At 31.8% G+C, this 242,478-nt stretch overlaps 6 protein-coding genes across 8 annotated transcripts; 3 read left to right on the top strand and 3 right to left on the bottom strand.

Annotated features, from left to right (window-relative positions):
* Positions 1-6,127: 6,127 nt before the first annotated feature.
* On the bottom strand, positions 6,128-50,192 carry LOC127723575 (uncharacterized). Of its 2 annotated transcripts, XM_052230257.1 has the most exons (7): positions 50,071-50,192; positions 37,198-37,255; positions 31,820-32,071; positions 28,414-28,978; positions 23,711-23,880; positions 16,087-16,304; positions 6,128-11,313 (listed from the first exon to the last, which is right to left on the bottom strand). In XM_052230257.1, exons 3-7 carry the CDS (start codon positions 32,033-32,035, stop codon positions 11,133-11,135), a joined length of 1,350 nt encoding a protein of 449 aa, XP_052086217.1. In that variant the 5' UTR covers positions 32,036-32,071; positions 37,198-37,255; positions 50,071-50,192; the 3' UTR covers positions 6,128-11,132. The 2 variants fall into 2 exon arrangements, with proteins under 2 accessions (XP_052086217.1, XP_052086210.1); XM_052230250.1 differs by lacking the exon at positions 37,198-37,255 and having other exon boundaries at positions 50,071-50,186.
* Positions 50,193-76,035: 25,843 nt separating this feature from the next.
* LOC127723566 (putative polypeptide N-acetylgalactosaminyltransferase 9) lies at positions 76,036-88,423 on the top strand. The gene is made up of 6 exons (XM_052230238.1): positions 76,036-76,147; positions 78,883-79,065; positions 80,509-80,643; positions 85,483-85,569; positions 86,277-86,402; positions 88,161-88,423. Exons 1-6 carry the CDS (start codon positions 76,079-76,081, stop codon positions 88,281-88,283), a joined length of 723 nt encoding a protein of 240 aa, XP_052086198.1. The 5' UTR covers positions 76,036-76,078; the 3' UTR covers positions 88,284-88,423.
* Positions 88,424-97,541: 9,118 nt separating this feature from the next.
* On the top strand, positions 97,542-146,149 carry LOC127723551 (glucose-6-phosphate 1-dehydrogenase-like). 2 transcript variants are annotated; one of them, XM_052230232.1, is made up of 12 exons: positions 97,542-97,698; positions 101,327-101,364; positions 124,180-124,288; positions 125,259-125,467; positions 126,639-126,800; positions 127,482-127,607; positions 128,060-128,153; positions 128,376-128,502; positions 128,776-128,865; positions 129,957-130,165; positions 131,759-131,928; positions 139,868-146,149. In XM_052230232.1, the coding sequence occupies exons 1-12, from the start codon at positions 97,597-97,599 to the stop codon at positions 139,965-139,967; spliced, it is 1,536 nt and encodes a 511-aa protein (XP_052086192.1). In that variant the 5' UTR covers positions 97,542-97,596; the 3' UTR covers positions 139,968-146,149. The 2 variants fall into 2 exon arrangements, with proteins under 2 accessions (XP_052086192.1, XP_052086185.1); XM_052230225.1 differs by lacking the exon at positions 139,868-146,149 and adding an exon at positions 134,067-135,600.
* A 6,406-nt stretch (positions 146,150-152,555) lies between these two features.
* On the bottom strand, positions 152,556-170,234 carry LOC127723548 (TBC1 domain family member 22A-like). The gene is made up of 12 exons (XM_052230210.1): positions 170,048-170,234; positions 168,369-168,425; positions 167,523-167,737; positions 166,346-166,534; positions 165,088-165,158; positions 164,080-164,208; positions 162,415-162,480; positions 160,452-160,572; positions 159,096-159,278; positions 158,399-158,526; positions 156,897-156,992; positions 152,556-155,417 (listed from the first exon to the last, which is right to left on the bottom strand). Exons 1-12 carry the CDS (start codon positions 170,125-170,127, stop codon positions 155,283-155,285), a joined length of 1,470 nt encoding a protein of 489 aa, XP_052086170.1. The 5' UTR covers positions 170,128-170,234; the 3' UTR covers positions 152,556-155,282.
* An 8,986-nt stretch (positions 170,235-179,220) lies between these two features.
* LOC127723541 (guanine nucleotide-binding protein G(i) subunit alpha) lies at positions 179,221-218,590 on the top strand. Its single transcript, XM_052230196.1, has 9 exons — positions 179,221-179,524; positions 185,347-185,389; positions 187,205-187,346; positions 200,479-200,636; positions 205,127-205,255; positions 208,878-209,007; positions 209,843-209,996; positions 212,929-213,124; positions 215,677-218,590. The coding sequence occupies exons 1-8, from the start codon at positions 179,407-179,409 to the stop codon at positions 213,117-213,119; spliced, it is 1,065 nt and encodes a 354-aa protein (XP_052086156.1). The 5' UTR covers positions 179,221-179,406; the 3' UTR covers positions 213,120-213,124; positions 215,677-218,590.
* A 2,930-nt stretch (positions 218,591-221,520) lies between these two features.
* LOC127737851 (coiled-coil domain-containing protein 1-like) lies at positions 221,521-223,905 on the bottom strand. The gene is made up of 2 exons (XM_052248801.1): positions 223,722-223,905; positions 221,521-221,810 (listed from the first exon to the last, which is right to left on the bottom strand). The coding sequence occupies exons 1-2, from the start codon at positions 223,903-223,905 to the stop codon at positions 221,521-221,523; spliced, it is 474 nt and encodes a 157-aa protein (XP_052104761.1).
* Between the last annotated feature and the right edge of the window lie 18,573 nt (positions 223,906-242,478).

The following is a 242,478-nucleotide window of genomic DNA, read 5'->3' as shown; positions in this document are numbered from 1 at the left end:
ATAACCAGCATATCATTATCAGTGCTAGAGGTGTTTGCCTAGCAGAAGATAATCCCATCAAAATTCAAAAAAATATTTCAAAGGAGTATGGAATAGTTAAAAATATTAGACCAATAAGATCTGGTAAAATTATTGTACACTGTATGGATGGTATGCAACTAAAACAACTGATGAAAGCGACTCATCTAGGAGAATGGCAAGTCAAGTGTTCTAAACCACAAAGTCTTCTGAGCTCACAAGGATGCATATATAATGTACCTCAGGAATATTCTGAGGAAGACATTAAATATGCATTAAATTAATATGGGGTCACAAAAGCCACAAGGCTTACATATTATGACAAACAACAAGCCAAAAGATTACCCTCTAGAACTATAAAATTGTTCTCTAGAATACCACAAATGCCAACTTCTGTATGCATTGGGTTTCTAAAGTACAGAGTTAAACTTTTTGTACCCAAGCCACTTCAATGCTATAACTGCCAACAGAGTGGCCATGTTGCTACAAATTGTAAAAGGGATAAAGCATGTGTAAAGTGTAGTTTAAGACACGAAGGCCAGTGTAATACTGATACAGTAGTGTGTAAACTGCAAAGGTTCTCATCAGGCAAACTCCAAAGATTATCCTAAAAGAGTAGAAAAACAAAAAGCTCTCAAAAAGAGAAAGGAATTAAAAATATCAGTCGATGAAGCCACCAAAATTGTAAAAGGTTAAGACACTAAGACCTTTGTTGCTGAGAAAGAATTAAATATGCAACATATTAGTAAAACAAAAACCCACAAAAGACCTATATTGGGTGAAGTAAATACTACTGTTTCCCAAATGGTATCAATAATGACTATTGCAATAACTCATATCATTAATGCTCCAAAAGAGAGAATTACAGTTGAGAATGTAGCAAAGTACATCAGTGAAGTGGCCAAAACTCTAAACTTGTGTAATGTTGACACAGATCAAATGAATCATTATATTGAGAAAAGCCAGTCCATCAGTATATAAAATTCAAAATAATCAATACATATATATATATATATACTAAATAAGTATTAACTACATCATTACTAACATCATGTATTTTATAATTATATTATTTACAATAATGACTAGTTCATTTGTTATACATCAGTGGAATTGCCATAGCTTTCATAGCAATGGTCCAGAATATATATTGATTTTATCAAATTCATCTACTTATCCAGATGTAATATGCCTACAAGAAACTTGGTTTAAATATAAATGAAAATGATCTAATTGAAATTAACGGTTACACAGTTGCAGATTTCTCAGTTAGAGATGGTATAAAGGGCGGCGGCACAGCTATATATGTCAAAGTAGACATTCCATACTCTAAGAAAGAAATAACTTCAAAATTTGAAACTTCTGTTGCTCAGTATTAATAAACAGTGATATGGTCACCATTATTAGCCTATATGATGCATCAACAGACACAAAAGAAGATGATTATATAAATCTCTTGAATCAAATTGAAGGTAAATTTATTATCTGTGGTGACTTTAATGCTCATCATTATCTATAGGGTAGTAATAAAACTGACACTAAAGGTAACTCATTGCACAATGCTATTAGTACCAATAATATTATAGTTCTAAATGATGGATCAGGTACTAGACAAAATCCCTCCGATTTACAATTGTCATGTATTGATATATCAATGTCTAGTGTACAGCGAGCACACCAAATAACGTGGACAGTAGATAATAAATCCTTATATGGTAGTGACCATTTTGTAATACAATTATCATTGAATCAAACTTCATCGTGTTCAAACAGCGAACAAGAGTTGATTTGGAACTATAAAAAAGCTAATTGGGATGGGTTCGCAAGCTCATGTCATGAACAACTTAGTGAGAGAATGGTTACCGACAATATTAATGAATCATGTACTCATCTCACTAACACTATCATTAAAATTGCTGGTGAACACATCCCTTCTAAGAAAAGGACGAAAAATAATAAACCAGAGGTACCCTGGTGGAATTAAAACTGTACAAGGGTGGTAAAAGAACGCAATAAAGCTCGTAACAAGGCCAGACATACGGGTGGGGGGGGGGGGGGGAGGGTGGTGGACATGATTATTTATTATACAAAGAAAAAGAAACGTAATGTACAAATACTATTAAATTAAATTAATATAGGGAAAACTTCTGCAGTGGATTGAATAATAATAATAATAAAGGGCAAGTATGGAATACAATTAAGAGAATGATGGGTAAAACAATTAATTCTCTAATTATGCCAACTTTGATTTACAAAAATAAAATATATGAATCTACTAAAGAAAAGGCTAATATATTAGCTGAAGCATTTGCCAATGTAAGCAGTTTAAGTAACTATTCAGAAGCATTTATATCACACAAAGAACATATTGAGTCTATAGAAGCTGAAAACTTGAAAGAATATTTTTCTGAAAACTCCCAAAGTTATAATGAACCATTTACCCTTAATGAATTACAGGATGCTTTTGCTAATACATCAGATACATCTCCTGGTAAAGATAAGGTTACCTATAGTATGTTTAAAAGCTTTAGTGGTAAATCACTTGGTGTACTTCTTTTATTATATAACAGAACTTGGTTCTCACAAGATCTTCCTCTGGCTTGGAAACATTCAATAATAATTCAAAGCTTTAAAAAGGGGAAAGATTCAAGTGACTCACATGCATATAGACCAATAGCTTTAACATCTAATTTTGTAAAAAATATGGAAAAGATGATTAAATACAGACTGAGGTGGTACCTTGAGAAAAATGATATTTACTCACCTTATCAGAGTGGATTTCGTCAAAATAGAAATACGATGAAACAAATAATTAGACTTGATAACGATATACAAAAATCATTTTTAAAAAAAGAATATTTAGTTAGAGTATTTATTGACTTCAAGAAAGCATTTGATATGATATGGAAGTTTGGACTTCTAAACAAAATGGTTAAAATTAGGATAAAGGGTAACATGCTCGGTTGGGTTAATTGTTTTCTCACTAACAGAACAATACAGGTCAAAATAAATAACACTCTTTCTGATACTCTCACGATCCAAAATGGTACCACTCAAGGAAGTTGCATCAGCCCGACATTATTCAATATTATGGTAAACGATCTCCCCTCATGTGTTAATAATTGTTCTATTTCCCAATTTGCAGACGATAGCGCAATATGGTTGTGTGGTAAAAATATTGGTTATATTCAAAGGAGAATACAGAAAGATCTTGACAATATCAAAACATGGTGTGATAAATGGGGATTTCTCATTTCCCCTTCTAAAACTGTAGCTATTGTGTTTAGTAGAAAGAAAAAGTCTGAGAAGTTATTATTAACGTTAGGTATTTGTTTATTACAAGTAGTCAATGAGGTGAAATTTTTAGGAATAATTATTGATAGTAAATTGACTTGGTTAAAACATATACAATACATAGAGGCAAAATGCAGTAAAGTCTTAAATTGCATGAAACTTCTAAAAAGTACTAAGTGGGGAGCAAACATCCATTCTCTTAGAAACATATATATTGCACTTATAAGATCTAAAATAGACTACGGATGTGAAGTATATAACTCCGCCTCACATTCCGTAAAGACTGGAGCGGGTGCAAATTCAAGCACTTCGAATTTGTACCGGTTCATATAAAAATGTAGCCACAAGTAGACTGCAAGTAGAAATGGGTGACCCACCCTACGAAGAACGCAGGAAGTGTCTTATTACAAAATCTTTCTTGAACCTATCTAGTCATGAAGATAACCATCCAACTAAGGAAAGTTTAGCAAAAAAGGCAACATTTCTTTGCTACACCAGGGAAATAAAACAGAATAAAAAACCATATTTTGTTGTTTCAAAAGATATGATTAATCAACATGATATAGATATTAACCAAATATATAAATACATACAATTCCCAACACCCCCTTGGCATTTGACTAAACCCCGTGTATGTACACAACTCTCAAATCTCATCTCGAAAAAGGACAATCCAGTCTTAATTCGAAGTGAAAGTAATTTCATGATTGATACGCAGTATCGCCAGTTTCTAAAAATATATACGGACGGATCTAAAGATCTAAATTCTAATAAAACCTCATGTGCATTTGCAATACCTGAAATGGGAATAAAAAAAGGTTTCAAACTGCCTAAGATTATGTCCATTTTCACTTGTGAGCTTATGGCAATATTTCTGTCTCTTATATGGTTAGAAGAATTTAAACCAAATAATGTTATTGTGTTTGTCGACTCTTTATCAGCTCTCAAAGCCTCAAAGAGTAATTTATTTAAGGCAAAAATTATCTATTGTACGATATTATATTTGTATACAACCAGTTAGTCAAACTAGGTAGCAACATAAATTTTAAGTGGATCCCAAGCCACGTCGGAATTTTAGGAAATGAAATTGCAGACCAGACTGCCAAAGTGGCTCTTAATAAAGGTACAATAGATTGTCATATTCCCCTATATAAGGAAGACATCAAATGTTTAACAAAAACATTTTAAAACAAATTTGGCAAAAACTTTGGTCAGACAACCCAAAGGGAAGATTACTACACTCCTTCCAAAAAAATGTATCTTTTAAGATTACTATTGAATCACAAATGAATAGAGAAAATAAACGAATAATATTCAGATTAAGATCTGGCTCTATTAATGTCAATAAATATCTTCACAAAATAGGGAAAAGCCCGAATGAAATTTGTGAAAACTGCAAAAGTCAAAGACGGTGTTGTACACTTTCTATTAGTCTGCTCAAAAAATGATGTGCAACGAAAACAGATGTTTGATACGCTTAAAAATAATGGAGTCATAGATCTCTCATTGAAACACCTTCTATCCGGATACACACACACTTTAAGTTCCGTGCATAACTATCTACGGGAAACTAATATACTTATAAGAAAATAGGAAGACTCTCAACTATAAGTGTCATTTAGCTTTAGTTTAGATATTATAAAATAAACAATCATGTATTTGGAACCAGTGTATATGAATTACTTCTCAGATGGTCCCTCAAGTTAAATTATTTCATCAAGTTATACAACCAGCAAGATTAAAAATAAAAGAAAAACTCACCCGAATATGAATTCATTTCCTTTTTTAATATCCATAGAATAATGATAAGCGAGCCAGAAGTGCAATGCACACTTCACCTTTGTTTTAGTCCATTGAGCGTAATCAAACAGACTTTTTTCTACCTGTGTCATACATCAGTAAATCAATCACCTTTCAAACACCAGTACTAATTGACCATAAAATGCACGCTTTTTAATTTTAACAAGTATCAACATTCAATGTAAACACTCTGATCTATTGAAGATTAGTACACTAGATAAGTTAACAGCATATATTAAGGGAAAATACAACATCACTTTAAGATACTCTACAATGGACAATTACAGTCATATTTTTAGAAATTAAGAAGTAAAAACAACAAACACAACACACTATGCTCATGCATTTAACAATAGAAACATTTGCTACAGGCTTCTTTTTTTTATGAAAGTGCCACTGACATTTATCTTTATTATTCAACGTTATATGTAAAAGATGGAATGGAAAAGTAAGAACGAAGGAAAATACAATATGTCTTTTCAGATCTTCACAAACTGACAATTATAGTCATATTACTAGAAAATAAGAAAAACAAACAAACACAATCATTAAGCTCATATATTTTTTAGAATAGAAACAAGTGTTAAATCCTTTTCTTTGACAATAAAATGATAAAATCTAAAATTTGTACTAGAGGATGTCAGTTAGACAAACACACACAGATTATTGTATATATATATGCACATCCCAGCACATCTGTTTCGCTGACATTCTCTGTACTTACAACGAATTCAAACAATTGCATTGTTTTAATAATATACTGGTATTAATTTTTTTCATATTTTTCCATTTTTTATCCATTTATATATTACATATATATATATATATATATATATATATATCTAAATAGGTGATTGAGGGTGTAGGTAGGGGTGATTTCTCATTCAATGACAGAAGTGGTTTTTTTTCTCGTCAGGGAAGGAGGAATCACTTAATACCAGTATGTCTTTGGAAATTTATTTGGAAAAATTGACGCAACTTGCCGTTATGGAAAAGGAAAAACTACAATCAATCCTTACTTAAGGATTCTTTATTTGCTACATCAATCGTGGGCGACGTCCTTACATTGGTAGCATTTAACTAGCACATGTATTGTTTTATGTTTCTAAATATACTTTTTTTATATAAGTATATCACAGACGACACAAAGATGAACAACCAGATAAAATTTCTAAACAATTTTATGATACCTATCAATTAATAATGTAAATTTCATTAGGAACTATCATTTGCTTTTTATTTTCATTTTCCTATTACATGTACCTTCTGTTATGTGTTTTTTTTCTCTCTCTACATATAAATACTTTATTGTAACACAGTCAACCATGTTCGTCAAAGTTTCATATAATTATTCGCCAAAACGTAATACTAAAAATAAATTAAGGACTGAAAGTACATATACATAATATTTATGTTATATGAATTTAAGGCGCAATTACTACATAAGTAAGCCGCCTACCAAAACCAATAACAACAACAAGAAATTGATCCAAATGGTGTCAGGACAACTGTATTAAAGACTGTTCTAGAACAGTTTTACTGACCATTCCATACAATTTTACGAGTAATTTAAACTGATCTCAGCCGAATCAGAAATGGAAAGATCATTGGAAGACGCTTTCCGAAAAAGAAAGAAATAAATGTTTAAGTTTAGGTTTACTTTTCTATAGTTATATAGATATTTAAAGCAATAAAAGCATAAAAGATGAACAGAACGTTATTTTAACTTTTAGAAAATGTCCAGAAAGATAAAATCAACTTAACTTTCTCCAAACAAACTTATGCAATGCACTTTATTCATTTTCCGTTTAAGATTTTGAAGAAGATATACTTTTTTGAATGGAATATAGCAACGGCAATTTAAAATCTTCTTATTTCGACGGATCTAATGTTATTAAAGTAATCAGCCCGAATACAACCAATGGAATGGAGACACGGATGTACATTGTGGCACAATATACTGTTCAAATGATTTTAATATATTAATAGTCTCAGTATCACCAATAGCAAATTTTATACATACAGAAAAACGAGGAATTCTGGGTGTATTCCATTATGAAAAAAAAACGTAAGTTTATCACGAAAACGTCCGTAAGTGCTGAGTACAAAATGAATTTTAATGTTGGATGAGCAATCAACTAAATTTAAATGATGCATCCAACAAATTACACAACGAAATTATCCACCAGAGTTAAAATGAAGTGGTAGTAAAACTATAGGTAGTAATACGGCCTTCAACAATCGGAATAAACCATACCGTATAATGATCTATAAAAGGGCCCGACATGAAAAATGAAAACAACACATTATAAATTTCATACCTCCGAAGCGCTTTCCCTAATTTACCTTTATTAGGAACGCTCAAAGCCGAATATTTGATAGCCAAGGATGTATAAGAACTGAAACAGTTGAAAAGCTATAAAATAAAAAAGGACCTAAAATAATACCCAAATCCTTCTAAGGACAACTTTGCGTGAGGAAGTTGAAACCTTAGTTTCTTAATAATTTCAAAATTTAAAGGCGGACAATTTTAGAAAGGTGTGTTATAAATTATGTCAGTACCGAAGTACTGACTACTGAGCAGATGATACCCTCGGGGACTGACAGTCCACCAGCAAAGGTATCTTCCCAGTGTTGTAAAAATGAAAACAACAGGTTTTAAATTTCATGCGTCCGAAGTGCTTTTCTGGATTTTCCTTTATCAGGAACGCTCAAAGCCGAATATTTGAAAGTCAAGAATGTATAAGAACTGAAATTTTTTTTCTCAATATATTAAATAGTCTGTGGTCTAGGAATGTAAATGGAGAAAGAGTTTATAAAATTTCCAATGAACTTTTTCTAATATTTCATTATTTCGAAATCCCCAAATTTCACAGACAGAAAGCAAAACATTTTTTCGGAGTGGTTCATGTTGCTCAGTCTTTTGTTTTCTATGTTGTGTTAAAGAGACTGTTGTTTGTCTATTGGTGGTTTTTCGCATTTTGCTTTCAACCGTGTGAGACCCTCATGGGTAGTAAAGGTCGTTAAACACCCTCTCGTAGTATTATGACTGACTTATAGTGTTTAATGCAATTTTCAGCACTCTTGGCAATATCGTTGCGGCCAGGTTTTCTTCTTGGTGAAGGTAGCCGGAGTACATAGAGAGAATCACCGAACTTCGTTAATGCTAGTTTATTAAAATCGTCGATTGCCTCTGCTATTAGCGGAATTTTTGCAAGATTTTTTTGCATGTTTGTTTGAAATTTTAAGTCAGCCGTGTTTTATGTCTGTCTGTGATGTTTGTTTACACAGCTTTGGCTGCTGGATCCCAATTATTGTCAAGTTAACCTATTATGTTGCTCACCCAATTTTGTCAATATAACGGAATTACAAACAAGTGGAGGGTTAACTGGCTATAAAACCAATTTACCTTGGAGTTCGGTATTTTTATAATACTTTTTAGAACTCACCTCATTGTTGACAGGCTTATGATACCTGTAGATGAATTTCCTAAACCACTTGGCCACCGTGGTCCCCTATGAGACTGTGTATTTAGGATAAACGACTCATACATTGTAGTAACCAATATAGGTTATCACCAACGATATAAGTTCATCTTAAATAAACATCGAATAAAGATCAACACACACAATAGAATTTTCATATGCTGTGAAACTTCTAACTAACAAAAATCAAATATTTAAATTTATTACATAATGCTTCATATGATGTAAACTAGCAATATAGGAATCAACGGAAACTTGAGGTTGTCTACCATATATTGACCTTTTCCCCGATATTGAAACAAATGGACGACCTTAAGGTTGTCAGAAATCTATAACAATCGGAATGATTAAAAGTCCATTAGTAAACATCCCATTTCCTAGCAGTGGCATACCATATGTCCTATCGTATGGCGTTTACAAATTTCATCCATATTCACACAAAAACAGACTTCATTTTAACAAAACCTACACCAAAAGAGTTATAAGGATAAACGACTGAAATCGATACAACATCAGTTTTACGGTCATCATCATGATATGGCTGAATTATACAATATGTGTGTCTCAACTCACTGGTGACATGATTTTGTAAAGCTAAATTTAAGTGTGCGGTATGTTGAAATAGCACCGGTCGTAGCGATGCGTATTTTTTAACAATCGTATGCCACAAAAATGATATTTGTTTTGATCGAAAGGTAGGCGTTCGCCCACAAAGCCTCACCATCTGAATCCTCCACTGTACTGTATGAAATTCGTAGAAAGATCATCACATGGATTTATATATAAGTTTGGGTTGTATATTCATCCTGAAAGCACAAGTTCCTTAAATTGCCATAACATATGGAAACCCAATGTCATGTGTGTAGATGTCAAGAAAGGTTTTACTCAATTGTTACGGAAATTTTATGATGCATGTATGTTAAACAATGTTTCTGCTAAAGTTTATTAAAAAAAGTCGACGGACATCCACATATAGCAAAGATTATATAATAGTTCATTATCTTCTTAAGTGAAACATTTATAAAACGAATGGTCTCCTTTTAATGTTTATTTGTTACAAAGAATTGTCGTATTCGATCCATTTGGACAGCTACATATTTCACGTCATTAGAGACAACAAGCAAACGACATAAATAACAAAACAGTTCTAAATACCAAGATACATTATAAGCTGCAGACAGTTGTACAAGTTGTACTATCGTTTCTTGCTTTCACGCGCAAACGAAAATATAAGCGTGGCTATTCATGCGTTTCAAATTTGATAATGTGATTTGATTGAGGTGATTTGATATTGATCTGGCTCTCATTTGTCGCTATTATGTATGTACTTAACATAAATATGATCTAGTAGGTAGTCTTTTTAAATGTGTATGCACTTCTTTTAATATTAAGAAAAATGAGGCAAGAAGGGGATGTATATTATTCTTCACTAAATTGTAGCTTATATCACGCATTTTTCAACAAAATAAAAGAATAAACAAAAGTTTGGGTTTGTGTAAAATGTCAAAGAAGTGAATGAAAACATGAAATTTAAACAGAATATTATCTGATAGCTATCACATAACATTAATTGTACCAATTCAACTGCACCTTCTGCGTATTTCGACATCTCTTCAGTAATGCTCGAGGCTAAAATATATGATTATTCAAATCTAATTCACAAATGAAAGAACTGATAAAACCAAAAAGGGGAAAAAGATAGCCAAAGCAGGGCAAAGAATCAGAGTTTTTCATGGGGAAGATATATTGTTTCATTTAAGATAATGTCCGAATTTTGAGGATACCTGTAATCAAGTGATGCACGAGGCCAAACTATTTCAGTTGCATTTCAAAAATTGAAGATCTGACGACAGCAAAAAACAAAACAAAAAAGAAAAGTAAAATCAGGGAAAAAAATTAGAGCTTTGCATGAGTGAGAAATATTTCTTTATCTAACCTAATTTCCAAAACTTTGTAACAACCAATTGCAAGCATCAAAAATACATATAAACAAAGCAACATCTGATTTTCATTCCAGTAGCGTACTACTAGCTGCTGGATTAAAGTGCTTCCAGGAAATAAAAGGAAAATATGGCGTCATCGTTTTTGTTATTTTTTTCAAACAAAACAAATAAGGTAAATGTACTTGCATTCCGTCAGAAAGTTTAAGTTCCTGATTTATCTTCCCTTATATGAGGGTGTGGATGGGGGTTTACAGAACAGAGAACAATGGGCAAAAAATATAAAGAATAAAGAAAAATGGACTAAACAAATAAAGAATAGAGAATAATGAGGTGCTTAAAATTAAAGAATACAGTAATAAGGGACTCCCCCACCCTCTCACCACCACCGTTAAGATGAAAACTTCCTATTGAAATAAATGTAAGGGAAAACATATCAACAATAAAAAATAGTTGAATACCAATATACCGAGACAAACATACACTGCAAATATTAATCAAAACGTGTCTACATTAACAGTATGTTCACAACAATCTTTTCGGTGTTTGGTATCAAATAGTTGTTTATCAGTTTAATTCATAAATATGTTATTTATCAAGCAGATATATCACATCTTCTTCTAACGGCGACTACTTTATCATACAGTTCAAACATTATTTTCATCATTTTAGTATCACTATGTTTGGAAAATGTCATACATACATCCGTAGTATTGTTTGAGCTCTTACATTTTCTGTAGTGATACAATATTACATTTTGCGACCGTAGTCTAATCCTGTAACAAAAGAAAATTGTTCTAAATTAAAAAAAAAATAGAGTAATGTAAATGAATAATTGTAATGGAAATTGTATAAATTTTTTAATGTATGAATAAAAAGCTTAGATTGCTTGGGTATGCAGCAAAAAGACCAATAGGACAGTAACAAAACGACACAAAAACCAAGAAAACTAGAGGTTGATATACAACCAGAGACAAATGTGTATGATGTAGCTACATTCCACATTGAAACGAACGTCACTTGTATCAATGCAATTTGTCTGCAAAGTTATAGAAATTTGTTAAACTTCTTCTTATTTCAATAAAATCTTATATATATTGTTGAATATAAAAAGGGAGAAGTGGTATGATTGCCAATGAGACAACTATCCACGAAAGTTCAAATGAAGTTGACATACAATTACAGGCAACCGTACGGCCTTCAACAATGAGAAAAACCCATTAGATGTATAGACGAAGTGATAATATTTATAATTAAAATGTCATTTCACTTTGTATTTTACTAATGAACATAATTTCGCTCAATGAAAATATCAAAAAGCTCAAATTTGTTTTTGTTTTTGTCTGTAAGAAAATCATACTTTTCTCAGACTACCTGGAATCATCCCATTGAACATTTTACGGACAGCATCACGAGTTGGTCGACCGTTGCGGAATACCACAGATGCCGACGGATATGTTCCAATCGTCGTGCCCAAAATTGCGCCCTCCTTTTCCCCTAATGTGACCTACCGAATTAGACTTATCACCGGATTTGTACATACATCGGCGTCACGACGGTTGCAACATGTGGAACAGGATCTGTTAACCCTCCCAGAGCACTTGCTATCACTCCCGGTTTTTGATGGGGTACGTGTTTCCCAGTAGTTGGTAGCACTCCACATTTAGGTGTGTGGTTTTGCATTCTAGTCCCGTTGTATTTTTCAAATATGCAATGAAAATCGATTTTGGATAGCTGAAGATTAATTAAGCCTTTAAAACTGGTTTATATGAACATCAAGATTGTGTAATGTAATATTATTGACTGTTTTCTTTATGAGAGTCTGTATTTTCATATCAATACTAGACATTGGATCAGACATTATTATAATGATCGTTACAACCTGTTTGTCGCACGAACTTTGGGATTCAATTTTACGAAAAATTGAGGCGAAAGACACCCAATTTTTATTTGATCATTTGATAGATTTATGTCAATAGTTTCAGAATATGTATTTCTAAAAGGGTTGCAATTCTAGTTTGATCCAAAGTTTAGGGGAATATGTGACATTTCCATGCTCCTTTTTACAATATTTTATGGTAACCAAATGCAGAATGATGACATGGATACACAAAAAAGGAATTATACTTCACCATTTTAAATGTTGAAAATCAATCTAGGGATGATACTGATTACATACATATGCACATGTAAACACAAACAGTTGGCTTAATGTATTAGAAAGCTAGGAATAGAAGATGATTAAACTTTTTGTGGGTCAGTTTTATTTTATTTCCTAACTGTCGCTACCTTTAGTTTTCTATGTTGTGTTTTCTGTATACTGTTGTTTGTCTCATGATTTTTTTTTTCGTGGCGTTGTCAGTTTATTTCGACTTTTGAGTCGAGTTTGCATATCCCGTTAGTATCTTTCGTCTCTCTTTACGTCTTCCCGCTAAACTTGAGAAAGACAACAGTTGTATACTGATGATCAAATTTTATTAGTCCATTAATAATATACAAATCAAGGTTAACATTCAGAACATGAGGGGTTGCATTCATTTCTTAAGGAGCAAGACCTGGTACGTAAGAGCCTCCTTCTACTAATTCATCCCCGCCATACGAATTCATACTCAGTCAAAATTCTGTAATTGGGCTTAGGACAAAATGGGTAGATTAACCGATCAGACAACTATTCCGGTATCTAAAGCTATAGGTCAGACAACACGTGTCCTAGTGAGTTGAGACACAGACATATCGTACCGTTTTATTAATTCGTGATGGTGACCGTAAGAGTTAATTCTAGTCGTTTTTCCTTTTAACTCTGTTAGAGCAGCTTTTCTGTAAAAAGCACATCCCTGTCAACGAACTCCATTAAGTGTGAATTTTCACAAGCGTAGTGTATTAATTGAGATATGAAGATGACATGCGCTAGGGGGAGCGTATGTTACTGCTGCGAAATGAGAAGTTTACAATTGGAAAGTTGAAAACTTCAATTTTGATATAGGTTTTTGTTTGAAGTCTTTCATGAGAGTATTTAATTGAGGAAGAGATTAAGCTAAACTCATCATTGATTCCAGGATTAAAATTGTATACGCCAGACGCGCGTTTCGTCTACTTAAGACTCATCAGTAACGCTCGAATTAAAACAAAAGCCAAATAAAGTATGTTGTTTAAGAGCATTGAGAACATGGATCAGACATTCTAGTTTTGATAATATTCTTCATTTCAAATCAATTGGAGAACAGAGATTTACAATCTCGAAAATGTTGGTTATTGAGTGAGGACAGCATCTATTATTCTTTAAGAGAAATCAACTTTCTGAGATGTTTTTGTTTTTCGTTTGAGATGGTTCTTTATCAGTTCTGCTTCATACAAGTCAAACAACGAGGTGGTCAGTAGGAATTCACAATTAGCAACCATTTGAATACTGACAGTATGTTAAACTTTCAATCCGCCAAACTCAACAAATATGTTGTCGATTAAAAAGTCCAGCATTTTTATGATATCATTGTCGATGTATTTGGTGTTGGAATCAGTGTGGTTTGTCACAAATTAAGATGACCTTATACAAGGAATTTGTATGTATGATTCCTTTTTTGCTAGGGAAAAATGGAATCGTAGTGTAGATGCGTTTCATGTGTTTATGAAAAACTGTGGATTCACTTATGTTCGTGGGACCCAATTTTATAGGAATAATTAACAATTGTATGTTAATGGTATGTTCGTAAACCGGTGTTTAAGGATAGGACTTGAATGCTTAGAAAACACGATTAACTTAGTCATTTTCTTCTAATGTCTGATTAGGCAACACAAAGAGCTAATAATTTATTAGTTATTGTTTGATGTGGCTTGCCATTATTTATTTTGTTGTTTAATGTCATTAGACTAAGTTAGACTGTCAGTTAATTTGTGTCTATATCAATTCACATTCATATCTTGTTGATGCGAGGATTTTTATAGCATACTATACGTTTTGGGTTGTTCATTGTTGAATGCCTTACGTTGACTTGTTGTTGTTTACATATTTATATAGTTGTATAGTCTTTAGTGGATACATTTCTCATACAACATCTCTATTTTTTTCCATTCACTGCATTTATAAATAACCATTGCATCGAGTATAAGTTTTAAAAACACACTTTCTCAAGATCGTAACGTGCGATATAAAAGGAAGATCTTGGTAATAATCATAGTATTAACAATTGAAGTTCATCAAAAAATTAAAATTTAAGAGAAAATCACAATGCTATCTATTAGATGTTATAAAATATTGCTATGAAGCTCAGAAAGTTAACATTCAATTCGTATTCATGTAACTAATGCATGTGTTATTGCATTTTTTTTAACGAAATGCAATTATATATTACCAAATCAAAACAGGTAAAAATAGAATTATAAAAATAATTATATATTAAACATTGCACTAAACACTTATACCAAACAAATTGAATGAAATGCAAATCCAATTTAACACATACAAACTCATTAAATATACCAGGGTTTTAATCTAAAAAAACCAGATGCCCCTTTACCTACATACGACTCATCAATAGCGCTCGAATCAAATCAGTTGTAAGGCCAAATCATATACGAAATTGATGGAAATTTAATCCGAAATTCCGAAAACGTTGTTCCAAATACAAATAATGCAATATATGCCTGGAGGAAGAAAACCCTTATAGTATCGAGTAATCGAGCAACAAAAATTATACAGAAAATGAACATTTCAATGAAATGTAATGTCAATACAAAAGGGCTGACGTGGGCTGGTGATACCCTCATGAACACAAAAATGTTGAGATGCGATATGTTTGCCATGGACACAATTATCTATCAAAGACAAACAATACAAGGAGCAACTGTGTATCCCCGTACGTCTCTTCAACAATGAGTTTAAGGATGTACACCTCTAAGGAGCCAAAAAATTCTAGAATTAAACTTTTTTTTTAAACTGATTTTTTGGTTTATATGACTGTTAGAAAGTAATTAATGAAGAAAAATCATATGGTGGTGAACTTTTTTTTTTGTTACGGCCATTTGAAAGTACCCCATTTCTATGAATTTCCCAATTTTCATCAATTTTTCCTATTTTTGAGCTATTATCGTGAAAAAAATCACAGTTTCACAATTAAACTTTTTTCTTTCACTAAAGATGAAGTGGACCAATCTGAATAAATTTAACTTAAAAAAAACTATAGATAGGTGTTAATATAAGAAAGTTTTATAAAATTTTGTTGTTTTTTCGTGTCAAATTGACCATGATGTAAATTTGGTAAGTTTGGGATTTTTCTCTTTTTTTTAAGAACAAAAAGCATATTATATCAACTTCTTTGTTATGAATGATTGAAAAAATACATAGTTAAGAATTTTGAAAAGAAAAAATTGATATGGCATGTACATTTTTTTTGGTATAATCATTCCTTTGCACACTTCACCAATTTTCCACTTTTATCACATGTTTTGGAAATAATTCCCGAACGAGATTTCAACGAGACTGAAACATCAGAAGAATACATCCTTATGTTTTATGTGCACAAAATACTTTCAGTGTTTAAGTAAATGAAAAGTACCTTCGATATCCTTTAATTGGCCACACCACATGTGTATCCATGGTAGCAGTTCTGTTAGGCAAATATATATTTTTATATCGATTGAAAAGGGGCTTTGATCTTCTTATGTATTTACTGGTTATTAGAGGTTCGACTCCTGAAACTCCCCAATCTGTTATGAAGAATGATACTCTCATGGTGAAAGCAGCAGCATCCGGAAAAGCTGGTAACAACTCTGACTAAAGACAAATATATATTAAAAGACCAAGAATGACAATAAAATACAATATTGATAGAAATGAATAGCTTTGGTGTTATTAATGTTATTAATTTTATTATCTTGTAAAATTAAATCAAATATCTAAGGAAATGTAAACAAGTCCTGTGTACCACATCAAATATTTTCCGTTTGAATGTCAAATCGTCGAAGCAACTGTGAGTCTAAAGAAGGTTGTATATGTTCCTGTCATAGAGAATTCATATTACTTCGAAATTAACTAATTGATTCACCTTTTAGGGCAAGACATTCGTGTATCTTACTGCGATATATCATTTTAAATGCGAATCAACCTTACAAGTTCTTCGTCTCAATGTTTTTACAAAGAAACCACAAATATTAGTATTTTGTTCTAATAATATTTGGTTTCAACTTACCACTGATCAAATCAACAACACAGTTTCTAATGTGATATTAATGAGGCGGTAAAATTTGAAAATTCAACATTAAATCAATTTCAATAGATTTAGATTGATGCAGGACTATTCCATTACTGGTAAAAGAAATATTCTACCTACTATCTGTATCAATTATCCCTCCATCTTGTCCCCGATTGGGACATCATCGAGTCACGTGATTTTCAGAATAAACCTTCAACCAGAAAGCCCGATTCAACTTTTAGGAATTTTTGGTCCTCAATGCTCTTCAACTTCGTACTTCATTTGGTCTTTTTAACTTTTTTAAATTCGAGCGTGACATGTTCATCACCATCTGCATCAATTTTGAAATCAAAAGAGTTTAAGTTCAACTGGTCATGAAACTATAAACCCCTAGACACAAAATGTATGGCAAGACAATACCACAGTTTTATTCTTAATAGAACAGGATCTTTAATGCCCTTGAAAATTTATATACTAATCAACCAGAGGTCTTCAAGCTCTATAATGTCCTGGGTCTGTAGTCAAGCTGATGGACCTGGCTGAATTATTTCTTGTAACTCAGATGGTGGTAGGTTCTGCTTAGGAAAAAGCTCTATTTCTGTGTATAGTAAATCAACAGGTTGCAGCTCAAAAAGGCCTATGTTAGCTAGAATATATTATTCATCGTCGGATGATATTTCTGTTGGTAGATTCACCAGATATTTACCCAGACTGTCCTGATCAAACATTGCTGATTCGAAAACTTGCTATCAGCAGTTACAGACGATTTTTCTAGTATTAACGTCCGATATTAAAACACCAGCTAGTTTTTCTAACGATCTATTCGACAGCATTTCTTTCTTTGAGTTATTGATATAATATTTATTATTTTGTTGGATTTGTTAAAACAAACTTTATTAATTATGAATAATACTGACCGATATGAAATTTATATCTAATTTAATTATATAGAATTGAATTAAAAATTTCTTTGTAAATATTTGTATCAGTTCGGCGAAGACCATTTCAGAATTTTTCGGGGGAAAAGGGGGGGGGTTAAAAAAATGTTTAATCACTGTATCGGGGGGCTCATGTGGCTAACAAAAACCAATCTAGTAAATGTAAATAAATTCATTATTGGCACCAGACGTATTCAATATAACGCAATGAAATGCCAAAAATTATGGATTTTAGGCTCACTGACAAATCATACTTAATCGTCAGGGATGTTCATTCACTGATATTTCCAACTCTAACAACCACATGTCTTTCGACAATTTTTCAATACAAAAAGAACATCCAACCCCGTCAACTTTCTGCAGACAACTATCTAAACAACTATCTACCCGTAAAACGAAAACAATAATCAAACGTGCATGACCAGCGGGAAATCTACATGGACTAAACTCATTTGCATAATAATGCCAGAATAATTCACATTATATAAGGAGACCAGTTTCTATACAATGAGTTCTAACACTTTAATTAAGTAATTCAAACAATTTATTAAAACATTCAATTTATTTTCTGACTTTTTTATTTCTATAGCGATAGTTTCACAATAACTATATAGAATATTTTTCAGTAACTTTTATTTCATAAAATAAAACACATATATAAAAATGAATTCACAAGCATCACAAGACCACTAAAATTGCCACTTCTACATTACCAATTTAAAAAGATGTTTATATTTGTTTCAGGAGGGAAGTGAGAAAAAATCGTTTGATTTCATTGACAATGAGGGCGGGGGGATTCAACATGGAGTTTAAAAATGTTCCTGTATGTTATTTAAAAAAAAAAATGTTTGGTAATACAAAATGGTTTGTGCCACGCAGAGGAAAAGATCGCTACCTTGAAAAAATTGTCTACTGATTTATAAAACTTTGAGATGATAAAGATGTCACGATTGCGCAGGCTAATACAGCGTAACAATAGATGAAAAACTTGATTGATAGTTGGTTGCTTAACGTCCAGCGGCAAATATTTCATGCATGTTTAGGATGAGAACAAATGCACTAAAAATACACCAGATAGTTCCTGTAATAGAGGAATTAAGATCGGGGAAATGCGGACTGGCGTTGGGAGAGTATAATGGTCTGGTTGAATCCACCATATTCTACATAAGGAAATGCCTGTACCATGCCAGGAATATGACAGTTGTTTTCCATTCGTTTGATGTGTTTGAGCTTGATAAGGGACTTTCCGTTTTGGATTTTCCTTGAAGTTTGGTATTTTTGTTATATTACTTATTGGATAAGGACAGAAAATTTGTCTTTCAATAGGTTCCCTATATTTGTCAAGGGTTTTAGTGCCGATCGGAAGAGGATCTATGTTACCATATTTCTTTTCCCCAGTCAACCTTGGGGTGATGTTGGAAATGAATATTCTGGACTGGTACTAACTGTAAAAAATAACCTTGTCCAAGACAGGATGAAAATGAATATTTTGTCCAACAAAATGCAGGACTTTGCAAGAAATAGTTGTGAACAAAATTGAAAATAATTTTCGCGTAAATAAATAAGCCGTTCTATCAACAGGTGTAAAATGAATGTTCCAACAGCAAATAAAATCTCACCTCACACTGAAAATCAAATGGTCTACTAAGGCTATTTCGATTTAATCATGCTTTTGACTGAGGATTTTTGTAGTTTTTGACATATAAATAGGTAAATAACTTAATTCACAATATCATTGTTATCATTTTTATTCAATATGTAACTTCCTCAATGTGAACACGGCCTACGTTATAATTCATGTCAGTACGGAATCAATGACTACTGAGCTGATGATCTTATAACCGAATTAATATTGAGTAGAGCAGCAAGATGGGTACCACTGCTAGATCAGTAACTGCTTTACCTTCTAGAAAACATTAGTTCAACCAATGTGTATTGTTGGAATTCGTATGTTTGAATCTAGTTTTCAATGTAGTGATTAATTGTGTGATCATTTCTTTTCCGATTTATTTTTATTTTTTCATGGCCTTTCCTCAATCTTTTACTTTTTTAACTGTCTTCTTTGTATTTTCTCACCTACATTTTGTTCCAGTCATGCCCTTAATTGTTTATAACTGGAAACTGAAAACAACATTACTTACCATCGGATAGTCTGCTTGTTAGGAGCAACAAGTAATGGTAGTGGAACATGAAAAGCTCCAAAAACATTAGGGCGTACACCCATTTCAATAATATAATCAAATTCATAACAGTGTTGACGAGACCATTCGTTGGCGAGTTCAATTATCCAATTGACTGGGTCAGATCAGGAAACCGTTTGTCTGTTATGCCCACTTAATACATTGTTTTACAAGGGACATTTAAACGTACGGGGTCGCCAAAGGGTTCTCAACGCCTGAAAACAAGTAACTTTAAAAAAATTCTACAGGCGTATTGATTAACATTAAATATTTTGACATTCTTCACCGATAATCGATAATCAAATTATTTATCATATCGCACTTTCTTTAAACATTAAAATACATTTTCACTAGCTTCAAAAGTAGTAATGAATGTGCTAGCAATAAGCTTTTTCGGACTTCAAAGCGATTTTACAATTGTCGTTTTCTAAAATTTATATTCATTTTTGGCTCTTCGTATCTTTCAACTTTTATCTTGTCTAAAAGTATTTATTTTTGGAACGAATGCATGGTAAACTTTAAATCGTGGTGCAATTAAAAAAACATATATACACTTTTGTACGGTCTTTTTCGTACCTGCAAAATATAGGACAGTAAAAAGATATAAGAAGATGTGGTATGAGTGCCAATGAGACAACTCTCCATCCAAGTAAAGTGCTACATGTATTTGGATCTAGCTTAATACAATTTGCATTTACTTTCTGAAATAGGAATCTTTAAACTCAATATCATAATATAATTAATTGTTGAATAAATTTATTTACCAGAAAACTAGAATTCAAATTAGTTGGACAAACGTTCTATTGACTGACTCAGCATTCGGACTAGGTCTTGAAAATTATTCAGAATGATACATTATAGTTTGATGAATGGGAAACTAGAATTTTTCTCCTAACCACTTTATTTGATAAAAATTCATGCTTGATTGCAGAATCATATTCCTTAGTTTATGATAACGCACATACCACTCATTTGTTCTGAGTGTTCTTTCTTTTTTTTTGGGGGGGGGGGGGATTTGGTTCGTTTCTTATGAATATACACTACAGGAACAATAATTTTTATCTTAGTGTCGTATTTTTTTTTGTCCCAAATCCTAAATTGAAATTAGTTAGTTTTTTCACCTTTTTTCTGAATGATTGAGGACCGCTAAAAAATATATGCATATCCCTCCAAAACAGAAATACATTTAATCATGTCGGATACACTATCATTCATTGCCATACTAACGTTCCCGCTATTATAATTTTTGTTTGTTTGCATAATAAGTAATATGTGTTGCTTAGAGAATTGACCAATCCATTGAATGAAGCTTCATATATAGTTAATGCATATATAGACATTTTACTTGTCCCACTCCTAACGTTGTCTAGTTCCCCCTTTCAAAATCCTGGATCCGCATCTGATTTCCTTATACGGATATGCAATATTTAGCATTCTAATGCTCCCGCCAATACATCTATATAAGAAGATGTATTATGAGTGCCAATGAGACAACTAGCCATCCATGTTAATGTGTACAAAGTAAACAATTATAGGTCAAAGTACGGCCTTCAACACGGAGCCCTGGCTTACACCGAACAGCAAGCTATAAAGGGCTCCATGCATTTATCAGTTTTAGTTTACAAATAATGCATTTTTCTGGGCTATTTAACGACCAATCCACTGAACGGGTTAAAATGCATGAAAGACTACTTTGAGTTAACAGTTGTTTATAACTGCATGACATACAACACAATTTTTAGCACATAGCCGAAAAAATTTGATCTTTATACCTTTTCTTCATTTGTGTTTACATTTATGATACACAATATGTTGTTCTATGCTCAAATTCACGAATAATTACTTCGTTGCTATATATATGAAAAACGTTTTTTAAATACTCGAATCATAGCCACTAATATTATAAATATAAACAAAGAAAATTCACGAAAAAAGCGAAATACCCGAACTACAACCACAAGGATGAACACACAGAATAAATGTATTCGTTTCACGAATTAGAAGCCAATTGACAAAGACATAAAAACTCTAAAGTCATATACGTGATGCATCCAGGTTCCGAAAACGGGAAACGCATGAACTTTTCAGTTATCCAGTAAAACTGGGAAAGCGATTGTCAAATTTCCGCAAAATGGACTAAAAATTGAAAAATAATAGTTTTTTATTTTTGTTAATTTGTTACTTCTTTTGACTTTTGATTTATTCATTCATTTTCAATTTCTGTTTTTGCTACCAATAAACTGTACCGGTTTCCCCTTTACATAAAGCATTATACACTTAGAAAAGTTTTTTTGTCATTCAGCTTTACCTTTAGAAATATACTTAAATAGAGACAATTGAGTAATACTATTGTACTTGAATATCCAAAGCAAACTGGCCGTATGAGTCTTCTAAATGACTGAACGATTCAAATGATGTGCCATACGAAAGACTTTTTTTTCTTTTTCCTGAGCTCTTTTCACAAACAAATCTTATCCATTGAATAAACGGTATGTTATTTTTAAATTTTACCAACGTGGGAGTATTTTTTCCTTTGTAAGACATTTTTTTTTTTGCGAAATAACCCCATAAACTTGTAGATTTTTTTTTAATTAAAATCGCAATGTTTTACATGTAATATATTTTTCTATAATGTAATGATATAAGCTCTGCACATTTATTGTTATTTCAAATGAAACTGTTGGGTGTGATGATAAAAAGAAAGTTTAAAACAAATTTCTTTTAAATTTTGTTGAAAGAAAGTTTAATTCTATGTATCGCAATGCGAAACAAGTGATTTTTGACATCCCCACTGGAGGGCCTCTGACAGACTGTGTGAGCGTCAAATCATTGTTATCGATAGCCGATGACAAACATGTTAAACCAGTTGTTAGCATGACACGGGTTATGTTCTTCTCGTATATTTTATGATGGTATAATACTAAACCCCTAACAGGAGGGATTGTGCCTGATATTCATATGATGAAGACATAATCTTTCAATCAGTTTAATTGAGGTCTGGAGCTGGCATGTCAGTAACTGCTAGTAGTCTGTTGTTATTTATGTATTATTGTCATTTTGTTTTTTTCTTTTGTTTCCTATTCTGACATCGGACTCGGAATTCTCTTAAACTGAGTTTTACTGTGCGTACTGTTGTACGTTTGTTTTTTCTGCATTGGCTAGAGGTATAGGGGGAGGGTTGAGATCTCAAAAAACATGTTTAACCCCGCCGCATTTTTGCGCCTGTCCCAAGTCAGGAGCCTCTGGCCTTTGTTAGTCTTGTATCATTTTTAATTTTAGTTTCTTGTGTATAATTTGGAGTTTAGTATGACGCCCATTATCACTGAACTAGTATACATATTTGTTTAGGGGCCAGCTGAAGGACGCCTCCGGGTTTGCGGGAGTTTCTCGCTGCATTGAAGACCCATTGGTGGCCTGCGGCTGTTGTCTGCTCTATGGTCGGGTTGTTGCCTCTTTGACACATTCCCCATTTCCATTCTCAATTTTAAAGGTAAATGATTCGCTATTATTAAGAACATAAGCATTGTTGTCGTCCACACTTTTACGGGATTGCCTCTATATATATCCTGAAGTATTTTAGAAAACGATACACAACATAAACTCCACTGAAACTATAGCTAAATAAATGTATTCTTTGACTCTGGATATCAGATGATAGATTCTAGAGGCTGGGAATGACACGAAAAGTTCAAGCGTGGGGACAGTAGAACCGGAAGCCATTTAAACAGAGTAGGGGGAACAGAAAGGCGATATAAAGACTATGGTTTATTTGAAACGCCATATGTATGATATTTTGCATATATATATATGCCTATATATTCAAAAAGCTTAAAATTTGGAATCGAGAATTATCGATCTACCGTTATTTACCTTTAGCATTTCTGTGTATATGGAGAAATTTCCATGGACAATGTACTCGTCTACATCTACTACCGCCACATATTCGAATCCTTGTAAAATTTCTTTGCATGAATACACTGCGACCTGTTCATCGTGTGTACTTTGATGGTAATGCCATTTATGCGGTGCGAAACCGCGGTCTAAAAAAGATTTAAACCTTTTCCATTTAATCGGCAATACATTTTGTCAAACTTTGTGTTTGAATGATAAAGATATTATAGCATGCGATAATTGTATAATATTTGTGTAAATACTACGATAACTGTGTAGTCAGTACTTCCCTTTCGTTTGTACTTAAAATCAACATTTATTAAACCCAAATGGCGAAAAAAAACTTAGAAAGTGATTGATTAAAACAGTGGTCTTACTATTCACTAATTTTTGTATGATACACAGTGTGTGATTGTTTCATATTTTCAGTTATATTTAAAAAAAAATGTATTAGATATCACTTATTATGGCATTGAATTCCTACAAAGTTTTACAGTTCACCTCTATTTGTAGATAAAATGACTAATTGTATGATAAATTATTAAAAAAGATATATTTCTTGTGAAGAGGTTACTGCAATAATTGTGCATTATTCAAACTTATAAATTTGTATTGTATCTAGATTAAGATATCACACACATGACTGTTCTTTATATGTTGGGGCAAATAATGATTTGTTTTCATTCTTTGCTAACTATAAAAGCAACGAAATATAAAAACAAATTTAGATAAAAGACCATAAGCAGGAACGCAAATTTATTGCAGCATTTCTTAAATACATTTTAATTCATGAATACTTTGTTACCTTAGTTTACATTTGTTATCAACTTCTTAGCATGTTCAAACTTTGCATAATATTGTGTCCGTGTAAAACGTAAAAGAACGAATGTTGTTAAAGTGTGTATTCCTACATAACTGTAGCTACTTATTATGACCATTTAAACGAAACATCTTCATAACACAAAGTAACGTCATACCACCACTACATTGTTGGCTGCTCTGTCGGCCGGTACGACGCAAACCACAAGACCTCGCTGTTAGTTTCTTATTATAGAAATGAGCGTATTATTCCCATTTTGATATTGTTTTTATTATGAATACTTACAATGTTAAAACATGTTTGCGATTAGATTCAGGTGTTTTATCAGCTTCCAACTGTTAACACCATTTTTTACAAAAGGTTGAAAGAGCGGTTTAATTGACATGACGACATACGGTTGGACGAGGATATTTTGGTCCATTTTTAAGAGTTAAAACCTCTCGATCTTGAAGGATGTTGAAGTCAACTGTAATCTAATGGTCATCGGGATCATATCAAAACTTCCGTGTTCCACAGCCTTATGTTGATGCAGCTTTATTTTCTATACTGACGTCTGATATGACTACTGAAACTAATTTCTGCTGGATTTTGTATATGTATACGAAATAAAAAGGAGTTCTATCTTATCAAAAATAGATGTATAAATTTCTGAATAGCACAGTAATTAAATATACAATCTAGATAAGTTGATAAAATCAATACTTTTATAAATGATTTAACTAAAACAAAATGTGTTTTATGGTCTGCAGGTTAAGCAAATCGCAGGAACAGTCAAAATGACAAAAACAATATTATATCACTCTTGTTGATAATAAAGTAATTTTTTAATTAGTTTTTAACTTAATTTGCAAGATGATTGGTGTTTTCAGATAAAGATAAGAACATCATCTGTGTATTGACTATACGATTTTATATTCGATTACATTTGGTAAGAATATAGTGAGAACTATTCTAACCTTGTCTTTTATCAATAATATTCATGACAGAGAAAGTTCCAGATATGTTTCCTTCAATCCAGGACAGTTGGTAAATTTTACGGAAATCTTCAAATTGTTAATGATATTATCGTTTGTGTTTCTAGACCTTTATAGACGTCTCCGAGTAGCTTAAAGTTTATGAAATTGATACAATATGCTTGTGTTTAACAAATATTAGTGTTGGATTGCTTAGATTTGCATACGCAGTATAAATGTTTTGTGGTCTTTAGAAATTATGTCGAGTATTGAATTGTATTCGATGAACGTTTATTTAAGTTACCGAAAACTATCGATTTCCCTAAACCACGAAAATGTTTTTCATTACAATGAGAAAATACCTAATAGATAAATATTCGGCTTCTGTTTCATAATAATACAAGATGGTCTCAAGTTATAGATTATATGTACTGAAGTTGTGTGTTCCCTTTATTTAGCTATGTGCTATAATATTCCTGTTGGTCGTATAACTCTTGATGTGACTCGATATTCATGCATTCAGACACCGGTTTTTTTCGTTTGGGTGAACCTGGTGCAGTTGGATCCCGTAATGCCATTCGGACGCAATTGGTTTTTACAATGTTGTTTTCATATTATTATCCTTTGTCTTAATATTTTACTTAATTTGTACTTTATCGAGAAAGTGTTTACTTTATACTGTATGAACTACCAACTTTTGTGTTGGTGTCTTAGATGTTGATGTCTTCAGAATCTGTTATGTTGGCGTCTTGGATGTGTTAGATATGTTTGCATGTTTGTTTGAATTGTTTAGTCAGTGTTGTTTGTCTGTGATGTATGTTTATATAGTTTTAGCTGTTGGATCCAAATTATTGTCACATTAACCTGCTTTATAGATATAAGAAGATGTTTTTGAGTGCCAATGAGACAACTCTGTTTGTTTGTGTAGCTCACCCAATTCTTTACTATAACGAAACTATAAACAACTGTCATACTATTAGGAGGTTTAGCTAGATATAAAACCAGGTTGAAACCTCCATTTACTTCGGAAAATTTCTGTAGCAAGTCATGAAGATGACGATTGTTTTCCATTCGTTCCTTTGGTTGCTAAAGTCTCACGTTTGATTTTGTCAGTTTGTATAGACTTCTTCTTTTTTTAATTAACATTGGAGTATATGGTATTTTTGTTATACTTTTTTCTATATTTGAGGATTTGAAAGTGTTTTCTGGTTTTTAAATTGATGTGATTATTTTCAATGCATGTTTAACTTGTACAAAGCATCATTGACGCAGTGAAAGCGCTAAGATATCATAAAGACCTATTGATTACCATTGGAGTTGACATGAAAAAACCTCATGGGGTCAATTGTGCTTAACATGACTACGGAATAAGAATAAGATGTTGAATAATCGAAAATGAGCCATATCCCACAGAGACAAAATACGTAGATATAATCAGGTATAAGACACCGATTGGCCTCAAAAAATGAACAAAACCCATGCCAAACAAACTTGCCAACGGCTTGATTTAATTACAATACGATTATCGCCAGCGCACATCGATAAACACTACATTACAGGCTCCTGACTGTGGATAGAAACATATAGAATGTGGCGAGATTAAACATAGTTGCATGCGCATAACACTACCCTTAACATGGGATAGTGGCATAACATATAGAAAATCAGTTGAAAAAGGCTTGACTTCTTAGATTCACACAAAGCTTAAATATTGAAAAATAATTAATTAAAAAAGACAATAAAAACCAATCTTAGAGTGCTCGCAGTTAATGAAAGCTAATTCAAAGTTAGTTAAAACTAATAAATAAATCAATTTTTCCCGAACTAAAAAATCAATCAGTACACAACCTATAGATTTGGATTTCAGTCGGCATTAAAAGTCTTAGAAAAACATGACATTGTGCAATGCAAAAAGAGTATTGACTAAAAGTAGAAGGTATTAATCACTGTATGGGAAAACATATTTCGTTATGCTTTAATTTATTTGTTACAAAATCAATGTTAGTTACGATGAAAACAATATGCATAGATCTAATTGCAGTGTTAAATTGATAACCTTCTAGAAAAAGTATATTCAAAGTATCGACAAGTTTACATGGATCATATCTAAACTTAAGGGAAATTACCGAGGAAGTGATATCTGGTTTCTAATAAGTTTTCTATAGGGAAGCCAAACTTCCCAACCAAATATTTGTATTTTTCAAAGAATTTGGTATTGGTTTTAAAGAATTGGTGGTAACAAAATTCCTTACTTAATAATTTATCAGTGTTACATAACTTAAGTTCATTGAGATATCAAAAGTCGCTACAGACACGGGCATAGCAAAGTCTGCTTAAACTACAAGCGAACGCATTTGGATATATTTATTTCGTAAGACGGGGTCACAGGAACATGCCCTTCCAAAACGAAAACAACAGTAATGATAGCTAAATAAAAATCATCGCATTGGTCGTAAAGTTGTATGCTGAGCTTTCTGAAATTTAAATATTAAAAGGACAGGTTTGACAAACATTTGATACTTTTTTTCATGTAAAACTTTTAAAAATATTGAAATTACTTATTTAAAATGAAATAATGATAAATGATGTTCGCACAAACGTACTTAGAGGATGTTAGAATCTGCTTACCATTAATTCCGAAGCACTCACGATCACCGTTGCTTATATGAGGTTCATATTGCTCAGTCTTTAGAATTCTTTGTAGTTTTCTGTAGATAATGGATTGGCTTTTTAGAGTTTTTTTTTCATCTTGTTTGGTTTCGACCTATGAACTTTAATCGTCTCTTTGGCATCTTCCGACTTATTTTAGGTATAAAGTTAGAAATAATTAGGGTTTTTTTCTTTACTCACGTTTGCATTTGATCAGTGATTAAATTATATACGTTTATTTTTCACTTTTAAATACATACCAATATTACCAGGCAATTTACAAGGAAATGAAATAAGTATTGCAATGCCTTCTCTCTCATAATATTTTAATACTGCATATGCATCTTCATTTACTTGTTGTAGTGATATCAGTACTGTATCTACACCCATCATTTTTTGATATTCGAACCATTCAATAAGATGCAATGGATTAAGATAGTTATAAGCTATTTTAGCACATATTGCAAATTTGTTTTTCTTGACTGATGCGTATAACACTGGCTGACGAATATGAGAAGAATTACAAAATTCCTTTTTTCCTACCAATTGAATATGCTTCATCTTGAAACTGATATTATGTACAAAACATTGATACTGTCTTGCTTTAAGATCTGCAAACCTTCTTTTTCGAGGGTACGTTTCTTTCACAACAGCTTTTACGCGGTGAACTGATAATTTCTCATCTCCGTAAATACAGCAGTCGAAATTGGAATTCTTGGAGCCATCGAGAACATTTAAAACTACAAATTCTATCAGATTCAAATCTGTTTTTGCTTGTGCTACAGCAGAAATGATATGCACCGTTTCAGAACAAGATTCGATATTCTGAAAAAGAAATAATAAGACTTTTACAAAGACATATATTTTAATACATACTTATTAGACATATGATACAACAGGTCCAGTTAACCAATTTAAAACGCCTGAATACATTTTGACTATTACTTTGACTAATATTTTCCCATGATACATTGATTGAAAAATCACTTTCTGAATGCTTAGACAACTACACGATAAATAAATTAACGCTACGTACTTATTCAATAGGTTAGTAAGAGTTATATACTAACGTATATAGATCAATACGATTTGCTTTAAAACTCGATCTACATTGTTTTACATGCTGATCCTGAAGACCATCGTTGTCAAAGAGCTGTGCTTAAACGTTTTGTAAGTTTTTCGCGTTGTTAGTACATATGCAAATTGTCAACAAGACAAAATACTACATCAGTCATACCATTTTATTTTCTACTTGCACAGTCTTATATATGCTTGTTTTCTTTTTTTCTCATTACTTGTATCAAATTTCAAATTATGTTTGAAAGGGAACGTCTATATGCATTCTTCAAAACATGAGCCAAACCTTTATCAGCTTCCATGATACAAAATTGAAAACAAGAAGTTAGGAATTACTTGCGTCTGAAGAGCTTTTCTGGAATTACCTTCATCAGTCGTTCAAATGTCGCAGCGGAATTTTAGGGTTTTCATCGATTCTGAATGGTTTATAAGAATAAAAACGATTTAATTGGCTGATCTGTCATGCATCTATACCATTAATGAATATGATTACGTTTGAATTTTATTGATGTAAAATTGTTAGAATATCTCATTTCTGTCCATAATAATCTAAAGACTAAGGAAAGTTTACGGTTCGTTTAGTTTTCATTTAACATATATCAGTTATCCTAAGTTTCAACTCCCCACCATGTGATGTTTGTTTGGTGATTTCAGATATCAAATGCAGCATATGCCGTTATTTTATAAATCGACTGAAATCCAGTTGAGTCACGAATGTAATCGGTTTTAACAGTAAAATAGCTTATTTGAGCCAGATTCGGCTCAATTTTTTCCCGGGTTTATGGTTTTCAAGGCTTTTCATCTTCCTTATTGATTTGGCCTTCTTACAGTTAGGATTCTAGTGACATTGAAGAATGTGGTGTAGACGAAACGAGTTTATGGTTTGCAAATTTGTAAGATCGGTATATATTTAATGAGTTTTACAACCACTTGGCCGATGCCACTGCTCGTGGTCGTTTCGTCTCCGAGGGTATCACTATCCTTGTTGTTTGAAATCTTGTGTTAACAATTGTTTTGGAATTTTTGGTTTTCTTTGATATTAAAATTTCTAACTGATATGGGTGTCAAACTGATTTGAGCACCATCAACGAGTCTTGGCTTTGCAAACATGTACACCATTGCTTTTTACCTTGTGATAAAGATGTTGATCACTCAAGTTAAATTGGTTATAACTGAAATATACCAATACTATTCCTTTAGTTTAATAGCTATTGTTATTTATATGGTGCCACATGTGGAGCAGAATCTGCTTACTCTTACGTTTATTGGAATAATTTACTGAACTATGGGTTAATGAATGACAAACTACCATCTATATTTCATTATTCATACCAGAAAGTTATATGTTATTCATTAACAAACTTAAATGTACTTAAAAAGCTTTCAGTAACTGAAACTCTTTAGATTGGTACTCTGTTTATTTTGGCTTTATGTTAGTTTTTATTGAACTTGCCTGAGGGATGATGATGATATATCAAGCCATTTTCAACTGATTTGTGCAGTTTCTTTTTATGTAGTGTTGTTACACCACTGACCATGGTTCGAGGCAGCTGAGCGCACACAATCATATTTAATTAAACACAGACATATTATATATGTACCAGTTCCAAGTAAGAAACTGGTAATTCAGTGGAGGTCGTTGATGTTGTTAGTTATATTTTTTCACAATTCTGGCCTTTGGTTTTTTCTATTAAATTGTGTTAGTTTTTTCAAAGCCTTTAATACTGACTTTACAGTAAGTGATTTTCTCATAGTTAAAGGCCGTATGGTAGCCTATATTTACTTATTTTGTAATATTTGCTTGAAAATCGCGGATAATTATTTTCAATGACTATATTTGGTACTTAAAAATCAATTTTCTTTACCTGGTTGTCAAATTTGTGAGAAAGATAGTGAACATTATATTGCAACTTATTGACTTAGCTAAATTTCCAATATTTAATTAAAAATAGTTAGCATATTTCGTACTATTGTTTCACATATGGAATTTGATAACTCTGTGTATTGTGTAGTTTATAACATAGCATACACATTTCATTTAAAATGTTGAACATGTATTTGTAATAACTAGTGTTTGTACCTCTTAATTTCATCTACCTGAACAGAATGAATACATCTTAAAGAAACTCAGTTAGAACATTAATGTTTTGTCAAAATTTCATTGTACATAATTCATTGGGACATTCAGTAGGAAAGAATTGGTACAACCAAGTTTCAAATGTACATAACCTTACATCAAGTGTACAAGATAAAGATGCTATCAGAAATATGTGATGTGCTTATGATTGTTTGCCCGACGTTCAGTGGTTCTCTCCGGCACTTTGGCTTCCTATATAGCTATGTCAATAAAAAAGGCGGCAACGATATAGCAAAAGTGCTGAAAGTGTGTTAAACCCGAACGATCAATCAATAATCATTTGGGTTTTGCCTTATTTCCTTGATATGGCTGATTGAAAAATATTTCATTAAATCGTATTTTTCCGCCCATAGAAAAATCTTTTATAACAATGTGGAGTATATTTCTGGGAGCCTGTGCGAATCTATGTGTCGAATTAACGTACTCGTTCTAAATAATGACTTGCTATTTACCTTTGATGTTGTTTTGTGAAAAAATAGTCCTGGATGTCCAAAACGTGATGTTCTGCAGAGCTCGCCACACATAATTTGGACCCTTTCTATTTCGTTCATATGATTCACTTTTTGTTTTTTATCGTTCATCATTGTGTTCTTTTTCATGATAAAGAATAGAAGAATAAACGTCAACAGCAAAAGAACTTTTCTATATATTGAATATCTGATCATCATTTAGTTCTTATTTGAGTTTTAATAGCAGCTTGATCTCTGAAAATAGATGAAGACATGCACAAATGAGTATAAAATTAGGTATAAATAACATTATAAACTTTTTAAAAATCCTATCCGACTACGAATATTTACTACCATATTTCGAATGTCAATGTAAACAAGGTACACATCAATGTTCTTTACTGTAAATTCGTTTAAAAAAGCCCACAAAACGATGAAGCGAAATATAGTGACAAAATAACAGGTTGTAGTACTTTGTATACAAATAATTATACATGAAAATACAGATACAAAAATAAGGGTCATGTCTGAAGTGTGTAAGGTTTTAAACAAATATGAAGATGCAGAAGTTCCTTGTCCTCTATCACTCAGGAAAGGGTTTACCAAGTTATAGGTGGCACGGTAGTATTTCCTGGCCCATAAGGGATAATGATAGCCTTTTAAGAATTTTCACCACTTTCTAAACTGCCAAAAATTCTACATTCACAGTTAACTGAAGTACTTTCATTTTACTATTCAGAAATGAATTTGAATATGTATCATGACCGTTTACTTTTTTCTTTAAGAACTTAAGGCCACTAGTGCTTTTAGGTCTTTTGTCGTACAGTGAATACAAAATTTAAAAAAAATTAAAAAAATTCATTTTCATCTTTATGTAAAATTATTTCATATTTTTCTACACCTGATTCATCCCTCAGTTTGGGAAAGTATGTTCAGTTGATACTGAATTTTTTATCCAATCATAATGTTCAGATACATTGACTTAAGTAGGGTACACAAAAGAGCAACCTATATTCTGGAATGCAAATACTTCCGTGCTACCTATAATATCACTGATGATTCACAACTCTTTCGCCCAAGGAAAGCAGAATATCAAGAGAAGTTGGTTGTAGCATCACCTTGTCACACACCAAATCACACTTCAATAGTACTTTTTCCCCGACCGCTTGTATGCATATTAATTGCTCTGAGGTTGAACATTGATATACAATGTATTTTTCCCCCACAATATCAACTAGTCATTTTCCGCAAAAACATCTTATCCGAAGGATTTGGTTAACTTTTATAAAAAGTCAAAATTTTATTAACAAAAATATAACTTATTAACAGAAAATACACGAAAGAACTACTATATATATTCAAATCACTCAAAAATAAATTAACTTATCATAGAAAATGTACATAGTCACATCGAAACTATCAAATTCATTGTGAAGTAAAAAATAATAGGTGGAGCTGATTGACGGATAGGAAATTTCCGTAATTAAAAAAGTTACAAATGATGTTTTTATTTTTGAGTTTTTGACAAAATTGTTTGGAATTTGCCTAACAAAATTTGCATGCCGTATCGCAATAATATATTTTGTCCTCTCAAATGTCAAATACTGTTTTTGAATCATATGTTTTCTCGTTTTCATAGAAAAACGCGTTAAATTTCCATCTAAAAAACAGCCATCTTTAAGTTTGAAAGTTTTACTCGGGGATGGTATTATATTTATGTCTTCATCATTCCTAATATCTTGAATGATATGTGCATCGAAAAATATTTACGAAAATAGCGGGAAATTTAACAAAAAACTTTAGTTTTTGGATTTTAAGGTGACTACCCAAAACAATAAATTGAGGGGTACCCCATTAAAGGGCTAAAATACAAAAATGTGACCATAGAAACTTTTTTTCGACCAGACGGAAATTAAAATATAGATATTATTCTATCGTTTAAAACAATTTGCAGCCGTGTGTTATTCCGGAACATTAAACTCGTTCACTAAGCGTCTCCCGAGGTCAGTTGCAGTACTAATATACATGTAAAGTTTTTCATCTCACAAGATTGAAGCTGCATGCATTGTTTGACGCTCTTCTAGTTTAACGTTTCATAAATTGATCTGATAATTTTAAGAAACTTTCATAATAAATCGAAAGGTCATTTTGCAAAGGTTTTATGTCAATTAAATATTGCATAAAGTAATATTTGACGTCAGCTTTCATGAAAGTACAAAACAACATATCAGCAACAGAGTGTCAATTAAATATTGCATAAAGTAATATTTGACGTCAGCTTTCATGAAAATACAAAACAACATATCAGCAACAGAGATACATCTGTAAAAATCTGGTAATTTGGCATTTCGATTCCTTTTTCCCAGTTTCTTCTTTTATGTACATAACATTGTTTTTGTATTCCATTAACTCGGATCCAGTATCAATGCGTGTTATCTGTGCTAAGCTAATGTTTGTATAGAGGAAGGATTGACTTTGATAAACAGAATTTTAGAAGATCCTTGTTAAATGCAAATTCCATAAGTACTTGTATACCGTAAACTAAATGACCAAAAGAAAAAAAATGCGAAATTCGTTTTAGGTCACCTTAGTTTTATTTCGTTTATTACATTGCAATATATTCTTTGTAATATTTAATAAAACAGTTCTTGATAATATCGGTGTAACTATGTCCACATAGGTAGTAACAATTCATTCCATTAACTCAACTTACTCAACACTATACTAAACGGACATATTAAATTTGTTTCGTAAATTGTCTAAAAAAAATTATATTATCTTATAGATAAATGTAAGGAAATATGTTGTAAAGACAAATTACACAATTCGTTTGTATTAAATACCAAGGAATAATGACAGGTCACCGTGCAGTTCAAAAAAAAGCAAAACCCATACCGTATTATACAATGTAGTAATCTGTTCTAGTTTTTTTTAGGGAAGATGTGCCTCAATTAGGTAGAATTCGTGTAAGGCTTTCTATGTCCTTCTTGTTGCGGGTTATTGCACAAGTTCATTAAGAACAACAAAAAAACTCGACTGATAGATATTTGCAACAGAAGTTGCAAATCTTACGAGCAGTGAGTTTTTTTTGGGTTTTTTTATGATTAATTCAAATTTGTGTAAAAAAGCAAATGATACATTTGCGAAACTCAGTCTATATATCAAAGTATACAGATTATATCACTGTACTCTTTTATAGATGAATTTATCATAACTTTGAACGACTTTCAGCATATTACTTTTTATGTAATGTCAGTGTTATTTGGACACTTTAAACTGAGTCCGTTTTTCGAACAGCGGGTGAGAAAGGCATAACAAGATACACTTCCGAATCGACGCTCCCGGTTTGGTTTCAAACGAATTCCTCCGGATGTTCGTTTATAGTTGAGTACATGTATTAAAAATAAAATTTAGAAGTTCCGAACATTCTTAAAGGCTTGTTACCTCTTTCCAAATTATTAACATCAATCTTATAAGCAATCAAAGCCGGGCTTCAAGTTATTGTGAAACTACCTATTCTAGAGGTGGCGAGCATCAAATGTGGATACTAGAAAATGTCAAAGATCTTTAAGAGTACATACAATTTAAGATTCTTCCATCTTGCAATAGTATTAAACAATTTGACTTTTCTACACTTTACATAAATGTATTCCCAATTTCGAACTAAAAGACAAATTGAAAGAGTTGGTCCTGCTTTGTGTCATCATACAGAATGGCAAATGTAGATACAAGTATCTTGTCTTAGGGAGGGATAAATCGTCTTGTCTTTCATTTTTGCTTATATACTTTGTCCATAGAGTGACTATATGCTATTATGTTTTCCTTAGTTGAAATAGTAATTTGTTTTTACAGTGATTAAGATTATATTACAATGTTGCGTGTAGTACCCCAATTTTTGACATTTTTAACTTTATGTCTGTTTGATTTGCTCATTCATTGTTGTCAATATAATGGAATTCTATGCGACTGTAAAACAAGTAAGAGGTTTAGCTAGCTATAAAACCAGCTTTAATCCATCATTTCCTACATTATGGAATGCCTGTACCAAGTCAACAATACAACAGTTGTTTTCCATTCGTTTGATGTATCCTATTTTTCAACTTCCCTTGGAGTTCGGTATTTTTGTTAATTAACCTTTATCGTACTTTGTAAACAATCACTCTGATTCAAACAAAAACTTCTCTGAAACTGACTTTATCAACATGCTTGATTTCTTTATTGACAACATATTTGTTACGTTTGGAGGACGTGTTTTCAACAAACAATCGGCATTCCATTGGGAACCAACTGTGTCCCTCTTTTTGCCGACTTGTTCCTTTATTCGTATGAGGCTGACCTCATACAGGAACTTCTTAGGAAGAAAGAAAAGAAGTTAGCAGTATCTTTTTTACTTCATTTTCCGCTGTAAAGATGATTTTCTCTAACTAAATAATTCAAAATTTGGTGACTATGTTAAACGCATCTATTTTATTTATTAATCCACCATTTCCTACATTAGGAAATGCCTCTACCAAGTCAGGAATATGACAGTTGGTTTTCATTCGTTTGATGTGTTTGAGCTTTTAATTTTGCCATTTGATAAGGGACTTTCCGTATTGAATTTTCCTTGGAATTCTGTATTTTTGTTATTTTACTTTTTCTATCCCATCGAACTTGATATAAAGGATTAAACAGATACAAAAATCTAGAAATTGACAATGAGGGTCGTTTGAAAACAAAATTTTACGACAAAAAAGATGATTTCAGCTTCCCAATTGATACCTTTCCATTTTTATGTAGCAACATTCCAGCAGCGTATGCATACGGAATATATATTACCCAGTTGATACGATATTCCAGTCTTGTATTTACTTTCATGATTTTCTTGATAGAGGGTTGCTGCTCACAAGGAAGCTATTAAACAAAGATTTCCAAATGACGAAGTTGAAATCATCCCTTCGCAAATTTAACGAACGCCATCACGAGTTGGTTGACCGTTATGGAATATCCGTTTCATAGTTGACAACAGATATGTTCCAATTGTCATAACTATAATCTCGTCCTCTTTTCCCTGAATGTGACCTACCGAATAGACTTATCACCGGGTTTGTACTACATGAGCAACATGACGGGTGGCACATGTGGAACAGGATCTGCTTACCCTTCCTGAGCACCTGAGATCACCGCTATATTTTGATAGGGTTCGTGTTGCTCAGCCTTTAGTTCTCTATGTTGTGTTTTGTGTACTGTTGTTCGTCTGTTTGTCTTTTTCTTTTTTAGTCAAGGCTTTGTCGATTTATTTTCGACTTATGAGTTTGAATGTTCTGTGGTATATTTCGCCTCTCTTTTGCCACTTATTCAGATTGATAAATTGAATATATTCGTTTGAAAAATAAACATACCGTCTCCATGCATTTTTGCGGTTTAGTTTGTAATGCAAAAAATCTAGTATTTCAGCATCTAAAATATAAATGAGACTACTTCCATAAGTTCTTAAGTGTTGATTAACATGCATTCGCAAAATATTAGGAAATGTATTTATATGAAGGACGATAAAACGAACTTAAAAGCATTCAACATGCTATGATTTTGTTATATAAAGTGCAAATGAGCAGTTGAATTATCAAAAAATGATATAAGCATTGCTAGGGAAAATTCAGATAACAAATTATCAAATAATCATCCATTATTCCCCTTTCAACATTTTATTACATTTTTTATAATATTTATTCATATAGATAAAAAAACATTCAAGTGTTATTTTCATTTTTAATAGCACTGGGCCGATACACACTATCAACCCCCGGTGGTATCATCAAAGTAGTCATAATTGCAGTACTGACATGGTTCATAACATACGTTTCTTAAATTGCTCGTATATCAAATTAGTCTTTATTACGAAACAAAGGTTCCAACTCCGTCAGAAAAAGTTGACCTTAGATGGATTTGGCTGTTATTTTATGTCCCTTCTAATCATATAGCTTCTCGCGTGTTTTGGTGCTTATACATCATTGGCTTTCATTTGTTTACCTTTGAGCGTTCCCGATGAAGGTAAACCAAGAAAAGAGCTTTGGACGCCCAAAAAAAAAAGAAATTGAAGTTTTATTTTATTTTTAAATCTGTCCATTGGATTAATTTAAACAATAATCAACGGGAATAGGAAAACAGGATTTTTTTATGTTTTACTGAATTTTATTTCAACTTAACTTTGAAAAGATGTTCAACAGGATTGACTATATAAATAGTGTGCTTCAGAATGTGTTTCGACATTAATTGAAACGGTCCGATGATTTAAATTTTTTTCCAATAATGATCAGTTTTCAATTTTTCATTTTTTTTCCATTCATGATAATTAAAACCAGAGATGATTTCCAAGTCTTGGTAATTTAGCATTTTGATTCTAATCTCTGGTATGTACATCAGTATTTTTATGGCATTCTATTAGTTTGGATTCAGTAACAATACAGTTATCAATGTGAGTACATGTATGAATGCATGTTTGTCGTAGAAAAAAAACTTTCTAAATCTGATATACATCCTGTGGATTCATTATTATTCGTGGGATACCAATTTCGGTTGGTACAGGTTAATCACGAATTTAAATGTTAAACGTTGGATGTTGTGTTTTGTGAAGTGTTGTTTGTCTATTGGTCTTCTTATTTTTTAGCCATGGCGTTCTTATTTTCGACTTATGAGTTGAATATCCCTTTGGTATCTTTTACCACTCTTTTACTTAATTCACAAATATCGGTACCCATAAATCGAAAATAATTGAATCCTCAGTTGTGAAAAAAGGGGCTGATGTATTATGTCCATATGAATAAAAATCAACCGGAGTTCAAATGACATTTATAGAAGCATTTATAGGTCACCATAAGCTTTCGGCAATTAGCAAAACCAACACCATAAAGTTTGTATTGGTTTGGCAATTATGGGTGTTATATGTTATTCCTTTACCCTTTACTCTTATTAGAAAAAAAATCTAACTTGAAAAACGATCTTTCATTTAAAGTGAACTATATTCTATACGTAAACCTACTGTTATCAACGATCTTTTTTTAAAAGCCTCTCTTAATCTAATGTCCAAAAGAAAGTAATTTAGCTCCTTACGTTTTGCTTTGAAATGTTTAGGTTCACGCACGAAATTTATATAATGTTTCATCAATATAAACCTAGATGTAACCAGATTTGTTGTTGTCGTTACATCCTAGCGTAACGTGATCAGCATTTGTCAATTTATATTGATTCATATTAACCTTCATTTTTAAGTAAGAAACGATATATGTTTACTAGTATCAATAGTTTATGAACAATTTGTTAACAATCAGATGTATGCATTTCGACCTTAAAAAGACTTTTATTGATACAAAATGAGTAATATTTCAACTTTTTAACATGATAAAAATAAACTTGTGTGCGTTATCTTATTTTATTGTTCGGAAAACAATAAGAAAATCTTATAACAAACAAAATGTTAACGACCAGTAAGTTTGTGTTAAGAAAAACGTTCAGTATATATGGAGAAACAAATAAAAGATTTCCATGTACCCAGGGGCAGTTACTGGCATTTCCCTGTAAGACATCCATTTTGATAAAAGGATTGAGTCGTTAAATGCAACAAAGTTTTGACAGTTTTTGTAACTTTCCTTCCACCTAACTGTGTATGTCTCCAAATTATGTTATTTATTGTTTCTTCATGTTTAAAAAGTTTTTAAAACATTGACATCAATTTATCTTTTACTTGTATATACCTATATTTTCAATTATATCAGATTTTGTGAAAAGAAAAGTGTGCAGTTCAAAAAGACAAGGAGCTGTAAAGAAAATTAAATCACAAAATGTAAAGTGTCCGGTTGTGACACTGTTTACTTGAGTGAATTAATCGGGTTGTTTTGAGTGTGACCAGGTTTATTTTCGTGTGAATATGGTGCAAAATGTTAACAAACTGTCGTTTTTTCACAACCTCAGTGTTGACAAGGTAGTAATACAGTAGACCATTACTATGCCTCCGACTCCCCGACAGCTCGAATGACACAATACTTTACATATCAGTAGCCAGGACCAGATAGCAAAAACTGAAAAAAAACTATCATGTTTTATCCAAAATCCCATCTTATTTCATGGATTTGTAGATGAAATTAAAAACCACACTGTCGATAGGCCAGCCAAAGAAATTTATGTACATACATGCACACTGCAATATGGTAACGTATTTGTTACCTTATGGGAATATATATTCATTGCACCCGTTCGTTGCATCTGTTCATTTTCACTACAAAAACAGTGCAGTCCAAAGGGTAACTAAATCCCTAAAGTACAAGTTATTTCATTTCAAGGGGTTCAACAGTTGATTGATTGATTGATTGATAACTTCTTAACATCGCTTAAGCAGAAAGATCCCGTTACAAGTATTCTAAGCAAAAAAGTAATTTTACAAAACAATAGAGTACTATTTTTGTAAAAAAAAATGTCTTAAGTACGACTTAAAGAATATACAATATATAAAACAAAGAACCCGAATCGTATGCTTGAAACATACAAATATGATAAATAGACATACATTTATAAATCTTACAATTTTTTATTTTAGTATACGTTTGAACGTCTTTTAATAATGATGTTATATTTTATATTGGAGAATTTACAAACAAATTATTCATACTATTCACGTCAGAACAATTCTTCAAAATATCAACAAAATCCATACATTCTATTAAAATGTGTTTCATGTGTTGAATAGTATATTTACAATTACAAGGCATACATTCGGGTTTTGGAATTTTTTTTCAAATTACATTCGTTAATTATTCTTGTGTGACCTATTCAGCACCTATATATACCAATTTGAGTTTTTTTTTTTTTGTAATCTAAATTATCCTACGTTATCTCAATGTCAGATGTTCTGGCACAATGTCAGGTTTCCTGGCATGAAAGTTATAAGTAGTACGAGACGATTAAATAAACGGTAAGGTCACAAAATTTGCCTTGGCCTCTGCAATAAAAAAACTGGTCGCAGTAGGTGATAAGCTGAGAGTTGCAGCTGACACACGATAGACCTCAACACATGCAACTTTCCCTGAATTGTTTGATCAATCAGTGTATAGGTCGAAAATTTTCTGATTTTAATATCGACATAATGTTGCTGATTTAGAAGAGGGTTTGTGTATTTTTGGAGGCCGTATATCATTTTTGTTTAGAAGTTTCCTTGGCGTGCATTTATACGTATCAACAGCAGCAACGGCTTATACTTATAATGTATTGATATGCGGTTTTAAGCCAATTTCTAATAAAGATATTTTACTTTCCTCGTAGATGGGGTAGAAAACATCAGTTGCAAGGCAAGATTGTCTGGATATGCCTTAAGCTTATTATTTAACCGAAGACCCAGCTTCAGACTTCTGTTGGAGAGTGAAAGTTCGACGGCTTCTACAGACAGACTCTCCATCGGAGATGTGTAAAAGCACAAAGACACAGACCAAGACTTTGGTAATGTACAGCATCGAGATTTTGAAAAACAGAGAGGCGGAATATACCAAAGAGATGTTCAAAGTCGTAAGTTGATCTGCTCTGATATCTTATATATCTCTCCCAGATTTGCTGACAGTGTAATGATATCAAACTTACAGCCCCAGTTCTGAATCGTTATACTTCACATAGCTCTAATTCTACAACTTTCTTTGACTATTTAAGTCATCAAAGCCATTAGTAAAAACAAATATATACCCAATATTCTTTATTGGAAAATTCAGCCACTAATACACTGTGGAGGTTAATATTTCAACATGGTCAAATACATGATGAACATTTACTAGACGTAGATGTTGTAATCAAATTTATTTTATATTCACATGATTCATCGTTGGAGCTAATGAGGGCGTAATTTCATCAAATAACATTTTTTGCTTTAGAAAGTAGAATTTTCTTTTGCATCAACATTTACTCTTCATGATAGACTTACAAAAGGGTACAGTTGTATCTCATTTTCGTTTAGGATTTAATTGTAACGACTGATTCGGGATATTTTGAGTTGGCCTGATTCCTACCTCCGATTTCAACCTCAAATAGTTTCTCTGCTGGTAAGAACAGGTTGATACTGTATACTGAACACGAAAGTATTATTTTGTTGGTTAAAACATATTTTTCCTGACCGAATTTATGTGTGTTCACTGAACATTTTTGATAAATTCTGTTTTTGGAATCGCACCAGGTCTGTATTGAAATAAGATAATTCATTTTTGAATGCTTAAAATTCTTCCCTATTGTCATTCTATAAATCTGTATTAGCCTTTTTCATTATCATAGACTACCGCCGAAATACAATAAATTGCCTTATATATTTCGGCTGAACATTTCAAATTGGCCTATCCAATGAAGCATAGACTTTATTGATTAAACACATTAAAAAATGTTTTATCTGTGCTTTGTTGCTGTTGTTTTTTTTCCAATAATTTCGATTTTCATCAGTTGGATTATTTCAATAAAGAACTCCTTGGTCAACACCTAATATGACTTTTAATTTATTTTCAATGTTGGTATTTTCACTTGAGTGACCATTATGATTTGCTATATCTTTCTTTTGTAACATAATTCTATTAATCTTAATGATGGTCTGCTTATTTTGTCTTCAATTTTCATGAAACGACCCTTAATAGCAAATATTTATTTTTTTCCAAATTGTGTCTTATATGTTAAACAGCACAGATGACTGCTTTATGTGGTGATTAAGATTATAACACAATGTTGACTGCTGTATCACAATTTGTGACATTTTACCTATTATGTAAGTTTGTTTTGCTCACACATTGTTGTCAATATAATGCAATGTTGTGCGACTGTAATACAAGTGAGTGGTTTAACTAGCTTTAAAACCAGGTTTAATCAACCGTTTTCTACATAAGGAAATGCCTATACCAAGTCAGAAATATGACAGTTGTTTTCCATTCGTTTTATGTGTTTGAGCTTTTGATTTTGCCATTTGATAAGGGACTTTCCGTTTTGAATTTTCCTTGAAGTTCGGTGTTTTTGCTATTTCATTTTTTACTCTTCCAAATCAATTTTGTTCGATCCATGAACAGGTTGACAACACTTGTATTGTGGTAATCAATTATATTAAATTTTGAAGACAACAAAATATAAGGTATGACTTTTTTATATAGATAGGTTTCTATATGACGTAATTTAAGTTTGAGTTATTTCCCTTGGTCGCCATTTTGGAGGGGTAAATGGTTGTTTTTCTTATTTGACTAACCAAGTTGAAACATGCGGTACAATCAAGTCTTTACTGGATCGTACTGATGAATGTAGCAAGATAAATAGAATTAAAAGTTGTTCAGAAAACTGAATTTTTGAAGAAATTTTTGCATATAGACCTTCAAAATGGTGACCAAATGGAAAGTAACTCTTGCTCAAATGTAGTCAATCGAAACTTATCTATCTCAGATAATACGCCTCTCATTATCAATTATGCTATAGCATTGATCCATTTCATGTATCTTAGTACTTTCTTGTCGATCCAGTAACTACTAATGATTATTCCTGTTACCTAATATAAATCGAAAAAACAATTCTGACATTGCAAATTTTTCATCTTATGACTTAATTGTTTCCTAGTATTACGATTTGAAATGTACATCGTTATACAAATACCAGCGATATTTATTATATAGATATAGGAAGATGTGGTATGAGAGCCAATGAGACAACTCTCCATCCAAATTACAATTTATAAAAGTAAACCATTATAGGTCAAGGTACGGCCTTCAACACGGATCATTGGCTCACACCGAACAGCAAGCTATAAAGGGTTCCAAAAAATTACTAGTGTTAAACCATTCAAATGGAAAAACCAACGGTCTAATCTATATAAAAACGAGAAACGAGAAACACGTATGAACTACATAAACAGACGACAACTACTGTAATCAGATTCCTGACTTAGGACAGGTGCAAACATTTGCAGCGAGATTAAACGTTTTAATGGTACTAAACCTTCTCCCTTTTCTGAAACAATAGTATAACATCACAACATAGAAAAACACACTATAAAATATCAATTGGAAGGCTTAACTCAATCAAAAAACGTAAATTAACACACAATGAACGAATAAATTTGACCTGTGACACCTGAATGCAAATACACAGTTAATAAAAATTACAATTAAAGTCAAAAGTAAATAAACAGGTTTAAACAAAGTTAAAGTATGATATCACTGTGAAATTTCAAACAATTTATAGAAAATCATCACTTTTGAAGAAACCTGCGTCATATAATACACAGGTAAATGAAAATAATTTTGTTGTTAAATATACTTTTCTTCTGTGTGTATAAAATCTTCCGTTTAAGAGTACCAAGAAATATCAATAAAACTAATCTAACACTTGGTACATATGGGGTGAATATCAACAATAAAAATATACAATTAGTGCTAGATAAAACTTCCTGTACAGGTCCAAGAACAGCATCTAAGGAAAAATGAAATAATTTTGATGTTCATGTTTATCATAAGTTGTTTTTAATACTCTATGTTTACACGAAACAACTTACACAATAGACAACATTTAACAACAGAAAGACACTTAGTGTCCCAAAACTCTGTAAGAGGTCTTATAATGAAAAATGGAAAAGCAGCTTTTGTTCTCATTAATTATATTGGTTGTTTTAGTTCAACTTCTTTTCTTACAAAATTGTAGTCAGAGTAAAAACTTTTATTTTAAAATGACATACATGTATATACTGTAATGCATATAGAAATATTTACAAATGCCAACCACAAATCTGCACTCATAATGATACTTAAATAATTATGCGAGTTAATAAATATTACAGCGGAAAGATAATTTGGGACAAAAGAATTCAAGCTGTTTATTTTTTTTTTTTACTTTCGAAAATAAACACAAAATATATCACACCTTGAGATTTTACTATTTAAATGTCATTTGACAATGTATTTGTGCAAATAATAAAACACAATATTATCCTTGTCTGTGACGTAGCGCCTTCTGTATCAAGTTACTTTTAAATGGAAATTTGACCTTCATTTTTGTCAAAATAAAAATGTCGAACCCTTTCAAAATGAATCATTTACGCATGTCTTTGGGTTTTAAAAAACCATGAAAGTAGTATGAATGTTTGAATGAATTGACTAATGACTTGATAATTGCATTGGATTATTGCAATTGAAGTAAACCAAGTCACAATAATTGGAATGTCAAAAATTAGAGTCTAAATATAACGAGTCTCTAAATTTATCATAATGATGTTTTATTCTTATTTGTTTGCATCTTAGGCGGGGGTGGAAAAATAAAAGACAAGAAGTGCAAATACTATTATTAAATTAAATTCATACTTGTGCATTGTCACGTTATCTTATTATTATCAAAACATCATGTGATTAACACCAAGTTTAAACCATATTAGATGTAATATGTGTTATAATATTTCAAATTCATCAATGTATCTAAAAAGCTGAAAACGATGCCACTAGACAATGAAGGATGCTTTATGATGACGTTTTCATGATGGATCTAGTTTCAAAAACATTGATGCTAAAGCATGAGGATGATGATGATGCACGTACAACTATTACAAACCAAAATCACATATCAGATGTATCAATGAAAAGCTGGCACATTTGAGATGATATGTCGCATATTTATTAACACGTTGTTAGACTTGGGTTCATCTACATCATGCAAACTGAATCGACAAATGTCATTTCTGATAGTTAAACATTGCATTTTACATGTCGTTCAGATGTTCTATGTATTTGGGAGGCTGCCATACTGACTCCATTCATTAATACTAAATGAAGTATACAAACACTGAAAATCTCAATCTAATGCTTTAAGAAATGTTTTTCTTAATCAAAATCGAGAAAATAAGTGTGATAAAGTTGTCAACAGTGGAAAGAATCAGTACGTTGAAACTTTTTCTTTATTCCTATGATTCAACATGTCAACTAAAATATAAAAAATTTAAATACAGATAGAGAAAATGATATTGACATTTTGATATGGAAGGAATGACACACAAAACATATAGACCAGTGGTAGAAACATAAAAAGATAAATTTAATGCACCCATCAAAAACATAGTTTAATTATATATCACTGAAAAGCAGGTTGTAAGCTTTCAGATTAATGATGCCGTAAGTCTGCGAAGTGGTCCACATTTTGCATAATGTGGGTCAAAGGTCAATAATTATATATTTCCAAGTAATGTCTTAACTATAAATTTGGTGTAAAATTCGGAAATTTAAAATATATGGAAAAATCAGAGGACATCATTTTATTAATCATTGATGAAGCCTGTAAGTGATACCAATTTGTTTTTAGAATAACGGGTTTTAACGTTAAAATTGCATTTTCATTTGATAAATATTTTTGTTTATTTATGACTTCATTTTGTTTCCAAACAAGGATAGCCTTGACATTTGATTATACAAATTTACATAAAAATGAAGTCTTCAAACGACTTGTAATTGTGCAAATTTTTAACGTCAAGTAAATGGGGGTTTACGTAAATTTTATTGATTTCAGTTCTACTGGCTATTTTAGTAAGTTTTTGACATTTTCGTTTCACACAAAAACTGATATTTCTGTTGTAACATCAGAATGAATTCGTATGAAGTTTATAAAATATATTAGTATTAGACATTTGCGGAAACTATGTCTATACCTATGATTACACTTAGACTTACGATTACAGTTGACGAAAAACAAGGGGTCCTCTCAAAATAAAAAAAAACAAACCCAATTGAGATACTTAGTAAAATGAAATAATATTTTTTTATTACGTAAATAAGTCTTTTCGACGACACACAAATGCAGAAACTTATGGTCAGAACAGATGTGAATCGCCACAAAGTCCCAATAACTCTGCGGTTTATTTGTTGTTTTGTTGGTTTTTTTTTAATTCTCTGAATGCGTGTTCAACCCTTACTATATAGTGTGTAAAATGTCTAGTCATTTTTTTACACTTCCTCTGCATATTCTGGGGTTTGTCTCATGTAAGGTGTCAATACTTGATATATTTTGTCGCCTAGCAAAATCAGCGCAGTTGGGAAAGGTAATTCTTGTCCTATATTTCTCATCAACATATATTGCTGATGCCAAAGAAATCCACAGTCAATAAAACATATCCTTCGTTCAATATTACAACTTGTCTGTGTCTTGGGAAATACTGTTCTTGTAGTTCCGTTATCGGCCACAAACTTTCTGTCAATAGCTCTACAGCAAACGGAAGTTTTGGTTTGGCCAATCACCTTGTAAGTTTTTCCAATCATCCAAAGAAGGCCAATAGAGAAGACAATTATATGTTTCTTGATATAGGTATACATGTAAGTGTTTTATCTTTGGTAGTCGAAACACTAAGGTCAACTATTTCAGAAATCATATGATAAGACGGGTACGACTGTAACCATAACATAAAGGAAGAATTCTGTTTCCCGGGGAAAGCTTATGATCTCGACTGGTTCTCTCTCTGAAGAGACCTTTAACATCGGCTACAATTTAAAGAAACGTGTCGGGAGTTTCACCGGAAAAAGGAATATCGTTTGCTTGCAAAACAAGTGAACACATTTCTCCCATTCCAAAAGTATAAATCATTGCCTATAATATTTCCCTGATTGTAAAAGATTGGTTTGTCGGTGGTCAAGCTAGGACCAGGGTTATAATCAGATGACGAATGAAATGTGTACCTTACATCTGGTGAAGTCTGCATCAGGGCAGGTAATGCTGCCATGGTTAATCTGTGTTCTTTATCCATAACGGGGAAAAATAAAATAAAGGCACGAAATACACTTATCATTTATTCATTTTTCCGTATTAATAGTTCCACTCTCTTTACAAAAGCGTCGTACATCTTTTATACGATTACACTTTTGTATCAGTAAATGCTCCCTAACCGATTTAAATAGTGAGTGATTTTTTTTAACAATAACGTTTAGATCTTGCCAAATGATATAAACGGCATTTTTTCTTCTGTTTTTGACGTTAATGATACATGTAGTAAATAAATATTGCGTTGGCGATTTTTTCAAAATATCAGCTTATAATTTATTCTTAATGAAATATAAAAATATCTCGTTATAAATAATGTGTCATGTGTTTGATTAAGGTTCGGATTCATTTAATATTCGTGTGCATTCAAATATCTTTACAAGCAAAGAGCATTTAAGTCAAGAATGGTGTAATATAGTTCTATTTGATAACATGTATTAACTTCTTTATTTCTGCAGAAATAAAAAAAAATCATCGTTTTAAAAACTTTGTTTGACTTGCATTGAATCTAAAATTGGGTTCATAGACATCCGTGTACTTTAAAAGATAACCTGAGTGTTATAAGAATATCTAAACAAATTTCTTGGGGTCTATATTTTGAAATTCTTGATTTAATTTAAAATGTAATGCATGTATATGTTTAATGCAAATTAAGTTACTTTTATTTTTTTAACGAGGAAACGATGCAAAGGGGCATCTAGGACCCATAAGTCAAAAAAAAAGACTCCACCATGGTCAAAAGAAAAACGACGAAAATACAAACAAGTCCACAAAAACTCGACAAAGAAACATAGAGTTCATTATGACGATAAAAAAAATCAACTGATTTTGACGAATCATGGTATATGTTTTCCAATTATAACGGTAAAGATTAAATAATTGAGACCTCTGACAAATAAGGATAATTTGACAAACCAAAATATATATTGAATCAAGTTGTCGCTAATGATAGTCGAAAATTAACATTTGGTGCCTGGCGATAAAAGGTATTTCAACCATCTTGAAAGATTTCTAGGATCACTTATTACAACACGGGCCCGTATATGTAAAGACGAGTATATATCTGCTTTATATTTTCATTGCATTGAAAGATATTTGTTGTTTTATTTTTCTATTTGATCTCGTTAGGCCATCAATCAACAATTTATAGTAACAGAACTTATTGAAATGCATCAAACTGACAAGTTGTACAGCAAGCTAAGATGGTCAGTTAGGGGAACTGAAAAGAAAAAAAACCACGAAGAGCCTCTGGTCTGACGAGTGTTTCAAACTGGTCCGAGTTGTCTTCAATTTGTCCGAGCTGTCTATAAAAGTGGTCTGAGTTGTCTTTGAATAGGCCCGCTGTGTCTTAGTCTGAGTTGTCTTTGAACAGGCCCGCTGTGTCTTAGTCCGATTTGCCTTTAGGTCCAAGTTGTCCCGATTCCACCTCAAGCTGCCAAGATGGCATTTTGTATCGATATTTTTTGAAATCCCGTTGTTCAACTATAGAAAAACATCATAGGAGTTAGTCTTTGTTTTGAACAGACGGTTTATATTTACACTTTGAAACGACCCAAGATCTAAATGATAACTTAACTGTGACATTTTCCGGAAATTTGTCACAACAGATCTGGAATAACTTTTTAAAGATTATTGAAACACAATGCACACAATCATAGAAAACAATAGTAATAACCTCTCTGGTTGTCAAAAATAACATAAAACATTGAAATTAACAACAAAGCATAAATAAGAATAGTGAAAAGACAGAAATAACCATAAAAAGCGATCTAAAATATACGATTTCAATGTGAAAATGCTAATTGAAAATTGGCTTGTACAGTGATAGAACTGAACGGATTGCACGAGGATTAAATAAGAATAAAATTTTCGGACCACCATTCCGGATTTAAATGCATTGTGTGGCGTATTGATGTGTCCTGTTTGAATTATAAATGTCTAGTAAATAGAATTAAAAATGTTTCAAATGAAAGCTGTTTTGTATAAAGTATACATCAAAGTGTATTTATATGCAAATGAAGCTAATTGTTATTTTCTGTCATAAACGGAAACAGGTGAATGTCGTATAAACAACAAAGTTCTACTGAAGAAAAAAAATATTATAAAATTTGAATTGTAAACATCTACAAATAAATCATTGCCTCTTTTTGTCATTGATATCTTAGCCGTACATTTGCATGTTCAAAAATAGCCGTGATTTTGTGATTAGTAGTAATAATTTACATTTTAGGGTATCAGTGATTTTTGTTTTATACACTACCATGACTTTATAACGCTAAAAAAAAGCCACTTTTACGGAAATTTGACCATACGATTTTCTTACGGCATGTTTCAAAAAAAAGTTAAAAATTTATTCTTTCACTTTAAATCATTCCTAGGTGTGTGTTCTTTTGGTGCATTAACCTCCTTAACTAAGTGTCTTTTCAGATTTCGCCACTGCACTAATAACTTAGCTAAATATAAACAAAGTGTAACTTTATATGTAAATAACTTACCCAGTCTTCATTCAACATAAGTAGTAATTACCTAACAAATTTCACTATTGATAATTATAGTTAACTACGTCATGACAGGAAAAGTTGTGCAAATCAGTACACTGCCCTGGATTTTCTTTTAATTCGTACAGTTTTAAATAGACTTGAAACTGAAATTGAGGCCTTGCATAAATGTCTATAAAAGATATTGAAGTTTAAATCATTATGCTTGTTTTGAAATAATATTTTATTTCCATGTAGTGTTTATTTGACGAGAGATTTAATCTCAGTCTGAACTAAGACGTGTAATTGTCCTTTGTGTTATTTAAGACAGACGTGTTATACATTATATGCTATTCGTCCATATATATATTTTTTTTTTGTAGAACAAAATGAAAATTAACAAATCAGACTTTAAAGTAAAACTACTTTAGTTATGCAGGCATCTTATCGTCGATTCAATTTTTCTTTATTGTACAAGAGTCACTAAATTGACTACATGACCCAAATCTTTTGTAGTTATACACGGTAGGTATAGTGTCCGACTGGAATCGTGTTTTTTCAAGTGATTTGATCGGGTTTTGTCGAGTGTGACCACGTTTTTTCGAGTGAATATGATCAAAAGGGTAAACAAACAAACTTCCTTTCTGGTAATGCGTAAACAAAGGTGCTAGAACCTTATATTTAATATCATAGAAGGTAAATTAGCATTTTTGATAAAAATGTATTATCAACCCTACATTATTTTGTTTTAATAGCGTTTAATTTAGCCTTATAATGCTTTATTCCAAAATAAAGATTAAAGCCATTTTTGTACACATACCAATGCAAATTGCAACGGAAATGTATACATGGAATCTATATATACTTATATATACACTTTACAAAAGTTCTTGTCTTTGCATTCAAAAGGACATTTTGGAGAGAAAATTCATTTTTATATGTCCGTGTTTTTTTTCGAGAGCAGTCCGTGTTTTTTCGAGTGCGTCCTTGTTTTATCGAGTGAAAAAAAAATTCATATGGCTTAAACTGTAATATGTCAGTGCATTAAAGTTTAAAAACAACGAAAAGGTTCAAATAAAGTATTTTCGAAAGCACGAAACAATGCATTAAACCAGTTTGATAATGCTGTATTAACACAACACGTTCATTTAATAAAAATGCATTGCTCATTTGAATTCAGATATCTTCATGTTAGTGCACCGATATGGATTTTATACAGTAAATATTTCGCGATGTTAACAGTCTTTATGTGAGGTCAGACATGTTGGATTGAGACGTACGTACAATAACGTGTAAAGGTGGTAAATGTGTGTTTTTAACAGAAAATGCATCCTAAATGTTTCATTTACTGTTTGTCTTAATGATAATATGTTTCATCGTTCTGGAAATGGAAATCAAGAACAATGTTCAAATGTTCAAATGCTCCTACTGTGAAGAGGAGTCTGATCAATGCTATACTTGGTCACATAGAAATAAAGCACCATCATAGCTTCATTGCCCTCAGAAATTAAAAGAATTATAACTGTGAGGTGTACGCATATTATATACACATTTCGGTTTTTTTATTATTTCAAAAGGATCGTATTAAAGCTTACATATTATTTATTTCATTGTTTATTAAACATATTGGATGTCCACGAGATTATCATCAGCTCAGTAGTCAGTACTTCGGTACTGACATGATTTATAACAAAACTTTATAAAATTGTTTACCTCAAAAGGGGCCTGGGGAATAAAATTATGGTCACTTAAGTCCTCTTCCAACCGGCAGTAAAACCCTTGCCAAAGTGGGGCGTCCGTTTGGCTGTGCGGGATGTTCAAGTACGCAGTTACATCCGGTGAAAATGGGGCCTGTAGAAAGTTCCACGCTCACCTCATGATAAGAATCCTTGCAACAGCTCTTTGAGGGGTCCGTAGGTTGCCTGCTGCAAGGCACAATTTCTGTGCATATCCAATATACCCTGATTTTCAGTAGCAGCCTAAATTTCCCGACCTTCATTTCGAACGTCCTCTGTCACACATGACCTACATATTCGATTTATTGTTAATTGGTTCTCGTCTTGAACATGCATGAATGAAATATTTGTCACTGGACGTTAAGTAACCAACAATCAATCATTAAAAATTGTCCGTTTATAGATTAAAAATTATAAAGAAACTAAGGTTTCAACTCCATCAGTCAAAGGTTTGGCTATTTTTTAGGTCCATTCTGCGTTGAACAATCTGGATGAAAGTAAATCCAGAAAAGCGCTTCGGACGAATGAAATTTATAAAGTGTTGTTTTCATTTTTTATTAGATATTCCATTCAATTCAAATGTTATTGAATTTTTCTGATTTTCACTGCGCTCCTTAGTTTTCTTGCTCCTATGTTTTTTCGTCACTGTAATATATATATATATCAATGATAAAATATTTTTGACGGTAAAAACAAAGGTAGCATGAAATGAAATTGATATATTATGAGTCCCTCTCCTCGGTTCTAAAGACGGTTTTAAAAAAGGACCCAGTGATTTCCTATGCATGTATCGTAATACTGCAACTTTTTGGTAATCTGTTTTTCAGAACAGAAAGTTATCATTAAATTTAAAAGGGTTAAATTTGATCAACATAGCAATATGTTTTTGTGACTTATTAAGAATAAATGATATTGTCCTTCGCTAAATTACAGTTACAAACTAGAAAAAATCAGTTTTCAAGCCCGAGATTGTCTTCTTTCTTATTCACATTTTCTTCCAAAAACCCGGACCGTTTGTTGAAAAACCCGGACGTTGTAATTTTGCTCTCGAAAAAACACGGACAATATAAAACACTGAATTTTGAGAGAGCAACAAGGAAATTGTGCGTCGTTTGTGCTCAAAACATGTAAAGAATCTAGAATAAGATAAACAGTCACGAATACAACTATTATATTCGCGAAATAGCAGTAAATCGATCTGATCGCATGTAATATCACTCGAAAAAACCCGATCTACACTCGAAAAAGTAGACCGATTCACTCGATTCACTCGAGAAAACACGATCTCAGCCGGACACTATACCTAACGTGTTAAACCTTATATAGATATCATATTTCAGATTTTAGTCTCTGACACAGGAATGTGTTTATTCAGTTAAAAGTATATTTAAGGTCAAAATAAAGAATTTACCTTAAAATAATGTAAAATACTCAATTAATTCAATTCTGTTTTCATTTTGAGATACACTTTCGATGTGTTTTCCTCCCTCTCATCCATTATTTGAATTATTGTAGAGCCCGGAATTTTTTTATTCTTATATTCCTGTATTTATATATTATTTGTGTAATGAACTTGCACAATATCCTTTGGTAAATAGAAAAAAAATATCTTATTATCTGTTTATAAATTCGAATTGATTTTTTTTTTTCGTTCAAGAAAACGCTAGCCCATGAAGAGATTTATATCGTGTTCACACTATTTTTTGGAATTTTCCTCTCAACAAAAATAGAAATGTATACACCAAAATTGTAATCTGTCCACTGCACTTGTCTACATTCTTTGCATCAGTTGTATTATTTCAAAGTCTGAAATTCTTATCCGCACTCATGACCGCTTCAGAAGAAACTTGCATCAAAAACTTTCCTTGTCGTGTTTGTGAGTAACTTCAAGTACCCAAATTGCATCCATTTTGCAAAAAAAAAAGCGACGGAAATCTGGTTTTCCTATGAACTAAATAATTTGTATTTTCATTATTTGTTATTATGCAGGTCTGTCAGCATAATTAAATACATTTTAAGATGTACAAAACGGTCATAAAAAAATCAACTTACGAAGACTTCAGTAAAGAAGTAATATTTACGGAAAATCGCAGGCGACGTCCTCAAAAGGTGTACTTTTAAATGAGCAATTAAAATATGTCCTAAGCATCCATTTAAAAAGGACAAAAAGCATGGAATATAGTCAAATTGTTCTAAAAGTGTGAATAATTAAAATAAAACATCAGTAAGTAAATTTTTCGTATGCGTAAACTGTTAGCATGACTGTGTGAAACTCTCTTCAGAATCTTGGCTCGTTAGGAGGGCGGACGTACGAACGGACTCACCGACCGAAAAACATAATGCCCCTAGGTGGGGCATAGAAATAATTCCCCCTAATAGAAAATGGATTATACAAGTGCAAAAAGGGAATGAAAGCTATATACTGTTCAAAAATCACCGGCAACATTGAAATTAGTTACTTTCGTTTGGTTGCACTTGGTCAGATGACCTTCATATTAATGTAGGGTTCATCATTTTACTTTTCTGTTAATTGATCTTGAATTGTTGTTTGATAGATTTTAGGGAAAGTCCATAATTTAAAATTGCATTAATGAAACTTAACATTAAGGGCATACGATACAGTTTTGATCCCATAATGAAAATTTGATGAAAATTTGCAAATAGGCTATTTTTAACCTGATTAAATCAAATATGTAATAAAAAATATACCTTCATGTGCTACTTTTTGAGTAAAATGAGTTCGAAATTTCAGATATTTGCTCAAAATTCGAATTTGTGGACGTATTTTTCCTTCCGACAGGAATGCATAACTTTTTTGTTTTAAAAGATAAACACAAGCTGTTTTTTGTTAAATTATTTGTAATTTCTGTTTTATATAAGTATCCTATAAAGTTATGAAATCTTTTGTTTAGAAATAACTCAAATTTATCAATTGTTCATGAATGTAGAAAAAAACGTCAATTTTTGCTGTATATTTATCAAATTTAAAAAAATTGCATTATTGACTTTTTCGTGAAAATTGGTACAAATAATCTTCATACGTAATCAAACCGAATGTCATTTTAAAAAAGAGGGGTCCATGAACTCGTTTTCAAGTTAAATCAGTTTGAATGATAAAAATCAGTCGAAAAATACATCTTTTCCCGATATGTCACAGTTTGACGTCGCCAAAATAACATTTTACGTTAGCAACGTCATTACCTCCCCTGTAACTGTATCGTATGCCCTTAAGACATTTCTTTTAAAGATAAACATAAGACAAATACAGTTATAAGATATGCCATGCAAATTTAACAGAACTGACGTGCAACTGAACGTTTAATTAATTTAAGGTATTTATTATTTACGGTTGTTTTCATCTTTTGATTTTTTTATGTTTATTTATATCACACCCGGTTTTTTGTAGGGTTCGTGTTTCTCAGTCTGTAGTTTTCTATGTTATGTTTTTGTATACTGCTTGTCTTTTGGTTATTTTTCGTTTTGTGCAATGGCAATACTAGTTCGTTTTAAATTCATGAGTTTCACTGAATATCCCTTTGGTATCATTCGTCTCTCTTTTATATCAGACACTCATTACAGGAATGAGGTCTTAGCCGCATTTAAATTGTTTTGGGTAAAAAAAAAAAGCAAAATCACTTATGCCTTGAAAAGGTTGTAGGAATTCTTTTTTTTTTTTATTACTTTTAGCTTAAAAGAAAAAATGTGTACGTCAGACCAATAAATTTTGGCAATCAATTTATTTTGAGAGTAGAAAAGTAATGCTAGTATACTAAACTTTGATCATCCCTAAAATAAAAACGAAGTGAGAATCACGGTAAGGTAAAGATGACATACAGCAAATTCAACAACAAGATATATTTAGCAATGATTTTAATTTTCGAAGCTGTACAATTATTTTTCCTGAATATTATCTTCATTGTAACCATATACATCGTGCTTGATTTTCAATATACAAATTTCCAAATCAAATTGTGACAGATTACTACTTGCATAGCATTCTTGTTTTCTGAATACCTTTGATTTCAATATTACGCAGCTCATCTACCATAAAGAATTTATGAAAACATGGCCAGGTAAATTTGGACTCAACAAGGTCTCATTTTATGTATCTTTCATCAAAAGTTTCATTTCAGAAAACAACAAAAATAAAAGGTTATATATTTTGTAAAAGAGGCCTATTGTTATTGATGCATATTGTTTGAATTATTTGTGTGAAACCAACACAGTAATGTCCGTCTTTAAACTTCTTATATTTAAACAATTTAGAAAGTCTCAATATAACAAAAATTATTGCAAATTGCTCATGTTGCTAGAATTTCTAAATCCAAATTAAAATCTAGACTAAAAGTAAATCCAACTGCAACATGTCAATAGTCGTTTTTGCTGATTTAATATGAATAGAAAGTCATTAAAGAAAGAATTTACTTCATTGAATGTTCATAATGAATTACAAATCAAATGATTAGAAAATTCGAAAGAGTTTTTTTTTTCTTAATTAATGACAGTTGCAAAAGATATTGAAATACAATGTATCATACTTTCCCCATTTAAATTCATTATTCAAAGGACAGAATATGCAATAAAACTAACTTCTTGAAAAATAAGAAAAAACAGAAATAACCCTATACAGATTTTATGAAACCGAAACGCTTTCCTGGATTTACCTTCATCAGGAACGCTAAAAGCCGAATATTTGAAAGCCAAGGGTGTAAAATAACGGAAACAGTTGAAGAGCTATATGACATAATGGAACATAAAATATTAGCCAAATCCATCTACGGTCTACTTTATCTGAGGTGAAACCTTAGATTCTTAATAATTTTTAAATTAAGTTTGATTGCGATTTGACGGAAATTGCACAGTACGAATATTTGACGAACGGACAAAAATGATAGTACAGATGGAATTCTTTCAAATAGTATTTGCGTTAGTTGTATGCTAGTTGGCTGCATTTAAAATGTACGTTTATGGTTAATGTAACTCCGCTAATGATATACCCGTATTCGAAATAATATTTTATGTTTGGTGTGCTCAACTTTGTTATTTACTTATATGATTAATAAAGTTTACATTGTAAAGAGATTCAAAAATGTAATTGTAATGGAAAAGTGGACATTTTATCTTATTTGTTTCCCCTGGACATGAGTGAGGATGTAACCCAATGACCCTAAGTATGCTCGGGATGTGTTATAGTTGATTTCAGTCTCTGATGCATGATGTTTTATTATTAATTGTTTTGGCTTTTAACTAGCTGTCAGTAACTGCGAGTATTCTCAAATCGTACTTTCTTTTTAATTTGACCTGTTGATACTATTTGTAATGCTTTTTTTGTTATTTAATGTTAACATGGATCTTGTCTATATACCAGCTTTGATTATTTGGTATTACTACAAATTTTCACTTCTTCGTACTATGAACATCAAAATGATTTCATTTCTCCTTAAATTCTTGCATCTGTACAGGAAGTTTTATCTAGCACTTATTGTATATTTTTATTGTTGATATTCACCCCATATGTACCAAGTGTTAAATTAGTTTTATTGATATTTAAGAAATTTCTTGGTATTCCTAAACGGAAGATTTTATACACACAGAAGAAGAAGTATATTTAACAACAAAATTATTTTCATTAACCTGTGTATAATATGACGCAGGTTTTTTTCAAAAGTGATGATTTTCTAAATATTGTTTAACATTTCACAGTGGTATCATACTTTAACCTAGTTTAAACCTGTTTATTTACTTTTGACCTTAATTATTTATCCCTTATAATTTTTATTAACTATGTATTTGCATTCAGGTATCACAGATCAAATTTATTCGTTCATTGTGTGTTAATTTACGTTTTTTGATTGAGTTAAGCCTATCAATTGATATTTTATAGTGTGTCTTTCTATGTTGTGATGTTATACTATTGTTACACAGATAAGGGTAAAACGTTTAATCCCGCTGCAAATGTTTGCACCTGTCCTAAGTCAGGAATCTGATGTACAGTAGTTGTCGTCTGTTTATGTAGTTCATACGTGTTTCTGGTTTTTATATAGATTAGACCGTTGGTTTTCTCGTTTGAATGGTTTTACACTAGTAATTTTTTGGGCCCTTTATAGCTTGCTGTTCGGTGTGAGCCAATGCTCCGTGTTGAAGACCGTACTTTGACCTATAATGGTTTACTTTTATAAATTGTTACTTGGATTGAGAGTTGTCTCATTGGCACTCATACCACATCTTCCTATATCTATCTTCGTGGCTAAAAATAAGATAAAACCTATTAAGTTTGTATACTTAGTCGAATATAAGAATCAGTAAAAGGAGTGTAAAGTTTTTTTTTTTTCTTCTTGATCAAAGCGACATGAAAGCCTGTTACGCCAGAAAATTTTAACCAGCATACAAGCTTTAAAATTTGGGCCGACATTATTTAGTGTCTTGTGCCGATTAAATTGTTCATATGTTTTTGCGCGAAAGTTAGTACATAACACACAATCATACACCGAAAAATCCGAGTGCTTAATGTTAAATCGTACTGACACTCAGAAAAAAAATACCTTTAGATATGGTACTGATTTAGATTTGTATACACATTTTATAAATCTTAAGAACCAAAGTTTGACAGATGAATTGGTATTTGCCACTGGACGATATACAACCAACAATCAATCAATCATCATATGAATTGAATTATTTGAAGGCAGGACCAAAGACCGAAAGATATTACAATAGTGTGATCGCATTTAAGTTATTGATGCAAGTTGAACCTAAAACATATTAAATGAAATCTTTTCTGAATAAAGTTCGACCACTGGTTGTATTAATTGTAAACGGCAGACTAAATATAGATGTGTTCAAGATGCTTTTCTGGTCTAACCTTTAAGAATAATGCCGACAGTTAAATGTGTGGATAGATCAAAGATATAAATATTAAAAGCACATAAAAAGATGACATTTTACACAGAACAGCCAAATCATGTATGGTCGACATGTTTGAGTAATTCTATTTTTTTTTTTATTGTAATCATAAAAGATATTCATGTAATTGTTTATTAAAACAAGTATGTATATTACTAGAAGTATAATTTTAAAAATGGTATTATAAATATGTATTGACGGCAATATTGATTTTAAGTATGAAATCATTTCAACCTCACTAAAGTTTATGAAACAGCCTGCTTGATTTTTTAAAAATTTATTTCCAGCAAAAAGATGTTAGATTCTAACATTCTTTCCAAGTTTCAAATATCAAAACAATTGTAGAAGATAAGGTTTAAATAGAGCTGCTAACAATACAAACGACGACTAACGGCAAGTGATGACAAAGGCTCACCCGGTCATAAGAACAAGCTGATTTAAACAGAGAGGAAACAAACTAAACGATAATTCAATTCTTTATGGGATAAACTTAAACGGAAGGCGAAACGATAATGTGCAAGGTGGGGAAGGTGTAGGAAGATGGCTTTAGAACAAAAATGAATGTCAGTTAATAATGAATAGCCGTAGACATGGTTCAAATAATATAACATTCTGTTTTCGATATGAAGTTTAATGAACGATCGAGAGGTTGACCCTTTGGCAATTCCTTCCCTCCTCTTAAGTTCTTATCATGAGACAAATAACACAAATTCAAAGAATGAGGTACATTCCAATGTGTTCCTTCGATAAAGAAGCGAACATGTGTGGTTAAGGATGTTCGCTCCTCTGTTTCAAAATAATTAGCTTTTTGAAACACTGTTAAAAATTGTTAGTATATAAATAACGGAACTTAAGAAGCAGAAAAAAATGAAAGGTCCGTGTCCTTGTTTTTGGGTATATTATCAATTGGACAATTGGCGGAAAATGATTCTCATGAAAATTTTTCATCCATTTCACAAAGAAACGGTTTTTTTTCTTTCAAACACTATAAAAAGAGAAATAACAAGGATTTCATAAGATTTTCAAAAATAGTTTTTTAAACTATATAGGATAAAATTATGAAAAGAAAAGTAGGCTTTCTTGGGCAAAACTTTTATTTGCACTCTATGGATAGAACTAGAGGATTTTGAATATCTGCCAAGAGCAGCGAACATCCTTAAATGCTAATAATTTTAAAATGAAGGCATTTTTTTATCATTCTTTTTCAGTCCAGAGGAAAACCCGAAAATAACATGATGAAATATAAAATTATTAAGAGTATTATTAGGCGGCTATTATTGAGGTCCCTGTAATATTTGTGTTTTGTCTTTTTTATGAACTCGTCAATCCTTTACGTTTTAACAAAAAAAAGTAAATAAAACAAATTCCAACCTCCAGGGAAAATTCAAAACGGAAAGTCTCTTATCATATGGCAAAATCAAAAGCTCAAACACATCAAACGAATAAAACACAACTTACAGATTTTTTTTAAGTGAAGTTACTTTGATAAAATCAATATAAATCTTTGAACTAGTTCAATCTGTTACATGTTAATGTTCCTCTTTTTTTTCTAATTATGAATATTTGGTTTTGTTTTATTTGAAACATTAATTATCAATACAGAAGAATGAAAATGCGTGTAGTTCTTGCCATAAAGAAATATAAATATTTGCTTTGGAAACTTTTCCTTGTATGGTTTATTGCGATGTCATTATTACAAACTGTATATATATTAGAGTTAGAGAGGTATGGAGAATCCAATGAATACAAATTCAACCAATTAGATATAAATATAGACAGGAGTAGCAACAACATTTCAGGACTGGGAAAACTTCAGGATTATAGTAAAACAAAGAAAACAGACAACCATGTTCCCCAGGAGATGATACGACCATATGGACCAGGTATGAATTATTTCTGTCTTTGGTTTTTTTCACAAAGGCTTGAATACGTACTCAGAATATGTCATGTTGATGGACGTTTGACGTGGTGTGTAGTTGTAAGTTACAGTTACCCACATGTCAATAAAAGAGAGTGTGTCATGTTGATGGAAGTTTGAAGTGGTGTGAAGTTGTAAGTTACAGTTACCCACATGTCAATAAAAGAGAGTGTGTCATGTTGATGGAAGTTTGAAGTGGTGTGAAGTTGTAAGTTACAGTTACCCACATGTCAATAAAAGAGAGTGTGTCATGTTGATAGAAGTTTGAAGTGGTGTGAAGTTGTAAGTTACAGTTACCCACATGTCATTAAAAGAGAGTGTGTCATGTTGATTGACGTTTGAAGTGGTGTGTAGTTGTAAAATACAGTTCCTCACCTGTCATTAAAAGAGAGTGTACCATGTTGATTGAAGTTTTACGTGACGTGTAGTTGTTACAGTTACAGTTACTTACTTGTCATTAAAAGAGAGTGTACCATGTTGATGGAAATTAGACGTAGTGTGTAGTTGTAAGCTCTAGTTACTCACCAGTCATTAAAAGAGAATGTGCCATGCTGATAGAAGTTTGACGTGGTGTGTAGTTGTAATTGTAAGTTACAGTTACTCATCTGTCATTAAAAGAGAGTGTACCATGTTGATGGAAGTTTGACGTGGTTTGTAGTTGTAGGTTATAGTTTCTCATCTGTCATTAAAAGAAAGTTTGCCAGGTTGATGGACGTTTGACGTGGTGTGTAGTTGTAAGCTACAGTTACTCACTTGTCATTAAAAGAGAGTGTACCATGTTGATTGAAGTTTTACGTGACGTGTAGTTGTTACAGTTACAGTTACTTACTTTTCATCAAAAGAGAGTGTACCATGTTGATGGAAATTAGACGTGGTGTGTAGTTGTAAGCTATAGTTACTCACCAGTCATTAAAAGAGAATGTGCCATGCAGATAGAAGTTTGACGTGGTGTGTAGTTGTAAGTTACAGTTACTCACTCACCTGTCATTAAAAGAGAGTGTACCATGTTGATGGACGTTTGACGTGGTTTGTAGTTGTAGGTTACAGTTACTCATCTGTCATTAAAAGAGAGTGTATCATGTTGATGGACGTTTGACGTGGTTTGTAGTTGTAGGTTACAGTTACTCATCTGTCATTAAAAGAGAGTGTACCATGTTGATGGACGTTTGTAGTTGTATAGGCTACAGTTACTCACCTGTCATTAAAAGAGAATGTACCATGTTGATGGACGTTTGACGTGGTTTGTAGTTGTAGGTTAAAAGAGAGTGTTTCATGTTGATGGAAGTTTAACGTGGTGTATAGATGTAAGTTACAGTTACTCACCTATCATTAAAATATAGTGTTTTTCCATCATGTGTGTCTGTAATGTATGCTTACACAGTTTTGGCTTCTGGATCCTAATTTTGTCAATATAACATAACTATAAACAACTGTCATATAAGTGTGAGGTTAAGCTAGTTTTAAAACCAGGTTTATCCCACCATTTTCTTCGGAAAATATCTGTATCCAGTTAGATATATGGCAGGTATTTTTTTCACTTATTCTGTTGATTAATAGCGTTTGATTTTGTCAGTTTTAATTTTATTGTCTTCCTCTTTTTTGATTTACCTTGAAATTCGGTAATTTTGTTACACTTTTTTTCATTAAGGCAGTTGCCTAAAATGGTGATATTAGAGACCATTTATAAGTCTTTCTAACAGCATTTTTGTATTGTATACTGTTATGAATATTTACGGATCCTGCATAAGTGATTATAAGATCGACAGAGTCTACATTTAGTATATATGTTTAGACAATTACTTTGAATTCAAGTTATGTCATTTTCCTAATGGCCGGGTTTATTTAATGTTACTGGCTTAGGGGGTTTGCATAACATATACATTGGTCGCATTAGATAAAGTTTCGTATCTTTTAACCAAATTATCGTCTTTTAAGAATTGATATTTCACTTCTTTTAGTATCCAGTCGATGTACAGTTCAATCTGTCACCTATCGTAAAATTCAGACCATATGTTTACCTTAAGAAGTCCTTTCATGGCCTGTTAAAAAAAACATATTCAAGCAATTGCATACAAATGTATATTGATTGAAAATATAATAGCTCAATTTAAGTACTGCATAAAGAAAATATGCACAAGCAGTGAGAGTAGGATATTTAGTACTTAGTACAAGTTGTACTTTGCATATAAATAAAAAGAGATATCAAATAGTTTAAACAGAATGAAGCTCTAACGTTATCACAAAAAAATTGGCTGAGGTCAGCATACAATCTAAAATCACAGATAAGTGTCTACACTGTGCAAAAAGTATCTAAGACTTTAAATTGGAAGTCAGGGAAATTTGGACAAAATGTATCAGCAAATATTAAAGATCTGATTTCAAACCTCTAAAAGACAAACAACATAATATTAGATATAGGTAGACTAAAACGGACAATATTCATGACTTTAGACAGACATGTACATGTAGTGGCGTTATACATGTCCTCACTTTAGACAGACATGTACATGTAGTGGCGTTCTACATGTCCTCACCTGACAGACATGTACATGTAGTGGCGTTATACATGTCCTCACCTTTTATCTTTATTGGTGGAATAACAAAGTGACATAAAAGTACGAAAAAATCAATTAGAAACAACAAACAAAATACTAATTCAATAATACCGGTAATACAGATAATAACAAGTGAATCTGTGAGCTACTGCTCACTAATGATACCCCCGCCCCGCTAAAAGTATAAGGTAAACAGGAAGTTGTTGAGTGATTAATCTGAAAACGCATCACATGGTATAGCTGACTCATATAAACCCTGAAACCAAATTTCAGAAATCCTTGTAATGTAGTTCTTGAGAAAGATGCGACGAAAAATAGTCATGGAACGGACGGACGGACGGACTGACGGATAGACTGACGGATGGACTGTTAGATGGACGGACGGATTGAAGGACGGACGGACAGACAGAGGTAAAACAGTATACCCCCACTTTTTTTAAAGCGGGGGTATAACTAGCTATACTGTAAATCTACTAATGTTATACCCCAATCCCTTGCTATGGCAATGATTTAATAGAAAGCACAGATATAGTTGGGATAAAAACAAAATTGAAGGTTTCAAATGGCATGATATGGTGAAGATTCTGAGAAAATTTCATCAACTTCAGATTAAGTATTTAAGAAAAGGGAATACATGTATATATAAGTACTGTAGTGTGTCCATAGTTTACAGAAGGAAACCACGAAAATGTTTCTGAATAAAAATGTATGTACATGGTTGCATAATAGGGTTAAGACTGTGAGAAAGTTTGAACAAATTGTAATAAGGGGTTAGGGAGGAGTTGTGGATTCAAAATTAGTATCAACAGAGTCAAATGCTTTTCTAAGGGAACCAAAACATGATTATGATTTTTGTAAACAAAATTGGAGGTGCACAACAGCATTAAATATTTAAGATTGTGAAAAAATTTCAATAAAATTTAATAAGGGTTTTAGGAGGATAATTCTATACAAAATAAGTACCCTCCAAATAAAAGCAAGGACAAAGTCCATACTTTGGGAAGAGAAAGCCAAAAGAAATTCGGACCATAAAACTTGATTGGAAAAAAATTAATTAGATTATGATAAGGGACTTTGGAGAAGCGGATAAAAATATGTACAGATATGAAGAATTGCATGTTTTCCCGGAGAAAACCCAAAACATCATTCAGAACAAGAAATGAAATAGGAGTTGCAAAAATGATTCATGTGAGTAAGATTCTTGGAAAATTTTTAAAATTCTATCAAGAAGGATCAGACGCAGTTTCTGATACAAAAGTGGGACAGAGAACGGCCATCACTATATACGCCTGTTTTTAGAAAGCGGTGTTGTAAAAATGACAGCACAAGGAAACAAGAAAACAAAACAAACAAATCATCGTGTGTTGAACACCAAATCATTAAAAGGCTATATTTACTGCATCTGTGAATGCATATGTAATACTGATTAATAATAGTATTTTCATTGCAAAAATTATATCAGGTTACACTTGAATGACTTTCATGAACAATTACACATGTTGATAATTGGCATGTTTTCGTTGAGATTATACATATCCTGTATTGTTCCAGGTGAGATGGGGTATGGAGTAAGAATAAATGTGACATTGTTATCACCAAAGGATAAAAAGATCTATGACGAAGGCGTAAAAAAACACCATATGAATGTTTTCACGTCTGATCTCATCTCTGTGCACAGAACTTTGAACCCAGATTTTGTCGATCCTAGGTAAGAATGTGTTTAAAATAGAAACCTGTCTTCTAAAAAAACTTCTTTTTTTTTCATTTCGAACTTTCTTATTTGTATTTAATTTTAAATTTTAGAGATCAAGTCACCAAAATAGACTTATTTATTGTAGAATACTATTTTGAGATAAAATGAAACAACACTTACCTTCATCTCTCTGGGTTTTATACATAGTTTGACTTTAAATAGTTCTGAAAAGACATTTAGCTTTGTCTGAGCCCGTAATGCCATTTACAACATGCAGAACTACCTAAAAGTATACACATCGTGTTAATGCTCAACCATTTATTGTCTACATTTACTATTCAAATGTTTTACAATCAGTAACATCTAACAAGATCATCATTGATTATATCTCTAATTTTCTTTAAAGTATGAGGATATCATCAGCTTATGTATTAGTACGAATGAAGAGGAACAAGGGGGGGGGGGGGGAATCAAAACCTTAGAACAAATAAAACTGAAGAGGTATGCGGATTAAACAAAAATGTTCTATTATGTCTTTTAAGGTGTAAAAGTATAATTTATAACAAGAACTTGGATCCATGTACAGTGATAATACCATTCCGAGATGAAGCTTGGAGTTTACTGATCAGAACTGTACATAGTGTTTTAGAAAGAACACCTCATTCTATTTTGGAAGAAATTTTGTTAGTGGATGATGGGTCAAAAGAAGGTATGAAGATTATCCCATATTTTATGTTTGGAAATGATGGCAGTACCGACGGTTAGATGCTTCTAAAACCAGGTTTAATCAACCATTTTCTACATAAGGAAATGCCTGTACCACGTCAGGAATATGACAGTTGTCTTCCATTCGTTTGATGTGTTTGAGCTTTTAATTTTGCCATTTGATAAGGGACTTTCCGTTTTGAATTTTCCTTAGAATTCGGTAGTTTTGTTATTTTACTTTTTCTAGCAATTTTGCTCCTTGACAAACTGAATGTTTATTCCAAAATTAATTATCTTTTGCAATTGAAAGAAACAATATTTACCCTTTCTTACATTGAGTCACCAAGTTCATTTGATAGCGATCAACAGATATAACCCCATGGTACACAATATCCAACACAATATCCTATTAAATATTTGAATATATGTAATATATAAATGATTAGAATAACACAACAATAGCAAACCATTGAACTACACATAAGCAGAATATTCTGCCAGGTTGGACCTCAAGAGTCATGTTTATTATGAACTATTGTCTGAAATTTTTTCCTTTCTTGTGTTTTGGTCGATATGCATGATATCGTTTGTTTTTTGTCATTTTCTGTCTGCTTAAATATATATCTTAACATATAAACCAGGTGTATTATGTTCCTGAATACAGTATACAAATAAAAGTATTATATCCAATTTAACCTCGTCCTGAATATGCATGAGATATTTGCCACTGGACGTTCAGCAACCAACAATCAATCTAATTTGAACAGTTCAAACGCCAAGTCTTATATATTTTGCATATTAACGGGACGAGACGATAACTCTGGGATGTAAAATGCACGAAATGACTAGTGAGCATAGAACTAGAAGGGCTAAGCACATCACCCAACATCGTGTCAGACCACATTTGCCTCGAGGATTTTAAGTACATATAAAGATATAACTAAACATGCATAGCTTTTCAGTTATTAACAAGTATGATATTACATCCCATCGATACATTTATTATGGCATTGCATGCGGTGCTGTATTTGTTGTCAATTATTCAAAGAGTTACCCATTAGGTACCTATATTTCTTTCATAATGTGTCACATACAGAGAAAGTTGTGCTTCATTATCAGAAAGCCTTTATTTTTTAATTCTTTATAATAGTTTGAAACCGAGTTTGTTACAATGGAATGGCAATTGTGACCATAAATTAGATACAAACGTAGTTTAGTTGTATTTGGCAAAATCTTTTCTCTATTCGAGCGTCACTGATGAGTCTTTCTTTTGTAGACGAAACGCGCGTCCGGCGTACAAACTTATATGGTTGGTATCATTGATAACTGGTACCTAATGTGCAACCTCTTCAAACATTAACAAAAGATCAAGTAAAAATTTTCGGAGTTTGTAAAGCAATGAGAAAAAGATGTGATATAACATTAGCGGCATTATATGAAATTTGGATTTTGAACAATTTATGTATTAGGATTTATGGCACTTAAAATTGCTATAACAGCACCATTTTCTTTAAATATATTTTGATACACTTGACCAAATGAACTCCTTTTATAATGTCGTATGTATAAAATTGTGAACAGAGGAAATTACGTGCTCCAATTAAGGTCATTCTTTTCATTCTATCTTAATTTATTGGTCTAATTACTATTTTTTATAATATAAGCTATAGTGGGCTCCTTTTAAATCACTTGAGCAAAAATGCAGATTTGTTTTTTTAGAATTCTATTACTACATACACAAAATACCAAAATCATTAACATCATTCAAAACGGTGATTTTCAATAATTTTATTTTGAAAGCTCAAACGGACTATATCTATATGTCAAAAATTCCTATTGATCAAATCCATTCGGACGTCCATGAAGCAGAACACAAAAAAGTTATCTTCTTTGAGCTCCACTGATGAGTCTTATGTAGACGAAACGTGTGTCTCGGATACTAAATTACAAGCCGTGTATCTTTGATGAGTTTTTAGTAATTTAGATTGTACGTCAGACAAAACACTTTGATATCTGTCATATCTTAAGTTGAAGCAAACTCCGAAACAGCTGTAACGTCTTCCTTGCTACACTACGTCACCGCTGTTTCGGAGTTTGAAGATGAAGGTGGCACGGTAGTATTTCCTGGCCCATAAGGGATAATGATAGCCTTTTTAGAATTTTCACCACTTTCTAACACTGCTAAAAATTCTACATTCACAGTTAACTGAAGTACTTTCATTTTACTATTCAGAAATGAATTTGAATATGTATCATGACCGTTTACTTTTTTTGCTATCTTTAAGAATCTAAGGTCACTAGTGCTTTTAGGTCTTTTATCGTGCAGTGAATACAAAATTAAAAAAAATTCTCAAAAATTCATTTTCATCTGTATGTAAAATTATTTCATATTGTTCTACACCTGATTCATCCCTCAGTTTGGGAAAGTATGTTCAGTTGATACTGTAATTTTTGTCCAATCATAATGTTCAGATACATTGACTTAAGTAGGGTACACAAAAGAGCAACCTAAATTCTGGAATGCTAATACTACCGTGCTACCTTAACCAAGACATTTCAAACTTGAAATCAGTCATGACACCTATGATGCATAGCCTTCTTATTATGTAACATATTACAATAAAGAATACTAGTCTGCACTTATTTCTTACCAAAAAAAAAATGAAAGATTACACCCCTACCCCAGCTGGCAGATTTTCACTTTTTTATCATCTTACCATTTTTACTTAAGGAGTGAACAAAATCCAAATATATGATGTTTCAAATCAACACAGAAGTCAAACATGGTGATTCAGGAGGAATTATTGGATTGTCAACTTTATTTATAGTTGATCTGACTGAAAGAAACTGTTTATGCACCAAATCATGAAAATGATATTAAAGTCCATTCCACATTTTACAGCATGCCTTACATTACTTGAAGCATTCTCAGATTATGAAGGCAACACAACAAGATTCTTTAGATGGCAGTTAACTATTATTCTAAAATCTTTTTGACAATATATGTACTAGAATATATCTCTAAGTTGACTGTTTGTCTATTTCTCATGTATGCATTAAGTTAAATTATGTCCCCTTACATAATCATTTTACCTTTATTGTGCTTTTCATTGTCAGAAAATTAAAACAATTAATGACATTTGCATGGAAAATGAATAAACTATTTAATCTTGCTGATAAACAGTCATAATTACATTCTTGGTAAAAAAAAATGTCTTGTCAGTGTAAAGAAACCCCTATTGCTATCTCTATTTCAGCCAAATATGAGGGCTAAATGAATAAGTAAGGACCCCTTAACCACTTGCTGGTTCCAAAAAAGCTCATACTGGTGTCATGTTACCACAGAACTACAAATTAAACCTAAAGAAAACTAGTAAAGCTGTACTTGTGTGGAAAAAAATAAGAAATTATGCAATTCATTTATTTCGGTGAAAATAATAGGATGTACAGGCAAATAAAATATGTCGCGTCTCAAATTCCAGTGGTTGCACATGTGTCAGACACTGCGAAAAGTTAAAGCGAGCATTTATAATTAAAAATGTATTGCAAGTTACATCAAAATAATGATGTTCTACTTTCGAGGTAATTTTTTACTTTATAACCCACAGATCAGGCAAAATTTGCTGAATCAGCAATTTTCACTCCCAGGGGTGGAATTTAAGGGCTGTTTTTATCATAGTTGCCATTAATCAACTTTTTATTGATAAACTTACAAATTGCATAGGTAAAAAAAAATCCTTCATTGATTTAGTGTAAACATGTATACCCCCCTTAACCAAGACATTTCAAACTTGAAATCAGTCATGACACCTATGATGCATAGCCTTCTTATTATGTAACATATTACAATAAAGAATACTAGTCTGCACTTATTTCTTACCAAAAAAAAAATGAAAGATTACACCCCTACCCCAGCTGGCAGATTTTCACTTTTTTATCATCTTACCATTTTTACTTAAGGAGTGAACAAAATCCAAATATATGATGTTTCAAATCAACACAGAAGTCAAACATGGTGATTCAGGAGGAATTATTGGATTGTCAACTCTATTTATAGTTAATCTGACTGAAAGAAACTGTTTATGCACCAAATCATGAAAATGATATTAAAGTCCATTCCACATTTTACAGCATGCCTTACATTACTTTAAGCATTCTCAGATTATGAAGGCAACACAACAAGATTCTTTAGATGGCAGTTAACTATTATTCTAAAATCTTTTTGACAATATATGTACTAGAATATATCTCTAAGTTGACTGTTTGTCTATTTCTCATGTATGCATTAAGTTAAATTATGTCCCCTTACATAATCCTTTTACCTTTATTGTGCTTTTCATTGTCAGAAAATCAAAACAATTAATGACATTTGCATGGAAAATGAATAAACTATTTAATCTTGCTGATAAACAGTCATAATTACATTCTTGGTAAAAAAAAATGTCTTGTCAGTGTAAAGAAACCCCTATTGCTATCTCTATTTCAGCCAAATATGAGGGCTAAATGAATAAGTAAGGACCCCTTAACCACTTGCTGGTTCCAAAAAAGCTCATACTGGTGTCATGTTACCACAGAACTACAAATTAAACCTAAAGAAAACTAGTAAAGCTGTACTTGTGTGGAAAAAAATAAGAAATTATGCAATTCATTTATTTCAGTGAAAATAATAGGATGTACAGGCAAATAAAATATGTCGCGTCTCAAATTCCAGTGGTTGCACATGTGTCAGACACTGCGAAAAGTTAAAGCGAGCATTTATAATTAAAAATGTATTGCAAGTTACATCAAAATAATGATGTTCTACTTTCGAGGTAATTTTTTACTTTATAACCCACAGATCAGGCAAAATTTGCTGAATCAGCAATTTTCACTCCCAGGGGTGGAATTTAAGGGCTGTTTTTATCATAGTTGCCATTAATCAACTTTTTATTGATAAACTTACAAATTGCATAGGTAAAAAAAAATCCTTCATTGATTTAGTGTAAACATGTATACCCCCCTTAAGGTGGCACGGTAGTATTTCCTGGACCATAAGGGATAATGATAGCCTTTTTAGAATTTTCACCACTTTCTAACACTGCTAAAAATTCTACATTCACAGTTAACTGAAGTACTTTCATTTTACTATTCAGAAATGAATTTGAATATGTATCATGACCGTTTACTTTTTTTGCTATCTTTAAGAATCTAAGGTCACTAGTGCTTTTAGGTCTTTTATCGTGCAGTGAATACAAAATTTAAAAAAATTCTCAAAAATTCATTTTCATCTGTATGTAAAATTATTTCATATTTTTCTACACCTGATTCATCCCTCAGTTTGGGAAAGTATGTTCAGTTGATACTGTAATTTTTGTCCAATCATAATGTTCAGATACATTGACTTATTGCGAACCCAATGAAAGTTTTCCACAGTGCCATCTCTATCTTGACCAGGTATTTAAACTTTTGCAAGTTCACCTGTCCTATTGAATAAATACAATAGCTATTGTTCTCTGTGTAGTTTATTCTCTGGGACCTTTAAATTTCTTCTAAGAGAAATCTATCATTCATTGATTAGATTACCTGAGTAAAAAAAATTTCTTACATGTAGACAAAAATACTTTTTTTATACTCATTAATTGCGTGTGATGATGTATTTATTCAATATTAATAATATATTTTCATTCAGTTTAATATAAACATTGATTCAATCATAAAAAGTTGATTTCTAACAAAAGTTTTATCAATGTTCCTATTGAAATTTGATTTTTTTGTTGTTTAGTTATAGAATACATTTAAGAAGATCTTAATTTGAAACATCATTATTTTTAAGTTCTTATTCATGTCAAACAAATTTTTTTTTAAAAGGAACAATGTTGAAAGTTTTGTCAGAAATCAAATTTTTATGATTGAATCAATGTTTATATTAAACTGAATGAAAATATATTAATAATATTGAATAACTACATCATCACACGCAGTTAATGAGTATAAAAACAGTATTTTTGTCTATATATAAGAAATTTTTTTTACTCAGGTAATTTAATCAATGAATGATAGATTTCTCTTAGAAGAAATTTAAAGGTTCCAGAGAATAAACTACACAGAGAACAATAGCTATTGTATCTATTCAATAGGACAGGTGAACTTGCAAAAGTTTAAATACCTGGTCAAGATAGAGATGGCACTGTGGAAAACTTTCATTGGGTTCGCAATAAGTAGGGTACACAAAAGAGCAACCTAAATTCTGGAATGCAAATACTACCGTGCTACCTGAAAGGATACATTAAAATACAAAAATAATCTCTAAAATTGAGATTCTGCATTTATCCTTTTTTTTCTCATTTCAAAAATATAGTAGGTTAATGTTAAAAATGAAATGGTGTATATTTTTTACAGTACTCATATAGATAAAATAAAAAGGAGGAATTGTATCAGTATAATTGTTGTTAATTTATATCATTTCATTTTACAGAATATTTGAAATACAAGCTTGACTTATATGTGTCATACCTTCCTAAAGTAAGAATAATGCGTTTACACAAAAGCCTAGGGAAAATGGCCGCATGTCAGAAAGCAGTTGATTTAATCAAAACAACACATTTTGCCCTTTTAGACTCTCATTCTGAAGCATACGAAGGTAAGAACAAGGAGAACACTTATGTTTTCTTAATGATCAAAAGTTATCAATGGATTACTTTTTAAAGTATATTATGCTACTAGCACATAATATACACATGGGTATGCGTTTGAAGGAAATTTAGTTTTCAGTGTGTAACTACTAAATCGTACAATACCAATTCTCATCTGAGTTATATTTCAAACTTGTCCATTGGATTACCATAGTTATTGTGCTAATTTTGCATTGTTTAGAAGTATTGAGTCATTTTTTCAAATCTAACGGAGTAGTGGAGGATGCTTTGTATTTTGCTGAAGTATTACTATCCTTGAATTTAATTATGAATAAAAGTTGAGATACTGAGATTTAATTGTAGCAATTTTTGTTGTCTCATATGCCGGTATCGCAGGGTAAAACACTTTATTTTGAACTGATTCTTATTGAACGTTTTAGCCTTGTATCTTTGATGTGTTATTATTCTACTACTCGAGTGTTAAAGGCGCTGGTTGAGAGGTAAATAAACTAGTTTAATCCTACCAAATTTGTATTTCAAATTATTGTTCCATGTCCGGAACCATGTCAGTTGTTGTTTGTAGTTATATCGCTGTCTAATTTCGTCCCAAAGGGAGTTTATATTGAGCAGCTGTTTTATATTTTCAGTTGAATTTATTAACATCTTTTCTAGACTCATGACGATTGAGAGATTGACATAATTGAATAGCAAATGTTTTTTTTATTACTGTGGATTTATTTATTCTCGTTGATACCTATTTTCGTGGATCGAGGAAAACTTGCATTTCGTGGTTCTCCCAATGTTTGCATACAAGCTTATAAAACATTGTAATTCATTGATCATTTAAATTGGTTGTTCACCTGTACCCACGAAACCCACGAAAATTGGTTCTAATGAATAATAATAAATCCAAAATTTTGATTTATGTTTCGTATAAACCTTACCCAATATACATTTTCAAAATTGTTGTGAAAAGAAAATATTTGAATGTATTTATTTTGAAGTTATCAGTAATGTGTCATTGTTTAAAATGTTCAATGATTCATTCAGTTACATTTCATTCGTATCTTTGCATTTGACATTGTCGAGATTTGATTTAACGCGAACATATGTAAAAATCGTAAAATACATATAAAACTGTCAATTCATATTTTGAAGGCTGGCTACAACCGTTACTCCAAAGACTGACAGAAAATCCAAAATTATTTGTCACGCCTATGGTTGGTAACATCTATGAAAACACATTTGAGTACTACTTTCGTCGTCCGAAGGACTTATACAAAAATCTAAAGTCCATGTCGTTCGATTTCTTTTTGTATCAACAATGGTCACCGTATAAGGAAGAATACATTAAGAAATTAAAGCCAACAGAACCTTTAAGGTATGCATTTATTTTGACATTTAAAATCATTTCCCTCGTAACATTGTATATGTAAATCCCACATAATGTTTCTTTCACTGTTAAACATGCAATATAAACATAGAAATGCAAATGAGATTCGTAAGAATATAGATAAAGGCAACAGTATTATACCGCTGTTCAATAGTCATAAGTCGAATAAGCGAAAACAAATCCGGGTCACAAACCAAAACTGAGGGAAACAAATCAACTATAAGAGGAAAACAACGGAACAACAGAAACACTGAACTGCTACAAAAACAAACGCCAACATACATAGAAACGTAATATTTGATAACAACTGCCATATTCCTGACTTGGTACAGGACATTTTAAGAAAAAATGGTGGGTTGAACCTGGTTTTATTGCTAGCCAAACCTACCGCTTATATGGCATTGTTAAAAATACCGCTAAAATGACATTACGTGACAGGAATACAGTACAAATAAACGCAAGATTATTCAGGACAGATAAATACATAAATAAATAATATAATAGTACATTACAACATGTAAACCACAGAATAACAACGGACACCTCCCACACGACAGGACACCCGTACACCACAATAGAATTATGAACTGTGCGTCACACAAATGTATCAACGCCACCAAAAGTGACGTCACAGGTAAATTTCGAAAATTGAATATAAAATTGTGATTAAGTTTGTAATGGTGTTATTTTATGTTTTTTCTAACCATTACAAGAATATTATATAGAATTGTGTTAGTAATGGTGTAATTATTTGTATTTTCTAACCATGTCGGTTTTTCTTCTAAATCAAAACTGTGTAAAAACAAATAGATCCTGTGCATATAGTTGCTTTAAACTAGACTCTGCCACTGCAAAGAATGAGATTTGTAAGAATATAGACTCTGCCACTGCAAAGAATGAGATTCGATCGTTTGCCATTTGAGACTTTTTCAAATATGAGACGTGTAAAATTGATATAAGAAAATGCGACAACTCTCCAACAGAGACAAAATGCCGTAGAAGTTAACAAAGATGTACCACCCTTCGGCCTTTGAAGCTAAACTATGCATTTTGAAAAATTTCGTACAACAAAATATGAAATGGACAAATTTGTTAATCTAGTAAATTTCAGACAAGTATATGTGATCAAACATTGAGACTTTCTGTTTACGTTTTATTGTTCATTTTGTAAAATACAATTAAGAATGGTCGTCTTTTTTTCAGGGGGTTATACTAGAAATCAGTAACACAATTAAATTTTGACGGATGAAAAACTGAAAACATGTTGATTAAAAAACTACAAATATGGTATTCTGGGAAATAAACATAGATCAAACTAATGGAACATGGAATTCCGGTGTTTTTTTTTTGTTTTTGTTTTTTTTTTATTTTTGGCCTTAAATTACCGATGTTCAAATCTCCGAAATCCATTATGAAGATATAAATCAAGGTAAAAACCAAAAACTGAGGGGGACGCACGAACTCCATAAGTGGCGAGACCAGATGCGTCGACAGGATGAGCGTCTCCTTCTATACATGCACCACCCGCCATTTGATTCCAAACTCCTGCAGTAAAAACGTCACAATCGTGAAAAGGCCACAATCAGTAAATTTATAGACCAGATGACTATTCTGGTATCAAAAGATTTAACATCACGAAAACATATCGATTGTGTGTTTTGACACAAACACTTCTTATCATTCAACCAATAACTCATGATGACCGTAAATCTTATGTATTGTCGATTTTAGTCGTTCTTCCTCTAACTCTGTTGGGACAGTTTTTGTGTAAGGAGCACATTCATGTAAATGAAGTCAATATATATAGTGAGCACATGCACGAGTGTAACGTATTAGTTGAGATATTATCATGAGAAAGAGGGTATGCTACTGCTGATTAATGGGAAGTTGACAATTGAAAAGTTGAAATCATTATGTTTGTCAAAGATTAATAGTTTGAAGTCGTCCAATTGTGTCAATATCCAGAGAAACGGATCAAAATATAAAACAAACCTTCTAGGTTTGGTAATATCCCTAATATCATCTTCACAATGATTTATATGATTATAAAAGATAAAAACGCGATTCTGGAGGAAATGAATTTCTTTTGTTGTACTGCAGGGCAGGTACCACTACTGATGGACTGCCAATTCTCCTGAAATTAATTTGTATGGTAGCTAAAGATTTTGTTATGACATGGCATTAAAAGATATCGGTGTTTGAGAGAAATTTTCATATAAAAATAAGAACACACTTTTTTCAATGCAACGGTTAACTTTCGGTAACCTTAAACGTTTATTATCTGGTTTTGAGTCATGTTGATTTAAAATTTATGTTTATTTCCCTTCAAACGGAGTTTTCAGTAGAATAATGATTATTTGGTTTCGAGATTTATCTTTCGAAATGTGAATATGGAACATGAGACTAGTAATATAACTTTGTATTAGTTCTTGCTTTAAATGCATCATCTATTTTATTTGTAAGAATTGCTGGACATCAAGGAAACGCATTTGCAGTAAACACAAATTTCTTCATGCAATTAGGAGGGTTCGATACAGGAATGGAAGTTTGGGGAGCCATACAAATGGAACTCATGTTTAAGGTAAATGAAGCAATTCGCTGATTAAAATCTTCGAATTATTACGTTTTCTGGTTGGAAGGTGTAGTCTTATTGGTGTTTTATGGAATCCAAGTATGCTCTCATTCTTATCGACATCTGTTAAAATACATTATCAAGTAAAATTTGTGGAGAATGATTTTTGTAAACGAAAAGAATATAATCTTATCCTTTGATATCACCATCATGTTCTTCCATTTCCCAAATTTAGGTTTTGTAACTTGATGCATCAATTTGGCCGAAGGGTACTCAGATACAAAAAGATCTCTTTTGTACTATGATTTTCATCTGGAAATTGAATGTAAACCCTATTCGGAATTTCTAAACATGTGTTGATTTCAATTGAACTTTTTAAGAAAAAAAAATATCATTTATTTTGAAGTATTTCATATTTTAATCAGGCTAGGCATTGTATGATATTTTTCTCGTTCTATATAAGGAAACTGTCAATCAACCAATCTACCAGTTTATACCATTCTCACGAACATATTATTGCTCAGACTTTGATTGATAGTTGAGCCATAATGAATAGAAAACTGATAAACAGAAAATTCCATATGAAATCTTTGTGATTTGGTAGATCTTTAGAGAATTTGAGAGAATATAAAAGAAAAGGTCATCGTGAAGTTGTAAATGACAGAAAAGCAACGCTTCTATTATTCTAACTCGCTCCAACTTTACACAAATTCTAAAAGAGACTTCTACATTAAACCCCTTAAAGAGAGAAATGCAACCACTAACGAGGTTAAAGGTTCTGAACTTTTTTAATCAGCATAGTAAGCACACTGCTATATATTTGTCTGCCTTACTTCACGTCATTTCAGTAAAATATTTCCTTAAACCATCATTTATTTGATTTGCATACAATAAATAGAAATATAGTTGCTCTTATTTTCTTAGCAAATACTTATTATTTACTTCTACTACTTGTTATCAGCTTTTTGGCGTTTGGTGACATACTTCATGTAAGGAGGCTACGACTTTGATGACTAGATTTTGTTTTACTTTTTTAGGTTATGTATGTCATGTAGAGATTCTGTTGTTGATGACAAATCTTACATGCTGTTTCTTACAATTATTCCAAGTTTTTTTTTACTGGGGGCGTTAAAGCGATATACTTAGTATATGTTTAACAGATGCTTGTCTGGAGTTGAAGACCGTATGTTTCTAAAACCCAGCATCTCATTTTTCCTTCACGTGTCGATCTCCTTATGGTTTTATACAGGTATCTAATTTCAAAATATTTTTTATCAACTACGTATAAGATTTTTGAATTTATAGAATACTAAGAAACTAAGGTTCCAACTTCCACGGGCAAAGTTAACCTTAGATGGTCATGCATTTGGTTATTATTTTTAGGTCCCTTTTGGTCATGTAGCTCTTTATGTGTTTCGGAATTATACATCCTGCCTTTCAAATATTTGGCTTTGCTCGTTCATAGTGAAGGTGAATCCAGGAAAGCCCTTCGGACTAAAACAAAATATGGAGTGTTATTTTGATATTTTATAGCACTTGGTAGATACCACTACTGGTGGACTATTAGTCCCTGTCCCCGAGGGTGTCATCAGCTCGGTAGTCATTGCTTCGTTACTGGAACTGACATGATTTATAACGTACCTTTCTTGCATTGTCCGTTTATAGATTAAGTAAATATTTTAAAAAAATAAGGTACCAACTCCTTCAGTTAAGTTGATTTTAGAAAGCTTTGGCTATCATTTTAGTTCTCTTTTGGTCATTTAGCTATTCACCTGATTCGTTACTTATGCAACCTTAGCTTTGAGTATTACTGATGAAGGCAAATCCAGGAGAGCGCTTCGGACACATACAATTTATAAAGTGTTAAATTCATTTTTTATTGTGCTGGGTCGATACCGTTGGTGGTGGATTATAAGTCACCGAGGGCTTAATTCATCAGATCAGAAGTCAATGCTTTTGAACTGACATGATTTATAACATTCTTTCCTTAAATTGTCCGTTTATAAATTTATAAAATAAAAAAAAAGTAAGATGCCAACTCCATCAGGCAAAGTTGACATAAAGTGCGTTCGGCTGTTTAAATATTTTGATGTATCTTTTGGTTCTTATACATCATTGGCTTTGAGAACTTCAGGTAACTGTAAATCCAGAAAACCGTTTCATTTTTTCAGATATCTAAGGCAGCTGCGTTCTAAAATATTCGTATTAAGTAATACATTTTTGTAGATAGATTTTACCGATGGTTTTGTCTCGTCTACGACGAATGTCAATTCGAATTGTTCCGAATCCTAATCCGGCTTCCATTGTAAACCTATTTTTAAAGCAAATATTCTAATAATGATAAAGAGCTGGATATTCAATATCTGGTGTGTAGAAGATGTGTGGTCGAACGTTTCCGTCTGGCATATCTCCGTTGTCATTTGCCTGGTTAAATTGCGCATACAAAAACTCATTGTGTGTTGTGACAGTTAGATATCTATTTCACTATATGTTGTTCATTGAAACAACCACCCACCACCAGACAACATCAGTGCTGGGTTCCTGACTAATGATCATTACCTTTTAAAACTCAAAAAAAAAAGAAATAAACTAGTATGAATAAATATGATACAAGTGTTTTCATCGGACCAAAACTTTTTGATAATTGGTAATATTTCATTCAAGTTTTTAAAGAAGGAATTTGAATATAAAGACTAATCTCTTTTTAAACTCTGTATATTAATATTACTATTGTAATATATCAGTATGTAATGTGTGGTGGCGATATGGAATCTCTTCCCTGTTCACATGTTGGACATCTCTACAGAAGTTCAATAATATGGATCAATGAGGTACTAAAATTCAAGACTTCAAACCAGTACAGAGTGGCAGAAGTATGGATGGATGAGTATAAACATCTCTTGTTTGAAAGAAATGGTAACTATACTGTAAGTGTTGCAAAAATGAGCTAAATTACAATGAAATTGCAGTTTTGCATAAAGCCTTGCTTCATGTTAAATAAATATCTATATATTCGTCTTTAATATTGTTAATACAAAATGATTCAAAATCGGATATATAATTATGTTATTTCGGATTTCCTGACGTATTCCAATTGTATATAAACACTTACATATCAATAATGTTTGCTAATCGGTTCAGTGTTATTCTTTCTCTGTTAAATTGGTTTCAAGCACACTGACGAAAAATAAAATTCGATTTACTGATATAATGAGATAAAAGAATATACTTATCTTAAAAATTGTTATCACCGATAATGTTAGTTTGGTTAAAGTCACTCCGATAAACGAATAATAAAAGGGTATATGTGTTCCCTATCATCAAACCAGAGACCGGAGATACCAAGGAGGCATCAAAACTCATAAGTCCGAGACAAACTGGCAATGACATGGCAAACAATCGAAACACGACGAAAAGAAAAACAAGTCAACAAATCAATGCATAAAATACTGAAGTTTGAGCAACATGAACCCCACAAAACCGGTGGTGATCTGAGGTGGTGAGAAGATTCTGCTCCACTAGTGGCACACATCATGCTGCTCATGGTTAGCACACATTCGGTGATAAGTCTCATTCGATGTCACAATCGAGGAAAAGAGGACGGTATTTTGGTTAAGACAATTTGAACACACTCGTTGTCATCTTTGACGCAGATATTCCATAACGGTCAACCAACTTGTAATGGCGAATGTAAGTCTTTCGATGTAATGAATTCAACTTAACCACGTAAATACCATGGTTTAATAGCTTCATTGTTAGCAGCAACCCTCTATCAAGAAAATTATGGTAGTAAACGCTAAATCTGAAATATCGTATCAACTGGGAGACATATACTCCATATGCAGACGCTGCTTTTTTGTTGCTATATATCTGTGGTATCCTTTATTTCAAGTTCGATGGGACAGATGCGTTAAATAAAGTCACTAAATTTTGAAACATTATAGCAGACAATATTACCTTTTTTATTCTTCCTGCATGAGAAATCTGTTTGTTTCATGAATAAAAGAACATGTCGGCAAGAAGACGAGCGCAGTTGGTTCCAATAGGAACGCCGATTTTTTGTTGAAAAGCACGTCTTTCGGATGTGACACGTTTGATGTCAATAACAATCAACGATCTTGGTGATGTCACTTTCAGAGATTTTTTTGTTTGAATCAGAGCGGTTTAAGAAGCTTTATGCGTACGGGCTTATGATCGGAATAACTACGGTGGACAAGTATTAAATAAAATTCGGACATCAATCATTGTTACTGTCGCATTCATCAGTTTTCTTGACGACTTATTGTATTGTTAGAAAACTCTCCATTTCCAGTAGTATATAATCCTACTCATATATATACATATGCGATTAACAATTCAAACTTTTTCAGTTTCAAATTGGTGATGTTTCTGAGAGGAAAAAGATAAGAGAACGGAACAAATGCAAATCATTTAAATATTTTCTTGATCATATACAAGAAATAGTACATTTTTATATACCAGATAATCTTAAGGCATCTGGTGCAGTAAGTATTTTTTTCTAATACATTACAAATGACTGATATTGCATTTCGCAATTCCAAATTGAAAACTCCTGTATTACGTACTCGTCTTATGATAAAGGTATGTTTTGCTTGTAGATGACTGTACGGATGAGAAAAAAAAATTCTCATGTCCGCAGTTGGTTTTTTTTTATTATGAATACCTGTTTTATTGATATTCATACAATGCCTGAATACTTTTATAATATGTTGTTCGTCTTTCTGTTCGACTTTTGTATTCGCAACTTCTCCTCAACCACTTGACAGATTTTTATGAAATTTTCACAGAATCTTACTCACATAATGCACTTGTGTGCCTTATTTTTTCATCTGAATCATTTTTGGGGTTTACTTTGGAATTTAATATCTGACCACTATCTGACTATTATAAACATGTGTATGCGCTTCTCCTAAAAACCTATTCATAATTTAAACTTTCTCATATTCCTTACCATCTTATCATGAATTCCAGATACTTCGGCACCAAGACAAATCGGCACGAGGATATTTCGGCACCTATAAAAGACATTTTGGCACTCGAGGAGGACATTTCGGAATCAAGACAAATCGGCACCTCATAATGACACACACCTACTTTGCTTATTTTACACGTTTAGCTTTCAGACCTTATTAATTACTGCTTATCTCAACGGTTTTAGTGGCCTTCCATTAAAGTTAGTTTCTTGATACAGGATGTTACCTTGCTTGCGCGTTATAGCTTAACAATTGGAATATTAAAAACAATAAAATCCATTTACAGGTATTTTATTTTATTTAAAATTTAAGAGATCAAACGATCACCATCTACAAACACAAGCTATGCACTTTGATCTTTATTGCGAAATCACAAGCACTTGTTTATGAAAAAAATTACTATATACTTTAATATAACACAAGTTACCCAACTCGTATTTTTGAGAATGTTAAACTTGAGTTTTTTTCGAAAATACGGGTTGAAATTCATTGGAAAAATAATTAAAAAAAATATGCGTTTAAACTTTCTCAAAATCTCAACCATATAATGCTATTGTGTACTTTCTTTTTTATCTATGATCAGAAAAGCATGGGCTTCTCCATTGCTTTTTTGTGTCTGCAACTCCTCCTAAACCCAATATTACAATCTTAACCATAAAATGCTATTGGGGACCTCTGGTTTTATCAGAATTATTTTTCGTGATTTCCTACAGCAAATCATGTCCGCACTATAGCACACAATAATATCCTTTTCTCCTCCTAAGTCCTAATTAAAATTTGATATGTTCTTCACCATATAATGCTATTGTGCACTTCCTATTTTGATTATGATCTTAATTGTGTTTGGATTTCCCTTGCCAAAGCATGGCTTTGTAAGGGGTGGATTATAATTTTGTGAAACTGACAATGCCCTGGTAAAAACGAAAGACGACAAAAAGACAAACAAGTCTACAAAACACTACATAGAAAACTAAATACTGAACAACACAAACCCCACAAAACTTGGGGGATCTCAGGTGCTCTTGAAGGGTGAGCATATTCTGCTGTACCAGTGGCACCCATCGTGTTACTCGTGGTAAGTACAAATTCGGCGTTATCACATAACATTTTCATTACATAAAATGTTATATAATGCAGATATTATAAAGTGGACAATACATCATTGACTTTTATCATTAATGTAGAGATTTGTAGTGAGAGTAGGATTTCCTCATCAGGAATTTAATAAAAATAGGTATTTCATGCTCGGCTATTTAGAGTTGATAAAATTAGTAGCATCCTTTTAATCTCTCTTTTAAGCTTAATATATTTATTTAAAATAAAGGTTACAATTATATTGTTTATTGTTAACAATCAATACGTTCGGTAATTTTGGGTTATATAGATATAAGAAGATGTGGTATGAGTGCCAATGAGACAACTCTCCATCCAAGTCAAAATTTATAAAAGTAAACCATTATAGGTCAAAGTACGGTCTTCAACACGGAGCCTTGGCTCCTCGCACCGAACAGCAAGCTATAAAGGGTCCCAAAAATTACTAGTGTTAAACCATTCAAACGGGAAAACCAACGGTCTAATCTATATAAAAAACGAGAAACGAGAAACACTTATGAACCACATCAACAAACGACAACTACTGAACATCAGATTCCTGACTTAGGACAGGTGCAAACAATTGCAGCGGGTTTAAACGTTTTAATGGTACCAAACCTTCACCCTTATCTGAAACAATAGTGTAACATCACAACATAGAAAGACACACTATAAAATATTAATTGAAATGGCTTAACTCAATCAAAAGACATACACTGAACAAATAAATTTCATCTATGATACAATGTAAATACATAATAAATAAACTAAGGGAAGAATAATTAAAGGAACATGTTATACCGCTGTGAAAAGTTAAACAATTTAAGGAAAACAATATGCTTGAACAAAAATATCAGCCATTAGGAACTACTTTAAACACAGGTAAATGAAAATAATTTTGTTGTTAGGTATACGTGCACAGTTCAAATGGAGAAAGGAAATATTTTTACAAAATAAATAATTTTGATGTTCATTGTACGAAGAAGTGAAAATTTATAGTAATACCAAACACTTATCAAAGCTGGTATATAGACCAGATATAACCCTGAATAACATTAAATAACAAAAAAGCATTACAATTAGTATCAACAGGTCAAATAAACAAGAAAGTACGATTTGAAAGTACTGTACGCTTATTTAAATTTTGTAATAAGAATAAATTTTGCCGGTTTTTTTTTATCAATGCGGTGAAATTCTGTTAAAAAAAACCGTATTTTGTGCATTCCCTGAAAAAGTTTCTTCTTGTACTGTTTATGATGTTGCTGTGTAAAATTTGTTGCGTGATATTGGAGCCTAGGACGACATCGACTAATTTCAGCAGAATAATAACTCTCTGCTTGCTTTCGGGAACTTTTAACATTCTTGATACAGTATTTGGTTATTTCTGTTTGAGTACTGAAACTCCGAAAAATTATTATGCCATTAGCTTATAGATGCACGCACTTTTGGTAAAACTGTATGTTTTAATTTGAAATGCATGTAGCTTTTATAACAGCAGATAGATTCTCTTTCCCAGTAGCATATATTTTTTTTTTATAAATGTGAAGAACAAAAGGTCCTAATTTGAAATTTGTGTATCTTTTCTAACGACAGATTCTCTTTCCAAATAATTTATTTTTTTATAAATGTGAAGAACATAAGGTCATAATTTGAAATATGTGTATCTTTTCTAACGACAGATTTTCTTTCACAGTTGCAATTTTTTTTTTAAATAAATGTGAAGAACAAAGGGTCCTAATTTGAAATTTGTGTATCTTTTCTAACGACAGATTTTCTTTCCAAGAAGTATATTTTTTATTTATAAAATATGAAAACACAAGGCCATAATTGAACAACAAAGGAACACAACTGTAATAACATAATTATACACAAAAAAAATGGATTTATCAAAGTGCAATGGCAGAATAGAGATGGTTCATTCAATTATCATTTATAAATGAGTATAAGAATCAACATTTAATTTGAAGGAATAAAAGGTCCTTTAAATTCTACTGCAAAGCTTCAAACAATGACCATGTCAATGAAAGTATCCTAGGATATGTCCTCAGATATGTCTCAGAACAATATTTAGGATGGTCTTAGGACGTGTCTGAGACATGTCTTAGGATGTAAAACAAAGCTATCTTAGGACAGTCCTAACTACGATTGTCCTAGGACCATCCTAATACATTTATTTGATTAATAAAAATATGAAGAGAATTAAATGAAATATATTTTAATGTTTTTCATTATATAGGTAAAGATGGGAGGTTGCATATCTTATGGAGAAAAAAAACGCAAAATAAAATTTTACCATAATACAAATCATGCTAATAGACACATTATTATCTAGTTTTGTCTTTAGGTCCACTAGATTTTGTTACATGTATTGAATCAGTCTTAGTAATAAAAGAAGTTCAATTATTTTTTAAACCGAAATTCAAATGCATATGGAAAAGCAATTTTAGTTCTTAAAGTACATCACAAAATGACTCCGGAATATCTCAATTTATTTAGATATGTGCATAGTGTTAGTTCTGTTCTAGAACAACCAGAAAAAGTACTTGTAATATGTTTGTTGTTGCAAAAACTAACACTGAATACTATAAACGCTCCTTGTTGATATCTGGAAGTATTTTATGGAACAATTTGTCTACAAACTTAAAACAATGTAACATACTAGTAATTGAATCTTTAAAAAAAAAACATATATTGGTGAATATTTTGTTTAATTCTAATAACAGTTTAAAAGTTTAATATTTGTATTAGTATTTTTATAATTGAATTTTATTCTTTATGTTGTAATTAATTTATATAATGCAAGACCTTATTGTAAACTAGTCTTTGGACTAAATATGTCATCCTGTTGAAATAAAGGAAATTATTGTCCATATAAAATTCTGATTGCCGAAGTGAATAAGCATAGGGGATTTTTATTCAGCATACTGCAAACGTGGCAACGAATAATATTAAGGAGAAGACATTGGAAAGTATCTACACAAAAATAAATTCTTCAAATACTGACTGAAGGCCATATTTGTTGTATTTATTTCGACTTAGGACATCGTAACTTTTAGGACTAACCTAAGACCATCCTAAGACACCTATGTATATATCCTAACTTTAGGACCAAATTAAGAGCACATCTTATCTTAGGAGACTTTCGTTAACCTGACTTAGGACTACGACGTGTCATAAGACCATCCTTGACACGTCCTATAGTCCTAAGACACCTTTGTTGACACGGCCCGAAGTCTTTATCCAATATTAACATTGTAGATTATAAGACCTGGACAGAAAACTTGTTTGTGTCTCTATTATGGCAAAATTGTCCTCGGTAACTGCTATTGGATAGGAAATTATCAGGTACGGTTACGATTAAGAATGTTAATAACCAATTTTTGAAGTTATATCATCATTTATGGGTTTTCATGTGCTAAACTTTACGAACATATAAAACGTAATAATTGTTGACATTTTCATAAAGCTTACGAGCATTATTATTAATTTTCCCGAAAAACCTAAATAGCACAGAGGAGTACTGTTGCAAATATAATAAGCTATGTAAACCCTTTTGTGTCTTCGAATGTACCTCTGTTTGACCAAACAGCATGGGAGATATAAAAATTAGTAGAACACTTAAAAATTCTTGTCATAAACGGATTCTTTAACCACTCTTGTAGTAAGGTAAGTTATGAAACTCGAGAGCACAGTCATCGAATCCCGCGAAAAATTCGTACCACCGATGACATACTACACATATTTTCTATCACATACTGTGGATTCATTATTATTTGTGGGATACTCATTTTCGTGGATTTCGTATGTATACGTTAGCACGAATTTAAATGTTCAATTAAGTACACATTTTCGATCGGTTTATATGCAGACATTAGTAGAACCATGCAATCAAATATCCACGAAAATACAATTGTTTCTCCATCCACGAAAATTGGTACTAACGAAAATAAATGAATCCTTAGTATGACATATGATTTTTTTGTTAGCAATTTCTTAAAGTTTTTTGATATATATACATATATGTATATCTAAAGCATATCTGTTACATTTAGTTCTGGGAATGGTCAGCGGATAACGAAATACGACATGGAGTTGACTGTTTGGTACAAAAAGGAAAGGATGGCGTTGGAAAAGAGGAATGTAGTTTCAATAAAATTGTGAAATGGGAATATCGAGAGGTAAACCAGGCTTTTCACCAAAAAAATAAAACTTATTTTCTTATATTTAGTAGAAAGATATCAATAAATACGGTAGATATTGTAGTGAAAACGCAACATGCATTTCTTGGTGACCAACCGAATGTATTTACCTATATTCCTTGCCTGTTATGGAACACGCTACATGATTGAAATGTCTTTAAAAGAAATTCGAAGAAAAAAATGGCAGAGTGTTGATAAGACAAAAGATCAAATCTCGCGCCTTTCCTTGAAGTCATCTCGTTTACATATTTAAAATACAATAGCCGTGGAAAAATATATTATATCACATTAAACAATTTAGAATGTTTGGGTGTAAAACACTTTAAAAACAGTACAAGTGAACAATTAAACCAACACACAAATATATAAGGTCAACATTGTAGGTGTAAACCTCGAATAATTGTAAATTTAAAGCATCCATTTATGGGTAACTCTCGCTGTGTACTTGAGGTGAAGATGACGTCGAAAGTATCAAATTAGTTGTACCTGACAGAAATCCTTTAATTCACTATATATAAGGAGTAAGAATATTCAGTCACAATTAACGATATCGCGTGTCAGTCTAATTAAAAGGATGTCAGACTATAACCTTCTTTGACCGTCTAATAAACAATTAATTTTTTTAACCATTGTATTTAACATTTTCTTTACAGTACCTTATCATGCTTGTTCATGACCCTCAGAACATTAGCAATCCCCTGTAAGGTTTAACAAATTAATTTTGCCATATATAAATATGTATATCTTATATTTCATATCGGTTAGCATTGAGTTAACGCATCAGTCAAAAAATATTTCATATACTATATGTAATGAATGATGATATGATATTAACAAAATACAGATCATACATAGGAAATTATGTTTAAAATAAAACTAATCGTGTGATACAGATTAAAGCAAAGAAAATGCGTAATGATAAACAGAGAATATCATATGGCTTTTTTAATATCACATCCGTATCAACCCGAGACACCAATATAATCCCAAAAGCTCTACTCGAGGGATTGTATCGGTTGAGGGTACGTACGGTGTGTGATATTGAAAAAGCCTTATCATATACATTTGAACCTCAAGTAGATGTTCTTTCATGTGACATGACGTTACAAATTAGGTGTTTGATAAAGCCATTGCAACCGCGACTGATATTGATGACGTGAGGTCATTCAGATTAGGGGGTGTGATAAAGCCTTTGCAACCGTGACTGATATCGATATCAATATGGATGGCTGGTACAGCACGGTTGCTATTGGTCCTATTATACATACAATTTTATCTGTATTTACTACTAAGTATATAATACATATATTTATTTTGAGTATCAGCGCTTATCCAGCAATTATGATCATATAGCAACAGAATTCCTAGAACGGGTCTCGAATACCCATACTGTCAGACCATCCGTATATAATTTCTTCTCCCCTTCCTGACGTGTTCCCGAATTTATAACTCATTTAAGCCAATAGAAACTTACCCACACCAATTAGCAACCAATCACAACTAACTGTTGTCTAGTAGTGATGCGAAGAAAAAAATAAATAATGACTGGAAGTTACTAGACTACTAGTATACAATAGTAATAGTAGTCTCAGTTTTAATATAAGTGGGTAATAACGATTGTCACAATTATCATTATATGCAACGTTTGAATGTGTGATGGCAGAAAGTAGAACAATTGCTTCCTGTCTAAAGAAAAAAAGGTAAACTTTTAATGACATATTAATTTATCAATTGTAGGATAATCAAATACAACATAAAGATTCTGGATTGTGTTTGACAGTTTATAACAACAACAAATTAAAACTTGCTGAATGTACCGGAAGTGGAGAACAGATATGGATATGGAATAGAAAGGAATAAACATTTATGTACAGTTTTATAGCTGTTCTTTGACTATTCACAAACACTAGAAATTCAACAAAAAAGTCATTACAGTCACGATGTTCATCTTTGTAGATTGGTCCAATTTAAGAGAACACATTGACGATATAACATTGACACTTCAAGGTTATCTATATAATATTTGATATACTAACTTTGATCTGTGTTATTAGTTTTTACACTCGACGAGTTTGAATTTCATTCTAATAAACTTTGTTACGCGAGTTGGATTTCAAATTTAGTAGGAAAAGACCCAACAAGGTTGGAGCATTATGTCCAATTAAAATAATGTCTGTATGAGACTTTAAGAGCAATAATATGGAACTTAGAATAGAATAGAATAGAATATACTTTATTCCAAATTAAAGGGCCCACAAGGGGCAACATGAGATTATAACATTACACATATTAAACAAATACAAAATAACAATACTGGGGGAAAGAATTACTTGATTGATAGCATTTAAGTGACACTCACAAAAAAAAGAAAAAAAAAAGAAATACATATTATTTAACTATGTCTTGTATATCAAACTATAAGTCTATACATCTACATCGTTGAAATGCACAGGGTTTAAGGCCCATCGCGCAATTACTAAATCAGTCATTCAATATAGTGCTCATTAAAAACATATTTACATGACCAGGGGGGTAGCTGCCGTTAGGCACTTTAGGAACGTGCATACACATAATTTTTTCACAAATATTTTTTTTTATTAAAAAAAAAATGACAACGTTATCTGTAGATGCATGTGAGGTCGTCAAAACTCTTTAATTATCAAATGTCATTTGTACACTAATCTACCATCCTTAATGAATGGAGTATTGGATAGAATTGTATGTACATTATATTAGAACTTTTGTTCAGATAATTTCACTTCTATCAACAGATACATGAATGAACCTCAACATGCTCAAAACCCTGACATTTTATTCTTATATGCATGATTTTTTTTATTAGTAATGTTGTTGTTGGCTTTCAACTTGCTTTCCACTTGGTCTTCATCCGACCTACAATAAAACCCTTGCCAAGTTGGGATTCCGTTTGGCTGTGCGGGATGTATAAATACGCAGTCACATTTGGACAGAATGGGGACGTTTAATCCGATGCCTAGTGTAGAGAGAATATCACGCTCTCTGTGCGTTAAGAACACTTTCAACAACTCATTGAGGGGTCCGTAGGTGCATGGTCTGCTGAACGGCAAAATTTCTGTCCCTATCCACTAAACCCTCATTTTCCAATGACATTTCCAAATTTCCAGACCTTCATCCTGGACGACCCCTATTACAGGACCTACCTGTTGTATTAATTGTAAATTTGTTTTTGTCCTGAACATTGCATGAACTATTTGCCACTGGACGTTTAGCAATCAATTAATCAATTAAGCTAGTTTCAGTAACTTTGAGTACTCTCAGATCAACGTGTAATGGCCATAATTATTCAAATTCCTTAGGTAGGAATTTTACAGTTCAGGATATCAGAAAATATGAATTTCTTGAATTTTGTTAGATAGTATGAACAGAACAGAACTTTTGGCTTCATTAGACATCGACTGTGTGTGTGTGTGTGTTTGTGTGGCCGGGGAGAGTGAAGGTTTAAGAATCAAAAGATGAATGGTCGATGCTTAGCTCAAACGATAGCATTATCATATAGTAGTCTCAGTGTTTACGTGCCATTTTTTAACGGAGGATCGTCAAAATGTACTATCAATTGACGTATACATGTAGATATCAATTATCCTCAATCAGAAAGGAATAGATATGAAAATACTAAACAGGATGTACTGCTTAATTAAAGGGCTACGCTGATCTACGCTGGGCAATGCATATTAGAAATTTTTTATTTTTTAGATTTCCGATTGTACTGCGTAAGTTCATCATTCAGATGTTATTGGGAAATTATTTATAATTCTTTGAACTTTTCTTCATGTATATTATAATAAAATTACCATTTAAGATTTTATGTTTTTTTTGTACACAAAATTTTGCAGTCAAAAAAGTCGAAAAAAACCGTTTTCCGTCGACCCCCTACCAGAGCCCTGGACCTGATGGTGGCTTTAAGCAGTCCTAGACCCCCTGCCGCAATTTGTGCCTACAGTTTATTGGATACCTAGCTACGCCCCTGATGACTGTGCAGATTAATATAATGCCTTTTCTTGCGTGGCTACTCTGTTTAATAAGATGTGAGGCTGTTTTTGAATGCCTCCGCATCATCTATATTTAATAGTTTTGTTGGTAAGTTGTTCCAGTCTTTTGTGGTACGAGGAAAGAAGCTGTATTTTTAAGAGTTGGTTGGTGTTTGAAGATTTCTGAATTTTCGTTGGTGGTATTCAATTTGCCTTGTTGTCCTGTTTTGTTGTTCTATATAATCTGTAAGATCGATAACAAATCACAGTCATACATAAATGACAGTCTCTAAATATAAAACCGGCATTTGATATTGGTTCATTTAAAGTAACAATTTAATTCATAATGCTATGGCATTAGTTAAGAATATTTAAAAGACACAGTCTTCCGTAATCATCATACAATGAATTAATTTCATCATTAAAAGCATAACAAATGCCGCAAACTAAAAATAACATTATATAAATAACACATAGGGTAATAGAGTATTTGCCATAGGATAGAGTCGTATCCAATAAAGCGCACGCCTGATCAAGCGTCTCCATGAAGGGTAATAGAGTAAATTAACACCCTCGTATTACCCAATCAAAATATGGCATTTTAACGTGAAGTATAATAACAAAAATTGAAATACGGTACGTATGATTGCCAATGAGACAACTTTATGTTGATTGATTGATTGATTGTTGGTTTCTTAACGTCGAGTGGCACATATCTCATTCATTGGGTTCAGGCCTTGTGGCACCGTTAAAGTCCACAATTCATCTTAAGTCCACAACACCGCTAAAGTCCACAACAAATTTCCGCTAAAGCCCATAACGCCGCTAAAGTCCACAAACTTTCCGCTAAAGTCCACAAAATGACCTCCGCTAAAGTCCACAAAAGCACCGTTAAAGTCCACACAATTTTTTTCTATTATTAAAAAATCAATTCGCTTTTTTTTTCATCCCGGTAGTACACTAAAAAGCATGGACTTTTGTTCTTGGTAGTTATTTTTTATCAGTTTGAATTATATGTTTGATAAATGAAAAAAATTACAGTATCTGTAGAAGATTTAGTTCCATTAATTTGATCTTTGTATTGTGATGATCAGATCAGTGAATCAACCAGGCCAATTTGGACAACATTTCTGAAAAGCACGGTTATCTAGCCATAGTACATTCGTTAGTTAATACATAATTACTGCATTCTTCATTTAGAGTGTCTGAACGGAACGCGTACTGTCGTTCTTCTATGGGGACACATATGACCTTTTTTTTAAATCTTTGTTTATAATCACTTTTTGACGTAACTAATGTACATAGCAAAAGTATCGTGACATGTTATTAATAATGTTTTTTTTTTATGTTAAAAGACAAGAGCACGTACAAGAAATTCGACATACTAATCGATTTTGCTAGATTTAATTAAATTGTTACTAAACATAAGCACAGGGAACTGTGAACTTTGAAAAAATATTGCCTCGAAAAAAAGGTGGAGAACATAATATATCATCATCATGACCCCATATACCTGTGTAAACAACAAGATGTGGTATGAGTGCCAATGAGATAACTCTCCATCCAATACTTTTGTATTGATTATTGCAATCAGATTAACGTATTTAAGAACCTATATATATAACGTAATAATTATTATAACAAGACTGGACACACTGAAATGTCTTGCCTGTTTTAGTGTTTATGATTGAATTTATTTGAAAGTGAAAAAAAAGTTTTTACTACAAGCATTACATTAAATTAACATTTCAATGATCAATGAACATGGAGTCAAGGTGAGATAAATCTTTTCATTCCAAACACCAAACTAAGTTAACTTATTGCTTAAAGTATCTAGGAAGCACACATCATCAAGAAAGAAGAACTTTGACCAATGAACCATTAAATTAGGTCAAGGAAAGATGACACCGACCAGACAGACAGTCATGTACACCTTACAATCATTCAATACACAAGATGTATACATGACTTTAATATCACTTATAATATCTGAGAAACTGTCCAAACTATATATTAAAAAAGAAATGATTAATGAACATTGGGTTTAAATTTATTGGGATCAAAATCTTTTACAGATACTGTAATCTTTTCATTTATCAAACATATAATTCAAGCTGATAAGAAATAACTACCAGTGTATATAATGTGCGAATCCTGAAATGCCATTTTTACTGTATCCGTGATGAATTTCTAATATAGAATAATAAATAAACAGATGACAAATTCATGATTTTTGAATAAAATAAAAAATAATATATAATGTGAACTGTTTTTATAAACTCATGATATAGGTATGAGATGCGGACGGGTTTTCATCGAGCCTACAGCCATCCAGGTGTTAAACTGATACACAAATAGATAAATATTAAGAATAGTTCATGAACAGAGCGTACAAGAGATTTAAAAGTAGCAGTTAAGTTTCATTTGCAGAAAAATGTACCTTTTAAAAAAATATTAATGTTGTATAACTTAAAACAGGGTTTGTTATTCAGCTTATTGATATTGAATCAAATACCACTATGCAGTTTTCGTTATGCGATTCATGTTTACTGTCGAATAATGATACTAGACTTTCATTTTCACTGTAGGGCGATTCATTTCTATTGTACATGCGATGCATTTTCACAGAAGGAAATTAATTCGTTTTCATCATATAAAGTCTTAATTCAGCCGACTCTGTAACAAAATTTATGAAGTCAAAATGATTGATTATATATGCATACTTAGTGAGTGAAAGTCTGAGGTAATATATCAATAAATTCCGCATTTCCCTATCGAACTATGCGTACTTGTAGATCCCGCACAGCTAAATGGACGCCCCGCTTGGCAAGGGTTTTACTACCGGTCGGAAGAAGACCAAAGTGACCATATTTCTATTCCCCAGTCACCCTTGGGGGCAGATTATGTTGAATTTAGCAACTATAGGTCATCGTACGACCTTCAAGGATTGGAAAAAAAACATACCTCATAGCAAGCTATATGAGAAAAAAAAACTAACATCTCTATAATTTAAAGATGCAAAGAAAGCAAAAACTCTTATAAAAACTGGTTGATCTCATCTGTCTTTATATAGTAATGCTATAAATTAAAATCATGATTACTTTAAGTTGTAACATCAAGAAGTAAACATTTATGTACTATATATGATGAGTTTATTTACTTACTGACATTTTCATACTGACAATTAAAACTAGCATGCCCAATATTTTTGTTTTTGTGTGCATCTTTTTTAAAACTCGCTTGCACAGTCTGTCGTCTGGTGGGATGGTTAGCCCTTTAAAGTAAACAAAGTTTTGGCACTTACATAAAGAGTTTCCAATGTAGACCTGTCTGTACAAGAACTATTTCCTCTAGAGTCTTCATTCTTTTTGTCTGACTAATGTTTGCTTCGTTGTATAATATGCCAATATTTTCTGTCAGTTGCCATATTCTGTTTTGTGCAAGTACTGTAAATTTGGACTTTCGAATTAAGAAAACTTTTGAATGAAGTATGTTTTAATTTACTACTCTTAACGAGAATTTCAATGGCAAAACTTCAAAGAATTGGTGCACCTGCCTAGTTAATATCACTTGTTACTTAAAAACTTCACATCATAACCTCAAGGGTCACCTGAACTTCTCCATCACAGGCATTTAAAGCGATGCTAATAAAGAGGAAACGGTCAGTTTGGCTGTGCGGGATGTATGAATACGCAGTAATGTTCGGTCAGAACGGGGACGTCAAGTTAATCCGAGAGAATATTTTCAACCACTCTTTTGGGTGTCCATCTGTGACCTGTTGCTATCATTCAAAATTTATATGTCCCATTTCAAAATATCATCTTTTTGAAATATGAAAAATATGCACTGTGGCCTATCAAATAAGATTTCCAAATTTCATTCGAAGTTTGATTTCCACAGCTTCATATTTGCAACATAACAATAGTAATCGCTATTCTGCAAACTATATTTGGTGAAATCCCAATTGATAGTTCTAACACATTCTATAATTAGAACATAGTCGGCCGAGAAATTCTACAGTATTTTTTTTCATGCACTAGCGCGAATGTAGGCAAATTGGACTGAAGCTCCAATGATATAATGCCATGCATTACATTTTTGCTCAACTATATCTGAAAGGCTTTTAAACTTGTTGAGAATGTTTCATGTGGACACGTTGGTCATGATTTAATGAAATGCCGAAATGGACTTATTGATTTCAGACGCAGTTTAACCTGTATCACGTTTAAACTTATAACGTAACAATACAGGTAATGTGGACATAAAAATCTGGGAATTCTTTGTTACAGTTTACGGTCTTTAAGGAATTTAAAATTGCTATCTCGAATTATCTGTAGTGATAAAATGAATTTAAATTCCTTTCATCCGTTACCATAATTTTTAAAGTTGGTAATAGCGAATTTAATAGGTCCTAAAATATCCAATGGCTGACTTAATAAGGTTTTCCAATTACAACTTAGAACTGATAGAAGTAATTTACAGAATAATAAAAATATTTTATACACTTAACATTCACTTTCAAATACTGTAAATTCAAAAATTATAGCGTACATTTATTATTGCGAATTTTGAAGAATGGACTAAAATGCGAGATTAATTATTGCGATTTCAGGAAAATTTGCATACAGTTATATGTATATCAGATATCAGAATGCCAATTTTTATTATTGCGATACTCACTCAGTCGCATTATTCGCATTAATAAAAACCTCGCAATAACTTCTGAATTTACAGTATCTCGGAACAATCAAAAGATATGTAGGTTCTACCAACAAAGCGGATCGACAGTGGTGATGAATGGAAAAGTTAGACTATACTGACTGAAAAGAGGATATGTTTTAGGTTGTGTCAGAATGTTTGCCTTTCAGAAGGGTTCGAGAATATACTGCAACGCTTGTTACCTTCTAGGCGCGTGTTTACAATTATCTTAAAACGAGAAATTGGCGTTAAATTAATGCATTTGTTTATTTCAGACTACAGTGACTTAATCGGATCGGGTCTTCTTGTGGCCTGGAGACGTCTGGATGTCTTAATTTATATACCTAGATCACAGATGTTTGCAATATGCAGTGATTCTCATGTTATCGTTTCTCTCTCCATTAAATCCATATTGTAGGTAATCCTTATTTTGATCGAATTTGTATTTACTTCTTCTTCTGATTGAAGATTACGAACTGTTGCAAACGCGTAGAATGTGAATAAAAACTACATTTTTTAAAATTTTGTAGATTACTTAATATAGTGATACTTATATACATGAAAATACAACAAGTGGTTAAAACATTTAATCAGTTAATTTGTGTTGTGGAGCAGAAATGGTGTCTACTGATCTCTAAAAGTTTCAATTTTTTGACATGTTTCAACAACTTGTGGCAACATGTTCATTGCATTGTTGTGTGTGGGAAAAATAACCATTTTTGGTGTTTTTCCTGTTCTTAGTGACTTAGTGAAAATTATTGTTAAGATTGGTGCGATCTGTGATTTTAGTTCTTTTAATAATCGTGGGTTACTGACTAAGATTATATCTAGTATTCTATCATTTCGTGTTGGTGTGTCTGTGGCTTGGTGTAAGTTATGACTAGTAGATATTGATGTTGTTTAGCATCTGGTATGCCTGAGATGAAGGCTGGTATTGACCAATGTATGTGTCCAAGATTAAAGTCCCCGCCTTACCATATAATTGTGGTTGATGTATTATCTAGTCTGTTCAAGGAGATGTGAAGTTGTTCTAGTAATGTACTTTTATCTGAAGGAGTCTATAGTAGTTACCAACAGATTTTTTGTGTGCCATATACATATCTATTTCTGCCCATACTATTCCACAGTCTGCTTTTAGTTCTATGATTTCAGGGCAAATGAACTCTTTTGTGATAGCTATCAACACACCACCATGGCTTTGATTTTTTATGTATGTAGGTTTATCATATATACGTTGTAAAAGTTACTTGGAAGAAAGTCAGTTGATGGTATTGAGCCGGGCTAGACTAACCAAGTTTCGATCTGTACCTATATATGATGATGTATGTTATTTTAAGTCATTGTTTAATAAACGTGTCCTGAAATGGGTGTTTTCATATTGAACCTGTACGTATTATGTCCTCGCACAGTTGTAGTTGGTTTGATCAGCTGTATCGTGCAAATACAGCTTACCTCGATCCAACACGACTGTATACTTGGACATAATACTGGATCAATATGAAACACCAATCTAATATCACTTTAGTATATAGTTCTTAATGTGAAATAATACTCAAATCATGAAAGCAAAAATTATTGCTGTTCATATATGATGTATTCATAGTCTCCTTGGATAAATTTCTGCAGAAAGACTAAGTGAATTCTTGATTACTCGTATTTTAAGTAAAAATATCATCAAGGTAACGGTATACGTTTATTTTAAATTGAGTTTAGACGAGTCTTTGCCGGATGCAATTATCCATAAACTGTAGTTCAAAACAACACAGGAACAAGTATTTTAAATTATAAATATTTTGATAGGTCAAACAAAAGGGCTATGATAACTGATGGTCAATCATGTAGCGTAATCCCCCTTGCCATCTTGCATGATTTCAATTTGGGATTTGGATTTGGAATATTTATTTTACAAATTTGGATAAGCAGTAAAACCATGCAGCATTAGTTAAAATATCTTGCAAAAAAGTGAGACAGTCACACAATATATATATATTTTTTCAAGCCAAGTTAAGAAAGTTATCGGAACGCCACGATATACATGCATTTATGACTTTTTCAACCAATTACAACTTAGCGCAAGTGTATCTAAGGATCGATATATATGAATACAGTTTGAAATAGTAAATGAATAAAAATCAATATGAAACTATTTTCCGTGCGAACACCAACAGTGATCAAGTTCTAGATAATGACATGAATATAAGTGTTTTTATAATCGGTTATTTTTTTGTATCATTATAAGGGACATTATATATATAGTTATACATATCAGGTAATCGGATCATGGATATAATCATTGATATGACAAAATATTAACCATTGATCACAACAGCTTTTAGACATAGAAATAAATGTACAGGCAATACAAAAAAGAAATTGATAACCAGAGGATTCTAAAAGGTGACACGCCCACTTTTAGGACAGCGGAAGTCGACATTTTACTTCCTGTAGCAGACGAGTATTTTGGAAAAATGGCAGTGCAAGGGAAAGTTGATATGCTTTCCATCCTGAGGGATGAATTAGCCTATGAGGGCGGAGCAGCATCTCATGTGTTTGTTGTTTTAGGTGCATCGGTAAGTATAATTTGTGCATTTAGTCACCAAACACGATGACATCGACTATGAAATGTCATTCTTAATTTCTTTTAGATCTCCGTTTCTTCTTTTTTTTCTGCTCTTTGAGTAAATATGATATTTTATCTTCCACATGCTCTATGCAAGTAAAGATTAGACCAAAGGTTGATAATAAGAATATTCATAATATATGCCTCACAATCACATTACACTGTTAACGCAAAACAGCTAATGTACACATAATGACATGAATTGCTGAAGTGTTGTTTTATGTCTTCAATATCTTGTCCTATATTTTGACACTTCTACAGTTTTTTCTCCACAAATGTGCCAATCTAGAATTTGATATTGATACCCAGTTAACAAGCACAGGTACTTGTCTCATTTTTTTTTATGTTTACAATGTATATACAAGGTATATAGTTTTTTTTTTCAAGTGTCTGTGGCTGTGTTAACAAGTTCTGTACAATTATTTTAAAATGAAACAGCAAAACTTTTTTTGAGAAAAAAAAATAATCAGAACAATATTACATTTATCTCCTACCAAATTTGACAGTTGAATAACAAATAGAACAGACCAGGAAGTTAGTTTGACTTTTAAAATTAACAAAATGTTATTCATTTTGAGGGTAGCACAGTTAGTATTTTAAACTTATCTTCCCTGAGGCCCATGTGGGTGGACCATACTGAGTAAAAGTACACTAGTTTGCATGTTTACAAAAAAAAAAACGATTTAACTTCAGATTGTGAAATTGTATTTCAGACACTGGCAGAGGTAATGGTTGCAAATATCTGTACATTTGTACAATAAGTATTTTTGAAAAAACAAACAGTTAAGCTTTGTTGCCCTCCCCCTATTTTATGCTATCATATTCATGCCATTTTATTCCATGTTTTTGTTATGGATACTAGTTTTGGAGGCAGTATTGCACGCTGACTTATATTTGAAAATATATAGTATAATTAAGCTTACAGTATTTAACCTGCCTGGTGCTGTTTGTATTGCAGCTGTTGAAAAAAATCCAGATTTGTGTTTTGTTTTGCTTTTTGGTATTATAAAAAGATATGTACAGCTTGCACTGTCCCTAAGGCCACTATTGTGGAAAATATCAAAATGATGATTTGTGCTTCTTGTCAGTCCTTATTTTAGTATTAAATAACAGATTTTATTTTATATCTTCAGAACCTGAAAATTAACTTCAACATGATCAATGAAAAAGTTGAGCAGTATTTGAAAAAACTTGCCACAAAGTTGAAGTTATGAATGTCAATTATTGATATTATTATTATTTTTATATTTTTAAAGAACCAGCACTTGATTTTCACACTAAGCCTTGTGCACTATCTAGATATAAGAAGATGTGGTATGAGTGCCAATGAGACAACTCTCAATCCAAGTCAAAATTTATAAAAGTAAACCATTATAGGTCACAGTACGGTCTTCAACACGGAGCCTTGGCTCACACCGAACAGTAAGCTATAAAGGGCATCTAGTCCAGAAGTGGTCCTGATGTAGGAGTATGACGCACCATGACATGTACATCTAATAGAGAATCAGTTACCTTATAAATAATAAGAAGTGTTGTTGCTTATACAAAATTTTTTTTTATTTAAATTTTTTTTATTTTTCTCAAAAATATCACATTGAGAACTGGATGTGTAGAAGGACCTTGCCAGAATATCCTGCTTTGTACTAGAATGTACTAGAATGATACACTGATCAGCAGGATTTTTTTATGTGCTAGTTCACAAGGTAGCAATATGAGAAAGATATGTTATCCTACCTGCGCATATCATTCTTACTCATAGCAAACTTGGTAATTGTATATGTTATTTCAACACCTTGAGCCCCCAAATGTAGTAAAACCCCTTTTGGAGGACCAGGCAGAAAATAAAATTGAACAATTTGTGACCCATCTTTACTAGTCCATGATATATTCACAATGTGCTTATATTTGGGTCATTTTAATGGTATAGACACTTATTTAACATCTGTATTGTTCAAGATTGTATGTTAATTTCATCTATTCTGGTTGTTTTTGTTGTGTTTTTGAGTTGTTATCTCATTGACAATTACAACCCATATCTCCATTTAATCCTTACGTTAAAAGTTGTATTTTAGCCTACTGTCAAGTCAATAAATTATTGGTTTTTTATGGTAATGAACATTGTGAATGTTTAAGCAAAGTAAAGAAATATTCAATAAGGTTTGTCTCACTCTTAAGATGATTGAAATAACAGGGAAATCAATAACCCGTTGACAGGATAAAAACACCTAATTTTTGTCTTTATTTCCATATAAATGTCCTGAAGGTAGTCGAATTTTTCCATGTGGTTATTCTTACTTTACATATACAATGACACACTTATACATAGGTACATACTAGGAAGTAGTAACAGGATGTCATATACAACATTAGATCTAAGCATGCATGAAGTTTGATAAGTCGTTACGTTACTTATGCCTCGGTAGTTTTATATAAGATCATAAACTAATAAAATATTTAATTTCATATCTTGTATAAAGGTTGATAAAAGTAGTTTAATTAAATTATTTGATAATAAATGTTTGAACTGACATAAGTAAATAAAAAATAAATTTCACCTCTGAGATATTTGTACACGGTTAGGTATGTGTGTTTTAAAATTTAATTTTATCACTAGTTAGGACTCAAGAGTTAGAGGTGCTCTATAGTAATCACGCTGTCTGTCTGTTGTTTGATGAGTCAAGATTGCCTCAATGAATTTAAATAATTAGTTTTGTTTATGCAAAAGTGTTTCTCATGTTTATATATCTTCTATAGAAAGGGGACATTAAGCAGCCATCCATCATCATCATCTATAGAAAGGTCCCTTCTTTTTAAATATATTTCTGTTGGTTGTAATGGAGTTATGGGACTTTGTTTATTTAAAAAATGCTAAATCAAACTTTTTTTTAGTAGTTCAATAACTAAAAATTGGTTTGACCGATTAAATATCTCATTAGTTTTCAGCACAAGGATAAGATTAATCAAAGAGATATTCCTTAAAATTGTGTTTTATGATTTTCATTTTTCTTTTGGTGAAATAAGAAACACAACTGTGGTACATGTTAAAACTTAGCTTTTGTTTTAAAAAAAACACAAATTTGAGAAACTTGATTTTTGCCAGGATTTTAATGGAAGTAGTTGTCTTATCCCTTGAAATTATATAAGATAGAGAAAAAATATTAAATGGACATAAATGATGAGAGAGATAAAATATGAAATGAACATAAATGATGAGAGAGAGAAAATATGAAAGGGACATAAATCGGCAAAGAGAACAAATATGAATGTGACATAAATGCTCAGAATGACAAGATCCACCTACTTACTATATCCTCCAAAATTATCAGACACCTCTTTCAGGATTTATTGCCAGTTTGTCTTATCATGAAATATATAATAGATGGAAGAAACTGTAAACACAAGATAAGACCTACAAATAAGTCAAAATATCTGATATTGAGTGACAATGACAATTAACTCCTCATAGGATAAAATAAATGAAATTTTGTAAAATTGAATTTGGTTTACTGTAATGGCAAAAAGAAATAATTAACATTTGAAAATTGTATATTAAGCTGTATTACTTTCATTTATTGTAGGGAGATCTTGCAAAAAAGAAAATATACCCTACACTTTGGTAAGTAATCCACAAACATGTCCTTAAAGGGTACACATGATAAGACATCTAAGTGCTATTTATAGAGTGGTGTCTTAGAAACATGCCAGTTGAATACCTTTACTTTAAACATACCATATATTTTCTTATTCTTTATTGTTTTTTTGCCTATCTGTAATAAAAATTTAGCAAAGCTATTCTGGTTCTAGATACATTAAAATGAAAATCACCTGATTCTAGATATTATTTTTGTCGAGCCTGCGACTGTTGTCGCAGAAAGCTTGACATAGGGATAGTGATCCGGCGGATCTTAAAAGCTTAATATTTCAGAAGGCGGAAGACCTGGATGCTTCATACTTTGTATATAGATGCCTTATGATATGAAGTTTCCCTCTGTCATATGTCCATTGTCCTTGACCTCATTTTCATGGTTCAGTGACTACTTGGAAAAAAAGTTTTTTTTTGTAATGTTAATTTCTCTCTTATTATGAGTAATAGGATAACTATATTTGGTATGTGCGTACCTTGCAAGGTCCTCATGTGTGTCAGACAGTTTTCACTTGACCTCGACCTCATTTCATGGATCAGTGAACAAGGTTAAGTTTTGGTGGTCAAGTCCATATCTCAGATACTATAAGCAATAGGTCTACTATATTTGGTGTATGTAATGATTGTAAGGTGTACATGTCCAACTGGCAGGTGTCATCTGACCATGACCTCATTTTCATGGTTCAGTGGTAATTGTTTAGTTTTTGTGTTTTGGTCTGTTTTTCTAATACTGTATGCAATAGGTCAACTATATTTGGTGTATGGAAATATTTTACAATGTACATGTCAGTCTGGCAGGTTTTATTTGATCTTGACCTCATTTTCACAGTTCCTAGCTCAATGTTAAGTTTTTGTGTTTTGGTCTGTTTTTCTAATACTGTATGCAAAAGGTCAACTATATTTGGTGTATGGAAATATTTTATGATGTACCGGTACATGTCAGTCTGGCAGGTTTTATTTGACCTTCACCTCATTTTCACAGTTTATTGCTTAATGTTAAGTTTTTGTGTTTCGGTCTGGTTTTTTGTCGAGCCTGCGACTTTTGTTGCAGAAAGCTCGACATAGGGATAGTGATCCGGTGGAGGCGGCTGCGGCGGCGGCGTCGTTAGCTAACTTCTTAAAAGCTTTATATTTTAGAAGGTGGAAGAACTGGATGCTTCATACTTTGTATATGGATGCCTCATGTTACGAAGATTCCGTCAGTCACATGTCCAATGTCCTTGACCTCATTTTCATGGTTCAGTGACTACTTGAAAAAAAAGTTAACATTTTTTGTAATGTTAAATTCTCTCTTATTTTAAGTAGTAGGATAACTATATTTGGTATGTGCGTACCTTGCAAGGTCCTCATGCCCGTCAAACAGTTTTCACTTGACCTCGACCTCATTTCATGGATCAGTGAACAAGGTTAAGTTTTGGTGGTCAAGTCCATATCTCAGATACTATAAGCAATAGGTCAAGTATATTCGGTGTATGGAAGGACTGTAAGGTGTACATGTCCAACTGGCAGGTGTCATCTGACCTTGACCTCATTTTCATGGTTCAGTGGTTATAGTTAAGTTTTTGTGTTTTGGTCTGTTTTTCTTATACTGTATGCAATAGGTCTACTATATTTGGTGTATGGAATGATTGTAAGGTGTACATGTCTAGCTGGCAGGTGTCATTTGACCTTGACCTCATTTCATGGTTCAGTGGTCAAAGTTAAGATTTTGAGTTTGGGTCTTTTTTCTAATACTATATGCAATAGATCAACTATATTTGGTGTATGGAAATATTTTATGATCTATATAAAATGTCAGTCGCGCAGGTTTTATTTGACCTTGACCTCATTTTCACAGTTCATTGGTCAGTGTTAAGTTTTTGTGTTTTGGTCTGTTTTTCTTGAACAATAAGCAATGGGTCAACTATATTTGTTGTATGGAAGAATTGTTAGCTGTACATGCCTGCCTGGCATGGTTCATCTGACCTTGACCTCATTTTCATGGTTCATTGGTCAATGTTTAGTTTTCTTGATTAATGTTAAGTTTATGTGACAGTTGTAATAAAGCTTTTTATTAAGGACTATCAACATAATATCAGTGATTAGTTAAGAAGGCCAGACATTTCAGCGTGTGCACTCTTGTTTATAAATAGCCGTGTCCATTACCAATCCCAGCAAAACATATTAAAACCTTTGTCAATAGGTGAAATATATCGATTTCTGTATCGACTTTTCTAAAGTTATGCTGCGTATACTATACATTTATTTTGTGGTTATTTCTATCGTAGCCTGATTTGACTTTTTATAAATAGCCGTGTCCATTACCAATCCCAGCAACACATATTAACACCTTTGTCAATAGGTGAATTATATATTGATATCTGTACAGACTTTTCTAAAGAAGTTATGCTGTGTATACTATACATTTATTTTGTGGTTATTTCTATCGTAGCCTGATTTGACCTTTCTTGTGTAAAATAATTACTGTTAGAAAGGTGTGTGTCTGTGAGAAGATTATCTGGTTTTACTCATTTGCATATAGGCAATGGTTATTCATCTGTAATGATGTGTGGTAATTAAGTAGAAGTCTTCGATTTTCAATGATATAAAAATGATTAAGCTGCACCTGGTGTTTCGGATATCATTTAGGTCATTTTTGACCAAGGCCGTAAATCCTCATCAGGTACCCTAGCCTTGTATAATTATAATTACTATGTAATTACAATTCGATTAGTTCTTGCTGTGGTAACATATCAAATGTAGTAGTATTTTTAGGGCACAATTTATAAATAGCCGTGTCCATTACCAATCCCAGCAAAACATATTAAAACCTTTGTCAATAGGTGAAATATATCGATTTCTGTATCGACTTTTCTAAAGTTATGCTGCATATACTATACATTTATTTTGTGGTTATTTCTATCGTAGCCTGATTTGACTTTTTATAAATAGCCGTGTCCATTACCAATCCCAGCAACACATATTAACACCTTTGTCAATAGGTGAATTATATATCGATATCTGTACAGACTTTTCTAAAGAAGTTATGCTGTGTATACTATACATTTATTTGGTGGTTATTTCTATCGTAGCCTGATTTGACCTTTCTTGTGTAAAATAATTACTGTTAGAAAGGTGTGTGTCTGTGAGAAGATTATCTGGTTTTACTCATTTGCATATAGGCAATGGTTATTCATCTGTAATGATGTATAATTATAATTACTATGTAATTACAATTCGATTAGTTCTTGCTGTGGTAACATATCAAATGTAGTAGTATTTTTAGGGCACAATTTATAAATATGGAAATATTTTATGATGCACATGTCAGTCTGGCAGGTTTTTATATGACCTTCACCTCATTTTCACAGTTCATTGCTCAATGTTATGTTTTTGTGTTTCGGTCTGGTTTCTTTAATACTGTATGCAGTAGGTCAACTATATTTGATGTATGGAAAAATTTTACAATGTACATGTCAGTCTGGCAGTTTTTATTTGACCTTGGCCTCATCTTCATGGTTCATTGCCTATGTTAAGTTTTTATACGACCGCAAAAAAATTTTGTGGTCGTATATTGGTATGACGTTGGCGTCGTCGTTGTTGTCCGAAGACACATTGGTTTTTGCACTCTAACTTTAGTTAAAGTGAATGGATCTCTATGAAATTTTACCATAAGGTTCAATACCACAAAAGGAAGGTTGGGATTGATTTTGGGGGTTATGGTACCAACAGTTAAGGAATTTGGGGCCAAAAATAAGCATTTTTCTAGTTTCCAGACAAAAACTTGTGTTCAAGTGTATGGATCTCTCTGAAATTGTACTGCAAGGTACCATAACACAAAGGGAAGGCTAGGATTGATTTTGGGGGTAATTGCCTCAAAGTTTTAGGAATTAGGGGCCAAAAAGGGGCAAAAACAAGCATTTTTCTAGTTTCAGGACAATAACTTGTGTGTAAGTGTATGGATCTTTATGAAATTGTACTACAAGGTTTCATATCACAAAGGGAAAGCTGGGTTTGAGTTTGGGGGTAATTGCCCTAAAAGTTTAGGAATTTGGGGCCAAAAAGGGGCCAAAAACAAGCATTTTTCTAGTTTCCAGACAATAACTTGTGTTCAAGTGTATGGATCTCTCTGAAATTGTACTGCAAGGTACCATACCACAAAGGGAAGGCTGGGTTTGAGTTTGGGGGTGATGAATCATAAGGGGGTTCAAAAAATTTGGGGGAGGGATTTTTTTTTTCTTTAAAATTTTCCTTTTTAAATTGGTTATTTCTGATTTATATATAAAAGCGAATAATAATGATATGGTTTGAATAGGTAAATTAAAATTTTTTAAAGTTCTTAGACCACATTCATTCTGTATCAGTAACCTATGCTGTGTCAAATATTTAATCACAATCCAAATTCAGTGCTGTATCAAACTTGAATGTTGTGTCCATACTTGCCCCAACTGTTCAGGGTTCGACCTCTGCGGTCGTATCAAGCTGCGCCCAGCGGAGCATTTTATTGTGTTCTGGTCTGTTTTTCTTAAACTTTAAGCAATAGGTCAACTATATGTGGTGTATGGAATGATTGTAAGGTGTACATGTCTAGCTGGCAGGTGTCATTTGACCTTGACCTCATTTCATGGTTCAGTGGTCAAAGTTAAGATTTTGAGTTTGGGTCTTTTTTCTAATACTATATGCAATAGATCAACTATATTTGGTGTATGAAAATATTTTATGATCTATATAAAATGTCAGTCGCGCAGGTTTTATTTGACCTTGACCTCATTTTCACAGTTCATTGGTCAGTGTTAAGTTTTTGTGTTTTGGTCTGTTTTTCTTGAACAATAAGCAATGGGTCAACTATATTTGTTGTATGGAAGAATTGTTAGCTGTACATGCCTGCCTGGCATGGTTCATCTGACCTTGACCTCATTTTCATGGTTCATTGGTCAATGTTTAGTTTTCTTGATTAATGTTAAGTTTATGTGACAGTTGTAATAAAGCTTTTTATTAAGGACTATCAACATAATATCAGTGATTAGTTAAGAAGGCCAGACATTTCAGCGTGTGCACTCTTGTTTATAAATAGCCGTGTCCATTACCAATCCCAGCAAAACATATTAAAACCTTTGTCAATAGGTGAAATATATCGATTTCTGTATCGACTTTTCTAAAGTTATGCTGCGTATACTATACATTTATTTTGTGGTTATTTCTATCGTAGCCTGATTTGACTTTTTATAAATAGCCGTGTCCATTACCAATCCCAGCAACACATATTAACACCTTTGTCAATAGGTGAATTATATATTGATATCTGTACAGACTTTTCTAAAGAAGTTATGCTGTGTATACTATACATTTATTTTGTGGTTATTTCTATCGTAGCCTGATTTGACCTTTCTTGTGTAAAATAATTACTGTTAGAAAGGTGTGTGTCTGTGAGAAGATTATCTGGTTTTACTCATTTGCATATAGGCAATGGTTATTCATCTGTAATGATGTGTGGTAATTAAGTAGAAGTCTTCGATTTTCAATGATATAAAAATGATTAAGCTGCACCTGGTGTTTCGGATATCATTTAGGTCATTTTTGACCAAGGCCGTAAATCCTCATCAGGTACCCTAGCCTTGTATAATTATAATTACTATGTAATTACAATTCGATTAGTTCTTGCTGTGGTAACATATCAAATGTAGTAGTATTTTTAGGGCACAATTTATAAATAGCCGTGTCCATTACCAATCCCAGCAAAACATATTAAAACCTTTGTCAATAGGTGAAATATATCGATTTCTGTATCGACTTTTCTAAAGTTATGCTGCATATACTATACATTTATTTTGTGGTTATTTCTATCGTAGCCTGATTTGACTTTTTATAAATAGCCGTGTCCATTACCAATCCCAGCAACACATATTAACACCTTTGTCAATAGGTGAATTATATATTGATATCTGTACAGACTTTTCTAAAGAAGTTATGCTGTGTATACTATACATTTATTTGGTGGTTATTTCTATCGTAGCCTGATTTGACCTTTCTTGTGTAAAATAATTACTGTTAGAAAGGTGTGTGTCTGTGAGAAGATTATCTGGTTTTACTCATTTGCATATAGGCAATGGTTATTCATCTGTAATGATGTATAATTATAATTACTATGTAATTACAATTCGATTAGTTCTTGCTGTGGTAACATATCAAATGTAGTAGTATTTTTAGGGCACAATTTATAAATATGGAAATATTTTATGATGCACATGTCAGTCTGGCAGGTTTTTATATGACCTTCACCTCATTTTCACAGTTCATTGCTCAATGTTATGTTTTTGTGTTTCGGTCTGGTTTCTTTAATACTGTATGCAGTAGGTCAACTATATTTGATGTATGGAAAAATTTTACAATGTACATGTCAGTCTGGCAGTTTTTATTTGACCTTGGCCTCATCTTCATGGTTCATTGCCTATGTTAAGTTTTTATACGACCGCAAAAAAATTTTGTGGTCGTATATTGGTATGACGTTGGCGTCGTCGTTGTTGTCCGAAGACACATTGGTTTTCGCACTCTAACTTTAGTTAAAGTGAATGGATCTCTATGAAATTTTACCATAAGGTTCAATACCACAAAAGGAAGGTTGGGATTGATTTTGGGGGTTATGGTACCAACAGTTAAGGAATTTGGGGCCAAAAATAAGCATTTTTCTAGTTTCCAGACAAAAACTTGTGTTCAAGTGTATGGATCTCTCTGAAATTGTACTGCAAGGTACCATAACACAAAGGGAAGGCTAGGATTGATTTTGGGGGTAATTGCCTCAAAGTTTTAGGAATTAGGGGCCAAAAAGGGGCAAAAACAAGCATTTTTCTAGTTTCAGGACAATAACTTGTGTGTAAGTGTATGGATCTTTATGAAATTGTACTACAAGGTTTCATATCACAAAGGGAAAGCTGGGTTTGAGTTTGGGGGTAATTGCCCTAAAAGTTTAGGAATTTGGGGCCAAAAAGGGGCCAAAAACAAGCATTTTTCTAGTTTCCAGACAATAACTTGTGTTCAAGTGTATGGATCTCTCTGAAATTGTACTGCAAGGTACCATACCACAAAGGGAAGGCTGGGTTTGAGTTTGGGGGTGATGAATCATAAGGGGGTTCAAAAAATTTGGGGGAGGGATTTTTTTTTTCTTTAAAATTTTCCTTTTTAAATTGGTTATTTCTGATTTATATATAAAAGCGAATAATAATGATATGGTTTGAATAGGTAAATCAAAATTTTTTAAAGTTCTTAGACCACATTCATTCTGTATCAGTAACCTATGCTGTGTCAAATATTTAATCACAATCCAAATTCAGTGCTGTATCAAACTTGAATGTTGTGTCCATACTTGCCCCAACTGTTCAGGGTTCGACCTCTGCGGTCGTATCAAGCTGCGCCCAGCGGAGCATTTTATTGTGTTCTGGTCTGTTTTTCTTAAACTTTAAGCAATAGGTCAACTATATGTGGTGTATGGAATGATTGTAAGGTGTACATGTCTAGCTGGCAGGTGTCATTTGACCTTGACCTCATTTCATGGTTCAGTGGTCAAAGTTAAGATTTTGAGTTTGGGTCTTTTTTCTAATACTATATGCAATAGATCAACTATATTTGGTGTATGAAAATATTTTATGATCTATATAAAATGTCAGTCGCGCAGGTTTTATTTGACCTTGACCTCATTTTCACAGTTCATTGGTCAGTGTTAAGTTTTTGTGTTTTGGTCTGTTTTTCTTGAACAATAAGCAATGGGTCAACTATATTTGTTGTATGGAAGAATTGTTAGCTGTACATGCCTGCCTGGCATGGTTCATCTGACCTTGACCTCATTTTCATGGTTCATTGGTCAATGTTTAGTTTTCTTGATTAATGTTAAGTTTATGTGACAGTTGTAATAAAGCTTTTTATTAAGGACTATCAACATAATATCAGTGATTAGTTAAGAAGGCCAGACATTTCAGCGTGTGCACTCTTGTTTATAAATAGCCGTGTCCATTACCAATCCCAGCAAAACATATTAAAACCTTTGTCAATAGGTGAAATATATCGATTTCTGTATCGACTTTTCTAAAGTTATGCTGCGTATACTATACATTTATTTTGTGGTTATTTCTATCGTAGCCTGATTTGACTTTTTATAAATAGCCGTGTCCATTACCAATCCCAGCAACACATATTAACACCTTTGTCAATAGGTGAATTATATATTGATATCTGTACAGACTTTTCTAAAGAAGTTATGCTGTGTATACTATACATTTATTTTGTGGTTATTTCTATCGTAGCCTGATTTGACCTTTCTTGTGTAAAATAATTACTGTTAGAAAGGTGTGTGTCTGTGAGAAGATTATCTGGTTTTACTCATTTGCATATAGGCAATGGTTATTCATCTGTAATGATGTGTGGTAATTAAGTAGAAGTCTTCGATTTTCAATGATATAAAAATGATTAAGCTGCACCTGGTGTTTCGGATATCATTTAGGTCATTTTTGACCAAGGCCGTAAATCCTCATCAGGTACCCTAGCCTTGTATAATTATAATTACTATGTAATTACAATTCGATTAGTTCTTGCTGTGGTAACATATCAAATGTAGTAGTATTTTTAGGGCACAATTTATAAATAGCCGTGTCCATTACCAATCCCAGCAAAACATATTAAAACCTTTGTCAATAGGTGAAATATATCGATTTCTGTATCGACTTTTCTAAAGTTATGCTGCATATACTATACATTTATTTTGTGGTTATTTCTATCGTAGCCTGATTTGACTTTTTATAAATAGCCGTGTCCATTACCAATCCCAGCAACACATATTAACACCTTTGTCAATATGTGAATTATATATCGATATCTGTACAGACTTTTCTAAAGAAGTTATGCTGTGTATACTATACATTTATTTGGTGGTTATTTCTATCGTAGCCTGATTTGACCTTTCTTGTGTAAAATAATTACTGTTAGAAAGGTGTGTGTCTGTGAGAAGATTATCTGGTTTTACTCATTTGCATATAGGCAATGGTTATTCATCTGTAATGATGTATAATTATAATTACTATGTAATTACAATTCGATTAGTTCTTGCTGTGGTAACATATCAAATGTAGTAGTATTTTTAGGGCACAATTTATAAATATGGAAATATTTTATGATGCACATGTCAGTCTGGCAGGTTTTTATATGACCTTCACCTCATTTTCACAGTTCATTGCTCAATGTTATGTTTTTGTGTTTCGGTCTGGTTTCTTTAATACTGTATGCAGTAGGTCAACTATATTTGATGTATGGAAAAATTTTACAATGTACATGTCAGTCTGGCAGTTTTTATTTGACCTTGGCCTCATCTTCATGGTTCATTGCCTATGTTAAGTTTTTATACGACAGCAAAAAATTTTTGTGGTCGTATATTGGTATGACGTTGGCGTCGTCGTTGTTGTCCGAAGACACATTGGTTTTCGCACTCTAACTTTAGTTAAAGTGAATGGATCTCTATGAAATTTTACCATAAGGTTCAATACCACAAAAGGAAGGTTGGGATTGATTTTGGGGGTTATGGTACCAACAGTTAAGGAATTTGGGGCCAAAAATAAGCATTTTTATACGACCGCAAAAATTAAAAATTTTTTGGTCGTATATTGGTATGACGTTGGCGTCGTCGTCGTCGTCGTCGTCGTCGTTGTCGTCGTCGTCGTCGTCCGGCGTCGTCCGAAGACACATTGGTTTTCGCACTCTAACTTTAGTTTAAGTGAATGGATCTCCATGAAATTTCACCATAAGGTTCAATACCACAAAAGGAAGGTTGGGATTGATTTTGGGGGTTATGGTACCAACAGTTAAGGAATTAGGGGCCAAAAAGGGGCCAAAAATAAGCATTTTTGTAACTTTCAGACAATAACTTGTGTGTAAGTGTATGGATCTCTCTGACATTGTACCACAAGGTTCCATATCACAAAGGGAAGGCTGTAATTGATTTTGGGGGTAATTGCCTCAAAATTTTAGGAATTAGGGGCCAAAAAAGGGGCAAAAAACAAGCATTTTTCTAGTTTCATGACAATAACTTGTGTGTAAGTGTTTGGATATTTCTGAAATTGTACTACAAGGTTCCATATCACAAAGGGAAAGCTGGAATTGAGTTTGGGGGTAATTGCCCGAAACGTTTAGGAATTGGGGGCCAAAAAGGGGCCAAAAATAAGCATTTTTCTAGTTTCCAGACAATAACTTGTGTTCAAGTGTATGGATCTCTCTGAAATTGTACTGCAAGGTACCATACCACAAAGGGAAGGCTGGGATTGAGTTTGGGGGTGATGAATCATAAGGGGGTTCAAAAAATTGGGGGAGGGGATTTTTTTTTTTTTTTTTTTTTCTTTTTTTCCTTTTTTTTTTCTTTTAAAATTTTCCATTTTAAGTTGGTTATTTCTGATTTATATTTAAAAGCAAATAATAATGATATGGTAGGAGATACACACCAAACAGGATGTGTAAATTATTATATAATAAGTATTGTGCAATAGCAAGAAATTTTCAATTGCACAGTATTGCACAATAGCAAGAAATCTTCAATTGCACAGTATTGCGCAATAGCAAGAAATCTTCAATTTAACAGTATTGCGCAATAGCAAGAAATATCCAATAGCACAATATTGCGCAATAGCAAGAAATTGTCAATTGTACAGTATTGCGCAATAGCAAGAAATATTCAATTGCACAGTATTGTGCAAAAGAAGATACTTCGTATAAATTGCTTATTTCTTGATCAATTTCAATGGGGTTTTATTCTTGAATTCTTGGGGTTCTTTAATATGCTGAATCTAACCGTGTATTAAGTTTTTGGATTTTGGGCCCCGTTTTTAAATTGGTCCACATTGAGGTCCAAAGGGTCCAAAATTAAACTTTGTTTGATTTCATCAAAAATTGAATTATTGGGGTTCTTTGATATGCCGAATCTAACCGTGTATTTAGATTTTTAATTTTGGGTCCCGTTTTTTAAATTTGTCTACATTAAGGTCCAAAGGGTCCAAAATTAAACATAGTTTGATTTTAACAAAAATTGAATTCTTAGGGTTCTTTGATATGCTGAATCTAAACATGTGTTTAGATTTTTGATTATGGGCCCAGTTTTCAAGTTGGTCCAAGTTGGGGTCCAAAATTAAACTTTGTTTGATTTCAACAAAAATTGAATATATGGGGTTCTTTGATATGCTGAATCTAAACATGTATTTAGATTTTAGATTTTTGGCCCAGTTTTCAAGTTGGTCCAAATTGGGGTCCAAAATTAAACTTTGTTTGATTTCAACAAAAATTGAATATATGGGGTTCTTTGATATGCTGAATCTTACCATGTATTTAGATTTTTTATTTGTGGGCCCGCTATCAAATTGGTTCATATTGAGGTCAAAAGGGTCCAAAATTAAACTTTGTTTGATTTCATCAAAAATTGAATTATTGGGGTTCTTTGATATGCCAAATCTAACTGTGTTTTTAGATTTTTAATTTAGGGTCCCGTTTTTTAAATTTGTCTACATTAAGGTCCAAAGGGTCCAAAATTAAACTTAGTTTGATTTTAACAAAAATTGAATTCTTCGGGTACTTTGATATGCTGAATCTAAACATGTGTTTAGATTTTTGATTATGGGACCAGTTTTCAAGTTTGTCCAAGTTGGGGTCCAAAATTAAGCTTTGTTTGATTTCAACAAAAATTGAATATATGGGGTTCTTTGATATGCTGAATCTAACCATGTATTTTGATTTTGGACATTGGACCATAATAGGTAAATTAAAAAAATTGAAGTTCTTAGACCACATTCTTTCTGTGTCAGAAACCTATGCTGTGTCAAATATTTAATCACAATCCAAATTCAGAGCTGTATCAAGCTTGAATGTTGTGTCCATACTTGCCCCAACTGTTCAGGGTTCGACCTCTGCGGTCGTATCAAGCTGCGCCCAGCGAAGCATTTTATTCTAGTTTCCAGACAAAAACTTGTGTTCAAGTGTATGGATCTCTCTGAAATTGTACTGCAAGGTACCATAACACAAAGGGAAGGCTAGGATTGATTTTGGGGGTAATTGCCTCAAAGTTTTAGGAATTAGGGGCCAAAAAGGGGCAAAAACAAGCATTTTTCTAGTTTCAGGACAATAACTTGTGTGTAAGTGTATGGATCTTTATGAAATTGTACTACAAGGTTTCATATCACAAAGGGAAAGCTGGGTTTGAGTTTGGGGGTAATTGCCCTAAAAGTTTAGGAATTTGGGGCCAAAAAGGGGCCAAAAACAAGCATTTTTCTAGTTTCCAGACAATAACTTGTGTTCAAGTGTATGGATCTCTCTGAAATTGTACTGCAAGGTACCATACCACAAAGGGAAGGCTGGGTTTGAGTTTGGGGGTGATGAATCATAAGGGGGTTCAAAAAATTTGGGGGAGGGATTTTTTTTTCTTTAAAATTTTCCTTTTTAAATTGGTTATTTCTGATTTATATATAAAAGCGAATAATAATGATATGGTTTGAATAGGTAAATTAAAATTTTTTAAAGTTCTTAGACCACATTCATTCTGTATCAGTAACCTATGCTGTGTCAAATATTTAATCACAATCCAAATTCAGTGCTGTATCAAACTTGAATGTTGTGTCCATACTTGCCCCAACTGTTCAGGGTTCAACCTCTGCGGTCGTATCAAGCTGCGCCCCGCGGAGCATTTTATTGTGTTCTGGTCTGTTTTTCTTAAACTTTAAGCAATAGGTCAACTATATGTGGTGTATGGAATGATTGTAAGGTGTACATGTCTAGCTGGCAGGTGTCATTTGACCTTGACCTCATTTCATGGTTCAGTGGTCAAAGTTAAGATTTTGAGTTTGGGTCTTTTTTCTAATACTATATGCAATAGATCAACTATATTTGGTGTATGAAAATATTTTATGATCTATATAAAATGTCAGTCGCGCAGGTTTTATTTGACCTTGACCTCATTTTCACAGTTCATTGGTCAGTGTTAAGTTTTTGTGTTTTGGTCTGTTTTTCTTGAACAATAAGCAATGGGTCAACTATATTTGTTGTATGGAAGAATTGTTAGCTGTACATGCCTGCCTGGCATGGTTCATCTGACCTTGACCTCATTTTCATGGTTCATTGGTCAATGTTTAGTTTTCTTGATTAATGTTAAGTTTATGTGACAGTTGTAATAAAGCTTTTTATTAAGGACTATCAACATAATATCAGTGATTAGTTAAGAAGGCCAGACATTTCAGCGTGTGCACTCTTGTTTATAAATAGCCGTGTCCATTACCAATCCCAGCAAAACATATTAAAACCTTTGTCAATAGGTGAAATATATCGATTTCTGTATCGACTTTTCTAAAGTTATGCTGCGTATACTATACATTTATTTTGTGGTTATTTCTATCGTAGCCTGATTTGACTTTTTATAAATAGCCGTGTCCATTACCAATCCCAGCAACACATATTAACACCTTTGTCAATAGGTGAATTATATATTGATATCTGTACAGACTTTTCTAAAGAAGTTATGCTGTGTATACTATACATTTATTTTGTGGTTATTTCTATCGTAGCCTGATTTGACCTTTCTTGTGTAAAATAATTACTGTTAGAAAGGTGTGTGTCTGTGAGAAGATTATCTGGTTTTACTCATTTGCATATAGGCAATGGTTATTCATCTGTAATGATGTGTGGTAATTAAGTAGAAGTCTTCGATTTTCAATGATATAAAAATGATTAAGCTGCACCTGGTGTTTCGGATATCATTTAGGTCATTTTTGACCAAGGCCGTAAATCCTCATCAGGTACCCTAGCCTTGTATAATTATAATTACTATGTAATTACAATTCGATTAGTTCTTGCTGTGGTAACATATCAAATGTAGTAGTATTTTTAGGGCACAATTTATAAATAGCCGTGTCCATTACCAATCCCAGCAAAACATATTAAAACCTTTGTCAATAGGTGAAATATATCGATTTCTGTATCGACTTTTCTAAAGTTATGCTGCATATACTATACATTTATTTTGTGGTTATTTCTATCGTAGCCTGATTTGACTTTTTATAAATAGCCGTGTCCATTACCAATCCCAGCAACACATATTAACACCTTTGTCAATATGTGAATTATATATCGATATCTGTACAGACTTTTCTAAAGAAGTTATGCTGTGTATACTATACATTTATTTGGTGGTTATTTCTATCGTAGCCTGATTTGACCTTTCTTGTGTAAAATAATTACTGTTAGAAAGGTGTGTGTCTGTGAGAAGATTATCTGGTTTTACTCATTTGCATATAGGCAATGGTTATTCATCTGTAATGATGTATAATTATAATTACTATGTAATTACAATTCGATTAGTTCTTGCTGTGGTAACATATCAAATGTAGTAGTATTTTTAGGGCACAATTTATAAATATGGAAATATTTTATGATGCACATGTCAGTCTGGCAGGTTTTTATATGACCTTCACCTCATTTTCACAGTTCATTGCTCAATGTTATGTTTTTGTGTTTCGGTCTGGTTTCTTTAATACTGTATGCAGTAGGTCAACTATATTTGATGTATGGAAAAATTTTACAATGTACATGTCAGTCTGGCAGTTTTTATTTGACCTTGGCCTCATCTTCATGGTTCATTGCCTATGTTAAGTTTTTATACGACCGCAAAAAAATTTTGTGGTCGTATATTGGTATGACGTTGGCGTCGTCGTTGTTGTCCGAAGACACATTGGTTTTCGCACTCTAACTTTAGTTAAAGTGAATGGATCTCTATGAAATTTTACCATAAGGTTCAATACCACAAAAGGAAGGTTGGGATTGATTTTGGGGGTTATGGTACCAACAGTTAAGGAATTTGGGGCCAAAAATAAGCATTTTTCTAGTTTCCAGACAAAAACTTGTGTTCAAGTGTATGGATCTCTCTGAAATTGTACTGCAAGGTACCATAACACAAAGGGAAGGCTAGGATTGATTTTGGGGGTAATTGCCTCAAAGTTTTAGGAATTAGGGGCCAAAAAGGGGCAAAAACAAGCATTTTTCTAGTTTCAGGACAATAACTTGTGTGTAAGTGTATGGATCTTTATGAAATTGTACTACAAGGTTTCATATCACAAAGGGAAAGCTGGGTTTGAGTTTGGGGGTAATTGCCCTAAAAGTTTAGGAATTTGGGGCCAAAAAGGGGCCAAAAACAAGCATTTTTCTAGTTTCCAGACAATAACTTGTGTTCAAGTGTATGGATCTCTCTGAAATTGTACTGCAAGGTACCATACCACAAAGGGAAGGCTGGGTTTGAGTTTGGGGGTGATGAATCATAAGGGGGTTCAAAAAATTTGGGGGAGGGATTTTTTTTTCTTTAAAATTTTCCTTTTTAAATTGGTTATTTCTGATTTATATATAAAAGCGAATAATAATGATATGGTTTGAATAGGTAAATTAAAATTTTTTAAAGTTCTTAGACCACATTCATTCTGTATCAGTAACCTATGCTGTGTCAAATATTTAATCACAATCCAAATTCAGTGCTGTATCAAACTTGAATGTTGTGTCCATACTTGCCCCAACTGTTCAGGGTTCGACCTCTGCGGTCGTATCAAGCTGCGCCCAGCGGAGCATTTTATTGTGTTCTGGTCTGTTTTTCTTAAACTTTAAGCAATAGGTCAACTATATGTGGTGTATGGAATGATTGTAAGGTGTACATGTCTAGCTGGCAGGTGTCATTTGACCTTGACCTCATTTCATGGTTCAGTGGTCAAAGTTAAGATTTTGAGTTTGGGTCTTTTTTCTAATACTATATGCAATAGATCAACTATATTTGGTGTATGAAAATATTTTATGATCTATATAAAATGTCAGTCGCGCAGGTTTTATTTGACCTTGACCTCATTTTCACAGTTCATTGGTCAGTGTTAAGTTTTTGTGTTTTGGTCTGTTTTTCTTGAACAATAAGCAATGGGTCAACTATATTTGTTGTATGGAAGAATTGTTAGCTGTACATGCCTGCCTGGCATGGTTCATCTGACCTTGACCTCATTTTCATGGTTCATTGGTCAATGTTTAGTTTTCTTGATTAATGTTAAGTTTATGTGACAGTTGTAATAAAGCTTTTTATTAAGGACTATCAACATAATATCAGTGATTAGTTAAGAAGGCCAGACATTTCAGCGTGTGCACTCTTATTTATAAATAGCCGTGTCCATTACCAATCCCAGCAAAACATATTAAAACCTTTGTCAATAGGTGAAATATATCGATTTCTGTATCGACTTTTCTAAAGTTATGCTGCGTATACTATACATTTATTTTGTGGTTATTTCTATCGTAGCCTGATTTGACTTTTTATAAATAGCCGTGTCCATTACCAATCCCAGCAACACATATTAACACCTTTGTCAATAGGTGAATTATATATTGATATCTGTACAGACTTTTCTAAAGAAGTTATGCTGTGTATACTATACATTTATTTTGTGGTTATTTCTATCGTAGCCTGATTTGACCTTTCTTGTGTAAAATAATTACTGTTAGAAAGGTGTGTGTCTGTGAGAAGATTATCTGGTTTTACTCATTTGCATATAGGCAATGGTTATTCATCTGTAATGATGTGTGGTAATTAAGTAGAAGTCTTCGATTTTCAATGATATAAAAATGATTAAGCTGCACCTGGTGTTTCGGATATCATTTAGGTCATTTTTGACCAAGGCCGTAAATCCTCATCAGGTACCCTAGCCTTGTATAATTATAATTACTATGTAATTACAATTCGATTAGTTCTTGCTGTGGTAACATATCAAATGTAGTAGTATTTTTAGGGCACAATTTATAAATAGCCGTGTCCATTACCAATCCCAGCAAAACATATTAAAACCTTTGTCAATAGGTGAAATATATCGATTTCTGTATCGACTTTTCTAAAGTTATGCTGCATATACTATACATTTATTTTGTGGTTATTTCTATCGTAGCCTGATTTGACTTTTTATAAATAGCCGTGTCCATTACCAATCCCAGCAACACATATTAACACCTTTGTCAATAGGTGAATTATATATCGATATCTGTACAGACTTTTCTAAAGAAGTTATGCTGTGTATACTATACATTTATTTGGTGGTTATTTCTATCGTAGCCTGATTTGACCTTTCTTGTGTAAAATAATTACTGTTAGAAAGGTGTGTGTCTGTGAGAAGATTATCTGGTTTTACTCATTTGCATATAGGCAATGGTTATTCATCTGTAATGATGTATAATTATAATTACTATGTAATTACAATTCGATTAGTTCTTGCTGTGGTAACATATCAAATGTAGTAGTATTTTTAGGGCACAATTTATAAATATGGAAATATTTTATGATGCACATGTCAGTCTGGCAGGTTTTTATATGACCTTCACCTCATTTTCACAGTTCATTGCTCAATGTTATGTTTTTGTGTTTCGGTCTGGTTTCTTTAATACTGTATGCAGTAGGTCAACTATATTTGATGTATGGAAAAATTTTACAATGTACATGTCAGTCTGGCAGTTTTTATTTGACCTTGGCCTCATCTTCATGGTTCATTGCCTATGTTAAGTTTTTATACGACCGCAAAAAAATTTTGTGGTCGTATATTGGTATGACGTTGGCGTCGTCGTTGTTGTCCGAAGACACATTGGTTTTCGCACTCTAACTTTAGTTAAAGTGAATGGATCTCTATGAAATTTTACCATAAGGTTCAATACCACAAAAGGAAGGTTGGGATTGATTTTGGGGGTTATGGTACCAACAGTTAAGGAATTTGGGGCCAAAAATAAGCATTTTTTCTAGTTTCCAGACAAAAACTTGTGTTCAAGTGTATGGATCTCTCTGAAATTGTACTGCAAGGTACCATAACACAAAGGGAAGGCTAGGATTGATTTTGGGGGTAATTGCCTCAAAGTTTTAGGAATTAGGGGCCAAAAAGGGGCAAAAACAAGCATTTTTCTAGTTTCAGGACAATAACTTGTGTGTAAGTGTATGGATCTTTATGAAATTGTACTACAAGGTTTCATATCACAAAGGGAAAGCTGGGTTTGAGTTTGGGGGTAATTGCCCTAAAAGTTTAGGAATTTGGGGCCAAAAAGGGGCCAAAAACAAGCATTTTTCTAGTTTCCAGACAATAACTTGTGTTCAAGTGTATGGATCTCTCTGAAATTGTACTGCAAGGTACCATACCACAAAGGGAAGGCTGGGTTTGAGTTTGGGGGTGATGAATCATAAGGGGGTTCAAAAAATTTGGGGGAGGGATTTTTTTTTTCTTTAAAATTTTCCTTTTTAAATTGGTTATTTCTGATTTATATATAAAAGCGAATAATAATGATATGGTTTGAATAGGTAAATTAAAATTTTTTAAAGTTCTTAGACCACATTCATTCTGTATCAGTAACCTATGCTGTGTCAAATATTTAATCACAATCCAAATTCAGTGCTGTATCAAACTTGAATGTTGTGTCCATACTTGCCCCAACTGTTCAGGGTTCGACCTCTGCGGTCGTATCAAGCTGCGCCCAGCAGAGCATTTTATTGTGTTCTGGTCTGTTTTTCTTAAACTTTAAGCAATAGGTCAACTATATGTGGTGTATGGAATGATTGTAAGGTGTACATGTCTAGCTGGCAGGTGTCATTTGACCTTGACCTCATTTCATGGTTCAGTGGTCAAAGTTAAGATTTTGAGTTTGGGTCTTTTTTCTAATACTATATGCAATAGATCAACTATATTTGGTGTATGAAAATATTTTATGATCTATATAAAATGTCAGTCGCGCAGGTTTTATTTGACCTTGACCTCATTTTCACAGTTCATTGGTCAGTGTTAAGTTTTTGTGTTTTGGTCTGTTTTTCTTGAACAATAAGCAATGGGTCAACTATATTTGTTGTATGGAAGAATTGTTAGCTGTACATGCCTACCTGGCATGGTTCATCTGACCTTGACCTCATTTTCATGGTTCATTGGTCAATGTTTAGTTTTCTTGATTAATGTTAAGTTTATGTGACAGTTGTAATAAAGCTTTTTATTAAGGACTATCAACATAATATCAGTGATTAGTTAAGAAGGCCAGACATTTCAGCGTGTGCACTCTTGTTTATAAATAGCCGTGTCCATTACCAATCCCAGCAAAACATATTAAAACCTTTGTCAATAGGTGAAATATATCGATTTCTGTATCGACTTTTCTAAAGTTATGCTGCGTATACTATACATTTATTTTGTGGTTATTTCTATCGTAGCCTGATTTGACTTTTTATAAATAGCCGTGTCCATTACCAATCCCAGCAACACATATTAACACCTTTGTCAATAGGTGAATTATATATTGATATCTGTACAGACTTTTCTAAAGAAGTTATGCTGTGTATACTATACATTTATTTTGTGGTTATTTCTATCGTAGCCTGATTTGACCTTTCTTGTGTAAAATAATTACTGTTAGAAAGGTGTGTGTCTGTGAGAAGATTATCTGGTTTTACTCATTTGCATATAGGCAATGGTTATTCATCTGTAATGATGTGTGGTAATTAAGTAGAAGTCTTCGATTTTCAATGATATAAAAATGATTAAGCTGCACCTGGTGTTTCGGATATCATTTAGGTCATTTTTGACCAAGGCCGTAAATCCTCATCAGGTACCCTAGCCTTGTATAATTATAATTACTATGTAATTACAATTCGATTAGTTCTTGCTGTGGTAACATATCAAATGTAGTAGTATTTTTAGGGCACAATTTATAAATAGCCGTGTCCATTACCAATCCCAGCAAAACATATTAAAACCTTTGTCAATAGGTGAAATATATCGATTTCTGTATCGACTTTTCTAAAGTTATGCTGCATATACTATACATTTATTTTGTGGTTATTTCTATCGTAGCCTGATTTGACTTTTTATAAATAGCCGTGTCCATTACCAATCCCAGCAACACATATTAACACCTTTGTCAATAGGTGAATTATATATCGATATCTGTACAGACTTTTCTAAAGAAGTTATGTTGTGTATACTATACATTTATTTGGTGGTTATTTCTATCGTAGCCTGATTTGACCTTTCTTGTGTAAAATAATTACTGTTAGAAAGGTGTGTGTCTGTGAGAAGATTATCTGGTTTTACTCATTTGCATATAGGCAATGGTTATTCATCTGTAATGATGTATAATTATAATTACTATGTAATTACAATTCGATTAGTTCTTGCTGTGGTAACATATCAAATGTAGTAGTATTTTTAGGGCACAATTTATAAATATGGAAATATTTTATGATGCACATGTCAGTCTGGCAGGTTTTTATATGACCTTCACCTCATTTTCACAGTTCATTGCTCAATGTTATGTTTTTGTGTTTCGGTCTGGTTTCTTTAATACTGTATGCAGTAGGTCAACTATATTTGATGTAAGGAAAAATTTTACAATGTACATGTCAGTCTGGCAGTTTTTATTTGACCTTGGCCTCATCTTCATGGTTCATTGCCTATGTTAAGTTTTTATACGACCGCAAAAAAATTTTGTGGTCGTATATTGGTATGACGTTGGCGTCGTCGTTGTTGTCCGAAGACACATTGGTTTTCGCACTCTAACTTTAGTTAAAGTGAATGGATCTCTATGAAATTTTACCATAAGGTTCAATACCACAAAAGGAAGGTTGGGATTGATTTTGGGGGTTATGGTACCAACAGTTAAGGAATTTGGGGCCAAAAATAAGCATTTTTCTAGTTTCCAGACAAAAACTTGTGTTCAAGTGTATGGATCTCTCTGAAATTGTACTGCAAGGTACCATAACACAAAGGGAAGGCTAGGATTGATTTTGGGGGTAATTGCCTCAAAGTTTTAGGAATTAGGGGCCAAAAAGGGGCAAAAACAAGCATTTTTCTAGTTTCAGGACAATAACTTGTGTGTAAGTGTATGGATCTTTATGAAATTGTACTACAAGGTTTCATATCACAAAGGGAAAGCTGGGTTTGAGTTTGGGGGTAATTGCCCTAAAAGTTTAGGAATTTGGGGCCAAAAAGGGGCCAAAAACAAGCATTTTTCTAGTTTCCAGACAATAACTTGTGTTCAAGTGTATGGATCTCTCTGAAATTGTACTGCAAGGTACCATACCACAAAGGGAAGGCTGGGTTTGAGTTTGGGGGTGATGAATCATAAGGGGGTTCAAAAAATTTGGGGGAGGGATTTTTTTTTTCTTTAAAATTTTCCTTTTTAAATTGGTTATTTCTGATTTATATATAAAAGCGAATAATAATGATATGGTTTGAATAGGTAAATTAAAATTTTTTAAAGTTCTTAGACCACATTCATTCTGTATCAGTAACCTATGCTGTGTCAAATATTTAATCACAATCCAAATTCAGTGCTGTATCAAACTTGAATGTTGTGTCCATACTTGCCCCAACTGTTCAGGGTTCGACCTCTGCGGTCGTATCAAGCTGCGCCCAGCGGAGCATTTTATTGTGTTCTGGTCTGTTTTTCTTTAACTTTAAGCAATAGGTCAACTATATGTGGTGTATGGAATGATTGTAAGGTGTATATGTCTGTCTGGCAGGTATCATCTGACCTTCACCTCATTTTCATGTTTCATTGATCAATATAGAATTTCTATAGTTTGGTCTGTTTCTTTATACTATAAGCAATAGGTCATCTATATTCTGTGTATGGAATGATTGTATTAAAGGTGTGCATGTATTTCCGCCTTGGTTTATCTGACCTTGACCTCATTTTCTTGGATCATAAATGTTAATGTGATACTTGTAGTAAAACTTTATATGTAGGACTATCAACATAAAATCAATGGTCAGTATAGTAGGCGATACATTTCAGTGTGTGCACTTTTGTTTGAATGATACATGTATATAAAAAATCTGAAAAATTTATGTTGACAATTGTTTCTATATTATGAAGTCCCAATTAATGTTATAAAAAATAAGATCATAACTTTATAGATAACCTTTGAAATTGTCTAAGTCTTTGTTTTACATACACCATTATTAATCATGTGTTAATTTATTTCAAATATTTAGCTTTGGTTTATAAAGTTTACTTAACTTCAAATTGCATGATAGATTGGCAACAGATAGAGTTTCGTTCTATTATGAAACAACCATTGTTTTTTTTTCTATATTTGTTTTTTTAAGAAAACTTCTCAAAAATTCATTGAGAAAAAAGGAAAAAGAAATAATTCTTTGTACTCTAGGGTAAAAGTTGAATCGACAGAAATGTTATGGAAAATTTCTTTATACAGTGTTATGCAATAACTGTTTGTTTATATTTCATATATTAAAACGTTTTTTTTTTTCAAAGAAATATTTTGAAGGCAATTATGGTTAGATTTGGGAAAATCTTGTGTTCAAATACATATATGATAAGGCTGATCCTAATACATTTTGAAGAGCATAGCAGGAGAGAAGATATTAACTTGAAATATCTCCAGGTTTTGGTAATCACCATATTGATAATTACAAGGTCAATGTTTGTGGTAGGCTGTATAGGGATAAACACATTTGTTTTATTTCTGACTGATAATTACAATTTTAAGAGACAAAAGACAAACTGAATGTTTGTAGGTCACAGTGCAGAGAAAGTTTATTTCCAACAAATAGATATTTTGTTTGTAACAAATATTAATCTCAAATTGAAGCTTATATATATATATGTTCCTTTATAGAGTTGTATAGTTTTGAAAAATGTAAGTAAATAGTAGTTACAAATTTAAAGTTTATATGTGATTGACTGTTTCACCAAATGCTTATTTTATTTGTATCACTAAGTAAACAACATATTTGATGTTTGTAGGTGGCTGTTTAGAGATGGATTGTTACCACCAAAGACATATTTTATTGGTTATTCCAGAAGTAAACTTACTGTGGAAGATATCAAAAAGAAAGCACTGCCCTACATGAAGGTATATATACATACATACAAGTGTTACATGTATTAATAAAAAATGTAGAGGGTTGACTACCAGAATGTTTTTAGATCCTGGTGCATTGAATTAGCATCTCCAAAGTCCAGAACCTTATCAGTGGTTGTCATTGTTTACACATTTAAGGTGTTTAAACAGGAATTATTTGAATCTGGAATAATTTTGAATTCTGGAAAATTGATTAGAAATGTATGATGAAAATTAACCCAACTAAATAGGGTTAGCCATGCGTGCATGGCTAAGGTTAATTTTACTTTCACTATCATTTCAGTATGAACTAACTAACCCACCTTAGCCATGCGCGCATGGCTAACCCTATTTAGTTGGGTTAGTTTTCATCATATATTTCTCATCAATTTTCCAGAATTCAAAATTATTCCAGATTCAAATAATTCCTTGTTTTTAGTGTTGAGAAGATCTTCAGTAGTCTCTCTTAAAAAGTTAAATTTATATGCAACTTTTCTACAATTTGGACAATTTTAAGCTTTATGGTAAAGAGACTAAATGTATCCTCTGTTCTATTCTTGATGACTGTATGTTGACTTCTAGGTGAATTTTATGATATTTCTTGTGTTGTCGAGTAACTGTATCACCAACTTTTATTCATAGTAAAGTGAATTTTCCCAATATTTTACTGTACATCATATTTCATATTTTGAAAATAGATACAATGAAAGGAATAACGATATCCTCAGGATGTAAATATATCATATTTTGATCACTTTTTTCTCAGTAATTACTAGAACTTGCATAAGGTTTTTCTTTATCCTTCAAGTGAGCATGCTAAACCTTGTGATGCATTTTCACATTCGTTGCTCATCATTTTCCTGTTTACCAAATACTATGTATCACAGGTATCTTTTGTAATCAATAGCTCACAATTCAGCTTGTTATTTCTGACAACTTACATAATACTCTCTCGTTATACCGTCGTGAATTTATTTTTTAGGTAAAGAATGGAGAGGAACAAAAAGTAGAGCAATTTTTCAAGATAAATGAATACATAGCTGGTAGTTATGACTCTCCTGGTGATTTCTCTAAACTAAACAAAGCCATCGAACAAAAAGGCAGCTGTAACAGATTATTTTATCTAGCTCTTCCACCAACTGTGTATGAATCTGTTACCCTCAATCTGAAAGCTACTTGTATGTCAAAGAGGTAAGTCTCTTTTGTTGTAGATTAATAAATCTGAAAATTGAATGTGGAACTTAATTTCAAAATTTTTAAAGTCTTACCTGAATATTTTTTTTTTCACGGAAAATGATTGGGAAATTTTGATTTCATTTAATTTTGTGTGGCCTTTTCAAAGGAAAGAATGGGTAAATTTATGTGTTGTAGTGTTTTAAATTTGTCATCATCAATTGCTAAATTTGTATCATTGTCAATGTAAGAAGAACTACAAAAGATATAGCAATGGTATTTTTGCATGGGCTTGCATCTTATTTCCAATGAAAGTATTTAGCCTGGTTTCCTCAGTCATGATCCATTGACTTTGACATTTTTATACAGGGTTAAAGTTTTAATGTTATGTTCAGTTTACTGGGAACTGCATAAGATTATTTAACAATACTTTGGGTGCAGTTTTATTAGCATTAGTGCATATTCTTTACATTCAGCATATATACCCCAGCCAAAAAAAGTTTTGGAGTGTATATTTTAACATGTATAATGTTTTTCACCTATTTCTTATTCAGTCTCTCATTACTTTTTTATCACCATGCTATTGGCTTCATTTTTTGTCAGATCCTCTTAAAATTTGGATGAAGGTTTCCACTCATCAAAAGCATAGATGAGTTTGAAGATCAGAAAAATCTGAATAAGAGGGACAATATTTTTTGGGGGGAGGGCACTTGAAAAAAATTAAGTCTTATGATATTTCTTGTTGCCATGCTAGCACTAACATTTATTGTCGGGTCCCCTTTAAATTTGGATGAAGGTTTTCACTCGTCAAAACCATAAATAACTTCAATATTCAGGAAAATCTTAAATGGGGAATCATATTTTTTGGGAGAGGTTATTGTAAAAATATCCCATATTATCTCTTGTCACCATAATAAAGCCTTCATTTTTGTCGAGCCTGGAACATTATGTTCATTAGTTCTTATCCAAATCTAGATAAAGGTTTCCACTTATAAAACCAGAAATGAGTTCCTTTTTTTCAAAAAGGGGAGCTGTAAAATATTCCATATTAAAATTATAAGGAAGGTGGGGTATTTGTGCTTGCTCACTTAAGGTTCCTTCATTTTTCCCTTATCAATTCATAGTTGTGAAGTCTTGATCTGCTGCTGTTAACTGAATTGCTTAATACATTAAACATGATTTATTTCAGTGATAAATGGACAAGAGTAATTGTTGAGAAACCTTTTGGAAAAGATTTAGAATCATCAAACAGACTATCCAATCATTTGTCAGCATTATTTAAAGAGGAAGAACTATACAGGATAGATCATTACCTTGGGAAAGAAATGGTACAGAATCTCATGGTTTTAAGGTATAGAATTTAGATTCAACAAATGATTTACATTAATTGGGATACATCTTTTCTTAAGTACAAAACTGATAACTTTATTTTTCCCATAACAGAAATACAGTAAAAAATGAAGCAGAAAGAAGAAGAAAAAAAACCCAGAGGTTTATTGATAATTTATAAAATATTCTTTGCAAAATTAAAGTCAACCCTCCCCTAACCTGGGACAATTGTGTAACCGCACAACTTGAGAACAAACTGTAAAAATCAGTTTAAATGCCTTGACTCATTAGATTGGCAGGAAGAAGAAAAAACAACAAGCCAAACTTTTATTATATCTCAGCAATATATAAGAACAGATCCAGATGTACCTAAAATCTGTTAACATTTCTATTTCTGTTTAATAAATCACAATATAGGGTAAAAACTAAAAAGGCATCCAAAACTCCACAAACAGAATAGGGCTGGTAAATATTTGCTAACAGGGATTCATTAAGCTTCTAATTTCTACTGGGTGTTTTTTATTTATCTGGCTACTGTAAATGTTTAACAAGGAACTAGGGTGACAGCTTTCAGGAAACAGTTAATTGTTGTCCTTGTCTATTTATATGGAATTCAAAATCTATCAGTTCATCCTTGAAAAATTAATTTTCTGTCTCGTGTTTTTGTGATATTTTATCTATATAGCCAGTATCTTTTTTGCAGATTTGCCAACAGAATTTTTAGTCCTGTGTGGAACAGAGATGGAATAGCTTCTGTTGTTATTAGTTTTAAAGAACCATTTGGTACCCAAGGAAGAGGGGGATACTTTGATGAGTTTGGAATCATCAGGTATAAGACCAGTAGGCAGTAATTGTAAAATGATCATAGTCCTTAATGTTGAATCATAAATGAAATAAAAGGAGTTGTGGGATATTTAATGTATACAGTGAGACAGCTACATGACCACAAAAATAAAACAATTATGTAGATTATATTAAAGGAGAAAATGGTTTTAGGTATGTTGATTTGAAATAACTATTTCTTTTGTTGCTTGAAAGAAGCCTACGCCATGGCATGAGATTGTTTTGCATTCATTCATATAAAGTATGACTTTTCATTTTGGCAAAAATTTGTATTCATTCAGGACCAAAAGTGTTAATGTTTTGGCCAAAGAAAAGTTGTCATTTTATCTTATATAAGGTTTATTTGGAAAATGATCTACATTGTACCCATGATTTTCATATGTTTTACAGATATTGATTTGAACGGGTATATATTTATATAATGTATTTATTTTACAGAGATGTGATGCAGAATCATTTAATGCAGATACTAACCTTAGTAGCAATGGAAAAACCACCAAGTACAAATGCTGAAGACATACGTAATGAAAAGGTTTGTTACCTATTGGGATGTCTGAGCATAGAAGTTTGTGTAATTCCATTGCTGGTTTGAAGGTCTTTTTATACTAGGATTTATATTTGACATGTAGTATGAAAAGACTGAATTTTTTCGTTTAATACTTTATTTTCTGCATATAATAAGATGTAAAAAAAATCCTGCTTTAATTATGAAATAAGATATTCTGCCTAAGCTGATATCCTTCTTGTATTCCAGGTTAAAGTATTGAAGAGCATTCAACCAGTAGATATAAAGGATACAATTTTAGGCCAGTATGTAGGTAAACCTGATGGTAAAGGAGATGAGACACAAGGTTATCTTGATGATCCTACTGTTCCTAAAGGTAATTGTCACAACTAAGTCTAATATGAACCAAAGGAGATGCGAGTCGTTGAGAAAACAAAAAACAAACCAAATAAAATCTTCCCCTTCCACATTCTAATATGGTTTATTTTTATCATTACATAATTTGCTGGAAGAAGTTGGTTGATATTTTTGAAGTCTTTAGACTTTACCATGCTATGTATTTGAAGTTGTTGACCTTTGTACAGATGAAATGTAAACAAGCTGTTTTAGAGTTTGATTACCTGTTCACAAAGTTTTTGTTTATTTTCAGGGTCTGTAACTCCCACATTTGCTACTGCTGTGTTATATGTTAAAAATGAGAGATGGGATGGTGTACCATTTATACTTAGATGTGGGAAAGGCAAGTATATATATATATATAGCTATACTACTAAAATAATGAGGTCCAATTTGTTAGCCGGCATGACGTAAAAACAACGAATCAAAGAATTCAGCTTTATAACTAATATAGGACAATTGTGTTGTTTAAAAATTACACCATTCCAGGCCCTTTCGTTTTCCACATAATTAACATTACCAATAATTAACAAGTTCTGGGTTGAATCTGATACCGATACCAATAGTATATGTCACATGTAGTTTCCGGTTGAAGCAACCTGTTACCTTCTGTAAATCCCTCCTCTATCAGGAGAACCTGGAATTCTTCCAGTAGTTGTTTTATATCTATGTTACACTATAGTACATTATTTTACAAGTCTGTTTTCTTCCACCCAAATACCACTATTAATTTTGGTTAATTAGTAAAAAAAAACAAATTTAGTTTATAGTAAGTTTATTGTAGTAAAAAAACCAGGATGGGTTCAAACAGAAAGATTTTGAAAGCAGAGAAAACTGTGCACCTTACAACCAGCATGACACACGATGTCGCAGGTGTGTTCTAGTATAATAGAATGATAGTCATCATCAGACAGATTCATGCATAGATAGACTCAATTCCAACCCTTAAACATCAGACATTTATTTAAACTTAAGATGAGATATTCACTGTACCCCATTTATCAACATTACATTTGTCCTTATCCTTGAAAGGCCTTTCAGTTTAAATAATAAGGATTCCGAAGAAGTAAATAATGTATGAATCCTAGCTTCTACTTTTGAGGATTTAAACATGTAAAAAAAGTCTTCTTCATTGATATCATATGAAAAAACACTTTATAAATTCCGTGCATTCAAAGTTCTTATCTGGATTTAACTTCATCAGGAACACTGAAACCTAAACATTTGAAAGACAGGGAAGCTTAGATACACTGCAATGTTAGAAGCTATACCAACAAAAAGGACTGAAACAGAAAAGCCAAATTCATCTAGGGTTAATTGTGACTGAAGGATAAATGGAAATTGTGTGTATCTCAATAATGTAGATTCAAATTTTTTTACTGGTACATGATAATAGTGTAATTATATTAGAAAACACTAACTGTTCTTCTTTAGCATTGAATGAGAGGAAGGCAGAAGTGCGGATACAATTCAAAGCTGTTGCTGGAGATATATTCCCTGATGGGGAGGTAAAGAGGAATGAACTAGTGATAAGAGTACAGCCAGATGAAGCCGTTTATCTAAAAATGATGGCAAAGTCACCAGGAATGTCCTTTAACTGTGAAGAAACAGAGCTGGATCTCTCTTACTCTTCTAGATACAAGGCAAGTTCTACAGTACATAAATCAAAAGATGTGATTTATAGATGGGAATACTTATCTGAAGTCCTTATAATATGAGAAAATATTACCGCCTTTTGGTATGTATAGTGCGCACATTTATACCTGGGTCATGTTTCTTGTAAGAGGGGTGGGCATTATACATGCCTACAAACATTTTCTTAGCCTTTTTTCAGGTCCGAACTCCAACAAAGAAAAAAACAGGTGAAGGGAAGAGTACAGAATTTTTCGCTAATACCTCGACTTTTATGCAAATAACAATAGATGTTTTGATAAATAATTTGTTTTTATAACAATCAAGGTTAATTAAAAATCACCCAAGATTTACCTGTATTTTTTAAATGGTCACCGATGTCGGTGAATTCCTTACAGAATACGTAGTTAATACGAAATTGTATTCTAGGTGTTAATCTGGATTATTACACCTCAATCAATGGGTCTAATCGATATCAAAACAATCAATGAGGTGTGATAATCCAGATTAACAGCTAGAATCAACAAACAAAAAATAAAAATTATAAGATTTTAACAATTTATTTCAGCACTAATTCATAACATAAAATTAAATAATACAAGATAATACAATTTCATATTAACTACGTATTCTGTAAGGAATTCACCGACATCGGTGACCATTTAAAAAACTTCCAGTTTAGACTTCCTGTTTGCCAACAAACGACAAACATTAACTTGTGGGTTATAAAAAGAAGATAACTATTAAAATTCTTTATTCAGCTACAATAAATTCTTCCCATGATATTAATCATGACTTCTCATTAATTCTTTGCCGAAAAAAATCACGCTCAAGCAACATTTTACCGATTTTGGAGCTGTGACTTTTCCGAAAATGTCTATGTGTATTATACAAAGAAGAAACTTTTTTTCTCAAGTTTCTTGGACCATAAAGGGGGTGCGTACAATACACAAATGCGCACTATGCATACCAAAAGACGATAATTAAAATTTAGAATAGAGAAATTTTCACAATTATTCAATAATGACAATCTAAAACTTTTGGAAGTATGAACACTTCATTTTTGTGAGGATAGTTTAATTCTCCAATTGACCTTTAATATTATAGTTAGATAAGTAATGTACCCATTACTTTCATTCTTATATCAAGGAAATGTTAGTGTAGGATAGGATATTATTGTGATATTTGAAGAATGGACAAAAATGCAAGATTAATTATTGGGATTTCAGAAAAATCTGCTTACAGATATAAGTATAAGATATCAAAATATGAGTTTTTATTAGTGCAATACTTAGCTAGTCGCATTATACACAATAATTATAAGCCTCACAATAATGTCTGAATTCAATGTACCTTGATATTTGAGGGAAAATATATATGATTATTGATGGTCACTGTACAATAGTTTTAGATAATTGTAAAAACTCATATTGTGCAACATCAAGAATTCTTAACAGATAGATGACAGAAGACTGTATAAAAGAGACTGATTGATACTACAATAATAAAACCAGTCTGTGAAATAAAACATTTTAGCAAGAAATATACATAGTACCTGGTATTAAAAATGCATAGCTTTATATAGACTTATTTATAATTGACAGGACCTCAAACTTCCAGATGCCTATGAGAGGTTGATTTTAGATGTATTTTCTGGTATCCAGATAAACTTTGTTCGATCTGATGAATTATATGAAGCCTGGAGAATATTTACACCATTACTTAACAAGATTGAAACAGAGAAGCCAAAACCTATTACTTATGTCTATGGAAGGTAAGATATTCTGTTGTTTTGGTGTAATGCTTTGGATGTTTGTGTTTTGAATGTATTTTAACAGATTTTAAGAAGGTAATAAATTGTTTGTCTTAAAAGAGTTAGAGAGAGAAAATAAATCCAGAGTTTGCAATTTCATACCGTAAGTTTACAATTCCCATACTTCTAAGATTGATGACCAAATATTTCTTAATATAATTGAATATTGAATTGAATATAAACAATTGGAGATATACCTTTTGAAATGTTATAGCACTCAGAGACAAGGGACTTGACATTGTCTACTAACAAAGGTCCCAAGGATTTTTTTAAGATTATATTTGGGATAACATTAAAATTTATCCCAAGTGTATACAGAATGATAAATTAACAGAAATGATGAAAAGGTTCAGAAATCTAGTCCAACTGATATATTTCTGTTTCTGTAGGGAAAAATTGTTAAAGATAACTTTTAATTTTCATTTTGGTTTTTAAAATCAAGAACATCATCACAAAACAAACATGTGCATTTTATTTGTTTAACATGTTCAAGCAATGTTTTTATATTGAAATAGTTTTGGAATTTTAATTCACTAATAATTACATAACCTAGACATTTTTATCATCATACCAGTTTATGTATAATAAGATGCATGACAAAATTCATATTCTTCAAACATGTTCTGTTTTCCATATTACCTTATATATTATAAAATACCACAACTTTCTTGTCAATTAGGGTACTTACCTCACGCTCCCTTTAAGAAGCTAACTACAATTATTTTATAAGCATGAACCTTTTTGTAAATGTTTTTTTTTTCTTGAAAAAAATATCATTTATTAGCATGTGGTTTTATTAACCATCATTGTATCATATCCTTATATTTATTCAGTAGAAATTCACTTTTCCATGTGTTTTCAGAATCTAATGAATTATGGGTAATATTTTCAATAGTTCATACCAAACTGTAGTGTTGGTTAACAATGTCCTTAACCTTGGATACTTAATCACAATCACAGTACCCATAGAGATTTAGATTCTGAAAAAGCAAATTGCATCATCTGTTTTTCCTAACTGAACCACTATATGGTTCACTGCTTACTCACAAAAAGATAAATTTTACATATTAAAAACAAATTAAAGGAAAAAATTTGAAAAGCTATATTCTCCCACTTTTTCAGCTTATACTTATTTAATGATATATGAATTTTTGGATTTTACGCCAAATTGGTATACAATCTACTATGGATTCGTTTATTTGTCGTTGGTACAAATTTTCGTGGATTGAGGAAAAATTGTATTTTTGGGGTTGTTTGATTTTTATGTTTTAGCCAATGTGTACATGCAAGCCTACATAAAACTTGTACTTCCCGTTGAACATTTGAATTTGTTGTTTACCTATACCCACGAAATCCACTAAAATTAGTATCCCAAAAATACTAATGAATCCATAGTATTTAAAATATAATGTGCATGGAATAAACAAATACTGATCAACTGTTTGTGGCTGTAGCATTGAACAATTGTACTAGTGGTCAGTTACTGTACTGTGAAAGTACTTTTATTCGTTGGTATCAATTTTCTTGGTTTGAGCAAAAGTTACATGTTCGTGGGTACTTTAATTCGTAGATTTTAGTTTTATGAGAAAATAAATTGAGTTACAAATTTGAAGCCATCAGAAGCGAAGATTTTTATCGTATGAAAATTATGAGGAGACAAAATGAACACTTCATCATCACATATAACGGAAGATTGACTTAGCACGATCAAACCTAAATTTTTTATGAAAATTAAAAGGTTAAAGGTCGTACAGTTTAAAATTTTTGAGGTAAAATCCTGTCTGAAGTTGTATATATAGTTCATAGTGTGTTTGCATATATTCTATGTATTCTCTAGATCATATGCTGTAGTCACATCTACATGGGGATCTTTCCAGGTCTTGATTTAGACATTTGTTATATTTTGATGGACACTTAAATTCATGGATAAAGCCATCCATGAAAACCACGAAAATTAGTACCCCACGAAAAGTACTTTCACAGTATCTCAATATGTGTATTGTTGTATGATGTATACATGTATAACCCTTGTATTTCTTGGTGTTGGTTTTATTTGGTTTGGTTGTTGTAAGTGTAGTGTTTTCTGTGTGTCCTTTCAGTCGTGGACCTAAAGAATCTGATGAATTCATGGCAGATAGGGATTTCAAGTACACTGGGACATACAGATGGACAGAGTCTAAAGAGACTAAAGCAGGCTTATAAATCATTTGTGTTACTTTCCTGAATAATGAGAATAGAACTATATTTTTATAGATTTCTACAAATTGTGATATGTTATTTTCTTTTCTTTTTTATCTTTTTGCTTAAAATGAACATGAAAACATGACAGGGCTTTTTCTTAGCATAATATTCTTCTTTCCATTAGATATTTGAATTGTTTCTTCATACATGTGAATTTGTATTGAAAAAAAAAAATCATTGTTCTGAAACCAATGCAGTATTAAATCTCAAGAAATGGCTTATTATTCACGGCTTTCAGAAAATACTTAAAATTCACACTTTATCGAAACTTTCTTTTTTAATACAAATCACCATATAGTATGTAGAAGGAGCACTTATCAAAAAGTAGAATACATTGATATTATTAACAGAACAGTTGAAAAACAATTTATCTCATATTTAGTTGTATCATATTTCACATATTTATTCAAATTGTTTTACTTCTAATGGTACAGGAATAAAGATTAATATACAATTTGCTGTAGTATAGATACCTGAAGTTTACTAATTGTCTTTTGTACATTAAAAAATTCTACTAATTTTCAACTTTCTAACACAAAAGAGAAAAGACAATTTTGACATTGTTGAAACTAAAGTTTAAGGAGTTATCTCGCCAGAAATGTTAACTTCAAAGGATTTCTAATGTATTTATGAGGATCTATACATGTGAACCATTATTCTGGAAGTATGAATCTCAAGATATTAAGATATGAATAAAGGAGATAAAGGTAAATTTCAATGAGACATCATTGATGGATGAGCATGAAAACTGTCGAGGTGGTCAATGAAAAAGCAACTCAATGATAAAAATGATATAAAATATATTGAGCTCTAAATCATAGTAAGTTTCAAAAGTACTATCAAAGATCCTCCACAATAAGGAATTTTCCAATTTACAAAGTTCATAAAGTTATAGTAATAGACACCCACTGATTAGGTTTCTGACTTGGGACAGGCTTATTTATATGTTGCAGGGTCAGATAAGTTTGTGTTTATTTCAACCAGCACCCTTTTGTTCTGTGTCAGTGGACTAACAAGATGCTTCTTTTACTGAAAAGACATTGTAAATAATTCTGGCTTCAAAGATGGGAATTTTTTTTTTAATTGTTGAGATAGGACTTCAAAATATTTTTATGTCCAACCGTCAATAGTAGGCACATATTATGTTTTCCAGTCTGTAAATTCGCCCAATAGTCTGTCTGTTCCTTTGTTTGTCTGTCCCATATCAGTTCAAAGTTTGGTTTACCATGACGTTGAGGTCGCAACTCCTGGACGTTTATTTATAACTTACAAGGAAACATTAGCATTGTAGATTTACGGGCCTACTATGTACTTAATATTTTATTACATTATAAATTTCTGAGAGATATACATGTACTGTTTCATTGATTAATAAATATATTTACATTCAAACTATTTTTTATATACTCATGACTAATACACATAAATACTTATTGACTACTGGAAAGCTAGAACTAGGTTTTTTAGTTGATACCCTAATCTAGGAGTGGGGGCTATATTGTATTCACCTTGTCCAACTGTTCATCTGTTTGTCTGTTTGTCTGTTGTCTGTTTGTCTTCCTCCTCTTGTCTTAGGAATATTTTGGTCACACTTTTCTCAAGTACTGTTCAAGAGCTATGCCACTTACTTACATTAACAGTTGGGTTTTCTAAAGTATCCAGATGATAACGATAGTTCTGTTTGAACTAATCTATTAAAACTGCAACACAATTTTCAATTTGAAGGTTTCGACATTTACTGATCAATAGTCATGCCATTATAGTTACCTTAAGAAATGATATTTTTTGGTTTCTGGATAATAATTGAAGTACCAATTGTCCAAATCTTTTGAACACAATGTCATGGATCATAAAATACAGGTCATGTGTGATTTTGAGGGTTTTCAATTGACTTTTACCTTTTAAGAGTTTTTACCTTTGGTTACATTAAAACATATTTTTATGCCCCTGCGACGGAGGTGGCATTAAGTTTTACCCTTTTCTGTTCATACATCCTTCCTTTCATCCATCCGTTTGTTCCAAAATTAGTTTCTGTTCTCTAACTTTAGTTTGCTTCAACCAAATGTTATAAAACTTATATTCAATGCTTCTTACCACCAAACACAGATCAAGTTCGAAATTTGGATTGCGTCACTTTCACCATTCTTGAGTTATGTCCCTTTATGAATGGAAAAATTGTTTAATTTGTCATTCTGCGCTACAATACTTGTTACAAAAATTGCTAAATTTGTCATTTCTGCACTCTAACTTTAGTTTGTCTCAACCAAATGTTATAAAACTTCCAAATGTTATAAAACTTATACACAATGCTTATTACCACCAAACACAGATCAAGTTCAAATTTGGGTGACGTCACTTTTGCTGTTCTTGGGTTATGTCCCTTTGTAAATTGAAAAATTACAGAAGTTGCCGTATATTTTCAAGCTGGGGCATCTGTATCCCATTGACACATTCTTCATTTATTTTACTTTATATCTGGATGAATATTAAGTACAACTTGAACATATCTTGAATTCGAACACAATGGCTGGGATCATAAAATACAGATCAAGTTGATTTTGATGCTTTTAAAATTTACAGATTAAGAGTTATTCCCCTTAGTTACCTTGAAACTTAGAGTTTTTTTTTGTTGGTGATAATGAATAACCCTTATTACAAATATTTATTATATTATGATACAATGCTATGACACAAAATTTATTTGAATTTTGGTTTTGTCATTTACTTTCTAATGTTTTTTCTGTAGATGACTGAATTCTAGATGTTCTTGTATACTGTATAATTGAAAAGGAGATTCATGGTTTACATTAATAAGACAGCAACCCCATGCCAAAAATAATCAAATGACATCTACATAGACTTCAAAATAGATTGTTGTCTGTACAATATGTCAAGTCTAAATTGTAACAATTCCCTAGTATGCATAACTTAAACCAAAACTATCAGACATCTGCCATTAACACTTAGTTATCCAAATAACAAAACACACTAAGATATAACATATGACGACTGCTGATGAGGTTGCTGACTTGGGTCACACGCATGAAAATGTGGCAGGGTTAACCTTTTTTTAGTTTTTAGATCTCGACCCTCCCCTTTTTTGATGTCAATCAGTAGATTGACAAATGTACCTAAAATAACACTAAAAACCTATACATGAAAAGCACTTAAATCTAAAAAAGTGATACAAAAGAAAACTAAAATAAATAACAAATTACACTGTACTTAACCTGCTTAAAAGAAATCATGCCAGCCTTAACTCTTAATTTTGTTTGCTGTACTTCAAAGAAAATTTCATACCACAACTCAATAATTTTGTGCAATGCCCGAAAAAACTATATTGAAAAAAAGAGAAACAATTTAGTATTGCTTTGAACTATAGAGTGATTGAATGACAACAGTATAATTAAAACTTCTATCAATAAGTCTATTTGAGCCAAGGAGACAGATTTAAGGACAATTCTTAAATTCATAAGCTTATAAACAGTATTACCGTTACAAGCTGGATGTAAAATACATCTTTCTATTTAATTCCTTTCAAATGAAATCCTACTGCATTTTAACCAACTGTGAAATATGCACAGAATCTTTATTTTCCCCCTTGCAATGCGTTGTAGGAGACATAGAAATACCAGGTATCCGTCCGTCCAGTCTTGTTAGCCACTCACATGTACAATTCTTGCCAGATTTTTATGAAACTTATATCATAGGTTTATATCAGCAATGTCTTGGACAACTTCGAAAATCAGTGCCGATCAATTATTTTCAAAAGAGTTATGTCCCTTGGTAACATTAATTATATGGAAATTGCATTGTTAGCGCTCTCATGTGAACAATTCTTGCCAGAATTTTATAAAACTTAAATCATAGGTTTATATCATCAATAGCTTGGACGAGTTTGAAAATCAGTGCTGATCAATAATTTTTAAAAGAGTTATGCACCTTGAAAATATTAATTATATGGAAAATTGCTTTAAGAGCGCTCTAATGTGTACAATTCTTGTCATGATTTTTATGAAATTTATATTATAGGTTTATATCATCAATGTCTTTGACGAGTTACAAAATCAGTGCTGATCAATTATTTTTAAAAAAGTTATGCCCCTTGGAAATATTGATTATATGGAAAATTGCATTGTCAGCGCTCTCATATGTACAATTATTGCCAGAATTTTATGAAATTTATATCATAGGTTTGTATCAGCAATGTCTTTGACTTTTTCGAAAATAAGTGCTGATCAAATAGTTTTAACAAGTTATGCCCTTGGAAATATTAGTTATAATGGAAATCACATTGTATTTGCTCTGAAGCCTTCATTTCTCTATGATATTACCAGTAATAAAAAGTTTTAAATAACAAAAAAAAAAGGGTTTTTTTTAGTTATTGCCCTTGTACCTTGGATAGATAAAATATGTGCAATGCTGGGGACATTGGAAATCTTCTTTTATTTGTTGTAAACCAATTGGCATAGTGTCAAGGGTCAGAGCCAATCATGGATATAAATGTTCAATGAAAAAAACATCCATCTTCAGTTTTCAATGACACATTTAAACTAGACAGTAAGGTTTTACTGAGGGTCTGAACAGCATGACAGTTTGTTGGTAGTTGAATATTAATGTAAAATGTAACTAACTCATGTTCAAATTGATGGTACTTCAAGAGAAACCTATCACTGTGGAGATTTGCGTAAATGATCCGATGTAACCTCTTGGAATAAGTTGGAAGGAAAAACACACCGCTGCTCTAATTGTAGGATTACAAAATACCAAACAGTAGATATTTGAAAACATTGCTTATAATAGAACCAGTAATCCATCAGCTTAACTACATTTATGTCAATTTTTTTTGTATACCCAATCCACTAATTTAAATTTTCCATGAAATGTCTTTTTTTTCTCAACAAATTTTGGTGAAGCTATTTGGCAATGGGTCTATACCAGCCATAACATCCAATGTAAAGAGACTCATAATTTTGTAATAGCGTAGCATCAAATTCCAGTTATGCCAGGGTGCAATACTGCTAGGCTATTTATGATTATCATGGTAAAGCACCATAGTTAGGTGAGCAATCCGGGCCTATTGAACCCTTAAATTTTATTCCTAAAGATTCTTTGTTGCATTCCTATAAGGTCCTGATTTAATGTTCATGTATTTTGTGTCTAATTCTTTCTACGGTCTTTTACTAAAATACACCTACCTCATTGGGAAACTAGGGGCCATGGTGGCCGAGTGGTCTTAGTAGTCAACTATCACTAGCCTGTCAACACTAAGGTTGTGAGTTGGAATCCAGCATGTGGCAGGGGCTTTCGACTCCAATCTTAATTGACAAGGATTGTCAGTTTTCCTTACGAAGGTCGGTGGTTCTCTTCTGGCACTCTGGCTTCCTCCAACAATAAAAACTGACTGCCCCAAAATAGCACAATAATGCTGAAAGTGGCATTAAACACCAATCAATCAATTATTGGGAAACTTTGATATCATAGTTAAGTAATAACTGTTTTTTTTTGTGTTATTTGAACCCCTTTTGCTAAATGGGACGCTGTTATTGAGTTTTAACAGGTTTACAAAAGCTACAGCAATTTTGTTTGTAGACTAAGATTTTTTATTCATTTATTTCATGCAAATATGAACATATTTTCAGAATGTTTTATTTTTCAGCCGTGGTCCAAAGGAAAGTGATAAACTCTGTCATGACAGGGATTTTATATACACTGGGACATACAAATGGAGTAAACCAGAACCTGCTGGCAAATTGTAAATGGACAGTACTAATTACTAATTACAAGGCAGCAATGAAGATTTGTAACGATTCCAGATTCACAGGGTATCAAACTGTGATATAAATTATTCAGAATCTTTATTAAAGAATACATTCAAAACTGTATATAAAGAACAGTAATGTTTAGTTATAACCAAGTGTGTGTAAAACAAAGGTTTAGATACGTAAACTTCCCAATTATCTGCCGTTACAAGAAGAAAAACATTTTTTCAATGCCAAACTCACAAGAGAAAAGGTTTTTATGAAACATTAACAGTGATTGTGCTAATGACATTATTTGACCATTATTTGAAAATATTTGTATTATAACCTTGAAGCAATATTCCTTTAAGAAGTTATTCAGTCAATTCAGAATGATTCAAAGTGCTATTTTTATAATAATTAAAAGTGCTATTTTCATAATAATTAAAACATACATTAAACAGAAAGTGCTATATGTAAGTCAATGGTAATGACAAATGAAACAAGGGATATATCTATTCAACTAAGAACTTAAATTCCAAATCTAGGTTCTTTTAATTATTTTAACTTTTAAATTACTTTATAATACTAAAAATATGTATTACTACATGAATTTGGTTTAAATGGTCTAATATAGTACTGTTTCATGAAACTTTTCATTAAATGTCATCATTTATGAGAATAATAAGTCAGAAACTACTACTAAGTTAGATAAATGAGATAATAGACATTTTATCTTTCGCTCAAAGCAATAAAGGGAGATAACTAAGACCTTCTGTATAATTATAAAGTAACTTGGTTGAGAGTTAATAAAGATTTTTTTTTCTTATTTGACTGTTGGCACATTGAGACAAGACATTCTAATGATTATTTTATTTCCAGACTTTTTAACTTCAACTTTAAATGAACAAACTTAGTTTCAATTGCCAAACTTGAATCTCAGCGTGTTTTTTAACCTTTGAAATTTTTTTTTTTCACCAGCCAAAAATTGTATGAGATTTGTTTATATATATTTATACAAACTTTATTGCAGTGTTTCCTGTTACATATATATAATTTGTTTCTATGAAATGAACAATTGATATATTATATGTTTTATACTGAATGTAACGTTAACTTTAAATTAGTTAAAACTACAATGTATTTTTAACAATGAACATATAATGGAAATACGTTATGGATTTACATACAACCAATTGCAAAAACATGAGTATAAATGTTAATTTAAAAGGGATTAAAAAGATAAGAGTTAATAAAATAACTAAAAGGTTTGCTGAAGTTATCGCTATTTCTGTTAGATGATTATTTTTCATCTTTTTTTAAATAAGATTTAAGAAATCATCTTTTACTGTACAATTTGAAAATGACTGTTGAGAAGAAATATAATTTTGCCTTGTTGCCTGTCCATAGTGTGACAGGCAATGTAAAGAGCCTGCTGATTAGAATATATCTGTCCAATTCTATTTTAGCTTTAAATATATATTACATAATGTATTCATTTTGAATAACTATGCCTGTAAATTATGTCCTTTGAATATTCTGTTTTTTAATTAAGCACAAAAGGGAAGCAGGAAATATACCACTAATATTACACGGATTTTAATTTGAATAATTTCTATTTATGTAACTATTCTTAACATTTTTCATGTGATATTTTATGTCGGATTTTTTTACATGAATGCACTGGTTTTGCATTTTTTTGTAAGATTTTTCCATCCTTAGTCATCCTTTGTCAATCTTTCAAGGGCCTCAGTGGCCGAGTGGTCTAAGTAGTTCAACAACTGTATCACAAGCCTGTCAACACTTAGGTTGTGTAAGTTCGAATCCCACACGTAGCAGGTGCTCTTGACTCAAATCTTAATGGAGTAGGATTGTCAGTTTTCCTGCCAAAGGTTGTGGTTCTCTCTGGGCATTCCGGCTTCCTCCACCAATATAAGCTGACCGCTTTGAAATTGCACAGTAGTGCTGAAAGTGGCGCTAAACACCAATCAATCAATCTTTCAATCTGTTCATATTGAACACTTATTCTCTCTTTCTAATTTTAACTATGAAGTAAAAGAGTCAAGACTTGGTTAATCAGTTTAGGAGTATATCAGGCAGTTTCTTGTCTTTTTTATGTAGGGACATACCCTAATGTTGTACATAAATGTATATTTGTTGAGATTGTCTATTGTTTTAGTTGTTGTTTGACCACAAAAGGTTTTTGTAGATTTAAATTCTAGAATATGATATTAAATAATACTAATACTGGTTCAACTGTTTGATTGGTTGACACTGCTGGTATCAGTAGATTAGAACCAGCAGATAAATTTCCATTTAACATCCCTCATGTTTATGTGCCTGTTCAGAACCATGTCAATCGTCTTTTTGTATACCTTAATGTGTGTCTGTAAATTAGGGGATTGGGATTTCAGATATTTGATAATCTTGGTTAGATTCATTCATAACTGTTTTTGACTCAAAGTCATGAAGAGCTTGCTATATTGTATAATGACCTATCAACTGTTGAAAGCAGTATTTTAACCTCTAGATGTTTTCTATTTTTGGTGTTGTTGGGTTTTGACACATTAATGAATACCTTTCATTTCTTGATTCATTTTCCTTTTGTCTTATTAAAAAGATTTAAAACATACTGTATTCTTAAAACTATTGTGCCATCATTAACAATATGCCAAACAGAAGTAACAAACAATTCTCATTTGTTTTTTCTCTTAGAAAGATCATTGATAGGATGTTATGAATTTTGATTCACGTCTCTGATAGCTTGGAACTACATAAAAGTCCTCATGATCCTTCCCATTCACATGGCAAACATGGCTAACAACCTTTCTGATGTGTCGAGACCAACTTTGGCAAGCTACTAGTAAAATTTTTCATCGAGTTATTAGTATATGTATTAGTATTAGTAGTAACTGTGATATTGTTGTTTCTAACTTTTTTTAGTGTTTATTACCTAACTTAAATCAAAAACATGCAGCATTATTTATTATTTATTCATTATTTTAAAGGTTGAAACAATGATTTTAAGCGACTTGCAACTAGTATCCTCTTATTACAGTAGAATTTTTTGTGTGTGTCTGATTTTACTTATACAATGTACTCTGTTTTATATGTGAAGAGCTCATCTAGAACAATTTTACTAATTTCAGCTTCACATATTTCTATGACTGAGATTTTTCCTACTAAGTTTAAAGGTGAAGGTATGATAAGGCCACTATTTTTTCCCATGAATATTAAAAATACAAATTACATTTGATTTATTGAGTTTTAGCTTTCAGATGTTTATAAGACATTAGTCTGTTTCAGACCTGTTTAACAGTAACATATATGAAGTTTGTTTTACATAATTCTTTAGGCCTACAAACTTAGTGCATTTAATTAAGGACAACTGCAAATGTAGCAGTTAAAGACCTAATTATTAATATTTTTAAAAGTATGAGCAACACCCAAACCAAATTACATACTTGCAGTAACGCTTGTCACACACAAGCTTGCAGTAAGCATGCTGCTAGCTGCTACCAGGTTGATGATTGCAGAATGTCAACCTGTAAACATATTGAAAGTAAGACCCCAACCTGCAATTACCAGTAAACAGTTATCAGTCTGCAATCAAATGGCAACCACCTTTCAGTTAGACCATGACCAACCTGCAATCAAATGGCAACCACCTTTCAATTAAACCATGACCAACTGCAATCAGACCACCATCAATAGGCAATCAAATCATATTGCCGCATGCTTTCCAAAACTTTCTGTGAAGTTCCTATCCTAGCAATGCATTCTACAGCTCTTGAAAAACATGGTTGCAAACATGCTGCATGCTTTTTATTAATGCTTGCAATGCATTCTTATCCAAAAAGATATGTTGTCACAGAATGTGTTATACAAAGAGAGATATTGATCATATTCAGTTGTCTTTTAATTAATGCTTGACCTTGTTTTTATTTTTTCGCCAAAACCTATATCTCAATAGACCACTTTCCAGTTATGTGCTTCACCGGAAAAATTCATCAATTATGCGTGCATTTATGACGTCATTTACTAGACATAGGGGACCGCCTGAAACCCTGCACTATCAAAGTTCATCAAGTGTCTTTGTGATCATCATTATGCAGGCTAAATTAGAAATAATTTTTATTCCGTAGGTACTTAATCACAATTCCCTAATGACAGCAGTGCTAATTATCAATTATAAGAATTTAATTTGCCGAATAATTCGTGCGATATAGCATCATATTTTTTTCAACCGCTCACTCAACATTGGAAGGAAGTGACGTTGCCCCTAAATGCACAGATGATGTTCACTAAAACCAAAGTTTTTGACGGAAATGCAACGAACTCGAAAGTGGTCTATTATGATATGGTTTTATTACAATCCCATTTCTTCTTTAAAATGACAAGATTATAGCATCCTGTCTATTTATCACTGATATTAACATATTTTTGATAAAAGGATGAAAGACTTTAAACATTTAAGCAATTTAATGGCTTTTATCATAACAATTCTAAATGACTTATTTTGTTTAAAGACTGCCAAAAAAATCCTGCTAAAGAATAAACTTATCAGTATTTAAAAAAGCTATACTTTTTTTCATCCAGTAGGTTTTAAGGATTTAGGTTTGATTTTACAGTAATATTTACTGCTTGCTTGATGTTTTTGTTTTTTTGCCTATTTTTGAGTTGACATTTATTTACAAGTTTGTATTTTGAACAGTTCATCCATTGTTTATATTTATTCCCATAGCAGAAAATATCATTCCATGTGATAAAATTATTTGTCCAATATATTATTAAAAGATCATATTTATAATAAGTAGTAAGTCTCAGTCATGTTATAATTTTGAATTTTATTGTTGTACAATATTTACATAAATTATATCATTTTATAGACAGTACCGTTATTTGTTATGTTTGCTTAATCAAACAACTACCATTGAAGTATTGAAATTTAGGTTCTTTGGGAAGAAGATATTTCAGAGTGAGGGGGAAAGCTGTTCAAAGTCAACATGAAAACTTTGTAATTGATAAAGAAAAAAAACCAAACAAACCAAAAAGTTATTGCAGTGATTCAAGTGAACAATTTTGTAGATTTCACTAGATTTTATGTTGATGAATTTATACTAGAGGGCCTTGGGTTTACAAAATAGAAAATAATAGCAAAAAGTGCAGAATAATTATGGCTAAGCAAATAAAGAATAGAGAAAAATTACGGGGAAAAAAATAGAAAATAACAGGCCCAAAAAGATAAAGAATAGAGAATAATGAACAAAAAAAATTAAGAATAGAGAAAAATGGTATAGAAGAATAAAGAAAAAAGAAATGAAGGACCCCCATCCAGACCCTCACACTAGAGAAGATCCAAGTTTGTCATAGTCAGGACCATTTTGGCATTATTCTCTGCTTGCAAAAGTTAGTCTGTTTACAGTAAATGAATGAATAAATATCAAAACCATTAACTTTTGCCATTAGATAAACTGTGATAATGCACAATCTGAAAAATGAAACAACTGAAGTCATAACAGGGTAATATATACAGTAAGTATTCATATAGAGCTTTATTTTTTATATAATTTATTTGACTAGATTGAGATTGTAAGACAGGTCATATTTTATATATTTGGAAGAATTTAAACAAAGCATAATAGAAAAATGTTGTGATTTTGAACTTTTCATGGCAAGAAAAATCCGTGAAAATGCTTAACCAGCAAATCACAGACACCTTTCAAATTGGTAACATCTCAAGGCTTTTGATAAGTTTTGTGTAATAGTAAATGTGAATATTTACCATTGGATATGTGATTCCCCTTCCTTGCATTCTCATCAGTTACATTAAATAATATTATGTCATTACTCTGAGACAGCCTTATTGCAACCTTAGTATGTTCAGACATATTTACCTATATTGTTGCACATTTTTTGCATTGATGGGATTTTTTTTGTAACTTTGTCTTATTTTCAGATTCAATTGTTACACCAATTTACACAAATGTTGACCACTGTTACTCTATAATTTAGAATGATTAATATATTTCAATTTTATAACCGTTATATATTTTGTTTTTGAGCACCTGGCTTCCAACTGTTTAACTGATTAGTATTATATTTGTTTCTTCATATACAATGTACTTGTAGTTTCTGTTGTTAAGAAGTCTACTTATTTCTATTATAAACAATTAATAATAAAAAAGATTCTCATTACATTTCTTCTTTAGTCTTTTTTCAAACAAAAATAAACTTGAGGCTCTAAAAAGCCTGTGTCGCTTGCCTGCATCTTCAACAATTTCTACTTTTTTGTAAAAATATCATTTAAAGGGAATAACAGTATTAATGGTTAACTGCAATTTCAGTCATGTTGATGTATTTGTAGATCTTATCCTGCTGATCATTTCTCTTTCTTAAAGTTTCTATTTATCTATTATCGTTTTCAAGATGATAGACAAAAACACCCCAAAAAATGGTAAAAATTATCATTAAAGGGCAATAACTCAAATAAAGAGTCGACTGAAGATTTCTGCCATGATGGAATTTAGCTTATTTGTAAATCTTGTCTTGTAGATCATGTTTGCTTTTTATAGTTTCTATCTGTCTTATAGTCTTCAAGATAAAAGGCCAAATGTAAAATTGGGGAAAATCGTCACTTAAGGGCAATAACTTCAATAAGGAGTCAAACTAACAACTTTGGTCGTCTGACTTATTTGTAGATTTTGTCTTGCTGATCATTTTTGTTATTTAAAGTTTCTATCTGTTATAATTTTTTCAAGATAATGGGCAAAAATGAAAAAAAATGGTAAAATTTGTTGTTAAAGGGCAATAACTACAAAAAGAAGTCGCTTGCCAGTTTTGATGTTATAGACAGATTTTTCTCTATCTTTAAAGGTTTTCAAGATAAAAGTCAAACATTGCATTTTAACCCTATGATCTATTTTAAGCCATGTCGGCCATGTTTGTTGGCAGGCAGGGTCATCAGACACATTTTTACACTAAAATACCCTAATGATGATTGTGGTCAAGTAGTTTCAGAGGAGAAGATTTTTGTAAGAGTTTACAGATGACAACGGACACCCAATGATGAGAAAAGCTCTGCAGGGCGCAGCTTAATACAACCGAAGAGGTCGAGCCCTGAACAGTTGGTTCAAGTATGGACACAGAATTCAAGCTTTGAATTTGGATAGTGATTGCATATTTGACACAGCATAGGTTTCTGACACAGAATAAATGTTGTCTAAGAACTTAAAAAATTGAAATTTACCTACAGTCAAACCTCGTTGTGTCAAACTCGGTTGTGTCGAAAACTCGGATGAGTCGAAGTGATTTCTCGGTCCTGGTAAAATTCCCTTTAGATCAATGCATTATTACCTCTGATGAGTCGAACTTGGTTGATTTGAATACTCGGTTAAGTTGAGTAAATTTTATAGTCCTGTCGATGTAAAATTAATGTAAATTGACCCCGATGTCTCGAAATTCAAAAATAAGAATTTTCGAAAGATGCATACCTAATGATAAAAATCCAAATCAGATGTATTTCTTATGTAACATAATGATTTTCAAAAGAGATTAAAGCTGAATAAACATACTTGTTTGTATAACAGTTAAAATGACATGTTTATGGTGACCGGTAATTAACACCTTTGTTGATCGTTCAAGTGGAACGTTAGTGTGTTGAACATATTTCATCTGACATAAAAACGAATAGAATTTAAATGACCCAAGCGGAGATTAAATGATTCGTTGGAAATAAAATCCATTAATTACAATAAATAAAAGGATTAAGACAATTATGATAAATTCATAATGATTTAATGTAAAGCAGACGACCTCATCAGAGACCGTTCAGAACTTATTTCGTTCCGCGAGTGATATCATCATTTATAGTGACTGACCTTTGTAAATATTTGTGTATACTATTGCTTTAATTTGTGCATGATTTGTATCTGTACTTGTGTGTTTAATTATTATGAAGGACCAAAAAATATGGAGATTGAATACACAATCATTAAGTGTCATATCAAAAAAGGCACATTGTTCAAAGTATCTAATTTACGCAAATCTCATACCGTATTTCATGCATTCCAAATTTATGACGACACACTCGATGTCTGATAAGTCGATCCTTGGATAAGTCGAATACTTTGATCCGGTCCCTTCGACTTCGACACAACAAGGTTTGACTGTATTATGGTCCAATATCCAAAATCTCAGTACATGGTTAAGATTCAGCATATCAAAGACACCCAAGAATTCAATTTTTGTTAAGGAATGACTGGAATATTTTTTCTGTCTATGAAGAAATAACATCAAAAATGTGGTGTACACTGAATAACCCACGTTGATGTAGCGTGTTATTTAAAAGTGTGGACCACATTTTTAAGGTTATTTCGAATAGACAGAAAAAATATTACAGTCATTCCTTATAATTTAATTTAAAATTTTATTTTTAAGGATTAAAGGTGACGTCACGGTCACAAGACACAATTATGTCAATGAGCTGATAGACAAAGCACTTTCAGCCAATCAGAAGACTATTAAATTATATGAAATCAAACAAAGTTTAATTTAATGTGGACCAATTTGATAACAGGGCCCAAAATCAAAAATTTAAACACAGCCAGATTCAGCATATCAAAGAACCCCATGTATTAATTTTTTGTTGAAATCAAACAAAGTTTAATTTTGGATCAACTTGAAAACTGGGCCCAATATCAAAAATATAAATACAAGTTTATTTTCAGCATATCAAAGAAATCCCAAGAATTAAATTTTTGTTAAACAAGAGGCTGTCTAGTGACAGCAAACCAGATTTTCCTGCAGAGGTGGAACCCTGAACAGTTGAGGAAGTATGGACACAACATTTAAGCTTAAAACAGCTCTGAATTTGGATTGTGATTGAATATTTAAAATAGATTATTATCTAATTGATAATGAAAATGATATTTGCAAATCTGAACCCCAAACAGGATCATATAAAAATTAAACATTAACACACACAACAAAAATAAAATACCACATAACAACTGTGACATCTACCGTCAGAACACACATGACTTAAAAAAATAGTTATAAAGAAATTTTGATGTTATCATTACTGGTTCATGGAATAAGTTTGAGTTATTTCCCTTTGAACAGAAATATGGTTTACCATAGTACTCTAACATTAGATATAATTTAATATAGTTCTCTAAAATTAGATATGATTTAATATAGTTCTCTAAAATTAGATATGATGTAACACAATGTACATCTATTTTCAAATCATAATCAAATATAATCAATAGTTCGAAATATTTTTTCTTTCATTTATCACAAACTAATATAGATCTGCAGCTTATCTATCAAAGTCAACAATTTTTTCTACACAATGTAATGTAATGAAACATATCCGTTAATAAAAATAAATTATTATGTTATCAAAGGAGTTCACTTCATAAAAAAAAAATTATATATATAGTATTCAGATTATTAGTTTATACAGAATAACAAACAAACCTACCACAAAATTCTTCAAACAATTTATCTAAGAAAAGAAAAAAAAATCCAAAATGTCATTTATCATAAATACAATGTCTTTTAAAAATCTTTTTAAAAATGAGGTATTTCCCTTTGTACAGCAATGGATTAATTCATCAAAAATTGAATTCTTGGGAAAGGGCTATAACTGAACAACGAGAAAAACTAAGATCGTGAGAATTGAACTTGACCTTCATTTCGTCACAGGAAACAACATATCTAAATTTGAAAAAAATTCTTCAATGCGTTTTCATGTAAATGAATGGATACTGTTTGGCAACCGCCGCCCGCCGTACATCCCCAAATCAATAACCGATTTTTACTTGAAAATCCGGTTAATAAAATTAAGTTTGATTTTGACCCCTTTGACCTCAATGTGGACTAATTTAAAAATGGGGCCCAAAATCAAAAAACTTAATACATTATTAGATTCAGCATGTCAAAGAACACCAAGAACTCAAAACTTTGAATTACTATGACTTCAAAAATTACTACCTGTCACCTTTTGCATGACATTTACGTTAAAATTTTTATAGAAATTTTTAGACTGATTTTTCATAATAACACATGCATTGAAGTGGAATTAAAGTCTTATAGGATTGTAAGTATGCTTCATATTATCACCTTGCACTTTCAGCACTTGACTGTGTTTTTCTGCAGCAGTTTGTTAAAAATTCTGACCAGTTGAACTGTTTGGTTTGATAAAATAAATTGCAATTTGGTCAGAATTTTGAATAATCTACAATAGGTGGAGAGCAACACTAACAGTCAAGTCACAGTAAACCCCATTGAAATTGGACAAGAAATAAACAATTTATACAAAGTAATAGAAAAGTATTGTTTTTTGGCCCCTTTTTCCCCCTTTTTCCTTGACGGTTATAACGCCATAACCCTAAAAATCAATCCCAACCTTCTTTTGGTACAGAACCTCGTGGTATAATTTAATAGAGATCCATACTTATTCACAAGTTATTGTCCTGAAATAAGAAAAATGCTTGTTTTTGACCCCTAATTCCTACACAGCTAGGACAATAACCTCCAAAAACAATCCCAACATTCTGTTTGTGGTATGGAAACTTGTGGTACAATTTTATAGAGATCCATATTCTTATATTCTTATACTCAAGTTATTGTCTGGAAACCAAATGTCTTCAGATGACGATGTTGACAACATCATCGCCATACCATTATACCGCCGCAATAATTTTGCAGTTGTATAATGAGATGTGATATGATTGATAACAAGACAACTATGCATAAACCTATGTATCGATTATCAGGTTGTCTGCATATTGAGATTGTAAAATATCTGCTGTGAGTCACAATATGAAGCTTTTTAAGAGTGAGTGCAGTGAACCTATTCAAAAGGCTTCACATTGTGTCGAGCAGCTGACAATTTTACAATATCAATATGATAAAAATCTGATAATCGATTTATCTGTGTATTTTGCATGATAGAAACAAGTGTTTTTCTTTTTTTCATCAGCAAACTGCAAGATTACTTGATAAGTTCCGTTCAAACTTACAAAAGTTGGTTTATTCATTATGATATCAATGATATGTCCAGGTCATAGTTAATAAGGCCGGGTTAACGTATTTGATGTCACAAAGCCATGATATGCAATTTATTAAGAGCTGAGCAGAGTGATACTGACAGTAGGAACACCAATACGAACAATTACAGGTCACCGTAAATGTTCATATCTTTTATTCTAATTGTTGACATACTATGGGTTCATTATTATTCATGGGATTTCAATTTTTGTGGATATCGTCCATACAGCTGAGCCAGTTTAAAAGTTCAACAAGGAACAAGCTTTCTAAAGGCTTTTTTGCAAACCTTGACACAACCACTAAATCAAATATCAAAGAAAATACAATCTTCATCAATCCACAAAAAATTTTATTTCCCATTTCTGTTTTATCTTTAAAGTATTGTTTTCATAATCATAAGTCAAAGACAAACTGTTAACTCCATAGCTAAACAAAAACGAAAAGATACAGTTTTATGGGTGGGAATATAAAATAAAATGAAATTTTTACCTGTACGATATGTAAATGATAGTTGTTAGGTTCTATGAATGAAGTCTAGAGCATCTCTTTGAAAAATTCAGACCAATGGACATGAAAGTGTGGCATTGCTGCCTAAACTTTTCGAGTATCAGATCCTTTTCATGATCTAAAAAATATTAGGCAGTAGGATCAAAAGTGAAAATGTACAAACTGCTGATAAAATCAAATATCAGTCTTAATGTCTTTTGTTAGAAAATGTCAGGGATTTAAGCTATGAGGTACTCTACTCCAAGAAAACAGACAATTTAGACATGACCATTTACCTAGATAGAAACTGACCAGTTAATGAGAAAGCAGAAGGAAAAATTGTGCCATGAAAATGAAGCATGTATAGAAGATATCTACATTTTAAAAATTATAGATTTTCTCCACAAAACTTTAACTTTTAGCATTCTTAAAGGTCTGTTTACTCCAGTTAAAATGCTTGAAAATTTAGCAGAGTTCTCAAAATCTTTTTTTTTCCTGGTGGTCATTGGAACCACAAACACTAAAAATCTGGTGGTCCTGTAATTTTATAGATTTTTAAAAAATATTCAAATAAATGTCTCATCTTATGAAAATTAAATATTCAAATATTGTCAAAGGCCAACTTTTTTACCGTCCACCTTTTATATTATTATAAAATTCATAAACATTTATGTGTTACAATTCATATATATCTTTATTTTATTCCTTATAAATATTTTTTATATTGGAGTAGGATCGACTTTAAATATGGGGCCGGATCGACTTGGGACAGAAGGACTTGGGACGGATCAACTTGGGGCCGTATCGACATGAAAACATTTTGAGCTTTGCTACAAAAGTTAAATTACAGTAGTTACCAGTTCAAAAACTATCTGAATACCAAAGAAACCGACGACTGGTTCTTTTTCAAAAGTATTACCATAATTTTGAGCCATGAAATTAAACTACACATGCAATTGTCGGTCCTAGCCGATTTTAGGCAGTCAGGACCGACTGGATCAACGGTTTTCGAGAACTCTGATTTAGGCATCCAGATAAATGCATCAAACAAAAAGACACAGACATATTTCAATATAAATTTATTTTTCTCTAGATTTCTGAATGTAAAATGTAGCATATATGTTACAAATAAAATATATTTATCCCAAACAATAACTTTCACATTCTATTTACAGTATCATTCATAACAAATATTCTTATTTACAAGGTCTAAAATAATCTCTAAATCTTCTCTTCATTCAGATATAAATTAAAAAGATATATGATTGCTCTTATAAAATTAAGAGTTGACTTAATAAGCCTTAACAACTGTCCATTAGAAAGATAATGATCTTTTCCATAGGAATTTACCGGTAATCTGATAATTGACAACACCTTTCTAAATTCATAAGTACTTTATATAGAAAATTTTATATACAGAATTAAGACAGACATATTTTTAAAGTGAGTGTGAAATGAAGTAATTTTTAGACATTATGATGTCATATCAAATAATCTTTAAAATGCAGTTTACAGTACAAATTAATCTATATCAAACTACCCCTGTTAAATTTCAAAGAAATCTTTGCATGTAAAAATAGAAATTTACCCGGAGTTAGGTCTAAAAATGTCTGCACACTTTTTCAAATTTGAAATTTTTTTAGTGAAAACTTTTTTACAAAACCACCCCAAGAAACATCTACACCCAAAAGATAGGCAATTTACATAGAACTATTTGGTTTGCAATAAAACACAGGGTCTGACTTATGAAAAACTGTAATTTAAGTTATTTCTTTGATTATATGTTATTTTCTGTTGAAGCAGAAGTTACTATGCCGTTTTGGCAGTATTATTAATGTGACATTAGTTCAGTTTTCCCTCTCATACAAAATCTTATTTCATTCTTCATTTATGTTATGAGTATTTCAATTCAACATTGATATACATTACATACAGACATAAAATAATTTCTTAAGTTACCTTGCATCATAATTCATAGTTAAACTTATACTATGCAACTTGTACAACCGTTACATTTATAATGCCATATGAATATCACACTATAATGAAAAACTTTCACTCTTAATCGTTTACTTTATCACAGACAAAACATTTACAACTTCATTCATTACATATATGTCCAATCATCTGTCAGAAAAAGATTCATACACATTGTTTCCCCCGATAATTTCACTACATCCCTCCCTCCAGCATTCTTAGATAATTTGAAGACAATTTTCTCATCTCCATGTATTATTCATTAAGTTCAGTCATAATAGAAATGAATATGTTATCAGCTAATAGATCCAGACAATGCCAACTAACACAAGTGTTCACCTCTGTTGACAGTCAAAATAAAAAATACTGAATAGGACAATATTTCTTTTTATCTACATGGGGAAATGTTCAAATTTTTTTGTAATGTAACATTAGTATTGAATAAATGAAACTTAAAGAAAGTTTATTTCAATAAAACTTTAAAGTTGCAAAAATCATCAAAATGTTAAACTTCTTAAGAATCAAGTTAAAATTGGAAAAGATTTAAAAAAAAAAAATCAAGTCAAATTTATAATCAAACTAATAATAAAAACAAACTAAGGTATCTGTGCTATTTTGAAATTTATGACAATATTTGAAAATACTCAGAATGTTGAACACTTCTATAATATCACAAGTCAGAAACTAATGTTAAGCAAATAACTGGCAAATAAAATCCCAAACTTAACAAAGCCTTATAATAAACTGTGTACTTCCATCCTGGGTATTTTTAAGATCACATGGTACATACAGCACCCTTTTTATTTTTATCTTATTTTAGAGAAATTATTTACTATATATTATAACGCTAAAAAAAACTACTGATAAACTGGAGATTGGTGTTAAGAATTATTCATGAATTCATAAAACCACTGATTTAGGGAAAATCTAAAACTAAGCAAAGGAACAAATAGCGCATTAATATTAGTTGAAGAAAAATATGCCTATGTATGAAAAATAGAAAAGATTATTTGTATCTTTGTATAAACATTTTTGTCAAATAGTCATTAACAGAAAATCAACATTTCAATAACACACAAAAAGAAAGACGATAATGTCCACAAAAATGAGGATATGAGAAGCTTATGAGATAATTTTTAATATTTTATCTTAATTGCAAAAAAAAAAGAGAAGAAATTTATCTCATAAAAATTTTCAACTTCACAATATAAGGAATGTTTAGTGCCAATATTTAGATATGGCAATGTTATGTTATAAAAAAAACAACAAGAAATCTATGTCATTAAAAATTCAAACAACAGATGCACAGCTTCAGTTCCTGTGGAAGATTGTGTGTAGGTTCATTGTTTCAATCAAATGATATAGGAGAAATAAAACATAAGAAAAACGAACAGTGATCCTTAAATGAATATCTTCAGAGCAGCAAAACAATAAATCTCCTTTCCCTTTATACTACTTTTGGACTAAACAAATATTTTAGATGTCAAAAATATTTTTCTAACCCCTACTTAACCTAGCTCCATCCACAGATATGTTGATTGCCAATTCATGCATTCTATTAACGTTAAATTAAATAAAGACTTGAAATGTTGGCATAATGAGGAGGCATAAACCAAATTTAAACACTGCAGAATTAATGATTATTAAAAGAGAAAACAAAGCTCAGCATAAAAATAAACATTAGTATATTGAAATGACAGTTATTATAATTGAGAATCAAGTAACACAATCAAAGACCTGCTCATTTCAATCCATCTATAGTAATTCTATTTTTAGCACTTTTTAAAAAGATAACCTATAAATTAATTAATGCTATGACTTTTTGTTGAGATGATTAGGGGCATCAGCAAACATAAATTTCAGTTTGAATGCTTCTGCTAAAAGTTCTCCTATTTCTTCGTCATGCCAATGATGTGTAGGTAAGTTCTGTAGAAACATTAATATTCCCTGAAATTGAGAAAAATGGTGAAATAAATGGCTGATCACACTAAATTATGGTAAACAATGTGGATAAATCAATATTCCTTGAAATAACATATCAAAACATGATTTCTATATGATTATCAGCAGTACCGTAATTGGCCGTGTAAATTCTGTACTGGTACATTGTCCGCAACCCCCTTTTCACCATTGGGAATTCACGAAAAAAACTTTTTTTCACTTGTTGAAAACATCTTTGAGAACTCTGATAAATTCAAAGCCTGTTTTATCATTTGCAGTATTTTCATGCATCATCAATTAGAAATTGAAAATAATTCTAGAACATTTGACGAGTGTAAAAATAAGCAAAATTTTACAAGAAAAAGAATTGTAAAAGTTGCTTTTACATTAACCGGATATAGAAATAGAACATGTAAATCGCAAAACAACTACGGTGAGAGTGTGCCGAAAATCTGTACTTAATAGATATCACTTAAGAATACAATTTTGAAACTAAAACAGTTCCATCCTTTAGTGAAATACTGACAGATATATTCATCACATTAATGTTTGACGAACCTTTAGCTAAAATTAAACACATGCAGCAGAATGAAACACCAAAACAGACTGATTAACAGATTACGTTTTGTAGTTTAAATATCGCTATGTTTAAGCTGGTTCCTGGCCGACTTCTTTACTTTTTTGCAGCATTAATAGCAAGCAGATTCCAGTGAGAAAATGGTAAATTTAAGAAGCATTTGATTTTGATAATTATGAGTTAATATTGGATTTTTAAATATAAATTGCATATTGATATGGATTAGGTAAATTATTAGTTTTGAAAAGGAATAAGGGTGCCCTCTACAATTTCAATAAAAACATGGCGGACTTAAACAAACATCAAGTTTTTCTCTTATTTCTTGCTTATAGAACTCTATCATCCGCACCCATGCCTGGCAATCTTAATTTTGGAGTAAAAAAATGCGGACAATAAACGACTGATTTCGGTACTTAGAGTTAGTTTTTCAGTAATTGTGAGCAGTCTGTATATGGAATTTTGTGTTATTGATTTACATATGGTTGTGGTTTTTTGTCATTTTTTATAATGATATTACTATGTTCTCTCCTGGTGGAATTTTTACTGTAACCCATTGAATTTGGTGATTTCAGTTAAATTTTGATAATTTAATAAAATTTTAAAACTTTTAAAACCTCTGCAAAGCATATGCTTGCTATACAGTATGGGCTTTGCTCATTGTTGATGGCCGTACAGTGACCTATGCTAGATTCTACATTATTTGGTCTCTGGTAGAAAGTTTTTTCATTGGAAATCATTCAACATCTTCTTATTTTTAGATATTATTTTCTCTGAAATGACAGAAAATGCTAAAGCCACTTTCAGAGGGCTATCCCTAGTAACGAACTCAGATGGTTGCTAACCTCTGACAAACACTTGAGCAAAAGTGTATCCTCAGATAAAATGTGTTACATAGTAAAGTTTTATACCTGAAAGTCTTTTTCTCTCAAGCAATCACCTGAAAATCTGTCTAAGAATGCAGCACAAACATATAAATGAAAATCAGCAAACCCATTCTGTTCAGACTGAAAATAACACAAAATCATATCAATCTAAAGTGTGAGTTTTTCATTATTATAAAGACCATCCAGAAACTTCTATGATTGAAAAACGCAATGAAAAAATGTTAATAGTATTTCATAGCTTTATTGTTTTGTGTACTTTCACTTCATATGCTTTTCTTTTAACAACACAAAAAAAATAAAAGAAGAATGTGTCTGAAAACACAAATGGCCCCGCTCAAGCTTTGCAATTTACCAAGTCAAATAGGGGCATAACTCTAGAACAATAAATGACTCACTGTAGCAGTGTGTATGAGTTTCCTAAAAAATGGATGAGAAAAACTTAAGTTAGAGTGCAGAAATGAAAAAAATTGGAATTTTCCTATTTATAAAGGGCATAACTCTAGAATGGTAAGTGACTCTCTGCCAAAATTCTTACCATGTTTGCGAGTTTTGGTTCTTAGCATTATGTATGAGTTTCATAAAATTTGGAAAAGAAAATTAAAGCTAGATTGCAAGAACGAAAAAAATTAGCAAATTTTCCAAAATATAAAAGAGCTTTATTCTAGAACGGTTAGTCACTCACTGCCCAAATTCGAACTCTGTCTGGGAGTTTTGGTTCTTAGAATTGAGTATAAGTTTCATAAAATTTGGATTAGGGAAAATTTAATTAAAATGGGACGATGTAAGGATGGAATGACGGAAGGACAGACGGTCAAGGGTAACACTTAAGGCCCCTATTGCCTACGATGGGTGCATAAAAAGAGAAATAATAACATTGAATGGTTAGTAAATAAATCATTGGTATAACTGCATTTAAAGAATAGCCAAGGCAAAAAATGATAACCCAAAAATCAGCACCATATGTTTATATAATTCAGTCACTTTTACATAAAATCCAGTTTCCTTTGCATAAATCATTATGTGTACAAGCTTGAAATTTAAAGCGTATCACTGTAATTTATTAATATTAGTACATGTCTGAATTCTTAATAATCATCAATGGCACCATGATGTATCAGACTAACACCTTAAGAAGGTTCTTCAGATACTAAGAATATAAGCTATATTTTATTGACATTGATTTTTTTAATGCAAATTTTTGAAGCTGTGCTTACAGAATATCTTGTTTAATGATTAACAGGAACTTTATAGCTTAGTATAATAGTTATCAGCAAAATTCTTTATTGTTCATTTGTTTGTTGGTGTTTTAATGTCACTTGCAGTGACCTTAGTTATATCATGGCGGCCTATTTTAATTGGTGGAGGAAGCAAAGTACTCAGCGAGAACCACCAATCTTCTACATGGATCTGGCATTCTTATGTTAATTGATACAGTCAACATGCAGCAACTGCCAGCAACATAGGGTAATAGTTGCATTATCTCCCTCTAGTAAGACAAAATTATATTCACTTAAGTTTATTTTTACCTGATAAGTATCCCAGAGTCTGACTGTACATCGTAAGGGAATTTCCCTCATTAATAAGTTATTCATCCATCGGAAGGAAAACTGTAAAAATTCGACATTTTGTTCTTCTAAATGGTCATATAAAGGGACTGCAAAGAAACAGAAGAAAGTTAACCACAGGTTCTATCATATACAAACAGCAAAAAAATAAGGAAGTCATGTCAACTAAGAAAACATGTAGATAATACAACAGGTTCATGCAAATCCTCAGGTTTTTAAAATTTATTATGAACAAAAAGAGTTGACGGGGTGGATGTCATTGAGACAGCACATTCAAATAGTAGCCATGAATGGCATTTTGAACATAAAATACCCAACTGTAATATCAATATTACTCCTGCTTTTTTTTTAAGAATTTTTCAGCATCCACCCAAAGATGAACTTCTAAGTGCATTTGTTTAATTTGCTAAAATCTGCATTAATAATGAAAAGAAATTTTTTATTACTTTGCAGTGGGAACTAAAGATTAACAATTGCATTGTAGTAAAAAGTGGAAGGCAATATTTAGGAGATATATTCCTTTGATTTGGAATTTAATTTTTTGTTGTTGTTATTGTGAGTATCAATTTGTTAAATCAAATGGCAATTAATATGATGTATCTTTATCTGCAGTATAAGAATTAACAGTAACCTTTCAAAGTTTGCTTCATTTACTTACCATTAATTCGTTTAATGAGACCCTTAAGAGCATTAACTTTCATCTGTATACCAGGCTGAGCAAATGTATAATTATCTTGTATACCATCTAACAACTTTGACATACACCAGTAGCTATCAGCTTCTATTATGTTAAGAGTATCTTGTGGTAACTCAGTCAGATCACAGTTCTCAGATTCTAAATCTGTAAAAACAATAGGTTTGTCTAAATTAAATACAATAAATTCTAAATTTTTGCAATGTTTTACTCATTGTACAGTAAAATGCACTTGGTTTGTATTAAATTAATTGCATGTTAAATTCCAATGAGGATATTGTATGCAGTAATCTTTGAAATTGCATTTATTAATATCACATTTTCGTTCTTGACCAACAAGTGCATTAATGTATGAATGCAATAATTTTTGTAATATATATATATAATATGGAAGTATATGACAAAATCAAAGTGCTTGTGAGCACTGAAGGGTAAAGATCATATTCACTCTGCAGTGAGAACTAATAATTGATAATTGCATTGTGGTAAGAAATGGAAGGCAATTTTTTGAAATTGGAAATATCCTCCTTTGTTCATAATTGTAGTTGGATAACCTTCCTACACTAAGAATAATTTAAAAGTCCCCCCCCCCCCCCCCCCCAAATCCAAATACATCGCGTAAAAAAGGTAAAAATTCAGACAAACAACAAAACATATGTCTTCTGTTTATTTGAAACTAACAAAATATGTTCTCTTGTAACTCATTTGATTGGTAATATGAGCAATATTTTTTTAACCACTATTTTCAGTGCTGCATTTTAACCACTATTTTTTCAGTGCTGCATTTTAATATCAATGTTTAAAGATGATCATTTATAGAAAATTTCTAAAATTTAATTTGAATTTGTTACTTTGTGTACAAGAATATATATAACATGGTTTTGGTCAGTAAAGAGTACTGAACTAAGTGACCACAGGGGTGAGAAAACTACAAGAATACAGTATGTAAAAGTTCATTAAAACAGTTTTACAGAAAGCTACTTTTTTACTTTTTTTCAATAATTTTACATAAGACTTTTAGAGTAACTCAATGGTAAGATTGTGACATAGAAAAAATGCAAAAAAAATGTGTATTGAATTTTAACTTCGAATAAATAATAATATCATTTCTCAATATTTTCATTTTGTTTCAGAAATTCTTTTCATTTCTACATTTTGATATTTGTGCATTCTGACCTGATATAATGAAAATCACTTACTAGAAAGGCATTGTATTATCTGTATCTGATTTTTTTTTTTTTTATTGTGAACATATATTAATACAAACTGCAGAATTATTGAAGACTATATGAAAACTCATTCAGAAACAGTTTTACATACCATTATCTATATATTCTAACAAAAATACAACAAAGAATGGAGTAACTAAATCATTGATTCCCTGAACATAACCACTGGCAGGATGTCGTATAGCCCATATATACAGTATTCTTTCAAAAATCTGAAGTAGAAAAAAAAAACATATACAAATGACTAATTACAGTGGTTGGCTATCAATTCAATTTCAATAGGGAGGTGCAATTCTTTTTATACTTTAACAATAATTTAAATACATCATTCAAGTTAAGTTTCAACTACTTTTCATATTTTAAACCAAAAATAACAAAAAGAAAACAAAAACTTCTGCAGGTCTTTGTATTATTTTACCAAAACTATCATGCTTTCCGGAGAATACAGTTTAAACATGTATAAATAAATTTAACTAGAGAAAACAATGTGGGAATGTAATTTATTCAATATCAAAGTTAAAAATTCAAAATAAACTTCAGTATGGCTGTTTTTTGTTTCTTTTTTTCATGTTCTTAAAATTTCACGACTTATACTTCACATAGACAAATATCAATGAAATATTTGTGTTACGTCATACAATCCGTAGATAAAACTGTAGTTGAGTACTGCAACAAATCATCAAGCTTTAAGTCATCTCATGTTTTAATTTACTTTCAAAATTTCATCTTTTTAAAAACCAGATGCGGTTTCTGTAGAATGTAATCAGCAAAAATGGAAATATCTGTACTAATATGGGTTTGATCTTAGATCAATAAATAGTAATACATATAGATGCGTTTTATCACATATCTCAGTTTTAAATTTTTTGCATAGTTGCTTGCAAAATTTTGTAAATTTCTAAAATGTATAAGTTCTTTTCATTGTTAATTGAATAGTGAATATTAAAGACCATCAGCTACACCCTTATGTTCTGGTCCCGAAACTGTGGAATAACAAACACAAGCTAACATATTTGAATTTTCATAAACTTAAATATTTCAAAGTAACTGATATTAGACCATCATAAACATACATACACCATGCACCACATTTACATACATGCATACATTATAAGCTACTAGCATGTCTACAGTTATTTTATTTCAGGAAAAAATATCTTATTATAAAAACGAAATATATTGTTCTTGCGTTCTTTTATTCAAAGCCATATTCACGATGCAATTGATTTCTGAAACAATGCTAAATGATTTAAAAACATTTAAATTAACCTTTTAGCAGATAGACATTTCTTCTGTTGAAAACTGTCAAAGTTATAGATATGGCAACATTTTTCAATCAATATACTCTCAAATTACATTACCCCTTATCATGCTTATAGAAACATTTATACCTTTGGTAAATATTTCAATCATTGTGGTACATGCAATAGTAGATGTTATTAGGGTTAAATAAAAAAAAAAAATTTTTTTTACACTTACCTGGTTGTGAAAGAAGTTTTCGGACATATTTAGTTACTTCAGTATTAATTCATTATTTATTTTTTCATTTGATATTGGAGATCCAGGCTTATAAATGACAATTTAATTATGAATACATATCCCTACTAAAAAAAGCATTTCAATATCTTCAAAATAGATTCAAAATAAATTCAGTACAAAATTAATATCAATTTAAAGACAATATGGATAAATGGTATAAAACACATTTATACCTCATACTTAAGGAGGAAAAACTGCCTAATACTTTCATAAAGTGTGCCAATTTTTGGAAAAAACGGTGGTGAATGGAATATTGCAAAGGAAATCAATATGCTCTAGTTTACTATAGATAAAATAAGATATATCTACATATTAAGTTCATATGAGTATGAAGTTATGATTTTTTATCTACTATTTTTTGTGTAAATAATTATATGATTGTTATAATTTTTTATCTACTATTTTTTGTTTTAATAATTATATGTTTGTTATAATAAGTTAGTGACTACTGTTAGTCCTGGGTGTCAGTAAGGGTTAGTAAACTAAAGTTACAAACACCCGTTCTGTATACTCACTTCTTGAACAACCTTTTGCTGCAGTAAATGTGCTAGCGAGGTCATTCTTGGTATATCTTTTAATATCTGTAATAAAATCTTACGTGAAAATCTTATTAAACCTAAGGAAAAATATTTACTTCGGTTGGGTACAATTTTCTAGACATTTATTCCAAAATCCTAGATATCCAATCAGGGGACATAACTCCACACAAGCGTTTTTTTTCTTCTACAAAAGCATATAAAGTCCATTTTCATTAAAGACTTTAGCTAATTTACCCACAACAATTATACAAATATTGCATGATGGACTTAAATAAATTTCTTAAGTAACACATATAATGTCTCCTCCTTCTCATGCAGTGTTTGTATAATGTCATTGATGATTGCCTCTGCTGATAAATCATAGGAGCACTATAAAAGCTAAGAAAATTGTACCCAAAAAAGTAAATAGATTTCATGATAGCTTTAAAACAGAAGGTGACATACAACATGCTATTGTGTAACAAACATGCCTTATATGGAATTATTGTAGTATTCTAAAGTACTGCCAAGAAAAATAAAACAAAACTTTGATATTTTCTATAATCCAAATAAGACATGCTTGAATAAAGGAAATAAGGCAAGTCTTACGACTACCATGTGACAATGTCACATGCGTAACATACAGACATGGGCAAGGCCATCACCATGACAACAGAGGTTCCTGAAAACTTACTTCTTGTACAAGTAATTGTTGAAATATAGGTATTAAAGGATTCATTCTAGGTATATCAATGTGTATCTGAAAGTAATATTTTATTCAAAAATCTATAGGTTATGTAATTTATCATTTTATAATATTTTATGTAGACATCTATTTTTTATGCAAGAAAGTATTAGAGAGAGAAAAATGATGTAAAAAAAAGAGGTCTCTCAATGTATTGGATCCAGTGGAGCTTTCATTAGTCGAAGACATATTAATTATGTGTATCATATTTAGGTTTTTTTTTATGTGATAAAACAATTTTTTTTTTTAATTGTCATTATAATAAATATTAGGTAGCAAAACAAATAAACACAATTTTCATCAAATATCATTTTTTTTTACTATTTCATAACCAGAACAGATGGCAAGATGAATTCAAAAGAGAAAAACCAAAACATCAAATATCTTTCTCCAAAGCAATTATTTATGAAGCTTTATCCATCAAGTTCAGAGGTTTCATGTGTAATAGAATCTTCTGCTGCTACACCCAAAATGATTTCTACCCATAAATATTTTTAGAGAATTCTATAAATTTGTTAAAACATATTTCATGCACTTTTTTATTATCTCCACCCACATTTACTGAAAAACATGTTGGAAGAGGCTTAAAATGAAGTTTAATGCCACAAATAAAAAAAGTAATAATTTGTGGCCATTTTTATTTTTTTATATTCTGATAATGTTTACTATATTGGTTGTAAGAAAACTGGATTTTGCTTTTCAATCACAAATCTGTTCTGTCTGGGGTTTTTTTCTGTTCTAGTTATATTGTAATCAATATTTCTAATTTGGACATTTCTTCAGCATGGTAGCAGTCAAAGATCAATATAACACTCATAACATGGAGGATATCTTTGTACACAAATAGTAATCACAAATTTGTTTACTTCATTTTATTCAATGAATCTAAAACTGTAGTAAGTTATAACAATATATACCTGTCTAAATGTTGATTCATGCATTTCTTGAAATCTGGTTTCAAAATACTGGTCTATAAAACCAAAGTATTCATTTCGTTTCCTCTCTAATGTTGGGGCTCTTCTGTCTACACTGCAAGGGAGATAACCCTGAAAATAGAAATCTATGGTGTTATACCCATACCCATGATATTAAATTGATTTTTGAATTGGTGTACTCTGATATTAATGCTTTCCAAATAAATAATTTCAACAAAAAAGGAAACTAAAATAATGCTCATAAATGTAATATGAGGTAGGTTGTACCTGATGAGCTCTAAAAGGTCATTGGTTCATGTTTGTTTTATTTATCATCATACTTTCAATAATCAGATATATAAATTTGCTGGAAATTATATGCCCATCTGATACTAATTTGCAGGAAGACCTAAGCTCCTTAATGATGTTTTATGAAAAATCAAGAAAAAGAAAAAGATTTATATCAACAACCATGACATGATTTGTGCTGTAATGGAAATACACTATATATTTTTTTTAATGTACATTCTCGTATCTGTGCATATTCATGAATACTAAGATATATAGCTTGATTTTTATATTTTGATGGAAGTTGGATCTTCTTTTAAACATTGTTCTTGTAAAAATTAATGTCAATGTATTCACAATGAAAGCTTTAATTAATACAGCATGCTTAAATGCTTAATACATAATCTTATTTCATTATATGCTGTATTCATGTCTCATGTTTTTGAAGATATTTTTCAAATACAAAAGACACCACCATTATTCTGAAAGCATCTTTTCTACCGAAAAGTCTGTCATAGCTTTGAACTTCTTTAACTGTGAAAGCTTGCATTTATGTTTGAGGTTTCATGAAGTACTTATTCAAAGTGTGCATGACTTAAATAATTTAGAAAATTATGTCACACAGTCCAAACAGTCTCCTTTTATATGAATCTATTATTTAACACAATGATAAACTAAAAATACAGAATCATTTCTCAATTGATCACTAGACAGAATACTCACTGATAATATCTTCCATGAAGTGGGACGAACAGGTTTTGGTATCCCAGACCAACTTAACTTTCTTAATTCATCTGAATTTATACAATATAATATAAGAATATATAATCAATTAAGCAGGATCAAATGAAGTCATTTACATCCTTGGCTTTTAAATATTACACTGTGAGTGTTCCTGATGAAGGTAAATCAAGAAAAGCCCCTTGGACGCATGAAATTAGTAACATGTTGTTTTCATTTTTTTGTCATTACTTTAAAAACTGTTTGAATATTGTGTTAAACCCTTTGATATTGTTGTTGGCTGTTACTGAATACTGCAGTGCAAGTACATTCAAATTTGTCCTCCTTCTTTCTATTTTGCTAATTTTGTAATGTGGTTTCATAACTTTTTGTTAAATGACTCATGACATTCAGATACTATGAGTTATTAAATCATAAGCTAACAGTTATTTTGTTAGACTTTCAGAATGGTCATTGAGAAAACTTGCTAGCTTAAGGAAAACAATAATATCTATAAAGTGATCTAAATTCATGTAAAACTTTGCAGCCCATGTGCTCATAACAATAGTATTGACAGAAGATCTTTGGTAGTCTCCATTAAATTTATTCATAAATTTACAAGATTCACTAAAACTTATAGCCTGAAATATGTTATAGAAACTTGTCTATTGCTGAAAGACTCTAAGTTAACAACAGGAAATCTCTTTTTATTTTATTATAATTACATTAGATGTATGTTTCATTATTATACGTTATTTTGATTGGCTAACAGCAATCTCGCTTCATTCTTCATTTCAAAATGAATTTCATGAATTGTAACATACATGATGACACACGTTTCCACAATAAAGTGCACAGGTAAATAAATGATAGTAATCTTGTTTTCATTATCAAAAAATGTAATTATAAGTATTGAATGCTTCTTTTAGAAATTTCATAGGGTTGTAAAAGCGTTGATCATGCCTACATTTTTAGAATGAAGCGCTTCCGCGCTTCATACAAAATGTACTTCGGTCAACGCTTTTACACCCCAATGAATTTACAAAAAGAAGCATTCAATTCTTAAATGATTTTGCATTGCTGTCACATTCACATGTACCCCAATCTCTTTATATTTACATCATACTAGATCTTGAAATTGTTACCTCATATACCTCTGCATTGCCTAAATAAAAAAATTCACATGAATGAAAGGTATATAAAATACAGTGTCTTACTGAACTTATAAAAATACCAACGCTTAATTTTTTATCACACAAACCTAAATCAGTATTTGGTCCAGCCAAAACTGAATTAAACTTTTCCAACTTTGCTGCCTCTCTGTCAGGAATTGTTGGTTTAGAGAATTTGATAGGTGTAGACTTGGGTGGCTGCCATCCATAATTCAGACGGACACCAACACCAGGACCTGCGTGTCCTGATAAAGCAGAAGGAACAGCTGTAACATGACCTGAAAAATACATTTACATGTAACATCATTGTTGCTATTGTGTGATAATAATGTTGTCAAAGGTTCTAACAATATATTATCTCAAAATTCTCCCATTATATAATGAGTTAAATTCTAAATAGCTATGTTTGATCATTTTTCTTTTTTATATGTAGAACAAGCTGAAACTCCATATTTCAATACTGCAGACAGAACTAAACAAGACTCAATCTCTTTTAGAATGAAACATAGTTCGATTGGGCATGTCTGTATTCTAAACTTTAAGATACACAAAACAAAATAGAGGTACTTAGCCCATTGTTATTACAAGCAAAGCTTCCTAAATATTACCCCTCCTAGCAAAAAATGACCAAGTCTGTGATTTGCTTAGGGAAACCCAAAAATAATGTGAATAAAAAACAAAATACAATGTATGTGCTGCACAATGACATTATATGGCTAAGATTCTGAGAAATTTTCTATTAATTCTAAAAAGGGGTTTAGAAATTGTGGATACAAATGTATACTGTAGTGAGCAGAAATGACAAAATCCATGTCATGACAAAGTAAACCTAAAAAATTATTTAGATGCTGAAATGAAATAGGAAACTGTGTGCCAAAAAATATCTTTTAAGTAAGATTCTGTGAAAGTTTCTCAAAAATCTGTCAAGTTGTTCAGTGACAGTTGCAGGTACAACGTGAGACGAACAAACAAACGAAAGGACAAACCAACGGATTCTACAGTACTATTATCATATGATAATTGCTTGATGATTTTAGTCTTCTAAATAATTCTTGCATGATAAGTAAGACAAATTCGTAGATTTTAATGCATTTTCCACGTCAAATCTGAATGTCACTCATTTAATCTACACCATGTACATGTTCAACTCATTGTAGACTAGACTTTCTTTATTCTTCAAATGTTTAGGGGTTGGGTATTATACACATGTCATTGACTGTCTGCCAATTTCAATAATCTTTAGCTTTTCACATTATTCATGCTTACTTTTTAATGCATTTGTTCTCTGTGTTTCACATTTGGCCTTTTGTTGACGACTATGATTGTCTATTACTGCTCTAGCTGTTGACTGAACATCCCGTAATGACATAGGGATGTTTGACATCAAAAGTAAGTCATCATCTCCATCATCCCAAGCATCTGATGTTTTATTCTCAAAGTCATGAAATGCATCCTTTTTGCCACTTCTCATTTTCTCTTCCCTAACAATAAAATAATGATAATTAATGATGATTCAAATTTATAAATGATTTTTCTATAAATTGATTTTGCATTCATTATAACACCAATAACAGACTTCTCATCCTGAATCAAATGTTGCTTTTAGTTGTATACATTTTTTTATCTCTGGATACAACAAAAAGCATCAATTACTGGTTCCAAAACTTTAATCATACATTTTTCTCTTCTTCACATACATGACATATCATACTGTAGATTCATTACTATTTGTGGATACCAATTTTCGAGGATTTCATAGTTATAGGTAAACCAAGAATTTAAATGTTCCACAAAGTAATATTTCTATAGGTTTGTATGCAGACTTTGGCAAAACAACAAAATAAAAAAATATCAAAGAAAATACGATTTTCTTCAATCCACAAAAATTGGTATTCTAAAAATAAATGAATCCATAGTAATATAAAATTAAATTACACATAAACGTTCAAATTTTATTTTTTCTTATTGTGCTGTTCATTCTGTTGTATTTTTCACATTAATATTTAAATATTCATTAACTTCTGAATTCTTAATTTCATGTACATGTCATATAAAATATCTAAAAATAAAATAGAAATGCATGTACAATATTCAGTAGTATCAACAACTTACTTTTTTGGTATTGACTGATGAAGAGGTGGATGTTGGGCTCCATACACAGGTTTTATGCTGAAAAAAAATTCAGATTTTGCTCTTGTTAAAGACATTTGAGTACCATGAATACATGTAGGTAATTTGAAAGATTTCAAAATCACAACTATCAGACCTGACTAGCCCAGTTATACTGATGATTGTCACTGCAGTGTGACCAGAAAACAAAATGCTGACAAAACTGGTCCTGTTTCTATTTAACTAATTATAAGGAATAGTACCATTCAATACTATTTCATTGATTAGTGTCTGTCAGATACATGTACCTGACTTGGTATAGTAGTGCATTGAATATTTAGCATGTCAAAACTCCCATTTGTTTGTCATTTTGGTAAAATTGTGAATGGTCATGAGAAAAGAAACTTAAATCAATTCAGTTTCTTTTTCTTTTAACTTTTGGTGTGTGAAACAATTACTGTACGCTTTTAAACAAAACAGATATTTAGCAAAAGTTTGTGTGAGGTTTATTTTTTTTTACAGAAGAGCTACAGTGACATGTGGTTCAATACAAAATGAAGGAATCTACACCATGTACACACAGGATAAAAAATTTATAAATATGTACAGTACAAAATATCATAAAAAACTGCTAGGTATTAATCTATTTTCCTTTTTCTTAGATTTTACCAATTTATTGCAAGGAGGGTCGGTCTTTTCACCACAGAACTACATGTACACTGCACTGTGCCACACCTCTGAACACCACCAAATTTTAATTAACCATCTCCAGCACTAAAAGCTACAAAATGTAGCAAACTACAGCTCAACCCCGTACCCCTACCATGAAAGTCTGACAGCCCTTTGAAGGCTATAAAAAGACAGGCAAACTCAAATTCCCCAAATATCATCTTGCATTCCACAATAGTTTTATTTTATTTCAGACTTTTTCTTGTAAACGCATCTGCAAAACTACTAACTGAAAGTATCTGGTTTGTTCGCACCTTACTTTTTAGTCAAATACAGGTTGAATTATTAGATGTTGATTCTATTGGTATTATTGTTATGTTGGAAAAGTTTTGAAAATCATGATTGTTGTTATAACTACAATGTAGCTTTGTACTGTAAAGTAAAATACATTTATATATTTGCATATGTAGTTTGGTATATGAGTAAAACAATGGATTTTAAAAATGAAAAATATGAATGAACTTGGTCTTGATCACCATGACAGTATTCATTATTCATTTTCGTCAAAATAATTCACAAAACACTCAAGGAAGCCTATTACGTTTTTAGAATGTCACTTTATTTTAAAACAATAAAAAAAACTTGTCTTTATCTTATAGTAAAAAAACACTAATTAAAACATGATTAAAAAATTATTCAGTACAAAACCTTTAAATAGGGGTGTAAGCATGAAGGGTGCAAACAGATCTCGGTGCGACCGTATCGGACCCATGCAGATTTCATTGCCATATTGGACCATAACACATGTACACATACTAAAAAAATCCGGTAAATATAAAGCTTTCCTGTTTGGTTAATTTATAAATATAGATATTTTTGTATGTTTTGTGGTTTCTATAAATTATGTTAAGTAAAAGAAGTCAATAGTTTACACTGACGCTAATGTTGACAGGAAACGTTACAAACACTTCTGTTTTAAAAACAGCCAAAAATTATATTTATGTGCGGTGTACCTTCCTGGAACATTTGATTCTTTCTTCCAGAAGCTTTGTTTGTTTGAGTCTTTCACAGGATTAGAACTGATAGCAGACATGTCCTGTGAAGTTTTACTGTGCCGATCTGATGCATAATATCATCGACATAAACTAAATTCCGTTTACTTTTTTTACAGAAAGTTGTTGATGATATGGCTGACGTTTACTTCCGATGATTGAGATCTACTCCCAATTCTTGGTCCTTCTGACGTTTGAATGGTCGTCTCAAAACTTTACTTTTTAAAAAATTGTATATTCGATAAAATGATTTTCCAATCAAATTAACAAATTCAGCAATATTGGCAAAACAAAATCAGTTATAGCAGAGACATATATACAAATGTGTATATATGTCTCTGGTTATAGTTTTATGCCATAGTAAATCGTCAAGGCAAGTGAATATCTTACAACTCTTGGGGAAAACGTTTATATTAGCAGAGATATGTAATGATAAATGTATTTATATATATGATATATGTCTCTGATAGTAGTCTCAGACCTAAATTTGGCGGGACGATCCGAGACTACTATAACCAGGGACTATACTGTCAATATATTATGTACCAGCTTTAACACATTAAAATAATAACACTTATAGTAGTCTCAGCTATAAAACACTGAATATGTGTTATAATAGTCTCAGGAGACTATAACTATTTATCATTAATTCATCATGTCTCAGGGGTGGTTTCAGGCGGGGGCGTGCCGGCGTGCGCCCCCCTAAAATTTGCATGGGTTGTACTCAGCTTAATAAAGAACATGTCGATAATTTTACCTAAAAAAAATGTTCGACTCGCTCCGCTCCGACAAAATTTAAGTTTGCGCCCCCCTCCCTAACCTAAAATCCTGGATCCGCCCCTGTGTCTAATTTTAGTTGCTAGGCATTAGCGTAGAGAAAATAATACTAAAAATGAAAAATTCAGGAACATACCTTTCGCTCGTCTCAGGCCGGAAGGTTAACCTGTCTATTTTTCATTTCTGATGTCTAATTTTAATTATTGGCATATATACTTAGTGATTTTTGTAGAAAAAAAAAACAATATTAAATGAAACTGAATGATTACAGGAATGTACATTGTGCTTCATTTATAAGGGGGTTCCCCAGGGTTCTATCCTGGCCCCCTACTATTCAATGTTTTTATCAATGATATTTTCTTATTTATAAAAAATGGAACTCTGTATAATTATGCAGATGACAATACTTAATCATACTGTAGTCCTGATTATGATGTTTTGATTTCTACTTCGGAATCTGAATCACTCAAACTTATTGATTGGTTCAAAATAGATAAAATGCAGGCGGCAAACCCCGACAAATTTCAGGTCTTAGCAGTTGGGAAAAAGACATATAACAAAAATCCATCTATACGTATCCAAAGTGCTGATCTTTCGTGTGAGTCAACTGTCAAATTACTTGGCATTGACATAGATTATCAGCTAAATTTTGATTTTCATATTGGTAAAATATGCAGGAAGGCATCTCAGCAACTAAATAATTTGAAACGTTTGGGAGCTTATCTGAACAAGCTAAGTAAGCTTACTATTTTCCATACATTTATTTTGTCAAACTTCAATTTCTGCCCTTTGGCATGGCATTTTTGTACCGAGAAAAATTCAAAAAAATTAGAAAAAGTGCAAGAAAGAGCACTAAGGTATGTGTACGAAGACCATTCAAGCTCATATCAACAGTTGCTTGAAAAGGCTAAGATGCCTTCACTGCATATTAAAAGACAAAGATCAATGGCAATTGAAACTTTTAATATAGTCAATAAATTAGCACCTGTCTGTTTACATGATTTATTAAATGTAAAAGATTGTAAATATTCTTTCAGATATAGTAATATACTGGATATACCACATGTAAAAACTACACAGTTTGGTAAGAAAAGTTTTAAATTTGCAGCTGCTACTCTGTGGAACAGCCTACCTGACCATTTCAGGACTGAAAACAGTTTTTCTCAATTTAAGAGCCTTATACAGTCTTGGAATGGTTCAAAATGTTGTTGTTCTGCTTGTAGATAAGCTTTTTCATATTTTAAAAGTTGCTCTAATATGTTATTATGCCTTAAATTTTTGCATGTGTGCACGTGTTATATTTTATTTGTGCTTAATTTTAGTTGTGCTTAAATTTTAGTTGTGCTTCAGCTTTGGCTTTAGATGTGTATTTTAATAGTGCTTTGCATGTATTTCAATATGACTGTGCTGTTATATATCCTGTCTGCATGTTGTGTGTTCTAATGTTGTGTTTGTGTTACCTTATATTCGGCAAAAAGCTCTTAAGAGCTTATGTTTGTATTGTTATATGTGAACCGAATCAAAATAAAACTTTCGTATTCGTATTCGTACTGAGACTACTATAACTCTGTGTAATACATGTAGTTGTCTCAGATGAAGACTACAAAAACATATATATGAAACTCCAATTTATGATAAAATCAGGTTTACGGCCAACATTAAAGATAAAAAGTAAGAAGGTTAAGAACTATGGCTGTAGACAATTTTATAATACTACACAAACAATGTCCTCTATATCTTCAAGACATATTAACAATAAAAAATACTTGTTATTCTTTTATATAGAAGAGAAGATAATTCAGAAGTTCCTCATGCAGGTGAGAACAGCTGGAAATGGCATGAAATGTGTAAGATATCATGCATGGGGCCACACTCTGAAATGGCTGCCAAAGATAATACGGCTAATTAGTACACGTAAACAAACTTTAAACAAGTTCAAAAGTTTCAATAATGTATGGCTCTTCTCCTTCTTCTTTTAACACATTACCAGAAATCTCTATGCTATTTACATTTCAAACGTACTCAAATGATAGTATATATACAATTAAAACAATTAATGTATATTGTACCGTTTTACCTATTTCATTATAGGACATGCCTTCAAGGCAGCTCTGAATCCCTCAACTTTGTTGGCCGATGATACTGATGCTGGCAGTTTGTTCCAATCCCTGATAATCCTTAGAAAGAATGATTGTCATGCAGTATACGTCTGTAAACTTGTTATATTCTGATAGATAGAAACTATACTTACCTCTGATCCGTTTATCTTGGGGTCAGGTATTGTTGATTGATTGTTGTTGGTTGCTTTACGTCCAGTGGCAAATATTTCATGCATGTTCAGGACGAAAACAAATTAACAGTAGATACAATAGGTAGGTCCTGTAATAGAGGCCGTCCGGGATGAAGGTCGGGGAAATTTGGACTGCCACTGGAAAATGATGCTATACTGGATAGGTACAGAAATTTTGCCTTGCAACAGGCAACCTACAGACCCCTCAAAGGGTTATTGCAAGGGTTCTTAACGTGCAAAGAGCGTGGCTTTCTCTCTACACGAGGCATCGGATTTAACGTCCCGATTCTGACCGGACGTGGCTGCGTACTTGTACACCCGCACTGCCAAACGGACGCCCCAATTTGGCAAGGGATTTACTACCGGTCGGAAGAAGACCATGAGTGACTATATTTCTATTTCCAGTCACCCATGAGGGGTCAGGTATATTGTTGAGGTATTGTTGAAGATCTATGTCGATTTGATCATCATTGATCTTGAATAACATGCATAATCTGTTTGTTTTTCTCCACTCTTCGAAGTTTTTCCATTTTAATGATTTTACCTTATTTGTGACACAGCCATGCAGGTGTTCCGTCTATTTATAGTTGTTGTGCACAATCGTTCTGCTCTTTTCTATACTTGCTCTATTGCCTTGATCTATATTATCTTGGTTTGTCATGCCCCATACTGTGCATGTATGATTTCACTGTATACATAGAGGTCTTACCATGGATGTGAATGCTGTTACCTTTACAGTTTTTGTGCAGCATGTCTTATTTGCTTTGCCAACTGTATTATCAATATGTCTATCATGAGGCACAGTTTAATTTGTTACTGATTGTTTCACCTATATGAACTTTTCTTTGACGGTCTTATTACAATGCACTTGTCTTATGGCGTAAAACTCACTTGTCATTAGTTTTCAGTCATCCAATGATGTGTAATCTTTCTGTATAAGGTAACTGTCTGCTTGGTTGGTGATGATTGATGATGGTTCGAAAAAGAAGGAGGTTAGCTGAAAATAAGTTGTCTTTGGTGAAGCTACTATTTTTGGCATGTCGTTGATGTCGGCAAGGAAGGAACCACAATGGTCCAAGAACTAGAACAATAATATAATTTTTATTGTTACCTGCAAAATTTTCATATGCAAATTATGTCTTTTTGTGTGTAGCATCGGGATGCTTTACAGACTGTCTTCGTGTCTTTGTCCAGTATACGTTGTTTTACATATTTGAACAAGTTTATATAAATAGAAAATTATTTATTGAACATATAAATGTAGCAATGATAAATTGAAAGCAGTTGTATACATATTTAGAATTCTTGTAGCTATTTATTTGGTGACATTTCCTGCATATCCTATATGTAGCCGTAGGTGGCATTTTGGAGGCCAACACATTTCGTGTGGTACCACTCAAGACATCCGTCGCAAACTATAGATCCATATATATGCACGTCTTTACCGCACACTAAAAAGTTCAATTCTGCTATGTCATTCTTTAGCAATATCTTGATTATTTGAGCGTTTTCCAGGACTTTTTGAAAAATATTGAGATTACTGTTCTCTTCGAGTAATTTCGTTTCATAGTAAATTTCTCAACTCGAATATAAAGAATAGAGAGTTGTTTTAATATACCCTCTATGGGAAACGAGAACGTCAGATTGGTCAATACATCTAGAAGTTTTTACATCATGATTTAATTGTTTTAATTTATTTCTGAATCAGATTGCTCGCAAATGAAACATTTTTTAGACCAGTGCTTGCTGTCTGGATATATTTTGCGGGTACTGATAATAGCTGCAGGTAACAATAACAAATGATATTATTGTTACCTGCAATTTCCGAATGAAATCGTGTCCCTGTCCGGATATACATCTCGTCAATTAGTCTTGGAAGTAACAATAATTATTTTCTGCGGGTAATCGTAGCCAGTGCATTAATAAAAGGCACAAGCAATAACTAAACCAACAAAACAGATTATACTATACTTGTGAATATTTACATCAATGATTATTCACCTAAATAAACGTTTTTACATGATCTAAGTGGATGTATTAAATGGTAATCTAAATTATATAGAAGTGGGCGGAGAATTAAGAAGAAGCCATGCAGCGGAAAAACAAGTAAATTGAAGTGACAATTTTTTGTATTCAGAGTTCCTCTGAATTTGAAATGTATTGCAATTGATTTCTATACTTTTGATACCGAACGGTTCATAAGTATAAACAGCAAATATATATACACAAGTTATTTTTATTTTTTATAAGATTAAGCAAATCATGAGTGCTGTAACTATGACTGCGAATGCTATATTAACTATCTCAAATGCTAAAATTGAGAATGGAAATGGAGAATGTGTCAAACAACCGAAGGCCACCAATGGGTCTTCAATATAGCGAGAAAATCCCGCACTCAAAGGCGTGCTTCAGTTGGCCCATAAACAACAATGAAGGGCCTGATGGGGGGGGGGTCTCATCACGATTCACGAGGTTGATTTTTTTGTCAATCACGATTCACAGAAAATAAATTTCCATGATCACGGATCACGAAAATTTAAAAAAAAATCTGTAGAAAAACGGATCACGATAGCGAAAATGCGCCGATCACGAAGAACGAAAATAACCTATCAGGCCCCTAAACAATGTGTACTAGTTCAGTGATAATGGAGTCCATACTAAACTCCAAACATATAAATGAACTAAAATTAAAAATCATACAAGACTAACAAAGGCCAGAGGCTCCTGACTTGGGACAGGTGCAAAACAATGCGGCGGGGTTAAACATGTTTTGTGAGATCTCAACCCTCCCCTATACCTCTAGCCAATGTAGAAAAAACAAACACACAGCAATACGTACAATAAAACTCAGTTTAAAAGAAGTCCGAGTCCGATGTCAGAATAGGTAACAAAAGAAACTAAGCAAAATGACAATAATACATAAATTAACAAAGGACTACTAGCAGTTACTGACATGCCAGCTCCAGACCTCAATTAAACTGATTGAAAGATTATGTCTTCATCATATGAAAATCAAGCACAATCCCTCCCGTTAGGGGTTTAGTATCATACCATCATAAAATATATGAGAAGAACATACCCCGTATCATGCCAACAACTGGTTTTAGAATAAATGTGTTTATTTCCGATGCAAAGACCCTATGCGTAAATCAATATTAATGCCAAAATGTGCCATTTTTAATGACCTGACAACAGTGTCGTAACTGTATCCCTTCTTAATAAGTCTGTTTAAAGGTTTGGTTGGCTTAATTTACCATAACAGATTGGATGTGAAATACCTGAACGTATAAGTTGTCTGCATGTTAATTTATATTTGCGAATGATGTCCTTATACCGATGATAAAATTTAGTAAATGATTTGACTAGTTTGTGATTTCGAAAACCCTGGTGTATTAATTTTTCAGTAATACATAGATTTCTTTCGTTAAAATCTAAAACGTTGTTACACTGAAACACGAGCAAATCGAACAAGTTGAGATATATAATCACCATAAGATGGTGACAAGGGAACGTCACCAGCTGAAAATGGATAATTAACAATAGGAAATGAAAAATCATCTCTTTTATCATAAATTTTGGTATTAAGCTTCCCGTTCAAGATATAGATATCAAGATCCAGGAAAGGGCAGTGTTCATTGTTAGTATTAGCTTTATTTAAAGTCAGTTCAGCAGAATAAATCTCTTTAGTGTACATACTGAAGTCGTCATTATTGAGAGCCAATATATCATCCAAATATCTAAAAGTATTATTAAATTTTTGTATCAAATGTTGTTTCGATGGGTCTTTGCTGATTTTAGTCATAAATTGTATCTCATAGCAATACAGAAACAGGTCCGCAATAAGTGGTGCACAGTTAGTCCCCATTGAAATTCCGATAACTCGACGATATACGGAATCTCCAAAACGAACAAAAATGTTATCTTGTAAAAATTCAAGGGCAGTTATAGTATCAAAGCAGGTCCAATTGACATAGTTCTTTTGTTTGTTGCTACTAAAAAATGACCTAGAAGTGTTTGAACATATATATTCACATTCTGATTTTTTAAATGCCCATTTAATTAGGTGTGTGAATTTTTTCTTAATAAGAATATGAGGCAAAGTGGTATATAGGGTAGAAAAATCTAAACTTTGAACAGATTCGAAATCACCAACATAAGCATGCAATTTATCAAGTACTTCCAACGAATTTTTGACACTCCAAAAGTAATTAATTCCACTATTTTCAAAGGCCTTATTTGAACAATTTATTATCAGGTTATATTAATTACCGCAAATGCTATAAGTTGTAAAATTACCGCAAATTAATACACTAAATTAATGTCTTAGCCTTATGGTTTGTCAGCTGAGTAAGATTTGCTACGTTATAGCCTATTACAAAAAGCGCAAAACCTACGATTAAATCGCAATTGCAATATTCAAAAGAGCATTTGCAATATTTAATATCGCATTTGCAATTGTGAATGATAAAATTAGGGACTTATCATTTTTTTACCGGGGGGGGGGGGGGGGGGGGGGGGGGGGCTGGTCATTTTGAAATCAAAAATACAAAAATTCTTGATCCCCCCATAATATTTCACTATTTTCATTTGATCCCCCCTGGGAAACATTTAAAAAATAAAAATGAGATCCCCCCTCTATTAAACATGCCAAAATTTTAACATGCAAAACACTTATCATTTTATTTCACGAACATATTGCAAATGAAATATTCTCAGTGGATTGAGTCCAAAAACATATTTGAGGGAAAATTGCCTTGAAATAGGGCTCTTCCATGAATATTAGAAGTTTAGCAAGCCAGTGCTTTGAGTAGCTTATTCTGACTTTTTTTCTAATTTCCTATATTGGGCTATTAAAGAAAACTTTATCCTAAGTAACTCTGTAAAAATTTACATTAAAAAGTTAACTTTTCGAAACAGTAACAACACATTATTTACGAAGAGGGGTCTATTATATGTTCCTCTCTTGAACGCTGCTTAAACTTAAGGCCTTATTGAAACCTCCATTGAGTCGCTAAACTTTTATATGGATAGTTCATTTCAGCTTGAACAATTCAATTACTCATTTATTGTCACATTTCATTCATAAATGTGTGATAGTAACCTCAAAATTTAGATTTATTAGCCTAAAAAGTATAAATCATTTTGAGGGAGTGTGAGGTATAAATGGAGTCAAAGGGATCTTGTAATGAAAACAAAAAGATACATAAGGGTTGTTCATCATCTCAGAATCATCTTTTGTATCAATATTCAACTGTTTGTATGCAATATTTAATCATTTATTGGAGAAGATATTGCTCTACACTATATTCTTTCATGATGCGGCGTGATTTGTATTTTTGAACAAAATTTTGCACAAATCGCTGCATGCAGATTTCGTTTTAATTTATACTTAATGTCTCTCAAACTATTAAGCTGACTATAACAAAACTTGGCAGTAAAGCTTGTCAATTTAGTGATCGAAGTGAGTGAAATATAACGACTGAATAATTCGGATTATGAAGCACCTATGCATTTTATAAGGGACAAAATGACACAAAATGGCAGCTTCCTACATCACCAAAGTCTTGTGATGTCTTACTTAATTGTATATAATTAAATGGTGTTAAAGATATATTTTCGATTTGACTGTTTTATAATGTTCTTCTTGATATTTTGTCTCTTGAAGTATATGAACTACTAATTTCCGTGTGCAAAAAAATATTGATCCCCCCACTTTGAATTTATAAAAAATTTGAACCCCCCTTTTCCACATAGAGAAAAAAACTTGATCCCCCTGCATTTTGACCAGCCCCCTTCCCAGATAAAAAATGATAAGTCCCTTACCTTTGACCTTCATAATACAGACAATACACCATAACAGAGAAAATAGCCTTTTACAGGTAAATTTGAAATATGTAGATTGTATGAAAAAAAATCGTTTCTTGTCCCTAAGTATTTATTGATGCCAAAATGAAAACAGAGACATGTCTTTGATAAAAGTAACAAAGAATGATGTCAGATAAAAAAATAGTTTTGAGAAATTCCCTTTGATTATGCTAAAAAGCTTATCTCGTTCAAGTCTCGACAAGGTGCCCGTCCACATCCGGGGAGTTTATTCAAAAAGCATCAGACAACCGTTGAAAATGTCAACGATTTACAGGAAGTTTTCTTAAAATTTTAGTGTTACTTATTATTTTTCACACATAATTTTTGTTCATTGGATTTTTTTTTATAATATATGGTGTAAATTTTGGATTAACATTACAAATAAACTATGGGGTGTGCTACTTCTTCCGACGATAAAGCCGCATCGGAAAGATCAAAACAAATTGACAAAACACTTCGTGCAGATGGTGAAAAAGCAGCGAGGGAAGTGAAATTGTTGTTATTAGGTAAGTTATTTTGAAACACAGAAAAGCGGTTAATTGTTGCGAATGACTATTTTGACGAACATTTCATGCATTTCACTCCGTATTTTATGTCTTTAATCGTAAACACATGACGCTACTATACATATATAAATACACATTTATTAACACGATATACCCTTTTCAATGCAGTTATCTTTAAAAAAGATGTGGAAGGTTATTGTCAGTTAACTAGAAGAAGAAAAGATTTCCAAGTGATTGGTTATATTTTCAAATTTGCTTTCGATTTGCTTGACTTGGCAAGTTGGGCTTTCCTCCATACATTACATGTACATGTACCTGAAACTACTATAACACACCTTTATAATGTATTATAGGTACATGTAGTCTCAGTGCATACACTGTATCATGCAGACCAATTTGGAGTTCTTTTTTATTCAATGAGTTACGGTGATGTCAGATCATTAAATGCTGACATTTGATCAGTCAACTCTTACTTTAATGTAATGATTAAAGCAAATGTGACATCAGAAACGTATGTGAAAAATGTGTAAAAAATGAAAACAAGTTGTAAATTTCATGGGTCCGAGTTTGTTGGTAGAGCTGAAATTCAACACCATTTCTGTGGATCACGCTGACTTCCCAAATGTTTGTACAAAATGTAAATGCAGTTATTTATTTCATCAAACTGCCCCCTGGTAGTTTTAAATTTTTTGCTTAAATGTCCTGTGCCCAATGAGGAGGCTTCATTGATTTAAAATTAATTCAGACTGTAATCTACATGTAAGGGCAATGTTTGAAATTTAAACCAATCAATAATTAACACCTTTGGAAGTATCTGGTCAGTGGTCATGTTTTTACAGCAATTACCTGTTTGAAAAATTTATAAATATATATGACCTTGGCTTGAGGCTGAAAATAGAACAATGGAAAAAAATTTACGTGTACAGATTTGGAGGGAAATTATTCAGGATGGCATCTTGTAAATACGAAAGAAACTGTTTCAAACTTTATTAAAACATTAAACAAAACAATAAGCATGATGAAGAGAATTCATTCAACATGTTCAAGAATGATAATTTGAAAAAAAAAATGTACAAGACAAACCTATTGCTGTTTCCAGAAAAAAAATTATTAGTTTTTCAACTTGGAAATAGAGATTACATTTTTTTTTCATAGTGACAATTGCAAATGGGAGAAAAAATATATAAACATAAGAGGACAAATTGACAATACATTACATAACAAATTACACTTAAAGTTAAATGATGCAGAGTATACATGTACATGTACATGCACAGTGTAAGACATTTAATAGGGTTTTCACCAAAGCGAGTCCATGTAAAATTTCTTCTTCTCACTGTCATGACTATCATGGCCAAAAATGATGAGTATCTGAACTTGCCTTCAAAAATCCTTAATGAGAACACTGTGTTACAAATGCAGTAGAGAAATCCAGATTCTTACTGTCATTAAACTTTAAAGTTGGCTCCAAGTTTTGAAAACTCCTGACAAAATGTATATGTAGCAGCAATTTTTCTGGCTTCATTCCCAATGGAAGAAAAGGCAAGTTTGTAGCAAACCAGCTTAGGCCAACCTTAAAAATACTTTTGTTTGCAGTTTCCCGACTGTACCTTCAGACTGAAGGGTCGGTACATGTAGATAGGAAAAATATTTTTATCAGCCAAAAAATTTAAACAAGCAGTCACACAAACCAAGTTTCTTGTTAAGAAAAAAAAACTATTTTAAAACAACAAACACTGAAAACCAACATGAAATGAACAGGCATTGTCAGATAAAAAAACAACTTTTTAACTAAAACTGAAACTTTATTTCAATTTATGACATAAAATATGGTATTATTAAATACTGAAACACTTATAAGGAATGACTAGAACTGTTTAAAAGAAATATATTCACGGACGTGTATGCTTCTTGCCTAGAATGTTTTCATGAGTAGAGTATTTTCATCAGAAAAATGTAGATATTAAAGATGTATAAGACAATGTATTATTTAAAGAGTGTATTTTTAATAAAAAAAAAATCAGCCATTGAATCTTCCTCAATTGGAAAAAAGTGCAACTTAAAAAAGACTGTTTTCATATTTATAATAATATTTAATTATATGCAATAAGATTATATTTTGAAAGATACGTTGATACCAGGCTTAAATGAAAATCAAAGAAAACTTACTAGTTTGGGGTGAAATACATACATGTAGCACCCCATTAAAGTAAATGGTCTGTACTGAAATGTTTTGACTGCATAAAAAAAATTGGCAGCATAACTCCTAAGAACATGCTTTAATTCAATTCACTCAGTGACAGGCCACAAAGTTTGAGATATTTAATATTGTAAGAAAGAGAGTTGCAATGAGTGGGGCAGCCCCCCTTGTCCTAAAGGAGCATACTCATTGCAATCGAAGATAGATTGAATATAGAGAGAGTACATGTATATTTATTTTTCAAGCTTATCATTCATTTTCTCTACATCTTTGTGTATTTTGGGTTGCTTCTCATTGATTTGGCATGGTCTCTATCCATTAACATTTTAAATGAGTTTTATCTCCGTACAGGCATGTTTACAGGTACATGTATCCATATAATCACGGAGGAGTGGTTTCATCTTTGTCTTCTTCACAACGATTTATAGAAAATATGACATACTTCAAACTGCTGTCGAATTGTTTAACCACTGAAATTGGTTCCATAAAGTCAGGCTCAAAAGATTCTGTACCCGATTTGTTTGAGACAGAAAGTTGACAAAGATGAGTTATCATGTGGGTTGTGAATATCTGCTGCATCTTCTTCAATGATATCGTCAAAGACATCATCTATATGCCTGAATCTATAAACAGTTTACTATAAAACTTTTTTGTTTGTTATTTGTCTTAAAATTGACAGAAGTCGACAGCGTAAAGTACTCCTCAATAACTTCATGGATACCTGTAAACAATTTCCATGTGCTTTATCATTAAACGGTAACATGAACGCTTGACGGGAAGGCAAGAAAAACCGAACTTAAAACGTGTAATCGACCTAGACTTAAATCAATTCCAGAAAGGACCTGAATTTCCGGATCTCGGCAATAGAAGTTTTAAAAATATTTTCTTAAATTTTAAAGCAATAAAATTTTCACAGTCAGGCATACTTGCCAACCTCTGACAATGAAAAATCATGTCATGACATAACATGACATGTCAAAAAGCGTGTGAAAACGCGTGATGTAGTTGCAGACTTTTTAATATGAACATTATACAAATTTGTTAATATAAAACAACAATATTCTACTGTAAACTCTTATTGCATTCAATAATGGCCTGATTTTGCTGCTTTCAAAACAACACTACTAGGCAAATATTCAAAATATCTGCCAGTTTGGTTACATTTACATGATAATAAGGCACACAATATATAGTTGAGTTCTGATCTGAAATCAGTGTAAATTTCTTTATAATTGAAAATGCTCTCTCACAGTCAGAATTGTTAATTGGCAAAACTAAAATAGCTTTAACGTTTAAATAGCAAGCTTTGAAAGAATGTCATATACATGTATATATGATGTTTTTTTTTTGCCATTCAAAATGTCATCTATGTCTGCCATTGCGCTTCCCACAAATTATATATGTTGCTATTGTCTGGTCAAAATTCATCAGAAGACAGCTGGTACTCAGAGAACTGATCCAACAGTTTTGTGATATTCCCTTCCCATATGATCTGTGGAAATCTGTTGGCTAGATTTGAAACTGAAAAAGAAAAAATCTTATAATTTAAATACCATTGAATGCTTTATCAAATAGTACATCCTTTCACACATGTTGTTATGATTGCAAATGATTGATAATGTTTGCAGATGATCCAATATGAATATGAAAGTAACATAGGGTGCACAATGCATTGTTCGGCCCTCGATCACTTTCTTTTGTCAATCAGATTGATTTTAACACGGACTCCCAACTTTTTTGGTACGTACACTGTTATCGTTTTCGTTTAGCCCTCGGCTCTTTAGACGACAGTACAGGTCCAGAAAGTGACCACTTTCTGCTTGACATTTTTCCAAAGTGAATTTGAGAGAAAGAAGTAACAAAACCTTAAAACCTACTTACAAACTTACCTGAAGTATAGGGCTTTTGTTCATATCGTAAATATACAAATAACAAATTCTTCGAAATTCTCGGTATTTATCGTCTATTAATGAAAACACCCGTGAATCGCGATCTTACTAACGACCAAAAAATCAAAACAACAAAAAAGCGTGTAAAGTGACGAAAAGCGTGTACACGCCATGTGACAAAATCCTCGCGTGTAAACCGTTGAAAAAGCGTGTATTACACTCGAATATCATGTGAGTTGGCAACTATGCAGTCAGGGGGATTTCAAGGGTCGGTCCGTAAACTGCAAACAAACAATATTTTAATTTAAGCCTTATAGCATGTATAGTTGCCTAAACATGACCATTGATGACAAAGAACCTTGATTTCTGTTTTTTTTCATGTTTTTTCTGATACAGAACAGAAGCTTTGTTTGCCAGACTGGCGAAATTAGATGTCTCATTAGCACTTAATTATATACAATTTGACAACATTATTATCATGATTATAGTCATGATAGTTGACAAACTGTGATCAATGTTTTTGCAAAGAATAAAAGTTATCATCGCTTTGAGACTCCTTAATATATTCAGAAGATAAACATGATGAATTGTGGTTGCAATTTCATTTTGATATAGATGCACAACTTAGATAGTAGGGAGATGTTTTGATTCCAGTTTGTCTGTCCATTGGTCAGCCCAGTATCAAGTTAACGATTTGGTTAAACAGTATATACATGTACTGCAATTTCAGAATTGATTGCGAGGATTTTATTAACGCAAATAATGCAATTTGGTGATTATCGCAATAATAAGAACTCACATTCTGATATCTGATAAATATCTGTATGTAGATTGTCCTGAAATCACAATAATTAATCTCACATTTTTGTCCATTTTTCAAAAATCACAATAATTTCTGAATTTACAATATTTAAAGTTGTGTAAAATGTTCATGATGTCCGGAACTTTAAAAAATACATGTACATGTATAAGCCAAAGTAGAGTTTTGCACAAGTTTTTGTGTTTCACTGAATATGAAAATGTGTGAGTGGAGCATGGTGTTTTTAAGGAAACATCTTGATTTATTTTCGGAAAATGGGCTACGAAGAAGTCAATATTGCTAACAGTTTGATACAGGCAGTTTGTGCCTTTAGCCACTAGCCCTATTCCCAAGTCTTAATAAAAATTGAATAGGGCTAGTGAAAATGTAGTGAAACTTTGTTTACTTATGTAGGAAAAATGTTACAATTTCTGATTTTGGGCAAGTACATGAAGCTGGAAAAGTTTTTGGCACAGACTGTACAGGTCATATATTTTTTGCTGAACATTTATATATAATTATTGACTATCATGACTTGTCATAAAAAAGGCAAATTTAGATCTCTATATATATACTAAAGGCAAAATTGTACATAGTCATAAGACTCAAATTGATTTTGTTTATTTTTTTCGGATCTAAAAGCTTTAGGAAAACCTTGGCTGCAACCTTCAGTCCAAAATTAAAGCTGCCTGTTTTGATATCAAATCTGTAGACGTCAACAAAAATTTGGATCTTGGATTGGGGCCAAAGTAAATTATGCTAAAAACTGTTATGGAAACATTGGACCAAACTAACCTTACAACACAAATCATGCAAAATTAGGGGTCATAATTTGGTAGAAGAAGTCAAACACATCTGAACTCTATCTGTTAGAAGAATGAAACAGCAAATATTCCCATCAGACTTGACATGTATATATTTATTTATTTTATAGGTGCTGGTGAATCTGGAAAGAGTACAATAGTTAAACAAATGAAGTGAGTTTATTATTAGTGTAAACATAGAAGACATGTGATGAACACAGATTTAGTTACTTAAGAAATGTTCAGTTTATGTAATTTTTAATTGCAGTAAATCATTCCTTCCTTTCAAAGAACTCCTGAATTATCTGCCATAAGCATGATTAGTTATGTCTAAGACCAAAATTTTATGGATTCATGTATAAATGATATCATCATCATGTGTGATCTACAAATGTATGAACATGTACAACATGTACAAATTAAGTTCTTCAGTCTTTCTCAGAATTTTCCCCATTAGCATAATAAGTCCAGTTTCAAAAAGACCACATCATGTTTATAAGGTTCCAATAACTTCAATTTGTAAATAGTTATTGTAGATTTATAATGTATTCCTTAATGAGAATAAGCATAATGGGATAAAGCTTGTACAATATACATTTCACAAACTTCCATTAATAATAGATTTGATAGTATATGTAAGTTGAATTTCCTGTTATTTTAAGTGACCTTGAAGTCATTAGTCAACACACAATATGATCAAAATATTTTATACCAATCAACTTTAATGTGCAGATGTATAATTTATTTGTACATGTGTAATTTTTATTTGTAAAAGTAGAATGAGATGTGGTATGATTGCAGATGAGACAACTCTCCAACAGATTTGAAATGAAGCATATGCATATTTATTATTTTAGCATAGTATAGGTCACTGAACAGTCTTCAACAATGAGCAGAACCCATACCATAATATATTCTGCTACAAACTATAACTTAGAATTGTGAATTCATTATTTTTCTATTTAATTTTATTTCCTGGAAAATTTACTGTGACAAGATGGTCTCACAGTCTTGTACATCTTTAAATTCACTTGTAACAGATTTAACACTGTTTAAAGTGGATTTTAGGTCTGACTCAAATGGGTCGAATTTTGATGAAAAAGTTGTGAAACAATTCCCAGAATAAGAATATAAAAGAATGGACCATTTTATAAAAAAGTCAATCCAGTGCTGAAATATATACTGTGATACTGTACATGTGCATGCTGTGTGCATATATCATTAATATAAAATGTTAATATTATACAATTATTGACTTTTGATGAGGTTGTTATCAACTGATATCAAAAGTCAACAATTGTTTTATTAAATTTTTTATCTATCTCCAATTTTCTAGTATCTGTTCAAGATATTACATAACTACTTTATACTAAATATATTATCTGCTTTGGCAGTTGCTAACTTTAATAAGAAATGAATAAGTTGAAATATTCAATCAAATTCACTAATAAGAGAAACTGACATGACACACAGTGATGACTGATAAACACCGAAAAAAGAGGATAATGAGGAAATTTTATAATCATATAATAAAATAGGGTATTCATTATTGATAAACATGTATGCATGAAATTTGAGGTGTACCTTTTTCCACAATATTGTATTTTGTTTGGTCAATTTGAATCGGACATAGTTTGAAGTCCACAAACTGTAGTAAGGCCACCCTTAATTAACAATTCTTTGTTTAATGTTGGAATTGCCTACCCATGCATTGTCATGATTGTACGGTTGGTTAGGTAGGTAGGGAATTTTTTTTTTTTTACCAACAACATGAGTCACATGTTTTAGACAAGAAAATGACGTTAGAGCACGAAAAAAACTTTGAAAAAAATTTGAAGCGATTTGTGTCATAAACTTTTTTGGATAGGCTGCTTTTTAGGTGGGTACTCCCAGGTTAGGCAGGCAACATCAAACAATCTTAAATTTTATATTTGGCCTAACATAAGTAACAAACATGTCACTTACACAAACACTTATCATCAATTACAGAATTATTCATGAAAAGGGTTATTCCCAAGAAGAATGTTTACAGTATAAACCAGTGGTCTACAGTAACACTATCCAGTCAATGATGGCCATTATTAGAGCGATGGGACAACTGAAAATTGATTTTGGTCACCCAGATAGAGCTGTAAGTCTATACCATGTATACTGTTCTACAGTACAGAACATCTTATGGATATTTATCATGTATTTGGTACTCAGTACTGTCCATGTTGATATTTATTTTAGGACACTCAAGACTGTTAATTGTTTATAACAACACAACAGTGTATTAAATCAAAACATTTTACTGTATAAAGAGATGGTGGTATCCATATGGAAAATGAAGAGTCCAAGCTTAAGCCATATGTATTATTTGTTATTTTTACCACAGGCAGATCCACTGAAAATTTGTGATGTGTGATCGATGGTATTGATCATTGATGTGTGATCCTTATCAGTTTCTAGACAAAATACTTTTTCTATTTTTGTGTGTCCAAAAACCAATTATGAAAGTATAACCCTTAAATATCTGGCACAGTAGACTGCTATTGATTAAGGTGTTGATGTTTGGTTTCACCAAAATTATAACATGCAATAATTGCAAAAAGTGCAAAAAAATAACATTGTCTATTGGTGAAATTTTGTTGAGACTATAAAAAGTCAAAAAGAAAAGAAAAGTAAACATTATCATGCCACATCCTCTTTTTTTTCCTGCATTTCCTGCATCCCCTGCATCATTAGCTGGTTTATTAATTTTCCTGTTTGCTAATAGTTTGAAATTTTACAACACTCATTTTAAGAAAAGTTTTTCATCAAACCTTTTTGGCTTCTATGGACAATGATTGGAGGGAAGGGTTTATATTTGATCTGCAGTTTGATAATGCTGAGTTGTATCATGTAAGCAATGTTTATACGACCGCAAAAAAATTTTGCTGTTGTATATTGGTATGACGTTGGCCTCGTCGTCGTCTGAAGCAGGGATGGGGTAATCGTAATCTGTAATCGTAATCGATTGTAATTGATTACATTTTTTCAAGGTATCGACAGTAATCTGTAATCGACAACATTTTCGATTACATGTAATCGTAATTTAATCGATTACAGCAAAAATTATGATGTAATCATCGATTACTTTTCGATTACATTTCGATTACTTTAGTAATATAGTTTGAAATAAAACCTAGTTTAAATGAAAATAGACAACTGCATGTATTCATCAGTTTAAAGTACTGATAAAATAAAATGTATCAATATTACTTTAGAGTTTATCAAATACCTTATTTAGATCTGTTGTCTCAAGCTGCATTATGATAAACCAGATCTCCTAGGCTAACAAATTTTACTTTATTTCCAGCTTTTGAAATAAATGACTTCCAATGCTTGTCAATAGTTTGAGATATTTTTTTATTAAACACAAAAATGTTAAAAATAAGAAAATAGATTCAAAATAGGAAAATACATAAATGCACTTGTAGTCCTAAGTCAAGTTCTGTACTATACTAAAGAAGAATGCTTTTATATATGTAATAACATTTTTTAAAGCTTAGTTTTCAATTATATTTAGAACTTTAGCTTAGAGTAGATAAACTGTTGATTCGTCATAGTGTTATGACATCAAAATTAGGAAAGAATACAAAACATTTTTACAATGAACCAATGCATTGACATTTTTGTTCAGTAATAGATACATGTATCCCATTGTGTCACTGAAATGTAAATTGTTTATGATTTTGAAAAGAGAACAAAGAATTCTCAAAAACCTTCTTGTTTTTATAATTACTAATCAGATGATCAAAGACCTCTAATCAATGAGATACAGACTATGTTTTGATTTCAATTATGTTTAATTAAATGAGAGATTTAATACATGTTGTTGCCCTTAGGTTATAAATTGTTCTCCATTGGCAATTTTATAACCTGTAATTAGGGGGATTATCCAAACAAAAGGATAAATTCATTCATGTAACTATAAATTATAAATTTCCATCTTTTAAAATCAGTTAAACTAACTCTTCTTCATTTTTATATATCTTTTTTTCATAGGAAACCTCTCATCCTCATTATATTCAAATATACCATCCTGTTAAATAAGAGTAAATATCAAAATTAAGTCAGTATGACAGCAAAAATTTGCAAACTATGGAGAAAATGACCTACAATATAAGGAAGCAATTGATACAATTGTCGATTTCATTTCAAGAATGTTCTCATGTTTATCATCGCTCACTCAAGAATATTTATATAGTTTAGATCCTCTCTAAGAGTGTCTATCTAGAAAACGATTTGAAAACATTTGAAAACAATGCTTTAAAAGCTGTTTTTGTAAAGTTCCAAATTACCACTCTAAATAAGTTGTGTTTAAACATTCTTCAATATTTTTTAGCATGTAATTGATAATAATCGAAAAGTAATGTAATTACTTTTCATAAAGTAATCGATTGCAATCGATTACATACAAAATTCAGAGTAATCGATTATTAATCGATTGCACAAAAATCCTTCATGTAATCGATTATTAATCGATTACATTTGTCAGTAATCATGCCCATCCCTGGTCTGAAGACACATTGGTAATCGCACTCTTACTTTAGTTTAAGTGAATGGATCTCTATGTAATTTTACCATAAGGTTCAATACCACAAAAGGAAGGTTGAGATTGATTTTGGGGGTTATGGTACCAACAGTTAAGGAATTAGGGGCCAAAAATAAGCATTTTTATAACTTCCAGACATAACTTGTGTGTTAGTGTATGGATCTCTCTGACATTCTTTTACAAGGTTCCATATCTCAAAGGGAATGCTGGGATTGATTTTGGGGGGTAATTGCCTCCAAATTTTAGGAATTAGGGACAAAAAACAAGCATTTTTCAAGTTTCATGACAATAACTTGTGTGTAAGTGTATGGATCTTTCTGAAATTGTACTACAAGGTTCCATATCACAAAGAGAAAGCTGGAATTGAGTTTGGGGGTAATTGCCCTAAAAGTTTAGGAATAAGGGGCCAAAAAGGGACCAAAAATAAGCATTTTTCTAGTTTCCAGACAATAACTTGTGTTCGAGTGAATGGATCTCTCTGAAATTATACTGCAAGGTACCATACCACAAAGGGAAGGCTGGGATTGATTTTTGGGGTAATTGCGTCAAAATTTTAGGAATTAGGGGCAAAAAAGGAGCAAAAAACAGCATTTTTCTAGTTTCATGACAATAAATTGTGTGTAAGTGTATGGGTCTTTATGAAATTGTACTACAAGGTTCCATATCACAAAGAGAAAGCTGGGTTTGAGTTTGGGGGTAATTGCTCTAAACGTTTAGGAATTTGGGGACAAAAAATGGCCAAAAAACAAGCATTTTTCTAGTTTCCAGACAATAACTTGTGTTCAAGTGTATGGATCTCTCTGAAATTGTACTGCAAGGTACCATACCATAAAGGGATGGCTGGGATTGAGTTTGGGGGTGATGAATCATAAGGGGGTTCAAAAAATTGGGGGGGGGGATTTTTTTTTCCTTTTTTTTCTTTAAAATTTTCCATTTTAAATTGGTTATTTCTGATTTATATATAAAAGCAAATAATAATGATATGGTTTGAATAGGTAAATTAAAATTTTTTAGTTCTTAGACCACATTCATTCTGTGTCAGAAACCTATGCTGTATCAAATATTTAATCACAATCCAAATTCAGTGCTGTATCAAGCTTGAATGTTGTGTCCATACTTGCCCCAACTGTTCAGGGTTCGACCTCTGCGGTTGTATCAAGCTGAGCCCAGCGGAGCATTTTATTACATCTGCTGTTAAACCACTTCATGTTTTCTTAATTGTTTGAAATTTAAAACACTCATTATACAATGTTATACAAGGGAAAATTTTCATCAAATATAGGAATCAATTGCTTTCAGCAATGCAGGTCTAGACCCAGTATTAGTCTTGTTATATTAAGTATGTGGATGCATTATGAATGTTATGTGCATATTTAGGTTGAGAAATTGAATATAAAGGGACACGAGAAGCCACATTCCTTGAATATTTTTTAACCTGAATTTTTCATATTTCAAAGGGTCAGCCTATTTGAGGTTTAATGTCAAAAATTTTCCTTTTCCTTAATCATTGTACATTTTTATATGTTTATTGAATTAACGATTCGAAGCTCACAGTTTCTTAATACCTCATATGAAGAATTCTATGACAGATTCAGCGAAAAATTGTGTATTCCATTTTATGATTTTTCCATTATCATCTTACATTCTGATGTGTCATTAACTAATGGCTGTAGGGCACCTGCTGTCACTTCATTATTATATGACACCTCCATCTTACCTGATTGAGCTGGATTGTATAGCATCATGTAGAGATCTTTACTTTGGTTCTACAAATATTTGTTCGTCATCTGTATACTGAAAGGAAGTATATTATGTAGAAATTGAAGACACTTTGATTTTTTACAAGAATGGCATGAACCTTTAGTAATTTAACAAACTAAATGTACATGTACATGTATATGAATGATTATTAACAAGTATAGCTATATTTGTATATGAACCATACACCAGATGATCATGCTAACTAATGGTGTATTATTTATGATGAGGATGAACATGATGAAAAGGAAAATTGTCTTTTAGGAGACAGCATGCTTTATTTATGTACATGTAGAAAGTAATAAAATTGGTATAAGTTTGTCAGATTAAGGATTGTCACAATAGGAAAATCATTAGCTGGCTTTATCAACTAATCTTTTATTTCTCTATCCTAAAACTGAATGCTTTATATATAAATCAATAGCGCTATGATATACACACACATCATTTTAAAAGCAATTAGTTTGACAACTTTTGTTAAGTAATTCATAGCTGTTGGGAATTCTATATATCGATTGTTGAAAGTGAACCTTAAGTTCATTATGATAAAAAAAAAAAAAAAATGTATTTATATATATATATGTATAAAAAATATTAAAATACTAATTAAAATTTGGCTGAATTGATACCAGATCTGTCTGTAAAAAAAATCCCTGAAGACAAACTTGCACATGGTTTTTTGTACTGAATCAGATTCAGTCTAGATTGTATTCTTCCTTATGAGGAGTCATATACTAAAACTCATTTTGCCTCATGATTATAAATTTTGTCCATGAGCAAGAAGGAGAAGGACTTGTACTTTACCAAATCACCAATTTGCATGTCAATAAAAGCATCTTCTTTTAAAATGTCATGTATGACAAGTTTCTGTGGAAGACTGTCTAAATACCACATTAACATGTAGCTTCAAAATTTTGCAAGCAATTGACATAGAAATGTAGTGCTTCACTACTTGGAACATGTAGATTAATAAAAAAGGCTGACTATTTACCAAACTTTAATGAATTCATCATGGTTTTGATCTTAAACATCACAGCAAATGGATAAAGTCATTCTCTTTTAAAATCAGCTTTAGCTTATTAATGTCTAATCTTTGACTGTTAGGAAAGTCTCTGTCTTAATTGTCATGATCAATGTTGTTTTAGTACAGTGGAATACTCATACATATAATATGGGAATGCATGGTAATCAATGGTCCTTTAATGCCTTGAAGTTAAAGTTAGATCACTTGGGAATAAAGAATAGTGGTGTATTGTCGAGACTGTGATAAACAGTACAACAGATCACAGCAAACACCAACACATGACTGCTGAAAAAAACCCAGAAACTACAAGGAACAAAACATGGTCAAGATAGCCTGCCTTGGTAATGGCGCTAAATTTTGTGGAGTTAAAACAAGTTTTTTAAGTACCAAAACCTCCCTCTTTTTGTGGAATTGTACATGATTGCAAACTAATTCATGTCCTTTTACCATGTTTACTAGACACTGAGGTTCATATTTTAGTACATGTACATGATCAATTCCAGAGTGAATCAAATAAATCTTTGTTTTTTCTCTCAACTATTGAGGCAGATATTTTACCTGTATGTTACATCTGCAGGAAGACATCTGTTACCTTATCTTGACACATTATTCCCAGTGTCTCTAAGCAAACCAGTTTTACTGAGGCTCTTCTACTGAAGGCTTTATGTTTATTGAACACGATGTAGAAGCAGCATATATATCCTTATATATTATATTAATTTTGTGTGGTTTGACTTTGCCTCTAGCATTTGAGGTCAGCATGTTACCAAATAAAACACAACTAAGACATTTTTGTGTCTGTAAATCTTGGAGTACTGTTAATTCAGAAATTATTGCGTGCATTTATTATTGCGATTTTTGAAGAATGGATATAAATGCGAGATTAATTATTGCGATTTTAGGAAAAGCTGCATACAGATATATGCATCAGATATCAGAATGCGAGATCTTATAATTGCGATACTAACACAGTCGCATTATTCGCATTAATAAAAACCTTGCAATAATTTCTGAATTTACAGTAACTGTTTGGTCAGCGGGAATTTCCTGGTCGACTATGAGATGAAACAACAGTCATTCAGTAGGAAAATGTATGTATCATGTTACAAGCAACCATGTCAATGGTGTGAAGATTTCTTTGGAAACTTACAAAACAGTTATGATCATACATTATACTGTGAAAACATTTGAAAAACTACATTAATTGTTCAACATCAGTTATATCTCAGAATATATATATGTATTTGTAAGTCATGAGAGAACATTATATTTATTTTGCTTGAAATAGACAAGATCATTTCACTTGATCATGAATTCTAAGGGATTATGATAAATATACCACTTTGAGACCAATTCATTAAATTATCTACATCATAAATTATTCAGTAAAAGCAATCAACATGGCCAAAAATAGATATAATTATTGAAGAATTTCCACTGCTTTACATGGTTCTTATGATCTTCCATTCAAAGATTATTAGAATGAAATGCCTGCAAGTGTCATGTACCGGTATACCAGTAGTACTACACCTGATTAAGAGTACAAAACTGTCTTTTTTTTAGAATGTAGATAGAAGTATCATTATTACACCACAAATGTGCATATATATATAGTTATTGAAAGATAATATCTATCATGTCTATATGATATACACAAGAATTCAGATTATTTTTTCATCTTTTCCAACATAGGAATAAGAATGTAGTACGTGGCCATGGTGGCAACACAATTCTTGCTACAGTACAGTAGAATTGAAAATGTGAGAAACCTTCCATATTTTAAACCATTAACTGACTCCTTTTTATTTGTTTTAAATGTAACAAAATAATAAGCTCATTGTGACTAACAAGATAAAGGAAACAAAGAGAACTTACACTTTTAAATTTAAAATTTTTTTTAAACTTGTTAAATGGGAAAAGTAGGACAAGATTTCTTATACTTTGGATTTTGATAGGTGATTTTTGAGAGTTAAAACTTAAAAGGCCATGCATGATTATTTGTTCATATACCTTTTTTCATTATCAAACAGGAAGATAGATAAAGGAAAGTCAAGTGGTATATGTATGCAACCTTATTACATGTATTATCAATTATTGAAAGTTTGAACCTTGAAATTTTTAAGAAAAACATAGTTGTTAGGGAAGATTTTTGTTCATACTCCAGTTGTATTTACACTTCAGATGAAAATTCTTATGTAGCCGTTTTCATTAATGATGTTGCATAAAATTTGAAATCATCATGTCCATAATTTAATTGAGATTAAAACATAAACTACAGTAGTGAATGTGGAATGGTAACTAAAACTGTGTCCATCTCATCTATTCTCTTCATGCCAGACAGTATTTAAGGCTCAGGCTAAAAACTAAAACTCAGTCTACACCAAAATCCATTCAACTACTACATTGCAGTCCGAAGACCAATATTCCGATATTTTTCTTACTTGTCGAAACAAAATTTTGCAAATACATTGTACTTACTACATGTACTAGTCCGAATAAAGTTTTACTAATCTGGGGCATCAGACTAGTGGCTACGGTGCAGACTGAAAACTTTGTTACTGTTGCTTAACTCATCAGTTAAAAAGATATGATACAAATACTTCATGCATGGTTTATCTCACAAAGTGATACCATTTAATACCCCAATATTACTACATGTATATATACATGTATGGACAGACTTGGAATGGAAAACTCCGATAGAGTGCAATTGTAGCATGTAGGCTAGATTTACAAATGCTTCAGTGCAATAATTTTGAGGAAACAATGAGTCAACAATTTTGTCTATTTAAGCAATCTACACTAAGTATACATCATGTACATGTACATAGAACATGTAAAAAAAGGAATGGGGCAGGGCCCAGAAGAATCGGAAGAATTTCATAATTTGGAACAATCCCCTTGTATCATGTTCAGTAAATAATCATTTGATGAGTTCAAATAGTGCAGTAAAAATCAAACAAATAGACAATTCAATTAAATTGATATATTGCAGAAAAACAAAAAACAAAAACTGAATAAAAACAATAAAATTATACCAATTTGAAAATTGATTTCTTCTGATTTTAGCTTGAAATTCCCAGGGGATGAATTTTATGACTGATTTGTAGCAAATGTCAACTTCTGTCATTTTCTGTAAACGAAAATCATCATTATAATATAAAATGGTGTTGAGCTATTAACATGATTAATGAGTAGTTTTCAATTGTGAAGTTGTATATATAATTAGAGGTGTGTATGTACATGCAGATTTTTATCAAATAAATTGGATTTTTAAAAAGTGTTTGTAGGCAGTTCATGTTACTAATACAATAAAATAAACGACATGTATTTCAGATCATTAGTACAAATTTACAAAACCTGTGGTTTACACTATGGCCAGAAATCATGACAATATATATATAAAATTGGCAGTTGTAACCATTTATGCCTGAGGTAATTGTATGTCACTAAACAAAATTCATTCACGCTTACTTTTTCAGTTACCACTTCATTAAAAGAACATAATATGTCAGGTATAGATGAACCTTGTCCTTGAACTTGAAGAGACAGGTGTGGCTGGATAATGACCTTATATATTTACTCTTTTTTTTCATGACTGTAGTCATTTACCTCTTTTTACATTCTTTACACCCTGTATAGCCCTACACATGTAGCTGTATGGAGAGAACATGTACAATGTACATATAATTAAAAAATTATCATGTGGTAGGCCTTATTTATCAAATAATTGGACAAACATGACAAATGTATGAAGCTGGAAAACTATGTAATCCATAATAGTTTTTCTGTTTTATATTTCTTTCCAAGAGTATTTTGTGATTAGGTCATTATTTTGTCTTCTTGATGATGTATACATACATGTTAATCATTTATGATTTTATCTAATTTGAATAAACAAATGTATAACAAATTTTAGGACAAGCAATAGACTATTTTCATATTACCGACTTTTGACTCCGGATTATATAATTTGTCAACTGGTTACCTTGGACATCATGGTACCAAGTCAGGTAAGAGCAAGCTAAAGAAGTAAAACCAAGCGTTCAATCGGTACAATTTTGGGGGAAAATTACCTGCTTAACATTTTTTTTTCACTACAAAATCATCAGAAAACAATAAACTTTCCCCTCAAATTACACCGATTATATGTTTGATTTTACTTATTTTGGTTGCTCTTACTTGACCGAGTACCATGATGTCCAAGGTAACCAGTCGACAAATTATATAATCCGGAGTCAAAAGTCGGTAATATGAAAATAGTCTATTAGTACATGTTAACATCATTAGAAAATGAATCCACTTCATGCAAAATTATAAAGTAATTTAAACTTGTAAAAATTCTGTTCCAGTGATACCAAGTGGATTCCGAACAGAAATGACTCCACACAGGACAAATACATCGATCCATGCACTGTACATGCTGTAAGATTGTACTATATCAAGAAAATTCAAAACTGATGAGATTACAAATTCTAGTACAGTTATATATAGCTACTGAACATAACGTGGTCCCAATCTGTATGAGTTTACATATATGTTACACAGGAAACTTTACACGATTCTTTGTAATATTTGTATTCAGTAACTCTGCAACTACAAATATTTCTGTTCCTTGACTATTACTATTTCAACAATTATGGAACCTGTTTCAGATTTTAATTGAAGTTTTGTGATAAAGCCTGTCTTAAAAACGGTATAACTGTAACAGTTTAAATATGTTAAAAATCTTTGGTACAAATGTTACTATGTTTGGAGTTCCTCCCCAAGTTGAAAATTATTATTTCTCTACTCCATGTTTTACAAAACCACACATGACATTTAATCTTATCAAACAGAAATTTTCATAATTAAAAGAACAGTTTAGTGATATATATGTTTTCAAAATGTGGTGCTGTTGTTCTGAGTGTTCATTTGTCAAGAATTTTTTTTTGGGATCAATGAAAAAAAAAAAGATGTGGTATGATTGCCACTGAGACAAAAAATATTCATAAAGACAAAAAGAACAAAGATGTAAACAATTGTTCTGTTCCTTTAACATTTATTATAATAAGCAGCTTCTGCCAAAAATTAAAACCCTATGAAACACCTCTTAACCCCTTCGCCCAATCCCGTCTGTAGTCGTGATGGCGACCACCATTGATGGCCTGTATGACCCTCCATACTTTTTTAAAACTGCCCCAGCTGAACTGTCTTGACATCAGGGACTTCAACCATGCAATTAATGGTCCATAAACTCTTGTCAGATGTGTGTTAAAGAAAATATGGCAACTTTAATGGCCTTTATAGAGTTCAAAATCGGAAAAACATGAAAAGTAGCCAAAATAAGGTGGGTGGGGAGCCTTTTGAAGGCCACTACGTTACTGGTATGGGCTGTAGGTATTAACTAAAAAAAATCTGGTCTGTAAAATCTAGGTCACCATTTTGTCAGAAATCTGTAAAAGTGGACATTTAGGCACATTTACTTCAGTCAGAATGGATGGACTGCTGTAACTATAAGGTAATACTTGAATGACAAAGAAACACAGTTTGGTCATTTTCACCTCTCAAGGTCGTATTAAAATTGAAAAACACTGAAAATCACCATTTTTCAGTAGGGGTGAGTTCAAACCCACCAGAAAATATACCACTTATCACAGCAATTGTTTGAGTTATCTTCCAATCTTCTGTGAAAGTGGTGGATTTTCTTATTTGTCAGTTTTATTACTACTGACAATCTATGTGTTAAATTTGTTTTAAATTGATATCTAAAAAGAGCCCTAATTAGGTAATATAGAAACCTGCATGAGGTTTAACATGTTTAATCAACCAGGTTTTCACCGATTCTTTATAATTTGGGTTAACAATCAAAAGAAAAAATGATAAGACTAAACAGGCAACTAAGTCTGAATTCTGTAGAATATCTTGGCCCTTACTTCAGATTATACTACAATGTATACATAATTAAGTACTCTGAACTGTTAGAATGTCTCTGGTTTAGAAATCCACATGCTTGTAAGATTGTGTTTTTCTCAAACTTTGTGCTGGTTGTTAATAGTAGCTATAGATATGGAAGAGCCTTGGCCATTGTAATTTGTGAGTAGAACACAAATAAATGCTAATTAATTTTTATATAGAATTTAAGTTTTAAAACCGGTATCTCTTTTGAATGAAAACACACTATCCTAAGATCCATTCATACGTAAGGAATGGATATTTGAACCTGGACCTGAATTTACGTAATTTCCCATTGAGTTCCTGTATGTTCATATGACATAGTAATATAAAAGGCTTTTCCTTCCTTATGAATGTAAATATTAATAACACGAAATGATTATAATAGATGGAACGGATTAGAAATTTAAACCTCTGTTTGTGATTGTTTGTATCAAATTCTTTCTGGTATTAGGAGTGTAAAAACTTAATCTGTTTGTTAATGTGTTCTAAATAAATATGAGGACTATTTGCTTATACTTTTAAAAAAGACTCTAGAGCTATATTTACAATATAAATACATGATAAAATTTACTTTGATGTTATATCAGAGGAAAGAAAGGAAATAAAGAATATTCAAATATTGTTCCTTGGGGAAAAAACAGTACAAGATGAAATTATATGTCATATAACATTAAAAAAAAAGTGTAGTATGGAATCATTTCAGAGGTCATTTGGCATTGAGCAATGTCCAGTAAGATAATTTAGTTTGGTCAGTAAATGGCTGAATAATCACACTAGTAAATCTAAATGGCTAGAAATATTCAATGTGTTAAATGAACCAAAATTATGTGTGTAAAAATACAAATTAAATGGAATTGACTATTAGATAATAATGATTTGTATATATTTTTATGAAAACACAGTTTGTCTTAGTTAGATAGAGCTGTGAACATGTTATGTGGAAACAAACATGCATCTGACCATAGAAAAAAAGAAGAGATTCAGATAAAAGTGAACAATAGAATTCAGTCTTAATTATATTATTTACAAAATACTAAAAACAACTAAATGTGGCAAAAGAAGTACCACATAAGGTTTAACTCCATATCCAAGCATTCTTTCAAAACTGAATGTAAGCTTACAACTGAATTAATGTATGGCTTATGATACATGCATTCTAAAATCATACCTCACTCTCTTACAATCATTCTACATTTGTACTTCCAAACAGCTTTTAAAGTTTAAATCATTATTTTCGTCAAAATTTGTAATTCATGAATCATGTAGATTCACATAAAAAAAAATATTTCTATTACATGTAGTAACTATGTCAAGTATTGATTATTTCTGACAATTCTGAATATGATAATTTGATTAGGTAATTTTTTGTTAAGGGGGGTAGAAGTTCTGCTATATATATTATTGTGATTGACATTAGGTATAAGTATTTTTATATATATGGTACCCCACTCTGAAGAAAGGGGCAATACAGGTTTCTCTTTGTTTGTTTGTTTGTCTGTGCCATGTTATGTTTGTGGCTTTTGTAATCAGAGCTTCCAGAAATATGGTATCGAGCTTTATGAGCATGCTAAACCATGTGATATGATTTCACATGTATCGTTCATCAAGTTCTGGTTTACCAAATACTCATATATATTCTTACACATAGTTTCATTGCCTTTTTCTCAGCAACTATTAATCAAGTGTTCAAAGGTTTGGTATCAAGCTTCATGTGAGCATGCTATCCTACGTCATTATGTATCTTGTGGAGAGGTGTCTCATTGGCACTTAGGTATACCACATCTCATTATTTTTATATACTGTGTAATTTTGTTTTTTTTATGAGTCCCTCATCAACGTTTTGTTTCCTGGATAACTATATAACCATGATTACAGGGTATTAAATTTTTTTTAGTTGGCAATAGCTCACAGTACATCCAGTTTGTTTTTGTTTTTAAGTTTCATGACTATTTTTATCTTTTTCAGGATGATGCTAGACAGTTATTTGCATTAATGGGTAATGCTGATGAGGGTGAGCTGTCACCAGAACTAGCAGCTATCATGAAGAGACTATGGAAAGATTCTGGGGTACAGGAATGTTTTAGTCGATCAAGAGAATACCAGTTAAATGATTCAGCGGAATAGTAAGTGATGCAATTGTCAGGATGAAATTAACCACAGTAATTGGAATATTTGAGCATGTAGTCATATTTATTGTGAGAAAAAATTTGTGTAGTAAGGTTCTACCATTGTGTTTATATTTCTCTAATCAATACCTGTTATTTTTAAAATTTTCATGCTTGAAGCTTGATCATGTTGACCATTGTTGACTAGTCATGGTAGTAGTATTTTTAAATATTCATGTTTTTGAGATTTATCAATGATAGCTTATGATTTTTGTCGAGCCTGCGACTTTTGTCGCAGAAAGCTCGACATAGGGATAGCGATCCGGCGGCGGCGGCGTTAGCTAACTTCTTAAAAGCTTTATATTTTAGAAGATGGAAGACCTGGATGCTTCATACTTTGTATATGGATGCCTCATGTTACGAAGTTTCCGTCAGTCACATGTCCAATGTCCTTGACCTCATTTTCATGGTTCAGTGACTACTTGAAAAAAAAGTTCAGATTTTTTGTAATGTTAAATTTTCTCTTATTATAAGTAATAGGATAACTATATTTGGTATGTGCGTACCTTGCAAGGTCCTCATGCCTGTCAGACAGTTTTCACTTGACCTCGACCTCATTTCATGGATCAGTGAACAAGGTTAAGTTTTGGTGGTCAAGTCCATATCTCAGATACTATAAGCAATAGGTCTAGTATATTCGGTGTATGGAAGGACTGTAAGGTGTACATGTCCAACTGGCAGGTGTCATCTGACCTTGACCTCATTTTCATGGTTCAGTGGTTATAGTTAAGTTTTTGTGTTTTGGTCTGTTTTTCTTATACTGTATGCAATAGGTCTACTATATTTGGTGTATGGAATGATTGTAAGGTGTACATGTCTAGCTGGCAGGTGTCATCTGACCTTGACCTCATTTTCATGGTTCAGTGGTCAAAGTTAAGTTTTTGAGTTTTGGTCTTTCTTTCTAATACTGCATGCAATAGGTCAGCTATATTTGGTGTATGGAATGATTGTAAGGTGTACATGTCTAGCTGGCAGGTGTCATCTTACCTTGACCTCATTTTCATGGTTCAGTGGTCAAAGTTAAGTTTTTGAGTTTTGGTCTTTTTTTCTAATACTATATGCAATAGTTCAACTATATTTGGTGTATGGAAATATTTTATGATCTATATGTCAGTCACGCAGGTTTTATTTGACCTTGACCTCATTTTCAAGGTTCATTGCTCAGTGTTAAGTTTTTGTGTTTTCGTCTGTTTTTCTTAAACTATAAGCAATAGGTCAACTATATTTGTTGTATGGAAGAATTGTTAGCTGTACATGCCTGCCTAGCATGGTTCATCTGACCTTGACCTCATTTTCATGGTTCATTGGTCAATGTTTAGTTTACTTGGTTAATGTTAAGTTTATGTGACAGTTGTAATAAAGCTTTATATTTAGGACTATCAACATAATATCAATGATTAGTAAAGAAGGTGAGACATTTCAGCGTGTGCACTCTTGTTAGACTAAATATAAGTAATGACATTCTCCTTTTCTCTGTGATGTCACAAGACAGGTGTCGTCCTTTTTCATGTCATCAAAATGCAGGGTTTTTATGCTCCCGCCGTAGCGGTGGGGGCATTAAGTTTTACCCTTGTCCGTCTGTACGTACGTACGTAAAAATTGGTTTCCGTTCTCTAACTTGAGTTTGCCTCAACCAAATGTTATGAAACTTATACACAATGCTTATTACCGCAAAACACAGATCAAGTTTGAATTTTGGTGGTGTCACTTTAACAGTTCTAGAGTTATGCCCCTTTATAAATTTAAAAATGGCAAAATTTTTCGTTTCCGTTCTCTAAAGTTTTCCTCAACCAAATGTTATGAAACTTATACACAATGCTTATTACCACAAAACACAGATCAAGTTTGAATTTTGGTGTCATGACTTTAACTGTTCTAGAGTTATGCCCCTTTATAAATGGAAAAATTGCAAAATTTTTATTTTCTTCTTAAAATCAAGTAGTTTTTAAAATTGGAGTTATCTTCCTTTGTCCATGATTATAGTTGAATACTACAATCAATGCTTTATACAATGCAATGTTTAATTTTCACTTCCACTGATAAAACACAGATCAAGTTGAATTTGGGTAGTGTCACTTTAACCATTATTGAGTTATGCCCCTTTATAAATCGAAAGATTACAAAATTTTTAGTTTCCATTCTGTATCTTAAGTTTGCCCCAACCAAACATTATGAAACCTATACACAATATTCATTACCACAAAACTAAGATCAAGTACAAATTTTTTGTTTCTGTTTTCTAACTTTACTTTGCCTCAACCAAATGTTATGAAACTTCTACACAATGCTTATTACTACATAATACAGATTAAGTACGAAATTTGGTGAGAACACTTTTACCATTCTTGAGTTATGTCCCTTTATAAACATAAAAATTGCTGAATTTTTCGTTTCTGTTCTCTAAATTTAGTTTGTCTCAACCAAATGTTATAAAACTTATGCACAACTGTTCTAGAGTTATGCTTGTTTACAAATAGAAAAATTGCTGAATATTTAGTTTCTGTTCTCTACTTAAGTTAGCCTCAACCAAATGTTATGAGACTTACACACAATGCTTATTACCACAAAACTCAGATCAAGTTCAAATTTGGGTAGCGTCACTTTTACCTTCTTCAGTTATGTCCCTTTATAACTATATGCTATGCAAGCGGGGGCATCATCTGTCCACATGTGGACACTATCCACATTTATTTTAGTATTGACCAGCCCAGTTTGAAATAACAATAGACACAATGACAATCTGAGAAAAGTCAGGAACACATCTTGCCTGGAATAATCAATTGTGTCATTCATAAATCCAGTATGACTGCCACTTCAAATAATATTTGATTAAACTCTTGTCAAGGCAAAACTAGCCTCTACTTTCTATATTTAATTTTAGTTTATGTAACTTCTTTAAAATATATTTTTAGAAAACATGAATGATGGAAATTATTACATGTATTAAGAAAAAACTTAGTTGTATTATCCATTACAAATAATGTTTTATATAGAGTTATGAATAAGGTTTATATACATGATATAGAGCTGCTTTAAGTGTTATCATATGCTACACTTGAAGTATAAACTACAATTGCACTTCTATTTTATTACTATTGTTTGTTTGGTTTTTTGATGACACAAGTTGAGTAGTTGTTTAATTACGAACTTTTGAACATTATAGTTCACATTGAATGTTTTTTTGTAACTTCACAACAAATTAACACTTTTATCATAAATTATGTTGAAATGATGTGATTTTGTAGCCCATAAGAATCTTTCTTTGTTGATAAAATCAATGAAAATATTTTTGTTACTAGACAAGGGTTGTTTATGAAAAAACTTATCACTAGATTTAGACGTAACAGGAAGAATTTAATATGCAAATTGTCTTTTGTTGAATTTAAGGATAAAAACCTATCATTCCTCTATGCCATGTCCTTTATTTTGTGGATACATGTATATCATATATCAATTTGAACAGGAAGTTTGCTTAGTAATAAATAAAAAGAACCAAACCCATTTATAAGTTGTGAAATGCGTACATGTATGAAAATTGATTATTTTAAAAATACTAATGTCTTAATTATATAAGAAGAAATTTTCCTGGTAATCATGGTAATTAACAAATTTGAGAATGCTTGTAAGGTTTTGTTACCATTTATAATCTGTCTACTTTAAAATCTATTTTCAATGAAAAATCTACACTTCAGTTGTAGAATTACATCTAATCATCTATTTCCTCCCTAAATAAACTCATGACGAAAATCTATTTTCTTATTAATTAGTTGTTTTTGTGTCATTCCTAAATCTAGTATGTCTGCCACCTCAGAACATGTTTAATTTAATTTTGATTAAAGCAAAGGTACCCTCTACTTTATATATATATATTTAGTTTCATTTTATGTAACTTTTTACAAAAAAATACGGATTTTTTTTTTTAGAATTCGTAGATCTGTATGAACACATGTTGAAAAAGTCTGCAGTTTGTTTTTATATTTATAGATAGAATATTTACTTAAAAAATATTTAATTGAGAAAGATAACAATTAATTTAGTTCTCTCATTAAAAAACATACATGTATATGCCTCACATCTACTTGTCATTAACTTTCAAATTCATACATATTGTGTACTCAAAGAAAAGTATATTATGAAGCAATTGTAAGACCTGCATTAGTTTATGATCTGATTGCGCTTCCAATAAGTCTAGAACCTATTATGATATAAGGATACTAGTCATATAGATGATTTATCAGGCAGTACTCTTTTGATAATTAGAAATAGATTTATTCTTGCAAAATGTGCAACAAGATATGAATAAAAGGCGATGTTGGGTATATGTCAATAAAAGAGCAATTACCATATAACACACATGAAAGACCATAATATTAAATTTAATAAGTTTTAAAACTCATTATTCATATTATGAGACGTAGAATTTTAACCAGATATTGTTTTACTTGCAGTTATTTGAATTCCTTAGATAGAATCTCTCAGCCTTCATATATTCCCACGGAACAGGATGTATTGCGAACCAGAGTTAAAACCACAGGAATTGTAGAGACACATTTTACATTTAAAGATCTACATTTCAAGTAAGGAACAAATGTACTATTCTGTACTATATTTTAACTTGATTTTGTATTGCCCAAAGCCTTATGTTAAACAGGAGAATTTTTGTTAAATTTATTAGGTTATTTATGAAAACTTGCACTGAAAATAGGTCTTTCAGTGTTCTCAATAAGATTTTGAATAAGAGGAAGAAAAATAAAAGTAGCAGGCAATCATGAGGGCCACAAGGCCCGAAGCGAGCATTGCATGTGCGAGAGGGGGTTAGTTCGAGAGGGGGGTATCTTAAGAGAAAATTTTGAAAATCTAGATTGCAGGAGGTGGCATCTGGGCTGTTCTGAGTAGATTTTCACATCTTATTCTTCATGTTAATTTGTCCATTTTTAGTAGCTTATTTAAATTTTTCCTCAAAAATTGAAAATTAATGTGATTTTTTTTGCAGATTTTATATGACATGGCTTTCTTCACCCCTTTCCATGTTCAATGTTCTTCTTAGTCTTCATCACTAAGGACTTTTCCAGAATTGATTGTTTGGAGAGGGAAAAGCACTTTTTATTTGAATAAAATTTTAATTCATATTTCCTTAATTTTAAATTTTGATTGGGAAAATATTGTAAAGTAGCCCATGCATTTTTTTTTATTATTGATGTGCCTCCCCCGTACCATACAAACATTTCTGGAATAGCACTTATAATTGTGTCTTCACTTCATATTATTTCTTAGTGTCTTGTGTTATAATTTCAAATAGAATTCATTGAGAACATTAATTTATGCTTTATTCAGTTATTCAAAAACTGCTAAGATTTATATTTAGAGGAAACCAGAGTTGCCTTTGGAAACTTTCAACCCGCAGTAAGCACCTGACAAAATATGGCTAGAAAAATAATAAATTTTAAATCCAGGAAATAGGAACTCTGTCGTGTCAACAGTTTATAAGGTAACACTCAATCATCTTTTTTGGTCAGAGGGTACAAGTTAAATCGGCACCTATCGAAAAAGTCAAATCGGCATCTGATCAAATAGGCACCTATTTTAAAGTCATTTCGGCATTTAGTTGGTCAGTTCGGCACCAAATAATAAGGTTTATCTGTTTTCTGCTTTTTAATTATTTAGAATAAAAATTGGGGTTGGATTTTATTTTGTTCAGTACATTGTTAAAAATAATCTTGTTATTAAGAAGTAAAATGGGAAAGAGTTCCATATGGCACCCCCACGGAATAAACTGTAATACATTATTGTGTTCTTTTTGTATGGTGGGGGTGCCATATGGAACTCTTACCTTTTTTTCTTCAAAAATTTAAATTAAAACCAATGAAGCCATTACCCAAGCTGTTGTTTAATCATGAATAAATAAGAAGCAATAAAAGGGCAAACTATTAGTCCCGGTCATCAATATCAACTGGTTAAAACATGCATAATAAATATCCAATACCTTGAATACACATATAGTTGACCGAAGAAAATACACATAGAAACAAGAAGAACTTGATTATATACAATAATTAATTCTGGCCATCCCCCTTCTTTTTTTAAATTTTTTTGCTTAAAATACTAAAACCAATATATAGTCAACGTATATTTGACTAGGTTCCGAATTGAGTATACTGGGTGCCGATTTAACCACATTCCGAAGTGACTAGAATTCGTCAGATGTTGACTGATTTCACCGTGTTTTATTTTACTTTATACTCCGTTGATTATACAATAGAATACATAAATGCCCACAAGTTTAAATCCATGTAAGATACACTAAGCGAGCTTTCTTATCTTTACTTTACTGTAAATCTGACTCACGCTAAAATTAATCACTGATCGTTCTCTTCATGTTTGAGGATGCAACGAGCTGTCTAAAATATCCGCATCAACATCAATTTCCATTTGTACAGAGTTTATCGCTTTGTTTCAAACACTCAAATGATTTAAAACTGGTTTACGTTTACTATTGTGTTATTTATGCCTGATGGACGAGTCGGAACCAGTTAGTAGAAAAAAGATGTACGACAGATCCCGACTATGCGATTTTCGCGTATGTCATATTTTTGTTAATGAATTAATAGCCGGCACAAAACACCGCAATAGGCGGCGGATTTTGCTGGTTGCCGGCTCTTATTGAGAAAACTGTCTTTGCTATATGTGGAGTTTAGTTTTTATAATTTTTTTGATGGTTAAACACTGAATTAAAACTATATATAACTAAATTTATACATATATATATATTTGTATAAATTGTACTTCCACTTCAAATGGAGTGGGTATACTGGTTTACACAATTCTGTTTCATTTTCTCACTACAGTAGACTTGACCTAATCTGAATTCGGCTTTAGTAATATTATTTCAAAATACAAAACCCTAAGTTAATGTAAATTTTATAATTTTTATTGTGTATACAAATATCAGATAATAGAATGTATTGGCAAATAGAATAGGAATATTCTTGAAAATCTATCAAAACCATGCACAAACGGATATTTTTTTCTGGCAGAAAATGAACCTTGAAGACAAGAAAATTTTGTTTTTCTTAATAAAGGGACTATTTTTAAATGAATTGTTTTCTTGATTAATGATCTTCCTTTTTAATACGAACTTGATGCCCTTACAGTTCAAATGGTTTGAATTTATGTATAAATATAAGTGCAGTACGTTAGGATACATTTTGATAATGTGTTCACAGAATCAGAAATAAAATTTAAACTGACTGTATCCTTCTGAATTATTCATTGCAATCTACGTATAAATCCCTCCTAAATATAGAAATCTGGCCATTTACTTAAAATTTAGCCTCTAGAAATATGACCTAAACATAAGCAGAATCTTCCGAGAACTTAAACTTGGTGTATTATTTTATCAATCATAATTACCTTCAATGATAATCATGATAATAAAGTTATATTTCATAATTTAAAGAAATAAAAGATATAACAAGTAAGATTTCAATTGAGAGTCTGTGACAAATGATAGTGAAAAAATAAATTTGCTGAACTTCAAACATGCATTCTTTTTAAATCAAAATTAAAGCCACTTTGTGAACAGATTAATTTAATGATAAAATATTCCTTGGAAAGAACAAGCGTCTTGGAAACCAAACTTGGTGTTTTTATTCCTGATTGGATTAAGAATACCTCTTGATTTTGTGGTCACTAGATCATGGTCAAGTAATTGATAGACTCAAATTAGGGCAACATTTTGGTTCCAGATTATGACTTTTGAACAACCCGTCATACATTTACCAATCTTAGCTTGAAAATACCCTTGGAAAGAGCAACAAATCTGTAGATATTGGTCAGTGGGTTGAAGTTCAGTCACAATACCTATTTTACATAATACATAAATGGTCAGCAGACTTTACAGCCTTCATCTGCAAAAACCAAAACAATTAGTACCCAACTAAAAAATCTGTTTCTTCTACAATAAATCCTTAAAGATCCCAACTGTGCTTATCTGTCCATGGTACTTCTGGCATTTTATAAATTTGAAACAATTTAAACAAGAAATGATCAGTATAATATGATAAAGAAGAAACTTGCTGCTATTATAGACTTACTACATCATGTATATTATAACAATATATTTTATAGCTGAAGAAGTGTTGAGATTTTGTTTTAAGTTGGATATCATTAGACTTCAGCTATTCAATGTTTTCATTTCAGAATGTTTGATGTAGGAGGTCAGAGATCAGAGAGAAAGAAATGGATTCATTGTTTTGAAGGAGTAACAGCCATTATATTTATCGTAGCCATGAGTGAATATGACTTGACATTGGTGGAAGATCAGGAAATGGTAGGATATCAAATTTTGTAACATAAAGGAAGAAAAATAACACAGTTCTAAGTACTGTTTAAGAATACAAAGAAAAGGAACATAGTTAAAAGTATTAAAAAAATAAAGGGAAATAATTCATATCATAAGAGAAATAACACAGGTCAAAGTATTGTTGCGAAAGAAAGATAAGAATAACACTGCTCAGAGTATTGTTGTGGAAAACTAAGATAAAAATCAGTTTAAAGTATTGTTACAGAACACACAGAATAATATCACGGTATATAAGTATTACGAAAGAAATTGAAGGGATTTATTCCATATTGGGATTATTTTTGTAGGATGTTTTATATAAATTGTATTTTAAATAAAACAGCATTTGTATTCACCTGAACACAAGTGATATTCACATTGATTGTTGGTTAAGATATCTCTCACTCTACATGCTCTATATATATAATCATGTACTAAGGGCTGTTCCATTAAATCACCTAATGAAGGAACTTACAAAATGGGGTAACCACATATAGAATTTCACTGTACAAAAGAGCATTTGACACTCCCCTTAGTTAAGATTTCAAAGTGCCATATTTTAGGTCCAATATGTGTTTTTATGGAACAGCCTTAACATGAAAATCACATCAGGTAAAACAAAGTTATTCCATAGCAATGTAATATTAAGCCATCCTGATTTACATGTAAAAGCAAAGAATTAAGCTTTCACTTATGAAGATTTAACTCTTGAAGATATCTTGTTCAGAGTTTGATTTTATGTCATTCCTTAATACAGAAAGCCTTCAAGCTACTGTTTATAAATCCAAGATAAAAATGATATGAAGGAATTATATATTTACAGAACCGTATGATGGAGAGTATGAAACTGTTTGATTCGATATGTAACAACAAATGGTTTACAGATACATCAATCATCCTTTTCCTCAATAAGAAAGATTTATTTGAAGAGAAAATTAAGAAATCCGCACTTACTCTCTGTTTCCCTGAATTTGCAGGTAAGTCATTACTCCCTGAAGCCTTTACACAAAGCACTTTAACATCTAAATGGTGGACAACAAGAATATACTTCTTCACACCATGTATGACAGTATCATTTGATTTTCTCCTGAAATATCACAATAATACTTACCGAAAACGTTTCTAGAATATACATGCCAACAACTTTGTGTTGAAACAATGATGAAATGAATCCCTCTAAGGAGAGCCATCTGCAATGCATGACTGTCCACCTTAACTAGCTCAATATCAAAATAACAGAAGTCTAACACTACCTTTCCATAGCATATCTGGTAGAGATACAAGCTTGTAATTCATATAAGTGAACATATAACATTACCAGGTAATCAGTATTAAACAATTAGTCCAATCACATAATTTGTTCAGCATTAGTAAGAAGGTCCATGCTAAAGAGACAAAAGGCCTTTCCTTTATTAGAAAAAGGAAGCTGATTGATTTCCATTAAACCGAAAATGAAAAGCTGTAATCCCCACAAAACTTGCAAGGGATATTTCAGAAATATTTCTTTGGAGGCACTTTCTTCTAACCCCAATACCAATTCCATTACGTATTTACTGAATAGCCCTAAATTCAACGGTTATTTGATTACTCATGCCAACCAAGTACCAGGATTTCTCTCTGGGATGGGCCTAACTATAAAAACAACTGTCATGATTGTATAAAATAAAGAAAGACCACTTTAGTATGCATTTAGAAATTATTTTTAAATGATTCTATAAATGCAGTTTCATATTCATTATTATATGTGGGTAACATATTTTCATGGATTTCAAGGGTAAAGGTTTAATACAAATTAACTGTTCAAAAAAAAAGAACAAATGTTTTTCCTGTATGCTTATTTGCCGAAAATATAAAACCTTGAAATTTAGTACCAACAAGTTTTTCTAGATGCATGAATATAGGTATTCATAAAAAAAAATTTGAATCCACAGTACATTATTAATAAACAACTGCGCCATGAGCGCATTATACGCCCGTCTCTTTTTCAAAGAATAAAGTTCAATAACTTCTCAATGTCATATCAGAAATTTAAAAAAAAACTTAATGGAGGTTATCTTAATAGATATAAACCAGTCACCAAAGTTTCACGAAAACTGCTGAAAGCACTTAAAAGATATTGTCTGAAAACTGGAAAATCATCCCTTTTTATGAATAAAATCCCATAACTTGGAAAAGTAAAATCTAAAACTTATAAAAATCGAAAGGGAGCTTACGTCAATAGAGATAAACAATTCACCAAAGTTTCATAAAAACTGCTGAAATCATTTTTGAGTTATTGTCTGAAAACTGGAAAATCCCCATTTTTTTAATGAATAAAAACCCATAACTCGGAAACTTAAAATAAAAAATTTATAAAAATCGAAAGGGAGCTCATGTCAATAGATATAAACAATTCATTTAAGTTTCTTTCAAATTGGTGAAAGTGTTTTTGAGTTATTGTCTGAAAACTGGAAAATCCCTCTTTTTTTTAATGAATAAAACCCAATAACTGGGAAACATTAAATCTAAAATTTATAAAAATTGAAAGGGAGCTCATGTCAATAGTTATAAACAATTCACCAAAGTTTCTTGCAAATTGGTAAAAGTATTTTTGAGTTATTGTCCGAAAACTGAAAATCCCCCTTTTTTAATGAATAAAACCCCCATAACTAGGAAACAAAAAATCTAAAATTTATGAAAAACGAAAGGGAGCTCACTTCAATAGATATAAACAATTCACCAAAGTTTCTTGCAAATTGGTTAAAGCGTTTTTGAGTTATTGTTTGACATGTGGATGACGTACGGACAACCATATACCATAATACGTCCCGTAAACGGACGTATAAAAATTGACATGGCAACAATATTTGTGCCTAATTTCCAGCATTTGATGCTTGTTTGTTGGATATTTCATTACTTTCAAAGGGAATAAATAAAGTTTCAAGGGAGATAACTTAAATCAATAATAAAATTTAATGTATTTTTTTTTTCAATTTTGTGTATGATAATATCAATGAAAGAGAATGGTATTAAAGGGCTAACATAAAAAAAATGGAATATTGTCCAAAATTACACATTGAATGAATTACATAATAAACTTTGGATGGAAAGTGATATTTCTGCAAACTATGATGTAACAATATCAGAAAGACATTTGTTTGAATATTTTCTTCATTTTCTTTATAATAATCATGATATATGCTTTTTATAGATTTATTAGAACAAAGGCGTTACTATATAAAAATGTCTGAAAAATGTTGATACATGTTGAAACTGCTCAATAAAGGCCTGCAAATTAACTACTGTAAATTCAGAAATTATTGCATGCATTTATTATTGTGATTTTTTAAGAATGGACACCAATGCGAGATTAATTATTGGGATTTCAGAAAAAACTGCATACATGTATATGCATCAGATACCATAATGCAAGTTCTTATTATTGCGATACTCACCTAGTCCCATTATTTGCATTAATAAAAATCTCGCAATAATTTCTGAATTTACAGTAATTTTCGTCATATAATACAAAAATTATATCAAATTTTGAAATGATACAATTCTGCTTACATATAACTTTATTTTCATCTACTGGAAATTGATCTGAGCTCGAAAATGAAACAATTTTGAATATCTACCAAAAATATTCCATTATTACACCTCATCAATAATTGTCTAGACAGGAAGCCTGTTTTATCATGATATAATATCCCTCCTCACCCTGCAACATATCTTAAAACACAAAAATGATTGATAGTGTTAAGTTTATGTAGTGTTAAGTTTATGTAATAACTTTAGTAAAATCTTAAAAGACTCAACATAAAATTCAGTCATGATCAGTAAAGCAGTATTTTTCAGACTCACACAGAAAATGAGATCTCCAAATTATTTTTTTCCTGATTTAGAATTTGTTCTATATTTTATTTAAAGGTGAAAATAATTATGAACAAGCAGCTGCCTATATCCAGTTACAATTTGAGAATCTGAACAAAAGAAAAGATACCAAGGAAATCTACACCCACTTTACATGTGCCACAGATACAAACAATGTACAGTTTGTGTTTGATGCTGTCACTGATGTCATCATTAAAAACAATCTTAAAGACTGTGGACTTTTCTAAGAAGGGTTAGTATTTAAAAGCATTTTCAGTATAAATACTCAAAACACAAATTCCAAAAGTATAGGTAGGAGACCAATGAAATTATGGACAGTTGTGCATAATATTTAGATGTGCATATTGTATTTTGGTGAAATTCAGCTCATTCATTTGGGGGAAAAAAATTTTGTTTAAAAATCACAAACTTTATCATAGATATTCTTCAACTTTTGTGGTTTATGAAAATGTCAGTTCATGGGATTTAAAAATCATGATTTTTAGGTTAATACTTTAGATCTCAAAAGAAAAATTTGTATTTCATGAGGAGCTTAATTACATATCTGCTTGTACCACAAATTGCAAGAAATATTGATAACCCACAAGCATGCATTGCTTTGTTTGCATCAGTATAAAACTTTTTCTTCTGTGCCTCACACAAATATACCAGTGGGGCCCTTGCTGACATGTCAGTTTTCTAGTTAATTTTTAAAAAGTTTTTTTTCATATTTGCATTCAAATGGAAATTATAGCAACTTGATTTTTAATATGCAGGAAACAGTGTATGTTTTGATTGTTGCAAATTCAGTGTTGCATTTTCTTGCCGTTCACTTATTTTGCTGATTAACATCAATATTTTGATACTGGAGGAATCGGTTTTATGTGAGATTATTGTTAATTTTTGAAAAATTGTATATAGATCGGTGAACAATCATGTCTTTATTCACATTTTATTAGGGCCCCGCCAAAGGCGGACGCCCTATAGTGATCAGTCTGTCCGTCCGTCCGTCCGTCCATCCATCCATCCATCCTTAACAAATTGTGTCCGCTCTATAGAGAACCGTTATGATTTCAAAGTTTATACTTGACATGTATATTAACCAACACCCGAGGGTGTGTCATAATTTATGTACAACTTCCTAGGTCAAAGGTCAAGGTCAAAAACTTTGGTTTTAGTTGACAACCCCATGTCCTATGGTAAAGATCATGTCCGCTCTATATTTTGAGAACCGTTATGATTTCAAAGTTTATACTTAACATGTATATAAACCAACACCAGAGTGTGTGTCATAATGTATGTACATTTTCCTAGGTCAAAGGTCAAGGTCGAAAACTTTGGTTTTAGTTGACAACCCCATGTCCTATGGTAAAGATTGTGTCCGCTCTATGTCTTGAGAACCGTTATGATTTCAAAGTTTATACTTGACATGTATATAAACCAACACCAGAGGGTGTGTCATAATTTATGTACAACTTCCTAGGTCAAAGGTCAAGGCCATAAACTTGGGTTTCAGTTGACAACCCCATGTCCAATGATAAAGATACAAATTTTTTACCACACATTATTCACAGTGGGGCCCACAGAGATAGCTCCCATCTCAATGATATCTAGTTTGATTTAGATCTTAGGATCGTCTGCGTTTAAGGAATGACTGTAATATTTTTTCTGTCTATGAAGAAATAACATAAAAAATGTGGAGCACACTGAATAACTCGCGTAGTGAGTTATTTTAAAGTGTGCACCACATTTTTAAGGTTATTTCGAATAGACAGAAAAAATATTACAGTCATTCCTTATAATTTAATTCTAAAAATGAGTAAATCAGGATAAAAACGTTGATGACGTCACAGCTACATGACAAAATTATGTCTATGAGCTGATAGATAAAACACTTCCAGCCAATCAGAAGATGTGTTACATCCAAAATTAAATTATTTAGAAATAAACATAATAAACATTTCAAAATAGAAAAATTAATCTCAGCAATCTGAAAAGAAAGAGCAGAGAGACTCATTTTAATTGCTTTTCGAAAATGGGTATAGAGTTCAAATGTGCACAAGGAAAAATGGCATTAAAAATAAAAATATTACTACAAAAGTAGAGTAAACATTGTTATCCTAAAACTTTCCTCTATGTCACAGAGATTGGTTTGAAAAATATTAATTATATACTCAAGATAAATGTTGAATTGCACGAAGAGTTGTACCAAGAAATAAGTAGGAATGTCTTCTTGCAATGTCAAGTTCACAAACAACTAAACACAGTTCAACTTTATACACATATGGCTTATCATTACATAGAAAGTTGTGATGAATTCAGAATTGTTTATTGCCTTGATGAACTGATAAGAGGGGGTTTTAATACATGTTTTAAATGTCTGTCTATCCCATGAAATTGTTGTTGCTCTTTTTTCAGAAACTACAAATCATAGCTTCCTGTGATTTGGTATCACACTTCATTATATGATGCATTTTCAGATTTATCACTCAACAAATTACTGTTAACTGAATACATATATATTCTTACACAACATGGTCATGTATGAAATTTTTGGCACATTTTCTCAGAAACTACAAATCAGGACTTTCTGAAATTTGGAATCAAGCTTCATGTGAGCATGCTATACAGTGTGATGCGTTTTCACATAATTGATAATCAATTTCTGTTACTGAATACTTACAGTGGGTGTATAATTGTGAGCAATAGCTTGAAGTTCAATGAGTTTTTTTATAATTTGCATTACCAGAATAGACTTTCCAAATAAAAAGACAAATGCATTATTATTTTATTCTTTTTTTTCAGATACTTAGTTAGTGACAAAAAGAACCAATGAGGCTTGAGAAGATTATTGTGTAGACAATTTATGATATTTGTGTATATAAACCATGTAAATAGTCATGTACAGACATGCTCATAAACAGTGATGCTCATTTTGTATATGTTGTGCAGTCCTTCTATTTATTATAACAGAAAGGGTAGACATCGCTGAAAAGGGACCAGATTATTTTTTTACTTACTGTTTTCTTTTTCTGTTACTATATTTTTACAATATATTTTATGTGTTCTTTAATTGAATAGCTAAGAAAATTATCAGACATTTTATTTTTTATAGTTGATGAATTTTCTTCCTTCATCAATATATTTTAACTTTTAAATCAAAATCATGGAGTTCAACTTTCATATGTATAGGTGGAAAGAGTTTCAATAAGTCTTTGATTGAAAAAAAATTAAAGCAAATGATATGTAAAACAATGGTTCTGATCAAATTTAGCACTTTGTATGCAGGGAACAAAGTATAATACATTCAACTTAATTGTTTATATATAACTACTTAAGATATCATTGAAAGGGAACAAGAAGAGATCATATTCATAATTAACATAAGTATTTGTATTAGACTTGAGCTTCTAACCTACCGATATTTCTTGTAAACATGACTTACTACTTAGAACCTTGAACAAAGTATTTAGCTTACATTGCACAAGAACAGATCATACTTTAACCATTTAAGATAAATATTCTGCTTCAATTGGTGTTGCATCAAACATTGTGTATAAATTTATTATTGCTGAAACTTTTTATTCTTAAGAATCGAAAGAAGTATAGAAATTCAGCATTAATAACTTTGAATTATAAGTAAACATCCAAAAAATATGCTAACTATTCCCTTGTTAATAACAGTATAAATATTTGTGGATCTCATCTATGTAGAAAAATATAAATAAAAAAATTTCCAATTTGAATTTAAAGACATTTCAGAAACAGAATATTTACTTGAAAGGTAAACATGGTGAATGAATTTTATCAGATTTTGACCAGTTATCAAAAAAGGATTTAAATATTGATATTTTACTTATGTCATAAGGTTTTATTTACTTATTTTGATGTTGTGATGCAATGTACTTGCCCAAAATATATTAATCCATCTTAATTGCTTACAGTGCCATGACTTGCTTTGTATGTCTTAGGAAAATCATGCCGCGCAAATTAAATATATAGTGTGTTTCTTTTCTAACAAAGAGAAACCTACTATTTTTTTATATCATTTGATACAAACCACCATGACAAAACATCTGTTACTGCCATAAGCAGATATTTGTTTTCTCCTTTTTTGCATTGCAGATTATTTATAAAGATATTGAAATTTTATCAGGAAAATTCTTTGAAAGTTGAGCATTGATACACATGTAGGCAATTAAGAAGAAGTGCAATATTATTATTAATTTCTTTACTAAATATTCCTAATTGTAAATATCTGTTGTATGTTGATATTGAATAATACTTTGTTTCTCTCTTTGATCTTCTGAGATGTGTATTGTGAGATTTTCTTCCCTATCATTAATAAACCACATGGTTTAGTACATTGTATAAGAAATGAAACGTTAAAATGTATGTTTTGTGATTCCTAATATATTTACTTTTCAGGTATATGAAGTTAGAACAAAAGAAAAACTAATGAACAAATTATCATTTTGATTCAATGTATTTTGAATGAGTAAAAGAACTTCATTATTTTTGTTTGTAGGAAAAGGAAACCTTCTAAATGACAACTTCAAATTATTTCATGAAGATCATTGATTGAAGTGAATCCTTTTATTGTGTCATTGGAAATGGTACTATATTTTGTGAAAAAAGAAGATCATTTAACATGTTTAATTCCTTATATCATTCCAACTACACCAGTACATTTTGTACAAGTTAGAGAGATATATATCATTATTAAGTCAAAGACAAAACCAATGTTAAAAATGGTATTGTAATTTTTTGTGTTAGAGAGAAATGTATTGCTATAAATTCCATATAAGCAAAAAAAAATAAAACAGATAAATGATTTTGAATTCTTGTCACCATAAATGTCAAAAGAATTGCAAAATTAAAAATAAGGGGAATTGTTATATACATGAAATATAAAATTTCAATAATGAGATAAAGTCGCGTCTTTTCAATAATTTGCATTATTTTAAAAAGAGAAATGTTATCTGCCATTATACAATATAATCTACTTATAATATGACATTCCAAAACTTTTGTAAATGCCTTCCACCATGTTCAGTAAATCATGTAAATGGCAAGTGTTTTTTTATTTGAACTTGTAAATGTAATGAGTAACATTTGTATTGCCTTTGGAAAAAAAGAATTCATTAGATTTATAAGCTATATCTAATAGTGATAGGAAATTTTATTGCAAGATGATTAGTTTTAATACTTGATGATCACAGAATCTTTCCACACAGTTAATACCTGAACACTTAAGAAATAAAAGCAATGTGGAATATACCAATGAAATGTTTTATTTTAATTCCAGTTAGATTTTGGATTAAGGGACAACTAAATGGTAGTAGAGTAAATAAAAAATTTAGTATATTATTTCCATTTTATAGTTTTAGCCAAAAAGACAAAAAATGAAAATCTTGCAAACCTTTCTTAACATTTCAAGTAAAACAGTTTTTGTCTATATTTTTATATAAACAGTATTATCTCAATATTCTGCTGGTAAATATCTGTCTGCTTTAATGCTTATTCATGTTACTTTAAATGGTAAAAATTAGAAATGATTCTAAAATGTGATTTAGTAAGAAATTATTTGACAACTGTAAATTCTATAATTGAATTCTATGACTTCTTGTTCAAATGTGCAAACAATTGTGAATTATCAGTGATCTGTGTGAATGTTGTACTACTCATGGATGTAGAAATAAAGCATAAAGTCTTGTGATATGTCTTGTGTCTATGTGCATGTAGGCAAACAAGTAGTTAAACATGTTTAACCCTGCCACATTCTTTATGTGCCTGTCCCAAGTCAGGAGCCTGTAGGTCAGTGGTTGTTGTTGGTTCATGTCTGTCCTTTCCTAAATTATTTTGTTATAAATTAGGTCGTTAGTTTTTTCAATTGAATTGTTTTATATTTTTCATTTAAGTGCCTTTGTTAGCAGACTATACGGTATAGGGTTTTCTCCTTGTTGAAGGCTATACGGTATGGGTTTTCTCATGGTTGAAGGCTGTACGGTTGCCTATAATTGCTTACATCCACTTCATTTAAACTTTGGTGGCTAGTTGTCTCATTGGCAATCATACCACAGCTCCTTATTTTTATATAAACAAGTTAACATCCTATGTGCAACAAGAATTCGTGGAAGGTATATGTTTTTGCAGCTTTTGCATTATCGTTGCAAATACTTTTATGCCTAATCAATTCCCTTATAAAAGTTTTTATTTTGAACTCGGGCAAGAAGAACTTGTAAGTAAATCATTTTCACTGGTTGTGACCTGACGTTTGAGACCAGTTGATCTGTTTTATACATGAAAATCAACTATATTTTTTTCTCAGCTTGCCATAACCCATTCAAGGTGCCTGGAGGCATTATGGAAAAAAAATGCATGTCTACTTTCAGTTTTAATATCACTGTAAAGTATCCATAACCATATAAGGTAACAGGTTTCAGATTTTATAGGCGGACATACAGGGGGGTGAGTAAGGAAGGGTCGTCCATCACTTGTCCAATGTGATGACAGTCTAACATAGACATCTGCCAGGTTCCTTTGTAAATAAAATTTGGTGCCATGTCTGCCACATTAGGTTGAAAAATAATCAGCAAGACACTCATAGACAAACAAAGGTATGGCTGTCTAGACTTGAAAACATTCCTGTCTCCCAGATTATTTCACTGTGTTCCATTCCATTAGAAATTACTGTTAGTGTTATCTATTTTTTGAAAAATATACAATTTGCTGTTGTTTATTTGAAACATTTTCAGATGAATTGACTCTACCATTTCAATTTGAAAATATTTAAAAACTTTAAACTAAAAATACCTGGTAAGACCCAGTATTATTTTTTTTTAAAATAATCTTTTACTTTGTTTGACATGTCACTCTATTTGTCATTAAGGTAATCTACTATGACAAAAAGACAGATTATTTGTTCAATCATTGAACAAATACACATTTTATTTGTCATAGAACGGTAGCAAAATTTTTTGAAATACCACAAGTGACTAAAAAAACATGATAGCAACGTATAAAAGACTTGTTGTCCGCCAATGCCAGTTGAGTAGTCTTTTATTGTTGTTGACATGAACAAAGCACTGCAAATGGCGGATTTCAGTCGCTGGTACTTATACATGGTCGACCTTTTATCGGCTTTCCGATCAGTTATTGTGTTGTCATAGACACCTACTATTAATCATTGTAACTAAAAAGAAACATCGAACAAAAGTTTATAACACGAAAAGGGGAACAGTCAAAAGAAACTCTTCCCTTCGCTGTCATTGATTCTGTACACATGCAGTCATGAAGAAAACCACCCGTATCAAAGCTTAAATGTTACGATTGCTTCATTTTCTAATCGTCCAAACTACACCACAACCCATAACAAGTAGTATACGACTTAACCTTAAAATATTTTAACGAAAATCGATGCCAAATAGCGGTGATTGTTGTTTATAGTTCTGAGACGAATTTTCTGCAAGCACATGTCAAATCAATTCCGACCACAAAACCCCTCGTACTAAAAAAATATCTGGCTATACAAACGCCAAAAAACAATTCAGTACTAAAAGTGTTAAGGACAATTGTAAGCTAGTTCTGTTAGCTGTCCTCTTTCATCCTTCCTGCCAATTCATAGCTCTCATGTGTAATCTTTCTGGCAGCAGCAAAGATGATGATGTTCACAGTTTAAAATACAAATATTTATCTCCAGTTTCACCCAAAATACCCAGATTTTGTATTTTCATTCTCAAGTGTTGCCACTGGAGATTAAGCAAACAACAATCAAGCAGTCATGTGACCTAGTTTGTGTTTGGTAACTTTGTGTCAAACTGACAGACATGACTTTAAATTCCAAATGTTTTGAGGATGTGTCTGATCACACCAGTTAGTAGTATGTGTATGTGGATTCGTTGTTGTATTAAATATATGGCTAAGTTTCAGTTTAAAGAAGAAATACTTTCAACAACGCAAGAAAGAAATGTCAGTCAGTCTGACAGTCATAGACTTTATCTCATTTCCATGGTCAAAGCTGTAACTCAGAAAATATACTTATGTAAAAATTTTATATGTTAATTCAGTAGAAATAGTTCCTGGTGAGCCATGCTCGCTCCTTTGAAATGTCTTTGGTCTACACAGGATCAGTCACTATGGACTTCTTGGATTACTTTATAGTTCAAATAGTCTTTCAGAAAGGTCAGATGCGCTATTGCTTCCACTTGGAATCCGTTGTCGTCCGTCAACCTCTCACATTTTCATTTTTATTGAAAACACTTGGCATTAGTATTGAATGGAAAGTCAAATACAAATGGTCATTATTCCTCTTGTTCGTCCTCTTAAACAACGATCACCGCTATTGGGCATCGATTTTCGTGAAAATATTTTAAGGTTAAGTCTGAAATACAAAAAGCAGTGTTTTTAGGGATGTTTAAATGCACATCATGTTTTTTTTATTGTCCACCTGCATTTTACAATTTACATAATTGATAACTGACAACGATATCATTAGTTTCAACATACTTTTGTCCAAAAATTGATGTGATCACTTACAGATCAAATAATGAGTTTTGATTGGCAAAATATGTGAATAGTCAGTGCTTATGAAAAAACACTTAACAATATCATCAGATCTTCCGACAGAATCTTCTTCTGTGTGGCAGTTTATGGCATCAGTATCAGTTCCAAGATAATCATCCTCGGTATTGTCATCATCTCTGTTAGAATCATTTCAAGATGATCATCATCGGTATTGTCATCATCTCTGTTAGTATTAGTTCCAAGATCATCATCTCTGTTAGTATCAGTTCCAAGATGATCATCATCGGTATTGTCATCATCTCTGTTAGTATTAGTTCCAAGATCATCATCTCTGTTAGTATCAGTTCTAAGATTATCATCCACGGTATTGTCATCATCTCTGTAAGTATCACTGTCACAGTTGTCATCTTCATCTACCCACCAGATATAAGTCTCTGGATAATTTATCATGACCCCCATGATCAAACGGACGGAAGAAACAACTGTTGTAAGGGTCATCTGAATCATTAGGACTATAGGCATTATAAAACTCTGGTACCATACCAAGGCTCTTAGTTAATTCCCTTGCCAGCACGATTCCGTCTTTCCAGAGGTTAACCTCTAACCTAACCACCCGGGTGCCACTGACGGTAAACGTCATGACGACTAAATCTATTACAGGTAGGCAGAGAAGTGCAACTAATTTTGGAAGTTTCTCCTGAAGTAGATTTTGCATGATTTCCCATCAATTATTGTTAAACATGGAAAGACTCGGAAACATTTATAGTCAGCTGGATTTGCTGTTTTTAGTCCACATAATCCAAGTAATTCATCCCGATCATGGCGATACCGTACAATTCGTACTATTTCTGTTTCTTCGTCTGCCGGTAATACTGGAGAGAGTTTACGAATTTCCATAATTCTTTTTATAATCATAACATACTGATTAAAGTTGTCACTGTCTAAGCCAGGTTTTAAAGCGACACTTTTTAAGCTTCTCCACTTTTGTATGTAAGACTCAGATAGACGTCCGATCTCTAATCGACGTCTGTCCCTCAAATCGACGCCTGTTCCTCAAAACCACGTCCAAATCTGACGTCATAATAAAATAAGATAACAAATCGATGGCCAATTATATGCCCTTTAATGGACGTCTTTTTTGTTGTTCTCAAATCGAAGTCCAATTTTTGGCTCCTCTAATCGACGTCCTTTTAAGGACTTGTCGCAATGCAATCGCAACTTTATCAAAGGGTGGGTTGAACCTAAAACTCAAAAAGTTGTTGAAAAATATAAGTCCAAATAATAATACTGTTTCAACAATTGGCTGTACGTTTTTATTCTTTCTATTGTTTGAGTCTGTATACTGCCCTCTAGATGTCTTTCGATTATCTTTGTCTTTGGGTTGTCGTACAATGTATACTCACATGTCATTTATTTATATGAAGAAAAAGAAAAAATAAGGACAACGTAGGTCGAGAATATGAACGTCTTTTACCAAAATATTAAGATGTATGTACATGTAATAGTAATATTAATATATGTCGGTGATTGTCTTATTGTCATTTTTTGATGTTTGTCCTTTCATTTTGATAAACAATATAAGAACAACAGTTATGAATTCTGTAAGCTACTTCACAAAAGATAAAACGAATACAGATAATATAAACAAAGATCACTTTAAAATAAATGATTCAATGATATAACACTTCGCGATTAGATCGGACGTCGTTTTGGTGATTCACGACGTTACATTGGACGTCGGTTAGATGGTTAAAATATTTAACACTGATTTGAGAACGTGACCTCACATTGGACGTCGATCTGAGGAACTGGCGTCAATGAGAGACCGGACGTCGATCTGCGGATTTGACGTCGATTAGAGACTGGACGTATATCTAAGTCTAACATATATGCTGTTTAAATTTGGGCCTTCCATGTTTATAGCAACAAAGTTTGCAGTACGAGGGCTACCAAAAATCAGCAATGCTTCATAAAAGTTCTTTGTTGATGTTTGAAATCGACACCCTATTGGACCTTTCACATGAAAGTTATTCGCAATACTTTCAATTGTTTCTAACAATATGGTTTTGTCCTTAAACAGTCCTTTTTCTTGCGCTTTAATGAAATCGTGGGTAATTGCCTTCGTATCCCCTCTTCTATCATATTCAAGTAATTTTCCCTCGTGTTTCGAAGTTATTCTGTTTTTTTGTTTTTTAGATGTTTCCAACTGTTCAGTTTTGTTTAAATATTCAAATCGAATGCTGTTGATATGTCGCTGTCCACTATTATCTGTCGTTTTCTGGCGTAATACAATTCTTTCTTAAAAGAAGGTATGTTTGGTATACCTCTACAGATAAAACATGTGAGTCCATCACCTTTTCGTACTTTCCCACTACAATTGACATGCTTATATGTACCATTATATTTCACTTGTTCTGAGTCTTCTATAACTTTGATATCAATGAAAGGAAGGGGATACCAACTTGGGCTTCCATTATCTTCCCCTGGTTTAATACTAGTATCACTCATTAAAAGCTTTGTGTTAACTGTCACCTCTTGGTCTGTATAAATATTTTATCTTGTCTTTAAAAAATTCTTTGTATACCACTTCTTTTTCTAGTCAACTGATCAGTGTGGTCTTGCTCTTGAAGAAAGAGGAAATATCTTTAATTTTATCAGTCTGTTTCTTCTCTTGGTTTGTTTCATGTTCATTGCTAGATATATGACACTTTCCTCTGTAGAATGGGTTTCTTCTGGCAACAAGACTTATGTTTATATTGTAGCAGCGGCAATATGCAGAGTTGACTTTACGTATAAAGACGTCTTCCCTAAACTCTTGCTGATAATTCATAAACACGGCAGCTGCATCCAACGCTCCTTTTCCACCTGACTTTTCCACTTTCTCTTAAACTTTTGCTATATGCTCTCTTGGCGATATGTGAAATCGTACATTTTTCATTTTTTTCTGCGGGCTCCTAGCTTAAAAACTTTCTCACAAAGCATGAAAACGGTAAATTGCTTTCCTTGTCCTGAACTTCAAAAAAAGCAGTCAATGCCATATTTCTCCTTTCCCTCCAGTTCAATCTATTTTGCGAGACATGATAAAAATATGACATCTGAAAATAAATATTAAAAAAATTTGAAAAATCATTTTCTAGAAATGGATCTTTAGTGACATAGAAAAGAAAACAGTAACACTATGAAAGTAAAAATTGTCTGCTTTCATCAGTCCCATAACAGCAAAGCCGAAGGGAACTTTAGTTTTGCACTCCTTCCGTCTGTCAGTCCAGCAAAGCAGTTTTCCACACTTCTTGTTTTTGTGCTTAAAAATAAGTGCAAATCAAGTTTGAATTTTGTTCTGGTCTGATGAATTTTCTACAGAGTTATGGTCCTTGCATTTAGGAAATTCATGCTAGTAATATTTTTTCTGCACTTTTTTCGTCATGCTTGAAGACATTGATTTGATATTTTGTATAAAGCTTTACCATGACAAGTTACAGATCTAGTTTGATTTTTTTTCTGGTACAATAAATTTTCAACCGGTAGGGGATTATGTATTGCCATGTAATACTCTCATAATGTTTGTTACTTATCTGATGCAAAATTTCCTAAAATGTGAATTGTATTCAAAACCATAAGGTAGAAAAATAAACTAAGTCGTTAAACCGGATTTTTATGTCGCCTTGGCCCAAGAACTATCCCACAATATGACATACCTATAAAAACTTGTCAAAATTTCAATCGCGGCTTTGATGAGTAGGTACAGAGATAAGTGCGAGGGAAAATTTTGTTAAGATCAGACGGAACCACAAGAATCAAACACTATTACCTCCTCTACTTCGGAGCAGGGTTACACTGATTAATTTTCATTGAATTAATATTTCGTATAATGGTATTTTGGGATACACATCATATATTGTTTCTTTTCAAAATACCTTAGTTTTTTGTAGGCAAGTCTTATTACTCACTCTCAACATTAGTGCTAGGTTCAGAACTGAGAGAATGACTTTTTCTCTTTCAGTATTGTTTTATTTATGGTCTATGTGCTCACACTTAGTACTAGCAGATACTTCAGCTTCTATAAAACAAAACATGTAAATAACATCAATCTTTGATGTTCACGACGCGTTTCTGAGCTGACCTTCCTCAGGTAACACACACAAGGACAAAGAAATAAAAGACACAAATACATATACATTTACAAACTGTGTGAGACCATGCAGAGACATGTACAATGTACGCTTTTTCTAAAGTTTGTATGAATGACAAAACTAATTATCAATATTACATGTAATACATGACGGTTCAAAACGTTCTCGAAAACATATCTGTCAATGCAGATTTCAAGGCATACGTGTACTTGATTGAAATCGTTAAAAACATCTGATTGTAATTGATCAAGAAAGAAATTTCAACCCGAAGTCGATCATTAATAATCCTGAATAGTTGAAATTATTCTATAAAAAAACATCTACTACAATGGTGAACGGCGAACGTTCTTTATTCACCCTAGTTCATTTTTGCAGCCGATCTTTTTGTCATATTTCTAATTTTAACAAACAACAAAGGGTCAGTTGCTGAAATATACAGAGATTATTATTACCGGTCGCAAAAAAAAAAAAAAAACGTTAAGCCTTTCTTTGCTATAAATATTATTTTATTTTCTCCCTCTTCAGCATATTTCAGTCATAAAAATGTCATTGTTACTATTCGTCGTACAATGTAGAGAAACGGAATGTATAAAAACAGACTGAAATTTTATTAACAGAACACTTTTGACAATCGCAGTCGTATTTAAATTTCTGGCACATTTAACAAACTTTCTGTTTAAAATATTGTAATGTTTTAGCATTTTCGCTAAGTATTAGTATTAGTCACCAAATTTCTATTTTACCAATAACATTAATAATACACACTATTTTATAAACCTAAATTGTTTGTAAATGTGACTACCTTCAAGTTTTTCCGGACCTCAAATGCAGCGTAAAAGTTAATGAAGGCACTTACCTATTTTCTATCTTTTATACCATTTCCATTATTCTGAACTTCATAGTTAAGAGGATTTTTATATATTATCCAAAAATGACGAAACCTTTCATTTTAGAAAATGGCCTTGGTGCTGTACTGTCCCAAATAATTGAAGGGAACGAAAGTGTCATAGCCTATTATAGTTGATAACTAAGTAAGGCTGAGAGACAATACTGTGTGACGATGAGAGAACTTCTAGCAATTGTTTCTGGAATAAGAAATTTTCATCGTTATTCATATGAGAGTCTATTTCTAGTCCGTTCCGACCATGGTGTTTTAAACTGGCTATTAAGGTTAAAAAAACACAGAGGGTTAATGGCTCGATGGTAAGAAGTTCTAAATACATATAACTTTGAGGTTCAGCACAGACCTGGGCGACTCCATGGGAATGCTGATGGGCTGTCACGGAGACCGTTCTACCCGTGTAGCCACTGCAATAGACAAGACCAAAAAGAATTTACCAAAACAGAATTAGAAAGGTGCATTAGAATGACTTAGACAAATAACAACATTGAGGACCAAAACACTGAAGACGAGACGTAATAGATTCAACAAAAGACAACTGAGGAAATAATACAGACCAAAAAATCTGACGAAATCCTGGATAAAATATCAAATGAAAACCGACACAGTTACTTATGAGACAGTAAATCAGTTACGGGTCCCCAGTTGTTGGACAATAGATATATCACAATTATTACAAAATAATCCAACGTCAGGACATTTAGGCATACATAAAACGGTTGATCGTGTCCGGATAATTTACTGGGTGGATTTGAAGGTAGATATTAGTGTATACAGTAATGTACCATGTGTACTTTTAGAAAACAGCCACCAAGAAGGGCCAAGAGTAAAATGATGCAATATCATGTTGAAGCACTAATGGAACGTGTGGCTTTATATATGATAGGACCTTTTCCATTATCAAAGAAGGGCCATAAATATGCCTTGACTGTATCAGACTACTTCACAAGGTAGGCTAAATGCACGATATGGAGACTTAAACTATTATAGATAACTTTGCTAATAACTTTGTATGCAAATTTGGTCTTCCCAGACAATTTGAGTCAGCATTGTTTAAAGAATTATGTACCCGACTAAAACCACTCCATACCGCCATCAAAGTAACGGGCTTGTGGAGCGACTCAATCGCAGTTAAGAAGAAACACTTTGTAAATATGTCAGTACAAATCAGAGGGATTGGGACAACCAGTTACCATGGGCCTTCATGGATATCGATCATCAGTACAACAGTTAACAAAGTTTTCACCCTGTAAACTAATGCTTGGTCGAAAAACTCCCAATAGAATTACTAAATGGCCCCCATCCCCAACACGAAAAATGCTAGCGAAAATCAGAAGACAATATGATGATAAGAGCTATCAGCATTCATACCAGATAGGGGATGTTGTGTTGTTGTGTACCCTGCTCGGTGAAACAAAGTAACCCAAAACTGCAAACATAATGGGATTGCCCATATTTTATCATAACTGTCCTGTCTGGTGTCACCTACAAAATTCAGAAGAATCCATCGGTTGTTCATCACGACCGCTTTAAACCATATAACGGAGGAATAAATAACTGGGTTTAGAAAAACAAAAAGCAAAAATCTAAACATTTATAAATCACAGTACTGATCATATTGTTGTCTGGAAGACATTGTAAAACTCAATCGAATTCCCTTTTAGTTACCCTGTGATGACAAATAATATCCTAGGTCCTAGTTCTATCTAGAAACTATTTCCTTGCAAGGAGTTTCATATTATATTAATATAAATAAAGTATACCAATAATTGTGTTCATAACACACTTTATATAATGAATAATGGTATACTTTGTACCGAAATCTTGAAGAAAAAAGTAAAATAACAAAAATACCGAAAATTCAAAAAAGATTTATCAAATGGAAAAATCAAAAGCCCAAACACATCAACATATAGAAAACAACTGTCATATTCCTGAATTGGTACAGGCATTCCTTTATGTAGACAATAGTGAATTAAACCTGAAGAATATATGAAGTAACCATCGAATGGTATAGAAATACTCTAGAGGCAACGAGTTGTGTCTGTGCCCAAGTTTTATCTCAGTGGAGTGCACAGGGGATGTGTTTTAAATACCCTATGTGTCTTAACATACACCAGGTCTGATGATAACCACATAACGTAGGATACTTCATTAACTGACTCGTGTGTACCTGGAATAAGGATAAAATTGCAAATAAAATAAAACTAAAATAACCCAAACAAGCAAGCAAGAGGGATCCTCCTGGTTAAAGGTATTATATTGTTCATACATTAATTTCCATTACCAAAGCTGTAATCTTTTTTATTCAGAAGATGTTTACATGTAGGCACTGTAGTGCAGAATATTTGGCAAATGAGAAGTTAATAAAGCATGTAAGAAATAAGCATCCCAAAAACATTGTGGAGTGTAAGTGGTTTTCATACAAAGTTTTATCAAGCCTAGCATTCCGAATGAAGGAACATAAAAAACTTAAACACAAATTTCAGTTGAAGGCAATAGAAAATAGAAAAATGGAGGCAAACCTAGACCAAACCCTACATTTGTTATTCCTGTGTCACCAATGAAGAGGGCACCGATAGTACAGAAATTTGAGAAGACACCTGAGAAGTCCCGCTGCTTTTGTGGAGGAGCTTGCTCAGGGAGGTGTTTGATGAATTTTTTACCCAACAAATCTCCCGTGCCCATTACCTTAGGATTTGAAGATGATGTAATTCCTCCTTTGTCAGAAGAATTGCTAGCTCTGTTCGAGTCACCACTAAAACCTGTCTCACTACTTTTACTATCCCCAAAGAAAAGAAAGATTGAGATATCAGAGAAAAGGGAAAGACCAGTTATTATGGCAGAAAAAAAACATCATAGGAAAGGAGTACCCAACAACTAATCCCAAAGAAGGAAGATTTGAGTGACAAGAAGAGGTTTATGGCCCCTCCCTCAATATTCCAAACATCAGAAGTCGCGGCAATGACCTATTAGGGTAAAAACAAGACGGATTAATATGTGTTCAAGTTCTGTCATCCCTGATGGGATGGGAAGAGTTAAGAAGGTGGAAAAGGCCATCCTTCAAGAAAGCACTATCTACGAACTGAGTGCGTATTAGATGCCATGTCCTACATGTGAGAAGAGTGTGAGGCCACCTACAAGATGAAAAAAGAAGCACTGAAAGGATAGACGACAATTATGAAGAAACAACAGTGGTAGTGATAGAAGGGAGTGACTCAGAAGAGGAGAGCACAAGTTGGGTCGTGGAAGAAGACAAGATCACAGAGAACAAAGAAGCACACACATATATTACAACTAAAGACCAGTCAACACAGAGTGGGAAAATTAAAATCTTACTTGAACTTATGTAACTGAATAACAGACACTGGGGGAGGGGGAATGAATTTCATACAGATAGACTTTAGTATTTAAAGTTCACATTGTCATGTTGTGTTTATGATCATTTAATGGACATTTAAAAATTATTATTGTTGATGAAATTTTATATTTGACATATGTATATATATCATGTAAATATTGTGTTTCAATTTGCTACTTGTTGATATTGCCTTGTCCGGAACAGACAGATCTTTTTAAGGGAGAAGGCAGTGTAACGTTTTAGCATTTGGGCTGTTCCCCTTTTTTCAACTGCACTGTTCTTTAACAAATCATGTTCAGTATAAGTCACCACGATTCTATTTACTAATAACATTAATACATTGTAATACACACTATTTTATAAACCTTAATTGTTTACAAATGTGATTACCTTGAAGTATTTCCGGACTTCAAATGCAACGTAAAAGTTAATGCAGGCACTAACCTGTTTTCTATCTTTCTGATCATTTCCGTGATTCTGAACTTCATTATTAAGAGGACTTTATATAACATTATGTTCTTTTCATGCGTATTTATCAAGCTTCATACGGATAACCTGGTCCAATTATTTGGAAGATTGTTTACACTGAAAGGTCAGCTATTGGTATTTTAGTGTGATTGCCGTAAAACTGTTTTGATTGTCGTTAAACGTGTCAGTAACGTCACATACTCAGTCTTTAGAGTCGAAACGTCACTTCGATTCTTAATTATTGTATAAAAGAGCGTGCAAGTTGTATTGTCTAAGTTGTGGTCCAACTGGACATAAGGCAACATCTAGCAAAAGCCAATTTTAATAGCTACACAATAAAAGCAACTTTAGGAGTCTTTTTGTCGCTTTCGATAAACAAAATCAACTGACGCTTTCAAATGCTAGCTTATTCAAAGAGCTTTTCAAGTCATTATAGTCGAAATTCGGACTCAATTTATATTTACATAGTGTTCTGAACGACTCGTTTCTAGAGTATTTAATTTCTTTTATCCAATAAAAGATACTATTCAGTCTAGTAGCAGACACGCACCTTTAGGTCAACAAAACCTTCACGTTAAAACATTATTTTCATACTGATATTTGGTATAAAAGTCTTTACTTTTCCATCAGAGTTATACACGAAAACATGTTCAGAGAAACACGTAATTTAGGTATCTTATACATATATACTATATAGATCTACTGAAAATATATCTTTTGTTTCTCTCCGAGTGTCCAATTTTAACAAACACAAACAATAATTCGTTGTATTTACGCTAATGTAATTAAGTGCACATTTTTTAAAATACTTTTTGGTCTAAAACTCCAATTAAAAAGTCTTAATTTTATATTAGCACTGACTGTTATGTTGAAATTATTACTATAAATCCACAAGAGGTTTTACAGGTGTAATACCACCAAATCATAGTACGTCACATCCGGTTGCATACGAAAATAGGTGGAAAAAAATATTCCCTTGAATTTGACAGTTGTAGGTAATTGATCCTACATTTCATTGCAGTAAAACATTTCTGAGTCATAAACATATATCTTGGGTATTTCAAAGCACTATTATTTCTTTATTTGGGGTTTCTATAGAATATTTGGAAACTTGAGGTTACATGGTTACTAAAGCTTGTACACAGGTTTAAAAAGGGGGAAAATTTGATTGGTTAACTTCCAGTGATGGTTATTTTCTTATTTGCAATAAAATGTTATGTGAAATTTTGTCTATAGTATTGGACAGGATAAATCTTTACTCATGCCAAGTATTTCTTTATTTGAAACAAAGATAAATTCTGCACAATTTTTTGAAAAGTGCAAATTTAACAAAGACTAATAGGGGAAAATCAATGGTGGTATTACACCTAATATGGGAAGCTGTACATGCACCTTTGACCTTGTGAGTACTCTCATGTGTTAAAATTTCTTGCTATTTAAGTGAAATATTACATATAATGAAATATTCTGAGTGGATGGAGTCTCCAAAATACATTTTATGAGAAAATTTCCTTGAAATAGGACTTAACCATGAATATTAGTTGACAGAACAAGCCATACTTAGAGTTTTGGGGAGCTTTTTCTCCTTATTTCTTATATTCTGCTATACTAGAAAATTTTTCCTAAGAAATACTTTAATAAATATATAGTTTTAAGTAAATGAAATTATTTTTAAAGCAGTAGCAACAAATTATTCTCCAAAAGAGAAGTTTTCTATGTCCCTCTCTGGAACGAGGCGTAAATTTAAGTTTTACATAAGGACTTATTGAAACCTCCTTGGAGACAGTAAACTTTTATACGGATAGTTCATTCAGCTTGAATACTTCAAATTGATCATTTATAATAACAATTCTACCATAAATGAGTGAAAGTTACCCCAAAATTTTTATTTATTGGCCTAAAAAGTAGAAATTTTGAGGAAATGAGAGCTATAAATGGACCAAAAGAGACCTTATAAGGAAGACAAAGAGGTCCATTAGTAGTATTTATCATCCTAAAGGCATCTTTTGTATCATATTCAACTATTTGTAGGCAGATGAGATAAATATTTGATCATTTATTGGTCCACACTATATTCTATCATGATGCGGCTTGGTTTGGATTTTTCAAAGAAATTTTTTTCTCAAACTATTGAACTGATTATGACAAAACTTGACAGGATTGCTTGAAATAACCAGTATTACAAAGGAAAAAAGTCACATTCAGTTTATTTAACAAAAAAGTCTTCTTTACAGGCTTTCTGAAGATGTTCAAAACTATATGGTTACCTCCAAACTTCCCAATTTTAAATGAAATCCACATGGTTTAAACATGGACCACAAAGAGGCCCAAAAGGAAACTTGCGTTATCAGTTATTTAAATGTAACAGTTTGCTCTCAACTGAAGCAGAGGACTATGTACATATTCCATAAGGTATTGCTTTGCTGTATCTGTACATCTGTACTTATACATACATTGTATAGGAAAACGGTCGACCACATGATAAAGAGATAACGTTTATATCTAAAAGTTATAATGTTGTATTTTAAGTCATATTTCGATGTTGAACATTATTAAACCCAAAAAGTTGTATTTGTAAACATGGTAAACCTGTTTCATGACATCATCTGCAAGACAGGCGAAAAGATCTGTTAAGAGTTTTTTTTACCCATTTATTATTTTATGCGTTGAAATTATAAGTAATGATGGTTATATCAAAGATTAAGGAATATATTACCTTAGATGTATTTGGCAAAACCTTGCCGTCAAAATTTCTAACAATGACATCAAAGTCGAACCATGCAGGTTATGAATTTTACAAAATTTTACAATATATTTGTATTTCAAAGGAGGATAGAAGATAGGAGCTACCAAACAGTAACGAGAAGATACAAAAAAGTTTGCAAAATAATTGAAACTAGATAATAAAAAAAAAGCAAATAATCACCAAATTCAATGTGCACCACATAGTTTTACAATGACTACGCATAAAAATCAGGTGTATTGTTGAACACATAGTTTTCATGTGTATCTATTTCGCACGTAGCTCTTTACGCATGATTTACAAGCGTGGATCATGCAAAAGTTATGCCTGATAATCGGTTGTAGCTCAATTGACATGCTTTCCGTGCAAAACATACGCATGATTTTCGTATAATTTTTATGCGTGGCACATTCACTAGTGTAGGAAGTAGAAATCCATCATTGAGTTGTTAACCCCAAAATCCACTAAGATAAAAAAAATTAGTAGCAACGCAGCTTCTTTTTTCTGTAGAAGAATCTGAAATTTTGGTTGAATTCTGCCCAATTTGCAAGGAGGTGCTAATTCACGTACGTAAAATTTGACGGACAACAGAAGTTATAAATGTTTTCATAGTGAGAGCTGGACGGTTAGGCGATACAAAAGGATACTACAGATACAGTAAGGTCTGATCCACATCTTGACTAGTATCTAGTAATAAACCGTGAGGGTTGGTTTTTACTTTACTGCCTGAAAGAATTACTTCCAATATTCCATTGTGAACTTTCCATTTCCAATACTAGCTAGGACGTCGACCTAGTTAAATAAGAGGCAAGTTGTTTTAGTTACCGATGTTTAAAAAGAGAAACAGATACTCAACCAACTCGTGATGGCGTCCGTAAAATTTTCGAAGAGATGACCCCCACTTCACTACTTAGATATAAACATTAGAAGATGTGAGAAGATGTGATATGCTTGATAATGCTTCAACTCTCCACCAAAGACCAAATGACGTAGAAGTCAACAACTATAGGTCAAAGTAAGGTCTTCAACAATGAGCAAAATACCGCATAGTTAGCTATAAAGGGCCCTGAAATAACAAATGTAAAACTATTCAAACTATAAAAACTTACAAATTTATGGACAAAACAGAATCGATGATAAACAGCAACAAACGACAAACACTCAATTAAGGAAATCATGAAAGGAAATGTAAGCTCTCGACAATTGTATCTACTGGTAGATATATACTCCATATGCAGGTGCTGCTGTAATGTTGCTATATAGAAATGGAAAGTTCACAATCGAACAGCTAAAATCTCTTTTGTCGTAAAGTTTTGTTCTTCAGCGACCCTCGTCAGTTTCTTGACGAAGTCAAGATATGAGGCAGACTTAAGTCACTTAACTGTATCTGTTGTATCCTTTATTTCATGTTCGACTTCCAACATAGTCACCAATGCAGACTTTGAACTTGAACTCAGTGAACGTGAAGTTAAACGATAATGCTAACTTCTTTTCAGTCTGCTTTAGAAGTTCATGTTTGAAGTCTTCCTCATATTAATAAAGGAACATGTTTGCAAAAAGAGGAGCACAGTTGAGTCCCATGGGAATGCCGATTGTCTATTGAAAATATGTCCTCCGAACGTAACAAATATGCTGTAAATCAAGCGTCTTGATGATGTCAGTTTCAGAAACATTTTTGTTTGAATCGGAGTGTTTTATGATTTATCCCTAACTAAAACAAGATATCTGTATCTACGTTAGCCATTATTTTGAATTAAAGAACGAAGGACATCTTTCAATGTGTCTTTTAGTTTGGAATGAGGAAGACTTGTGAAAAGGGTCTTGAGCTAATATTGTTAACTTTTAAAAATCAGCTTGTTAAATTTTTGCAACTAGTTCAAAAATAAAGCACAGCCAACCTTTAAAAGCATAGTTAAATGGATTAGTAATGTACGAGAAATGAAAAATGTTCAAAAACGCTTTCTGTTAAAAAGTAAAATTTAATTTGCTATTGTTTTATAGGAAAGAGTTTTAATGCCTGAGGTATCACGTTTTAAAATGCACAATCTACTTGTGGTTACCGTATCATCATTAACTCATTCATCGACGACACTTCAGACAACAAATCTAGAAAATGGGATGCCTTGCACTGCATTTAGTCACAGTTAGCAGGATAACACTCACAAACATAAAAAAAAGAACGTTATGGTGCTTGGTTCTTCTGGCAATGTTTCTCTCCTACATATTGCTAAACCTACCTGAAGATGTGCTGTCTCTTAAAATGTATGACACTTTATTTTATTTTATAACTAAAAAATAAAATACCACAGAATTAAGATTTCCTTATGATCTATTAACATGATTAAGGGTTATAAGTTTTTTGACACTACCAATATCAGGTTTGTCACTCAATGCTTGATTAACAGATAAATACTTATTGCAACGATACTTTAAGTAATGAAATGTAAACTGTAAATGATCTAACTTCAGTTGCAATGTCAAATTATTGTAATTATTATCTGATTAAATTTAAAAAAAAAAATAAACACCATTTTACAGTTTATAAAAATAGTTTTTTGTTGCTATTTCATGTGTTTAAATAATATATATATTAACAATAATAAAAAGTCACACAAATGTTCAACTGATAAAAATCCTTTTTTTTTAAAATAAAATTCCTTATAATATCAAGTTGTATAAAAAGTTGAATTTTTTTTTTATAAATGACTCAGAAATTAAGAGGATTTGAGGAGTTCTTTAAAAGTTTGCATTCTTTTGAAGTTTCAGGCAAATAATTCTGATCCTTTATGTCACGAATGGAGAAAACGTAATCAAAGTAAAACAGTGAGAACTGAACAACGCATAAACAACCAAGAAATAAAGCTGAAATGAGAAAAGAAACATGAGTCAAAGAGCATAGCAATTGTTCTTAGGATGTTATCAATTGTCATAAGTAAGTACAGTGTATGAAAGATTCTGCTATATTGTTTCCATCTCCCTCACTTCAGGCCATAAAGGAAAGAAAAGAACGAAGTGGATATCTGACTTTATTTTCACACAGTAAACAAAATAAACCAATTCTCCAAATAGAAATATGTTCAAAGTTCAAGTATTCAATAATATTGGATTGCTTTTTAATTTTTTTTAATGACACAGGATTATCAAATTTAATGTATTTGGGTTTGGTAAAGCATCTAGTGCAGGTATATATATGTAGTACACATGATTTGACAAAACATGTTCACTAGAAAGTTTTACATTATTTTTATGAAATATTAATTTCAAAAATGATTAAAATTGAAAAAGGTTATGAATACGGACCTCGAGGAATATAACCTTTCCTCCATTTCATAATTTTGATATTAACTTTTCATGAAAGCGATAATTGTATGTTGTATGAGTTCAGAAAAGTGAAAATACAGGATTTTTATCATATGTGATATATCTTATTATTTTATGAATTCAGGGTATTTACAGCAACAACATTGAATTTAATAAGATTGTGTAATGATGTAATTGTTTTAATTAAAAAAATTATTTTGAACTATTTTAGTCTGAAGGGGTTGTTTTATGTAAAAAAAAGTCATAGTTTTCAAATTTCTGATCAATTTGCTATGATTTCACCCTTTTCATTATGTGCATTTATTAAATCTGTTGAATAACTACTTTACTTTTTTGCAGTTATGCTTCACAGAACTTTCTGACCAGCAAAAAGAAAAGCTAGAGTTGCATCTAAAAAGTTTAGACAAGAAAACATTTCCATACCCTGTGAATGGGAAGTTTGTTAAATGTGTGGACAGTAGACAAGGCGAAGATTTTAAGGCATATGAAGAAATATTTGCTATATAATATTTAGAGAAAAGAAGACTTTGAGAATTACACTTTGTATTTGGCCATATAGATTCACTAAAATACAACACAGTATGATACTATTGCTGATCATATTTTTTAATCAATGTGATTTGCATCACTTTTTAATTTATTTCTGTTAAGGGTAAGAATTTACAGTAATCTCTCTCTCTAAATATCAACATGCCTAAAATTTCTAGATTTAAATTAGCCTTGCTTAAATCGTAATTGGTGTTTAGTCATACACATATATTTGTTTATGTGATATAGAACAGCTTTCTTTCTTTACAGATGTCAAAGCACATTCAGAGTACAGAGTAAACTGAAACAATCGAAAAAGACTAGATCAATAATGTTGAGAAAGAAAACCCCAGAGCTTGTTAGTAAAAAAGACGCATCTGTGTACTCATTTGGTTAGTTGAATTACTATTAGATTTTATCTATAATCATAGTTACCCTCATTGAACCTTGATTATTGGAATATGATGAATTAATAAAACAGAATATTTTGAAATTGGTATTTTTTTCTTCTGCGTTTAACATGCTGCGTTTACATGTACGAGTAAATAGCAACGGCTGTTTGACAGAGTAAAACAATATGATTATAGAAGGTTTATATGTTTTCTTGTGGACATTCAATTCGTAAATTATATTGGTATACAGCGTGGCACTCTCTCTACATGAGGCAACGAATATAACGTCTGCATTCTGCCCGGACGTGGCTGCGTACTTGTACATCCCGCACAGCAAAACAGGCGCCCCACTTTGGCAAGTGTTTTACTGTCGGTCTGAAGAAGACAAAAGTGACCATATTTCCATTCCCCAGTCAACCTTGGGAGGATATGACTTAATTTTTCGTTAAGTTCTATGGAAAATAGTATGTTGCTTTACAATAAATAAAATCCTCTATTGAAAGTTAACATAAATCAATTCAGGAAACCCATCGTTGCATTTTAGTTCGAACAGATGTTGTTAATAGAAAAATTCAAACGGTCAATAAATCTGCACATTATTCTATTCGATATGTATACACAAACATTCATGAGGAGGACGTGATATAAGAAAGGAAATCCCACTTTGTACCGTCCGTAGATGTGGACAAAAAGATTGGAGGCAATCAACACTGACATATCGTAGCGAGGTTTATTTTCCATGAAGATTTACAAACCGTATTGCATTCCGGGCCGAAACTGAAAAATAAACCAAACAATGGATTAAATTGTACCCCGTGACGGAAAAGGCGAAATAAAAAGAAAAAAAGAGCATATAATAAAAGATAAGATTTTTATCGATGAAAATATTTACAAATCAGACGTTAAAAAGGAATCAACTACTAAATAAAAACCCAACATCCGATTTTCCCCTCGGGAACACCTCCAAAGGATACCAAAAAATCACAGAATCGAGCAAGACCTGGATCAGAACCATTGGGACACGAAGAAGGATACAAAATCATGTGACTGTGTGTCTATTAACAATAACTTTCGTTAAAACACGAATGACTATAGTTGTAAAACAGATATTATGTAATCAGTTCATTAAGAAGTAGAAAGCAAAATTAACAAACATTACTAGGGTGATTTTCACTTGTCACACGGAGTTTGTAACAGAACCATATCTTTGGCGACAAAACTTTTATCAGCTAACATTTATTACTAAATTGCAATTATCAAATCTCAAATTCCCAATTGAAACTGGTCGTTGGAGAAATTTTCCAAGAAATAGCGGCCTATATGGGAAATGCGCATTTGGTTTAGTTGGAGACGAGTGTCACAAATTTTTTTATGGCAAAATAACAAAATAGCTTACCTTCGGAAAAGATCAATCCTCTAATATTATTTAAACATTGGTTGACTCCATGAGGAAATTTCCTCATGGCAGAAAATTAGACGGACAAGGCCCTGCGGCGGAGTATCTTAGACGCCAAAAACAGGAAAACAGTACCCTGAAACCCAAGTAAATTGATGGCTTAAATGAGACTTCAAGAAACACAAGGAATACTAGCAATTTCACCAACGGAGAAGAGCTTAGTATGTCAACTGACTGCGTTTATCTTGGATGGCACAGATAAAACAGATGAAGACTTCGTAACTCAGCAGTTGCATTTTAGATACGAGGATAAATAGTGTACTAACTTTAATTTTTAGTTTGCCGAAATTAACTTTCGGTGTTAAATAAAATATTGGAAGGGGCTGGACAATTAAAACGTGTTTATTTCTGATTCAGATAGAGGTTACAATACATAATTGAGTAATATTTTCGCAGCCAAACATGGTATTACGAATTGCGTGATAGGGACGGGAACGGGCTGGGCTCTCTTTCGGGGGACTTAAGGTCAAACTCGGAAAGAGTATGGCTAATCCTCATTGGTTGATGTGTGCAGCCGATATTTTATATTACTACATACTCCGTGCACACTGCATTATACCAAAGGTTTGCTTAGCCCTAACGGAACTAAGGAGTCGTTTCTACGCTGTGACGCGTATTCGTAAGTGCAGAATTGATAGACAAGGGAGAGTATGCAGAATTGATAGGCAAGGGAGAGATAGGCAAGTACAAATTGTGTTAAAAAACGCAACGGGAACCTTGTTTTTTGTTCTACTCAAAAATACCCTAATAATGTTTTGAATTTGAGCAAGGTTTTGTTTTTAATCGCGTTTGTAATTGATTGATTGATTGTTGGTTCCTTTAGGTCCAGTGGCAAAAATTTCATGCATGTTCAGGACGCGAATAAGTGAGCAATAAATTCAATTGGTAGGCCTTGTAAAAGAGGCCATCCGAGATGAAGGTCGGAAAAAATTATACTGCTACTGGAAAATGAGGATTTATTGGATAGGGACAGAAATATTGCCTTGTAACAGGCCACCTACGGACCCTTAAATGAGTTGTTACGAGGGCACTCTTTCTACACTAGGCATCGGATTTAACGTCCCCATTCTGACCGAATTTTATAAGTTATATATATTTAAATCAAACTAATATCAAAAACTTTTCGGAGGTTCAAACGGGCGCCGCCATTTCATGTGTATGCCAAAGGACATTTAGTATAACTGAATGGTTTGTGCTCTCGTTTATAATTGATTGATTGATGGTTGCTTTACATCCAATTGCAAATACTTCATGCATGTTCAGGACGCGAACAAATGAACAATAAATTCATAGGCAAGTCCGGTAAAAAAGGACATCCGTGAAAATCAAGACTGCCACTGGAAAATGAGGGTATGTTGGATAGGGACAGCAATTGTGCCTTGTAACAGGCCACCTATGGACCCCTCAAAGAGTTGTTACAAGGGTTCGTAATGTGAAGAGAGCGTGGAATTCCCTCTACACGAGGCATCGAAATTAACGTCCCCATTCTGATCGGACGTGTTAGTGTACTTGTATATCCCGCACAGCCAAACTGAGGCCCCGCTATGACGAGGGTTTTACTGCCGGTCGAAAAATTACCTTTAGTGACCATATTTCTATTCCCAAGTCACCCTTGAGGGTCTCGTTTATAAAGATGAATTATTATTAAAGAAGAGAAGCATGGCTGCAAATCTATTCAGATTTCATATACAAAGTTGTCATTTGATAATCGGTAATATTGAGACATCCCAAAACACAGAACCTGTGAAAAAATGTGTAAGCAATTGAAAGCAACGATAAAGAGCTGAATAAACCACAAAATTAATCAATCATTGGGTGACAATAGTGCACCGCATAACAGCACAAGATAATATTCCCAAGTACAGCTAAGGTAATCCATTCCTGGGGTAGAAAACCCTAAGATAATATAAGTTTGGGTCATTAATCAGAATTGCCAACTCAACATATCTAATTATATTTTATTTGTTGAAATATATATAAAAAAAAAACCAAACAAATCAGTCTCGCATTTAAAACATGAAATACAAATATTGGATAAACTGTTTGTTTAAAACTAAATTAATTTGTTCTGAGTTCTGTACATAAAGCCCGGCTTTTCATTTCTTTTATTCTGTATATCATTATTTTAAAGTTCACTAGTTTTTAGCATCTTTTCATGTATCAGTTGTTTAATATATCCCTCCAACAAATTGTTTGCGAGTGGATTCTCGATGATTTTTCTCTATTGAACTTAAATGCATCATTAAGGTAATTTGATATTTATGCGCTTTTTGCATTAGAAGAGTGTCAGGTACATATACCAAGATTATATCACTAATTATTGAGTATTCCTCTTATCCAGATATCAGCAGGTCTAGCTTATGACTGAATTATCCCTTGTATTTAAATATCATGTCCTGCTAATGGATTACAAGTTATAAACTCATGGATTGGAACGCAAATATTGAAACATTTCATCAATCACAAGTTCAAAAAAAAAATATCACATTTATCTTTGATAGATAATGCAGTTGTTTTAAAATGTTTTCCGTTCATTTCATTTTTTTCAAATTCTATGGTTTCCACAATGGTCCAACATAGTATACGACAGAGATTTTGCTGTCTATACATTTAAACGTCTCCAAGAATTGGATGATTTGAAACTGCAAATCATTGTATGAATAAAAACGAAATTGATACATGTATTTATTTGGTCGTTCATTTTAAATATGCAAGATACTTACAGTATCTAGGGAGTTCTCTGTCATACCCAATTTGTTATTTTACTATCCACTTACATATGATATTGGTCTAAATGTGTAGTCTAGACAAAATATAAACAGAGATACAGAGAACATTAAAACCTAAGGCTTGGGTAATACAATCTCCAATAAAAACCAAGAATGACATCAGGTTATTTTATCTCGTGTTGACTGTTTTCTTTTAATCAAATATGTCTGTCTGTAGTTATCAGTGACACTGTTGTCAAATTAAAGAGGATCAAGGTATGCAAAACAAAAGCACAAACTTACAAAGGGGTAGGCACAAGAAGGCGTTAATTTGACCCCAAAACTTTAACTTTGCAATATCAAATACAAAATCCTATAATTCTGATCGTAAATATGCAAATATGGTAATGTCTGTTGAATAGGGTATGAGTCTTTTTATTGGTTTTTATTTTGGTCGTTTGACTGTAGAATTCGTAATTAAATAGAAATTGTCATGCTCTTTAAAATACGTATATGCTTACTGTTTATAGTCTAAATAATTCTTAAATGATTATGTCAGCTTGCAACAGGTTAACTTTGTATCAGAACAGCAAATGTTGAGGTTATCGTGGTCATTTAGTTTCGCGTGGTCATGAAAAGTTAGCGGTACTTGCTACTTCTTCTATTGTTGTTACTTAGCTTCAGATGCGGATCGGTAAGAAAGTTCGTTTCTGGATTAATAACGCTTCGTATTATAAATCAGATAGACTAGATAGTTTTATTAATAAAATTTAATATTCATTTGATTAATCTCTACATACATATAAGTCTATAATCTAAATAAGATGTGGTATGTGTGCCAATGAGACAACTATCCATCCAAGTCACAATGTGTAAAAAGTAAACAATTATAGGTCAAAGAACGGCCTATAAATATACAATAGTCTAAATATTAACATATGACCATCAAAGTCCATATAATATTGTTGAACCAATAGAAATGTCTAATTTACCCAATACAGTTGGCTCTTGGGTAAATAAGTTGAGCAGCGGCAAATATCGAATTTTGGTTAGTAAGGAAGTCATTCTACTGC

This window comes from Mytilus californianus, unplaced genomic scaffold (assembly GCF_021869535.1).
Source record: "Mytilus californianus isolate M0D057914Y unplaced genomic scaffold, xbMytCali1.0.p SCAF_1, whole genome shotgun sequence".
In the NCBI taxonomy this organism is placed as follows: Eukaryota; Metazoa; Mollusca; class Bivalvia; order Mytilida; family Mytilidae; genus Mytilus; species Mytilus californianus.
The sequence above is the reverse complement of the archived record's forward strand: the minus strand, read 5'-3'. Positions and strand labels throughout refer to the sequence as shown.

What these genes read in the sequence shown, in the direction of transcription:
- LOC127723575 (XM_052230257.1), bottom strand. Translation starts at nt 32,035, where the DNA reads ATGATGATCAGATATTCAATATATAGAAAAGTTCTTTTGCTGTTGACG. An exon ending in TATACACAGAAATGCTAAAG is followed by an intron (nt 16,305 to 23,710) that starts GTAAATAACGGT and finishes ATTTGTCTTTAG; the next exon opens with TCAGAGTTGTTACCAGCTTT. An exon ending in CCAATTAAAGGATATCGAAG is followed by an intron (nt 11,314 to 16,086) that starts GTACTTTTCATT and finishes CTTTTGTTACAG; the next exon opens with GATTAGACTACGGTCGCAAA.
- LOC127723566 (XM_052230238.1), top strand. Translation starts at nt 76,079, where the DNA reads ATGCAATTAGGAGGGTTCGATACAGGAATGGAAGTTTGGGGAGCCATA. An exon ending in AAAGAAATGGTAACTATACT is followed by an intron (nt 79,066 to 80,508) that starts GTAAGTGTTGCA and finishes AAACTTTTTCAG; the next exon opens with TTTCAAATTGGTGATGTTTC. An exon ending in TGAAATGGGAATATCGAGAG is followed by an intron (nt 86,403 to 88,160) that starts GTAAACCAGGCT and finishes TATCAATTGTAG; the next exon opens with GATAATCAAATACAACATAA.
- LOC127723551 (XM_052230225.1), top strand. Translation starts at nt 97,597, where the DNA reads ATGGCAGTGCAAGGGAAAGTTGATATGCTTTCCATCCTGAGGGATGAA. An exon ending in AAGCACTGCCCTACATGAAG is followed by an intron (nt 124,289 to 125,258) that starts GTATATATACAT and finishes TTTATTTTTTAG; the next exon opens with GTAAAGAATGGAGAGGAACA. An exon ending in GATGAGTTTGGAATCATCAG is followed by an intron (nt 127,608 to 128,059) that starts GTATAAGACCAG and finishes TTTATTTTACAG; the next exon opens with AGATGTGATGCAGAATCATT.
- LOC127723548 (XM_052230210.1), bottom strand. Translation starts at nt 170,127, where the DNA reads ATGTCTGCTATCAGTTCTAATCCTGTGAAAGACTCAAACAAACAAAGC. An exon ending in ATGAATCAACATTTAGACAG is followed by an intron (nt 162,481 to 164,079) that starts GTATATATTGTT and finishes ATTTTATTACAG; the next exon opens with ATATTAAAAGATATACCAAG. An exon ending in AGCAAAAGGTTGTTCAAGAA is followed by an intron (nt 160,573 to 162,414) that starts GTGAGTATACAG and finishes TTTCTACTTCAG; the next exon opens with ATTTTTGAAAGAATACTGTA.
- LOC127723541 (XM_052230196.1), top strand. Translation starts at nt 179,407, where the DNA reads ATGGGGTGTGCTACTTCTTCCGACGATAAAGCCGCATCGGAAAGATCA. An exon ending in AGTGAAATTGTTGTTATTAG is followed by an intron (nt 179,525 to 185,346) that starts GTAAGTTATTTT and finishes TTTATTTTATAG; the next exon opens with GTGCTGGTGAATCTGGAAAG. An exon ending in ACAATAGTTAAACAAATGAA is followed by an intron (nt 185,390 to 187,204) that starts GTGAGTTTATTA and finishes CATCAATTACAG; the next exon opens with AATTATTCATGAAAAGGGTT.
- LOC127737851 (XM_052248801.1), bottom strand. Translation starts at nt 223,905, where the DNA reads ATGAGTGATACTAGTATTAAACCAGGGGAAGATAATGGAAGCCCAAGT. An exon ending in CACATGTTTTATCTGTAGAG is followed by an intron (nt 221,811 to 223,721) that starts GTATACCAAACA and finishes TCTGGTGGGTAG; the next exon opens with ATGAAGATGACAACTGTGAC.